Below are 268986 nucleotides of genomic sequence, written 5' to 3' on the forward strand. Positions count from 1 at the left end.
ATCAATGACAGTAAAACAGAATGTGTCCTGCCCTCATAAAAGGCAAGAGCACTCAACATCCTTTTTATTGCAATATCCATTTATTGTTCTCATCAGACAAATCTTTACAAAACAGAGGGTATGTTGTAACAAGATGAAATGAAGTGTTAAAACTCAGAACACTTTTTTTTGTTACTGCATTATTTATCTTATTTTTAAAAATATAACTAAATCCAACTTCAGATGTATTGTATGTGCACCAAGGAACACACATTCTGACCCAAACATAATCAAGCCAAATGTGTAGTATTATGTAGCTGCTGTGGGTTTTGGCCTAGCAGTTAAGAGCTCTGGGCCAGTAACTGAAAGGTCGCCGGTTCGAATCCCCGAGACGACAAGGTGCCCTAGACCAAGGCACTTAACCGTAATTGCTTCTGTAAGTGGCTCTGGATAAAAGCGTCTGCTAAATGACTTAAATGTAAAAGCAACAGACCCCCTCAAAATTGTGATAGTAGTATACAGTGCACTTTGTCCTAATTCACTGACTTTGGTGTATAGGGAAAGGGGGATACCTAGTCAGCTGTACAACTGAATGCATTCAACCCAACCCCTCTGAATCAGAGAGGCACGGGGGGCTGCCTTAATCAATGTCATCAGCTCCCGGGGAACAGTGGGTTAACTGCCTTGCCCAGGGGCAGAACGACAGATTTTTACCTTGTCAGCTTGGGGATTCGATCCAGCAACCTTTCGGTTACTGGCCCAATATGGACTGGCAGGTGAACTATTACAAGAGAAACTAAACCATGAGGGGATTCTATTGTTAGCATAAAACCACAGGCCATCTTCGGTTGACTCCAACCTTGGTCCGGGAGGGCACCTGGTTTGATGCAGAATTGCTGCCAGTTTGGGACGAGGAGAGGTCCAATCCAGGCCTGATTTAGAGTGGACCAGGACCTTTACATACACTCTTGTCTTTAGTAATACAGTTGATACGATTAATGTTCCCATTTCTCCATGACAACTTAATGTAAGGAGAGCAGTGGGGTGTCTGTGTAAAAATCACGTTCTCATTACAAAAAATAACTATTTACAAAACCATACAAACAGGTTTAAGTGTAAGAAAGTGGAAAAGAGGGGAGGTATAGGCTACAGATTAGGAGAGGTAAGTGGGTGTGTGTGTTTGTTTGTTTCGTTGGGTGAGCATGTGTATGTTCATCCAAAAGTGTGTGTATTTTGGTAAGTTTGTCAATATTAAATGTATGTTTTCTTATAAGCATTTTCATGTGTGTGTGTGTGTGTGTGTGTGTGTGTGTGTGTGTGTGTGTGTGTGTGTGTGTGTGTGTGTGTGTGTGTGTGTGTGTGTGTGTGTGTGTGTGTTGTCCAGCAGAGGGAAACATTACACAGCACAGTGACGGTATAGTCAGGATACAACACAAAGAAGAAAACCAACCAGTGGTGGAAAACCATATGCCAGTGGGAGGGAGTGGAGGGTGAGATATGAGCAGTGGTGGAAAACCATATGCCAGTGGGAGGGAGTGGAGAGTGAGATATGAGCAGTGGTGGAAAACCATATGCCAGTGGGAGGGAGTGGAGAGTGAGATATGAGCAGTGGTGGAAAACCATATGCCAGTGGGAGGGAGTGGAGAGTGAGATATGAGCAGTGGTGGAAAACCATATGCCAGTGGGAGGGAGTGGAGAGTGAGATATGACCAGTGGTGGAAAACCATATGCCAGTGGGAGGGAGTGGAGAGTGAGATATGAGCAGTGGTGGAAAACCATATGCCAGTGGGAGGGAGTGGAGAGTGAGATATGAGCAGTGGTGGAAAACCATATGCCAGTGGGAGGGAGTGGAGAGTGAGATATGAGCAGTGGTGGAAAACCATATGCCAGTGGGAGGGAGTGGAGAGTGAGATATGAGCAGTGGTGGAAAACCATATGCCAGTGGGAGGGAGTGGAGAGTGAGATATGAGCAGTGGTGGAAAACCATATGCCAGTGGGAGGGAGTGGAGAGTGAGATATGAGCAGTGGTGGAAAACCATATGCCAGTGGGAGGGGAGTGGAGAGTGAGATATGAGCAGTGGTGGAAAACCATATGCCAGTGGGAGGGAGTGGAGAGTGAGATATGAGCAGTGGTGGAAAACCATATGCCAGTGGGAGGGAGTGGAGAGTGAGATATGAGCAGTGGTGGAAAACCATATGCCAGTGGGAGGGAGTGGAGAGTGAGATATGAGCAGTGGTGGAAAACCATATGCCAGTGGGAGGGAGTGGAGAGTGAGATATGAGCAGTGGTGGAAAACCATATGCCAGTGGGAGGGAGTGGAGAGTGGAGGGTGAGATATGAGCAGTGGTGGAAAACCATATGTCAGTGGGAGGGAGTGGAGAGTGAGATATGAGCAGTGGTGGAAAACCATATGCCAGTGGGAGGGAGTGGAGAGTGGAGGGTGAGATATGAGCAGTGGTGGAAAACCATATGCCAGTGGGAGGGAGTGGAGAGTGAGATATGAGCAGTGGTGGAAAACCATATGCCAGTGGGAGGGAGTGGAGAGTGGAGGGTGAGATATGAGCAGTGGTGGAAAACCATATGCCAGTGGGAGGGAGTGGAGAGTGAGATATGAGCAGTGGTGGAAAACCATATGCCAGTGGGAGGGAGTGGAGAGTGAGATATGAGCAGTGGTGGAAAACCATATGCCAGTGGGAGGGGAGTGGAGAGTGAGATATGAGCAGTGGTGGAAAACCATATGCCAGTGGGAGGGAGTGGAGAGTGAGATATGAGCAGTGGTGGAAAACCATATGCCAGTGGGAGGGAGTGGAGAGTGGAGGGTGAGATATGAGCAGTGGTGGAAAACCATATGCCAGTGGGAGGGAGTGGAGAGTGAGATATGAGCAGTGGTGGAAAACCATATGCCAGTGGGAGGGAGTGGAGAGTGGAGGGTGAGATATGAGCAGTGGTGGAAAACCATATGCCAGTGGGAGGGAGTGGAGAGTGAGATATGAGCAGTGGTGGAAAACCATATGCCAGTGGGAGGGAGTGGAGAGTGGAGGGTGAGATATGAGCAGTGGTGGAAAACCATATGCCAGTGGGAGGGAGTGGAGAGTGAGATATGAGCAGTGGTGGAAAACCATATGCCAGTGGGAGGGAGTGGAGAGTGAGATATGAGCAGTGGTGGAAAACCATATGCCAGTGGGAGGGAGTGGAGAGTGAGATATGAGCAGTGGTGGAAAACCATATGCCAGTGGGAGGGAGTGGAGAGTGAGATATGAGCAGTGGTGGAAAACCATATGCCAGTGGGAGGGAGTGGAGAGTGAGATATGAGCAGTGGTGGAAAACCATATGCCAGTGGGAGGGAGTGGAGGGTGAGATATGAGCAGTGGTGGAAAAAGTACCCAATTATCATACTTGAGTAAAAATAAAGATACCTTAATAGAAAATGACTCAGGTGAAAGTCACCCAGTAAAATACTACATAAGTAAAGTCTAAAAGTATTTGGTTTTAAATATACTTAAGTATCAAAAGTAAATGTAATTGCTAAAATATACTTAGTTAAACGTAAAAGTAGAAATAGTTTCAAATTCCTTATATTAAGCAAATCTTTTTAATTTACGGATAGCCAGGGGCACACTACAACACTCACATATTTACAAACAAAGCATTTGTGTTTTGCGACTCCTCCAGATCAGAGGCAGTAGGGATGACCAGGGATGTTCTCTTGATTAGTGCATGAATTGGACCATTTTCCTGTCCTGCTAAGCATAAAAAGTTATTTGGCTGTCAGGGAAAATGTATGGAGTAAAAAGTACATACTTTTCTTTAGGAATGTAGTCAAGTACAAGTAAAAGTTGGCAAAAATATAAATAGTAAAGTACAGTACAGATACCCCCAAAAACTACTTAAGTAGTACTTTAAAGTATTTTTACTTAAGTACTTTACACCACTGGATATGAGTGAGGGCTGTGCAAATCAAAATGAAACTGTTTGTGGCAAGCACACCATATATACACATCAAATAAATACATCTATGATTAATCTCCTCATAAATAAATCACATTATCACATGAATAGGCAAAGTCCAATAATATCTCTCTACAGCCCAGAGACAGGGAATCTTGGTTTTCCAGTGTGGCGTTCCGTTCCATGCCGATGTGATCCGTTCCATTCCAGGCAAAAGGGATGTGTAAGTAAACAAGTATTTTAGTAACATCACAATGACAAAGCTTTGGTAACCAAGGTTCCCTGTCCAGATACATTGAGTGTAAAAGAAAATGTTTTGTACTGTACAAAGCTCATGTCCTGTCACTTGTGATGTATTTCAAAATGTGTCTCATCCGGTCTTACCAAATTTGTATGTATATATATATATATTTCATGCTGACTTGCTGCAGCTGCAACCAATCGAAAGCGGAGAAAAATAAACCGTCTGCAGTTTTATCCTGTTTGTTCTTGTATTGTCTTCTCCTCAGTGATATGAACAGAATCCTTTGACCTGTGTAATGTCATGCAGAGCTGAAGAGAGGTCTGCCAGAGAGCTAATGCAGTGTGTGTAGACCTACCAGGATCCTGATCTGTGTGTGTTGTCTCTATGCTGTATTTGGAAGGTACAGTAATTAAGTACCACCGTTGCTACAGAAAGTGATTGGTCCATAAACATTTGTTCACTTGAGTTTGTTGACTCGTGCAGATATTTGATGATTTGCGCATTCTAGGATACTGAAAATGAGCCCTAAAGCCAGCAGAGAGCGTTCATTGAGCGGTTGTTTGGATTCTTCTTAAAAGTGTACAGAGACACAAATGACTGAAGGGTTTCAGGATGACTGGCTGCATTGCCTGTGAGGACATCTCCAACAGACAGTTGAAAACATAAAAGAACACAGTTCTCAAATGGATTCTGACAGTTTCTCCTTACAAGCACGTAGAAGATGAAACATCACCTTGTGATATCAGTGAAATGTGTACTTCACACAATGAAGCACATTCAAAAAAAGTCTGCAAAACAAAAAAGAAGCCTCAGAAAACAACTAAATGAAAGAGGCATACCTGTACCTGACACTGTAGTGAATGTTCAGCTGGAAAGCTGTTAAGTCTTTGTGAGTCTCACTTTGAGAGCTCACCTCTCGGTTCCCCCAGGGATTTGGGCTTGGACAAGGTTAGGGGGAGGTTTGTAGAGGTCTGAGTATGCTGTGTGTGTTGTGTTTGTGTGAGTGTGTTTTGACAGTCTAGACCTGTGTGGAGTAGGATCTGTAGAGGGTGGAGTAGCGGCCTGCCGGGTGGGCGGCACAGTGGTGTTCGTGTGAGTGTTCATGTTCGTGTGGCTGGTCTAGACTTCGCTGGAAATGGAGCGAGACGGAATGAGGACATCTGGGGTGGCGGGGAACCGATACGGCTGATGGTCATGTGATCTCTGTGAAAGGAGATCCCCTCGGAGTCTGCAGGGGAGAGAGAGGAGTGAAAAAGAGAGAGGGAGGGACAGAAGAGAAGAGAGAGAGGAAGAAGGAGAGAGAGAGGGAATGAAAGAGACAGAGAGAGAAAGATGGGGTGGAAAGAGTGATGAAAAAAAGAAAAACGAGTGAGGAGCAAGAGAAACAGATCAAAAGTTGGTCAGAATGGCTGGTGAACGTAGGGATGGTAGGGAGGGCAGGAGGAGGAGAGTGCAGGATGCTGGTGACATAGATAGAAGGATAGAGATCAAGTGAGGGATAAGGGAAAAGAGCAAGGTGGGAGACAGGGGAGAGGAGGTCAGGTGAGGGTTAGTGTAGGTGACAGACAAGAGGAGACACAAGCAATCTCAAAGCTGCTCCCTTGAATCACACTTCCAACAGGTTGTCCTTCCCCAGTGCCTTCTGCTCTCCCTTATCTAAAGAGCTCACAGTGCACTTCTCATTCACTTCAAAGTTCTAAGAGGCCATCAAAGCTTCAACCACTGAGGGATGGTGAATGAATGCTGAGGAATTGACTACCGCAAACGGCTCTCTCTAAAGAGACACATATTTTCTGAGTAAAGGGTTACTGGCTCAAAGACAAGGTTTGGTGTTCTTGTGCTTTGGTCGGGGTTGAGGGTTAAGAGGTGGTGCTGGGGAATGCGCTGTGAGGGGACATCCTCTTTTGGGATTGGGAGGACGACAGAAGGGGAGAGAAGGGGTGCATGTCTGCCCCCCCCCCCCCATGTGCAGCTCTGCTGCTCACCCACCCCACCCCTTACCTGAGTTCCACTTAACTTTTCGAGAGGACTCTCCACACAGGGCAGAGCCACCATGGGCATGCCTAGCACCGACTCAGGGCGCTGTGGCCGCGGGGGAGGGGGAGGGGGCCTCGTCTGCTGGAAGTTGTTGATCACACAAGTCACCTGGAGAGAGAGGAGTGAGAGTGAGAAAGAGAGAGAACGGGAGAGAGAGAGAGAGAGAGAGAGAGAGAGAGAGAGAGAGGGAAAAACTGAGTTAATAAGAGAAGAAAAGGTAATGCCAAAAGTATTGGGACAGTGATAATTGTGTGATTTTTTTGGCTCTGTACTCCAGAACTTTGGATTTAAAATGATACAATGACTATGAGTGTAAAGTGCAGACTGTCAGCTTTAATTTGAGGGTATTGTCATCCATATCGGGTGAACCATTTAGAAGTTACAGAACATTTTGTATATAGTCCCCCCATTTTAGGGGACCAAAAGTATTGGGACAAATTCATCAAATCAAATTGTATTGGTCTCATGTGCCCGAATACAACAGGTGTAGACTTTACAGTAAAATGCTTACTTACGAGCCCATTTCCAATATTGCAGAGTTAAAATGTAAGACAAATATTTGCAAAAAAAAAACTAAATAGTAAGACTACAAAAACAATAAGAAGGATATATACACAAGGAGTACCAGTACTGAGTCAATGTGCAGGGGTACAAGGTAGTTGAGGTAATTGATGTAATATAATACAGAGCCTTCGGAAAGTATTCAGACCCCTTGACTTTTTCCACATTTTGCTTTCGTTACAGCCTTAATCAAAAATGTATAACATTTTCCCCATCAATCTACACAAAATACCCTATAATGCAAAACAAAAACAGGTTTTTAGACATTTTTGCAAATTTATGAAATAAAAAAATGAAATAACACATTTACATAAGTATTCAGACCCTTTACTCAGTACTTTGTTGAAGCACTTTTGGCTATTTGGGGAGTTTCTCCCATTCTTCTCTGCAGATCCTCTCAAGTTCTGTCAGGTTGGATGGGGAGCGTTGCTGCACAGCTATTTTCAGGTCTCTCCAGAGATGTTCGATCGGGTTCAAGTCCGGGCTCTGGCTGGGCCACTCAAGGATATTCTGAGACTTGTTCCAAAGCCCTTCCTGCGTTGTCTTGGCTGTGTGCTTTGTACTGTTAGAAGGCGAACCTTCACCGCAGTCTGAGGTCCTGAGCGCTCTGGAGCAGGTTTTCATCAAGGATCTCTCTGTACTTTGATCCATTCATCTTTGCCTCGATCCTGACTAGTCTCCCAGTCCCTGCTGCTGAAAAACATCCCCACAGCATGATGCTGCCACCACCATGCTTCACTGTAGGGATGGTGCCAGGTTTCCTCCAGACAGTGTTGCTGAGTGAGTCTTTAGGTGCCTTTTGGCAAAGTCCAAGCGGGTTGTCATGTGCCTTTTACTGAGGAGTGGCTTCCGTCTGGCCACTCTACCATAAAGGCCTGATTGGTGGAGTGCTGCAGAGATGGTTGTCCTTCTGGAAGGTACTCCCATCTCCACAGAGGAACTCTAGAGCTCTGTCAGAGTGACCATCGGGTTCTTGTTCACCTCCCTGACCAAGGCCCTTCTCCCCCGATTGCTCAGTTTGGTCACAGACTTGGCACTCCGGTACCGCTTGCAGTGAGGTAGCAGAGAGGACAGTCTATGACTTGGGTGACTGGAGTCTTTGACAGTTTTTAAGACCTTCCTCTGACACCGCTGGGTGTATGAAAGTAGTAAAAAGTTTAGTATTTGGTCCCATTTTCCTAACACACAATGATTACATCAAGCATGTGACTCTACAAACTTGTTGGATGCATTTACTGTTCGTTTTGCCTGTGTTTCACATCATTTTGTGCCCAATAGAAATGAATGGTAAATAATGTATTGTGTCATTTTGAAGTCACTTTTATTGTAAATAAGAATAGAATGTTTCTAAACACTTCTACATTAATGTGGATGCTAACATTATTAAAGATAGTCAAGAATGAATCATGAATAACCTCTTACCACAACAATAACAGGGAAGGTTAGCATCTCTTTTTTTGTAAGTGAAAGTGAGAGAGACATTTCTCATCCCATGGCGAGAAGTACCAGGATTAACAGCCCCTGTGCTTTTGAACTTAAATATCAATGTAAAATGTCATCAATATACATTACTGTTGTGTTCTATCACCCTCATCTCCCTGAATAATGACTTCCCTAACCACCCTCTTCTCCCTCACCATTCCCTCAGCAGCTCCCTCCATCCTTCCCTCCCTCCCCTCCCTCCCTCTCACCAGAAACACAGCGATGGCTCCTCCAGTGAAGAAGCCGGCCAGGACATCGGCCCAGTGGTTGCGGTACTCTGCCACCTTGACCACCCCCACCAGCATGGCCAGGCATAGCAGGGTCAGGCTGACCGTAGGCTTGGTCAGCCGAGTGCCTTTGGTCCGGAATACCAGCGTCACATACATCTGAGACAGACAGGTAGGGGGGAGGAGACCAGGAGGACTGTCAGGAATTGTAATACTGTAGGCTGGGTATCAACTCTATACTATAGGGTGGTATACCATAACATGTGTATCGAACTGTCCAAACTCCTACTCCCCAGACCAGAACCTACCACAGTGTAGACTGCAGAGTAGACACTGAGGGCTGCGTCCTTGGAGGGGAAGGATTTGCGTGCGGATGCCACTACCAGGGGGTTTCCAGTGCAGGCACGGGGCTGGGTGATATACTGCATGTTGGATGTGCACCCCAGGGCCGTGTAGTTAGGCCGGCAGGCAGACAGGAAGTGAGGCGTCTGGTTTCCTGTAACCGCCTGACCCGCGTTGGCAAAGATGGTGGTGGTGAACAGGCCGAAGGAGAACACCCCTGAGGGAGAGAGAGAAAGAGCGAGAGAGAGCAATGACAGCCAACTAAAAGAGGAGGAGTTTAGTTATCCCCAGCCTACCTGGGAGCCGCTGTTATCAGCTGAGGTGTGGAATTGCAAAAGCCTTCATGATCACCTGAAGTGATGAACATGCAAATACAGTTGAAGTCGGAAGTTTACATACACCTTAGCCAAATACATTTAAACTCAGTTTTTCACAATTCCTAACATTTAATCCTAGTAAATTCCCTGTCTTAGGTCAGTTAGGATCACCACTATATTTTAAGAAAGTGAAATGTCAAAATAATAGTAGAGAGAATGATTTATTTTAGCTTTTATTTCTTTCATCACATTCCCAGTTGGTCAGAAGTTTACATACACTCAATTAGTATTTGGTAGCATTGCCTTTAAACTGTTTAACTTGGGTCAAAACTTTCGGGTAGCCTTCCACAAGCTTCCCACAATAAATTGGGCAAATTTTGGCCCATTCCTCCTGACAGAGCTGGTGTAACAGAGTCAGGTTTGTAGGCCTCCTTGCTCGCACACATTTTTTCAGTTCTGCCCACAAAGTTTCAATAGGATTGAGGTCAGGGCTTTGTGATGGCCACTCCAATACCTTGACTTTGTTGTCCTTAAGCCATTTTGCCACAACTTTGGAAGTATGCTTGGGGTCATTGTCCATTTGGAAGACCCATTTGCGACCAAACTTTAACTTCCTGACTGATGTCTTGAGATGTTGCTTCAATATATCCACATAATTTTCCCTGCCTCATGATGCCATCTATTTTGTGAAGTGCACCAGTCCCTCCTGCAGCAAAGCACCCCCACAACATGATGCTGCCCCATGCTTTACGGTTGGGATGGTGTTCTTCGGCTGGCAAGCCTCCCCCTTTGTCCTCCAAACATAGCAATGGTCACATGGCCAAACAGTTATATTTTTGTTTCATCAGACCAGAGGACATTTCTCCAAAAAGTATGATCTTTGTCCCCATGTACAGTTGCAAACCGTAGTCTGGCTTTTTTATGGCGGTTTTGGAGCAGTGGCTTCTTCCTTGCTGAGCGGCCTTTCAGGATATGTCGATATTACTGTGGATATAGATACTTTTGCTCCTGTTTCCTCCAGCATCTTCACAAGGACCATTGCTGTTGTTCTGGGATTGATTTGCACTTTTCACACCAAAGTACGTTCTCTAGGATACAGAACGCGTCTCCTTCCTGAGCGGTATGCCGGCTGCATGGTCCCATGGTGTTTATACTTGCGTACTATTGTTTGTACAGATGAACGTGGTACCTTCAGGCGTTTGGAAATTGCTCCCAAGGATGAACCAGACTTGTGGAGGTCTACAATTTGTTTTCTGAGGTCTTGGCTGATTTCTTTTGATTTTCCAATGATGTCAAGCAAAGAGGCACTGAGTTTGAAGGTAGGCCTTGAAATACATCCACAGGTATACCTCCATTTGACTCAAATGATGTCAATTAACCTATCAGAAGCTTCTAAAGCCATGACATCATTTTCAGGAATGTTCCGAGCTGTTTAAAGGCAACTTAGTGTATGTAAACTTCTGACCCACTGGAATTGTGATACAGTGAATTTCAAGTGAACTAATCTGTCTGTAAACAATTGTTGGAAAAATGACTTGTGTCATGCACAAAGTAGATGTCCTAACCGACTTGCCAAAACTATAGTTTGCGAGTGTAAAACCAGAGACAAAAAGTCAAATAGTTCCATTACCGTCCGTAGAAACATGTCAAACGATGTTTACAATCAATCCTTAGGGTCTTTTTAACATAAAACGTTGATAATATTCCAACCGGACAATAGCATATTCATTACAGAGGAAAAAGAAGGAGCGGCGTGCCAACGTGCCCGCACAGTAAACAACTCACTAGTCCCAGTCAGTCCACTGATTGACTGAGCTTCTATTCTCTGCCCAGTAACAGTAGAAGGATGAAACACGTTTCTAAAGGCTGTTGACAGCCAATGGAAGCCTTAGGAAGTGCAAAATGACCCCACAGACACTGTAGTTTCGATAGGGATTAGATAGAAAAACTACAAGTCACTTCCTGGTTGGATTTTTTTCTCAGGTTTTTGCCTGCCATATGAGTTCTGTTATACTCACAGACATCATTCAAACAGTTTTAGAAGCTTTAGAGTGTTTTCTATCAAAATCTACTAATAATATGCATATCCTACCTTCTGGGCCTGAGAAGCAGGCAGTTTAATTTGGGCGCGTATTCATCTGAATTTCTGAATACTGCCCCCTATCCCAAAAAAGTTAACTAGAAATTTGTGGAATTGTTTAAAAATGAGTTTTAATGACTCCAACCTAAGTGTATATAAACTTCCGACTTCAACTGTATGTATGAAATTCTTCACATCAGTTTTAGCCATCACCATCACAAACTGCTGAGGCATGTCTCTTCCTGTTCTATTGTGTTACTTGCATTCTCATGTTTCTTCAAATGTAGCAAGTTCAATCAGGAAGGCTGGTCTGAATGCTTGTTTAACTTCATCAAGCCGCAAAATATAATTCACTCTGTTTGCTATTATACGGGCATAGTGGGAATGAATACAAACGTTTCTTCATCAGCACAGCATCTAGTTCTTCTCCTATATCCTATTAGCCATGTGCAGAATGTCATTCACCTATTTACCTTTAGCCTATAAGCACGGCACAATAATGCACATTCGGCAGGCTTACTGTTTAACCTATCACTTTCCTCTCTTTCAACCAATGGGTGTCAATCTTAGGATGTATTTCTATGTCAACTTACCCATGTTCTCTCACTTGCTGTTTTTCAGCAGCAGTTTTCGACAACCATCCACCTTCCCACAACCAGCAGATATAATAACCTTAAGGCCTGTCATTGGAACTCCGTTCCGCTAGCCGGGGGGTTTGATGCCAGCTGTCCAGCAAAGGACTCCCTGTCTGGCTCCGAGGAGCATTCCTCGGTGAGGCCATACCGCAAATTATTTAATACAATTTCATATTGCACTCTGTCTCTGGTGTTCATTCAGTTACGCCTCTACTCAAACTTATATCGTACATCTTGTGTTTTTTTTCTTACATTTTATATTATTATCTAAATTATTATTATTATTATTATCTATATTATTATCATTATTATTATCATATTATTATTATTATTATCTATATTATTATTTATATAATTATCTATATTATTATTCATATTTATCTATATTATTATTATTATCTATTTTATTATTTATATTATTATCTATATTATTATTATCTATATTATTATTTATATTATTAATCATATTTATATCTATATTATTATTATTATTATCTATTTTATTATTATTATTATCTATTTTATTATTATTATTATTATTTTTATTATTATCTAAATTATTATTATTTTCTATATTATTATTTATAATATTATTATTATTTTCTATATTATCATTTTCTATATTATTTATAATATCTATATTATTATTATTATTATCTATATTATTATTATTATTATTATCTATATTATTATTATCTATATTATTATTATTTATATTATCTATATTACTATTATTATCTATATTATCATTAATATGTATATTTATATCTATATTATCTATATTATTATAGCTATTATTATTTTTATTATTATTATTTTCTATATTATTATTATTTATCTATATTATTATTAATATCTATATTATTAATACTATTATAATAATTATTATTATTATCATTATTATTATTATCTATATTATTATTATAATTATTATTATCTACATTATTATAATATTTATTATCATTATTATTATAATAATTTTTTATATCTATACTATTATTCTAATAATTATTAGCATTATGATTATTATAATTATTATTATCTATACTATTATTATAATAATTATTAGCATTATTATTATTATCTATTATTATTATTATTATTATTACTATATTATTATTATTATTGTTATCACTGCACTGTTGAGAAAGAGCTCTCACTGTACTGTTTTATACCAGTTATATCCTGTGCACAGTGACAAATCCAATCAACATCTACATTTTCCTTTAAAAAGACATCAAATTCAGATACCCTTTTATAGATATTTCCAATTCCAGGTGTGTTTATATCATCTTGTTAGACACACTAATCATTCAAGACTAGTTCAGGCAGGGCTGGGTGGTGTTGGTCTAAACCCTAGAGGCTGTAGTGGTTACCTAGGAAGCGGACGATGCGTCGCAGCAGGGGGTTGAAGTAGCAGCAGTCTGCTGTCACTATGGTCTTCTCTTGCGTCCCCTCGGCCTTCAGAAAGAATGCCACCAGCTCCCCCATCAGGATCTGTAGAGAGAGAGAGAGAGACACACACAGAGAGAGAGAGAGAGACACACAGAGAGAGAGAGAGACAGAGAGAGAGACAGACACAGAGAGACAGAGAGACAGAGCGAGACAGACAGAGAGAGAAAGAGAGACACAGACAGACAGACAGAGCGAGACAGACAGAGAGAGAGAGACAGACAGAGACAGAGACAGAGAGACAGAGACAGAGAGACAGACAGAGAGACAGAGATACAGAGACAGAGAGACAGAGACAGAGAAAGAGAGAAAGAGAGAAAGAGAGAGAGAGAGCGAGAGACAGAGAGAGCGAGAGACAGAGAAAGAGAGACAGAGAGAGAGAGAAAGAGGCTGTGAAAGATCCAGTTAGCTTTATTGAGGACCCTGAACTGAGCGAGAGGGCGCATGTCTTGAAAACAACAAGTTATTTGATTTAATTTAGGCTATGCACAAGTTCTCGGAAAGCCACATGCCCACACAGACCTCAACTCTCTCACACAACACGTGGTCTAATGTTAGCGCGTGGCTAGTGATCCCCATGTTCACACCCACACAGTTTCATTTGAAACCCTCATCATCAACATCACATTCGCAGGAGTCCAGACATTCATTTGTGTTACAAAAAATACCCACCGTTGGAGCGAGGAACGTGCCAGGCTCGTGACAGCCGCAGAAACCAGATAATTGTAGCTCCATTGCACACCCACTGAGTGCATGTGCTGATTGGTTTACTGAGGGCCCTGAACTGTGAAACTCACTCTTTTATGCACGGTATTCAGACAACATCAACTATTTCCAGTTTCCGGAACGACTTGCCACAACAAAACATTTGCATGTTCTTCTGTAGAAAACCATGTGTTTATCATTCCAACAGCAAGGACTTAAGCTGATAGCCTCCCTAACACTAAAGCATAACTGAATCCAAGTTATGTTCTCATGAAATATACATGTAAAATGCACTCGGGATCCACAATACAGCGGAATAGCAGAGAATAACATATTACCTTCCCTTATTTATAGAAATGAGAGAGAAATAAAAGTCTCAGATCTAAGAAAAATTAAGACTGGAGAGCTTGAATGAGCTAACAGCCTCTGAAGCAAAGGCTCTGCGTTCCTATGTGCGTGCCTAATCGCACTCCCCCTCCATTAGGGAAACATACATCATAGCGACTAATGGTTCCATAGCAACATTAAACTAACTCTAATATGAACCATGTCATCAAATAGGAAGGAGATGATCAACATAAACTAGAGGTTGCCGAGGGCACCGCTGACTGACAAACATATGTCCACACAGTAAATCTGTTAGCATGTGTTAGGGAAGTGAGGTATTGGGCTTCATCCCATCCCACTTCTGCATGGATCAGTACTCTGAAACACTGATTCTCAGTCTGCTAAAAGCTGTTCAGGAGTAGGGTGGTGATCCTGTTCGGAAGCATATTACATTGTCAATACTGTACAACCATCCCTCTTTCACCACTGCTAATAGCTACATCCTCCAGAATTAGAGCAGATGAAAACACTTTGGAGATACAATCAGTACAGAGAGGGAGATAGAAGTGCGTGTCGAGATGGAGAGGGATACAGAAAGAGAGGGACGAGGGAAAGAGAGAGAGAGAGAGAGAGAGAGAGCAAACTGTAGCAATGAATTATTCACGGATGTGCCTGGATCCTGTCTGCATGGTGAATCATGTTGCACATTATTTCAACTGACGTCTTTTGAATGATCCCCTCCATCACGCTGGAGCTCGCTCTGCTGCGTGTCTCTATTCTTACTGCTCTCTTAAGGAGGCAAGGTAACATTGCTGGAGTGTTAGTGTTTAATGTCAAGGAAGTTAAGTACGACAGTCAATGTGCTGTCTACAACACAATCACGTAACATGTCTGTTTCTACACAGCACCAGTTGACTGATGTGAAGCAGAAGGGTACTCTACAGGAAGTGTTTGTTCACAGTGCTATTAGACCCACTCCACCACACCTCTGAGGAGGAAAGGAGAGAGAGAGTGGAAAACACACAGGAGGGTTGGGATCAATTACATTTCAATCCCAGTCAATTCAGGAAGTAAACCAAATTCTAATTCCAATTCCAACTTTCTTTATTGAAAAGCATTGAAGGGAATTGGAATTGAAATGTGAATTTCAGCATACTTCCTAAATTGACTGGAATTAAACAAAATGTTTTACCTCAACCTTACTTACCTCAACCTACTGCAGACAGGCAGTATCCCCTCAACAGACTAAGAATAGTATCAAACCAATCATGTGCCTGGGCTGTGACATCAGTCTAATATGCGTTGCGTGGAGACAGAGCGAACAGGAGAAGAGAACAGAGAACATGTCCTGCACTTCACCCTCGTCTGCCGCTGAATCAGAGAAAAGCTCTGACAAGTGGGATGAACTGGACCCTGACCCTATTGGGGTGTGTGTGTGTGTATGTGTGTGTGTATGTGTGCATGTGTCTGTGTGTAAACATTCCTGCCAGAGTTAGAGCAAGTTGGAGGAGTCAGTTTGTGTTTGTGTGTATGCAACTGGGTAAATATCTTTACTGTGCATATCAAAATATGTGTCTTCTCCAAACCAAGTTGGTAATCAGTTCTAATCACGTGGGAAAGAGGGGGAAGGAGATGTGAAGACAGGGAGAAGAGGCAGAAATAAGATAAGGAGGAGATGAGGCAGGGAGATAACAGCCCTAGGTAATCATCTGAGGCTAATTCCAAGAGGCCTGTTAGATCCCAGATAAACACAGATAATAAAACTGAGAGTGACAAGAACAACAGCAGCCTCCTGACAACAACACACACTGGAGCAGGACCATTGTTCCTCAGATAGGGCTTATTAACACACACACACACACACACACACACGCATGCACGCACGCACACACACACACACACAGGGCTACGGATGCTCAGCGAACCGACACACACCACTCTGGTCCAACAGCTGACTCTGTTAAGATGAGTGTGTGGGGAAATGGAATGCTGACAATTCCAATCCCATAAACAGATGCATTATGGTACATGGTATACCACCTCTACTGCTATTGTGTTTGTTTGTTTGTTTGTTTGTTTGTTTGTCATCACCTACAGTGGAATCTGACCTGAATCACCTCAACATACACTGGACTTTAGATAGGTCTACCATGTAGGGTACATGTCACAGTGGATTGAGTTGATTATCCTCTGGTGCAGAGAGAATAAGCTACAGCCTACAACACTATGAATGATACATAAAGGAAGTGTTAAGTGCCTTGTGGCTTTGGAGTTAGATCCCATCTAGTACATACAGTAGTGGCTGGGATTGTATAGTGTATACAGTATCATGTTAATATGAAGAGGATCCAGGCTGTACCACATCTCCACGGAGCGTTGGAACAGCTGGCCAGGCTGGGGTTTATTAAAACCATTTGTTCAACATGAACCGTTACAAGAGGGAACAAGCACTATCGCGGTTGAATGAAATCTGTAAACGCGCGTGCATGCATGAACGCACGCACGCACGCACACACACACACGCAAATTAACTAATATGTGAGTGCACTTCATGGACATTGATAGCTATAGCTCTCTGATTTGAAGGGAAAATAACTGTTTTCAACGCACTTATTTCAGCGTAAACAGCTGAACATTTGCTGTTTCTATGGTTGACATGTATGGTTAATCATTCTGGTTGTTTTCGGTTTACTATGTTCTAATGCTGTGATTTCTATAGTCTTACCAACCATAACCCTTTAGTCTTGTGTTATATCACTCTTCTCTTACCCACTCCTTCCTCCCTCATGTCTTTTTCTATGTCAGTCAACCTTTATAGATTTTTCCTCCCAGTCCCCAACCGGAAAAGTAGGTTAGGATTTCTCTCTCCCTTTCTCTCGTTGTCCTTCCCCTCCATTCTTGAACTCTTTCATTTCATGCTCTCTTTTCCCAAAATCTCCTCTGTTAAATCCCTCTAAATTCCCTGTTGCCAGCCAAACAGCTAAGCCACAGCTGCAGATGAGGAACAGAGTCTGTCTTTAGTGTGAAAAGCACAGAGATGCAGGAAGAGAGGCAAAAGAGAGGAGAGAAATGAAGAGGGAGGAACCTAGAGAAGGAGAGCAGAAGCTGAAGAGAGTGAGAATGAGTGAGTAAAACAGAATTGGATGATGCTGCTAACTGGTCTCTGGGGTGTTGAGTGAAGCATGTCCCTCTGCCAGGACCACTGAGGTGTCTCTGCTTTCTGCTTGAGCGTAAAGGGATCAGTCATCCGTGCTGTGGAGCTGTGACTGACGAGTTCACTCTAATCACATTGCACAAGCGGGTGTATGTCTTCAGCTGTCACATACAGTACAACTAGATACTGGAACATAATGTCACATCCTGACCAGTAAAGGGGCTGTTTGTTATTGTAGTTTGGTCAGGGTGTGGCAGGGGGTGTTTGTTTAGGGTGTTTCGGGGTTGTTTGGGTTATGTTCTAGGTTAGTGTATTTCTGTTATTTCTAGTTGGTCTATTTCTATGTGGTGTTTATTGGGTTGACCTTCAATTGGAGGCAGCTGCTTCTCGTTGCCTCTGATTGAAGGTCCTATTTATAGGGGTGGTTGTTCTATGGGGGTTTGTGGGTAGTTATTTCCTGGTTTAGTGTTTGTTGCACCTGACGGGACTGTTTGGAGTCGCTTGTTTTGTATACGTGTTTATTTTGGTTTTCCTTCTTTAAATAAAAAAAAAAGAAGATGAGTATGTATTTTCCCGCTGCGTTTTGGTCCACTCCTTACGACAATCGTGACACATAATCTGCTTATATCATACACATACGTACATTATACACACATACAGTATTACTTTACATGCAGGTATATGTAGGCTCCATCCAGGGCCAATCAGGTCAGTAAAGAAACCTTCTCAGGAGAACCAGGCTAATGCTACATGGAGCTGATAGAGGCAAAATTCTGCCATAAACTATACCATAAACTATACCATAAACTATTGTCACGTCCTGACCATAGTAAGAGGTTATTTTTGATTGGTAGAGTAGGTCAGGGCGTGACAGGGGGTGTTTTGTGTTTTTCTATGTTTTGTTTTTCTATGTTTTGTATTTCTATGTTTAAGTTCTAGTTTTTCTATTTCTATGTTGTTGTTTTTTGGGTTGATCTCCAATTGGAGGCAGCTGGTCCTCGTTGTCTCTAATTGGAGATCATATTTAAGTAGGGGTTTTTCTTCCTGGGTTTTGTTGGGTTATTATATTTTGAGTAGTGTTTGTTTCTCTGCGTCACAGTTTGTTTTGTCCAATTCAGTTATTTATGTATTGCAAAGTTTCACGGATTAAATAAAAATGTGGAACTACAACCACGCTGCACTTTGGTCTGCTCCTTTCGATAGCCGTGACAACTATACCATAAACTATGCCGTAAACTATACTATAAACTACAGTGAGGGAAAAAAGTATTTGATCCCCTGCTGATTTTGTACGTTTGCCCACTGACAAAAAAATGATCAGTCTAAAATTTTAATGGTAGGTTTATTTGAACAGTACGAGACAGAATAACAACAAAAAACTCCAGAAAAACGCATGTCAAAAATGTTATAAATTGATTTGCATTTTAATGAGGGAAATACGTTTTTGACCCCCTCTCAATCAGAAAGATTTCTGGCTCCCAGGTGTCTTTTATACAGGTAACGAGCTGAGATTAGGAGCACACTCTTAAAGGGAGTGCTCCTAATCTCAGTTTGTTACCTGTATAAAAGACACCTGTCCACAGAATCAATCAATCAGATTCCAAACTCTCCACCATGGCCAAGACCAAAGAGCTCTCCAAGGATGTCAGGGACAAGATTGTAGACCTACACTTGGCCTGGGGCTCCATGCAAGATCTCACCTCGTGGAGTTGCAATGATCATGAGAACGGTGAGGAATCAGCCCAGAACTACACGGGAGGATCTTGTGAATGATCTCAAGGCAGCTGGGACCATAGTCACCAAGAAAACAATTAGTAACACACTACGCCGTGAAGGACTGAAATCCTGCAGCGCCCGCAAGGTCCCCCTGCTCAAGAAAGCACATATACATGCCCGTCTGAAGTTTGCCAATGAACATCTGAATGATTCAGAGGACAACTGGGTGAAAGTGTTGTGGTCAGATGAGACCAAAATGGAGCTCTTTGGCATCAACTCAACTCGCCGTGTTTTGGAGGAGGAGGAGGAATGCTGCCTATGACCACAAGAACACCATCCCCAATGTCAAACATGGAGGTGGAAACATTATGCTTTGAGGGTGTTTTTCTGCTAAGGGGACTTCACCGCATCAAAGGGACGATGGACGGGGCCATGTACTGTCAAATCTTGGGTGAGAACCTCCTTCCCTCAGCAAGGGCGTTGAAAATGGGTCGTGGATGGGTATTCCAGCATGACAATGACCCAAAATACACGACCAAGGCAACAAAGGAGTGGCTCAAGAAGAAGCACATTAAGGTCCTGGAGTGGCCTAGCCAGTCTCCAGACCTTAATCCCATAGAAAATCTGTGGAGGGAGCTGAAGGTTTGAATTGCCAAACGTCAGCCTCGAAAACCTTAATGACTTGGAGAAGATCTGCAAAGAGGAGTGGGACAAAATCCCTCCTGAGATGTGTGCAAACCTGGTGGCCAACTACAAAAACATCTGACCTCTGTGATTGCCAACAAGGGTTTTGCCACCAAGTACTAAGTCATGTTTTGCAGAGGGGTCAAATACTTATTTACCTCATTAAAATGCTAGTCATTTTATTACATTTTTGACATGCGTTTTTCTGGATTTTTTTGTTGTTGTTATTCTGTCTCTCACTGTTCAAATAAACCCACCATTAAAATTATAGACTGATCATTTCTTTGTCAGTGGGCAAACGTACAAAATCAGCAGGGGATCAAATACTTTTTTCCCTCACTGTATTCTATAAACTATACTATAAACTATACATAAACTATACCATAAACTATACACTATAAACTATACTATAAACTATACATAAACTATACCATAAACTATACCATAAACTATACCATAAACTATACAAAACTATACCATAATTATACTATTCACTATACCATAAACTATACCATAAACTACACCATTGTAACGCCCTGGCCATAGAGAGGGGTTTTTTGTTCTTTATTTTGGTTAGGCCAGGGTGTTACATTGGGTGGGCGTTCTATGTTCGTTTTCTAGGTTTTATGTATTTCTTTGTTTTGGGCCGTGTGTGGCTCCCAATCAGGCACAGCTGAAGTTCGTTGTTGCTGATTGGGAGTCACACATAAGGACCATGTTTTTCCTTTGGGTTTTGTGGGTAATTGTTTCTGTTTAGTGTTTTGCACCTGACAGGACTGTTTGGCTGTCAGTTTTTTCTTGTTTTTGTATAGTGTTCACGTTGTTCAATTAAAATCATGATGAACACTAACTCCGCTGCACCTTGGTCTACTCTCTCTTCAGACAGCCGTTACAACCATAAACGATACTATAATTATACTATTCACTATACACTATAACGTAAACTATACGATAAACTATACTATATTTATACTGTTCACTATACCATAAACTATACTATAACTATACCATAAGCTATACTATAACTATACTATTCACTATACCATAAACTATACCATAAACTATACCATAAACTATGCTATAAGCTATACATAAACTATAAACTAAATAACAAACTATACCATAAACTAGACATACACTATACCATTAACTATACTATAAATTAAACCATAAACTAAACCATAAACTATACATACACTACACCATAAATTATACCATAATCTATACCATAAACTATGCATAAACTATATACAAACTATACCATAAATTATATATAAACTATACATACACTATACCATAAATTATACATAAACTATACCCACTCTCAGAGAGAAAGTAATGCAAATAAAAAGAGCAACAGAGTAAAAGAGAGATAAACAGTAGAGATATGAGAAAGCAAGAGAACCAGATCAGAAAAGAGATAGAAAGAAGCGATAAAGGGATGGAGTGAATCGTTTGATGGTGCGATCAGTGTATCGGCTCTGATCGAGCACAGCAAAGTGATTATCAATGCGGTCAGTCATATAATCGTTGTGATTGTGCTGAGGCTGAGCGGGACTGTGAAGCTGCTTGTAAATTGGCCTGTTGCACAGATACCAAACAGATATAGCACCACTCTGAAAGCTGGGAATTACCATGGTAACCACTTCACAGTGGTTAAACAAGACACTGTCATTCTCCTTACAATAATAGGCGACAATCTCTCTTTTTCTTAATGGTGTGTACAGGCGACAACCACTCTTTTTCTTAATGGTGTGTACTATGTCCCTTCACTTCAACCCCTCTCTACTAGATCTATTGTGTTTTTCTCTTAGGGAGGTAAAGGAAACTCCTACTCTCCCACCATCTCTTTCTGTGCCTCCACACTCAATCTTTCTCTATCCCCTCCCTGTATTTCATCATCTGGTACTCTTCTCACCTTTCTCAATTTGTCATTTCACCCTTGGCAGTCCTCCTTTACCCCCTCCACACCCCTCCCTTACCCCCTCCACACCCCTCCCTTACCCCCTCCTCCTCTGCACCCCTCCCTTACCCCCTCCTCCTCCTCTGCACCCCTCCCTTACCCCCTCCTCCTCCTCCTCTGCACCCCTCCCTTACCCCCTTCTCCTCCTCTGCACCCCTCCCTTACCTTCTCCTCTCTGCACCCCTCCCTTACCTTCTCCTCTCTGCACCCCTCCCTTACCTTCTCCTCCTCTCTGCACCCCTCCCTTACCTTCTCCTCCTCTCTGCACCTCTCCCTTACCCCCTCCTCCTCTGCATCCCTCCCGTACCTCCTCCTCTGCACCCCTCCCTTACCTCCTCCTCTGCACCCCTCCCTTACCTCCTCCTCCTCCTCCTCTGCACCCCTCTCTTAACCCTTCCCCCCCATCGGCACCCCTCCTTCACCCGTCCTTCCCTGATGCAGTTCACAGCGGCCCCAGCGACAACAGTGACTCTCTCTTTCTAGACACATATGGTCCCATGGCAGAGAAGAGACACAGCCAACACGTCCCCCTGGAGACCACCCTGCCATCTGTGTGTGTGTGTGTGTGTGTGTCTCATTTGCACTCCAGATGTCCTTCATTTGATCCTTTCTTCCATCTTACTTTCTGGACCAAAAATTCAAATTTCAGTATGTATCACTATGATTAAAAGGTAGTCAAATAATTCTTATATAATTACTCTTATAGAATTTCCACGTGGGTGAGGATATTGGACATTTTATTTAAATGTTATTGGATAACACCTTGTTTTTAACCAGGACAGAATCATTTATAACTTACTTTTTCTGACATAATATCGACACAGCAGATCTACTTATTGTATGGGACACTTTTAAAATGGGCATTTAGAGGCCATGTAATTCAATACTCATCTTTAAAACAAAAGCAATTTAGGTCAAAATAACTCATATTATCAAAGGAAATAGAGGGACCAACAGTACAGATAGATAGCAATAAAAACTGTGCCATAGAGGCACAGAATATGTTAGAGGAAAAACTATAAGAAATGGAGGAACTTATTCAAGAAAGATCAAGTGTTATATATGACAAAAAATAAAGTGAACTGGATGGAATATGGGGAAAAATGCACCACATAATTTTTTCATCTTCAACATAGAAATGCAACCAAAAATAATTTATTGAAACTTACAAGTCACCCATGATTCACCAAACAATATTTTGGAAGAGGGAACAAAGTTGTCACGCCTGCTCCCGCTCTCCCTCTCTGGCGCTCAAGGGCGCCAGGCTGCCTTTCATTACGCACACCTGTCACCATCATTACGCGCATCAGCGCTCATTGGACTCACCTGGACTCCTTCACTTTGTTGATTGCCTTCCCTATTTTTGTCTGCTCCCCCGTTTGATCCCTGTGTCAGCATTATTGTCGTTATGCGTTCATGTCCAGACGCTGTCCTGTCCTGTCCATGTCCGTTGCTATTAAATGTTCACTCCCTGTACCTGCTTCTCGTTTCTACCAGCGTCAAGCCTTACAAAAGTACTCGTTTCAGACTCCTCCATCTCCACTAATCGAAGTTAATTGTAAGGAGTTTTTTGTTTTATTAATAATGTAAAATTAACAGCTGTATAGAAAGACTCATGTGACGGCCAAAATACAGAGGAGGAACTTCTTGATGCAATTAAAGCCTTTAAGTCTGGGAAAACTCCAGGGCTGGATGGCATACCAGTTGAGGTATACCAAACCTTTTTTGATGTACTCTGAGGACTGTTATTTGCATGTTTTAACCACTCCTATAAAAAGGGTAGATTATCAGATACTCAACAAGAAGGTCTGATTTCATTATTACTGAAACAGGACCCACGTGGAAAATATAAAAATCCAGTCCATTAAAAAAATTGGAGGCCCCTTTCACTTCAGTGTTGTGATGCAAAAATTCTAGCAAAATTCATAGCGCATAGAATTCTGAAGTTGTTGTTGGATATTATTCATCCTAATCAGACAGGTTTTTTTACATAGACAATACATTGGAGATAATATAAGACAAGTACTGGAAACAATAGAACACCATGAAAAATCTGGCAAACCAGGCCTGGTATTCATAGCTGACTTTGAAAAGGCTTTTGATAAAGTACGACTGGAAATTATATATAAATGCCTGGAATATTTACATTTTGGAAAATCTCGTATACAATGGGTTAAAGTTATGCATTTTATTTAAAAAAATATATTTTGCCTTTATTTAACCAGGTAGGCCAGCTGAGAACAAGTTCTCATTTACAACTGCGGCCTGGCCAAGATAAAGCTATATACAACCTATATACAGTGTGTGCAAACGGCGTGAGGAGGTAAGTCAATAAATAGGCCATAGTAGCGAAGTAATTACAATTTAGCAAATTAACACTGGAGTGATAGATGTGCAGATGATGATGTGGAAGCAGAAATACTGGTGTGCAAAAGAGCAAAAAAGTAAATAAAAACAATATGGGGATGAGGTAGGTAGATTGGATGGGCTATTTACAGATGGGCTGTGTACAGCTGCAGTGATCGGTAAGCTGCTTAGATAGCTGATGCTTAAAGTTAGTTTGGGAGATAAGACTCCAACTTCAGTGATTTTTGCAATTCGTTCCAGTCTTTGGCAGCAAATAACTGGAAGGAAAGGCGGCCAAAGGAGGTGTTGGCTTTGGGGATGACCAGTGAGATATACCTGCTGGAGCACGTGCTACGGGTGGGTGTTGCTATGGTGACCAGTGAGCTGAGATAAGGGGAAGCTTTACCTAGCAAAGACTTATAGATGACCTGGAGCCAGTGGGTTTGGCGCCGAATATGTAGCGAGGACCAGCCAACGAGACCATACAGGTCGCAGGGCTGGGGGTGGTATATGGGGCTTTGGTGACACAACAGATGGCACTGTGATAGACTGCATCCAGTTTGCTGAGTAGAGTGTTGGAGGCTATTTTGTAAATGACAACGCCGAAGTCAAGGATCGGTAGGATAGTCAGTTTTACGAGGGTATGTTCGGCAGCGTGAGTGAAGGAGGCTTTGTTGCGAAAAAGGAAGCTAACTCTAGATTTAATTTTGGATTGGAGATGTTTAATATGAGTCTGGAAGGAGAGTTTACAGTCTAGCCAGACACCTAGGTATTTGTAGTTGTCCACATATTCTAAGTCAGAACCGTCCAGAGTAGTGATGCTAGTCTGCGGGCGGGTGTGGGCAGGGATCGGTTGAAAAGCATGCATTTCATTTCACTAGTGTTTAAGAGCAGTTGGAGGCCACGGAAGGAGTGTTGTATGGCATTGAAGCTTGTTTGGAGGTTTGTTAATACAGTGTCCAAAGAAGGGCCAGATGTATACAGAATGGTGTCGTCTGCGTAGAGGTGGATCAGGGAATCACCCGCAGCAAGAGCGACATCGTTGATACAGTGGGGGAAAAAAGTATTTGATCCCCTGCTGATTTTGTATGGTTGCCCACTGACAAAGAAATGATCAGTCTATCATTTTAATGTTAGGTTTATTTGAACAGTGAGAGACAGAATAACAACAAAAATATAGAGAAAAACGCATGTCAAATATGATATAAATTGATTTGCATTTTAATGAGGGAAATAAGTATTTGACCCCCTCTCAATCAGAAAGATTTCTGGCTCCCAGGTGTCTTTATACAGGTAACGAACTGAGATGAGCACACTCTTAAAGGGAGTGCTCCTAATCTCAGTTTGTTACCTGTATAAAAGACACCTGTCCACAGAAGCAATCAATCAATTAGATTCCAAACTCTCCACCATGACCAAGGCCAAAAAACTCTCCAAGGATGTCAGGGACGAGATTGTAGACCTACACAAGGCTGGAATGGCTACAAGACCATCGCCAAACAGCTTGGTGAAAAGGTGACAACAGTTGGTGCGATTATTCGCAAATGGAAGAAACACAAAATAACTGTCAATCTCCCTCGGCCTGGGGCTCCATGCAAGATCTCACCTCGTGGAGTTGCAATGATCATGAGAACGGTGAGGAATCAGCCCAGAACTACACGGGAGGATCTTGTCAATGATCTCAAGGCAGCTGGGACCATAGTCACCAAGAAAACAATTGGTAACACACTACGCCGTGAAGGACTGAAATCCTGCAGTGCCCGCAAGGTCCCCCTGCTCAAGATTACATATACATGCCCGTCTGAAGTTTGCAATGAACATCTGAATGATTCAGAGGACAACTGGGTGAAAGTGTTGTGGTCAGATGAGACCAAAATGGAGCTCTTTGGCATCAACTCAACTTGCCGTGTTTGGAGGAGGAGGAATGCTGCCTATGACCCCAAGAACACCATCTCCACCGTCAAACATGGAGGTGGAAACATTATGCATTGGGGGTGTTTTTCTGCTAAGGGGACAGGACACCTTCACCGCATCATTTGACGGGGCCATGTACTGTCAAATCTTGGGTGAGAACCTCCTTCCCTCAGCAAGGGCATTGAAAATGGGTCGTGGATGGGTATTCCAGCATGACAATGACCCAAAACACACGGACAAGGCAACAAAGGAGTGGCTCAAGAAGAAGGACATTAAAGGTCCTGGACTGGCCTAGCCAGTCTCCAGACCTTAATCCCATAGAAAATCTGTGGAGGGAGCTGAAGGTTCGAGTTGCCAAACATCAGCCTCGAAACATTAATGACTTGGACAAGATCTGCAAAGAGGAGTGGGACAAAATCCCTCCTGAGATGTGTGCAAACCTGGTGGCCAACTACAAGAAACGTATGACCTCTGTGATTGCCAACAAGGGTTTTGCCACCAAGTACTAAGTCATGTTTTGCAGAGGGGTCAAATATTTATATCCCTCATTAAAATGCAAATCATTTTATAACATTTTTGACATGCGTTTTTATGGATTTTTTGTTGTTGTTATTCTGTCTCTCACTGTTCATATAAACCTACCATTAAAATTATAGACTGATCATTTCTTTGTAAGTGGGCAAACGTACAAAATCAGCAGGGGATCAAATACTTTTTCCCCCCACTGTACATACAGAGCAAGAGTCGGCCTGAGAATTGAACCCTGTGGTACCCCCATAGAGACTGCCAGAGGTCCGGACAACAGGCCCTCCAATTTGACACACTGAACTCTGTCTGAAAAGTAGTTGGTGAACCAGCCGAGGCAGTCACTTGAGAAGCCAAGGCTGTTGAGTCTGCTGATAAGAATACGGTGATTGACAGAGTCAAAAGCCTTGGCCAGGTCGATGAAGACGGCTGCACAGTACTGTCTTTTATCGATGGCGGATATGATATCGTTTAGTACCTTGAGCGTGGCTGAGGTGCACCCGTGACCAGCTCGGAAATCGGATTGCACACCAGTGAAGGTACGGTGGGATTCGAAATGGTCGTGATCTGCTTGTTAACTTGGGTTTCAAAGACTTTAGAAAGGCAGGGCAGGATGATATAGGTCTATAACAGTTTGGGTCCACGGCAGCTTTCTAATCTTTAGGGATCTCGAACGATACGAAAGAGAGGTTGAACAGACCGGTAATAGGGTTTGTAACAATGGTGGCAAATCATTTTAGAGAGGGTCCAGATTGTCTAGCCCAGCTGATTTGTAGGGGTCCAGGTTTTGCAGCTCTTTCAGAACATTTGGGTGAAGGAGAAGCTGGGGAGGCTTGGGCAAGTTGCTGCGGGGGGTGCGGAGCTGTTGGCCGGGGTTGGGATAGCCAGGAGGAAAGCATGGCCAGCCGTAGAGAAATGCTTATTGAAATTCTCGATTATCGTGGATTTATCGGTGGTGAGAGTGTGCAGTGGGCAGCTGAGAGGAAGTGCTCTTATTCTCCATGGACTTTACAGTGTCCCAAAACTTTTTGGAGTTAGAGCTACAGGGTGCAAATTTCTGTTTGAAAAAGCTAGCCTTTGCTTTCCTAACTGACTGCGTGTATTGGTTCCTGACTTCCCTGAAAAGTTACATATCGCGGGGACTATTCAATGCTAGTGCAGTCCGCCACAGGATGTTTTTGTGCTGGCTGAGGGCAGTCAGGTCTGAAGTGAACCAAGGGCTGTATCTGTTCGTAGTTCTACATTTTTTTGAAAGGGGCATGCTTTTTAAGATGGTAGTGGTATAGATGGTATAGTAAGATGGTATAGTAATTCTAGGTGTAAAATAGTCAATATTGGCTACTTTTCAGAAAGTATTAAACTGTCAAGAGGTGTAAAACAAGGTTGTACACTATTGGCATATCTATTTATTACGGCCATCAAAATGGTATCTGTTAAAATCTGATCCAACAATAATATCAAGGGCCTAGAAATCCAGGGCTTAAAAACAAAGGTGTCATTGTACGCTGATGATTCATGTTTTCTTTTAAATCCACACTTTGGATCCTTCCACAGCCTCATAGATTATGTAGATCAGTGGTCACCAGCCTTTGAGTCAAGATCACTTTCGCAGTCAAAAAGCAAGCTGAGCTCTATTGCTCAGATTAGTATTTTTTTTACATTAACCTCACACAAACAGTTTTGTAGGAATGAGGTTTGGGCAGCAGGCCTAATACATTATCACAGCATATTGGCTACATGATTGGCCGGCCAATATTGTTAATCAGACCATATTATATTTCAAAACTTGAGCTTTGATAACAAAATAGATCAGTTGGTTTAGCACTTGTGAGGCATTGTGGAGCATGAATTGAAATAATTCGCTTTTTTATTTTACTGGACTGATGGTACCTGCATCTGATGGTCAAGGAGGTCAAATCACAACGTCAGTGATCTTCAGGTTGAAAAGTTGGAGCTCTAGTAAGATGCTGAGTTTCCGACTTGGAATTCCAAGTTGGCTGACCGTTCAAAACGATCCTTCCTTTCGTCCGGTGAGGCTGACCAGAGAGAGGGGACACCATCTTCCACCTGATGGCGAAACTCGAGTCGCACCGCATCTGCCTCATGCACAAATTCATGTTGTTCCTATGACCAGAGAAAGTTAAATATTCCTTCATTTTAAAATCGACACGACGAGCTGCTAATAATAATAAAAAGCAGGGCTATCGATACTTGGCTACTCATTCATTGCAGCTGGAGCCCCCCGAAGGGGAAGTACGGAGAAGCGCGTTTTGTAATTGTGTTGAATAAAAACAATAACAGTGCTGAATATAAACTTAAACATGAACTCACTCATAAAAATAGCAGCTCTTTGCTGTATTCGTTGACAGTCTCTCTATGGTCATGGTTTTAAAAGGTTATTAAATCTTACGTAGGTTAATATCCTTTAAACTTGGCTGTGGCCAGGGTCATGGAAGCTCTATAGCCACGGTGATTTGAGCTATCCGATTGGGCAGCGCTGTAGGTGCGCTTGATTTAGTCACAGATGTGCCGGTCCGCCGGGTAGGCGGAGTTTGTCTCATGGGAACACTTTGCTTACCCGGTGCACAGGACTTTTGAATCAAGTGCACCTACCCTCAACAGCTTAACACGATTTTAAAAAAGGAGCGCAAGCCTTTATCGTTCGTTGGCTTTTCCACAGAAATATTTGGTGATAAACTAGGAATGTCTTGAAGATCAACCAGTGATCAACTGGTCGGCGACCACTGATCTGTCAACTGTGGGACCTTATATAGACAGGTGTGTGCCTTTCCAAATCATGTCCAATCAATTGAATTTACCACAGGTGGACTCCAATCAAGTTGTAGAAACATCTGAAGAATGATCAATGCAAACAGGATGCACCTGAGCTCAATTTTGAGTCTCATAGCAAAGGGTCTGAATACTTATGTAAATAAGGTTTTTTGCTTTTAATACATTTCAAAAAAATTCTAAAAACCTGTTTTCGATTTGTCATTATGGGGTATTGTATGTAGATTGCTGAGGATTTAAAAAAAATGTAATCCATTTTAGAATAAAGCTATAACGTAACTTAATGTGGAAAAACACCAGTCTCATCGTCAACAGCGAAGAGGCGACTCCGGGATGCTGGCCTTCTAAGCAGAGTTCCTCTGTCCAGTGTCTGTGTTATTTTGCCCATCTTAATCTTTTCTTTTTATTTGCCAGTCTGAGATATGGCTTTTTCTTTGCAGCCCTGCCTAGAAGGCCAGCATCCTGGAGTCGCCTCTTCACTGTTGGCATTGAGACTGGTGTTTTGTGGGTACTATTTAATGAAGCTGCCAGTTGAGGACTTGTGAGGTGTCTGTTTCTTAAACTAGACACTCTAATGTACTTGTCCTCTTGCTCAGTTGTGCACCGAGGCCTCCCACTCCTCTTTCTATTCTGGTTTGTGCCAGTTTGCGCTGTTCTGCGCAGGGAGTAGTACACAGCGTTGTACAAGATCTTCAGTCTCTTGGCAATTTCTCGCATGGAATAGCCTTCATTTCTCAGAACAAGAATAGACTGATGAGTTTCAGAAGAATGTTCTTTGTTTCGGGCCATTTTGAGCCTGTAATCAAACCCACAAATGCGGATGCTCCAGATACTCAACTAGTCTATCGAAGGCCAGAGTTATTGCTTCTTTAATCAGAACAACAGTTTTCAGCTGTGCTAACATAATTGCAAAGGGTTTTCTAATGAACAATTAGCCTTTTAAAATTATAAACTTGGATTAACTAACACAACGTGCCGTTGGAACACAGGAGTGATGGTTGCTCATAATGGGCCTCTGTACACCTACGTAGATATTCCATAATAAAATCTGCCATTTCCAGCTACAATAGTCATTTACAACATTTACAGTATTTCTGATCAATTTGATGTTATTTTAATGGACAAAAAAATGTGCTTTTCTTTCAAAAACATGGACATTTCTAAGTGACCCCAAACTTTTTAGTGTATATATTTACAAAAAATATATATGGGGGATTGGAAATTATGCAGACAATTACATTGATGGAAGCCACAATCTATCTGCAATATTAAAGCTGATCTACCCCACCCCCACCCCTCCCAGCCTCTGAGCAGCATGGAGACGCAGGAGAGAATACATCTTCTCTGGGTTAAATTGCCATCATCTGCGTGGTAATTAGAATGCTCGCTAACGAGCAAAGACTCCCGTCAGCTCCGAGACGAGAGGTGTTAATTGGGAGGCGAGACATGGAGGGGTGAGGAAGGGTGAGGAGAGCAAAGTCAGCTGACACGGTATGGGACACCTGAAACCTTTCTGTCTGCCAGTTGGATCATGTGCATGAGATCTCACTTCCACTTGGCCTGATGGAACTGTACTGAACAAGCAGTTCTGGAGCTCACTGATAGAGCTGGCATCTAACCCCATTTCTAAAGGCTAACTGTTAAGAGACGCTAATCTTAGATGACATCTTACTTACACGATCCCTTATTACTTTGATGTCGCTAAAGTAAGGGTATAGATAAGAAATTACATGGTAATGTTAACTTATCCAGGTTTCCCCAACTGGCAAGCCTGTGCGAATTTGGCCCATTTTCTGACAAAAGAAAAGTAGGTTTTTTAAATTAAATTTGTATTATTTATCATTTTCATTGTTGGACATAAAATACTGTACAAACACCAGGAAATCAGCTCCAAGAAATCTGTTCCTAGTATTCCCATAACACACAGACACACTTGATCGTATACAAATGTAAGTAAGGTTTGAAATTATTATGTTTTAGTCAAATATTAATTCTGTTTGGGCTTCTTGCAGTTCATTTGCAGTCTACAAATTATTTGAAAATATGTTCCAACCCCACGACCATCCACTCAAGAAAAAAACATTGCCCATGGCTGAATCTAGTTGACGATCCCTGCTCTAGTCTATTTTAAACACAGACAGAGGAGTCCCAAAACTCTCGCTTCTCTTCCATTAGGGCTACCTGTCATCCCCATTACCCTTTCCTGATATGAAGAGACTGGATGGGCAGACGTGTAATGGTATGAGCCTATTTGCTAGCAAAACCAAGGACTGCTAGTGTGAATTCCTCAGGTTCCTGTTAGATTCAGCCTCTCCTCAATGAGACACACATAATGGGCACTAACCAGATCGTTTCCATCTGTTCTGTCCTCTCAGATAACTGTTGGAGTAGAAGAGGATGATTTGCCACGGTAGAGTATTGGGATTCCCCCCAGATTCAGTATTTCTCTCATAGGCCTACAATACAGTATATGCTGGAAAAGTATTCTCTGGTGAGCAGGTTTGGTAGGCCAAGTGGTAGTCCATTAAGGCTGAAGTGAGAGGGCAGATTAAGCAGAGGATCCATATCTTTATCTAGGCAGAGATTTTGATGGGGGGATTAATAAAGGACTCTTGGGGATGAAACGTCAGATCTCACTACATCTCTGCATGACAATGTAGACACACACATACACACTCATCAACTGTCAGATAGAATATACTATAAGACATGTTCTCTCAGGTCAGCCCGCTCCTCCTCACACGACACTGGCTTCCAGTCGAAGCCCGCATTCCCTACAAGACCATGGTGCTTACCTACGGACCAGCAAGAGGAACTACCCCTCCCTACCTTCAGGCTGTGCTCAAACCCTACACCCCAATCCAAGCACTTCTGCCACCCCAGGTCTCTTGGCCCTCCCACCCCTACGGGGGGCAGCTCTCGCTCAGCCCAGTCCAAGCTCTTCTCTGTCTTGGAACCCAATGGTGGAACCAGCTTCCCCATGAAGCTAGGACAGCAGAGTCCCTGCACATCTTTTGAAAACATTCGAAACCCTACCTCTTCAAACATTTTCTTAAATAATCATCCTCCTCACCTCGACCCTGCCCCCCCCCAAAAAAAACATAAACAGCACTTGACCCCGCCTTTCTAGCACTGACTCTACTGATAGCTACGTTATTGAGGAAAGTGTTCATTTTTATGCCTGTGATATGTGATTGTCCCACCAATCTGTCTTAAGATGAATGCACTAACTGTAAGTTGCCAAATGACTAAAATGTAAAATGTAATTAAGCCTCAGACCTACTTCTAAGATTCCCTACAAATGAACCAAACTCAAGTGTGTGTGCACGCGCTTGCTTGCATGTGTGTGACCATCTGCGTGTGGAGCGGGGGCCACAGTAACTGTAAATGCAGCAACAGCCTTGGGGTACTGCGTGTGGAGCGGGGGCCACAGTAACTGTAAATGCAGCAACAGCCTTGGGGTACTGCGTGTGGAGCGGGGGCCACAGTAACTGTAAATGAAGCAACAGCCTTGGGGTACTGCGTGTGGAGCGGGGGCCACAGTAACTGCAAATGCAGCAACAGCCTTGGGGTACTGCGTGTGGAGCGGGGGCCACAGTAACTGCAAATGCAGCAACAGCCTTGGGGTAAAAGCCCACAGTATCCTACTGGATGGAATGCATTAATATATAAATAAATGCAGCTGTCTTTTTAAAGTTCACTTGTTTTTCTGGAATAATTCAGTTGACACACACACACACACACACACACACACACACACACACACACAGACCGACACACACACACAGTGTTTTTGAGATGACATTGAATCAAAAGCCAGCATCCGAATGACGTCACTCCAGCTGAATGTAAACTCCATGGGGTCTGGCTCCCTGCAGGGATTCAGCTCTGCTTCTGTGTAAAGCAGAGTTTCCCAACCCTGGTACTCCGGTACCCCCAATAGTACACATTTTTATTGCAACCCTGGACAAGCATACTTGATTCAACTTGTCAACTAATCATCAAGCCCTAGATTAATTGAATGAAATGTGTTTGCAAAAACAGCAAAAATGTGTACTGTTGGAGTTGGAAAACACTGGTGTAGAGCATACTGTCATCTTGAGTGGCACAGTGGTCTAAGGCACTGCACCTTAGTGCTAGAGGCATTACTACAGACCCTGGTTCGATCCCGGGCTGTATCACAACTGGCTATCATCGGGAATCCCATAGGGCGGTGCACAATTGGCCCAGTGTCATTTGAGTTAGGGGAAGTTTTGGCCGGGATAGGCCGTCATTGTAAAATAAGAATTTGTTCTTAACTGACTTGCCTAGCTAAATAAAAATAAAAAATAAAAATAAATGACCTCAGCATGATAACATGGAGGTTCCTATCATTACCTCAGTGTGATAACACTGGTGTAGAGGTTCCTGTCATTACCTCAGCATGATAACACTGGTAAAGAGGATCCTGTCATTACCTCAGCATGATAACACTGGTGTAAAGGATCCTGTCATTACCTCAGCGTGATAACACTGGTGTAAAGGATCCTGTCATTACCTCAGCGTGATAACACTGGTGTAAAGGATCCTGTCATTACCTCAGCGTGATAACACTGGTGTAAAGGATCCTGTCATTACCTCAGCGTGATAACACTGGTGTAAAGGATCCTGTCATTACCTCAGCATGATAACACTGGTGTAAAGGATCCTGTCATTACCTCAGCGTGATAACACTGGTGTAAAGGATCCTGTCATTACCTCAGCATGATAACACTGGTGTAAAGGATCCTGTCATTACCTCAGCGTGATAACACTGATGTAGAGGATCCTGTCATTACCTCAGCATGATAACACTGATGTATAGGATCCTGTCATTACCTCAGCGTGATAACACTGATGTGGAGGATCCTGTCATTACCTCAGCGTGATAACACTGATGTAGAGGATCCTGTCATTACCTCAGCATGATAACACTGGTGTAGAGGATCCTGTCATTACCTCAGCATGATAACACTGGTGTAGAGGATCCTGTCATTACCTCAGCATGATAGCACTGGTGTAGAGGATCCTGTCATTACCTCAGCATGATAGCACTGGTGTAGAGGATCCTGTCATTACCTCAGCGTGATAACACTGGTGTAAAGGATCCTGTCATTACCTCAGCGTGATAACACTGGTGTAGAGGATCCTGTCATTACCTCAGCATGATAACACTGGTGTAAAGGATCCTGTCATTACCTCAGCATGATAACACTGGTGTAGAGGATCCTGTCATTACCTCAGCGTGATAACACTGGTGTAGAGGTTCCTGTCATTACCTCAGCATGATAACACTGATGTAGAGGATCCTGTCATTACCTCAGCGTGATAACACTGATGTAGAGGTTCCTGTCATTACCTCAGCATGATAACACTGATGTAGAGGATCCTGTCATTACCTCAGCATGATAACACTGGTGTAAAGGATCCTGTCATTACCTCAGCATGATAACACTGGTGTAGAGGTTCCTGTCATTACCTCAGCATGATAACACTGATGTAGAGGATCCTGTCATTACCTCAGTGTGATAACACTGGTGTAGAGGATCCCGTCATTACCTCAGCGTGATAACACTGGTGTAGAGGATCCTGTCATTATCTCAGCGTGATAACACTGGTGTAGAGGATCCCGTCATTACCTCAGTGTGATAACACTGATGTAGAGGATCCTGTCATTATCTCAGCGTGATAACACTGATGTAGAGGATCCTGTCATTACCTCAGCATGATAACACTGATGTATAGGATCCTGTCATTACCTCAGCATGATAACACTGATGTCGAGGTTCCTGTCATTACCTCAGCATGATAGCACTGGTGTAGAGGATCCTGTCATTACCTCAGCATGATAACACTGGTGTAGAGGATCCTGTCATTACCTCAGCATGATAGCACTGGTGTAGAGGATCCTGTCATTACCTCAGCGTGATAACACTGATGTGGAGGATCCTGTCATTACCTCAGCGTGATAACACTGATGTAGAGGATCCTGTCATTACCTCAGCGTGATAACACTGGTGTAGAGGATCCTGTCATTATCTCAGCATGATAACACTGGTGTAAAGGATCCTGTCATTACCTCAGCATGATAACACTGGTGTAGAGGATCCTGTCATTACCTCAGCATGATAACACTGATGTAGAGGATCCTGTCATTACCTCAGCGTGATAACACTGATGTAGAGGATCCTGTCATTACCTCAGCGTGATAACGCTGGTGTAGAGGATCCTGTCATTACCTCAGCATGATAACACTGGTGTAAAGGATCCTGTCATTACCTCAGCATGATAACACTGGTGTAGAGGATCCTGTCATTACCTCAGCGTGATAACACTGGTGTAGAGGTTCCTGTCATTACCTCAGCATGATAACACTGATGTAGAGGATCCTGTCATTACCTCAGCGTGATAACACTGATGTAGAGGTTCCTGTCATTACCTCAGCATGATAACACTGATGTAGAGGATCCTGTCATTACCTCAGCATGATAACACTGGTGTAAAGGATCCTGTCATTACCTCAGCATGATAACACTGGTGTAGAGGTTCCTGTCATTACCTCAGCATGATAACACTGATGTAGAGGATCCTGTCATTATCTCAGCGTGATAACACTGGTGTAGAGGATCCCGTCATTACCTCAGTGTGATAACACTGATGTAGAGGATCCTGTCATTATCTCAGCGTGATAACACTGGTGTAGAGGATCCCGTCATTACCTCAGCGTGATATCAACTGCTGCCCATTCATCATCCACCCTCACATTTTTTTCACACTTTTTCCTAGGTCACTCACAACCCCTTTCTAGTAGAGCCCACTGGATGCTGACACTACATCATCACGATGTCATTTCTACAAATACTAGGTCTAACCACTGGACTGCTGACCACCACAGGCACTCGGGACAAAGTTCCGACACGGTGTTGTACATAAAACAGCTATGAGATCTGTGGCCGTATCACTGTACAGGGCCATCATACAGTAGTACTTCATACATAACGCAGCATTCTGAGAAAAGGGGTCAATTATCAACAAGCACCAACTGAAAAGTCACAGACGAGGCGTGAAAGTGGCCAAACAAGGTTCCCTCTTTGGTCTGTGTGGATACTGTTGGCCTCTAAACAGGGGAATGGCAGCTAATGCAGAGCTGAGACGTCAAAGGATGACTGACTACTTTAATTAGGAAAGAGGGGACCCCTGGGAAGATGAGTAAGGAGGATAGTGCCAACTACTAGCCCTGGAGGACTGGCACTGACCCAAATACACTGTCTAACAAGCAAAGGTAAAGGACTGACTGGTGCACTGTACTGTAGCTGTTGGGAAAAGGGATCAAATGCCTCTAGACTAGAGTCAGCAACAAAATGACAGAGGTACTATAGGCGGGAGGTGTCATGAATATGCCTGCCCACTGGTTACGTGATTGGCTCCTGTCAGTTAAGGTTAGGTCAGGTTTTGGCTGTACTCTGAGGCAGTGAAATAAGGCTTGACCCAGGTCAAATCTTGGTTAATGCACTTTAAAGCTGTTGTGGTCTTTTATTGTGTAGACTGAGGTTGTTTTCAGCTAAGGCCAGTATTGTCTGTTGTCTGAAACAAGGAAGCAGGTTTGGCCTGTGTTGTTCAGTGCCAGGTGCTCCATTTTTTACACCCACTGAATCTCTCACACTGACAGCTCCACAACATTGGTACCCTTCCATCCACATTACCATCTCTTTTCTATCCACCATCTCTGTGGTTCTTTGTCTCTCGTTATTGTCTCTCATCTTCTCACATCTCGATTCAATTGACCTTTCTGTCTATTTCTCTGTCTCTTTCAAATAAAACCCACTGACCTTATCACCCTCACAGCCTCTAAAATGTTGCTGTTTCCATGTTCTGTTTTCTCACTCTCTCGCCAATGTTTCTCCGACTCTGTTTGTTTCCATTACATCTTTACGTGGTGTGACTATCTTCACCCAATCTCTATTTATATCTGTCCATACACAGCTTTCTCCACAAGCCTGAGCTCTCCTCCCTGGCTGACCACACACACACACACACACACAGACACACACACACACACACACACACACACACACACACACACACACACACACACACACACACACACACACACACACACACACACACACACACACACACACACACACACACACACACACACACACACACACACACACACCTTTCTGTGACAGGCTCTGAAATGGAGGGAGGGGGCTCCACGTGGCTCACCAATCTGTTCACCATGTCTGTCATAAAGCAGAGATGCACTGGAGATGCTTTGACTCACCAAATGACAGACAGGATCCAACATTCAGACAAATGATGAATAGTAATATACAGAACCGTAGCCCCTCCCCTATGATACACAAACAAACATAGGATCGGGTAATCATACAAAACACATCCAGGTTCTCAAACACACCCCCTTGGAATACCACACATACATGCACTCATGCTCTCACTTCCCACACTGACAAGTTGTCTTCATCGACCAGAGCCCCCCCCCCCACACACGGATTAACCACATGGTCTTACCGTGAAGCAGGGGATGCCTGTAACCAGTGAGTAGACCAGCAGTGGGGGTATCTTGCTGGTTTCATCCGGGCCGGGGTAGGGCTTGGAGAACGTCTTGTCGTAGCAGAAGAAGCCCTGGATGTGCACGGGGAACGTGTCTGTGTACTCAAAGTAGTACGCCAGGAGAACCGTCCCTGCCATGATCACCAGCTGGAAATAGAACATGATCCCCGCGTTAGGCAAGAAGAGGAGGAGGAGGTGGCGGAGGAGGAGAGGAAGGAGGGAGAGTCAAGTCCCGGTTCCCCTCATCCACGGAGAGAGGCATAGGAGTGATGGGAGCGAGAGAGAGGTCCGGTGAAGATCAATAGAGGGAGAGAGCACCTACTGTAAGCCTGACCAGTGCAGCGGGAGACAGAGAGAGAGTGGAGAGAGAGAGAGAGAGAGAGAGAGAGAGAGAAAGCTGGAGGAAGAGAGAGCGAGAGAAGGGAGCATCTACAGGGGAGAGGAGGAAGATGGAATAAAGACAGAATAAATAGAATTCTACTGCAACATGAAGAGAGAAAACAAAGAATATCAGAGAGCGAAAGAGAGACTGGGAGTGAGGAGGGTGAAAAGAGTGTGAGATAGAAGGAGAACTGCTTGCATTGGTATCGGTGCCGGCGCGCCTGAGTCTACTATGGAGGAGCAGTGGGTGTATTTTTGGATGCTGTGTGTGAAGAGTAGTGTGAATGTGAACATAAGCATCCTCCAAACCAGTTATATGAGCTGACATCCCCTGTGACATGTTCAAAGTCTGATTCCAGGGTTTTTCTTATATAGGCAGATCCATGGATATCAGAGATAATAATACACTACTGAGATATCAACTCAATTGCAAGTCGTCCTACAGTTTAAAAAATATATATGAAAATGGTTTCTCCATGTAATATTTTCCCCCATCTTGAATAGACCAAAATATACTTTTCCATTACTTTTTGTATCAAATGGAATATACACTGTACAGTAGTATGGTGGAATGGAGCTGCATCTCACTTTGTAACTCAAATACACACAATAAATCTTAGCTGTATGGCCTCATTTATCAGGGAAGTGAAGGGACAGTAATAGCCCCTTTCCTTCCACTTAGCTAGGGACATGATGCTGGGTGAGGGGACATGATGCTGGGTGAGGGGACATGGTGCTGGGTGAGGGGACATGGTGCTGGGTGAGGGGACATGGTGCTGGGTGATGGGACATGTTTCAGCTTCACACTCCCTTAGGATATTATCTGCGCTCCATCTCCCTCTGACCATAGACACTGCAGACATCTGCGACACACACACACACACACACACACACACACACACACACACACACACACACACACACACACACACACACACACACACACACACACACTAGGGTACTTAGATATTTATATATTTGTTGTCTTCCCTCTCTCTACCCTCCCTTGAGAGAGAGACATGTTATGCCATGTGCGGTTGTCATGGTGAAGAATATAATTGTAGAGATGAGTTCACAATATTGTGCAATTTCATTTCCTCTCAGCAGGATTTGTGATTGCATAAAGTATGGAGGTATATTGTCCTCATTCAGAATGATTCAAGGGAGATCATTGTAAGAGCAATGAAGAACTAGTGATGACCAGCAGCATCACTGAAAGATACATAAGAGCTAAACATAACCTCATATACTTTATAATTGGCGTTATATTAAATGATACTGTATGTTCTATCCTGACAATGAGTATGCGGAGTAGGTTCATGTTTAAGTAACACATCTGAAATAATGTAGGCTATTACAGATACAACATTATCTTATCAACAATGATACCCAAAGCCCCTGATTTATCACATACCAAGCTAATGTTATTCTCTCATTGTGTATCTTTATCCCCAACAGCCTGGAGAGAAACAGATATTTTGAAGTAGGAGTGAGTCATATCATTTTCCCCTAGCATTATTTTACATATGATCTGGGAGGGATCTGGGTTGGATTTGAATCGTTACATTCTGAGAACTGTCCATCTCACAGTAATACATTTTAAAGACATCTGAGAAAATGTATGGCATTGTGTCATTAGCAGTACATTGTTCAATAAGACACAGTACAGTACAGTAGTGAGGACATTATTCCCATTCAGGTGCCTTCTTGTACAAACCCAGTTGTGGGTTTGTTGTTTTTTGTGCCAGTCTCACTTTCATCTGACTTGTTGGACCGGTGATGTTCAGACACATTATTTACACCCTGACACCTCCTCAACCTCCCTCTGCTGCTCTCTCTCTGTCTCTCTCTTCCTCCCTCTCTCACACTCAATCACTGTCTACAGTATCTCTCTCTCTGTCTCTCTCTTCTTCCCTCTCTCACACTCAATCACTGTCTACAGTATCTCTCTCTCTGTCTCTCTCTTCTTCCCTCTCTCACACTCAATCACTGTCTACAGTATCTCTCTCTCTGTCTCTCTCTTCCTCCCTCTCTCACACTCAATCACTGTCTACAGTATCTCTCTCTCACACACACCAATGTGCTTGTATCTGACTGGTCCAGCTGTGCTGCTGTCAGAACTCATATCAACAAATCCCTGGTCAGTCATAATTCCTAACCAGTGATTGGATGGTCACAATGTGAAACATGGCAGTACTGTTTACAATGTGGGCCGGTCCCTTTTAATATCAACCAGTATAAAAACAATCCTTTAAAGGGGCAGAATAGTTTAAAAAAAATGTATTTTTCAAAGAAATATCTGATATTTCACCACCCGCAGAGCGCAGCGCCCAACACCCAACACCCGTCCAACTAGAAAGCTCTTCCTTTACTCTTAGTCACACACTTCTGGGTCGTGGCCAGGGACTATCTAATGTGATGATGAATGTTAAAACAGTGTGTCCTCTTCATTTCCTTCATGGTAATTTAAGTTATTATGCATGTTTCATAAGACTGAATAGTTTAAAAGCTCTACATTTGAAACTATTCTGTTTCCGAGCCTAAGCAAGTGGACATTCGCTCAGGTATCCTGACTGTGGTTATACAGTTATACAACTATGTTTTACTGATCAGGTGTTTTGCAGGGAGCTATTGTGCTAGCTAGTCCCACTTTAGTGTGGTTCTAGCGCTGGTATGTGTTGTTTGTGGTGGAATCGTTTCAAAATGACCTGCATCCCTTGCAGAGAGATACTTTCTAGCTTGGTATCTTGCATTGTTAGCACTCAAACACAGGGGGACATAACTGTCATTACCTTCAATGACCACAGTTTGAGTAGCAGTCGTGACACCAACACTGCTGAACACAGTTACCATGCCGTTCCCCTTTGCAACAAAGTCTGGCATGTCATACACATCCTCACAGCACCAGTATTCAAAATGACACAGACAGGAAGCAATTTTGCCCCTTTCTGAAATGACTGTTCTACCTCCTTGCTTAAGTATGACATTAGGAATTTCCCATTGTGTGTATATCTTTTCCTTTCAACATGTCATATTTTATGTCCTGTCTTTCTTCATTTTCCTCAAATCTTAACCTTTACCTTCCCCTCGCTCAACCCCCTGATTCACCTCCTAAAACGATCTTTTGCTCTTTCTCCCCGCAGTCTCCCCTCAGGGTTTATTGTTCTCCACGTCTCCTCCACTCGTATTTTCCCAGCTGTTCTCTAACATGGAATGTTTTAACTCTGGTGAATATTTCATAGCTGTACATCTGTGTTTACAAGTTCAGGACAGACCAGAAAGACATAAAGTACTTGAAGACACCATTTAGACTACACCACTAAACTCAGGGAATACTCCATCACTCTCACCCCAAGCTTCCAGATAAAACATTTATCATAATCCTAACTCCACATCCTAATCCTAATCCTTGGGTGTAATCCTAAATCTTTTCTTTTGTCCCTTTCATTAAAAGAATAATTGTAATCGGGTCCCGTGTGGCTCAGTTGGTAGAGCATGGTGTTTGCAACGCCAGGGTTGTGGGTCCGATTCCCACGGGGGACCAGTACGAAAAAGAAAAATAAACGAAGAAAAAAAATGTATGAAATGTATGCATTCACTACTGTAAGTCACTCTGGATAAGACCATCTGCTAAATGACTACAATGTAACAATGCAATGTAATCCATGTTCCCTATAATACTGATACAAGAACGCAGATCATGACTGGGTTGGTAAGGGCACGCTGTTGACACTGAATGTAAAAAACATTAGGAACACCTTACTAATGCTGAGTCGCACCTCCTTTTGCCCTCAGAAAGCCTTGATTCGTTGGGGCATGGACGCTACAAGGTGTTGAAAGGGTTCCACAGGGATACTGGCCCATTTTGACACCAAGTTGTGCTTCCCACTGTTGTGTCAAGTTGGCTGGATGTTATTTGGGTGGTGGACCATTCTTGGTACACACGAGAAACGGTTGAGCGTGAAAAACCCAGCAGCACTGCAGTTCTTGACACACTCAAACTGGCACGCCTGGCACCTACTACCATACCCTGTTCAAAGGCACTTAAATATTTTGTCTTGCCCATTCACCCTCTGAATGGTACACATACACAATTCATGTCTCAAGGCTTAAAAATCCTTCTGTAGCCTGTCTCCTCCCCTTCATCTACACTGATTAAAGTGGGTTTAACAAGTGGCATCGATAAGGGATCATAGCGTTCGCCTGGATTCACCTGGTCAGTCTACAGTATGTCATGGAAAGAGCAGGTGTTGTTAATGTTCCTAATGTACACTCAGTGTATCTCCCTAAAGAGTACATAATATACTATTCCTGACCTGTGTGCCTGCCATTCATGTGTAAGCAGGCATGTAAACAACCTATGTCATGTATGTTATATGATGTTTTATGAATGTTATGGGGGATTACAGATGTAGGATCTTAATTTGAGCCAGTTTTCTGCAGCAGGAAAATAATCCTGCAGCAACAGAAAATGTGAATCATTATGTGGACATTTCTGTAGGGGTTGATGCATTTTTCGTGAGAGAAAATCAATTCTGACATTTCTAAGTGGAAATGACAAACTTTAGAAGCCTTTTTAAAACTCAAATACATTTAGCAAGTTTTAATTTCCTGCTGGGCAGAAAAATTCTCAGCAACAAAAGAATGAGGAAATTAAGATCCTACATCTGTAGAGATGCAGTTTGCTTTTCAAAGTGCTTTTCTCTGCCTCCATGTATGATGCATTCTCTCCCTCCATCTTACGGTACACGGTCTAACCTTACTCCACCACTCCAAGCTCTGCTGACAGACCTCACCCCCACTGAGAGGACAACTTTGCAGATGGACTCCCATGCTGAGTGGACAAGACTGTGTAGCGTGATGCTCACTACCACTGACTACCATACTCTAACACAGGGTCAGCTGAAATATTTGAACATAGCTTTGTCTCAACGTACAGTATGTTTTTCTCAGGAGAAACAGCCATGTCCCTTTGTGCTGCTAAAGCAGTGTACTCTGAAAGAGCAGTTTTGTGTTTTGCTGGGTGGGGTGTGCGGGTTCAGATGGAGAGCTGGGCACAAGGGCCCACGTCAAACACATGCTGTCCATTAAGAGCCCCCAACAGCCTTCCACTCTACTCCCATCACACACGGTACACTGAACCGCCCAGACATGACAGGAGACATGAGGAGAGAGGAGGGGGAATGCAGGGAACAGGTGCAGGACTGGGGGTGGTGGTGGTAGCAGCAGAAGTCCCCTCTCCCCCCCTCTCCACCCTCCACAGTCACAAAAATAACATTCACTGAGGACCAGGTCCAACGGTGAGGGTAGAGGGCACAATAACAGATGATTTTATGATTCACTAAGTGTGTAGATTAAAGAAAAATCCCTTCAACCTGCTTCCCTTACCCTATGTGCATACAAGTGTTTGTGTGTGTGTTGGTGTGTGCTGAATCACATGTTGAGCTGTGAGGCTCCTCTGTAACTAACTGTAAAGTGGGCTGGGAGGAGGGCTCAAATGGACGTTGTGTAACCTTTAAAAACACACCCCCCTCTCCAGGGTACTGACCAATGCATGTGGAGAAGAGAGATCACTCCTGCCCTCCACACTATAAGACATGATGCAACAACACAGAGACGGTTGTCACTGGCATCCTCAGTCTAAGGAGTTGGCGCTGCCCTCATTACATACAACTTACTACACTCTTATTGTGTGTCAACAACCAAATCTCTCCTAGGTAGATGTTGCCATCCATGCAGCTGACAGCAGGTCAGTGTTAATTATAGCTCAACTACAGACAACAGTAGAGTTGGCAGGGCTGTGGTCTATTCCTGATCTCAGGCCTGTGCCAGACAAACAGGTGAGCTGAATGGGAGATTAGTGAGGCTGGAATGGAGATAGATTGATTGAAGAAAAATCTACTCTTAATTTTCTTCAATCCTACTCTCTCTTTCTCTTCATTTCTTTAATGAGATCCATCTCAACATCTATCAGACTCACATGTCGAATAGCTAGCAACATTAGAGATAATATGTTTTGCTCATTCTGCCAGCCAGAAGCTGATCATGTGACTATTTGACAGAGCAGAAAATAGTCAATAGAAACGTGTGTGAGAGAGTGTGAGAGAGTGTGAGAGAGTGTGAGAGAGTGTGAGTGTGAGAGAGAAAGAGACAGAGACAGAGAGAGAAACAGAGACAGAGACAGAGAGAGAGAGAGAGACAGAGAGAAAGAGAGAGACAGAGAGACAGAGAGAGAGCATGAAAGCATGAGAGAGCAAAATAACGGAGATGGAGGAGGAAAAATAGATGGATGAGGAGAGATGGGAGATTAAATTAACAAGAAGTATGTCTCACTGTGCATTGTTGGGGCTGTACAGATCCCAGGGGTGGGAGGAAGAAAGGAAAGCAGAGGAAGAGGAGGTGTACAAGGATGGAGGGAGGAAAGAGAGGAAGGGATGGCGGGGGAGTGGAGGGGACAGGAAAAGAGAAAGGTTGAGAGGGGGTGAGTGAAACTGGCATATGAGATGTACTGTAGCATGGAGAGGTTGGTAGTTTGGCATGCTTTCAGGGCTGTGTGTGTGTGTGTGTGTGTGTGTGTGTGTGTGTGTGTGTGTGTGTGTGTGTGTGTGTGTGTGTGTGTGTGTGTGTGTGTGTGTGTGTGTGTGTGTGTGTGTGTGTGTGTGTGTGAGAGAGAGAGAGAGAGACAGAGAGAGAGAGTGTGAATAAGAGAGAGTGAGTGAGAGATAGAGTAAGAGCGAGCGAGAGGAAGAGAGAAAGAGGAAGAGAGAGATGACCGATCGGTGTGAAAGAGTGGAGGAGGGGAAGAGTAGAATGGGTACAAAAGAGAGAGATCTGAGCTGAGCTTAGATCGTCCTCCAGAAAACATCTCTAGGGCTCCTTCTTTAAATATCTCTTTCTCTCTGTTTCTGCTTTTCAATCTTCACTCCCTCTCCCAACCATTCTTTCTTTTCCATGTAACTCTTATCTTAGCCTCTGATTTCCCCCTCTTGTCATGAAATCCCTCTCACCCTATTTTCAGTATAACTCTTCTTTTGTCCCAGTGATGTCTCTGTCATAGACTATGTGAGGATGGGTGGGGCTGTAAACTGGGTTATAATGGCTGGTAAACAGACCCACAGACCAACACACAGGGGGGCCTGAATCCCTGGGTGTAAATATTCAGTCAGATCCACACCCTTGCATAGTGTGGGATCAGGTAGGAGACCCTGTACCCACATTACACTGATTACACTGCAAAAACACATACATTACTGCTATAGCACATATCACAGTACCTGCTTCTTATGAGTGTAGACACACTCACCTGCAAACTACGTGAATGAAGGCTTATACAATCTTTACATTGCTGGTCCTACATAAATATGTAATTACACAGGAATAGCAGTTAAAGCTGCAGTCTACGATGTTGAAATTTTGAAATATCCTGAGACATATTAACCATATTAGAACTGAGTGTATGGAAATCTACTGCGTGAGAAAGGGGAGTGCAGAAAGTTATGCAGCCAACTGCTTAAGGTGTTTCCACATATTCTATGTTTTGAAACACATTTAATCCCAAATGAGGTATTATAAATGAAACACTAAAAGGATGGGGGGTATTATAAATGAAACACTAAAAGGATGGGGGGTATTAGAAATGAAACACTAAAAGGATGGGGGGGTATTATAAATGAAACACTAAAAGGATGTGGGGTATTATAAATGAAACACTAAAAGGATGGGGAGCTTTGACAAAGTGATACTAAGAGACCACATTCACAGAAGATTGATTGACAGCTGGCTACAGCGACAACAATCACCAACTTCTATTTCATATCGTCTGAGATCCCTAAAGATTGGAAAGCTGCCACAGTCATCCCCCTCTTCAAAGGGGGAGACACTCTAGACCCAAACTGTTACAGACCTATATCATCCTGCAATGCCTTTCTAAAGTCTTCGAAAGCCAAGTTAGCAAACAGATCACCGACCATTTCGAATCCCACCGTACCTTCCCCGCTATGTAATCTGGTTTCCGAGCTGGTCATGGGTGCACCTCAGCCACGCTCAAGGTCCTAAACGATATCATAACCGCCATCGATAAAAGACAGTTCTGTGCAGCCGTCTTCATCGACCTGGCCAAGGCTTTTGACTCTGTCAATCACCGCACTCTTATCGGCAAACTCAACAGCCTTGGTTTCTCAAATGACTGCCTCGCCTGGTTCACCAACTACTTCTCTGATAGAGTTAAGTGTGTCAAATCGGAGGGCCTGTTGTCCGGACCTCTGGCAGTCTCTATGGGGGTGCCACAGGGTTTAATTCTCGGGCCGACTCTTTTCTCTGTATATATCAACGATGTCGCTCTTGCTGCTGGTGATTCTCTGATCCACCTCTACACAGACGACACCATTCTGTATACTTCTGGCCCTTCTTTAGACACTGTGTTAACAAACCTCCAGACAAGCTTCAATGCCATACAACACTCCTTCCGTGGCCTCCAACTGCTCTTAAATGCTAGTAAAACTAAATGCATGCTCTTCAACCGATCGTTGCCTGCACACGCCCGCCCGACGAGCATCACTACTCTGGACGGTTCTGACTTAGAATATGTGGACAACTACAAATACCTAGGTGTCTGGTTAGGTTGTAAACTCTCCTTCCGGACTCACACTAAGTCTAAATTAAATCTAGAATCGGCTTCCTATTTCGCAACAAAGCCTCTTTCACTCATGCTGCCAAACATACCCTCGTAAAACTGACTATCCTACCGATCCTTGACTTCGGCTTTGTCACCAAAGCCCCATATACTACCCACCACTGCGACCTGTATGCTCTCATTGGCTGGCCCTCGCTTCATATTCGTCACCAAACCCACTGGCTCCAGGTCATCTATAAGTCTTTGCTAGGTAAAGCCCCACTTTATCTCAGCTCACTGGTCACCATAGCAGCACCCACCTCTAGCACGTGCTCCAGAAGGTATATTTCACTGGTCATCCCCAAAGCCAACTCCTCCTTTGGCTGCCTTTCCTTCCAGTTCTCTGCTGCCAATGTCTGGAACGAATTGCAAAAATCACTGAAGCTGGAGACTTATATCTCCCTCACCAACTTTAAACATCAGCTGTCACTGTCACCGATCACTGCACCTGTACACAACAAATCTGTAAATAGCCCACCCAACTAACTCATCCCCATATTCTTATTTATTTTTGCTATTTTGCACCCCAGTATCTCTACTTGCACATCATCATCTCCACATCTATCACTCCAATGTTAATGCTAAATTGTAATTATTTCGCCACTATTGCCTATTTATTGCCTTACCTCCCTAATTTTACTACATTTTCACACGCTGTATATAGATTTTTCTATTGTGTTATTGACTGTACGTTTGTTTATCCCATGTGTAACTCTGTGTTGTTGTTTTTGTCGCACTGCTTTGCTTTATCTTGGCCAGGTCGCAGTTGTAAATGATAACTTTTTCTCAACTGGCCTACCTGGTTAAATAAAGGTGAAATAAAAAAATTAATAAAAAACTTCCTGAATGCAAAATGGTATAATGCTCCAATCAGGAATGCTTTAGAGCCTCTTTGATAACACAAACTAGGTCCAGGAGAGATACTTGTGTAGTGTAAAGAGACGGATCTAGATTCTAATCAACTCAAATCATCAAATACAATTTTATTCGTCACGTACTTCGTAAACAACAGGTGCAGACTAACAGTGAAATAATTACTTACGTGTCATTCCCAACAATGCAGAGAGAAAGAAAATAGAGAAATAATAGAAAAGTTAAACACGTAATAATAAAAGTAATAATAAATACACAACGAGTAATGATAACTTGGCTATATATATGAGGTAGAATTACTGAGTCAATGTGCAGGGGTACGAGGTAATTGAGGTAGATATGTACATATAAATATTAATAAAGTGATATGATGATAGATAAAAGTAGCAGCAGTGTATGAGATGAGTCAAAAAAAGTTAGTACAAAAAGGGTTGATGCAGATAGTTAAATAACCAAATAGCTAGCCAGACTAACTAATTAGTTGTCTCATGGCTTGGGGGTAGAAGCTGTTCATGGTCTGTTGGTTCCAGACTTGGTGCATCGCTACTGCTAGCCATGCGATAGCACAGAGAACAGTCTATGACTTGGGTGACTGGAGTCTTTGACATTATTTAGGGCCTTCCTCTGAAACCGGCTGGTATAGAGGTCCTGGTTGGCAGGGAGCCCGGCCCCAGTGATGTACTGGGCTGTACACACTATCCTCTGTTACACCTTGCCGTCGCATACCAAGCAGTTGCCATACCAAGCGGTGATGCAGCTCGTCAACATGCTCTCAATTTTAAATCTCTCTTTAAGAGATGTGTAAGAAATCTACACCACATACCCCCCTCTGAGTGGTACAGTGTAAAGACAACAGCTCTCCCACACCACATGTCCATGCAAGAATTACCTTAATTACCCTAATACCAGTACGCAGCATTTTTGTTTTGTTAACCAAATTCGTGAATCATTGCATTAATCAAGTCTGCAACACTATGTGCAATATGGTTTAGATGAGAAGCTCCTGTATAGTTTGAATTGCTATCCTCATTTTGTTTGTCCATATACTATGACATTAACAGTATGCTAATAGCTACACTCACACATGAAGCCGGAATGTGGCTTTGGCCACACCACATCAAAGGCTTGTGTAAATAGAAAAGTTGCTACTCTGACGTAAATAGAAAAGTTGCTAAAGGACGTAAATGTAAATGTAAAATCTCACTAGACATATTTTACTAAATGTAAATCCACCTTTAATCTACACTCCCTGTCACGACTTCCGCCGAAGTTGGTTCCTTTCCTTGTTCAGGCAACTTTCGGCGGTCGGCGTCGCCGGTCTTCTAGCCATCATCGATCCACTTTTCATTTTCCATTTGTTTTTTCTTGTCTTCCCACACACCTGGTTTCAATTCCATCATTACATGTTGTGTATTTAACCCTCTGTTCCCCCCCATGTCCGGAATTGTTTGTTTGTAAGTGCTTGTGCACGTTATTCTGGTGTGCGACGGGTTTTGTACCCATTGTTTGATTGTTCTGTTTCCGGTGGTTTTTATTATTAAACTGCGCCGTTGTAAACACAGTTTTTTCTTAGTGGGTCTATCATTTGTTTTTCAACCGACCTCAACCCAGTTGAGATGGTTTGGGATGAGTTTGACCGCAGAGTGAAGGAAAAGCAGCCAATAAGTGCTCAGCATATGTGGGAACTTCTTCAAGACTGTTGGAAAAGCATTCCAGGTGACTACCTCATGAAGCTGGTTGAGAGAATGCCAAGACTGTGCAAATCTGTCATCAAGGCAAAGGGTATCTACTTTGAAGAATCTAAAATACATTTTTATTTGTTTAACACTTTTCTGGTTACTACATGATTCCATAGCTGTTATTTCATACTTTTGATGTCTTCACTATTATTCTACAATGTAGAAAATAGTAAAAATAAAGATACACCCTTGAATGAGTAGGTGTGTTCAAATTTTTGACTGGTACTGTATACGTTTTACTGTTTAGAAATAAAAGCACTTCAGGCATCTAATATCCCACCGCACCTGAGTAGCGCAGTGGTCTAAGGCACTGCATCTCAGCGCAAGAGCAACACTACAGTCCCTGGTTTGAATCCAGGCTTTCAATCAATCACATCCGACAATGATTTGGAGTCCCATAGGGCAGTGCACAATTGGCCCAGCGTAGTCCAGGTTTGGCCGGGGTAGGCAGTCATTGTAAATAAGAATTTGTTCTTAACTGACTTGCCTAGTAAAATAAAGGTAAAATGTGAAGGCATCATACGTTTTTGGACAAATTCACTTACAGTACATTCGGAAAATATTTAGACCCCTTGACTTTTTCAAAATGTTGTTATGTTACAGCCTTATTCTAAAATGTATTAAATAGTTTTTTTCCCTCATCATCTACACACAATACCCCATAATGACAAAGCAAAAACAGGTTTCCTCCAGACGTGACGCTTGGCATTAAGGCCAAAGAGTTCAATCTTGGTTTCATCAGACCAGAGAATCTTGTTTCTCATGTTCTGAGAGTCTTTAGGTGCCTTTTGGCAAACTCTAAGTGGACTGTCATGTGCCTTCTCCTGAAGAATGGTTTCTGTCTGGCCACTCTACCATCAAGGCCTGATTGGTGGAGTGCTGCAGAGATGGTTGTCCTTCTGGAAGTTTCTTCCATCTCCACAGGGGAACTCTGGAGCTCTGTCAGAATGACCATTGAGTTCTTGGTCACCTCCCTGACAAAGGCCCTTCTCCACCCGATTGCTCTGTTTGGCTGGGCGGCCAGCTCTAGGAATAGTCTTGGTGGTTCCAAACTTCTTCCATTTAAGAGTGATGGAGACCACTGTGTTCTTGGGGACCTTCAATGCTGCAGACATTTTTGGTAACCTTCCCCAGATCTGTGCCTCGACATAATCCTGTCTCGGAGCTCCACAGACAATTCCTTCAACCTCATGGCTTAGTTTTTGCTCTGACATGCACTGTCAACTGTGGGACCTTATATAGACAGGTGTGCCTTTCCAAATCATGTCCAATCAATTTAATTTACCACAGGTGAATTCCAATCAAGTTGTAGAAACATCTCAAGGACGTTCAATGATTACATCAAGCTTGTGACTACAAACTTGTTGGATGTATTTGCTGTTTGTTTTGGTTGGGTTTCAGATCATTTTTTGCCCAATAGAAATGAATGGTAAATAATGTATGGTGCCAATTTGGAGTACTTTTATTCTAAATAAGAATCAAATATGTTTTTCCGACCACTTCTACATTCATGTGGATGCTACCATGATTACGGATAATCATAAATGAATCATGAATAATGATGAGTGAGAAAGTTACAGAGGCACAAAGGCCACACCCCCAATACATCGTTTTTGGAGAGCATGATATTTATGCCTCTGTACCTTTCTCACTCATCATTACTCAAAATTATTTCCATGAAACACTTGTATTGGGTACAACATAATCTGAAACAAAAGCAAAACAAACAATGAATTTGTCCAAATACTTCTCAAATAGGGACCTCCGATTCTCAATCTCATTCGTGCTTCTCTCATTATTTTCCATGAACAACTACTTTCCCTTCCACAGTGCAGAGCTGCTGAAAACACTGTGCTGTAGCTACCTCAAGCTGGGCTGGCTGGCTGAGTGCTGAGTGCATTCTCCCTGCTTTGATTCAGAGGCCAAAACATGAAGCAGGGGCAGCTCTTTAATGGACATTTACCAGATGGCAACCAAAGGAAAAGTCATTTTTTCTTTGTGTCTTAGCACTCCAGCTGATCACAGCACTCTAAAAAAAAATGGTGTGTGTGTGTGTGTGTGTGTTCTTTGTGCACTTCACTTGAAAGACTCTCTCCGACAGGTGTGATCACACAAGTGTTACACCATCACACACTGGGGTTATTTTTAGAGACGGAGGAAGCAAAAGAGAAGGAAAGGTGTTCTTTCACCTATGTCAAGTGTTAATGAGGCTGTGTGTGTGTGTATATGTGTGTGTGTGCGTTCTTCTGAACATTAATAAGAATTCTATGAAAATCAAGGCAATTCCTTTTCAAAGACAAATGTGGAATATTCATTACAGTAAATTGTCACCATTACCATTCCTTGTCCTTACTGTGAATAAACCAACACAACAAAACTGAGCTTCATTGGCTAAATTCAACATTAACAGAATATAAAGACAAATTGACTCTGGTTAGACACACAAAACCACGACAAAACAGTGTTACTGAGCTTCCAAAAGCAGCTCTGAAAGCCTTAACAGTACATCAACAGTGCCCTCTGGTGGGTACAGAGTCCTTGCATGAAACGCCGAGGGGAATGGTCCATCACACTGCATGTGTTGAGAGATAGATGATGCCCACACAAACACAATTATGAGTACTGCTCATGCCAAAGACAAACACCCCTGCAGTCAAGGAAATCTCCACAATGATTCTGACTCATAACCATTCAGTCCATAACAGTGGCTGAGAAAAGTGGGACATGTTCGATAAGAGGGTAAACAGAATGGGTCATTTTCAAGTCCAAATAAAACATTTGAAAAATTGAGAGTAAAACAGGTTATCGTTGTTTTTAAATGTTAGAGTAGAGTGTGTGTAGAGCATAATATTTGACTATTTATTTTTGTTAATTGAAGGTGATGTTTCCAACTATTAGGTTATTCCTGCTTCCACATTACAGCTGCAGCCATTATACAAAACACATTCCCACACTTCATAAACTGAATCTGTGACAACCCATACATGGTCCTGTGTGGACAGGACACATCAATATTAGGTCACATGACGCACCACACACCCCAATCACATGACACCGGCTGTCCAATAGCAGTACATCCAAAGCTATCAGAGGGGCATGGAGGGGCCTTTGTATTTCCTCCTCCATTGGTCTGGATAACTGTTTATGTTAATGTGGCATTTACAACCCCAAAGCTGTGTTCTCTACTACACCTGATTACTTATACACACAGTGGATTATTTCCTAAAAGCATGTCTGTGTTCTGACAATGGCATTTCCTTGCGTATTTGGTATCATCCCAGTGCTGAGAGAAACTGACCTGTATAAGCGCTATTGATGTTGAAATTCACATTCAGATAGAAGAGACGGAAGGAGATATCTATATCTAACAAATATCTATGACTTTCAGGGAGGGAGGGAGGGAGAGAGAGAGAGAGAGAGAGAGAGAGAGAGAGAGAGAGAGAGAGAGAGGGTAGGTAGTGGATGAAAGGAGGCAAAAGAGAGAGACAGAGAGAAAATTAATCCAGCTGATTGGTTTCCATGGAAACGGGCTGATGAGGTGTGTGTCTAAATAAAAGAGCAGGTCCTGGCTCAGTCTAAACCCCTGTCTGTCTGTGACACACCGCTGGGGAGGGGGACACGGTCAGGGGAGAGGGACAGAGGAGCTAAAATGGTTGGGTCTCAGTCAGACCACACTGTCACATTTCTGCACTCACTCACTGCTACCTCACATATTGCACATTATGATTTCACAAATCCCACATATCACTACAACTGTACTGAATACCACAAGGTCTTACATCCAATATAATATAGCACTTAATTCCCCATACAATACTTTTCACCTTCCATGTCATACATCACACCTCACATATAGACCTCCATATTTCACATGACACAGAACACCTTGCACCTCAAATATCACCTATTCCACCTCACATTAAATATGTGTGAGGGATGGCACAGTGGACTAAGGGAGTGCTTTTATGGTGGACCATAATCTAGCAGCATAGAGACCTTCAATACCCTCTGAGTAATGTAGCTCCCACAGCAATACGGGACACGCCTACGGGAGAGACTCTGTCCTGTGTGTGCGCCTGTAGTCTGTATGTGAGTCTGTGTCGGTGTGTGTGTGCCTGACAGTGTGTGCAGAGCATCCAGTACCTATACAAAACACAGTTAGCTGTGATATCACTAAATACTTCAATGGATCAGATGCAAAAACTCATATAAACAGGAAGCAGAGATCACATATTGTAGCAATGTGAAGACAGGAAGCGCCATCTGAACCGATTACATACTATAACAACTATTTTATACCATATAACAACTATTTTCCACCATATCCACGTTACTCAGTCTCAGCCATGGCAGTGTCGTGGATGTGTGTTGAGCTGACAATATTTATAACATTTTCCACAGAAGCTAAAGATGAGAAAGTGTTCCCTGGCGGCTGGACAGCAGACAACAGCCAATTGAGGTCAAGTAGTAGAATGAATGGCGCTCATTGAGCTCTGAGAGGAGCGGAGGGGGGTGAGAAACTGAATATGGGGAAGGTTAAGGGATACGAAAATTCCCCATAAAGAGATATCATCAACCAGCATGAAGAGGCCCTACTGGACCCATGAGGAGCCAGAGGGTATTTCATCAGCTCCTCCCAGTAGTGTCATTTTAGCCAATCAGGAAAAGGAAGACATGGCAACTCACCTCAACAAACAAGAAGCAGGGAACGATGGAGCTGCTGCTCTTCAAACCCGGCTTCTCCTCCTCCGCCGCCATCATTCTCTCGTTCTCTCTCTCCTGTCCTCTCTCCAGCACTCTCTCTCTCCTCACACCTGTGAAGGAAAGAGCGTTCCAGGTCAGTAAGAGTTGTCTTGATCTAAAGGCAGCTTGAGGCCAAGTTCAAAGTATAACATTAAGTTTTATTCTATGACAAGAATGTAGCGTTGGATGGAACAATGAGTCTTGATGTTCTTATACAGAATAACAATTTTGTTTACATGTTACCTCTGTGGCCATGAGACAAAGTGCAAAGAACCTCTCCCACCCCCCACCCACACACTCCCTCCCACTCTCCCCAACACACACAAAGAAACAACTAAATAGTATAAAATAAGCCTATCAGTGTGCAGTAATGAGTCTCTCCCTCAGTCCTGATGAGTCAGTGCAGAAATGAAAATACAGATTGTGTCTAACACTGAATGCCACTATAATGAATGGAACCTTTATGAGTTAGAATAAACATAAATCCAGCCAATACACAACATGGAAATAGCATATCTTAATGATGCATGCTACAAAGTAGTCTCAGATTAGAAATATGCTCTTTACATTTGCATAATCACATTTATGTTCACATCTATACTGAATTAGATTATATTCCAACCAAGGCACAACTCTCTGTCTGCATGTCTTATTCAATGTCATGTCTACACGCTTTACACGGCAGGTAAAGGTGCTCTTGAGCGGCTAGATGTTCTTTACCATTCAGCCATCAGATTTGCCACCCAATGCTCCTTATAGGACACGTCACTGCACTCTATACTCCTCAGTAAACTGGTCATCTCTGTATACCCGTCGCAAGACCCACTGGTTGAAGCTTATTTATAAAACCCTCTTAGACCTCAGTCCCCCCTATCTGAGATATCTACTGCAGCCCTCATCCTCCACATACACATTACTGACAGTTGTGGCTGCTTTGCGTGATGTATTGTAGTCTCTACCTTCTTGCCCTTTGTGCTGTTGTCTGTGCCCAATAATGTTTGTACCATGTTTTGGGCTGCTACCATGTTCTTGTCATGTTGTGTTGCTACCATGGTGTGTTGTCATGTTTATTTATTTTATTTATTTCACCTTTATTTAACCAGGTAGGCAAGTTGAGAACAAGTTCTCATTTACAATTGTGATCTGGCCAAGATAAAGCAAGCAGTTTGGCACATACAACAACACAGAGTTACACATGGAGTAAAACAAACATACAGTTGATAATATAGTAGAAAAATAAGTCAATATACAAAGTGAGCAAATGAGGTGAGATAAGGGAGGTAAAGGCAAAAAAGGCCATGGTGGCAAAGTAAATACAATATAGCAAGTAAAACACTGGAATGGTAGATTTGCAGTGGAAGAAAGTGCAAAGTACAAATAATGGAGTGCAAAGGAGCAAAATAAATAAATAAATACAGTAGGGGAAGAGGTAGTTGTTTGGGCTAAATTATAGATGGGCTATGTACAGGTGCAGTAATCTGTGAGCTGCTCTGACAGCTGGTGCTTAAAGTTAAAGCTAGTGAGGGAGATAAGTGTTTCCAGTTTTAGAGATTGTTGTAGTTCGTTCCAATCATTGGCAGCAGAGAACTGGAAGGAGAGGCGGCCGAAGGAGGAATTGGCTTTGGGGGTGACCATAGAGATATACCTGCTGGAAAGCATGCTACAGGTGGGTGCTGCCATGGTGACCAGCGAGCTGAGATAAGGGGGAACTCTACCTAGCAGGGTCTTGTAGATGACCTGGAGCCAGTGGGTTTGGCGACGAGTATGAAGCGAGGGCCAGCCAACGAGAGCATACAGGTCGCAGTGGTGGGTAGTATATGGGGCTTTGGTGACAAAACAGATGGCACTGTGATAGACTGCATCCAATTAATTGAGTAGGGTATTGGAGGCTATTTTGTAAATGACATCGCCGAAGTCGAGGATCGGTAGGATGGTCAGTTTTACGAGGGTATGTTTGGCAGCATGAGTGAAAGATGCTTTGTTGCAAAATAGGAAGCCAATTCTAGATTTAACTTTGGATTGGAGATGTTTGATGTGAGTTTGGAAGGAGAGTTTACAGTCTAACCAGACACCTAGGTATTTGTAGTTGTCCACATATTCTAAGTCAGAACCGAAATGTGTTGCTGCCTTGCTATGTTGTTGTCTTAGGTCTCTCTTTATGTAGTGTTGTCTCTCTTGTCTTTATTAGTGTTTTGTCCTATATTTAATCCCAGTCCCCGTCCCCGCAGGAGGCCTTTTGCCTTTTGGTAGAATAAGAATTTGTTGTTAACTGACTTGCCTAGTTAAATAAAGGTGAAATAAAATAAAAATTAAAATACACTGTATCCCCAGCAGAATTAGCTTGAGGGGAAGAATACAACACGCTAGCCTTATTGGTTCAAGGCAAGGCTAAGGGACAGATAGGAACAATGCAAACTGGACATTGTGCCCAGTCAGTGAGGAGTCTCCTGAGCTCCGAATTGAGGTTTTCCCTGACTACAGGAAAAACTTCAGGCCCTAGTTATAGGCTATTGCAAGTCAGGTGGTCAGGTGAAACTCAGGGCCCTTCTTATGGCCATTCAACCTCTGAAGTGGACCAGAACTCACCCTGAAGAGATCCTATAGCTTGGATCTGGTCTGTGAGAGTTCCCATTTCCTGGGCGTTGTCAGATTGACCTCTATTCTGGGGAAATTAGTGTTGTGTGCTGGAAAGCTTTCACTTTTTCCCCCACACTGACAGTCAGTCAGGCAGGATGTCAGAGAATAGGCTGTGAGGATGAATAAGGAATGAGACTGAGCTCTTAGCAGCAGAGAGAACAACGCAAAGCGGGGCTGCTTTTAGAAAGCGCTCTCTCTCTCTCTCTCTCTCTCTCTCTCTCTCTCTCTCTCTCTCTCTCTCGCTCGCTCGCTCTCTCTCTCTCTCTGAGTGCCCGGCCAGGAAACATCTTGTAGCTGTGACCGTGAACAGCTGAGGCCCCAGGTAAGGGAAAATCACCCAGGATATTTTGGATCTTGCTCTACTGATCCCAGCAGCAGATGGGAAGTGTAATGCAGCCTGAGTGGACGGCCGAATATCTAACGTCCCTAAGATCAGGATGTCAGGAGGAGGGATGAGAGCAGGTCAGAACACAGGTGTTGCTGTTTGAGATGGGACAGTGTCTGTCAAAGAGAAAGCCTTTGTGTCCATATGTGCTACATACCGAATAGACAAGATGTAGTATTTTGTAGAAACCTTATGGGTGGGCAGGGAGAGGGAGGAGAGGGAGGAGAGGGAGATTTGTTGAGGAAGATAAAAGTAGGACACCAGGGGCAATTTTACCCAGAGATAGGAGAGAGAGTGTTGTTTGTTAGCATATGCCTGCCTGCGCATGCGTGTGTGTGTGTGTGTGTATGTGTTTGTGTGTGCGTGAGTACAGCTGGATTTGATCTGATTAGGGAGGCAGGGTGACAGGAGTCCTGGTCTTATTGGCTTGCCATCCATCAGAGAGCCCAGCCAGCCTCTCGTCACTGAGACACTGCAGCCCACAGACACACACACAAACACAAAAGAGAGAGAAATTGAGGGAAGAGACAAAAATACCAGGGAAAGAGAGAGGGAAGAGGCAAAACTATTGTTGGAAAACAGTGGAATGAACTCAAGAAAAAGAATGAGAGATGGGGGTTAGGAGGAAATGAATGAAAGAGGATGAGTTTGTTAATATGAATAGACAAGTGGCTAGTTAGCTGACACAGAGGAGGAGGAGGACTATACAATATCCTGCTGGTCTGAATCCACAGTCTTCGGAGAGGAGCCCAGGAAATCATATGTCCACTCTCCTCCCTCAGACACACACACGAACACGCACGCGTGCGACACACACGCACAGGCACATGTACAGACACACACCGCCCGGGGACACAAAGGCTAATTGGACACTACAATCTGTATCATGGCTGCCTTCACGTCCAGCTATTTCTACCACATACTGAGAGATACTACAACTGCGCAGAGATATATTTCATCTGCACAGATGTATATTGCAATATTGTAAATGAACATAAAAGAGCAAAGTACAATGTACAGTGCCTTCAGAAAGTATTCATACCCCTTGACTTATTCCACATACAGCCTGAATTCAAAATGGATTCAATATTTTTTTTCTTACCCATCTACACACAATAGCCCATAATGACAAAGTGAAAACATTTTAGCAAATTAACTGAAAATGAAATATCTTATTTACATCTGTATTCAAACCCCTGAGTCAATACATGTTAGAATCACCTTTTAGCAGTGATTATAGCTGTGAGGCTTTCTGGGTAAGTCTAAGAGCTTTGCATACCTGGATTGTACAATATCGGCACATTACTCTTTTTAAAATTCTTCAAGCTCTGTCAAGTTGGTTGTTGTTCATTGCTAGACAGCCCTTTTCAAGTCTTGTCATAGACCTTCAAGCCTATTTAAGTCAAATCTGTAACTAGGCCGCTCAGGAACATTCAATGTCGTCTTGGTAAGCAACTCCAGTGTATATTTGGCCTTGTGTTTTAGGTTATTGTCCAGCTGAAAGGTGAATTTGTCTCCCATTGTCTCAACAGTCTCTCTGCAGAATGAAGCTTTAGCTTTTCCTTTAGGATCTATTCCATTACTTTTTATCCTAAAAAACTCCCTAGATCTTGCTGATGACAAGCATACCCATAACATGATGCAGCCACCTGTACTCTGTACAGGCTTCCTTCTTTTCACTCTGTAATTTAGGTTAGTATTTTGGAGTAGCTACAATCTTGTTGATCCATCCTCAGTTTACTCCTATCATAGCCTTTAAACTCTGTAACTGTTTTAAAGTCACCATTGGCCTCATGGTGAAATCCCTGAATCGTTTCCCTCCTCTCCAGCTACTGAGTTAAGAAGGTTGCCTGTATCTTTGTAGTGACTGGGTGTATTGATACACCATCCAAAGTGTAATTAATAACTTCACCATGCACAAAGGGATATTCAATGTCTGCTGTTTTTTTTACCCATCTACCAATAGGTGCCCTTCTTTGTGAGGCATTGGAAAAGCTCCCTCGTCTTTGTAGTTGAATCAGTGTTTTAAATTCACTGCTCGACTGAGGAACCTTACAGATACTTGTATATGTGGAGTACAGAGATGAGGTGGTCATTAAAACATAATGTTAAACAATATTATTGCCCTCAGAGTAAGTCCATGCAACTTATTATGTGACTTGTTGAGCAAATGTATACTCTAACTTAATTAGGCTTGCCATAACAAAGGGGTTGAATAGTTATTGACTCAAGACATTTCAGCTTTTCATTTTTAATAAATTTTTAAACCATATTTACACTTCGACATTATAGGGTATTGTGTGTAGGCCAGTGACAAAAAAATACATTTAATCCATTTTAAATTCAGACTGTCACATAACAAAATGTGGAAAAAGTCAAGGGGTGTGAATACTTTGTGAAGGGCACTGTATATGGCAGTCTGGTTGATCCTTTCATCCTTGAATGTAGCCATCCCCCTGACACAGTACTACTCAGAGAGGTACAAGGTAGTATATTCAATGTGTTTGTACAGTCCAATGCAGCATTTACATGGCATTGTCTGCTTCTTTCTTTCACCCTGTGTGTGGCTATCTTTTGCTGCTGAATACTCTCCTATAACCAATCACGTTCAAAGAGATCAGTCCAAGTCCCTTCAATCACTGTACTGTTGTCTTGGTGCATTTCCAAGGTGTGTGTAGTAAGCATGCAGGATGGTAGTATGTTGAGTGTGTGTGCCTTGCTCTTGACAGACATTTTTCACTCAAACCAGACCACATGCTGAATCTGCAGATATCAGTGTGCAGAATGCATAAACACACACACACACACACACACACACACACACACACACACACACACACACACACACACACACACACACACACACACACACACACACACACACACACACACACACACACACACACACACACAAACACACACACACACTCCTTCACTTACATGCAGTAATAAAAACATACACTACCCCCCTGCCAGAGAGACAATTCCATTTCACGCTATTAATAGGGCGGTGGAGGGTGTAGGTAGGGCGGGGGGGACCCTAATAGGATTTCAGAACGCTAGGCTATTAGAGCTTCCCTTTGGGGAATACCATGGTGAAACACTCCTCACCTCCACATAAACACAAAAACACTCTCATTTGCCTCTCTGCATCAGAGCACAATCTGAACCATTGACATACAACGCAATGCTAACATGCTAATACTCCTCGTACTGCAACCCATGCAGACAGAGGAGAGGAAAACAGACGGAGGAGAGGAAAACCCATCACCCCCCCTCTTACCTTAGACACCTCGCTGCTGCCTAGCTGCTCCTCTGTTGCAGTGGCACCAGATTCCTACGCAGAGGCCATGTCAGATGAGGGAGAGTGCTGTGAAAATCTCCCCACCCAGCTGCCTCTCTATCTATTCTCTTCTTCTTCTCTCCTCCTCCTGCTCCAGAGTGAAGTGTGGTACCGGAGCTCCTCAGACAGACACTCACACACACGCGCACTGAGATAAAGCGCACCAGCGACTCCCCAGCACTCCTCACACACTCGACACACTCCCCCTCTAATTAGCCACTTCAAATAAGCAGCCTGGTTAATCAATTAAGTGGCGGGAATTACTGCATGTGCTGCGCTGTCTTCCAATACAGACCGAGAGGCAGCGTGTGTGGAAGATTGTGTATCCGTGTGTGAGTAAGAGAGAGGGATGTGTGGTATCTGTGCCACTAGAGAGAAGCTCATTTGTATTCAAAACTTGTTTCCTTCCATCCCTCTCTCTCTTGGTCCTCCCTCTCTCTCTCAGTGAATGAGGGAGGGAGGGGATGTAAAACCCAAACAGAGTGTTGTGTGTGTGAGAGAGGGATGGAGGGAGGGAGCTCAGGTGTGCCTCTGTGTCGGGCTGCAGCCTGCCTGCCTCAGGGCACCCAATCCAATGAATACATGGCTATTGATCTAGTGCTGGTGCGGGTTTAATACTGCAGGTCAGGACTGATAAGAGATAGGGGCTGGCTGCCTGCCTGCCACTGTTAAACAGGACAGGGTCAACAGCCAGTGGGGAACTGTTATAGTGGAAGGGAGAATCAGAGTGTGTGTAGAGAGTGAGAGAGTGAGAGAGAGAGAGAGAGAGAGAGAGAGAGAGAGAGAGAGAGAGAGAGCAACACAATTAGACCCAACCAAATCATGAGAAAACAAAAAGATAATTACTTGACACATTGGAAATAAGTTTTAAAAAACGGAGCTAACTAGAATGCTATTTGGCCCTAAACAGAGAGTACACAGTGGCAGAATACCTGACCACTGTGACTGATCCAAACTTAAGGAAAGCTTTGACTACGTACAGACTCAGTGAGCATAGCCTTGCTATTGAGAAAGGCCGCCGTAGGCAGACCTGGCTCTCAAGAGAAGACAGGCTATGTGCACACTGCCCACAAAATGAGGTGGAAACTAAGCTGCACTTCCTAACCTTCTGCCAAATGTATGACCATATTAGAGACACATATTTCCCTCAGATTACACAGATCAACAAATAATTTGAAAACAAACCACATTTTGATAAACTCCCATATCTATTGGGTGAAATACCACACAGCAGCAAGATTTGTGACCTGTTGCCACATGAAAAGGGCAACCAGTGAAGAACAAACACCATTTTAAATACAACCCATATTTATGTTTATTTATTTTCCCTTTTGTACTTTAACTATTTGCACATAATGACATTTTAAATGTCTTTATTCTTTTGGAACTTTTGTGCGTGTAATGTTTACTGTATAACGACCTGGCCATAGAGAGGGTTTTTTTGTTCTTTATTTTGGTTAGGCCAGGGTGTTACATTGGGTGGGCGTTCTATGTTCGTTTTCTAGGTTTTTTGTATTTCTTTGTTTTGGGCCATGTGCGGCTCCCAATCAGGCACAACTGAAGTTCGTTGTTGCTGATTGGGAGTCACACATAAGGAGCATGTTTTTCCTTTGGGTTTTGTGGGTAATTGTTTCTGTTTAGTGTTTTGCACCTGACAGGACTGTTTGGCTGTCGGTTTTCTTGTTTTGTTTTGTGTAGTGTTCTTTAGTAAATTAAACTTCAATGATGAACACTAACTCCGCTGCGTATTGGTCCACTTTCTCAGACGATGACTTCTCTGTTTCGTCTGACGACGAAGACAGCCGTTACATACTGTTAATTTTTATTGTTTATTTCATTTTTGTTTATTATCTACTTCCCTTGCTTTGGCAATATTAACATATGTTTCCCATGCCAATAAAGCCCTTAAATTGAGGGGGGTCAACATACATGTGCTTGCCAAGGCTTATCACATTAACAATATCAATGACACGCTCTGATATTCTTGATGGGTCAGTGTGGCTTATTATTAATGTGTGTGTAACATTCCAGGGGAAGGGATTGTTGGGTCAGGCTATTGATGAAAGTACGCATCAAACTCTGCTATGTGATCACACTGCAAAGATCTGGGGCTCACAGTTTCACCGCATGAAGAATATCCTCATTCAGTAGCCAGCAGGGCTTTAATGCAGCTGTATTCAGCTCACATCTGAATCATAGTACACGTCCTCAAAATAGACCCCACTATACCAAGTCTAGTCTAGTCTCAAAACCCCAGCTTCTCACACATGCTCAGTAGCACTTTGAAACACATTTTAAACATTGATTGGACAGTAGTGAGGAACATTTTTTATTTAACCTTCATTTAACTAGGCAAGTCAGTTAAGAACAAATTCTTATTTATAATGGCGGCCTACCCAAGGGCAAACAACGCTGGGCCAATTGTGCACCGCCCTATGGAACTCACAATCATGGCTGTTGTGACACAGCCTGGAATCAAACCAGGGTCTGTAATGACACTTTTGGCACTGAGATGCAGTGCCTTAGACCACTGCGCCACTCAGGAGCCCCAATGCCTTGTGGCCAGAAAAACTCTTGAGTTTTAGTGGGAGTGTTTATATGAGCGGAGGACCTCTAAGTGCTCCCCATTCCACCCTGAGGTGTTAAATGAATCAGCAGGTCAACCACGGGTAACTCCACAATGACTCACTCACCTTCATTAATATAGCATTACCACTGGGAGGCTGATAGGCATTAGCCACATTAGCTAACACACAGTGCTCTCTGTATAGTATCTGACCTATACACATACAGTATATAAATATGTACCTACAGCATAAATCAACACAGCCACTGGGGGTAACCCCTCTAGGCAAGCATAAAGCAATACAAGACTGTTTACACTTCTATTTGTAGTTGTGCATGGCCTGTATACAAACAATTATCATAATTGTGTTAACATTGTTTCTTTTTATTATTGTTTTTAAACTCTGCATCGTTAGGAAGGGCTTGTAAGCATGTGATAAATAAAATAAAATGTGATTTAATCATAGCCATAGTAGGTCAGTCAATGGTCAAATATAAATGGGGACTATTACGTGGAGGCTAGGGCTGTACTAAAAGGATAGTTGCCCAGCTTTATAGCCCCTGCCCTAGCCCTAGCACCAGACCCAAGCCCAGCTCTCCCCTCACTACCACTCAGGCGCTGAGCATGCATTGCTGTTCTGGCTCGGTGGGATTTTCAGAGTGGGGATGAGATATGGCTACGGCATTGTGGAAATGAGGAATCTGCCCATTATTAGGCCGTTATGGTTACAGCACATTGGATGTCTGTCCCATGGGTCTCCTCCCCTTCCCTGCCCTGCTCTGCCCTGCCCGGAGAGAACATAACTGACTGATCAATACAGACAGAGGAGGAATGGGGAGAAGAGGAGGGAGGGATAGAGGGCGGTAAGGAGAGAGGGAGGTGGAGGGGGCCGGGTATTCTCACTGTGGGAGATGTGGATGTGTGGTTACCATGGTAACCATGTCTCTACGCTGCACACCGAGACACAAAAAGACAAACCCAACATGGGTGGACTTCATGGGATGTACACATACATTTACGTATGCATGCACTTTGCACAAACATACACCGAATTAATAGAATATTCATATACGCTGTACATGTATGTGAATACGTAAGCATCTCCGGTCTGGTTTTACTGCCTATAACAACTGCATACTGACCAGTTTGAATTATTTAGGTGATCGATTTTGTGAGAGTCTTACATTTGATGGGCATCCATGCAATAAAAAGAATGTGATGATCCTGCAGTATTGGGCAGTCAGTCTGATGGGCAGTCGGAGAACTGAACAAATAGCAGTACAAATCCAGAGGTTTGGATTTAATTGCAGAAATGACTGCATATTTCCCTTAACAATGTAATGGCATAACACAATTCCTACATGGACACCCTCCACTCAGGCAGATCAGTCTGCAGAAAGACTGGAAAATAGGACACATGTGCATGCCTACGCATACACACATATGTGCACACATACAATGCCAAGCCAAGGCTCCAGCTGTCTTGCATAGGGGCAACTCATTAATCAGACACACAACAATAGACAACAGATGTAGGATCTTAATGTGATCAGTCTTTTGTTGCTGAGAATCTTCCTGACCGCAGGAAATGCAGATAAGCTTTGTGATTTATATAAATTCACTGAAAACACACAATACACACGGTACAGTAACAGTAATGCACTCTTCATGTAGCCTACTTTTGGCCAGCTAATAGCCTGACCACCGATCAAGCAACATTATGGACTAAACGTTCAAATCCTGTTGCTGCATGATTATTTTGCTGTTACAATATAGGTCAAATGAAAATCCTACATGTGTACATTCCTCTGCTTGGTCTGCTGTCTAAACAGCCTCATACTGTTGGCCTTGGTCTGCTTTGCTCGGCTCACTGAGAAACAAAACAATGATCAGTTAGTGTTAACCCTAACCCTAACCAAATGATCAGTCAGAGTTAACCCTAACCCTAACCAAATGATCAGTCAGAGTTAACCCTAACCCTAACCAAATGATCCGTCAGAGTTAACCCTAACCCTAACCAAATGATCAGTCAGAGTTAACCCTAACCCTAACCAAATGATCCGTCAGAGTTAACCCTAACCCTAACCAAATGATCAGTCAGAGTTAACCCTAACCCTAACCAAATGATCAGTCAGAGTTAACCCTAACCCTAACCAAATGATCCGTCAGAGTTAACCCTAACCCTAACCAAATGATCAGTCAGAGTTAACCCTAACCCTAACCAAATGATCAGTCAGAGTTAACCCTAACCCTAACCAAATGATCAGTCACAGTTAACCCTAACCCTAACCAAATGATCAGTCAGAGTTAACCCTAACCCTAACCAAATGATCAGTCAGAGTTAACCCTAACCCTAACCAAATGATCAGTCAGAGTTAACCCTAACCCTAACCAAATGATCAGTCAGTTAACCCTAACCCTAACCAAATGATCAGTTAGAGTTAACCCTAACCCAATGAGCAGTTTGGTAACACAGATGTGAGAGGAGAGGGTGCTTAGAGCGACACAAGGTGCAACACAATGTTCACCACGCAAATGCCTGACTGACCTCTCTTAACCTTATGCAAATGTCTGCTAGAGTGGTCTCCATGCTTGCGCTCCCGCAGTGCTGGAGCTGTACTGTAGTCTATGCTTTGTGTTGGGCTGCTTCGGGTTTGTGTCATAAATATGGACGGAATGGATACAGTGAGTGGGCTGGCCATGCAAGCAACAGGGACTAGGTGAGATGCTTTGATGCTGATTAGAAAATGAAATCATGTGTTTTGTTTTACGCGCTTCAGTTATTTTTACAGGATCTGATGGAGCGTCTTGTTCATGTAAGAGAGACTGCAGAGAAGCCTTCAGGCATGGGGGAAATGATGCATGTTATTGTGAACACACCAGATGGGGTCCCGAGGCAGAGTACACTGAGGTTTAGGGTGTTAATGACATGGAAATGTAGGTAGCACAGGGCTCATTTTAATGGATGACGCTGCAAGATTACGCAGGTTGGAGCAGGCTGGCATCCCAAATGACAGGTATTAAACCTGCATGCAGAAAATATCCCATTTGTCAAATTTGGCTGGGGACACAAGCTCATTATAATGACAAGAAGTGCACCTCCTACAGAGCTGATAATTAATCACTGTCTCATGTGTACACTATCAAAGGAGCATTCCCATAATGACTCCACTCTGCCTTGGTGACAGACCATGCACTCAGCCAAGCAGACACTATTAGTGGATTAGATGGTTTCCCTCTCCTGAATTATCAAGTAATAATCAATGGGTTTTCAATGGTGTAAATATAAAAAAAATATATAGGTATGCTTCTACATATTTAGGCCTTTTCCAGGCATGTGACAATGACGTTTACAATAGAGCGCATACCATGGAAGGGTCCCTAACATGTCTACTGTGTGGCATATGGCCCATATCTGGTATCTGGTCATGGGCTGCACCTTGTTATCTTAACTTAACCGACCCCATGAAAACTGAAGAGATAACCAAGAACAGCCGACCTCAAGTTAACGTTTCACTTTCTTTTTTTCCCGCTACCTATCCTGGCAGCAAGACATATTCTAAAACTGTTTTTAGAAAGTAAAACGCTAAGACTATTGCGGTAGTTAACGGTCTCGAGCATTCTTCTTCCCTGGTACCTTCCCTGAACGAGAGGCGCGCCGAAGTGTTCATTATGGAGTGGGCTACTCTAGCCTCCTATTACGTCTCACAGAACTTTGTGGTCGCTCCCACAAACGAATTCGTGTTTTCTGACTAACTTCCCAGCAGTTTTCATACCAAACGTTACACATCGTAGAAGTGGAAAATACAGTCAAATTTGATTGAAGAGTTCATAACTTTTTCAATCTGAGTCCTGTCCTTGAACCATATCTTTCTGTGCGCTTGTTCTACTTTCCAACTGCGAGTGAAATTTACGCAAGGTAAGGCTATTTACCTATTTGTTCAAATGTTTTACACTTCATTTCAGTTGTATGTAAACTATTGTACTTCATCATCTCTTTTAAAAGTCCACTCTGCGGGTCAACTTTGTATTATCATATCCCATGAAGTTGTACCATGTGGATCCCATTTTGCAATATTATTCAACATTGAGGTTGTATCACAGATCTTTAAAAAAAAAAGGTTTTTGTTTTGCAACATTGCTTATTATAATGTTGTAACTGGGCTGGTTCAATATAATGACACATTTTTATGAATATCATGTGAAACTAATCTCTTCAGCTTTCATTGTATTCCTGTTCAAAGTGTAAAAACCAAGTACCTGGCATCATTTCACAATAGACTGCCTGATGTTAAATAATAAATGGTCCTCTTTGGGCATTCCTGAATTGAAGAACTTTGGCAAAGCTTAAGACACAAATCCCTGCCTTTAGTATAGGAGAGATGACTATGTCTTGGTTCACGTTAATATAAGGTGTGCATTTAAAATAGATGCTTTTGTGACCCACTCAATACTGATAAACATCCTGTCAGTCATAGACGACTAACACATCTCTAACAGTGAGTGCTTCATTAACTAACCTACTCCATGGCAACAAAGATCCCCTAAAATGGCTTCAATGCTTAAGAAGACAAATTGCTTAGGGATTCTCAGCCAGGGCACAATAATCAAATTTAGTCTAATTGGAATGAAGTGCTACTATATTCCAGCCACACCGCACCATCCCAACACCACCACTCCAGCTCTTGGCCTCTATGCTGCAGTACAGAGACAGTCCCTCATTACTCTGTGACGTCTTCTGCAACAGAGCTTAAACACATATCAGCATCAGGCTGAGGATCTTCATAGGAGATAACTAGTCTAGAATTGACACAGGCTCCACCTACCAAATATAGAGCTTGTTGTCAGGCAAAATATCACCATTACCATAATGATAGTCATGTGAATAATGATATTCATGTGAATATGAATATCAAAGCAATGTGTTGTAATGAATGAGTAAATGGTAACGATCATAAAGAACATTAGCAGTGATTAGAGCACTAATGTTCATATTGATTTCACATCATCAGAGTGGTAGTGTTGGTGCTAGGGTGGACGGCGTCTGAAGCCATCGCTCTGCTCTCTGAAAGAGAGGGAAATATGCAGCGTGTAGAGTGTCTGCCAGTGTTATGAGCATCCAGATTAGGCCTGAGGCGGGTGAGACTCACTTAAAGACACCCACATGCTCCAGCAAAGTGCTTCATTAGGTAGAACACAGAGGGAGGAACACTGGGGGAGGGGGGAGGAGGGAGACGAAGGGATGGTTCTCGTGGCTCCATCTGGTCAGAATCTTGAACTACATTACGCTCCTATGGTATCAAGCCTTTACAGCCGGTTCGCAGCCTGACTTCTTGTCGATGTGTAAAATCTCAAGCACTAAGGTCAAAACAGCCATCTAAAATTCCCTTGAAGAGATTGCGAGAAACCATATGATAGTGCCGAAAGGTTGTGCCCCCTTAAACATTCAGAGTATTGGTTGTTTGGTTGGAACTAATCTTCCGTGGACAGACTACATAAACGTAACCAAATTCCGTGAGATTTTAGCTCTGGGTTAATTGAGATTAGGTTGGAACTAGGGCATTGCACCTGTCCAGAGCCAACGATTTTCAGTGGTGGGGTGCGCTGCGCTTGTAAAGGCAGGTGAATTTTGCTCTCTTGAATATTTGATGTTTCACATCACGTCAGGTAAGAGACTTATTTCAGAAGCTCTTGGTACATGGCTAACTTATTGTCAATCATCTCAAAGAGAAGCAGCGCTGTTTCCTGAAAATATGGCTGTGGTTCATGTTCTTCCGAGCCATTACAGTTAAATGTCAGAGCTTCAGTCACAGGAAGGAAAATGGATTCCAGAGAGAGGAACATTAACCATGCAGTTTGATACTGAATATCTGCTGCTCTGTAACCTCAGACAGATCTGGTCTTGAACAGATGTTCTGAGATATGGAGGAATTAGCTTACTGTGCAAAATACTTTTGTACTGTAGTTTTTATGATTGTTACTGTCGATCGAATGGATGTGGAAATGTACAGTACTGTTCCTTAGATGAGGCAAAACTAAAATCCTGCCCGTGGATTTGGAAATCGAGTGTCAACTCAATTAACACATTTGAGCGCTGCTCTCCGTGATATCTCGTTGGTGATATCAGCAGCACAGTCTCTCACACAATTAGATTGATGGAGAGCTTTGAGCTGTTTGCATTCAGCCATGCCTGCTCTTCTCCCCACACAATCTCCATCCCGTCATCAGCTTAATGTAGCCCATGGATACACAAGCTGACAGCTTGAGAAAACCCTGAGGATTCTGGGTTCCGGGAGGAGACAATGGGCTGTCACTCCAGAGTCGTGAATCAGACTTACGCCTTGATGGAAAGACACCATTAGACACAAAACCTCAACGGATTTGCCTGACGAAGCTGGGCCTACAAATGTGATTACAGACAAAGGATTATGGCCGCTGCGGCTAACACCGCCTTGCCTTCCCTTCTCTATTATTTATGGGGTTGCTCTGTCCTGTTCCACAGCCCCCATTACTTTCACGTGACCCACTTTTGAGGGGATGGATGCCACTGCCGGGGAAATGGCTGGTAGGGGACCATAAATCAACATTTATTGGAACATTTACCATCCAACTCTGACATGACGTGGGCCGTCCTATGTTGGGTGGTGTTCTGTTGAAAGGAACTTCCGCCTAAATGACCCAGCTGAGCGTTATGGATTGGACAACGTGTTGTTACAATGACTCTGTAACATCTAAGGACCTCGACTGCTACAAAATTCAAGATGCAATACTTCAGATTTGGAATATGTATTTATACTGTACACAAATTCATTCAAAGTACGCCCAAGGGATATGAGGACAGATGTGTAGGATTTGGATTGACATTTGGAGGCTCATCAGACAATGGCTGGTCATTCTGCCTCAATCTAATCTATTTTTAGTTTTTATTTAACCTTTATTTAACTAGGCAAGTCAAATTAGAGCAAATTGTTATTTACAATGGCAGCCTACCAAAAAGCAAAAGGCCTCCTGCAGGGACGGGGGCTGGGATATCATTTTTTTAGGACAACACACGCATCATGACAAGAGAGACAACACTACATAAAGAGAGACCTAAGACAACAACAGCATAGTAGCACAGCATGGTAGCACAGCATGGTAGCAACACAACAACAACAAGGTAGCAACATGGCAGCAGCACAACATGATAGCAGCACAAACATGGTACAAACATTGTTAGGCACAGACAACAGCACAAAGGGCAAAAAGGTAGAGACAACAATGCATCACGCGAAGCATCCACAAGTGTCAGTAACAGTGTCCATGATCGAGTCTTTGAGTGTAGAGTGGGAGATAACATGGAACTAATTACCCTTCAATAAGACTATAGTTGGGCCCCTTTCCCTCTAGTGCTGCCTCATAAATAACTTACGGGTCCTATTCCAACAATGCAGAGCTAAAATATAAGCCTGGCAAGTGAGGCTAAGTGCTTGATGAATGCTCTTTCCCGTTATGGAGCCATGTACTCATTAGACTTGCACTGTACATTGACAAGGCCAATTGTTTTTGTTAAAGTGCTTAAATTGTAACCTCTACCAAGAGACATTGAGCTATTTCAGGAAGCTGCATTAGAATGCTCTGGAAACATCTAAAATTGGTTTGAAATGCTTTTTCTCCATTGCTGTTTTTATGCTGAATTTGAATCAGTGAAAGTACTTGTCAAGTGAGGTGTAGAAGAAAAATATATGAATTGTGCATTGAATATCCTTTTCCAAAGAGTAAATTGAGTGTAAAGTACTTGTGACAGGCTGAACACACTATTTTCCAAAGGGTTTACACATTTGAATGGACAATCTGTTTTTCATAATCCAAGCTGTGTCAAGGAACCGCGGTTGACATCCTCACATGACAAAGCCACGCATACCAACAACATGACCTCATCTCTAATCTGACTGGAAAAGACATCACCATTAATATATATTCCTCATATTCCGCCCAAATGATGTAATCGTCCCTCCCTAACGATGTAATGGTGTTAAGGCAGAGGAGAGAGAGGCTGCAGGGTCGTTGGCTAAAAACAACGTAGCTAGGGAACAACAACAGCTTATGTCTTCTGTTTGTTTCTCCAACTGGATCAGGGAGCTGTGGAGGAGCACATGGTGTGATGAACTGGACGCCATGATTTATCAGATGTGCATGAGCCTTATCCTACACAGAATAAACAAGGATTAAGTGGACTATGATGTGCATAGATAGAATGAGATCCGATTTACAGACTGTTGGGGAGGACAGAATGAGGACATACTAGTGTTGCGTAATGTATTTGTATATGTGGTCCTTATATGTGTATAGTTCTGCAATTGAGTTCTAGACTATGTGCATGACAGCAGGCCTTGTCCTTAAGTGGTTGTGTGCATGGTTGAGCGCATTTGTGCTATGTACAGGATGTCTGCGTTCGGGTCAGGTTCACATGTGTAAATGATTGCATGTATTTGTTTACATGTAGTGTTTAGGCTGGTCTATGTTCAGTTCATACACTATATGTACAAAAGTATGTGGACACCCCTTCAAATCAGTGCATTCAGCTATTTCAGCCACACCCGTTGCTGACAGGTGTATACAATTGAGCACATAGCCATGCAGTTTCCATAGACAAACATTGGCAGTACTGGAGAGCACAGTGACTTTCATTGTGGCACCGTCATAGGATGCCACTTTTCCAACAAGTCAGTTCGTCAAATTTCTTCCCTGCTAGAGTTGCCCTGGTCAACTGTAAGTGCTGTTATTGTGAAGTGGAAATGTCTAGGAGCAACAACGGCTCAGCCGCGAAGTGGTAGGCCACACAAGCTCACAGAATGGGACTGCTGAAGCGTGTAGCACGTAAAAATAATCTCTCTTATGTTGCAACACTCACTACCGAGTTCAAAACTGCCTCTGGAAGCAACGTCAGCACAAGAACTGTTCGTCGAGAGCTTCATGAAATGGGTTTCCATGGCCGAGCAGCCGCACACAAGCCTAAGATCACCATGTGCAATGCCAAGCATCGGCTGGAGTGGTGTAAAGCTCACCACCGTTGGACTCTGGAGCAGTGGAAACGCGTCCTCTGGAGTGATGAATCCCGCTTCACCATCTGGCTGTCCGACGGACGAATCTGGGTTTGGAGGATGCCAGGAGAACACTACCTGCCCGAATGCTTAGTGCCAACTGTAAAGTTTAGTGGTGGATGAATAATGGTCTGAGGGTGTTTTTCATGGTTCGAGCTAGGCCCTTTAGTTCCAGTGAAGGGAAATCTTAACTCTACAGCATACAATGATATTGTAGACAGTTTTGTGCTTCCAACTTTGTGGCAACAGTTTCAGCATGACAACGTCCGCATGCACAAAAGCAGGTCCATACTGAAATGTTTTGTCGAGATCTGTGTGGAAGAACTTGCCTGGCCTGCACAGAACCCTGACCTCAACTCCATCGAACACCTTTGAGATTAATTGGAATGCAGACTGCAAGTCACACCTAATCGCCCAACATCAGTGCCCGACCTCACTAATGCTCTTGTGGCTGAATGGAAGCAAGTCCCCGCAGAAATGTTCCAACATCTAGTGGAAAGCCTTCCCAGAAGAGTGGAGGCTGTTATAGCAGCAAAGTGGGGACCAACTCCATATCAATGCCCATAATTTTGGAATAAGATGTTCGACGAGCAGCCTGTTTCTATGAAGGAGGTGGAAATCCTACAGAGGGTACGACAGCAAGACATCATGTGACTTTACTAGACTAGGAGAATACAGGAGATTACATTGTGTACACTCTGCTCTCTGCTGCCTTCTTACTGTCTCTGTGTGTACAGTAAATGTGATCTCACTGCCTGGAATGTGTGAAGATGAGACGTGAGCAGGCTTTTCAATGACCTTCGTCGTGAAAGGGTCAGAGATCAGTGCTGCTGTCAGCTGAATGAAAGAACCAGACAGAACAGTGAACTATTAACTAGTGTTCAAGTACATAGGGGATCTGAGTGTCTATGGGACTGAATATCAGCTTGTCTGCAAAAAGGCTCATATTTAGGAGTGTGTTTGTGTGGGGGGGGGGATATCCTTGGAAAGGGCCTCCCGAGTGGTGCAGCGGTCTAAGGCACTGCTAGAGTGCTAGAGGCATCACTACAGACCCGGGTTCGATCCCGGGCTGTATCACAACCAGCCGTGATCGGGAGTCCCATAAGGCGGTGCACAATTGGCCCAGCATCGTCCGTGTTAGGGGATGGTTTGGCCGGGGTGCTTTACATGGCTCATTGCGCTCTAGCGACTTCATGTGGCGGGCCGGGCGCCTGCAGGCTGACCTCGTTCGTCAGTTGAATGGTGTTTTCTCGGACACATTGGTGCAGCTGGCTCCCGGGTTAAGTGGGCGGGTGTTAAGGAGTGCGGTTTGGCGGGTCATGTTTCGGAGGACGCATGACTCGACCATTGCCTCCCGAGCCCGTTGGGGAGTTGCAGCAATGATGTATGGGCTGTCGTCGGAAGAAGCCCAAAATGCAGCAGAGTTAGTGTTCGTCATATATTTAATTACGGCAAGAACACTATACAATACAAAACAATAAACAGACAACCAAAACAGTCCTGTCACGTTTAACACAGTAACACGAACAGAAACAATTACCCACAAAACCCCAACGGAAAAACATGCACTTATGTGTGACTCCCAATCAACAGCAACGAACTTCAGCTGTGCCTGATTTGGGAGCCACACACGGCCCAAAACAAAGAAATACAAACACATAGAAACAGAACATAGAACGCCCACCCAATGTAACACCCTGGCCTAACCAAAATAAAGAACAAAAAACCCCTCTCTATGGCCAGGGCGTCGAACGTCATAAAAACTGTCTTATTTAATTCTTACAACATTAAGAGAATGTCCTGTGCAACCTAACTTAAACATTGTATGAATTTCATCACAACCATGCATATTTTGTGTTTTGGGAACCTATCTCTTGTAATGCACCCACACTGTTCCCAAAACCTAATTACATTTTCTGGGAACCTTTAAAGAACTCAGAAAGGCTGTTCTGTCAACATTCTTGCAACATCAAAGGAATGTTTTGTGCACCCGGTTACAAACATTATCTGAATGTCAACACAAATGGACAGTTTTTGTGTTTTAGGAACCTATCTCTTGTCATATCCCCACAATGTTCCCACAACCTAAAGAAATGTTTTATGAACTTTTAAAGAAACAAAATAATTGTTCTGGGAGTGTTATTGCAATATCAGGCAAATGTTTGTTTTTTTGCAACCTAATAGAAACATTTAAATAATCATCACAAGTGGACAGTTTTTGTGTTTTGGGAACTCTTATAATGTCCACACAACATCATGAAACATTCTGGGAACAGATTAAATGTGTACTAGGAACATCAGGCAAGTGTTTTATACAAACATTCTATAATCATCACAACGAGACAGTTTTTGTGTTACAGAACCAATTTTGGTTTGCTCCACACAAACCTAAACCTGGCCTCCTGCAGGACACAGGTACTGACAGCTACACCTCAAACTTCCTCAACAAGCACACTTTGGCCTTACATTCTTTTCTTTTTTTGACATTTTAGTCATTTAGCAGATGCTCTTATACAGAGCGACTTACTGTAGAGAGTGCATACATTTTCTTGCTGGTGCCCCGTGGGAATCAAACCAAACCCACAACTCTGGCGTTACCATGCTCTACCAACTGAGCCACATAGGACCCCAGCCTCAGCTCAAAAGTGTGACCTAGCTGTCATTTTAAGCAGCAGTAAATGAAAGGTCAGTAGTTATATTGCTCATTACTTATATTGCTAGAGTGTTTATTACTGTATGAGGATTAGGCCTTTCAAATTTGATGTTGCCGGCCAGACAGTAATTGCTGTAATGCCGTAATGTTGATTGGTCATTGGGGGTAGTTTCATTCTGATCATGGACTAGAACAGCTGAATCGCTGAAAGTAAGGGAAGGTTCACCAGCTTTAACTCATTGTGCTATGGCTTTTCTCTCCATAGTGATGACAACTCTGCTGTTAATGGTACTGTATAACATGATGATAATGGTCAACAGTGGAAAGGATGAGGTGTATTTATTTTTATTTAACTATGCAAGTCAGTTAAGAACAAATTCTTATTTTCAATGACGGCCTAGGAACAGCGGGTTAACTGCCTTGTTCAGGGGCAGAACAACAGATTTGTACCTTGTCAGCTCAGGGATTTGAACTTGCAACCTTACTAGTCCAACACTCTAACCACTAGCCACTAACCCTGCCACCCAAAGGTAGAGGTAGAGGTAGACAGAAGTCTATGTGAGCAGAGCAGGTTCAGTGTAGGTTCAGAGCAGGTTCATCTCAAAGTTGACCAGGCATAGGCCACATTCTCCAGGCCAGAGCCATAGTTATTAAGTGCTAGGCAGCCCAGAAAAGCACGTTTCCACCTCCCTGAATGCATATTTTGTAGACCGCCGAACCTGCAGGGCACAGGTTAACCAATTCTTTTAAAAGCCCAGCTTTTTAACTATTTATGAGATGAGAACTTTTCCTGAGTCAACACTGTGTATTCTCGGCCCTCATTGTGCAGAATATTCCATTCACACAATGTGCTGCTGCAGAGACTACAGTAACACTTCATGCAATCTAGAGCACATTGTTTCTGCCTGCTTGTTTATGCAGCCAAGTGTGCATGTGTCCATGTGTATCCATGTGTATGGATACAGTGGAGGATGGGGGTGGGGTGCAAGCATTGGCTGCATCTGATCATTTTGTAACCTGGTCTGTTCCCATGAACTATTGCTAGGTTCAGTCACCTCATGGTATTGCTTTGATTTGGCACGGTAGGTACGCCAGGGAAGAGGATGCAGCCTGACATACTGTACATACACAGCAGTTGGGACAGCGTTTCCTAAACTAGGGGTCACCTGGTTTGAAAATGAGGTCGGGAGAGAAACTTGGTTCATAGACCTGGGGTTATGCCAGTACCCTGAAACATGTATGTCTCTTCTGAAACATGTACTGTATGTGTCTTCTGTTTCCTTCTACCATGCCCGCAAGCCACGCTGGACTCATTAAAACAGAGTAGACAAGACCAGGCCCTGATCTTCTGAACTTCCCAATACCTTTCTGATGCATTTCATTTACTTCAAACCATACTCCCTTCAGATTGAAATACTGTCAAAAGTACCGGCAGACTGATTTGTAATAAACTGTCATAGCCACAATAATAACAAAATATACAATGGCTGTTGATTGCATTACTTTTTTTACATGGTGGGGTCACAAAACATTTTTTATATAAATATGGGGTCATGGGCCAAAAAGGTTTGGGAACACCTGAGTTTGGATCACATAGTAACTGAATACTTGAACAGTTTATGCTCAACACTTAACCACACTGTCACATCTCATGGTCCCACCCTATTTTATCCAATGACAATAGGACAGGCGTTTATACAGAACAAAAATAAACACAACATGCAACAATTTCTAAGATTTTATCGACTTACAGTTCATATAAGGAAATAAGTCAATTTAAATAAATTAATTTGGCCCTGATCTATGAATTTCACATGACTGGGAATATAGATATGCATCTGTTGGTCACAAATACCTTTAAAAAAATTGGGTTGTGGATCAGAAAAAGTCAGTATCATTTGCCTCATGCAGCGTGACACATTGCATCTCCTTTGCATAGAGTTGATCAGGCTGTTGATTGCGGTCTGTGGAATGTTGTCCCACAACTCTTAAATAGCTGTTTGAAGTTACTAGATATTGACAGGAACTGGAACACGTTGTCGTACACGTCGATCCAGAGCATCCCAAACATGCTCAATGGGTGACATGTCTCGTATGCAGGCCATGAAAGAACTGGGAAATGTTCAGCTTCCAGGAATTGTGTACAGATCCTTGTGACATGTGGCTGTGTATTATCATGGTGAAACATGAGTTGATAGCGGTGGATTAATGGCATGACAATGGGCCCCAGGATCTTGTCACGGTATCTCTGTTCATTCAAATTGCCATCGATAAAATGCAAATGTGTTTGTTGTCAGTAGCTTATGCCAGCCCATACCATAACCCCACCGCCACAATGGGCCACTCTGTTCACAAACCGCTCGCTCACACAACGCCATACACATGGTCTGCGGTTGTGAGGCCAGTTGGACATACTGCCAAATTCTCTGAAATGGCTTTGGAATCGGCTTATGGTAGAGAAATTAACATTCAATTATCTGGCAACTGCTCCGGTGGACATTTCTGCAGTCAGCATGCCAATTGCACGCTCCCTCAAAACTTGAGACATCTGTGGAAGGTTCACCTGTGTAATGATCATGCTGTTTAATCAGCCTTTTGATATGCCACACCTGTCATGTGGATGGATTATCTTGGCAAAGGATATAAACAAATTTGTGCACAAAACTTGAGAGAAATAAGCTTTTTGTGCATATGGAAAATATTTATTTCAACTCATGAAACATGGGACCAACACTTGCAAGTTGCGTTTATATTTTTGTTCAGTATAAACGGCACACATTTAAACGGCACACAGTTCAGTACTCTTTCTAGGAAAACTGTTAAGAAGTGAGAGAGCATTTACATCCAAGTGTGTTTGCCAGGGAAAGTTGGTGAAGTGTGTGTGTTAGTGAGTGTGGGTGTGTGTTCGTGCGCATGCACGTTTGAACGTGTGTGTGTGTGAATGTGCACGTGATAGGCGGAGCTCCTGTGTGAGCTCTTGTGAAGTTAAATGGAGTGTATTGCTGCATCTTACTTCCTGTTGGGAAGCAGCATACTGTTTCTCCTTATTCTAATTAGAGATGTTGACAGAGAGGCTCAGACGAACAAACAGAGCACACAGGAGCCATCTGTGCCCCCAAGCACAGCTCTGATGGTGACTGAACCCAATGATGAAGTAACCCACAATGACAATGCAAATGTTTGGTAGGCAACAAACACATGTCCTGCAATATGGGCCTCAACATGGCAGGAGCTTCCGTGTGTGTGTGTGTGTGTGTGTGTGTGTGTGTGTGTGTGTGTGTGTGTGTGTGTGTGTGTGTGTGTGTGTGTGTGTGTGGCCCATATGGAAGTCCCTGACAGAGAGACCATTAATGTGAGTCAGTCTCCCCTGCTAAGCTGTGTGCTTTCAGCTGAGTAAAACCTACCAGTCCTGGAAGTCCTGGCTCCTAGCAGCCCATCCTGTGCCAGGCTGAGGAGGTTTGGGGCTCTCCTGTCTTGACTCAGCCTAGTACAGTACGACAGTCTTCAGTATGTCAAATCAAATCAAATGTATTTATATAGCCCTTCTTACATCAGCTGATATCTCAAAGTGCTGTACAGAAACCCAGCCTAAAACCCCAAACAGCAAGCAATGCAGGTGTAGAAGCACGGTGGCTAGGAAAAACTCCCTAGAAAGGCCAAAACCTAGGAAGAAACTTAGAGAGGAACCAGGCTATGAGGGGTGGCCAGTCCTCTTCTGGCTGTGCCGGGTGGAGATTATAACAGAACATGGCCAAGATGTTCAAATGTTCATAAATGACCAGCATGGTCAAATAATAATAATCATAGTAGTTGTCGAGGGTGCAACAAGTCAGTAACACAAGAGTAAGTGTCAGTTGGCTTTTTCATAGCCGATCTTTGAGAGTATCTCTACCGCTCCTGCTGTCTCTAGAGAATTGATAACAGCAGGTCTGGGACAGGTAGCACGTCCGGTGAACAGGTCAGGGTTCCAGCAGGTCTGGGACAGCAGGTCTGGGACAGGTAGCACGTCCGGTGAACAGGTCAGGGTCCGGTGAACAGGTCACTGTTGTCTGGACAACAGTGATTCCGATGGAACTTGCTGTATTCTCTAGTTGACTTCATTGTACTGGAATGTTAGCTGCACCTCTGTTCCTGGAAATGGTGGTGTTGGTTGCAGAGTTCAGGAAATCCCATAGTTACTGGTGTATGAATATTGTTGCTGGGTGAACACCTCTGCTAAGGCCCAATTATCTCCCTGATCCCTGCCTTACATTCCATTTAGAGATGTTTTGGATGTGAATAAAACTACAGTTGTGACCTTGCAGGAGAGATGTGTGGCTTCCTGATAACCTCCAGAATCTCACTGGGAGCTTATACTGTTCTCACATCTCCAGAGTTCCCACCGTCACATCAGTCACAGAGCTGTGAGCTTCCTCCTCCAGGCCTGCTTTTGCTTTTGGGGAAGAATGTTCTGTGAGTTATTCTTCTGTGGCATTCAAATCAAATATTTCTGATTCCACTCTTACGGCTCCCTATACTCCCTATACTTTCAGCACTCAATCTACCAAACACACGCATGTACACAGATTCACACAAACAGACAAATGCATGCAGACATGCACACCCACAACAACTTAAAGTACTTGCACTTTATTAAAAACCAAAAGTATAAACAATTGAATCCATGCTTTCAGCAACAGGAAGTAGAGGAGGACTTGGAAAACAACACAGAAAGTAACTTTAAAAACCAAGTCGATTCCGGAGGACAGATAGAATGCCTTCCTATTGCTGAATTATACATTAGGGAGCAGAGCAGCGTAACTTTTGTACATGACTGGTTTCTGGGACAGAGAATCGCTTTCTCTCTGGACTGGCTGACTCTCACCCCCATGTAGAATATGGCTAAGTGGCAGGGTCTGAGTTTGTTTCACTCTGTGGACTGAATGTGCCATGAAGACCATAGTGGCCAGACCAGATTGGCCATTTCTTGTATTTACAATAACGATAGCGATTACGATGCATTTAGGGCCAGGACTTATTTCCAGATCATGGGACCTGACCAGAAAAAATCTGGGCCCTAGTTATAGTCACAACTAAGGCCAAGTCTTTCCTGGTCAGATCACACAGCCAGGGAAAAACTCCTGGCACTCAACTTAATGTATACCAGAAATCCTGGAGAACATTTGACCTCCATCCCTGGGCTGGTCTGGTCTCCCCCACAGTGAGTCCATGGGGAGCTCCAGGGAGAGATCCATTACAGAACCCATCCACATCGTTAGGATTCCAGGGTGAGGTTATCCTGATCCTCCACACAGTGAGAAACTGGGTTCCCTATGGAGGAGCAACATTTACATGTTGCCTTTTCCCCTACGTTTCCACCCACCATTCCAAGATTATGGGCAGTGCTCCTCTTGAGTATAGTTCATACAGCATAGTGATTACAGTAATAGTGAATGTGTAAAGCCTTTCTTTCTTGTACACAACTATTTCTGTATGTATCAGTAATGTATACTGTACTGTATGGTGTCAGGCTACAGAATGTGCCTCCTGTTGTGCTACTGGTGTAAATATCTCCCAGTGTTCCTCCCCCCTCCAGTCTCACAGTCACATTCAGTGAGCCGTGCCTTAAGTGGAAAAGACAGAGGAGATTTCCAACCCCCTTGGAGAAGATAAGGTGCTGACTGTCAGACGTCTTGCAGTTGTTTGTGGCTGAGAAACACAGGTCAGATCTAGCTCTCTCCCACACACACATCGCCCACCCATCTACACCCCCACCTATCTGTACATACTATCAGTGTCCCCCTATGAGATACTCAATGTGACACACACAACACACTCACTCCGTCCCTGGATCTCACCCACAGCTGGAGAGAAATCAGTTCAGCCTGAGTGGGCACTCCATGTTCCGTAAGAGCACTTCGCTCTCTGCTGACGGATGGATGAGAGAGAGAGAGAGAGAGAGAGAGAGAGAGAGAGAGAGAGAGAGAGAGAGAGAGAGAGAGAGAGAGAGAGAGAGAGATGGCTCAGTGACAGAGTGGGGACAGGTGAGGGACACCCACACGCCAGCCTCGGTGTCTGTGCTTCCATTCCATTTTGGTCCCGCTCCAAGACTCCACTCAGTGGAAAAGGGTTGCAGGGACTCTGGCTTAAGTGCTCGATTTGTAGCTGTCGGAAGTACATTATGTTTTACCCTCAGTCCAGGTCAGGGCACAGAGGACCCAGGTGTCTCTCTTTCCTCTATCTCTCTCTTTCAGGTCAGGGTCTCTCAAGGGGCTGAGTTACAGTACAGTGTACAGGGACATTTGATGCATGGAAAGTTTCTGTCCCTTTGGCCCTAGTCATTTCTCCTGGGAAGTTACATTTAAGTTAAGCATAAACCCTGGGAAGCTCCCTGGAATGTCCGGTCCCCTGACGTCCTCCCAGGAAATCTCTCTCTCTCTCTAAGGAGTGTGGGCTCATATGATAAGCAGCACACATCACATTTGCTGATTCCCAGGAGAATACCATGTGACAAATGGTGTCTAGAAACAGCAGCTCGACTGCCAAAGCAACCCCCCCCCCCAAACCCCAAACCATAGCTCATCTCAGTCACCTCCAGACTGTACAAACAAAGTGGTATTCTCTCTCCAGGGTAGCAGCAGCAGCCAGTCATACACAGACAGACACAGAAGGACTGGGGTGTCCTAGTGAGTGGGGGGGCTCTGGGCTGGCTGGTGGTTGGCAATGCGTAAGGCGTCCATCATCTAGACAAGGAGAGTCCCGCGGGTTGGCAGCGCCCTTGTGCCTCTTCTAATGTACCTCTGCCTGTGGCACTCCATCACCGTGACAATGCCCACTAATGACCCCCGTGTTGGGCGTGAGACGTCACAGCCCCTCCCTCTTTATCACAGCCCTGCCGTCAATACAACACCCCCTCTAGAGCCGCCTGTCACCCTCACTACAATGCCCACCTGGGACTAACAATAGCCCTGTGTGGCTGACTATGGCTATATCACACTGTAGCTGTACAGCCCTCAGACACCATACAACCATCCTAACTCTCTAACCACTTATGCTATATAGTATCAATCTGACTTGGACAGAACGGTACTTAAAATATAGTCATCCATGCCTCGAGTACCATTCTCCATAGTAGGCTAGTTATACTAATCATGTATATCATGTGAATAGAATATTTATTCATTTACAGATATAAGGTAAATATCTGAGGTTGAATTATAACCTGTATAATTATAATACTGTATAATTATAATATCTTCGGCTCTCATGAAAAGGCTGTCATTGGCTATAAATCATAATAGATCTCTTATTGCTTAACACATCTGCAACTTCAATCAATCAGCCATCTCCCAGAGTGAGCTTTGATGTGTGTGTGTGTGTGTGTGTGTGTGTGTGTGTGTGTGTGTGTGTGTGTGTGTGTGTGTGTGTGTGTGTGTGTGTGTGTGTGTGTGTGTGTGTGTGTGTAGCCCTTCTGACAGTTGTTGGAGTTTGACACAATGGGCATCTTCCAGCTCTTCTTATGTAAGTGTGTTTAAATAGATGACAGGATGAGATACTGTAGTACACTCTGTAGTAGTACGCTGTAGTGTAGTACACTCTGTAGTACACTCTGTAATACACTATGTAGTGTAGTACACTATAGTGTAGTACACTGTAGTACACTCTGTAGTAATACTCTGTAGTGTAGTACACTCTGTAATACTCTGTAGTGTAGTACATTTTAGTACGCTGTAATGTAGTACACTCTGTGGTACGTACTGTAGTACATGCTGTACTGTAGTACACTGTAGTACACTCTGTAGTGTAGTACACTCTGTACTGTAGTACACTCTGTACTGGAGTACACTCTGTCGTACTCTATGTACTGTAGTACACTGTAGTACACTCTGTAGTGTAGTACACTCTGTACTGGAGTACACTCTGTCGTACTCTATGTACTGTAGTACACTGTAGTACACTCTGTACTGTAGTACACTATAGTACACTCTGTAGTACACTCTGTAGTACATTCTGTCATGTAGTATACTCTGTAGTACACTCTGTACTGTAGTATACTCTGTAGTACACTCTGTACTGTAGTACACTGTGTAGTACACTCTGTACTGTAGTACACTCTGTAGTACACTCTGGACTAGTGTCATTGTCATGTCAGTGATCAAAGCTGTGACAGGTTGGTTTATAGCGTTTTATTTACAGTTAATGATAACATAGGACTGGAGTGAAAACAGAGGGGGAAAGACAGTGTGAACCTAATATATCTCCTGAGACCAGCTCTGCCCTGCCACTCTTACTGTAAGCCAAACTGATCCATAGTCCTCTCCACAGCCTCTGTTTTACACCCTCTCCTCATACACTTTATCTCTGTGTGTGAGGTTGCTGCTCCAGGAATCCATCATTCCTTTAATTTCAGTCAGACTTATTACTGTTGGGAGCTCAGCAACTCAGCATCAAAGGCTGCTATGTGCTCTCCCTTCTCCCAGTTCCTCTCTGCTCTCTCATTTAGGGTTTAAATAATTATATAAGAATTATGTAGTAATCATCTCTAGTGCAGATATTGCTAACAGGCAGTTTTCCAGTCACCTCTGTGGAAAGTGTATAATAATATGAGCACGTAGTTGGTGGTTTGAAGGATGACAGGACAACACCCAAAGGACCCAGTACATGACAGAATACAGTAGTGTAGCAGTCTCTCCATGATAAGCCTCTGCACTGCTTTGATATGTGACTGATCTAGGATCTGGCATCACATCATCACACTCTCTCATCCACTGTCCCACAGCGAGGGGAATTGAAAATCAGTTATGCGCTTTCGTCAAATATGTGTGGAATAACTTTTAATAATTGAGTTTCATTTAAATGATGAACAGTTTTCTGAACTATTACTATAGAAGTAAAGTAACTATAACTCTCCTCTGTGTTCTTGTGTTGTAGACCCAACATGGACGAGGCAGAGAAGTACCAGCAGAGAGTGCAGGCTATAGAGGTGAGTCTCAGGTTTCTAGTTCCACGTTACGAATTTATTTGAACTTGTGCATTGATAAAGACGCACAACAACGGTCAGGGCAGTGAGACGTTTACTCTGCATCAAAGTAGTGATCTGTAAATAGTTACCGTTTTTAACCTCACATTCTGCAGAAGTCAACACAGTTAAAGGCATTCTAACATTAGGCACACAACCCACACAGAGCACATTGACATGTGCTCTGTGTGGGCTTATATGATGCTTATATGATGGATATTTCCCCCAGCCATGTACATCCACATCACATGCCTGCTCTCCCCCAGCCATGTACATCCACATCACATGCCTGCTCTCCCCCAGCCATGTACATCCACATCACATGCCTGCTCTCCCCCAGCCATGTACATCCACATCACATACCTGCTCTCCCCCAACCATGTACATCCACATCACATACCTGCTCTCCCCCAGCCATGTACATCCACATCACATACCTGCTCTCCCCCAGCCATGTACATCCACATCACATACCTGCTCTCCCCCAACCATGTACATCCACATCACATGCCTGCTCTCCCCCAGGTCTTTCAATGTTTGAATAATTCAATTGGGTTGCATGGCGTTTGCTTCAGGGCCACTACTGACCTCATCAGCAGGGTTAAACACTACAGGGACCTTGAGCATTAAGAGACAGTAGAAATACACACACACACACACACACACACACAATGCTCATGCCTTCCCTCCATGCTTTATCCTGTCTTTCTTTGATGCAGTGGGGTCTAGCCAACTCCCACATGTTATACCCCAACACAGTTCTTATTGAATTAGGTTAGACCAAAATCATTAATTAAATTCTGATCTAAATTAGCCCTTCTGTTTAGTGTAATCTAATTGCAGTTGCTTTTGAAAGGAGGGATTTTGGGGAAACAATAAGAAGTCCAAAGGGATAGCAGTGGTGGTTTCCTGTCTCAGGCCTGGGTTGGTGCTAATGTATGGGAGTGATCTGCTCCTCCTAACAGAACATGAATGTGCAGTATGTGTAACGGTCGTCGTATGTAGTAGACCAAGGCGCAGCAGGTTGAGTGCTCATATTAAACTTTTATTGAACACTTAAATAACAAAACAAGAAAACGAACGACAGCTTGACAGTCTTGCAGGCTAAACACAGCAGTGCAAAAACAACTTCCCACAAAACCCATTACAAAAAACACCCCTCTATATAGGACTTTCAATCAGAGGCAACGAAGAACGGCTGCTTCCAATTGAAGGTCAAACCAATAACCCTAAACATAGAACTAGAAAGACTAGACCAGATCATAGAAATATACTAACATAGAACATAACCAAAAACCCCGGAACACTCTAAACAAACACCCCTCTACATAAACACATAGCCCAACAAATCCCGAAACACTCTAAACAAATACCCCCTGCCACGTCCTGACCAAACTATAATAACAAATAACCCCTTTACTGGTCAGGATGTGACAGTATGTGTGATATGTGTGTTACTGTCAGACTAGCTGATGAAGATGGAGTGCTGGCATGTCCACGTGCTCCTAGCCTTGCCTCCGCTTCATCTCCGTTTCTCGGCACTTTGACCTTAAAGAACCAGCTGTTCCACCGGTCAACAGCATATATGTCTATGGGGCTTGTCACTGTAATCTACTGTCACAGCTTTTCAGTTATACTGTAGTAAGATATACAGTACTGCAGTTGTGCTGTTATCTTCTCCTTCACTAGCATCATTCAAATGACAACTATGACTATCTCAGTAGAGCTTGAAAGCAGTGTGAGCTGTGGGACTCTGTCTCTCTGGTGACACGTCTAAGATGCTTAATAACAGGAAGTGCTCCTCATTAGGTTCAGAAACATAAGTATATCTCTACCTCCACTCAACCCTAAATCTCTCTCTTTTTGTTGGTCTTTCTCTCTTCTTCTCCCATCACCAGGACAAGTGATGTAAGCAGCAGTACGACGAGAAAGCAAGGAGGGAGATGGAGGAGGAGTGGCTGACGCAGGCCCAGCGCAAGGTCTGTCTGGATCTGTCTGTCTGTCTGTCCTTCCCTGTTGTCCTGTTGCAGGGAGCCACATGTCTGGCAGCTGGTTCGCATGCCCAGGGTGGAGCCCTCCTGTGTGATGATAAACTCAATTAGCTCCATAACACCAGACAACATCCCCAACACCATGAGGTGTCCTGAGGCATTCTCTATTCCTCTGTATAACAGTCTTTTTCTCCCTCCTCCCTGTTCACCTCTCTTCTGCTCATCATCTTACCATGACCTCTGTAACCATGACCTCTGCTACCATGACCTTTGCTACCATGATCTCTGTAACAGAGAGAAATCACATGAAAGAGAGGAACTGAAATGATGAGGTGGTTGTAGAGAAAGAGGGAGGGAGTGAGTCAGAGTGAGAGAGAGAGAGCTGTGCATTGTGTTGATCTTTGTCAGTAACTCTCTCCTCCACTGGGACCACCAGCACTGATCCCTGTTGGACCCCATTAACTCCTTCACGTCAGATCAGTGATGGAGTGGCTAGAACCTCTCCATCAACACATATGACTCAGGCAGCCGCCCACATAAACAGTCTACTCTACGTTACTGGGTTTGCCTGAGGATGTGTGCTGTGCTGGCGGCACCAGCCTTACACATGGCAGAGGAATGAGAGTTGTCTGAAGCCACAGGGCTTCCTTCTTCTTCCTCAGTGTGAAGTGTGAGAACAGTCTCTTGTTCCCAGTCAGCCCAGCAGTTAGAGCATCTCTGTATGCACAGCTCACTTCCCCTCCTGTCTTACATTTCTTTTCTGACTCTGAGCACAGTAAGAGACTGGTCCACATGGAGCGGTCACATACGTTCCATCCAAAAGGTTGTCTTGGCAAATAGTTGTGAACGAGGCCCACTTAGTGTCACCACCACTCCAATATAATGTTGTGTCATTGTCACCACTGTCTGTCTGTTGTTGTGGCTTAGCTTGCTATCACACTCCCCACATTGTTGTATGACTAATTGATGAGGCTTGGAGCCAGGTAGGACTATGTTCACCCCTCGGCTTGGTGTTGTCATACCTGAGTTAGAATGAAAGGAGGATCCCTCCTTTACTGTACCTCTGGAAGGTTTCTGCTTCAAAGGTTGAAAGGGAACTAACTGAGTCGCAGCCAATGCAGGTTGGTCCATTTACAAACACTCTCAAAATAAACATGGTCAGGTTTATTATTGTCAGTCTCAATCAGACCCCTTGTGATCAAGCCTACACCCGGGTTCGAGGACGTGTGGCTCTCTGAGCCCTCCCTGTGAGGGATCCGGAGTTGGGGGCAGTTTCTCCCTCTCAGACAAACAACACCAGGCTCTTGGCCTCACTCATCCTGCTGGAGATCCAAAATGGCAGCCAGAGCTCTGTGCCTAGGAGCTGTTTGTTTTGGTTACTGCATACTGGATAACCGTTTCAGTATTCATAGAGACAGAAGGCTTTTGTTTTTGTTAGCTTCTTTTGCTATGGGGAATTTGAGAGAATAGGCTTGTTTTGAAAGGATGAGCTGGCAGGTGGGGGAGCTGCATCCTGAGAGAGAGATTGCTCAGAGCATAGGCCGTTTCATGCATATGCTAACTGCACAGGACATAGCAGACCCTAGTCATAGTCACCAACCCTTTTTCTCTCTCTCTCCATCCCTCTCTCTCTCTCTCCAAATCTCTCCTCACAGCGGAAGTCCTTGAGGGACCAGTGGCTGAGCGAGAACCCTCAGCCTGTCCCTGGGTGCAGCGCTGAGAACTACAGAGGAGTGAAACACCCACGGCACACACACACAATCTATCACTCCCCATGCCTGTTGGCTGAGGGAGATGATATGCTCAGATGTTTATATGTCACTTACATAAAGCACTTGATACTGACCCTGAACTGTAGTCATGCCTCTGTATGTATGTATTGTATTTGTGAATGGCTTTGTATGTTAATGTGTTGGTTTCATGTATCATGGGGTGTTACGGTCATCATTGTGTGAGTGTGTGTTTATTAGGTTGCCAACTGAAGAGGATATAGTGGAGGTCATTGAATCCACAAGCTACACAGTCACCAATGCCCAGAGCAACAGACAGGCAAGTGGAGAAAGCAGACATTCTGAGAACCTGAGTTTCAATATGATTTTTTAAAACTCAATCAACTAAAATACCTCTGTGCCATATTAAATAGCTTATCAGATTTTCCCCATGTCACGGCTGTCGTAGTGATGAGACCAAGGCGCAGCGGGTTGCGTGCTCAACATATTATTTATTAAAGACGTGAACACGAAAAAACAGAAACACGACAGTGAAAACAAGCACTTTAAATATGACTCCCAATCAGGAACAACGATGAACAGCTGTTCCTGATCGAGAGCCATACAGACCAAAGAAATATACAAACTAGAAACCTAGAACACAAAACCCAGAACATACACCAAAACCCCGGAACACATAAATACAACACCCCTCTACATACATATAACCCCCCGAACCACATAAAACAAATACCCTCTGCCACGTCCTGACCAAACTACAATAACAAATACTCCCTCTACTGGTCTGGACGTGACACCCCATTATATACTGAACAAAAATATAAACGCAACATGGAAAGTGAGCATTTCTCCATTGCCAAGATAATCCATCCACCTGACAGGTGTGGCATATCAAAAAGCTGATTAAACACCATGATCATTACACAGGTGCACCTTGTGCTGAAAAGACCACTAAATTGTGCAATTTTGTCACACAACACAATGCCACAGATGTCTCAAGTTTTGAGAAAGCATGCAATTGGCATGCTGACTGCAGGAATGTCCACCAGAGCTGTTGCCGCCTTCAACATCGTTTTAGAGAATTTGGCAGTACATCCAACAGGCCTCACAGCCGCAGACCACACGTAACCAAGCCAGTCCAGGACCTCCACATCCGGCTTCTTCACCTGCGGGATCATCTGAGGAGGGGGACGGGGGGTGCTGAGGAGTATTTATGTCTGTAATAAAGCCCTTTTGTGAGGAAAACTCATTCTGATTGGCTGAGCCTGGCTCCCCAGTAGGTGGGCCTGGCTCCCAAGTGGGTGTGCCTATGCCCTCCCAGGCCCATGCATGGCTGCGCCCCTGCCCAGTCATGTGAAATCCATAGATTAGGGCCTAATTCATTTATTTCAATTGACAGATTTCCTTCTATGAACTGTAACTCAGTAAAAACATTGAAATTGTTGCATGCTTCATTTATATTTATGTTCGGTATACTTTTTTACCCCAATGGTCTGTTTTACTCAATAGTCTCAATGTTTTTACATTAATAACAGCTGATTCAGTTTGTAACTGTGTAATATAAATAGCTTCGATATTTCACAACTACAGCAGTTCAAGACCTTTTTCCTCACTAAGCCTTTGATTCTACAGATTGTTGTTCAGCAGAAACCACTCTTCTCTATAGTAAAGTATCGCTTTGGTCATGCAGTTATGACCTTTTCAACAAATTGTTTATTGCCTCCCTATGGAAATCAAACCACAGTAAATTGCAAGTGCCGATCCCCTGTTTTAAAGTAGGAGTGTATGTATGCTACCCTATGGAAAAATGGCTCTGACATTTAGTGACATTATAGCCCTACACGTTGGCGGGAGCCCTAAAGGGTGTCTGGCTATTGACTGACAGGACTTTGACCCCATACCAACTGTGAACTCTACAGGGGAACATACACAGAGTGTACAAAACATTAGGAACACCTTCCTAATATTGAGTTGCACCCCCTTTTCCCCTCAGAACAGCCTCAATTCGTCGGGGCATGGACTACAAGGTGTTGAAAGCATTCCACCAGTAGCGGTGTGTGGGTAAAAATCACTGGGGAAGCCAAGCCAGAAAAAGGTGATAATTGCATTGTTTGCTCTATAACCTGTTAGTTCATATGCCTTGCCACTGTGATATATAGGCCTAAGGCCGAGACAATAACAAGATACAGTGGCAGAAAAATGCCATATGCCTTGCAGATACAGTGGCAGAAAAATTAAACCACACCTTTGTATCATCACAAAACCTGAGAGCAACATCTGTCGGTGAAGTCCACAAAGCATATTGAATGTAACAAACAGTTACATAACCTACAGCATGGTCAAGCAAGTTGATGCTTCCGACATTTTCGGACTACTAAACAACTGTTGATTTAGAACCACGTAGAGTTACCGCAAGTCGCAAAGAAAACAGGAGCTGCCTCCACTACTCCTGTCACGTCTGTCGTAAGGAGAAGCGGACCAAAGTGCAGCGTGTGTGTTGTTCCACATTTTATTTACACTGTGAAACTATGCAATACATAAATAAACTGAATGACAAAAACAACAAACCGTGACGCAGCGGTGAAACATACACTGACTCAAAGATAATCTCCCACAAACCCAGGTGGGACAAACACCAACTTAAATATGACCTCCAATTAGAGACAACGATGACCAGCTGCCTCTAATTGGAGATCACCCCAAACAAAGCCCAACATAGAAATACAAAACTAGAACAACCCAACATAGAAATACAAAACTAGAACATAACAACATAGAAAAAACTAAACTAGAAAACCCCCCTGTCACGCCCTGACCTACTCTACCATAGAAAATAACAGCTTATTATGGTTAGGATGTGACAATTCCAGCACCATTTCAACTTCAACATTTCAACATCATCAAATCACCTATGCTTAGTCTAATACAGTGACAACTAAAAGATACCAAAAACGATTTAGTCCAATCAACATACGCCAAACATGATGCGGCTGTCCATGGTACTGATGTGTGTGTGTGTGTGTGTGGACAAAAGTGGAAAAAACATGTTGACTCACCCTACCTGTAGAGAAACAGCAATGTCATCCTGCTCTCTTTCCTGTTGACGAAACAGTCTATGACTCTCTCATACAGTACACACTGTATTTTTTTGTTGCCCTAGGCTACCTGGCTAAAATGCTTGCTCGCTAGCCTAACTTCCTTTCATGGGCAACGTTAGCTAGTTAACATTAGCCTTCTACATCTAGCTACATATTGAACTTCCATCCTCTCAGTTCAGGGACACAATGTATGAATTTATGGTTGGATCAGAATTGCCGTTATAATCATTGTCCAGTACGGAGAATTAAGGCAAACCACAAGTCCAAATCCTTATCTCCATCCATGGCTAATTTAGGAAAGGTAACATCAATAAGGGAGCATAACTTTTACCTGGATTCACCTAGTCAGTCTGTGTCATGGAAAAAGCAGGTGGGTTTGGCACACTCAGTGTATATAATATACTGGCCATTACTTGAACTTTTACATTCAGGTTCATGTATGGTCCATATTTAGTTCACACTAACACTTGATAAGGAAGTTCAGTGTTCTAATCATCTCTAACACTCATGGTGTGACGAAGCTGAGCCCAGCGCCACACTGCTCTAATGGTTACTGTGACATATTTATGGCAGTGTGCAGGGCCTGGGAGAGATCAGGGATGAAGAGGAAAGTGTTTGGGGGAGACAGTGACTGTAGGACCATTAGGACCAGGGGTTCCACTTAAAATGGTCTCCTCTGTTTCCCCATAGGCTGACATTGAAGAGGGTGGGATACAAGGTAAGCTTCACCTGCATGGTCCTTTAGCCCTAGGCCTAGATATCTCGTTCATTCTCACTTTCTCTTAGACCATCCTGCATGTGACTGTTCTTTCATCTCTTTCTGACTGACACTAATGTAATCAGGGTGACAGAATGAAGCCACAGCTGTGATTGTTTTATAATTGCTATGCTATAACTCAAACGTATAATTGTCGCGCAGCACATTAGCATTTGTATATGGAAAGTACAATGGTTTTGTATTAGCTCACTGTATCTTCATCTTTTAGACATCATCAGAGCTGCTGGGGGTCAGCTCTCTGGGCCAGTAATGGAGAGGGTTCTCCATGAGAATGGACTGGAAGGTCGATCAGGTACTGTTTGGGGAGGATTCCACCACAGAAATGTGATAGTGCTCATCATCATCCACACCATTGATTTGGGACAGCCCCAGCCACAGTGAAAATCTATACATACCTTCGCTATGATGGAAACCATATTTCTCTCCATATTTTTCTCTATATCTGTTCCTGTGGCTGGGTTTTGCCTCCAGGGTACGGCTTAACGATGTGGCTGGCTGGGTTGAAGGGCTGGAGCAGAATGCAGGCGATAGTTATATTTAGCCCACTTTGTTTCTCTTGGTACATTTCTTATGCATGCTGGGGGCTATGGAGAGTGGAAAGGGTACTGGGTTGTGCACTGTGAGCCTGCACATTGACCTTGTGTTGTTTACTCATGTTGTGTAGGCTGACATTAGCAAAGGGCTCTGGGCTCTGACATATGCCACAAAAATGTGCCTCCTCGCCCTTCACCTACTGGTAATGTAGGCCTTGCTTTAGGGGAAAGGCTATATTGATAGTATTTGAGTGGTGGTATGGGTAGAATATAACATTAATATTTTATGTTTCTGTTGCCCAGGTAATCCATGCTCTGACCATGATTCCAAATATAGTGACTTGACTGTTATATTGCCCTGGATAATTTCTCCCTCTGTGTTGCAGTGCTGGGGATGGTTGCAGTGCAGGTGGAGAGGGATTCAAAGACAGGGGTCACCAAGATCAGGTCTGTGGTGCCTGTGTCTGGAGCACCCAGGGCCTTGGGGGAGACGGTGTTCAATGACAGCAGGAAGACCGTCCACCACGTCGGCGGGGAAGAGGGACAGCCTTCTGCTGAGGAGCTGGGACAGCTCCTTAGTGTCATCAACGATGTCGGGATGCAAGTGCTGCTGGATGAGATCCCAGTTGTACCACAACAGAAGGCAGAGGACAAGATAGAGGTTGGTGGTGGGATGGAAGAGGAGGTGGACAATGTGGAGGACCCTGCCACACCTACAACCCTGGGCTACACTGAGGAAGAGGTTGAGGTTGTGGAGCATGAGGATGATGAGATGGACAAGGAGATAGAAATAGGAGTGGTGGAAATTGTGGAGGGCCCTATCCGACTGACCGACCTGGGCTACGCTGAGGAAAAGGTTGAGGATCTGGGCTATGAGGATGATGAGATGGACAAGGAGACAGGAGTAGGTCAGGTAGACCTTGTGGAGGGCACTGTCACACTGACCTTCCTGGGCTACACTGAGGTAAAGTCAGAGAGCGAGGGTCTGGGCCATGAGGATGATAGAGAGTTGGTGGAGGTGGAGTGGGTGATCATTTCTGACGCGGGTGAGGAAGAGATTGTTCTTCAGTCTCCTGTTCTTGGGTCTGAGACTGAACCCTTCCTGAGCTACACTGAGCAAAAGGTTGAGGCTGTGGGGCATGAGGATGATGAGGAGGACGTGAGCGGATTGGTTGTCTTTGTGGAGGGCCCTGTCCCACCTGTCATCCTGGGCTACACTCAGGAAGATGTTGAGGATCTGGGACATGAGGATGATCCCCCCCAGACCAACCCCACGCTACAGAGCCGAGGAAACAGGAAAGAGGGCATCCAAACACAATACCAAGCGCTGCTCTATCATGTGATTCTGCACATGATAGAGCATCACCCCCCCCCCCATTCCTCTAAGCTATGCCCCTCATGATGAATGGTCTGTATGCGTGGCCTAAATCTACAACATTGTCTAAGTGCTCCAGAGAAGCGTGCCTTTGCTCCTCATCTAAAATGTCATTGGTATCCTCTGAGACTACCTTCCCACATGTCTTGTGTCATGGAGTGTTTACTGTTATCCTCTTCTCTTCAAACAGCTCTGTGAACAGACTCCAGTGTGACTGTTACAAAGCCCTTCTGCCTCCTGCTGGACACAGTTGAGTAATGCCACTAGGTTTTACTGCCAGAATCCCAGCAGCACTCATCTCACGCTCCTCTGCCTTTGGGATTGGTTGTATTAGCCAAAAAAAGTACTCAGCACTATGTCCTCTAGGAATGAAGAATATGAAGAATAGATGAAGAATACAACAACCACTGATCTGTTTCTTTTTGGAAATAGATTTTTAAATATTAATCTCAGATGTGCCTTAATCTCTGATGTGCCTATTTCAATTTCAATGGCAACTAACCCTTTTGTTCTCTACTTTTAGAGTGTCCTCATCAGTAATACAAATGTTATGGTTATGAATATGATACTGTATTCCGTCAGTGACCAAAACAGTCTGTTAAAGAAGGGTTGGTTGCCATTACATTTATTCAGTGCGATTTGTATGTGTAAATGTGGTTGATAGTTACATTTTGATTTAGCCATGTCTGTTAATGAAGGTGGATAAAAAAACTGGAATGTGTGTGTGATTATCAAAACAAAATATATTTCATATTCTTAAGATTTTTGTTTGTCTCGTTCTTTCCTTTTGATCAGCAGTACCAACATTCCTGTCAGGACGCTCATGTATAGGACTCTTTATTGCAAATGAGCTGTGACATACCATTAAAGACACGCTACGGAACTTTGGCAACTTCAAAGTATTTTTTTTTACCTCTTGCTTTGGGCTGGATGTGTCAATGTGTAGTTCATACATACTTAATATATGAGCAGAATTACTCTCTTACCACAATTAGCCATGAAATCCCTAGTTTAAAAGAGATATTTTTCTGGAAGATGTGCTATGCCATTTTCCCTAAGATTTTCCCCTCGTGGGCCAGCCCTGTAGCAATTCGAGGTGTTGTCAATGAGCTTCAGCCCCTTCGCCTTTTGAGTGACAGGCAGTCTCACCTCTCACGGGTCTCAGCAGCAGCCTAGCAGCATCATTCAGACAGAAGCCTGGACACAGACACGACACTGCAAACAGGTGGGTCTCTTTCTTATTATTCATTTTACAGTACCTTGCCGTATTCTGATATTATACTGTTAGTTACCAACGTTTTGTCATTAATAGCACTCATAGATGCATATGATTAATTGACATTTAATTTCCATAACCCATTTAGTTGTAATAGTAATAGCAGTAATATTAATAATAGTAATAATGGTTTTGAACAGTATGGCTGTTATTATTGATCACAAAGTAACAACTCATACTCTTTAAAACAAGCGCCTAGCTTTACTTTAAAATAGATGTATAGAGCCTACAGTTTATTCCCACAAAAAGGCTTTAAATATTTGAGAATTCAGGATATTTGATATTTCAGGAGGTAATATGTATAATTAATTGTGGTTTTCAAGGAAGAGCTTGTATTTGTATCACTGACAAATGTTTGGCTGACATTCCCTTAATGGAGGAGATAAGCTCATTAAATATCATTAATATGTTGTGTTGCGATGCTATCACTTCATACATAGTGTGGCTGGCTTTTTGATAATCCAGGGATGGAGTATGGCTATAAGCCTGAGGGTAAATATAGACATATAAATCTCACCTGCACCTGAGGTGACTACAGATGTAGGAATTTAATTTCATCACTCTTTTGTTGCTGAGAATTTTCCTGCACAGCAGAAAACGCAAACTTGTACTGTTTTTAAAAGGCTTTTAAAGTTTGTAATTTCCACTTTGAAATTTCAGACTTGATTTGCCCTAACAAAAAATGTATCAACCCCTATAAAAATGGCCATTAATTATAATCCAGACAATAATTCACATTTCCTGTTGCTACATGATTATTTTCCTGCTGTAGCAAACTGTCTTAAAATTAAGATCCTGCATCTGTAGATTACATGGGAGCATTTGTAATTAGACATGATGACGGACAGAACTGCATAACCTCAATGACAATGACAGTTCTGATCAGTTTGCCATTATGCATTGTAAAAAATCTGGAGTCATCTTAACAGGTGTGGTGTCTGGAGACATTCATGTAAATGACATACAGTAAACATTAATTTTCATAATGTGGTTCACTGGTTCTCAAAGATAGAGCTCTCTAAATTGGCTGGAGTTTAAATGAGTGTGTTGTCATGAAGTCAGTGTTTTGAGCTTAAGGCTGAAAGTGATATGGCTCTGGAGGATAAGGCTGTGAAGGAGGCTCCTGTAGCAGATGCATAGTGGATGTGCCAGACAGTGAAAAGCTGATTACTCTTCCCCCTAGTAAGCAGAACTCTGCTCAGGTCAACTACATCACCATTGTAGTGTCAGCTAGTAAATATGTCAGGTGAGAGAGAGAACAGAATGCCCTACAACTTTAAGATAATTTCCTTAATTTTAAAGCTTAAAAGGTGAAGTTGCAATTTTTTGGTATATATATTTTTTTTAATCCAAGTTCCATGTTTTAGTGACATGAAACTCTCATACTGTAATCAATTCCCATAAAGTCACATTATGCCAGGCCAAAGCTGGCATAATGACAGTCAACCTTTCTTTCAACTGATCTGACAGCAGTCCTCAAAAGAAACTTGGGCAACAGCAGATTCACATACATTTACTTTATTGTCCTATTTCTGCTGGTATTACCTGACATCTATGACATTGTTATAAAAATTGCCATTTTTAGTACAGACTTGAAAGACTTCAACACATTTAATAATTATTTGGTTTACTGAATGGTAGACCATCTAACCCTAGTGGTGTATGTTTTTTGAAGGGGCTCAAATAACATGCCTCTAATTGCAAAGTCATTAACATTATTTTTCAGATTGTGAGACTGAAACCAAAGGCAGTGAAAGGAGAAAAATAAAATATTAAAAGGTGTGAAGTTCAAGTTACGGAATTATACCCCATCACTATGGAAACAGAGCCCATGGTCAGCCCCCGATCTCCTAAGAGTCCAGTCTCCCAGGAGGATTGTGGTCTCTGGGTGGAGGTTGGCTGTAAACCGGCAGAGGACACAGATACGGCCAAAGACAACTCCTCCCTGACTTCTGGGGAAAAGCCCTGTGAGGCCTGGCAGGCTGTCATACCACCTCCCCCTTTGGTCAGCGAAGGCCACCCCGATTGGATGGAGGAGGATGACCACGTCTTCATCCTTCCCCCACCATGCAAAGACCCCTCTTGTCCAGAAGAGGGCAGCACTATGGAGCCCAATGTAAAAGTCTCAGTTGGGGCCATAAGCGTCACAGAGGCTAAAGAAAATCCCAGGAGCTTAGATGGAGTCCAATCTGAGCAGCCTAGCAGCACTCCAGTCATGGACAAGGCTACAGTAACAGTGGAAGAGGAGCAGCTGACTGAACTGAAGAAGGGAGGATCTGTGGATATCACAGTGCTGACTGAAAGACCTGGCTCTGCCTCGCCACCACCAACAGACGAATATAAAGCAGTGGGTGCCAGTAGCCCTGAGCAGCCTCATCCAAACATGGAAGCCAGCATTCTGAAAGAGACAGATCCTGTCCCATCATCACAGACAAGGGAGTCTGAGCCAGAGCACTGCCTTGACAACAATAGTCATCCAACCCATGAAGGGACCATCATAGAGCCAGAACATACAGACGAGAGTAACAATGATGTTGAGGACATGGTTGATGGTAGATCACTAGACTATGACATGACCAAAGACGAGTGGGTCAGGAGAGACAGTGCTAGCAGTGACGTCCAGTGCCTCCAGCCTCGCCTATCTATTTCAAGAGGCTTATCCAGAGAACAAGTATCAGTGCCCTCGCCTCAGTCACCTGCCTCTGAGCAGCAGGAGCAGCAGGAGGCTGGCAGCCTGACAGTAGCTGAAGACATCCAGCAGGGGGAGCAGCTGCTGCATCGCCTGCATCTGGTGCAACAGAGACAGGACGGACAACAGGTGCCACAGGAGCCTCCACCCTCACACCAGGAAACCATGAAGACAACCAATCAGGATACAGGCTTCCAGGAGGTAGAGAGAATCGAGTGTAGGAAGGAAGAGGAAGAAGAAGAGGAAGGAGGGAGTGAGGGAAGCGGTGAAGAGAGAGAGCAGGGAGTGAGAGTACAGACTGTCGAGGTGGAAGAGAGGGCAGCGGTAAGTGAGGAAGTCACAGAGATTTCAGAGAAAGAAGATATTGAAACAGTGGCAGGAGAGAAAGTGGAGGAGGTCCAGTCTCATCCTTCTGCCCAGCTCAGTGTCCAACCTATGGTCAGGATTGAGATGGAATGCAGTGACGATGACCAGAGTGACAGCGGGGTGTCCACTGATTTCTCCCCTGTCGGCACACACGAGATCCACACGACCACATCCCCCATCATAGACAACAAGGCTCCCCCACCCCAGAAGGAGACTCCCATCGAGAGGGAGATCCGGCGATCTGCTGAGAGGGAGCAGAGCCTGCGGCGGTCCAGGTGCATGTCAAACACCCAGGAAGGTCAGGAGGTGGTAGACATCCCCCTGATGAAGACTCCCCTTCTGGCTAAGACACTGTCCTCTAAGGCAGGGCCGGGGCAGGGCGCTGACTGGCAGTTCTCAGAGAAGAAGATGCAGAAGGAGATCAGCCAGGAGATCCAGAGGGAGCTTGTCCTGGTGAACATGGGGAACTTCCCTGGAGTCTACAGCAAGGGAACAGTACGCCAGATGAGGGAGAGGAAGCTGCTGTTTGAAGCCTTCCAACAAGGCATTGCAGAAGGACCCACCAGGCACAGGAGACCCCCCACCACAGCAGGCCTGGGGATGAGAGGTCATGTCTACCCCTCTGTGCTGGAGAGGACACGTAGCATGGAGCTTGTCTCTTTCAAAGGCTGTCCTCTCTCAAGAGCCCACTCCCACCAGATGTTTGACTTCAAGGGCCAAAAGGAGGCTAACTCAGGTCAAAACCCAAGTGCAGACAACCAACCTGCCGGTAAAGGAGCAGCGAGGAAGGTGGTTATTCTGGAAAGTGATGACACAATCATAGCCCACTATCCAAATCGAGACAAAGGAGCTCAGCGCCTGTACAGAAGCCTAGACTGCCTAAGTATAGGAGGCACTGTCTCTACAGAGGAGGAGGCTACGGATGAGGTGAGGGGAGAACAGCCAGGGGATGAGGACGACATCCTCAGGGAGAACCCCTTCTTTAAGCTGCGTCCCTCACTGGCCATGAAGCCGGAGGTGGAGAAGGACATCCGGGAAGCCAGGGAGAGGGAGGAGGAGCTGCGCAGGCAGAGGTGTAGTCTGTACGGAGAGGCAGGAGTCAGTGGAGGCAGGCCAGACAGCACAGAGGACCCCAGCCCAGACCCACCTACCACACTCATTCCCTCATCCACCTCCTCTTTCACAGCATCAGGTCAGTGGACATGTCCTGTATTACATGTAGAATTCCTTTGTGTTTGAATTGGGGCAAATTGAGGGGGAGAGTCACATGTTAGAATTTTTGCAAAAAGTATTTGTTTGTACCATCATGATATGGTGTTGCGTCAACGTATGATAAACGCACCTAGCTGAAGGCAAGTGGTTAAACCAGTTAAAGCCTCATTCATTCCACAGCACACATTCATCTCAGCCCAAGCACTTTAACGTCTGCCTATTTGCATTAGCATCAGATAATGTTATTATGGGCACAGTATTCGTCAACTTAGTGTCACCCCTGTCACCAGCGGTTAGGGCAGGATCACTCTGGCTGAACACTTATCTGAATCAGCAGCACATGCCACAGGGGAACTTGTAACCAAAGTTACCACAGCAGTACAATGGCCAGGAAGTTCAGATCAAGGGTGTTCTGGGCATCTGCATGTTTGAGATGGCAGATATGTCTTGGGGGGCAGCAAGGGGTTAGGGTTCTGTGAGCACAGTGCAGTCACAGCTTATTCCTGTCATGTAATGTAGAATCATATGAGTGTGTATATTCTAGATTGATAAACTTGTGGACATGGGGATGTTTATATATATATATGGCTGTGACCTGTGACCATTGTTATTAGGGGTCTGGGGGGACAGACGGAAGAAGATAATTTCCTTGACTTCTAGCATGATTCAAGTAAAATGAACTAGTTCCAAAAATAGCCATCGGAGGAATTACAATATGAATTATTGTAACTGCAATGGATAAATTTTTAAATGGTACAGAGTCTAGAAGGAGTTTGTATTTTTACTTAGCAGTGTTTTGGAGCCTGCTTGATCAGTCTGTAAATCCTTTCCTTATCCCATTTCATTATTCCTTATCCTGCCTCTCTGCAGTTGATGGCCGACAATCCAAGGGGAAGTTGGATCGGACCTGGCCTCCTCCCAATCCTAAGAGTGCAAGGGTGAACCCTGGACAAACACAGGTACAGCTCTGCTTTCCTAGAAGTATCCTCCCTGTGACAGGAACACAACATGTCATTCACTCACAAGCTTTGATTGCAATTATACTGTATGTCTCTCTCTGCTGGCAATGTAACAGTAGGGGTTCTGTTTAGAATCAGTGTATTTTGCTGGCAAAGCTGACCTCAACATTTATTTTCAGAAATAACTGCACTATAATATTTGACATCTGACAAGGGATGTGGTTATATTCAAGTTCTGTGTGTGGCTAAATGGAGATTGACTGAAATGTAAGAAAACCTAAACTGCTAATCAGACTAGCTAAATCCATTTCCTGTGTCCTGCATTATCTCTCCAGGAGCCCAAGGTTTACAAGGCAAGCGGCCAAAAAACTCCTCTGTGGCAGCGTTGGGAGGCAGGTATGGTGAACGGGCCACTGCCACGGGAACAGGACTGATACTGGAGGTCACCAATACCAGGACTTCTATAACATTAGCGTTTCAAATGTATAACTAAGGAACTAGGATGGTAGAACTGCATAATTCACTACTTTTATTTTTCACCTTTATTTCACTACGATGGCAGAAACTTGAAATAGTATTAGCTTGAACATTCCATGCTTTGTAAGACTAAAATCTGTTTTGTATATAACATTACAATTTCATTACAAATATTCACAATGTACAAAAGACGTCCTCTCTCATTTAACTGCTCTGCTTGTAAAGGTTTAACTACTGTTCAGTGTTCGATCAAAATGACAAATGTAATCCACAATTCAGAGAAATGTCATTATCAAGGATTGCATAAATGTGAAGGTAATCAAAACTACTATAAATGTTTCAATAAACGTACAAATGCCGTAATCATATCTCAGTCCGTACAAATCTCAGTTTTGTCCCATCAGGCTCTGCTTATCAGTATTGTACAGTTTGTTAATACAATCCAGTAAGGAGAAATTAAGTGCATACATTAAATATCCTTTTCAAATCAACTCTGTCTAATTTATCTTGCTACAGGGAAGTTCCTGTCCTTCATGTTATAGTCACGTGGACAGTGAACAATCTAGGACCTACAGTAATTGGCATTTACATTTTTTATGTTATGTGCTTGAACCCAGATGCATTTTGAAAGCCAGATGACTATTATCCTGGGTGCAAACATGTTTGACTCAGCAAGCATAGTTAGCTGACCATAACCCACCCAGTGTACATGAGCTCGGGCCTCTGTGGCTAAAGCTAAGGTTTCACTGGGGGTCTCTCTATCTGCCATAAGTCACAAGTTAGAAGTGAGACAGACAGCTTTCTGGCCTCTCAATGATTGGCTGGGATCAGCCCTTCCAATCTCAGATACTGTACCACTGACAATTCATTATGAACATTATTGTCCTTAATTACATGGAGTAACCAAAGTTTAGTCCATCAACATATAAAACACTGTCATGATGTGACTCAGATGAATAGTGGAAACAGGGTTCTGTTTTAACACCAGAAATGTTTGAGTCGAGGGTTCACTACTTTCCTCTTGGCAGGTAACATAGAATGACAAAACAGAACAGTCTGTATTGTTCAATACTATGAGTCTTATCATCAGCAGATTCATTTAGGCCAAAGTCTAGAACTACAATAACTTTCACATTTATATTATTTTGAAGTTATATCTTAAAAATGTAGAAGAAAGAACCCAGGAGACTACCTGCTATTTCTGAGTTTCAATTTAGAAAGCAATAGCAATGTTTGAAGGATCAAAAGCTAGCAGCACCTTCTTATGGCACTGGAAGCCCTGGGTGTAAGTTCTTAAACACTGTAAAATGCCACTGTAATCTAGTAATGTGCAGTGTCTTTATTAATGCAGATACACATTTGATACATACTGTAGCTAGGTCATGTGTTTACCAAACATATATCAGTCTCAAAAAGCTGATCATTAAAACAGGAGGACTTTCTCCTACTAGGACTTTCTCCGGTCTGTGATCAGTGGAGAGTGTCTAATCTGTGAGGTCACAGACATGACCACTGAGTTTAGCCTTGTTTAGCACCATCTGTCAGTCCCACTGCCAGGGCGGAAGGACTCCAGTCACAGTGTTAATTGTCTGACTGTTATCACCATTCAGCGTAGGCCAAAGCCTGGGCATAGCCTACAGTAGATGGGACAACGGTTAAAAATGACCCTCTAAAGATCCCAGATATAGATGTGTGAGCTTGATTTGTTTGAGAACATTTTCTGTACTCTAATGCCAAAGTTGATAGAATCTGTAAAAGAAAAATGATACCCTTACACACACACACAAACAGCACACCTACAGTATGTCAATCCCTCACTCCTCACTTTATTTGCAGGACACAATGATCCTCCCACAAAGCCTAAAGCTGAGTGGCTGCTGCATCTCTACATTATGTGAGAGTGCTGCTGCTGCTGTTGATGGTGCTGGTGGCGATGGAGTCTGTGGAGGTGGGGTTGGCGAGTCTTAAGCTGCTCTGCCTTTCTGCCAACAAACCAGGCCAGGTGGAGGAGCAGGAAGGTGACCGCCCCTCTCAGGCTCAGCAGCAACAGCTGCAGCAGGAGGAAGGCCCTGAGCATTTCCCACCCAGTATAGCTCAGGAAGAGAAGCCTGAACTCCAGAGAGGACCACAGCAGGAGGGAGTTGAGCAGGACAGCCAGGGCCTCAAAGCCACAGAAGACCCGCAGCCACAAAACGTTACCCCCGGGGGATGTTCTGGGGAAGGGGCGGCGTGCGGCTGAACACAGGTGCCACAAGTCCATGCAGGATTTAGCTATGATGGTCAACAGGCACCAGAGGACACACTGGGGGTAGATGCCTGAGAAGAACATGACGTGGCAGTAGGAGATGAGGAGCTCCAGGTAGCTCCAGGTCTGGGTGTCACACGGTGGTCTGTTGCTCTGCTCTGTGATCTGTCTAAGGACAGGAGACTGATGTTCCTGGTGGGCGCTGCCAGGGGGCATCCTCATCCTCCTCAGGCGGGGCAATAGTGTGGCGGACAGTAGCTTGATGCCCAGGTGGGTGGCCAGCTGCACAGACAGGTGGAAGCGCACCATGGTGAGGTCATTCAGGATCAGAGCCCTGTAGAAGTGGACAGAAAAGTGGTTGAAGAGGCAGGAGAGGATAACCTCAGGGAGCAGGGGCTGTTGCCTTGGTGACTGTTGCCCTGGCGGCTCGGGATCAGGGCTGAGGCCTTGGGACAGTTGGAATGCAAAAAAGTCCATCCCTGCCATGGCAACCGTGAGGGCGATTTTGGGGAGGTAGACAAGGATGTTGTGAAAGAGGAAACTGAGCTCTTCTCTCAGGAGGAAGTCCCCCACTAGTCCATCTAGGTGTAAATACATCAGGATCAGGATGGAGGAGAGGCAGAGGGTGCAGGTTAGGAAGGCAACGGAGTGTTGCAGTCTCCTCAAGCTCATCTTTCCAAAAGGGTGGGCATCGATCTGGGGCTGTGGTGGTGCTGTGCCCTGTGCCACCCTGGACACCGCTGCTGCTGTTGATGAGTGACTGTGTGACGGATGAGTGACCACAGTCCCCCAGTCCCTCTGCAGGGCTTTGCTCTTCTCCCCCCAGCCCTGCAGGAACAGCTCTGACCACACCACACTGGAGAGGGTGAAAAAGACCAGGTTGTTCCCCAGCCTGAGGGGGTAGAAGGAGAGAAACATGGACAAGGTGGATTTCAGGAGGAGAGCACTGATGAGCGAACCCTCAAACCCAAAGTAGAGGGCCACCGCCTCCCCGAAATAAGCCTTGATATCTTCCAGCAGCTGCCAATGCTCTCTCTGGCTAAAGGGTTTGAGGCCACAAAGGCCAGCACACCACCTCCCCTGGAGGCTCTGAAGCAGTGGGGCTTCATGTAGGGGGTAGATGCTAGTTAGGACTCTTAAGTGGGACAGACCGGCCATCACTGGTTCTCCTGGGAGGAGGGGAATCCGCTGGAGCACCTGAATTTCCTCCCTCTCCCCAACTCTTAGCCTGTCTAGGATCCTCTGCACCAGGGTCACACACTCAGCCGATGACAGCATCCCATACACCCCCTTCGTGGAGCGCGTCTCACCTAGGTCCCCCACCTCCCGTGCCTGACCTCCTATAGGGCAGCAGGGCTTGTGTCTGAACAGAAGGTCCTCGTCAGCCTCCAGGAGCAGCCGCTCTGGGGTAGCCCCCACCACCATGATGGCACCCCCGGCCCTGGTCCGGCTGATCACTCTGGCCAAAAGGTCTAGTCCCCCCAGGGGCTCAGGTGTAAGGATCTTCCCCAGGAGCCAGTCCACAGTGTCAGCCTCCACCTCAGGGTGGAACTCCAGCAGAATCAGAGGGGTGATCTCATTGAGGTGCTGCACGGGGAGCATGAAGGCTGCCATGGTGACGTTGGTGAGTTCTTTCCTCCATGTGTTCCCTCCTCCTAAAAACATGCTGTCCCAGAGGGCGGTCATGGTTCCTTCTTCCTGGTGTTGACAGGGGGTTCTGCGTAGTGTTCGCCAGCCCCCTGCTTCCTCTCTTCTCTTCACAGGGTACAGGGACAGGGCTTCGATGGACAAGATTGTCTCAGCACACAGTGCCACAGGGATGTATGATGACACTAGCTGTAGCTGTGAGAATGTCTGACAGTGGGGCAGCACAGTGCGGTTGCATTGTGACCTCAGCATAATGTCATAGAAGAATGGTTGTCACTATTTAAGGTTAGGATTAGGAATAAGGTTAGCAATGTGGTTAGGGATAAGGTTAGGTAAAAAAAAAAGATTTTAAGAAGATAAATTGTAGAAATAGGTGGGGTTTAGCCATAATTCTGACTGTGTGGCTGTGGTAACTAGTGACAACCTAGAAGAATGTCCTGTTTTCTCATACACTGAGCTATAATGAAATTAGCATTCATCTAATTCTGGGCACTGAGGTGATGGCATTGAGACTGCTGGAAAATATTTTGCATACCTTTTATAAAACTTTTTTTTTAAGTCTACACCCTCCTTGGATTTCTTCACATTTTATTGTGTTACAAAGTGGGATTGTTATAGATTTAATTGTCTTTTTTTCCCAACAATCTACACCAAATACTCTTATGTCAAAGTGGAAGAAAATGTAAAAAATACAAAATACAAAATGAAACACTAATATACCTTGATTAGATAAGTATTCAACCCTCTGATTCAATACATGTTAGAAACACCTTTGGCAGTGATTACAGATGTGAGTCTTCTTGGGTAAGTCTCATAAGAGCTTTGCACACCTGTATTGTGCAATATTGGCCCATTATTCTTTTCAAAGATTTTCAAGCTCTGTCAAGGTGTAGGGAATCATGGCTGGACAGCCATTTTCAAGTCTTAGATTTTCAAGCAGATTTATGTCAAAACTGTAACTTGGCCGCTCAGGAACATTGACTGTCTTCTTAGTAAGCAACTCCAGTGTAGATTTGGCCTTATGTTGTAGGTTATTGTCCTGCTGAAAGGTCAATTGCTGTAATTTTCCTCTAGGATTTTGGCTGTGATTAGTTCTATCCCATTTCTTTTCATTCTGAAAAACACCCCAGTCTTTGCCAATGTCAAGCATTTTTTATTTTTTATTTAACTAGGCAAGTCAGTTAAGAACATATTCTTATTTACAATGACAGCCTAAAGGGGAACAATGGGTTAACTGCCTTGATCAGGGGCAGAACAACAGATTTTTATCTTGTCAGCTCAGGGATTCAATCTAGCAACCTTTCGGTTACTGGCCCAACGCTCTAACCACTAGGCTACCCTCATACCATGATGCAGCCACCACCATGCTTGAAAATAAGAAGGCAGCTATTCAGTGATGTGTTGTGTTGGATTTGCCCTAAACATAAGGCTTTGCATTTAGGCCAAAAAGAGTATTCCTTTGCCATGTTTTTTTCTTTTCAGTATTACTTTACTGCCTTGTTGCATACACATGCATGTTAAAAACAACAACAAAAAACATCTATATTTTTTATTCTTCTTATCACTCTGTCATGTAAGTCATTATTGTGGAGTCACTATAATGTTCCTGATCCATCCTCAGTTTTCTCGCGTCACAGCCATTGAACTGTGTATCCCAATGGCCTCATGGTAACATCCCTATGCATTTTCCTTCCTGTCCTGCAGCTCAGTTCTGAAGGACGACTGCATCTTTGATGTGTCTGGGTGGTTTAATGCTTCATCCACAGCATAATTATTAACTTGACCGTGCTTAAAGATATTATGGTGGAAAATTGCAAGACTATTTTGTAATACTTTTATTGCATCAAATGGTTGTTTTATGCAACAGAATAGAGTGTTCTTAACTATTGTGTGTGTGTTCTACTGAGGACGGGCCTCTGAGAGATAACACTGACAGAATATTTACAATGTATTTTGGGTGATAAAACCTAAAGAGCATTCCAGAGCATGAGTTAATGTTTCTGTTCTATACCGTACCAGGAAGAGATGGTTCCAGTTTGGAGTCGGAGGGCCAGACGCTGGTCTCTATACAATGAAAACTGTTGACACAGCAGATACTGTCTGCTATGTATTATAGGTATCTTTCATACAGATTTTAACCTTGTGACCCATTCTATATATCTGTTGTTCGTCATGTAGGTTGAAAGGGGTGTATCTTGGCCATAAAAGACCTTTGTACTTTTGTCTCGGGGCTCTCAACGAATCATCTGAGCGTGAATCGTCGACCAACCATGACCAGCCATCATTATCGTAGAGCACTCAATCGATTCACTTTATGTGTGTGAGTTGTATTGACCAGCTCCCTTGTTAATAAGTGATTAAAGATTTAGATTAAGTATAACTCTGACTTGTGTGATATGTTTGTCTCTCCTCATTTGATAGTAAATAAATTAACCACCACAATATATTCAATTCCTGATGTGTTATTGTTACCCATGTATGAATTACTGCCCTTCTTTAAGAGGCGTTCGAAAAGCTCCCTGGTCTTTGTAGTTGAATCTGTGCTTGAAATTCAATACTTGCCTGAGGGATCTTACAGATGTTAAATGTTTGGGGGACAGAGGAAGGGGTAGTCCTTTAAAAATCATGTCAACCCCTATTATTTCACACAGAGTCCATATAACTTACTATGTGATTTGTTAAGCAAACATTTTACTTCAGAACTAATTTAGGCTTGCCTAAACAAAGGGGCTGAATACTTATGCATCGACTATATTTTAGTTATAGATTTTTTATTAAGTTGTAAAAATGTGCTGAATTTTCTTTTCACTTTGACATTATGGAGTATTTTTTTGTCGAATTAATGGCAAAAAAATACAATTACATCTATTTCAATCCCACTTGGTAACACAACAAAATGTGAAAATAGTTTCAAGGGGGTGTAAACTTTCTATAGGCACTGTGGTTTTCATACTCTCATAATCAAAACATACAATATCATTAATTTACTAACCTGAAAATGAGTGGTCAATCCCTCTTCAAAAAGTAAAAAATAGTTGATCCAATTAACCATAATAAGTAGGCCTAAGGAATATATTCAGGTGGGTGGATTCAGACATGTGATACCATCTTTTACCAGAAGAGGGTGATATCACCCTTACAAATAGGAGAAAGCGTTTCCTATACAGTACTGTAGTTCCACAAAGTCACTACAAGGGTAATATAAATCAGGGTGTTGCTGACAACTGAAAATATTTTATGCAACTTATGTGACTCATCCAGCTATGAGTCACTAATATCCTACTCAGTGATAGAACACTGCTACCTGTGATGTGCACCAGTTAACACCAAGAAAAAAGAACAGCTCAATAACACTGCCTGCTATACTGTTTTGTTTTTCTATTTCTGAAATACCATTGAAATATGAGTCCCTCTCTGACTCATAGGCTTGTATACAAAGCCTGCAGTGTAGTGTTTATTATGCAATTGATACAGTTGAGTCTAACAAAAGCCATTGGAGCGATGCCAAGCCTGACACAGTGTTCCAGCATTTCTTGGAAACCCATTGGCTGACTTTTGTAATTTCTTCCAGGAAAATGAATATGCATGCCTCCAGCCAGAAAACAGCAGAGAAAACAGGGAGTGGGGAAGGAAGAGGGTGAGAGAGGAGGGTAAGATGCAGGAGTGAAAGAGAGAGACAGTACGGTCCATTCATTCCAGTCTCCCCAGTGTTCGTCAATAAGAGGAGCAGTCTGTGTGGCCTCAGGCAGAGTGTAGCTGTGACAGCTCTGACATCACCACTCCTTCAAATACCCTGAGATGAGATGGGGCCCAACAAACTGCCAGCAGAGACAAGCCTATAGGATGACTCACTCACCTCACCCCCATCATACAGAGTCCACCAGGAAGCTCACAGGTGGCTCTGCCCGTCTGCCAGATAGATGTGTACAAGTTTTCTTCCACGCAGCAGATATGCATCGATGAATACTTCATGACCACTAAAAGCCTATTTTCTTCTTTCAATCTAATGTAACTGACATCTACGAGGTCCTTTGAGGTGGATGAAAAGAAGAATGGTTGATGAGGGAATAAATCACTTTTTTTTTGCGTAGGCAATGAATGAGTCCAAGGTTTATGTTTGGGAAACAGTTTTAGTGCATTTGCATCTCAAAGGAGAAAATATTCTGTAAAACTTGAAACGTAAATTCATGGAAGCACAAATATTTGACCTTACTTCCAGGAGGGCAGACCGTTTTGGTTCTACACATCACTATAAGGTATATATATAACATCTGTTTACAGGACATTCTGACTTGCCTGTTCTGCCATCTGAATAAATCAATTGAAATGAATAAACCAACATTGGAAGAGGGTCCATGGTGTAATAACAACCAACAGTCCTCAAATGGCCCAACTATGGTATGCTATTGTCCTCACTATACCCTCACTATATTTTATCAAAATAATGCTTACGGAATGTTTATCTTATCTGCTTCTTACTACAGAAATGATTTCAGTACAATCTGAGATGGTGGGTGTCATGGCTTGCTGAAATGTCATGGAATGACCCGTGACTGGTTTGTTACAGCAGTAAATCAGTCTGGTATATACCAGGCTAGTTAGACTCCACCAGCTGTGAGTCTTTTCTCTGTGGTGATTCAACACCAGTATGCATTACTGTACACTTCCACAATAAATCCTTTATCAATTGTCAAAGTAGCAGCATGGAGCAATGGAAAAACCCCAGAGTTTCTCAATCCAGGAAAAGAATGATAGCAAGTGAGGCCCAGCTCAATCTATTGTCCCCATGTCACAATAACATAGCCTATATCTGATGACAGTAGATGACAGTTCCCATCACTGATCAATCAGAATGTGTTATTAGCCTTGGCGGCTAGCTCTGGCATGGGGTTTGTTCAGAGGATCAGGGGCTGAAGTAATTTTGGGTTAAGCTCTGTTCAAAGCCTTTTTTCACTGTTCTTCCTCTGTACTGCCATTACTCTATTTATGGAGTTAGTGGAAAGACTGTACGTGCAGTACTTTTACTTGAGAAAGCCTTTGGATCTTTTTCTGGAACACCAATAGACATTACATAAACCTCAACATCACATCATGGGCAAAACATTAGTCCAACAAGGAGTTTCATCACTGAAGCAGTGAATACCCAGTTTAGTTTTCAGGGGGAAAGATATGTTTGACATGCAGATACTTGTATTGGCTGCATATCTCTCTAGATGTACAGACCAAAGCATGCAGTGGACACAGCTGACATACTGTAGTTTCAGTGTAAAAGTCACTGTTTTCCATTACAGCTACAACATGGATGTGAACTGAAGTCAATACTGGTACACATGGATGAATCTCGAAAGGGTTTGTCTGAAAACGCAGGCTAAAGTGAAGCCCTATAAAACAATTATGGAGCAAAGTTTCAGATGAGTTTCCTTGTCTCTGTTTTAAATTTCAATTTTTGTAATTAATAATTGCCTTATCTCTTGCCTACCTTATCTAAATGCATATTACATGCATTTATATATCTATCTTTTCTTCATTACATTAGCTCAATAATCTGCCCAGCAACAGAGTAAGGAACAGGAAACTACATACACTATTGAGTAGGCTGTAACAAAGTGCTTCTCGACGTACCTCTATTAGTGCTCTCCGGGAGTTGTACATTCCTTCTATTCTAATTTTACCTCCCCTCCTTCCCCCTAAGTATGTCCTAAAAGCTACTTGTACTCAGAGGTTCTGCAAATTTACATTTACATTTACATTTAAGTCATTTAGCAGACGCTCTTATCCAGAGCGACTTACAAATTGATGCATTCACCTTATGATATCCAGTGGAACAACCACTTTACAATAGTGCATCTAAATCTTTTAAGGGGGGGGGGTTAGAAGGATTACTTTATCCTATCCTAGGTATTCCTTAAAGAGGTGGGGTTTCAGGTGTCTCCGGAAGGTGGTGATTGACTCCGCTGTCCTGGCGTCGTGAGGGAGCTTGTTCCACCATTGGGGTGCCAGAGCAGCGAACAGTTTTGACTGGGCTGAGCGGGAACTGTGCTTCCTCAGAGGTAGGGGGGCCAGCAGGCCAGAGGTGGATGAACGCAGTGCCCTTGTTTGGGTGTAGGGCCTGATCAGAGCCTGAAGGTATGGAGGTGCCGTTCCCTTCACAGCTCCGTAGGCAATCACCATGGTCTTGTAGCGGATGCGAGCATCAACTGGAAGCCAGTGGAGAGAGCGGAGGAGCGGGGTGACGTGAGAGAACTTGGGAAGGTTGAACACCAGACGGGCTGCGGCGTTCTGGATGAGTTGTAGGGGTTTAATGGCACAGGCAGGGAGCCCAGCCAACAGCGAGTTGCAGTAATCCAGACGGGAGATGACAAGTGCCTGGATTAGGACCTGCGCCGCTTCCTGTGTGAGGCAGGGTCGTACTCTGCGAATGTTGTAGAGCATGAACCTACAGGATCGGGTCACCGCCTTGATGTTAGTGGAGAACGACAGTGTGTTGTCCAGGATCACGCCAAGGTTCTTAGCACTCTGGGAGGAGGACACAAGGGAGTTGTCAACCGTGATGGCGAGATCATGGAACGGGCAGTCCTTCCCCGGGAGGAAGAGCAGCTCCGTCTTGCCGAGGTTCAGCTTGAGGTGGTGATCCGTCATCCACACTGATATGTCTGACAGACATGCAGAGATGCGATTCGCCGCCTGGTTATCAGAAGGGGGAAAGGAGAAGATTAATTGTGTGTCGTCTGCATAGCAATGATAGGAGAGACCATGTGAGGATATGACAGAGCCAAGTGACTTGGTGTATAGCGAGAATAGGAGAGGGCCTAGAACAGAGCCCTGGGGGACACCAGTGGTGAGAACGCATGGTGCGGAGAAATGGGGGACATGTGCTGTTTAGGACATGACAAACTGAGGAGAATAGGACCATGTGAGTCTAATGGGTTCACTCCCAGTCATGCAACTAACCAAGAATCACAAATCAGTCAATTCTGCTAACTAACTCTGAAAATGAATTGGGGTAAATTACAGTGATAGAAAGGCCCCTGTCTATCTGAACATGTGCCTGACAGTGTTGATCCAAACATGTTACATCGGAGGGTGTTATGAAGTGTACTTAGTTGTCTCTGGCAACAGAATAAGTGAGTATGATGGAGGAAGTCCTCTCTGATAACAACCGTAACCTAGCTCCTTTACTTTAGTGGATTCACTCTGACACTACAGCACTAATGTGGATAGTACAACATGTTTCAACTTCAAATTAATGAGAGGGAGGCGGCTATCTGAGGATGATGCAACAACTATTTCAAATGTAGACCAACTGATATTGATTGACAGGTCATTTAACGGTTTCACAATACACAGAGTTACACTGAGCCAGGCTGTGCTGATATGGTCATGTTAGCAGTGTAAAAAAAGGGCGTTTTGTTTTAGCTTTGGTAGTGTGGTGGAATCAGTATTGGAACTGGTCATTAGCTCAGCAATGTTGGTGGAAGAGCAGAGGTGACACGAGTAGAGGAACATTCCAAAATGTCTCGAGCATGTGTAACAGTATAGCTTCCGTCCCTCTCCTCACCTCTACCTGGGCTCGAACCAGGGACCCTCTGCACACATCTACAACTGCCTCCTATGAAGCATCGTTACCCATCGCTCCACAAAAGCCGCGGTCCTTGCAGAGCAAGGGGAACAACTACTTCAAGGTCTCAGAGCGAGTGACGTCAAATTGAAACGCTATTAGCACGCACCAGTGCTAACTAGCTAGCCATTTCACATCAGTTACACATGGCATACTGAAAGAGTCTGGAGCTGTGAAAGTATAAATAGAGTAATGACAGAGTGGCTCTTGCATGCACACTTGGAAAATAATCTGTTTGACATGGCTCAGGGCCTTGCGGTGTGTTAGGCCTACATGTGTCATGTCTAAGTGTTGTCAACTACAGGAGGGATTAGCAAACCAAAAACATATGTCTATCAGCCTCACACCAAAACATCTGTGGCCATATTTGTCTCAACATTTATACTGCAAATGCATTTTTTGTCTTCTTTAGACACATATCACTATATCTGACATAAAAAAATCTGTAAAACCATACATATGCTGAACAATCCCAAGCCTTTCCCCTCTGCAGCCAGCAGTGAAATTAGTGTTCAGGACACTGTGCCACTGGTATGCTGGCAGGCACAAGGTGGAAACTAGGCCATCTATATCTGTCCTTGAGGCTGATTATGAATGTATTATGTAAGTGCACAGCATGGGTTACATAACCCTAGTCATGCACTCCCTCTACCCCACCCATCTGTGCTATAGATTGTTCAACAACACTGACCCACCAGTAAGAATAATACAACTAAGACCCCCCTCCCACACACAACTCCCTCCGTCATAAGCTCTGAGGATTTATATCTTATTTCATGACAACTTAACAATGCGTTTGACTTCATGACAGATGTCATAGTAGAGTAGTTGCACAACAAATATAAATACATTCAGTTCCTTGTCAATTTGTATTTCAATAGAGTGGAAGCAGGCAAAAACATATTGTATTGCCTAATAGGCTATATTCCATATGCTTTTATGCTCTTTGAAACCAATATAAGTGTTTATCAGAGTCTATGTTCAAAGAAAAAAGGACTACTTTCAATGAGCACTGCCTCTTACAATTGCACACTAGACAGCTGTCACATCCGCTCTGCAGCTAGCCAGGATTGTAGGTCAAAGTGTGCCCATTGAACAACACATGGATTGTTGACACATTGAGTCACATAATGGCATTAGGTGACAAGGTCATTACCTCCCAGTTACAGGAAATAATGCAGATTGCGCTCCTTCCTGGAGCCAACTTGGCACTGAGCTAGAGAACTGCTTACGGAGCTCAACCTAAAATAAGAACGGCCAGACATGGCTTTCATACTCTGTCTGCATCTGCATCATTAACATTTGTGCTTTTCAACATATTGTGAAGAAAATAACTTCAGGCTGAAAGTATTTTTCTGGTTTATTGATCTGATCTGGATGTGAAAACATGATTTTCCATTTGTTACCGGCCCATTTTATGATTATTTCATCACATCCCCTCTTCTCTGCAACCAGCAGTGGTTGCTGTGGCAACTGTGTGACGTATTTTAGAATCCAGGAATAGAAGCATGTGGAAGGAAGGGTTCTGAGGTCTTGTGTTCCTCGTCACAATGCTCTGTTTTTCTCATGTTTTTACTGATGTGTGTGTCGGAGGTTAATACTGAAACGCATGCGGTTTTGCCTCAAAGCAAAATGTTAACACAGAGTAAGTTCTGTGTGTTCATTGAGTGTTCATTGTGAGTTAGTGCATGTGCTTCGGATTTAGTAGATGGAGAGTGATAGACATACAGTATAGAGTTAAAGGGGCAATCTGCAGTTCAAACTATAACGACACTGCTGCTGTTCTGGTAAACAGCTGAGGGATGGGGCTGGAGAAATTTAACTCACTCTCAAATTCATAGACAAAGCTATGGATGCAAGGACTGACCATCCATGATATCAAAATGATAGTTGTAACCATGTTTTGAGGCTATACAGTGTTAGTTTACAATTGCATTGTTTACTAACAATGGAGTAAAATAAGCTTGTAATGTGGGTTCTAATGAGGTATGGCAGTTAAAATATGCTCATAAGGCATTTATAACAATCAACAGATTTATATAATTAATTTGTCAAAAAATGTATGTAGCAATTGCATATTACCCCTTTAAGGAGGAGGGGGGGCTAAGTCCCCCTGTTATGAAACAGACCCCCAAGTTACACAAAATTAGTCTTGTTCTATTTTTAGAAGCCGCAATACATCTCATATGCTTATGATTATGAAGCAGTGGATGTGGCTGTGTGTATAGATGATTCGATGGGAGTTACATGAATGTGTTTCTGTGTGGAACTCTCAGAGGAGAATTAAAAAAATATCTATATTTCACCTTTATTTAACCAGGTAGGCCAGTTGAGAACAAGTTCTCATTTGCAACTGCGACCTGGCCAAGATAAAGCAAAGCAGTGCGACACAAGCAACAACACAGTTACACATGGAATAAACAAACGTACAGTCAATAACACAATAGAAAAATTCTATATATAGTGTGTGCAAATGGCGTGAGGAGGTAAGGCAATAAATAGGCCATAGTAGCAAAGTAATTACAATTTAGCAAATTAACACTGGAGTGATAGATGTGCAGATGATGATGTGCAAGTAGAAATACTGGTGTGCAAAAGAGCAAAAAAGTAAATAAAAACCATATGGGGATGAGGTAGGTAGAATGGATGGGCTATTTACAGATGGGCTGTGTCACGACTTCTGTCGAAGTTGATGCCCCTCCTTGCTCGGGTGGTGCTCGGCGGTCGACGTCACCGGTCTTCTAGCCATCATCGATCAGTTTTTCATTTTCTATTGGTTTTGTCTTGTCTTTCTACACACCTGTTTCCAATCCAATTAATCATGTTGTGTATTTAACCCTCTGTTTACCCTCATGTCCTTGTCGGTGATTGTTTGTGATGTTATGTTACGTGGATTTGTGTATCGGTGTGCGATGGGTATACTTTACCCATTTATTTTGTACTTTGGTTTTGGAGTTGTTTTTTTAATATTAAATACTCCATATTAACCAACTTGGTTTCTCCTGCGCCTGACTTCCCTGCCACCTACATACACAAACATGACAGGCTGTGTACAGCTGCAGCGATCGGTAAGCTGCTTAGATAGTTGATGCTTAAAGTTAGTGATGGAGATATGTCTCCAACTTCAGCGATTATTATTTATTTATTTTTTATTTTTTTTGTATTTTTTTTTTGCGCAATTCATTCCAGTCATTGATTCAGAGCTTGAAGTTAATTCTCAATTCAGGAAAACTAAATGTTGCAAGATTGTGGAAAAATTCAATATAAAATTAAAATAGCATTTTACAGCACAGTACACATGTGACTCTGTATGGAGGGGATAGTGGATGGATAGATGGTGCTGAGCCTATAAAGGAGGGTCAAATGGGGACATGACAGTTTTATTTCAGGTTGGGGTGTCTTCAATGGCAATAACTGACATGCTGTAGTTTTACTAGAAACTACAGCATGGTGTTGAGCATTCCTAACTGTAGCGTGTCAATGAGTGCAGGGCAGATAAGTGGTGCAACGTGTCAATGTGTTACAGCCCATTATCTAAACTTAGACACAATAACAGCTTCTGGAATGAGGCTGTGATATGATCCGAGACAGGCCAACAGGGTTGAAAGAGTTTGATGAGAGATAGAGGGTGCGAGGGGATGAGAAAGGCACAACAAAAGAGAGAGACAAAGAAAGAAAGAGAGAAACCTTGACAAGGTGTGGTCCAGGTGAGCAGGAAGTGTTGTGAAATCTTTTCCTGCAGTAATCCAGCCTTGTCTCATAGACTAGACGTAGCATAGTAAATGTAAATCTGGTATTAGTATGACATGTTACGTTTGATATGGTTACATAAGACAGATGGCTACTTAAGGCTAAGGTGGTTGGTTGTAGTGGATGAGTGGGCGTACAACGCGAACATCTGGGTTTCAAGTTCAAATCTCATCACGGACAACTATAGCATTTTAGCTAATTACCAACTTTTCAACTACTTACTACTTTTTAGCTACTTTGCAACTACTTAACATATTAGCTAACCCTTCCCCTAACTCTGACCTTAACCCTTTTAGCTAACCCTTCACCTAACCCTAACCTTAACCCTTTTAGCTAATCCTTCCGCTAACCTTAACCCTTTAACCTAACTCCTAAAATGAACCCTAACCCCTAACCTAGGTAATATTAGCCACCTAACTAGAATTTCTAACATATTGTAAGTTTTGCAAATTCATAACATATAATACAAATTGTAATGCGTAACATACCATACGAAATGGGTGATGGACATCCACAAATTAATACATACCATACGAAATGTAGAATATCATACTAAATAGAGTCTCTCGAATTTACATACAGAATCATATGAAATGCACTGAGACCAGGTTGCAGCAATCATTCATGTGTGTCAGTAGAACAGAATGTACAGTACATTATAGTATAAAGATCATGGCGTTTGTTTTCCTCAGTGGACTCCTCATATTGGTATTTTAGGCACGATCCCAGTGTGTCCCAGAGGACATTACACAACATCCCTGTACCACCATCTTTCACTAAAACCTCCCTGTCCTCTCCCAGTGGTCAATTCTGTCATTCAGTCTTGCTGGGATAAAAACAGCCTAACTGTGAGTCCCTCTGTGCCACTGTGTACCACCCACTTGGCAGGCAGGACAGAGATATTTATATTTATAGAGATCACTGTATGATGTGAGTGTGTAATGCCTCAAGTGAATGTGTATTTCAGGCAAATAAGGCAAAAAAGCAGGCTGTGTTACAGTGTAGTTACAGTTGCATCAAAGTGTTCCTTTAACTCAATTGAAGACACAGATATTGAATACCATTATATGAATTGGAGTATGACCTGTTCAATTATGTCTGTGAATACATGCATGCATCCCAGCTATCTCCCACCTACCCCACCTCAGCTTGCAGTAAGATAGATAGATATACTAGCCCCTGGCCCCGTGATGTTTGATCTCCTTTGGCCTATGATAGCCATGGCAAACACAGTGAGGGGGACAGTGACCTCACCATGTACATTGAGTTCTGTACAGAAGAACACAGGAGAAAATGGGTTATCCAACTAATCCCTGACCCCATACAGGGTTGGGTAGGTTACTTTCTAAATGTAATCCGTTACAGTTACTAGTTACCTGTCCAAAGTAACATAACTTTTGGATTACCCAAACTCAGTAACGTAATCTGATTACATTCAGTTACTTTTAGATTACTTTCCCCTTAAGAGGCATTAGAAGAAGACAAACATTTATTTTACCAATTGAACAACTTCTATTGCAGGATAAATCAATGTTAAAGTTTACATAGCTGGCCATATATGGATGTTACTTTAAATAATTTATACGTCCAAAATGGATGTAGCAACTACAGATTGCCCCTTTAAGTCTATCAAAAGGGTGTGAGTTTGAGTATATGTCCAGTAGGCCTATGGATTTTTTTTTATCTGCATGAATTAGATTGCGCAATAAATGCCCCACTTTTATTCCATAGGCTGTTGCAAGAGCGCATTTTTCATTGACTGTCCACTGATTTCAAAAACAATGATTGATTTGCAAATTAAACTTCTTGAAGAGGGCCTCAGACTACCGCCACTAAAGAGGGATTCACGTGATCTTTTGTTTGTTTATATCTTTGCTTTGCATCCAACACAAATGATAAATTCTGCAACCAAGACCCACGCAAACAGCAAGTACTCACGCAGGCTTTGTTGAAGGGATTGTTGAAGGGGAGAGGACCAAGGCAGGCACTGTGCCAGTTGTGGTGGGAGCATAGTGGTTGCATAGTTAGTGGAGAGGGCCGGAGGAATGCCTGTGGTCATACCAAATGGACAGCGAGGGTGATAATTGGGAAATGACATCACTAGCGCCTTGCAGCGCCTGGCTATTGTAGGCCGAGTGGTCAATGGACATCACACTGTATAAACAGACGAACATCAAAAGTACATGATGAGTCACTATTCATTCAATTATTGTAATTAATTTCATCTTGTTTTGCCTAAGAACAGATATGATATATTATGAAGTCAGCAACCAGTTCATTGAGTATTATACACAGAGCGTACAAAACATTAACAACACCTGCTCTTTCCATGATATAGATTGACCAGGCGAATTAAGGTGAAAGCTATGATCCCTTATTGATGTCACTTGTTAAATCCACTTCAAATTGATGTAGATTAAGGGGAAGAGACCGGTTAAAGAACAATTTTTACACCTTGAGACAGTTGAGACATGGTTTGTGTATGTGTGCCATTCAGAGGGTGAATGGGCGAGACAAAATATTGAAGTGCCTTTGAACAGGATATGGTACTTGGTGCCAGGTGCACAGGTTTGTCAAGAACTGCAACACTGCTGGATTTTTAATGCTCAACAATGCTCAACAGTTTTAATGCTCAACAGTTTTCTGTGTGTTTCACCCAAAGGACATCCGGACAATTTGACACAACTATGGGAAGCATTGGAGTCAACATGGGCCAGCATCCCTGTGGAACACTTTCCACACCTTGTATACTCCTTGCCCGATGAATTGAGGTTGTTCTGAGGGCAAAAGGGAGGGGTGCAACTAAATACTAAGAAGATTTTCCTAATGTTTGGTATACTCCGTGTATGTGTGTAGTTTAACCAATTTAGATTTGAAAACTTTGTCTTTATTTCCAGATAAAAAATAATGTGGTTTAAAAATGTATTAATCCTATAGGAACAAGACTGACATCGGGGGAAAGAATTTCATAAAGTCTCAAGCTGTTGCCTATAGTCTGGATTTGAAACTAATTCAAGAGAGACTTTTTTAAACCCAGGATTTATTTTCATAAGATGCTTGGTGGTCATTCCACTGATGCATACAGTATGTTCCACTCTAAAAGCTCATGTGCTGAATTCTGCTGTTTTCATGGAACCCCCTGCAGAACATTTTACCACCTATGATTGCAACCTGGTCTCATTTTGTATTATTCTGTAAGTAAATCTGAAACACTTCTTTAGTACTTTCCGTTATGTTACGTAATAGGCCTCTACTGTGTATTTCTGAGATTCTGAGAACATTTCACAAGGCTGTGTCAATCTCTTGGTTTATGTTAAGGAGTTCATTGACACTGTGAAAGCCAGATCATTGCATTAGAAGCAATATGGAAAACAGAGAGTATTTCCCTGAACTATATCCCTCCAGACATCTACAGGTTTGTTTTAGGAATGTCTCCTTTATAATGAGAATGGATTCAGTGGAGATCACCATATCCTGAAAAACTGTGAAGTGCTTGCATAATAACTGCTGGCATTTTATTTCTCAGTTCTATTCCAACGAATCTGATCTGTCGCTCACTTTGACGTGATACCGAGCATGCCGTCCATAAAGCTGATATTTGGTTAAAGAGCATAGGGCTATTGGAAATCTGCAGGGGGAGTGAGAGGGAGCCAGAGCTGGCAATATGACTTAATTGTTACGAAAGGATGGGCTAGCGAGTTCAGTTGATGATGCATGAGCAGGATAACGTTGTGAGCTTTCCCTTGCGGGGTGGGTCTTGGCATGGAGAGAGGCGGTCCCAGTGAGCGCACCATTGGTTCAAGTGAGGATAGGAAACGTCCTCGGCTGAACTTCGCCGGGAAAGAAACAAATAGGAGCTGCAGCAATCCAAGTGGAGCAGAAACGCGAGACACAAGGTGTCAGAGAGACTAGTAGCCTAATATTGAGTAAGCTATCAGTAGCCTACACGGTGCAGGAAACAAAGTATCCTGTGTATTCGATGACCCAGTGCTGAATCGAAGCTGCTGAATGATTACGTGTCACGATTACACGTTTCTTTAATTGAAAGATCGGCATTTTTCTGAGACAACGAGAATCCAACTCAAGGTAATTTCACAATTTTCCCTCATGCGGTGTATTTCAACAGTGCCTTCATTATACCACAGAGAATAGGCAATCGCATAAGGAGCAGAAATGTGACAATGTTGCCTACAACAGAAGCCTATCAATTATGAAGGCTACGATGATTTGAGGTTAAATAATATAAAATATACCAAGTAAAGAAAACTATAGCCAACTTTCGAATCAGCTTTAGATGTAAAATAAATGTGTGTGATATATATATATATATATATATATATATATATATATATATATATATATATATATATATATATATATATATTAAATAAATAACAGGACAGGACCTTCATTGCAATAGTTTGTTGAAACTTTCATTTGCTGTTTCAATACGTTATTTCGTTCCCTTTGTATATCTGACTGAAATGTAGAATGACATGCACTAAAAGGTTTAGAGAAGAACCAGTTCAGTCTGCGTTTAGGGATGTACTGTAACTAGGTTAATTAACAGTTCGATCTATACAGCGAACCAATTGTAAATGAACGGAGGGAATAACAGTGGGGCGCAGAGTATCATCAACTTACAAACTAGGCTAGTGCTCTTATAAATGTCCTTGATGCAATTCGATTTCTGAAAGATATAACGTCTGATCGTGAACTCAAAATGTTAAGCCATTTTTGTTTTAGTGAAATAAAAAATAGACAAAGCAATCAATGCAGGTCATTGCGCGGATTTTTCGAGCTATTGATACGGTGTTATATAACACTATGTTAACCTACATGTAGGCTAACACTGATTTAGTCTGATGAAGCGACTTCAGTTCCAGTCATTGGGTCAGGACAGTGATAATTAATACATATAAGGCTAAAATGTTATTGTTTTTTCCTCCCAATTCTAAAGAAAGCTTTTATTTAAGAAATACGAATATAGATATTATAATTAACCGTTTAACCTTCAGACTGACAGGAGCCCACTTTGATTATTATATTGTAAACCTTTTCAAAAGAGATTGACATGTCTGTCTAGCACTTAGTACATCATGGTTCTTATTCAAGAGTCATGTGGGGTTGTTGTGCAAGTAGCTCCAGTTTAACTGGAAAGATGTAATGGGGTTACATAACATTGTGTTGTAACTGGTCTTGCATAACAATTAAATCCCCCTCTCCATTTCTTCTTCCTCTTTTGAAAGCTAGGTGGGGCTATTGCAACAATTTATGGCCATACCATTCCACGACATTGGATTTTGAGACACTATCTAAAGAACAGAAATTCTCAACACAGCAAAACCATGAGCGTGACCAGTGAGATGTTTGAAGAAGATTCTCAAGACATGAGGGAGCAGAGTGGTGGGGAGTCCAGTGCTGCACCTGGTGGGACCCTGTCCTTCACAGACGAGGCCGTGTCCATCCTGACCTCCAGTAGCCTGCTGGCCCGCTCTCTGCTCGGACGCACCTCTGCTCTGAAGCGCACCAATGACCCGCCTGCCTCTGGGAACCCCCTCAGACGGAAGCGTGAGTTCATCCCCAGCGAGAAGAAGGATGACGGCTATTGGGACAAGCGCAAGAAGAACAACGAGGCGGCCAAGCGCTCCAGGGAGAAGCGCCGCGTCAACGACATGGTGGTGGAGAATCGCGTGCTGGCGCTGCTGGAGGAGAACGCACGTCTCAGGGCCGAGCTGCTGGCTCTCAAGTTCCGCTTCGGCCTGGTCAAAGATCCCTCCAACACATCCATCCTGCCCCTCCCCGCAGCCCCCTGTGCTCCACAGACCTTGGCTCCACACTACTATCTGCCCAGTGGACCAGGGAGCCACCCTGCTGCCCACGGGGGCCAGTTCAGCATGCAAGGCTCCAGGGACGCTGGCAGCATGTCAGAGGACTCTGGGTTCTCCACCCCTGGCAGCTCCAGTTTAGGGAGCCCCCTTTCCTTTGAGGACCGACTGAGTGATCATGGCAAACTGTCCCCACACAGAGCAGAGGAGCTGGGCTACGAGCTCCACCACTCCCCTGCAGAGGCCCAGGTGCACCACAGTGGACACTTCCCTGGGGAGCTCTCCAGAGTGATGATGGGGAAAGTGGAGTCTGGCGAGGGCATAAAGAACTTTCCTCACAAAATGCGCTTCAAGATCCTCAGCAGTGGAGAGGACAACAGGCACAGCCCCATACAGTCAATGGGAGCAAGAGACGGTCCCCGGGAGACAGCCAGCGGACATATCATGTTGGGTGGAGCTGAGGGGGCAGGAGTCTGGCCACATAAGCAGGAGGGAGAGGAGACCCGGAGGGGGCGACAACAGCAAGAGTCCACTCAGTATGGCCAACCTACACCCCCACAGAGCCAGACAGAGTCTCATTATCATACAGAGAACAATGTCCTCAAGTCCCACCTCAGCTCCCTCAGTGAAGAGGTGGCCCAGCTCAAGAAGCTGTTCTCAGAGCAGCTGCTGGCTAAAGTGAACTGAGCCCAGGACTGGGTCAGTGGATGTTCGGTGAACTGTCACATCCCAGAAGAGGAAGCTCAATCTGAGCTAGCATACTAACATAAGCACACACACATGGTGAAAATGAGAGAGAGGGAAACAGAGACTCTAAACACCACAGTACCTTGGCACACTGAGCTGCTACGGTGACAAACCAATGCCCTGGGCCAACTGGACTATGATCCACCCCAACTCCTCAATTCCAACTATTTACCTTTATGTTTAGGAGGGTGTGTATTTTTACCCTCTAATTTTGAGTTGTCCTGATTTTTTTTTTACTCCTAAATCCTGAACTCCTAGACTCCTTATCTGCGCCTCAAATGAGAACAGTTTCTGTAACAAGTCCCATCATCACCTTATGAAAGCACAAAGCTATATGTGTTGGTTAACTTGTGGCCCTCTGCCCCATACACTGTGAGACCCTCAAAAACACTCTGACACAAGAGGACACTGCCTCACCTCTCCAGAGGATACTGTATTATTGACTGTCATCTCCACTCTGCATGTACAACAATGCTGCTTCTCAAGGTCTCACAACCACAGACAAAGCAATGTCATTGATTGAGACATTGAGGTGAACTGGTGCTGAACTAATGTACACTGTAATTCAACTGGAGCTTCAACAAAGTCATTATTAGTGCTGTGGCATTGGCACTAATTGGTTTTGAATATGCATGAGGAAAGAACACCACATTCTTTTAAACTGTAAACACAACCATAGAAAGGACACAGGACAGATAACCTGAAAGGTGACGGTCTCCAGTCCCTGAATGGGGACTTTGAACTGTTGTCATCTCTTTAATGTATTGCAACACAATGGACTTTGGATAATGACAATTGGAAATCAACTAATACTCTCATTCCATTGCACAGTCAACAGCATAGCTGTGAGGACAGACACACACCATGTCAATCATTGAAATGTGATATGCTTCATGTAGGACAACACACTGTGTCTGGCAACTAGTGAAACTGTTTTCATGTCTCAGTTGAATACTTTTTGTTAGCCTTGTCCAAAGAATACATGGTCTGTGTAATTACTAGACATGCACTGTAAACTGAATCTAGGTGATGAAAATATCTGTTATGTGAATATCTGTATGAAAATACATTTTTGTACTTGTGAATAAATCTTTGAAATGAAATATTTTTGTCTCGTTTTGATTATACAATTTCTAATCATCTAAAAGTCAAGCAGCCACTTGATCAGGGATGGCAACATACAGTACCAGGGATGGGCAGCGGCCTGTGAGCCCATTCAATCTGACCCGCGGGAGGTTTGAGTAAAAAGAAAATGTGTGCGACCCTCTGCTGAATTTTGAAATCCCAATGTGGCCCTCGAGCAAAAATGATTTCCCACCCCTGACTTGATCCTCCCACTGTTAGGATACTATTATATCCACCAAAGCGTGCATTATCATAGATTTCCTCCATGTATTAAGTCAATGAGAAAACAACATGTTGCAGTCTAAATGTCTCCACTTACACTGTGGAAATATGTATCCTGTTTTTTAAAATAATGTCTCTTGCTTTGTCTCACATTATCTAACAGATGGAGTAATTGTTCTACAATGACTCAAAGATTTCTTCAGGGATTAAGTAGCAGCCTTTTGAGAACATATTTCATCAGTAAGCACAAAAGTCAACCGTTTAGTTTATGCAACCTAAATGAATATCCTCTGTCACATATTTCTCCTGTCTGAGACCTAACTTACACATAGCTAAGTATGTAGGAAGAGCAGCAGTGCCAGACAGATTGGACAGGTGAGACTATAGAGCTTTGTCTATCCAGACAGGAGCAATTGAGTCCTGAGGGGTGGAGTCTGCATGCCAGTCATGAGCTTGTGTGTATTAGAGGCCACAGCTAGAGGAACTGCAATTATAGTCATTACAGGGGATTTCAGGGGATGTGGGTGGTATGAGCTAGACTGGGCCTGAAGACACATTCACATTAACAAAATAAGATTTCATAACAAAATGAATTACACTCCCTGCACGGCACCCATAGGTTCACTCATCATGCATATGCTTTACTAAGAGCTTTACCTACTTAGTCTCAAATGTGTCATACCAATGACCTTTAAAACCTAGAATTTGTCTGAACATTATTAATTTCCCATATGAAATCCCTTGACAAACCAAAGCAGATCAGAGCGTGGTCATAAATATAATAGCATAATAACTTTAGAAACCACCAGGTGCCAGCAAAGACTACCATTTGTTGAGTAGGCTAGCTGATGGTGCTATTGTTGTCACTCAGAGCACGCGCTATAGATCGTGACATAGTAGCCTGTGTGTTTATTTCAGTGTCACAGATTTTATTTGGTGCAAGTGTAGTGGCAAAATTACACCAAGGTTTAATTGCTATGTCACTTAATAACAACACTCAACCCATCAAGTCATTTAATTATTATTTGCCCCTAGTAACCAACCCGTGTCTACATTGAATGAGATAGGCCTATCTAAACCAGCATGTGTGTCAATGTGAACAAGTCAAATCAATCAAGATGAAGAGAAAACAAGCCGACATTAGACCTCTGTAGAGGCTCCATGTACTCCATGTATCCACCAGTGCAGAACATCTTCCATTCACTGAGCCCTGTGCTGTTCCAATCTCATTACAACGGAGAGGCTCTCCTCAACCTGCAACTGGATTCACAGGTTCCTCAGTCAAATTGGGGATTCCTGTAGTGAGAGTGGGAGGAAGAGGAAGGGTGGGGGTGGAGGTGGAGGAGAGGAGTGAGGCTAGTTAATGAAGCTACTACTGCATCAGCTCACTACTACACAACCACCCCCAATAACACACCCCTTAAACCGCAACCCCCCCTGCTACTCCCCTCTCCATTCTGTCCCCGCTGTTTTTCAGCAGGAGATAACGCCGGTTGCTAGGCAGGAAGTGCGACAGTTGCCATGGGAACCCATGCATACGTAGCTAGGAGGGGGAGTGGTTGGGTGGGGTGGGGTACAGAGGGAGTGGGGGGGGGGGCTTCAAGTTCACGGCCAATGCTTCAGCTCTGAACAAAGAGGAATGGGAGAGAGAGGGGTATAATGGAAGCATGGCGGTGCTTGGCCCATGTTTGGGGTTCTCTCCAGATGATGAGATGTGGCTCAGTTGGTAGAGCATGGTGTGTGCAACGCCAGGGTTGTGGGTTCAATTACCACGGGGGGGCCAGTACAAAAATAAAAATAAATAAATAAATGCATGAAAGGAAATGTATGCATTCACTACTGTAAGTCGCTCTGGATAAGAGCGTCTGCTAAATGACTAAAATGTAAATGTAATGTAAAATGCAATAAGTGGCATCTTCAGATAAACAGCAATTACTAGACATAGAAAAATGAAGACCAATCCTCTAAGCCTCCATATAACCCAAATTAGTGAAACATCTATATGCATTTGCTCTCAAGGTTGTTTCTATCATTGACATGTATGAGGAAGGTATTGCTGCATGCTCGCTACCTCCATTCATTATCCACAATACAAAGAAACACAAAGAAAACCTATCACGAATGGTGAGTCAACCTGCTCATTTGTGAAACAAATGAGACATATGGAGGCGCACTTACAGTGAGGGAAAAAAGTATTTGATCCCCTGCTGATTTTGTACGTTTGCCCACTGACAAAGAAATGATCAGTCTATAATTTTAATGGTAGGTTTATTTGAACAGTGAGAGACAGAATAACAACAAATAAATCCAGAAAAACGCATGTCAAAAATGTTCGAAAATGATTTGCATTTTAATGAGGGAAATAAGTATTTGACCCCTCTGCAAAACATGACTTAGTACTTGGTGGCAAAACCTTTGTTGGCAATCACAGAGGTCAGATGTTTCTTGTAGTTGGCCACCAGGTTTGCACACATCTCAGGAGGGATTTCGTCCCACTCCTCTTTGCAGATCTTCTCCAAGTCATTTAGGTTTCGAGGCTGACGTTTGGCAACTCGAACATTCAGCTCCCTCCACAGATTTTCTATGGGATTAAGGTCTGGAGACTGGCTAGGCCACTCCAGGACCTTAATGTGCTTCTTCTTGAGCCACTCCTTTGTTGCCTTGGCCATGTGTTTTGGGTCATTGTCATGCTGGAATACCCATCCTCGACCCATTTTCAATGCCCTGGCTGAGGGAAGGAGGTTCTCACCCAAGATTTGACGGTACATGGCCCCGTCCATCGTCCCTTTGATGCGGTGAAGTTGTCCTGTCCCCTTAGCAGAAAAACACCCCCAAACCATAATGTTTCCACCTCCATGTTTGATGGTGGGGAGGGTGTTCTTGGGGTCATAGGCAGCATTCCTCCTCCTCCAAACACGGCGAGTTGAGTTGATGCCAAAGAGCTCCATTTTGGTCTCATCTGACCACAACACTTTCACCCAGTTGTCCTCTGAATCATTCAGATGTTCATTGGCAAACTTCAGACGGGCATGTATATGTGCTTTCTTAAGCAGGGGGACCTTGCGGGCGCTGCAGGATTTCAGTTCTTCATGGCGTAGTGTGTTACCAATTGTTTTCTTGGTGACTATGGTCCCAGCTGCCTTGAGATCATTGACAAGATCCTCCCGTGTAGTTCTGTGCTGATTCCTCACCGTTCTCATGATCATTGCAACTCCACGAGGTGAGATCTTGTATGGAGCCCCAGGCCGAGGGATATTGACAGTTCTTTTGTGTTTCTTCCATTTGCGAATAATCGCACCAATTGTTGTCACCTTCTCACCAAGCTGCTTGGCGATGGTCTTGTAGCCCATTCCAGCCTTGTGTAGGTCTACAATCTTGTCCCTGACATCCTTGGAGAGCTCTTTGGTCTTGGCCATGGTGGAGAGTAAAGACACCTGGGAGCCAGAAATCTTTCTGATTGAGAGGGGGTCAAATACTTATTTCCCTCATTAAAATGCAAATCAATTTATAACATTTTTGACATGCGTTTTTCTGGATTTTGTTGTTGTTATTCTGTCTCTCATTGTTCAAATAAACCTACCTTTAAAATTATAGACTGATCATTTCTTTGTCAGTGGGCAAATGTACAAAATCAGCAGGGGATCAAATACTTTTTCCCCTCACTGTATGTCTGTGACTCTGTGGTCAATAGCACAATGATACACAATAAAATGCATGGCATTGCAGGTAGATCCACAAAGTGCATTTGAAAGCTCAAGTGGGTTGGTTGAAAAAAGAGAGAAAGAGAGAGAGTAAGACAGAGACAGAGAGCATATGCTGAACAAACACTGAGCCTTAAGTCAGACTTCAACGCTCCATGTCCTGCTGCTCTCTCCGACCACATGAGAAGGAACCAGGGCCTTGAAGATAATGAGAGAGATCAAATAAAAGCATCTGCAATTGGAAACAGCCCTCTAGGCATCCAGCCAGTCCTTTTGTTCCAATCAAAACTGCCGTGGACACAACAAAATGCATTAAATAATACCGTTATTGCTCCAGTTGTTTCCATGGCTCTCTGTGATGCAAGACAGAACAGGCACAGGTTGTAAGGTCAGATAGTGGAGGGCAGATGGACTGGAGAGAGGAAGAGGATGTAATCATCACAAAAGCACAGGAGGTCACAGACTACCTCCTAACCATGAGCCTGTCCCACCAGGAATTCATTTACCAGAAAAAAAGAAGAATGAGAGTGAAAATGAGCAGTCAATATTCCCCTTGCTGTAACTACATGGCATCTTCATATCCAGCTAGGACATAGGCCTAGGCCTAACATATATTGCTCATTCCAAGTGAAGATATGCATTAAATGAGCAAAAGGATATGGATATTTCAGACAAATCATTTTTGTCAAGGGTCACAGATTACATTCCAAAAGTCTAAACTCCATTTCAATCATTTCACCCTGTCATTACTGTATTGGATAACACATTTCTTAACTGGCAATAACAGCAATAAATAAAATTGCAGTCATATTTTAGTTCACTATTTGGGAAGTACCAAAAACACACAAATTCAACCAATGTGTTACAATTGTGTATTTAAAACTATGTAAAGTGCTACCTTCTATATGGTGTAAGATGACAGGGGGCTTTAATGATCAACTAAGACTTTCTTTACTGAATGGTGTGCATTGTACATTTCATGCAAAACATGACAAATCGTGTGTCATAAGAGGGAGGATGCTAATAAAGTAGCCTACAGTATAAAGAGCTTTCAATGTCTTTATCAGATGAGAATGAGGTACTGAGCTCTTGAGATTCAAGCGGTTATGCAAAAACTGTAACCAGATGCATCGAACCACAAGGCCACAGCTGCTGGAAATGAGAGCCAATGTCACAACAAAATCAGATAACTTAAAGACTCAAATTAGCATGACATGTTACGTTTGGTATGGTTGCATTTTATTTATTTTTTACATTTTAGTCACTTAGCTGATGCTCTTATCCAGAGCGACTTACAGTAGTGAGTGCATACATTTTTTTTTTTTTTGTAGGGTGGATCGGTGGGCATGTAACGCGTGTTCGAATCTCATCACAAACAACTTGAACATTTGAGCTAATTAGCAAACTATTTATTACTTTTTAGCTACATCCTTCCCCAAACCCTAACTTTAACCCTTTAACCTAACTCCTAACCTTCACCTCACAGAAAGAAGGCTGCTGAGGGGAGAACAACTCATAATAATGTCTGGAAAGGAGTTAATGGAATGGTATCAAACACATGGAAACCATGTGTTTGATGAGTTCAATACCATTCAATTAATTCCGTTCCAGATATTACTATCAGCCCGTTCTCCCCAATTAAGGTGCCACCAACCTCCTGTGCTTAACCCTAACCTTAACCCCTAACTCTAACCCCTAGCCTAGCTCACATTAGCCACCTAGCTAACATTAGCGTTAGCCACCTAGCTAATGTTATCCACAACAAATTGGAATTCGTAACATATCAAATGAATTGCAAATTTGTAACATATTGTACGAATTGCAATTCGTAACATATCATATGAATTGCAATTGGTAACATATCATACGAAATGTAATTCGGAACACATCATACGAAATGGATGATTGAAATCCACAAATGAATACATACCATATCAAACATAACATCGCTAATTTGAGTGTCCTGGATTTTCGTTTACTATATTATGTCTACCCCTGAATCCAGGTTGCAGCGATGTGCATGTCACAATTGTATGTGGATATGTCACAATTGTAACTGACCATTGTAGCTCCTGATAAATGTCTCTGACTGGATTCAAACCCATGTCACCTGCTCCACGTTAAGCTAAAGCCCATGCATTCAATCTTCTGAATATGAAGAAAGAACTACTCATGTGCTAATGAGGGACAAAGTGAATAGATTTTGGTTTGCTCATTAGAATAAAGCTGAAAAAATAAAGCTATATTTAAAAGGGCGAAACTGAGCCGTCTGGAGTAATTAGGCCTATCCATTCAATAAAGGGGCACACATTTCTCCCCCAAACAACAGCTGTTGGATACAATTGCTTCTTTATATATCTTCTGCTGAAGCCTTGTTTCTAAAAATGTCTCCCCACCGTTCCATTTTTCCAAGTCTCTCTCTCACTATTAACCTAATTAGGGGTATCTCACCCTACATCTCAGCAAGTCCCTCCCCTCTCTCCTCTTCCCCATCTCTCTGCAACAGAATTCGAAGGAGAAGAAAGGGGAGGGGGCACATACAGCGCGAGCGAGAAACAAAACGTGACTAGGCACCCAAAGACTTCTGTTATGCAACTACTGACCTACTAACATACAATTGGAGACATTTAGAGAGCGAGGAGGAAATTGTAGCAAGTCCCTAACGTAATAAGATAACAGATTCAAAATAAGCGACACAGAATTCATGCTCACATACAGGCACTAATCACAGAGCTCGCACTGTACTTGAAGGACGATCGCACATTTGAATTCGATAGTAGTCGGAAATAGGAATTGTTGAACAGAAGCGTGGCTGTTATATTAGACTTCGCACTGTGGTCTTTTATTTACACATACAAGGTAAGCATTTATTTTATATGGATTGCCTATAAATGTCCCGTCGATTCATGTGTATAATGTGACTTATTATTATCGAAAACAATTCAATCCAATTGTTTAATAATACCAATTTCTGTGTTACTTAGTGGCACTTCGATTAGACTTTTCATCTAATCGAAGTCACTGATCATCACTGATACATTGTTGCAAACATTTTGGCACAACGGGAAGTGTTTATAATGTTGGTGACGGACGTTGAACCATATGTAGGTTCTGTCAATGCGAGGCGTTTTAGTGGCAGAATGTATAGGGCATGATAAGGGGGAGCATGGAATTCCTTCAGAACAAGGAACGCTGGGTGGCAGGGGCCACAGAAAACACACTTATTTGGAGTAGCTTCGTTTTCCCCCATCATAGTAGAGTTTTGAAAATATTGAAAGATACAATAACTTAAAATACGTTAAAATTATTGATCTTTAGATTAATTCCTCTATTCTTTAGTAAAAAAATTATGGACATTTATTTCAGCAACATAAATTAATTTACCAATTGTAAATTATATAAAGACAATTGTATATATATAATATTACCATTGTAATTGAAACGCTTGTGAGTTAAAAGGACACTGTTAAGACTTGGAACGGCACCATTATGGCACGAAACGTGTCTTTTTGGGTAAGGCTATGAGTCCATGGGAGACAACTGGAAAAAATTCCCTGTCGGTCTACACCTGGACTCAGGGTTAGACGTAAACATAGTAAATCTAAATTCAGGACACTTCAATTAGTATGTTGTGTTTCGTATGGTATGTATTCATTTGTGGATGTGAATCATCCATTTCGTATGATAAATTCCGATTCCAATTCGTATGATATGTTACGAATTACAGTTAGTTGTGGCTGTTAGCTAGGTGGCTAATGTTAACATTAGCTAAGTGGCGAACATTAGCTAGCTAGGGGTTATGGCTAAGGTTAACTTTAGGTTAAAGGTTAGGGGAAGGGTTAGCAAATATGCTAAGTAGTTGACAAGTATTGAAAGTAGTTGCTAAAGTTGCCCATTATGAGATTCAAACACGCAACCTTTGGGTTGCTAGACGTTCGCTTTATACGCCCACCCATCCACACTACTTTTGTTTTTGCCTTAAGTAACCATCTGTGTTTGTAACCATACCAAGCGTAACATGTACTTATTTTAGTGTCCCGGATTTAAATTTACTATGTTACGTCTAGTGTATCAGACCAGTCTAGTCTGAGGTCACACTTCTCTCCATCACATGTAGTTATTTGTGAAAGGTTAGCCAACCCGTTAACCCTTCCCCTGCTCAGTGGGGCAAACTGAATCTAGAGTAAAGGCTACTGGAATATTGTGCTGTCCTACATATCTGAAAACATTGTTTTGGATATGAATGATAATCTAAAGTATTGGCTGTTTCTGTAAGGTGAGCTGGATATACTGGGCATGTTTATTTCTGTCCTTATTTAGGCTACTGGGTCAAATGTGAGCCTATCTCAAAGTTTTGACAAGTTGTTGGATTAGCCTATGGGTAGCAAATGCAACAGGGCAACAAGCTATGTGCAAGAAACTTGCTTTTGCCTTGAATGACTTCCCCAGGGATCTGTTATAATATGCAAAATGTACATTTATCAGAGACACCACAAAGAGTAGTGGTATGTTGAAGAGGGCTAAAAAAACATGTGATGTGATGTGGATATGTGCCTGCCGTGTAGGCTATTAGTTATATTGGGAAACAATTTTAGACAATGTAACGCTCTACAGCGACTATGTAACATGCATTATAGTTTACAATTCCGTATCAGCAACACTGTTGTGCACTGCATGTCCATCTCAACGTTTAACCTATGCTGTTATTAGGCTACATGCATATAAGAATTAATACTGAACACACACTTGTTGTAACTTGTCTTATAAAAGACCATCCTGCTCAGTCTGTATGTTGAAAGTACCCCCACACTGCACGTGGGAATGACTGTGGAATGAGTGCCCACGCCCGGTGCCCGCAGCTCATGCATTTGTTGTTTAGTGATGGCATGCGCACTTGTGTCTTGCCTACTTTTGGTGCTGCGGTAAGGGTGTAGGCTATTCATGTTTTCTTGAAAAGTCATACCGAAATTATATCTCACAAAAAGTTTATCAATACCATATAGTTTAGAATATAGCCTATGGTACAGGTGTGCTATGGTACAGGTGTGCTATGCACAATGGGAAATTACGCAAAGCATTTGGTTATGCGTTCAATTGTTGTAACACATTGCACTAAAGGCTCTAGTAATGGTGCGGGTTGCATAATAAATAATTTAAGTAATAAAACATATGGGTAGGGGAGATGATGCAATCAGCGGAAACCCATAGCCTCTATTGTGCTTTGCTGAGGAGGGTTAATTGGTTGGCGCATAAGGTGGACCGCTATGCCAGCTCCAAATGTAGGTCACATTAGTCATAACGGGGAGGGGATGTGCTGCAGAGCCCCCTATAATACCAGAATAAAAACCTAACAAAATGAATCCTAGCTGACTTAACAAAGACACCCAACCAATTCATGCAGAACAGAAACACTGATGGGCAGCAGATAAACGCACCTAATAAACATTTGGGTTTCCTTCATATCGTAGTGATACACAATTAGAAACATAGTCATTTAGCCTTTATACATTCAGGTTTCCTTCATATCGTAGTGATACACAATTAGAAACATATTCATTTAGCCTTTATACATTCAGGTTTCCTTTATATCGTAGTGATACACAATTAGAAACATATTCATTTAGCCTTTATACATTTTCTTCAATCCTCAACTTTCTGTACCACACCCCTTTCCATAAATTGCAATGCAATGATCAGCTAGTATATTCCTTATTGTATTAGTAGGCTATTGCTAAAAACATGGTAATAACATGGCTATAATTATCATGAGGATGAGATTACCTATGTTTCACTAGAGCAGCGTGCACAATGTCTTGTTTCACTCCTATTGTAGTTGATGGTAAACAATGTGGAGTGGGGTTTATTCTGACCCGCCTGACATTCTCAGGGTTTCCTGGCACAATAAAAGATAATGAAGGATAGAGTAGGTGCTTTGTTATTGAGCTGCTGTGGCTGGGAGGGAGAGGCAGAGAAGTAGGCCAAGGGAGCACATGTGACTGGGAAACACATGGACTGCACTGGGTCACTCTTTTTTTCCCCCTGTATAACAGAGGCTGATATGGCTGTGTTTATAGAACAAGGAGTTGGCTTGGAACTTCGCCTGCATGTCCAAGAATTTGTACTTTTTCTTGGGAAGATAAACCCAGTCTTGGAATCAGGGATGGCCGATATTTGGGGAGACCCCTTCTACGATGTGCTACTCCAAATATCGTGATATCCGATATTATCGCTCTGCACCGTTAATGACTAAATCATTCTAGACTGTGCAATTTTTGTACTTATTTACAATGGTATAGTCACATTCTCATTAAATAATCTTAGTGTTGACGGGAAAAAATAAGGCTCAGTTAATTAATTTAGACTTAATTTTCAACATATTGATACAGCACATCACGATATATCATCAATGTCAAATGTCACTATTCTATTTAATCATATATCAGCCCAACCCTACTTGGAATTTTGGAAAAAGCCATCTATTTGCATTCTTCCCATTTTTCCCCAGTGGGGGCAGCTCAGTTCCTGTCTCAGTGAAAATTGGCACCCCAGTCTGGGGGCCTCCTCCTTATTTTACACCTGCTCCCATTACTTTAAGAGCTCAACAAAAACAAGCTTTTGCACTCAAGCCCCACCATATATAGCTTTGTGTGGTTGTTTGGACCCAATAATTGTAAATGGCATACATTTAGATTCTCTTTGATCACTTCACAAATGTAACCAAGCCCTTTCCTGTGGTAGAATTACTTTATATTTCTTAAGTATAACAAGGATGTGTTTTAAACAGTTCTATCAGTAACAGATGCAGCTTTTTGTTCACCTTTTATCATGAAATTGGACATAGAATTCATTATGGTCTTCCACAAGCGTAGGAGTGTTCCATTGAAACACAGAGCCTCGTAAGCATATTAGATGGGTCAAAAGGGATGCAGTAGAATGTCTTACTATTTGACATTTGTTCTGGCAGGTCACACTACATTTGTCATAAAAACGCATGAACCTTTCATTGGCAATCACTATCTCAGTACCCTGCGGTAAGTTATAAGATACACAAATGAAGTGGATAGGTTTGATGCTTAGATGTTCTGATTAACAGGTAAGGGTGGCACGCTGTGCTTCGGTGGGATACACACTTATTATGATGCTCTATTCCTGTAGCAGTAGTGGGAGACTAAGAGCTTGTGATGCATTAATCAGCAAACACTCCAGCTCCATTCATGTCTCCAGATAATTCCAGCCGCCCGCAGAGGAGATGAGCAGCTTAGTTTTTTTTTAAGTCAATCTGTTTGTGCAGTGTAAGTGTGTTGTTCGATGAGGGATTGATGTTGACATGATTAGTTTCCCCCTTTTTTTAAATAAAAAATAAAACACTTTTGTTGCCATGGGTGATATGTTGTTAACGCTGGTACAGTACCCCGTTTGTTTACATCCTGCGAGGTGCTATCATCTGAGCTCATTTTCCCCTTTCTTTTGTCTACCTTCTCGCAATCTCTTTGTCCCTCTCTCCATGCATCTTTCACCTCTATAAATAGAGAACTCTCTAATTCTCTGTTTCTCTCTCCCTGCCTCACCCGTGGTTCCACTGACCTATATTCCAGCTAGTCAGAGCCAGGGTTTACTGAGTGGTCCCTGGTTTCTGTGGTCTTTCCACTCTTTCCCTCCTGCCCCTGAGCCACACACAAATGGCGTGTGGGAATGAGGACCTTAAAGTACTGCATTTAGCAGTGTAAGATCAGGCCCTGTCTCAACCATTTTTCCAGGCATAATCGTAGCCTGTATCCCTATTTAGTCTCTACTGGGAGCCAAATGACCCATACCTAGAAGGCTTGTCATCATTTTGTGGGAAGCAAAACATTTTGAATTAAAAAACTAGGGGTGTAATATCCCATCTAGATTTGGCTCGTTTTGTTGCTGAATTGTGCCTGGAAAGAGAAATTGGTGTTGAACCCACATTTGAAAAGTGTAGAGCAATTGGTAGTTACATAATTTTGCCCCAGACTCCAGGGAGAATATAACCCATGGAAAAGACAGATTATGAGATTACAGAGGCAGAGAGAATCAGTGTGTCTCAACTCATGTTGTTCAGTAAGAAAATGAGAATAAATGAGGCAGGAAGGAAACAACTCCTGTTGGCCAGCAACTAATTTGATTTAAGTAATTTGATTTAAAGCATACAAGACCAGTTTAATGGAACCATGTAACAAGGGAACATAGTCTGAATGAGTTATCTCAGAAATGTTCCAGGAAGAATCCATCCTCAGATCCCTGTTCAATTCCTTTGCTTGCCTCAAGTCACCTTTATGGAATGTCATTTATATTGAAGCAGTTAGTCAGCAACACAGATAAAATAGGCTAACTGGTACACAACCAGCAGAGACAAATTGGAAACATGAAAAGAGACACTGGAAAAGCCATTTGGCTTATTCATGAAAATCATACTTAAGAGGTTTGGCTAGTGACACATCTATCTCTGTTTACCTCATTACCAGGAGAGTCCCTGTTGAGCAGGTTCCCAGACACTTCATAGTTATAAGGCTGACCACCCTGATGTCATAATTCAAGAGAGCTTGGCACATTCTCCAGCCCCCTCCTTCGTGAGACTTGACCTATATTCATTAATTTACCCACCCATATCCTTATCCGCCCTTACCTTAAAATCCCGTGCCCTCTCCACCTCTTTTCCTTGGCGGGGAACCTTTGTCTTCATTCACTGCCAGGAACTGGTTGTCCAAATAGAATATGAATCTTTACGGTTATTACACTTACAGTAAATTCTCCAATTCATGATAATTTCTATGTAAACGAAGTGGGCTGTTTCTTAATATGGTTGTTTTGGAATCTTTGTTCCTGACCCAGAATTCTAAAATGGAATGAGGGGAACCCTACACCCACTGCACATGGGTGATTCACTGTTCTGTCTCTTAAAATAAATCTGCCTGAAAGACTATTTAGAACAGCCATGAAATAAGTCACAAATGGCTGTTTAAAGCTTACAAATTCAATTTCCAATCATTCCATGTGTTCGAATGATGTAATTTCGGGTAGTGTTACTGTTTCTGAGTTTACATGGTAATCATGTGCTCTCGACTTAGTTGCCAGACACGCAGTTATGATTACAAAGGTGGAGGAATAATGTCACAAATAGCAAATGTGTAATGTCTTACTCAGAAAAAGATAGTAACTCAGAAACGACTATATTGGCCTCATGTTTATTACACCATGCAAGTCAACGTCAACATGCAGGGCTAAACACGTCCACATGCTTCCCAGCCAAAACAGTTCGGAAGAGTTTGTACATACATTGTGTAAGGGTACAGAATCATTTCATGCACATTTTCTCATTGAGAAATACTGCACCAAACACCTCAGTTATATGTAAAATTGTGCGACTAACATCTCCTCTGCAAAAACGGCAAAATTAATGACAGATTTCTTGATTTATCATAGATTCATTCTGACTATTTTGAGGAAGTGTATACTGGCTATGGCGTCTAAAAATGGACAAAGTACTATTGGCGCTTTTTTTTCTAGTTTTCCAAGCGAAGGTATTTTAAGGGAGTATGCAAGCACACTCGTTCGGTTCGGCAAGGCGCCAGCCGAACTGAAGCATGCTGACACCTTCAGGGGTCATGGACCACCGACAGAGAAGCTCAATAGAAGGGCCATGAGGTCAGACAGTGGTTACTAGGGTCTAGTGGTTGCCAGGTGTAACAATTCAGTCAAAGCCAGACATGCAGAACATAGATGAAAGCAGGAGGATGTGAGAAGGAGCGTATTATTAATTATTCCTCAAAATTCTTTGATCACCAGGCATGCCAAAAACTAAAATGGACTTCATTAACAATGACATAAAGAAGATATTATTCCTTCAATCTGAATGCATAGTGGTCGACAGCAGTCCACGAGGATTAAGAGTTTTGCCTTTTCTTTCTTTGTCTCCTCAGCCTTTCTTCTTGCAACCTACTGGAGAAGGAGAGAGGAGGCAGCGCTCCTCCCAAGAGACTGACAAGCCGAGATAGACTGAGTGACCTACATCCTGCAACACGCCTGGAGCAGTAGAGCACTTCTCTGTCTGCTCAGCACAGCGCTCTCGCAAAAATATTGAAAAACAAAACAGAGAAAAGAAGGTTAGAGAATTGCTCAGTGAAGCTTGTCACATTCTCCACTCCAGGAACTCTTTTTTTTTCTCTACAAGGCAGCTTTGACCCAGTTTTCTGTGAGAAAGCTGAAGAGACTTGCCTAGAGAAAGGCTGAACATACACTGGATAAATGAGGGGAATTAACGCAGAGTTCCACCGTTTCTTGATCTTCTTGGCCAGTTTAGACACTTGAACTATAAGCTCATTCATTCACTGACAAATAGCTGAATCCCACTCTTTCTTATCACCCCATTCCTTGAGTTTCCTTTCCAGTGGTTGTAGCAATATTCCAAACTGTCCTCCACCGAGCAACAATGGAATGCCTGAATTCACAACTCCAATCAGCAAGCTCAAAAAAGAACCCGGACAGCCTAGAGACATACTCTAACTACGAAGAGTCTCTTCCATCGCCTCAAGGAACCCCCTCTCGCCAGGGGCGTCTCGTCAAGCCCAGCATGAGTTGCAGACGCAAGCGTGAGTTCATCTCTGATGAAAAGAAGGATGCATCCTACTGGGAGAAGCGCCGTAAGAACAACGAGGCGGCCAAACGCTCCAGGGAGAAGCGACGACTGAACGACATGGTGTTGGAAAACCGCGTCATGGTGCTGAATGACGAGAACTGCCGCCTGAAGACGGAGCTGCTGCAGCTGAAGCTGCGCTTTGGCCTTATCACCACTGCCTCCTACATGGAGAAGAGCCAGCAGCTCACTAGTGGAGGTAACAATGGAGGCAACGGGAGATCCTCCACATCCAATTACTACTCCAGCGGCTACTCCAGCAGCTCCCAGGTGATGATGAACTCTGACTCCTCGGAGACTGAGCAGTCAGGCAGCGGGGGGGGGCATAGTCAACTGGTGACGTACTCCCCCCATGGGTCCCTTTCAGACATGTCAGACGGGTCCTCCCGGGACAGCCCAGAGCCTACGGTCTACGGGATCAAGCAGGAGGAAAGCAGCCTGGAGATGGACATTGGAAGCAGCATGTTCAACGTCCACCATAGCCTGTCCTCCACACATCACCAGGAGGAGATGGAGTCGGTCTACCACAGCCAACAGCACCACTCCCACTCCTACCACCACCAGGAGAGCATCACAAGCCAGACCAGTCAGGTCCCTCCACCCACCCAACAGAGGAGTGTCATCCTCTACCGCTCCAGTAGTGCCTCCTACCCTGGGGAGAGCCAAAGGCAGCAGGACATAGATCAACAGACAGCCCAACAGCAGAGTTCTCAGGCCGGTCATCTGGCTCAGGCTCGAGAGAGCCACACGGAGAGCTCAGAGAGACTGGCAGAGGTGACCAAGCAGATGGAGAGGAAGACACTAGACTCCCCTCCGTACCACTACTCAGACTGCCACAGCGAGGCAGGAGAGAGGCAGGTGTACAGAGCTTTGCAACAGGAGCAAAAGACCCAGACGGGCCTCGCTCCAGACATCCTCCAAAAACAGGAGGCAGTCACGTCCCATCTGTACCACAACCAGGCTAGTCACTGCTATCTTAGCGCCCAGGACGAGGAGCCCCCCATACTGACCTATGAGGGCGGGGCCAGGAGTGAGGCGTACTACCAAGAACACTCAACCTCAGGCAAAGAAACCTCCTCTAGTGACAATGACCCCCGCAGCTCTGACAAGGATGCCTCCACGGACGACGAGTCCCCATCCTCCTCCTTCTCTGATGCCGGGAGTTACCTCCAGCACCTGTCTGTCTCACACCAGCCAGGGTCCCCTCTGCCCTCCCCGCAGGGCTCCTCCCAATGCCAAAGCGGGGACACCCAGGCAGAGGTTAAGGGCACTGCCCTGCCTCACAAACTGCGTCTCAAACACAAAGCCATGAGCTCCCAGCAGGACTCTCCCACCACCCCTCCTCCTTCCTCTATCCTACCCCTGCCCCAGCACCCTTACCTGGCCCTCACGCAGCAGCAGATCGGCAAAGAGAGGGAGAGTGAGAGCCAGCCCCCCACAGGGTTCTATAAGCAGCCGTCCTCAGCTGAGTCAAGGAAGGAGAGTGGGAAAAAGGAGTCGTCAAGCTGACGCCGTAACAACAGACGAGACTAAGTGCCTATAGAACACTTGAGGGCAACACAAATTTGTTGAGGTTCCTTACATTGTGAGGTGTCTCTGATGCTGCCTTAGATCAAAATACGCTCTTTCCCTTTCCCCTCCTCAATCTCAATCCACTATCATCCCTTTACCTCATCTACACCTCCCTCACCTTCATGTCCTGGGACTAAAATGCTGGACTGAAGCCCAAAACAGGGCTGGACTTCTGGGGGAACAGTATTCTATGTGTATATATTGTATATACACTTTTCAGTTCCTGCATCTTCTCCATAATTACAGAAGGACTTTTGTTTATAAATGAGAGGAGGGATGAAACTCTTTCATATCATTTTTCGTCAAACCACAGTTGGTCATTTCAAATGAGAATATAAGTTGACCATTATTGGAACTATATTGTCAGCTTTCAGTGCCCCTCCTATGGTGCACATCTGGCGTTAGACAAACATAGCAGCAACATTCTGGGAACATTCCCTTGACCAAAGATGCAACACAATGAGAAGTTCCATCCCTCTTCCCTAACCCTACCTCTACCAATCCATATTTCCCTTCCCATCTCCATGATCTCACACAGCCCATCCATTACCTGTCTTTTTCAAGCACTTGGTTTGTATATTACTGTAAATATACCAATAATTTATAAATATATATTTTTGAAGAAAACAAACAAAAAATGTCACAACAATGCGACAAACTGTTGAGGCAAGAAAGGACTTGGACGTTATCATCCTGTTTTTGTCAGAATTACTGTACAGTCACATTGTGTCTACTGTTGCAAACTCCATTTAAATTAAAAAGCCTTTAATCTAATCACTTTATCTCTGTTTACAGAACCATGGCCCATAGCTTTTGAAATGCAGCTTACCTGTTATTACAGTAGATCTTTAAGATCTTAGACAGCATTCAATCAAGGTCAATCTGAGACAGAACTAGGCTGCTGGCCTAAAGTTGAACATCATCAACAGTCTAGACTTCCACATCTCTTAGCCCAATGTATTTATTCCTATGCCCACCACTGCAGAAAAGCCAATAGGAACATAGACTAAAATATGAATGTGTATAAACTTTAAGGTATAAAAGCTCAAGTTAAAATGATATCTGTATGATATTTTAACTCTGAGTGAGGCGACCTAGTCTCCTCTGTAAATCAACACACTACACAATGCACTGAGCTCAGAACCTCAGGCTTCTGACCTGACGTCGATCCACTGCCCTAGAGACACGGAGTTAAACCCAGATACTAGGTAATTGGATCTCTGAAACAGAGGCTAATTTACTATATTAATCACAAATAGCCCATGACATTAGAAAAACCTGGTTTAGAATAATCAGAGCTATTGCAATTAAGTTTTGTAAAAACCAAGGTCGAGCTCTACATTTTTAATGAAATAGGGATTTCCCCTTTTTCTAATGTGCCTCTGTAGTGTAATACATGGGGCATCCACCCCCGGCCTTTATTTTCCTCGTATTGGGTGACAGTGAGAAGCCTGCACTGTACCACCCAGTTTTATAAAGTATATGTACCATGTTTAGCTTTTTTGCCACTTGTGTATAAATGTAAAGCTTTCCCTCTCTCAGACAACACTGTAATGTTAATGTCATTGTTTTATTTTCTGATAAGTGTTGTTCTGTTATTATCTTCGTGTGTCTTTCTCCTATTGACCGTGATGATGTATTTGCGCCATACCCCCATCCTCCCTTTTTTCAATGTATTTTAAATCAGTGATGCTTGTGTTTTTGCTGATGGTTTTATGAAAACGATTAAAAAAGGACAAAAAAGATACAGACGAGACTTGTGTGGTGTGTAGCAGTAGGTGGTGTCTAGGTCGCCACCACCCCTTCTTTTTGACATGGCTGTGTATGTACAGACACTAATATTCATCATGGAAGATGGATGCATTTCAAGATTGAAAACAATAAAAAAGATGTTGAATTTCTCAACATATCGTAATAATATTGTCAGATTTCTCCTTTCTTTACTCTTGTCTATGGGGGATACACACAGTTCATGATGGGTCTGATTGAAAAGCAGCTGTGCATATGCCAGACAGATAAAGACCAAAACCTCCCTGTAGTTATCACTTGATACTGAATACAAACTGGTTCATAGGTTAGTTATAACACTGCAAAGAATAATAATAACCATATGCTAGCTAGTGTAATAAACAAACTATAATTTATACAGAGCAGCTGCTGACAACCAACATTCTTCTATGGTCATTTGAATCACTGCCTACTAATTGAACACAACCACAAAGCAGAGCCGCGAGGTACAATGATTAGACAGACACAATCTAAATCAAGGCAAGACACAAATGATAGCCTAAACTAGGTGTTTGTAACCACAGGCATGTTTAACAGAGACTCTGAGTCCTCATCTCTTTTTGCAGGTGTGGGGACACCCTGTTTCCAGTCCTCACAAATAGCTTGGTTACAGTCACTCCCTGGGCTCCTTACTTTCCTGACACACAGGATTAATTTGAAATGAGAGGAGCTTTGGAGTGACACACTGACACACATTTTCTAGACAGACCGCCTTTCCGACCTCCCTGATGTAACAGTGGCCTACTTCCTGCCGCTAACTCTCTATAAGCCCGCGGACCTACGCACGCAGGGCAGAGATGTCCCGTACGACCACACTAAACACACAAACGCCCTCAGATGTATGCGCACACGCATACACCTACAGATTATGACCCCCCAACGGAACGGAGGACCTCTCTTATGCCCCAGTCCACTTTATAAAGTCCTCATTCAACCTGACACAAACCACTTTACACAGAGGGAAAACTGGACAAGCTTCCTCTCCTTCTCTAAGCCCAGTCCTAACATACCTCTCAGCCTATTCTCAGGCTCTCGCTCAGCAGGCATGTCCATGGCTCTTTGAATTACAAAGTAAGTGCAGAAATAGTCCATCCCTGCTGCCAACTCTCCAGGCTCAAGTTCAGTGTCACTGCAGACCTGTAATGAGAAGAATACATGGGGCTGTGAATCAAGGCAGAGCCCAGTGGGGCAGCTTCTTTTCCTCATCCTATCTTCTCTGCCGCCCTCCCAAAACACACAACAACAAGGTTATGTTCATAACAACACAAAGACAAAGGAAGGGAGTGACCTGGACTAAGCCTGAAAACAAAGCAGCTCTTTGAGGGCTGACACACCTCAATGCCCTTCACAAACGCACGCGCACACAACATATTTTTGACTTGCGTTCAGCCCATGCTTGGTCTGGGTGGTGCGACTGATGTCACCCTGCAATAGTGTCAAGGTGACATTCCCTGACAACTGCAGCACTCGTCTACTGGATTCTGCTGTGTTAGCCCTTTTCCTGATTTGATTGGCGCACATGATCGCTTCCATAAACAGGTTAGGAGAAAAGTAGGTCAATGTGAGAGAGTGGAACGAGAGAAGGAGGTAGGCATGAGGAAAGGAGGGAGAGAGGAGAGAGAGGTGGGGGCTGGAGGGGACTGGATGTGCGTGTCACAAAATGATTCCTGCAGAATAGACCTCCTGGCAACCAGAGCACAAACAAGGCTCTCCAGTTACCTGGCTGTCCCTCCCAGCCTGGGGAAGAGGGTCAGTGGAGCAGCAAGCGTGGGAGGGGGCCACAGGATTACACAGCCCTGTCTCATGTCCAGTGTGACACGCTGCAACCTTTTCACACATTTCTGGGGCAGGTTGCAGACACCTCTGGGTTTCACAGCAGGGGCAAATCAAAGTCAGGTATTAATGTTATAGAGTGGAATTCCCCCAGCTTCTACAGCACGCAACACCTGAACCACACGCTGCGGTTGTGAAAGACATATGGACCGACTCGTTTGATGAAATACATGTATTTAATGGTTAATTCGTGTTTTTTTTTATGTGAGGAAAATACAGGTATTGAACTTGAGTCCAAACCACTACTTAACCCCTGCTCAGCTGTGGTAAGCGACAACTACAACCCGGATTCAAAACCACCCACTGCCATCAGGTCCTACCATGCACACACACACACACAGTACAAAAAATGGCATGCATAGTCGCGCCTCTCCGCTGTTGACAAGACCACATTTTTCCACAAGGCATGACCTAAAAGGGGCAATCCTTACAGTTTATTATTTGGAAAAAAAACTCTAGCATGGCTGTTATCATACACGGATGGAATAAACATCAATATCAAATAAACATGCACTTATACAAATCTCTGTTTTGGAAACAGTACTCAAAGGTTACATGGCTCATGCTTTAATATCCTGGTATTGTTTGCCTCTAGGCATCAAATCAAAAGAGCATTGGAATTGAATGGAAAGATTCAAAACATTCCTTGCAATAGACATACATCTAGTTGTGCAAAAAACGTGAGTAGGTGGGAGGCAGGGGAGAGGGAATGAGGGGCTGTGTGTTACGTAACGGTTACGCAACATAACAGCCCTCAAACTGGTCCAGAGCGGCTCAGTGAATAGACCTGGGGAGTGGCCCATCTCAAGGTCTACTTCTAACCCCTCCCTCCCTGCGTTCAGACCCACTCCTCTCCAGTTACAACCCAACCTCCAATCACAAGCTTCACTCACGTAGGTGTGTCTATTGACGTGATATAAGGAGGAGTGTCGTAATGTAAATAAGATAAACGATATGGTTTATACACTGAGTATACAAAGCATTAAGAACTGTTCTTTCCAAGACGTAGGCTGACCAGGTGAATCCAGGTTAAAGCATTGGTGTTAACATGTGCCAGCATCCCTGTGGAACGCTTTCGACACCTTGTAGAGTCCATGCCCCACAAATTGAGGCTGGTCTGAGGGCAAAAGTATTTCAATGATATGTTGGGGTGTTCATTTATTTAATTTCACTTTAGTCGAGTGCCGGAGTCCTGGAATTGAATGGTAGGCAGTTGAGGGCTAGAGATATGACAAAGGAATAAGAGCTCACACTTGACTATCATTTCTCACTAAGGACCTACGGGCTCCCAAATCTGTAGCCTCAGGCACTGTGGTGCTGGGAGTCTTCCAGTGCCAGCACCCCCTCTGTGAGACAGAACACAGCAGAGCTGGACTGAATCAGTGTATCAACTGCAGAGACAGTCTTGCTCTTATGTAACCATATAATGTAGCTCTTATTAGAAAGTAGGTCAGAATATATAAAAGAGAGAGGGGAACATGTGGGAAACTGAGGGTGAGAGAGAGGCCTACATGGGGAATCAGGGGATAAGCGAGGGAGAGAAGAGATAGAAATGGTTTAAAGAATTGAGAAAGAGAGAGAGAGAGAGCAATGGGGAAAGGAGGGGCAGTAATGGAGCAGAGCATAAGTCTGAGTAATAACAAAGAGCTGGCTGTGTTTCTTACCCCTGAGTTTTCTTCCTGTTGGACCAGAGGAGAGCTTCATGAGCTCAGAGGCCATGCGTCACCTAACAGGTGGTGGTGTCCCACCCAAACAACCCTCCCTCTCAGCCAGGTGATCTCTGCTGTTTGGGTTACCCTTAGCAGGGGGACAATGGAGAGATTGTGGGCCTCATGACAGGGCTTCTCTCCTCCATGGCCTCATGTTATACTGGGAAGGAATTCCCCTACAGAGATGTGCTTGGCTACATAAACTAGTACAGCATTATCAATATGACGCAACTTATTATGCACAACAAAAACAAATGTGATGTTGAAAACGTTCAAAAGTTATCTTGAAAAGCACTAATAGATACTATTACTACATTAGTAGACATTTCCGAGACAATATTGAAACTGTCACTATCACGTCCTAGTCTAAAGTGTGATCATTTGCAACTTACAAAAACAAAAGCAGGCAAGCAGCACTATAAAAGTAATCAAAGTCATAAACAGGACTCTGATAATCTCATTCAAACATATACTTTATGGTCATCATAATAGTTTATGATACACATTAAAATGTCAGAATAACCGGTAATGTAGAATGGTTTATTATGCAACCAGATACAACAACAACTGGCAATCAATCAGATATGAAGTTTGTTACTGAGATCAGGGCATACGTCAGACCTAGTTTTGGTGGGGCCTTGGCAATCCTCCAAAAATGTGTACAATATGCCTGTGAACAGGCAATTTATGAAGGGATTACTGATCTGGTGTAGAAAACATTACGGGAGGATTAAACAACCTGCTACTGTGTGTTGAGTAACACAGGGCTCTGTGTTTCGGTGTGAAGTGTTACATAGTGTTGTTTTCCATTCATATGGCTCAGTTTGGGAGCCCAGAGCATAGTTCCTCAGCCTGGTCATGGTTGTGTGCATGTGCATGTGTGCAGCGTGTGTGTGTGTGCATGTGTGCATAGGCGTCATGCCCATAGGGGGCACAGGGGCACATGCCCCCTTAAGATTTGTCCTGTTTAAAAAATGTTTTAAACAGGACACATTTTGTTTTTTTCTCTCTGTAATACTAGGCTACTAGCCACTTAGCAATTTTAGGAAGTTGGCTTTAGCTAGCCCAGATAGCTTCCCAATTTCCAAACCTCATAACTAGCTACCAAGAAACTATTTTCATTTTGCTATCAATCAAGTTTGCTGGCAAGGTTGGTAGATTTTAGAACATGGGTATTCAACCGGAGGTCCGTTATATTAGGAACACCTTCCTAATATTGAGTTGCCCTCAGAACAGCCTCAATTTGTCTGGTCATGGACTCTACAAGGTGTAGAACCCGTTCCTTAGGGATGTTGGACCATGTTGATTCCAATGCTTCCCACAGTTGTGTCAAGTTGACTGGATGTCCTTTGGGTGGTGGACAATTCTTGATACACACAGAACACTGTGGAGCGTGAAAAACTCAGCAGCACTTAAATATTTTGTCTTGCCCATTCACCTGCTGAATGGCACACATACACAATCCATGTCTCAACTGTCTTCTCACCTTCATCTACACTGATTGAAGTGGATTTAACAGGCGACATCAACCTTAACCCAAAAACCTAACCTTAACCCTAAACCTAACCCTAAAACTAAACCTAGCTCCTAACCCGTAACGTAAATCTAACCCTAACACTAATTCTAACCTTAACCCTAAACCTCATAGAAATAGCATTTGACCAACTGGGGACCAACGAAATGTCCCCAGTTGGTCCAATTTTTGTTTGTTTACTATTCTTGTGGGGACTTCTGGTCCTGGCCTGACCCGAGGAAGAGTAGCAGCTAATGGGGATCCATAATAAATACAAATATAACAGACTAGTAGAAAATAAGGGCATATCTTCTAATATTGAGCAAATTACACTAATTGGAGCTAATTACACTTGCTGTAACTGCGAGTACTCTGGCTGCTGGCAAGCTTTCTTGACTTGGACATTAACGTTTGTCAAATCTAATTTTATTTGTCACATATGTCGAATACAACAGGTGTAGACCTTACAGTGAAATGCTTACTTACGAGCCCTTAACCAACAATGCAGTTAAGAAAAATACCTAAAAAAATAAGAAATAAAAGTAGCAAATAATTAAAGAGCAGCAGTAAAATAACAATAGTGAGTCTATATACGGGGGTACCGGTACAGAGTCAATGTGTGGGGGCAATGGGTAGTCGAGGTAATTGAGGTAATATGTACATGTAGGTAGAGTTATTAAAGTGACTACGCATAAATAATAACAGAGAATAGCAGCAGCATAAAAGGGGGGGGGGAAATGCAAATAGTCTGGGTAGCCATTTGATTAGATGTTCACGAGTCTTATGGCTTGGGAGTAGAAGCTGTTTAGAAGCCTCTTGGACCTAGACTTGGCGCTCCGGTACCGCTTGCCACAGTTTACAACTTTGGTGACAATATTTTTAGCCTTTCTCTGACACCGCCTAGTATATAGGTCCTGGATGGCAGGAAGCTTGGCCCCAGTGATGTACTGGGTCGTACACACTACCCTCTGTAGCACCTTACAGTCAGATGCTGAGCAGTTGCCATACCAGGCAGTGATGCAACCCGTCAGGATGCTCTCGATGGTGCAGCTGTAGAACCTTTTGAGGATCTGAGAACCCATGTCAAATCTTTTCAGTCTCCTGAGGGGGAATAGGTTTTGTCGTTCCCTCTTCACGACTGTCTTGGTGTGCTTGGACCATGTTAGTTTGTTGGTGATGTGGACGCCAAGGAACTTGAAGCTCTCAACCTGCTCCACTACAGCCCCGTCGATGAGAATGGGGCGTGCTCGGTCCTCCTTTTCCTGTAGTCCACAATCATCTCCTTTGTCTTGATCATGTTGATGGAGAGGTTGTTATCCTTGCATCACACGGCCAGGACTCTGACCTCCTCCCTATAGGCTGTCCCATCGTTGTCAGTGATCAGGCCTACCACTGTTGTGTCATCAGCAAACTTAACAATGGTGTTGGAGTCGTGCCTGGCCATGCAGTCATGAGTGAACAGGGAGTACAGGAGGGGACTGAGCACGCACCCCTGAGGGGCCCCTGTGTTGAGGATCAGCGTGGCGGATGTGTTGTTAACTATCCTTACCACCAGGGGGCAGCCCGTCAGGAAGTCCAGGATCCAGTTGCAGAGGGAGGTGTTTAGTCTCAGGCTCCTTAGCTTAGTGATGATCTTTGAGGGCACAATGGTGTTGAACACTGGGCTGTAGTCAATGAACAGCATTCTCATATAGGTGTTCCTTTTGTCCAGGTGTGAAAGGGCAGTGTGGAGTGCAATGGAGATTGCATCATCTGTGGATCTGTTGGGGAGGTATGCAAATTGGAGTGGGTCTAAGGTTTCTGGCATAATAGTGTTGATGTGAGCCATGACTAGCCTTTCAAAGCACTTCATGGCTACAGACGTGAGTGCTACGGGTCGGTAGTCATTTAGGCAGGATACCTTAGTATTCTTGGGCACAAGGACTATGGTGGTCTGCATGAAACATGTTGGTATGACAGACTCGGACAGGGAGAGGTTGAAAATGTCAGTGAAGACACTTGCCAGTTGGTCAGCGCATGCTCGGAGTACAGTCGTGGCCAAAAGTTGAGAATGACACAAATATTAATTTCCACAAAGTTTGCTGCTTCAGGGTCTTTAGATATTTTTGTCAGATGTTACTATGGAATACTGAAGTATAATTATAAGCATTTCATACATGTCAAAGGATTTTATTGACAATTACATGAAGTTGATGCAAAGAGTCAATATTTGCAATGTTGACCCTTCTTTTTCAAGACCTCTGCAATCCGCCCTGGCATGCTGTCAATTAACTTCTGGGCCACATCCTGACTGTTGGCAGCCCATTCTTGCATAATCAATGCTTGGAGTTTGTCAGAATTTGTGGGTTTTTGTTTGTCCAGCCGCCTCTTTAAGATTGACCACAAATTCTCAATGGGATTAAGGTCTGGGGAGTTTCCTGGCCATGGACCCAAAATATCGATGTTTTGTTCCCCGAGCCACTTAGTTATCACTTTTGCCTTATGGTAAGGTGCTCCATCATGCTGGAAAAGGCATTGTTCGTCACCAAACTGTTCCTGGATGGTTGGGAGAAGTTGCTCTCGGAGGATGTGTTGGTACCATCCTTTAATCAGGCAAAATTGTGAGTGAGCCCACTCCCTTGGCTGAGAAGCAACCCCACACATGAATGGTCTCAGGATGCTTTACTGTTGGCATGACACAGGACTGATGGTAGCGCTCACCTTGTCTTCTCCGGACAAGCTTTTCTCCGGATGCCCCAAACAATCGGAAAGGGGATTCATCAGAGAAAATGACTTTACCCCAGTCCTTAGCAGTCCAATCCCAGTACCTTTTGCGGAATATCAGTCAGTCCCTGATGTTTTTCATGGAGAGAAGTGGCTTCTTTTCTGCCCTTCTTGACACCAGGCCATCCTACAAAAGTCTTCGTCTCACTATGTGTGCAGATGCACTCACACCTGCCTGCTGCCATTCCTGAGCAAGCTCTGTACTGATGGTGCCCCGATCCCGCAGCTGAATCAATTTTAGGAGACGGTCCTGGCGCTTGCTGGACTTTCTTGGGCGCCCTGAAGCCTTCTGCAGAAATGCAGTGGAATTTTTTGGGGGGATTCAGATCATTTGCATGGCAAAGAGGGACTTTGCAATTAATTGAAATTCATCTGATCACTCTTTATAACATTCTGGAGTATATGCAAATTGCCATCATACAAACTGAGGCAGCAGACTTTGTGAAAATTAATATTTGTGTCATTCTCAAAACTTTTGCCCACGACTGTACACGTCCATATGGCCCTGCGGCCTTGTGAATGTTGACCTGTTTAAAGGTCTTACTCACATCGGCTGCGGAGAGCATGATCACACAGTCTTCCGGAACAGCTGGTGCGCTCATGCATGTTTCAGTGTTATTTGCCTCGAAGCGAGCATAGAAGTAGTTTAGCTCATCTGGTAGGCTCGTGTCACTGGGCAGCTCTCGGCTGTGCTTCACTTTGTAGTCTGTAATAGTTTGCAAGCCCTGCCACATCCGACGAATGTTGGAGCCGGTGTAGTATGATTCGATCGTAATCCTGTATTGACGCTTTGCCTGTTTGATGGTTTGTCGGAGGGCATAGCGGGATTTCTCCTAAACTTCCAGGTTAGAGTCCCGCTCCTTGAAAGCAGCAGCTCCACCCTTTAGCTCTGTACGGATGTTGCCTGTAATCCATGGCTTCTGGTTGGGGTATGTACGTACAGTCACTGTGGAGACAACGTCATCGATGCACTTATTGATGAAGCCAGTGACTGATGTGGTGTACTCTTCAATGCCATTGGATGAATCCCGGAACATATTCCAGTCTGTGCTAGCAAAACAGTCCTGTAGCTTAGCACTTTCTTCATCTGACCACTTTCTTTTGACCGAGTCACTGATGCTACCTGCTTTAATTTTTGCTTTTAAGCAGGAATCAGGAGGATAGAATTATGGTCAGATTTGCCAAATGGAGGGCGAGGGGGAGCTTTGTATGCGTTTCTGTATGTGGAGTAAAGGTGGTCTAGAGTTTTTTTCCCTCTGGTTGCACATTTAACATGCTGGTAGAAATTAGGTCAAACGAATTTAAGTTTTCTTGCATTAAAGTCCCTGGCCACTAGGAGTGCCGCCTCTGGATGAACATTTTCCTGTTTGCTTATGGCCGTATATCGCTAATTGAGTGGGGTTTTAGTGCCAGCATCGGTTTGTGGTGGTAAATAGACAGATACGAAGAATGTAGATGAAAACTCCCTAGGTAGTGCGGTCTACAGCTTATCATGAGATACTCTACCTCAGGCGAGCTAAACCTTGAGACTTCCTTAGATATCGTGGACCAGCTGTTATTTAGAAATATTCGTAGATCGCCACCCCTTGTCTTACCAGAGGCTGCTGTTCTATCCTGCCGATACAGTGTATAACCCGCAAGCTGTATGTTATTCATGTCGTCGTTCAGCCACAACTTGGTGAAACATAGGATATTACAGATTTTAATGTCCCGTTGGTAGGATATACGTGCTTGTAGTTCATCCACTTTATTAGCCAGCGATTGGACGTTGGCCAATAGTATCGATTGCAAAGGCAGATTAGCCACTCATCGCCGGATCCTCAAAAGGCACCTCGATCGCCTTCCGCAATACCGCCGTCTCCTTGTGAATGACGGGCATGAGGGCCTGTTCAGGTGTTTGGAGTAAATCCCTCTCGTCCGACTAGTTAAAGAAAAATTCTTTGTCCAGTTCAAGGTGAGTAATCACTGTTCTGATGTCCAGAAGCTCTTTTCGGTCATAAGAGACGGTAGCAGCAACATGTACAAAATAAGTTACAAACAATGCGAAAAAAACTAACAAAATAGCACAGTTGGTTAAGAGCCCATAAAACAGCAGCCATCCCCTCCAGCGCAAATCTTTCCACAACACATTGCTAAACTTTGTTTAACCAGCAAAACAGCTGCTATTAGCAAATGGCACAATTATCGTATAGTAAATCATCATAACTGTCTTAATACATTACATTTTAGGAGAAGGGGGATTCAACTTTATATTCAAGTAGATAAAAAACCAATAGCAGTTTTCCATTTTTACATGAAGTGGGTAAAGTTAGTCATCATTTTACAAGCAGAACGGCACAGTTGGGAGGAAAAGCTTAATTTACTAAATTTAAGCAACTGAAACCATTCGTTTTTGAGACAGGGGTGTCACTAAAGCTGTATTGTATGTATTAGGTATGTCGTAGCTACAAGAAAAGTTTGAAGACCCCTGCTTTAGAAAAGCAAGCAATAACTACATTGTAATGGCCGTCGAAGGGAGTAGTCCAAGGCGCAGCGTGTTGAGTGCTCATCATGTATTTATTGTACTGAGAACACAGTAAACAAAGAAACAAAAACCGACAGCCAAACAGTTCTGTCAGGTTAGCAACACTAAACAGAAATTAACCACCCACAAAACCCAAAGGAAAACAGGCTGCCTAAGTATGGCTCCCAATCAGAGACAACGATATACAGCTGTCCCTGATTGAGAACCATACCCGGCCAAAACAAAGAAATACAAAACATAGAAAAAGGACATAGAATGCCCACCCTAGTCACACCCTGGCCTAACCAAAATAGAGAACAAAAACCTCTCTATGGCCAGGGCGTAACAGAACCCCCCCCCAAAGGTGCGGACTCCGGCCGCAAAACCTGACTCTAAAGGGGAGGGTCCAGGTGGGCCTTCCTTACGGCGGCGGCTCTGGTGCAGGACGTGGACCCCGCTCCACCTTCGGCTTGGCCCACTTAGGTGGCGCCTCTGGACTGGGGACCCTCGCCGCCGACCCCGGACTGGGGACCCTCGCAGCGGGCCCCGGACAGGCCGGCGACTCTGGCAGCTCCGGACAGGCCAGCGACTCTGGCAGCTCCGGCAACTCTGGCAGCTCCGGACAGGCCGGCGACTCTGGCAGCTCCGGACAGGCCGGCGACTCTGGCAGCTCCGGACAGGCGTCAGGCACAGGACTCACCAGGCTGGGGAAACATGCAGGAGGCCTGGCTCTGGGAGCAGGCACAGGACTCACCAGGCTGGGGAGACTTGCAGGAGGCCTGGCTCTGGGCTCAGGCACAGGACTCACCAGGCTGGGGAGACATGCAGGAGGCCTGGCTCTGGGAGCAGGCACAGGATAGACCGGGTCCTGGAGACGCACTGGAGGTCTGTAGCGCACGGCCTGCACAACCCGTCCTGGCTGAGTTGTCACTATAGCCCGGCACGGACAGAGTGCTGGCACAGGGCGAACTGGGCTGTGCTGGGGACTGATGGCTGCCGTAGAGCAGGTGCAGGGTAGGCTGGACCTAGGAGACGCACTGGTGGGCAGATGTGCTGCGCCGGCGCACTTCTCCCTGGCTGAGTGCCAACTCTAACACGGCAACGCTGAGGAGCCCGTATCGACCGCACCAGGCTATAGCTGCACACTGGTGACACAGTGCGTAACTCAGCATAACAGGGTGTTTGCTTGATCCGTCGCTCCCCATAATAAGCACGGGGAGTTGGCTCAGGTCTCCAACCTGACTTACCCCAACTCCCCGTGTGCCCCCCCCAACACATTTTTGGGGGGGCTGCCTCTCAGGCTCCTGTAGCTCACTTAACTTGTCCTCCCAGAATCGACGTTCCGACTTCCATGTCCATCCTTCTCCCCGGTGCTCCAATCCACACTGCTTGGTCTTCTTTTGGTGGGTGGTTCTGTAACGGCCGTCGAAGGGAGTAGACCAAGGCGCAGCATGTTGAGTGCTCATCATGTATTTATTGTACTGAGAACACATAAACAAAGAAACAAAAACCGACAGCCAAACAGTTCTGTCAGGTTAGCAACACTAAACAGAAATTAAGGAAAACAGGCTGCCTAAGTATGGCTCCAATCAGAGACAACGATATACAGCTGTCCCTGATTGAGAACCATACCCGGCCAAAACAAAGAAATACAAAACATAGAAAAAAGGACATAGAATGCCCACCCTAGTCACACCCTGGCCTAACCAAAATAGAGAACAAAACCCTCTCTATGGCCAGGGCGTGACATACATGTACTGAATACGACTCAAATTCCTTTGTCTTTAACCCAGATTTTAGCTGAGATGTAGAGAAGCATATTTAGTTTATTTAAAAAAAATAACCACCGGTCAGGAGGCTACAGACAGCTCAAGAGGTGTGCTTAGATACGCAGAAAAATATACATCGTTTTTTACGTAGAATTAAGAATAATGATTATGACTGTTAAGCTGTTTCAGGTGTTTGAAAAAGGCTAAATTCCCGGGGAGTCTGCCCCTGTTGGGGCCATCCCACATCCATCCTCACGTGCCTGGTACCCAATCCTATTTTTCGGGGTGCATGATGCCCCCTGCAAGTGTGAAAGGGGGCGGGCTTAAAGCAAATTACCCTCCCTTCCCTTTGTTTTCATTTCCTCATCTGTGGCACAAAAATTGCATCAGCTGTCACATGTAATGTGTATATGAGAGAGAGAGAGAGAGAGAGAGAGAGAGAGAGAGAGAATGCTTAACATTGTCTACAGACATTTCACAACCAACCAGCATGTCCTCATCTACAGGTCTTTGTGTAATATTAGTGGCCACATCATCTTATGGGTGGGGAGGGTGTCTGTTACTGTTTTCAGGCAACACCTAATGACGGTTGACTCTACGCTCTGGGCAGCATTTAAATTTGAAATACATATTTTAATGATTTTAGTATTTTGACATTTGAATTACACTGGGCTGAACTACACTCCAATATATTTAGTATTTTCAAAATACTGTCATTTGTATTTTCAAAATACAAAATACCTTTTCATACATTTGTTCATAGCGGTTCACATTTTGTTGCTCCCCTTTCATCCTGCGTTGTTATCAGAAGTCTGATAGCACTATGGTGTGATAAAAGCATCTGCCAAATGAACTAAATATAAATGTATATGTAAAAATGAACAATTGCAAAGCATGCTGAGTATTATTCTAATGAGTTCCACCCTGAAAAGCTTATCCAGAGTGAGTTGCTCAACTAAGGTAGATAAACAACAACATATAACATTCATAGCAAGTAAAACATTTTGTAACCATTACTGAGAATATTGTTGCTGTTTGGGCCGGCTACTTGCAAGTATTTTGTGGTTATTTTGATACGTTGATCTTTATGGTATTCTGTATTTTGTAATTGTATTTAGTCATTTTTGTCCATCCATGGCTCTGACAGTGTTGACCCACTGGGCACAGACGTCAAGTCCACATCTATTCCACGTTGGTTCAAACAACATTGATTCAACCAGTGTGTGCCCAGTGGGAACTTTGGAAATGGCCCAGCCATCTGCCCTTTCACTGTGGCAACAGGTGTTATGTGTCCACATGGATAAGCGTATTTAGTGGGTGGAACAGGGAGAGACAGTGAGCCTTGGGAGGGACACAGAGACAAGTTCAACAACTTAACAGTCAATACTAAAGAGATTTTTAGCATCCCTCAGGCCAGCTGTTATTTCAGAGGTTCCAGAGTGTGTGGAATGACTGGGAATGTGTGTGTGTTGGAGTTCCAGCGAGTCCTGGATGTGCCTCAGTCTGAGAGACTTTCTGTTAAGGGGAGCTCTGCTCTCTGTGGTTTTTCTGAGTATCTGCTACAGTACAATACAGTGCTGCTGCAGGCCCAGGCAGAATGTAGGTCAGCCCCACCCTCCCTGTCCCAGGCCACACCTCTCATGCCACCACAAAACAAGTTTTCACCAGCAGAACCTTGAGTGAACCCGCTCCCCATGGCAACGCAGCTGTGGCCTGTCTGGCTGGGGGTAAAAGGAGGGGGGTGAGTTCCAGGCAAAATAGTCCACGGCAGACACTACCCACAATGCCAACACCCCCTCTGATTTGTCTTCTTCACTTCTGAGGAACTGGTCTCTGGTCTCCCTTCTCCAGGAACCCTGACCATATACAGCCCCCGGATTACAGGCTTAAGGATATGCATGTTCTGTTCTGTGTACTAGAAGAATGTGTTGTCGTGGCCTCTCTCAGGCAAGGCACCCATTATCTCTCAACAGTGTTTAATTTTTCCCTTGTGTTGGTATTTTGCCATAACTGTTTGTCTTTTGGGAATGCGAAAGTGGTAAAACAAGGTAACCTTTTAAGGAGACAAAAACAAAGGGGGCGTTTGAGTCTGGTTATTGAAGGGGAGGGGTGAGTCAAAAGAGGAAAAAAATCTACCTCCCTCACCAAGGGTGGAATGTGAGCAGGCCACTTTGGGGTTGCTGGCAGCTGACTGTCAGGGAGTGGGTGAATTACTTCCACTATGAGGCCAGGTCAAACAGTTTCATATACAGACACAGACCATAATAGGTACTGGGAAAACACACACACCATCATATAAATGGCAGGCCGCAAGAAATGCTGTATGACTATACGCTGGTCAACGGTTGTCTCCGTATTACTGATAAAATACACAAACACACACACAGTCTTGTACATCTAACCTTGTGGGGACACACAATTCAGTCCCATTCAAAATCCTATTTTCCCTAACCCCTAAACTAGCCCGTACTCTTACCCTAACTCAAAACCTTAACATTTAACCCTAACACTAGCTCCTAATCCTAACCCTAAAACTAATCCTAGCTCCTAAACCTAATTCTAACCCTAACACTAATTCTGACCTTAACCCTAAACCCCCTAGAAATAGATTTTTGATTTTGTGGGGACCAACAAAATGTCCCCAGTTGATCAAATTTTTGTTTGACTTCTGGTCCCCACAAGAATAGTTCAATTTGTCCACACACACACGATCAGGAAAGCAACACATTGCTGATAGTATGCTTCATCAGATATTGAAATATTTACACTTGAGGAATTGTTCAAAATGACTTGTGAGTCACTGGTATTTCAATTTCAATGAAGTGTGATTCTCAAATTCTAAATAATTCTTGCAGTTCAAGAATGACAAGGATAAAACAAAGGCAGAGGCATAGGAGATCACTATTTTTACAAAAAAACAGAAGGGTGCAACAAAAGCTAGATTTTATGATTCTTCAACGTGTGGGTGATTTAGGACCTGTCTAGGACCTGAGCTCATCGATGTACTGCTCCCACTGTTCATCAACACTCAAAACAAAATGTCTCATTTCAGCCCGGAATTTGAGCCAAATGGCAATAAAAACAAGCATTAATCATATTGAAGTGATGACAGAAGTGCCATACAAAGCAGCAGACACCAGCACAGCCGTGGTTTACAGATGGAATACGATACCCTGGGAGGAAGGAGGACCTCAAGATAGGCCTACCTCAAATGGAGAGTATAATCCCATAGTGAGATACCAGTATGAAACTCGAGAGGCTTGACTGAAAGTCAATCTCATGTTATGTAATATTTAAAAATAAAAATAAATGTTTTGTGTGTGAAAAGAGAAAGCCTACACTGATCCAGCAGATGGTCATTACAGTAGAGCTTGGTGCTGTATCACCACCAAATCAACCAGGCATTGTACATCTAGTTAGTGTGACCAGTCCGCTACTTCTGCTGGTGGAGAGCCCGGTTGTAACTACTACAACTTGTACATCTGTAAATGAGTAGCAAAGTGTTCTCCGTCATGCCTCTGTGCATGCACAATAATAAACGCCTGCAGGTGAATGAGAACTGAGAAAAAGTGGTGAAATTCCAGAGCACTCAACCTTGTGTTAGTCTGATTACAGGGGTCAGATGTCAGGACAAACCCACACAGGCCTTTGCCATTTCCTGTAAAGGTTAGAGGTCACTGCAACTTCAAATATCTCTGTCCGGAGCAGAGAAGCTACTCCACCGGACCACTGTCTATTCACCTCCCTACCAGTCACACAACACTGACTAGAGTTTGCTTCCCTGTGCACGTACACGATTTGACAAGTTATAGCTAGCTTGATTCACAGAGAGACCCTTCAATGTGCTGTATAGTGAAATATCAGTTATTCTCAACAGATTACAGCCCAAACCACCTGTGAGTGCAGGTGCAACGAACATCATGCTGATTGGCTTCTTGCAGGATATCTTATCCCATCCAGAGGCTGGCTCTCTAACCAACACAAAGGCCCGCCTGGGGGCCTAAATTCCAAGGGAACCACCATGTGGATCTGTGCTATTGTGACACTGGCAGGCAGTCTCCGGGCCTCACACAAAACTGTCTCTCAGCAGACAGTGTCCCTAGTCTCTCTCCTTCTCGCTGACCTACATTCCCTCTCACCTGCCACACAGTCATGCTATCTGCATTAGCTCTCCTCACAGCCTGCAGCCTGTGGTTACATGAAGGGAAAAACATTGAAGAAACCCGCTCTGGAAATTAGAGGAGTTAATTACATAAATAGCTTTTCTTTCAGCCTTCTTTGTCTTTAATGTGGTTGCCGGGAGCCATGCGTGGTAGCAGTGGAGGAAATGTAACTTGTTAAAGTTAACAATTTTTATTTCTCAATCTAGCCTATAGTCACAGACTACATACAGCAGCTCTATCTAGACTGAATCTAACCTTTGGATGAGACCCTCGATTATAAAAATTAAAAAATCCACATTATTTCTTTATGCTTGTGTAATGGGCATTACTGTATCAATCAGTCTCTTCATCTTATACCATAAATATTTATGATAACTTAAATACTGTGTACTACTGTGGCTAATGAGGCATACTACTCAGTCTGTAATTGTTTGCAAGCAGCATTAGTTCAGCCATGCCGGTCTGTCCCTGTGCTGCCCAGTGGGCAGGGTGTAGTGTAAGTGGAGCGGCTGGATGTGCACATGCCCATGTGAGTCAGGGAGGGAGTCCCCACAGGCCTCCAGAGTGTCAGCAGCACTAGGCCCACCTGCCAGGGGCACTCAAAAGACAATCCACTGACCTTTACCACTGAGTTCCTGCTCTCACCACCATTTCTGCACTGGCTCCTCTATTACATACCTGCTCACACAACAAGGTAGGTAGCCTTGTAGTAGCTTCCAACCTCTGATTCATTAATGAGTAGCCCAGAGCCTTATCTTTGTTTGACAACAAAATGGCGGGGTGAAATCAGTGCTCTTCTCATAAAGCCATAAGTAGAGTGACTTCTGGGATTAGGGCACGGAAGGTTTCGCACTGAGTGTGTGTTTCAATATGGGCCATGCCACGTGAATTAAGTAGAACAGACAGTCAGGAGTGCCACCAAAGTCACTGACTCCATTACCTCATACAGTAGATTAGTGTCAACAGGTCCATTCATCTGTTTACAGACACGGATCAAATGACTGAAACGAGAGCACTGTTCTCCTGGACATCCTCCACAGAGTAAGACACACACAGAGTTGGGGTGGATTACATGACATTACTGGTTGTAGAATGAGACTGAACAGCCCCAGGACAAAGAGAGCTCTTGCTGTTTGGTTAGCTTACATAGGATGTCAAAGGGTGCAATGACACTAAAACATACGTGAGGTGCCTGTTGATCTGTTGACAGATCGTCAGTAGGACTCGGCAGCTGTCTCACCTTGCATTAGGAGAGACAGCAGCCCCAAGTGCAAACAGCCACTCTCATCGCTGGACAGAGAAGAAAAAGTGATGACAGTAGCATTAACAAAAACAGAGCAATAAAGTGTGAGGACCTTTGAGTAGTGAGGGAGGAGGGGCCTATAAATGGACAAACGGACAGGAGAAGAGACAGTTTACAGGCCAGCCCTCCTCCCTCTCCCTGTTCTTCTCTTGCCTTACTCCACTAATCCAAACACCTGGAGGGCAGGGAGGAGGGGGAAGAGACGGCCCCATGTGACTGGGAGCTCACATGCAGCGTTACGCAACGTGTTACTGTAAGTAAAGCAGGACCTGCTCGGCACACTCTGCCAAGGGCACGGGAGGGGGCGGCGGGCCAGCTGGTGGGGTGACATCAAGTCAAAGAAGTCATGTATCAGCTGGTCTGTGCCACCATATTCGGTTGTAAGAATCAAACAACTTGCTTTGTGTTCTCAAAAATAGTAGTACTGTACATTAGCTGAACTTTGTAATAATTTTGTTAGTGACATTGCTGACAGATTGTGAAACTAGGAGTAGAAATTATAAGCTGCATCAATCATTAACCACAAATCATATTTACACAAATAAAATGCAAGACTAGGAAAACGTTACATTACAGTATTGTAACAGAGTGATGGTGAGTCTCAAATTATCACTTTAAAATGCATGTCAACCAAAAAAACGGAATTGTAAACTTTTTCTGTGGAAATTGTTAAAAGTAGTCCTTTTGCATAGAGTTGTATGGTTTTTTAAAACTTTGCACTCATTGTTTTTTGTTTGGCATACATTTTAAAGGAAAAGAATCGGAGTCTCAGCATCACTCTGTTACTGTGGAATTGTCTGTAGGTAGGCAAGAGTCCAAGGTAACTATAAAGGAATAACTTATGTAGCATTCCTTAACAATGTTGTTTGGCAAGAAAATACTATGGTTTAGGCTTAAGTAGGAATACTGCATAACTGCCGGTCCTTACTATAGGGTAATAATTACATAGGGATATTTCACTGGTTGTTACTATGGTACAACATAAGGCCAAGATATTGTGTGACTTTACAAGCCAATAAATAACCATAACAGATAAGGCTAAAGAAGACCTTTGAAACCATTCAACTTGAACATTGAACATTTCTATTTTTAGAAAAGACTCGGTGTCCTCCAGCGCCAGAGGCATGGGTTCAGTGAGGACAGGGGGAGGATCTGCTCTGGGTGAAGTTCACAATGGTGCACAGAAGGGCAGACAGTCAACAGTACAAGGGAAACACACAGCACATTTCTGGGGGGCTTTCACACGAGAGGGGTTAAGCAGGAGTTAAGGCAGAGAGTATGAGGTCCACTAAACCTGTAAACCCAGGTTCTTCAGATGATAATCTCAGTTCTTGTCAAAACACACTGCTTTTACTTGACCTTGTGGAGGTTCAGCCATGGGCAAATAAACACCAAGTAAGCAAAACTAGAGATTATTTTGTAAAAGCTTGGGAGCGTATCAGGCCCTTCTCTGTGGTGGCAGGATGTGTCCCCTTCATTAGAGTGAAAGAGAAAAGTGAGCATGGCTTCTGAGGTTCAGGTTGACAACTAGGCTTTAACATGCTCTGTAGTAAACAGATCTGTGTTATGTAGCTGTGCTGCCGAGTTGCTATTGGATTGAGTTTAGTACACTCACTGCACTGTAGATGTATTTTAGCCTCCAAGCCCGTCCTCATACTCATTCACTTCCAACAATAACTTGATATTCATCTTTCTACTAATAGGCCTATCTCATCTGGCTTATTCCTCTGAAACATAATTAATGCATCCTAATCCACACCATCATACTATCTTTTTAGTTCCATTATATTATCTTTACTCTTTCATTCAAATTGATTTCATCTTTATGATATCTAAGCATTTTTACTGAAAATCTTGATGCAAAAAAGTAAGGAATTCCAAGTTAAAGTATTTCAACCACAAATATTTCCTCTGTGCTGTAAATACTTCCAAAGGGTGTGAGTGAGAGAGATAAACAATGTGACAGAAAGAAGACAGAGGGGAACTTTAAAGTAATCCTGCTCTTTGTTCACTGTTTCAGCAAATATGGGTTATGAACTAATAAATTACAGGAAAAAAAGACAGCTATTGTCCTCAAACCAACAGAGAGAAAGAAAAAGGGGCATATGGGTGGGTTGCTAGGGAGAAAATAAAGAGAGAGAAAAAGAGCTAAAGAGAGAGAGAGTGAGTGAGTAGGAGAGAAGGCCAGCACATGAAGTCAGATTGTGTGTTGTCTGGGAGCCATGTGCTTAGGCCAAGCCTTTAAGTAAGTGGAACTGTGAACATCAGAGCATGAGTCATACTGGAGGAGCCACTGCACCTCCATTCACACACACAGTTAGAGAAGTCAGAGAATGGAAAACATTAACACACCAGGCCAAATTACAGAATAATGATAGGAAACATTTCCATGTAACTCTTCAATGACAAAAACTGAGGAACGGGAACATGCTCTACACTGGATTAGAGAAGAGGAATAGCCTGATTTGAAGCATTGTCACGGGAACAGCGAGACCTCCTTTAGACCACTGGGGTAAAATTCACAACGGTGCACAGAAGGGCAAAATGTAGCATCGGGGTTGTACAACCAGTGGCAGCAGCAGAGGCTTGAATGGCAAAAGCTGCATTGGCTAAGAAAGGAACAGTGGGTGAGTTAACAGTCTGCAGTTACACCGTGGTAAAGGAGGCACAGTCCCAATGGCAGCAAAACTGCTTTGGAAATATGGATGAGAATTCCCAACACTTATGACAGCTGAGTGCCTCCCTTTGTCTTACCTTCTTCGCACCACTGAGGTGTAAAAGTGAATGTAAAAGGTACAGGTAGCTGCCAAAATAAAGGAAACACTTGAGTAAATGAAAGATCAAGTTTATTGAAAGCAGGTGGTTCCACACAGGTGTGGTTCCTGAGTTAATTAAGCAATTAACATCCCATCATGCTTAGGGTCATGTTTAAAAATGCCCAGTTGCCCATTATTTTGGATGCTAATGCTAGAAGAAGAGATTTGTGACTTTGAAAGAGGCGTGTCAAAGGAGCATAGGGGGTTTAAAGGGTGTGTGTGTGCCAATGAGGGGATTCTATTAATGCCCAGGTCGTGAACAGAGTTTGCGTTAATTGCATTCAATTTGTAACCGGGTGTGAGCCAGGTGCCCCGTTCTGGCCGACGGCGAAGTCGGCTCAAAACAAAAGAGACGTAGGTTAGTCAGTTGGAGTAATGAGTAGGATTATGTGTTTTGTGTGTGTGTGTCAGTCACCAGATCTCAAACTAATTGAACACTTATGGGAGATTCTGTAGCAGCGCCTGATAGAGCATTTCCCATCCCCATCAACAAAACACCAAATGATCGAATTTCTCATGGAAGAATGGTGTCGCTCCAAAAGAATTCCAGACACTTGTAGAATCTATGTCAAGGTGCATTGAAGCTGTTCTGGCTCGTGGTGGCCGAAAGCCCTATTAAGACACTTCATGTTGGTGGTGTTTCCTTTATTTTGGCAGTTACCTGCATGTACACAACAAAAGGGTGAGGTTTTATGGAATTTACATTTACTGATGTGTGTGCAGTGCCAATATTGACAGTTCCCCTGTGTCTTCTCAGATGTGGCTCCATCAAAGCCCCCATACCTGCATCACTACAGAACTATTTATATTCTCCTCACTACTGTCAGTCTGAGCTCCATCACGGCCCCTACACCAGAGAGGCAGAGATAGAAAAGGAGAAGCTCAGTGGAGAAACATCATCATCGCTCACCTGGTAGTGGAGAAACAAGGAATACCTTAGTTGAGAGGGTGGAAGGCTGAACATTTGGCTAGTGTGTAACTATGTACACTATATGAATCGTATGTATTAATGTACATATGGATTCTAAATGTATCCATATGCAAAGCTTTATATGAGGGTTGCCAGAAGATACCAACCCTACCGTTATGTTTGTTTACACTGAGCTGCACTGAAGTCGGAACACAATCATGGTTGCATTAAGACACCGTGGAGCCGGCGCTAGATATGGGTCGGAAAACATATCTCAATGCAGGGATAGAATATGCCAATGTACTCCAAATTTGACCTTTATCCACACTGCTCCATCGAGAAGATTAAAATACTGCTTTAGTTTTCCCAGAAAAGCAGTAGCCACCTCAGCCATTTTGGAATAGCACTTCATGTTGAACAACAAAGGAGCTGATTGGCTGACACTGCCATTCCAAAATGTTTGCGGTGGCTACTGATAGCTAGCATGAGGACTAAAGGGCAGTTTTCCAGGAAAACTAGCAATATTTAAATCTTCAATGGAACAGTGTTTTAATGTAACCATGATTGTGTTCCGACCTCAGTGCAGCTCAGTGTAAACAAGCGTAACGGTAGGGTTGGTATCTTCTGGCAATATATGAGTGGTGCATCTCAAAGTGGGGTTGCATGCACAGTGTAGTGTATATTGTGTGTAGTGTATGTGTACACTCCTGGAAAAAAGGAAAACATTTTTGGTTCCATGTAGAATCCTTTTGTGTTTCATGTAGAGCCCTCTGTGGAAAGGGTTCTACATGGAACCGAAAAGGTTCTCCCTGGAACCAAAATGGGTTCTCCTATGTAGATAGCTGAAGAACACTTTTAGGTTCTAGATCATGTATTTTTTTCTAAGTGCTTATGTAGGCATGCTTGCATGTGTGCATGCTTGGGACAGTGCATGTCTGGCTATTCTCTAAAACCCCAAGCTTCCTCTTCTCAGAATAGGGAACCAGCCTCTGTTTATCGGAAGCATACAGAGCAGACACAAACACAGCTCTGGACTGGCTTTACTACAGGTTGCAAGGGCACTTGTACATCTATTTATGATGTTGAAAACAGTGACCCCAACACACACACACACAGACTGTCCAGTGCAGCAGATAGCCTAGTAGTTAAGAGCGTTGGACCCGTAACTAAAAGATTGCTGGTTCAAATCCCCGAGCCGGCAAGGTGGAAAAATCTGCTCCCGGGTGACATGGATGTTGATTGAGGCACCACCTCTCTGATTCAGTGGTTGGGTTAAATGCAGAAGACACATTTCAGTTGAATGTGTGCAGTTGTGCAACTGACTAGGTATCCCCTTTCCTTTCCCAGTCTCGACGCATGCCAACATTCCTCTGGTTCTATGCAGTAAACGTTCTCTTCCATATAGAGAACCAGCCACACTATTCTGAGAAGAGAAAGCTTGGGGTTTTAGAGAATAGCCAGACATGCACTGACCCAGGCATGCATACATAAGCCTAACAGTTGGCTGTAATCAATGCAATGTAAGTCACAGAGAAGGTTTATTTTCAGGGGCCAAGAGAAAAGTATAGGCACCCTGTCACCCTCTCTGACAACTTCATGTCATGCTTGATTCTTGAAACTTAATCCTCCATGATTGTTTTGGATTGATTTTGAATTGGGCGTGTCTAATTTGGACTACAGTTGTCTGCCTATCAAATAATCAGCCCTCTGTGGCTCCTCAAAAACCCAGGTAAGGCCCATGACTTAACCTCAAGTCTACAGTGCCTGATTTTGGGCACAAAAATGACTGACAATATGTTTACATTACTTATGTTATTAATTTCACACCTTTTCATAAGTCAGAACACAAAAAACGGGACGTTCTCGGACACTCAGGATTCTCTGTCGAATGAATGTGTCTCTGGCTCCATCTAGTGGTCGGCTAAATCTTTACTATGTATTTTGTCAGCTATTTTCCACGTCACGTCAAAGGGACGGTCCTGAGAAAAGCTGCTCCTGGTCAACACGCTAGCAAACTCGTGGCAGATCATCACTCGCGTACATAGTACATGAATGTGTATGAGCCGCATCGTGTTTCTCCTCCAGATCTGCTGACCACAGCAGTTCATTTACCCGCTGCTTCCTTCCTCTACTTAACACCCCATAGTATAAAGTAGAGCGCTGAGGCCCACCACTGCACTGTGACGATTTAACAAATTAATCTACCCAATATCACTCTGCTGAGTTTGGGAGAGGACTCGATAACCATGGATTTTCCTTTTTTGTTTCCCTCAAGATAAATCCTTCACTAAACAGTAATCCTTCACTAGACAAGTCACCTGACAAAGTTCACCAACTACATACATACAGTATCAATGGAGTGTGTGCCAATGAGGGGATTATATTAATGCACCAGGCAAACCCCTGGTGAACAGGATTAACATTGATTGCATTCGATTTGGAACCGGGCTACCTCCCGGGCTTGAGCTGAATCAAATCAAATGTTATTTGTCACATGCTCCGAATACAACTGGTGTAGACTTTACCGTGAAATGCATGCGCACGAGCCCTTCCCAACGATACAGAGTTTAAAAAATCATAATAAAAAGAAAAATAGTAACACAAGAGGAATAAAATACACAAGAATGGAGCTATATACGAGTACCAGTACCAGATCAATGTGCAGGGGTACAGGGTATTTGATGTAGATATGTACGTCAAGGGTAAAGTGACTAGACATCAGCATAGATAATAATATAAGAGTAAAATAAAGAACTGAGTAGCCTCGCTCTGTCGGCTCAAAACAGAAGTGATGTAGGTTCAGCACGTGGAGTAATGAGTAGGATTCTGTGTTTTCACATGCAAAAAATGATTGTTTTTTATAAAAACGCTTTATCTGCATTCCCAATGAAAACTGGTTTTAAAAATTCAAACATATATTTTATAGAAATTGTTGCATTGTTTACAATATGACTGAGTGGCGCAGATTCCCATTTGATTTGAGCAGGGCTCGCCTCCCTCACCGGCTTTGCCCGGTCACATGATGGGCCATAGCCCAGTTCAATCCAGGGCACCTTAATCGAATCCCCTCATTGACATGGCAAGTACTCACCCATCCTATACAACAGAGATTGAGTATCAGCACTCAGTGGCATCCTACTGCTTCCATGTAGTATATGGTTGAAAATGCACTTTTCCATTTGAATCAACAAGCTCCGGAACATGCAATGAAGCACAAACGTGTCTATTGCCATCTACTGGCCCCATTTAGCAATGGTATGCCTATGCATGAACAAATAGAAAGAATCAAGTCTAGATTCACCATGGCTCAAACTACATGTTCAAAGGACTAATAAACACTTTTCTATCTTGTCAGGTTGTATTGTTTTTTTTCTAAAATAATAGAGTATTTATTATCCCCCGGGGCATTCATTAATGATAGGCCACCTTCTCTCATACTAAAACTAACTGAAGTGAAGAGACAGAATTCAGCAACTCTTGGAGGACAGTGGAAGTTGATAAAGTGATTATTTATTGTTAACAGTAAAACCAATGGGTTTATGCCCTTTGTCAGGGTTTACAGAAAGATACTGTAAATAGTAAAGGTAGGGTTTTATATATACTGCTCCAAAAAATAAAGGGAACACTAAAATAACACATCCTAGATCTGAATGAATGAAATAATCTCATTAAATACTTTTTTCTTTACATAGTTGAATGTGCTGACAACAAAATCACACAAAAATAATCAATGGAAATCCAATTTCTCAACCCATGGAGGTCTGGATTTGGAGTCACACTCAAAATTAAAGTGGAAAACCACACTACAGGCTGATCCAACTTTGATGTAATGTCCTTAAAACAAGTCAAAATGAGGCTCAGTAGTGTGTGTGATCTCCACGTGCCTGTATGACCTCCCTACAACGCCTGGGCATGCTCCTGATGAGGTGGCGGATGGTCTCCTGAGGGATCTCCTCCCAGACCTGGACTAAAGCATCTGCCAACTCCTGGACAGTCTGTGGTGCAACGTGGCGTTGGTGGATGGAGCGAGACATGATGTCCCAGATGTGCTCAATTGGATTCAGGTCTGGGGAACGGGCGGGCCAGTCCATAGCATCAATGCCTTCCTCTTGCAGGAACTGCTGACACACTCCAGCCACATGAGGTCTAGCATTGTCTTGCATTAGGAGGAACCCAGGGCCAACCGCACCAGCATATGGTCTCACAAGGGGTCTGAGGATCTCATCTCGGTACCTAATGGCAGTCAGGCTACCTATGGCGAGCACATGAAGGGCTGTGCGGCCCCCCCAAAGAAATGCCACCCCACACCATGACTGACCCACCGCCAAACCGGTCATGCTGGAGGATGTTGCAGGCAGCAGAACGTTCTCCACAGCGTCTCCAGACTGTCACGTCTGTCACATGTGCTCAGTGTGAACCTGCTTTCATCTGTGAAGAGCACAGGGCGCCAGTGGCGAATTTGCCAATCTTGGTGTTCTCTGGCAAATGCCAAACGTCCTGCACGGTGTTGGGCTGTAAGCACAACCCCCACCTGTGGACGTCGGGCCCTCAACCACCCTCATGGAGTCTGTTTCTGACCGTTTGAGCAGACACATGCACATTTGTGGCCTGCTGGAGGTCATTTTGCAGGGCTCTGGCAGTGCTCTTCCTGCTCCTCCTTGCACAAAAGCGGAGGTAGCGGTCCTGCTGCTGGGTTGTTGCCCTCCTACGGCCTCCTCCACGTCTCCTGATGTACTGGCCTGTCTCCTGGTAGCGCCTCCATGCTCTGGACACTACGCTGACAGACACAGCAAACCTTCTTGCCACAGCTCGCATTGATGTGCCATCCTGAATGAGCTGCACTACCTGAGCCACTTGTGTGGGTTGTAGACTCCGTCTCATGCTACCACTAGAGTGAAAGCACCGCCAGCATTCAAAAGTGACCAAAACATCAGCCAGGAAGCATAGGAACTGAGAAGTGGTCTGTGGTCACCACCTGCAGAACCACTCCTTTATTGGGGGTGTCTTGCTAATTGCCTATAATTTCCACCTGTTGTCTATCCCATTTGCACAACAGCATGTGAAATGTATTGTCAATCAGTGTTGCTTCCTAAGTGGACAGTTTGATTTCACAGAAGTGTGATTGACTTGGAGTTACATTGTGTTGTTTAAGTGTTCCCTTTATTTTTTTGAGTAGTGTGTTTCATACTGACCCCTATGGGTTCAGTGACCAACCACAATGGGATTATAAAATAAACATGATGTGATTGGTAAATGAGTTGCAGAAAGCTAGGCATAGACTAACCAACAGATTGCGCAATAATTTTTTGTTATTGGACCAACGTGATTATAACGAGGATGACTAATGATCTAAAGCCGGGAATTTGAGACAGTGTAGCCAGGATAAAATTAAAGACTGAACATCGTACTCTACGACAATAGACTTATTTAAAGTTCTACAAACGTTTGAACCAGTCAATACTGTAGCCTGCTCCTTTTTACAGAGAATAGTTTGCTCTTTTGTCAGTAGGGTTCAGTCCATTTGCACATGTACTGTAGACCTACATACCTCACCCATAGAGCTCAAATAAACTTCATACTTTGATCTACTGAATTGAAGTAGGCCTGTGGAGGGGAGGGGTCTGAAAATAAAAGTATTCCTGCTTTGTGGCATACATTTTTATGCTGTTGTATGGTGTCGATATGGTTGTCCTTGTTCGATAGAGCCATTGGCCGTCTTTCAGCCATGTTCCTATCAGCGGATTAATTGCTAAATATACAAGCTGACACATTTTTTCCAGTCTCTGAAAGACGACAACTCATTTGGGGCGGTGCTTCGCACTCTGGCCCCGTCCCTCCACCAAGGCAGACTTATTTGAAAGGGAGGCGGACACTAACAAACAAAACAATTCTTTGGGCAAAACTGAAAGAACTGACGCGATCACAATGGCTTCAAGTAATTCCTATCATCAATTTGAATTCAAAGATGTAGCAATTTGTTTGCTACATGGTGACATTCAACCACACGTTTCATACTAAAAGTAGAAGAGGTTTTACAATCAGAGATCTATTGTATCTCGATTGTTAAACCTCTTCTCTTTAAAGTATTTGCCCAAGCATGCTGTTAGACATGGCTGTAGCTAGATACTGTCTGCCTACCTACCTATGTACATTTGTACATTCTGGTCACTCTGCAAATGTTGAGGGTTATGCCATATTTATTTCTCTTAGGCTAGATATTGTTCTAAATGTAATCTCTGTGCCTATGCACATGTATGCATGTTCAGCTAGTCTGCCCTAATGGCGTTATGTTGGCACAGTTCAACTGTCGTTCAAACTGTGGAGTATAATTTATTATCTTTTTTTTGTCTTACAGATAATACCGTGTGGTGCCTAGGCTTCTTTCTGGATTGGATTCTTGGAGAGAAACAGAATTCCTTTGCCTGCGTGTGTCATTGTAGCAGAACTGTATCCCGTGAACTGTATCCCTCTCGATAGATTGAACATAATGCTGGATTTCAAGCAGATGACTCAAAAGGAGATGAATAGCAGTTTGATCATGACAACACTCCCACAGCTTTACAAGTGTTCCCTGAACTTAGTGTGTTTCTTTGGAATGACAATTTCATCATGACCACCTCTCCCAGCATCTGCTGATCACCAGTTCTCTTAGCTACAGATTGTTACACCAAATAATGTGATTTATCCAAAGATCTTTGGTATCCATTACTGGGAGTTACAGGAAAGGTACTGTTTGGTGTAGCACCGAATATTCCACCAACCTTAGCTTGGCGATGCTGTCATCCTCAATTTGTGGAAAAAGGAGTCTCATAAAATGTCTGTGTCCAGTTGCAAGGGGGTCTGTTTGAATTTAGAAAACGCACAGTTACTTTTTTTGCTCCATTAAGTAATCCAACAATTTGTACGCTGCCATCTTGTCTATTTCAAGTCTTCTCTCATTGATCAAGACAGGTGTCTGTCATCATGACATGCGGCATGGACACCTTTCAATGGTCTGACAAACACAGCTGTAGCTCGGTCACCTTCCACCACAGATGCAGAAGGCTGACATAGGCGAATGTGGTGGATTGAGACGCAGCCCGTGCAAAAAAAACATATCTCTAGCTTAAATGTATTAATTCTGATGGGGATTTTTTTTATTATATTACTTTGATGCACGAGTCAAGACTCTTAAAGTATTAAAAACAAAGTAGTCACACACTTACAGGTTCATTTAGAATGTGCTCCAAAAAAGTTACTAACTTGTGTTAACACGATACAGCTCTGATCATGTACTGTAAGTCCAAACCTTCAAAAGCCAACATTACATGGAACCCAATTACATCGTGAATACATGGCATTCAACTACATCAGGTTCAGCAGCAGGATGATTTTTGTTGTTGAGTGGATGGTCAGGGGGCTGGAACATAATTACAAATCATTTGTAGTCTGCAAATTGATCGTAAACAGATACTATTTCACATAAACAATCATTTCAAACCTTGCTTACATTTGTATATGATCATAAACACTGAGTGTAGCCTACAAAACATTAGGAACACCTTCCTAATATTAAGTTACACCCCCCTTTGCTGTCAGAACAGCCTCAATTCATTGGGGCATGGACTATACAAGATGTCGAAAGAGTTCCACAGGGATGATGGCCCATGTTGACTCCAATGCGTCCCACAGTTGTGTAAAGTAGGCTGGATGTCTTTTGGGTGGTGGACCATTGTTGATACACACGGGAAACTGTTGAGCATGAAAAACTAGTGATGTTACGTTTAATGCCAGAGCTTCCGAGGCATGCATCGAAATTGCTAAGCAGTGTACTTCGAAGTAGTGTGCCGATGCCTGTTTTGCTTTGTCCGAATTGCGTGATCAATGACGTCCAAAGCTTTGTTTTCATTTAACAACCACCCGATTGGTTTGTTTGGTAGAAGACAAATAGGCTATGCTGCGCACACGCTCTAAATAATTTTGACCAGCAGGTGCCACTAGTGTACACGGTGTTGATCAACGCCTTAAGTAATGAACCTATTTTTGACACTATTGGTTGGAAAACCTCAATATGTATATATTATTATTATTATTTACTGTTGCATTCACTTCTCCCCCCTGCTGCTCCCCCTATGGACATTCCCAAACAGACTCTTCTCCTACCCCCACCACCCAAATCAAATCAAACTTTATTTGTCACATGCGCCAAAAACAACAAGTGTAGACTTTACCGTGAAATGCTTACTTACAAGCCCTTAACCAACAGGGCAGTTCAAGAAGAAGAAAATATTTACCAAGTAGACTAAAATAAAGAGTAATAATAAAAAGTAACACAATAAGAATAACAATAACGAGGCTATATACAGGGGGCACCGGTACCTAGTCAGTGTGCGGGGTACAGGCTAGTTGAGGTAATCTGTACATAGGTGGGGGCGAACGAACAGTGAGTAGCAGCAGTGTACAAAAGGGAGGGGGGGGGATGGGTCAATGTAAATTGTCCGGTGGCAATTATATGAATTGTTCAGCAGTCTTATGGCTTGGGGGTAGAAGCTGTTGAGGAGCCTTTTGGTCCTAGACTTGGCGCTCCGGTACCGCTTGCCTTGCGGTAGCAGAGAAAACAGTCTATAACTTGGGTGACTGGAGTCTCTGACAATTTTATGGGCTTTCCTCGGACAACGCCTATTACAGTTGAAGTCGGAAGTTTACATACACCTTAGCCAAATACATTTAAACTCAGTTTTTCACAATTCCTGACATTTAATCCTAGTAAAAATTCAGTGTCTTAGGACAGTTAGGATCACCATTTAATTTTAAGAATGTGAAATGTCAGAATAATAGTAGAGAGAATGATTTATTTAATCTTTCATTTATTCATCACATTCCCAGTGAGTCAGAAGTTTACATACACGCAATTAGTATTTGGCAGCATTGCCTTTCAATTGTTTAACATGGATCAAACATTTCGGGTAGCCTTCCACAAGCTTCCCACAATAAGTTGGGTGAATTTAGGCCTATTCCTCCTGACAGAGCTGGAGTAACTGAGTCAGGTTTGTAGGCCTCCTTGCTCACAAAAGCTTTTTCAGTTCTGCCCACAAATTTTCTATAGGATTGAGGTCAGGGCTTTGTGATGGCCACTCCAATACCTTGACTTTGTTGTCCTTAAGCCATTTTGCCACAACTTTGGAAATATGCTTGGGGTCATTGTCCATTTGGAAGACACATTTGCGACCAAGCTTTAACTTTCTGACTGATGTCTTGAGATGTTGCTTCATTATATCCAAATAAATTTCCTCCCTCATGATGCTATCTATTTTGTGAAGTGCACCAGTCCCTCCAGCAGCAAAGCACACCCACAACATGATGCTGCCACCCCTATGCTTCACGGTTGGGATGGTGTTCTTCGGCTTACAAGCATCCCCCTTTTTCCTCCAAACATAACGATGGTCATTATGGCCAAACAGTTCTATTTTTGTTTCATCAGACCAGAGGACATTTGTCCAGAAAGTACGATCTTTGTCCCCATGTGCAGTTGCAAACCGTAGTCTGGCTTTTTTATGACGGTTTTGGAGCAGGGGCTTCTTTCTTGCTGAGCGGCCTTTCAGGTTATGTCAATATAGGACTCGTTTTACTGTGGATATAGATACTTTTGTACCTGTTTCCTCCAGCATCTTCACAAGGTCCTTTGCTGTTGTTCCGGGATTGATTTGCACTTTTCGCACCAATGCACGTTCATCTCTAAGAGACAGAACGTGTCTACTTCCTGAGCGGTATGACGGCTGCGTGGTCCCATGGTGTTTATACTTGTGTACTATTGTTTGTACAGCTGAATGTGGTACCTTCAGGCATTTGGAAATTGCTCCCAAGAATGGGCCAGCCTTGCGGAGGTCTAGAATTTCTTTTTTTAGGTTTTGGCTGATTTATTTTGATTTTCCCATGATGTCAAGCAAAGAGTCACTGAGTTTTCAGGTAGGCATTTAAATACATCCACAGGTACACCTCCAATTGACTCAAATGATGTCAATTAGCCTATCAGAAGCTTTTAAAGTCATGACATAATTTTCTGGAATTTTCCAAGCTGTTTAAAGGCACAGTTAACTTAGTGTATGAAACTTCTGACCCACTGGAATTGTGATACTTTGAATTATAAGTGAAATAATCTGTCTGTTGATGTGAGCCATGACCAGCCTTTCAAAGCACTTCATGGCTACCGACGTGAGTGCCACGGGGTGGTAATCATTTAGGCAGGTTACCTTCGCTTTCTTGAGCACAGGGACTATGGTGGTCTGCTTGAAACATGTAGGTATTACAGACTTGGTCAGGGACAAGTTGAAAATGTCAGACAATTTACAGTTGGTCCGCGCATGCTTTGAGTACATGTCCTGGTAATCCATCTGGCCCAGCAGCTTTGTGAATGTTGACCTGTTTAAAACCTCTTACATCTAGATGTGCCGCTAGCGGAACGCCCGCCAATATCCAATGATAGTGCGTGGCTCGAATTACAAACTCTTCAAAAATCCCAAAACTTCCATTTTTCAAACATATGACTATTTTACACCATTTTAAAGACAAGACTCTCCTTTATCTAACCACATTGTCCGATTTCAAAAAGGCTTTACAACGAAAGCAAAACATTAGATTATGTCAGGAGAGTACCCAGCCAGAAATAATTACACACCCATTTTTCAAGCTAGCATATAATGTCACAAAAACCAAAACCACAGCTAAATGCAGCACTAACCTTTGATGATCTTCATCAGATGACACTCCTAGGACATTATGTTATACAATACATGCATGTTTTGTTCAATCAAGTTCATATTTATATCAAAAACCAGCTTTTTTACATTAGCATGTGACGTTCAGAACTAGCATACCCACCGAAAACTTCCGGTGAATTTACTAAATTACTCACGATAAACGTTCACAAAAAACATAACAATTATTTTAAGAATTATAGATACAGAACTCCTTTATGCAATCGCGGTGTCCGATTTGAAAATAGCTTTTCGGTGAAAGCACATTTTGCAATATTCTGAGTAGATAGCCCGGCTATCATGGCTAGCTATTTTGACACCCACCAAGTTTGGCACTCACCAAACTCAGATTTACTATAAGAAAAATTGGATTACGTTTGCTGTTCTTCGTCAGAATGCACTCCCAGGACTTCTACTTCAACACCCAATGTTGTTTTGGTTCCAAATAATCCATAGTTATATCCAAATAGCTGCGTTTTGTTCTTGCGTTCAAGACACTATCCGAAGGGTGACGCGCCGGCGCGTATCGTGACAAAAAAATTAAAAATATTCCATTACCGTACTTCGAAGCATGTCAAACGCTGTTTAAAATAAATTTTGATGCGATTTTTCTCGTAAAATAGCGATAATATTCCGACCGGGAGACCTTGTTTTCGTTCAAACACTGAAAATAGAAAATGGAGTCTTCACATGCACGCGCACACCGTGTCATTGTTCTCAGAACGACCACTTTCCAAAAGCCCTACTGTTTTTCGCCCAGGGACTGCAGAGTCATCATTCCCTGTTCTGGCGCCTTCTGAGAGCCTATGGGAGCCTTAGAAAATGTTTGATAAAGAGGCTATAGAAGGACAAGAAATGGTCAGACAGGGCACTTCCTGTATGGAATCTTCTCAGGTTTTGGCCTGCCATATGAGTTCTGTTATACTCACAGACACCATTCAAACAGTTTTAGAAACTTTAGGGTGTTTTCTATCCAAATAAAATAATTATATGCATATTCTAGTTTCTGGGCAGGAGTAATAACCAGATTAAATCGGGTACGTTTTTTATCCGGCCGTGAAAATACTGCCCCCTATCCTAAACAGGTTAAAGGTTTTGTTCACATCAGCTACCGAGAGCGTTATCACACTAATCCAGAACAGCTGGTGCTCTCGTGCATACTTCAGTGTTGCTTGCCTCGAACCTAGCATAAAAGGCATTTAACTCGTCTGGTAGGCTCGCGTCACTGAGCAGCTCGTGTCTGGGTTTCCCTTTGTAGTCCGTAATAGTTTTCAAGCCCTGCCACATCCGACGAGCATCAAAGCCGGTGTAGTAGGATTCAATCTTAAACCCTTTCACACATACGATCACACCCGTGTGATTTGAACGCTCATTTTGAAGCTTATTTAGAACAGCCAGTTTCGAATGACGCAACAATCTGCATTTGAGCTGGCCACACTTTTTTCAGAAACTATTTACACAAACACAGTCCTTACAAAGTTATGTCCAGAATGTGAGCAGTTTATTTTTGGATGCAATGTTCAGATATTCACAGAAGTATCTATAGCATAACACAATCATCCTAACCAGAAAAATGTAGGCTACATTTATCCTAGCACTAACTGAGGTAAGATTGACACAACACAAGCGGTCATATTTTCTAACTCTCGGCTGACATAAACTACAATATAAGTTAGCTAATAGCAATTACTATGTATAATTAATCACATCACGGGTGAGCTCACCGTTGATCAACATAATTGAGTAAAACACTTCCCAGAAATCGAAAATAATCCGACAATTAGTTTCAGCGCACAGCCATGCTTTTTTTCCTCACAGAAACCAAAGATAATAAGAGAAGACAAGATGAGTTTGGTCTGTTTATAGTATGCATGTTGAAGGGGTGTGTCGTCTACCATCGTTCACGTCCCATCATTCACTTCCTGAAGTACTCAAAAAAATGTGTGAACCTTTACTCACCTCATTTAGTTATAGCATCTTTGGTCCGACAGACGATCACGTGAAACACAGAATGCATTGTATGTCAGCATAGCTGGAATTAGCTTAGCTCATCATAATCAGTACAACCTTCAAAAAGTATTTTACACACATACTATTTGCCCATTACAATCTATGCAAAAATCGGAAGGCATGATTTATCACCGGTAATTGAAAAACGTGAATAAAATAGTAAATATATCAATAATACCACAAAAACATTTTCTGATAGTGATTTATTGATACAAATGGCGCGTTCAGCCAGTCAATCAAGTAACATCTCACTCCCACTCTGAGCCATTCAGTGTTGTTGTTTATGTATGTAGCTAATGAGCTAAGCTGTAGCATTAGCAATGTCTTTCAAAAGGAGACAACTCACAAATGCGGAAATTCTGGACATTTAAAAAGATTCTGACAATGAGTCTGAAAGTCAGGAATCAGATTCTGACAGTTACAGTGAGGAGCTGCCCTCCAGCCATTGAGAACCTTGAATCTGAGGACCCCTTGTCCACTGACAAAGTCCGAGTTCCATTTGAAGATGCTGGTGGTGATGGAGGCAGACCGACAGTGGATGAAGTACAGGAGTTCTGTGGTAGCTGGAAGGCTGCCAGCCATTTCACCCTTCCTGGCCCTGCTGTTTGCGTTGATGAGTCCCAGTCTGGAGTGCAACGGCCCTTGCCATTTCCATCTGAGGCAGTGCTTCAAGTTGTTTCTGACAGAGGAGCTGGTGGGAGACATAGCAGAGACCAATCGCTATGCCTTGGAGCTACAGGAGAAGAGCCAGGAGTGGGGGGGACAACCACAATTAGTGAAATGTACAGTCGTGGCCAAAAGTTTTGAGAATGACACAAATATTAATTTCCACAAAGTTTGCTGCTTCAGTGTCTTTAGATATTTTTGTCAGATGTTACTATGGAATACTGAAGTATAAGTGTCAAACAATGGCTTTATATTTATTCACGTTTCTGTACAGCACTTTGATTTTGATTTGATTTATTGACAATTACATGAAGTTGATGCAAAGAGTCAATATTTGCAGTGTTGACCCTTCTTTTTCAAGACCTCTGCAATCCGCCTTGGCATGCTGTCAATTAACTTCTGGGCCACATCCTGACTGATGGCAGCCCATTCTTGCATAATCAATGCTTGGAGTATGTCATAATTTGTGGGTTTTTGTTTGTCCACCCGCCTCTTGAGGATTGACCACAACTTCTCAATGGGATTAAGGTCTGGGGAGTTTCCTGGCCATAGACCCAAAATATCGATATTTTGTTCCCCGAGTCACTTAGTTATCACTTTTGCCTTATGGCAAGGTGCTCCATCATGCTGGAAAAGGCATTGTTCGTCACCAAACAGTTCCTGGATGGTTGGGAGAAGTTGCTCTCAGACGATGTGTTGGTACCGTTCTTTATTCATGGCTGTGTTCTTAGGCAAAATTGTGAGTGAGCCCACTCCCTTGGCTGAGAAGCAACCCTACACATGAATGGTCTCAGGATGCTTTACTGTTGGCATGACACAGGACTGATGGTAGCGCTCACCTTGTCATCTCCGGACAAGCTTTTTTCCAGATGCCCCAAACAATCGGAAAGGGGATTCATCAGAGAAAATGACTTTACCCCAGTCCTCAGCAGTCCAATCCCTGTACCTTTTGCAGAATATCAGTCTGTCCCTGATGTTTTTCATGGAGAGAAGTGGCTTCTTTGCTGCCCTTGACACCAGGCCATCCTCTAAAAGTCTTCGCCTCACTGTGCGTGCAGATGCACTCACACCTGCCTGCTGCCATTCCTGAGCAAGCTCTGTACTGGTGGTGCCCCGATCCGGCAGCTGAATCAACTTTAGGAGACGGTCCTGGCGCTTGCTGGACTTTCTTGGGCACCCTGAAGCCTTCTTCACAACAATTGAACCGCTCTCCTTGAAGTTGTTGATGATCCGATAAATGGTTGATTTAGGTGCAATCTTACTGGCAGCAATATCCTTGCCTGTGAAGCCCTTTTTGTGCAAAGCAATGATGACGGCACGTGTTTGACAGAGGAAGAACAATGATTCCAAGCACCACCCTCCTTTTGAAGATTCCAGTCTGTTATTCAAACTCAATCAGCATGACAGAGCGATCTCCAGCCTTGTCCTCGTCAACACTCACACCTGTGTTAACGAGAGAATCACTGACATGATGTCAGCTGGTCCTTTTGTGGCAGGGCTGAAATGCAGTGGAAATGTTTTTTGGGGATTCAGTTCATTTGCATGGCAAAGAGGGACTTTGCAATTAATTGCAATTCATCTGATCACTCTTCATAACATTCTGGAGTATATGCAAATTGCCATCATACAAACTGAGGCAGCAGACTTTGTGAAAATTAATATTTGTGTCATTCTCAAAACTTTTGCCCATGACTGTATACCTTCCTGGTGACAGTCCTCATGGGGATAGTAAAGAAGAACTCCCTAAGAGAATACTGGAGCAAAGATCCTATGTTTGCAACTCCCTTCTTTGCCACCCTCTTTTCCCAAGACTGCTTCCTAGTTCTGCTGCTATGACTGCATTTCATCAACAACGCTACTGCCATCCTAAATGACCCGTTATACAAAATAAGAAATGTCAACAGCTGGCAGTAAAGTGTCATGACAAATGAGATGTTCATGTCCTCTCCACTGTCCATACAACAACCATGTTGGCCACAGGGAAGGTGGACCACCTGACAGGAGAGAGAAACATCAAACCAGATAGAGAGAAACATCAAACCAGACTGCGTGCTTGACTATAACCTCAAAATGGGGGCAGTGGATAAGGCGGACATGATATACAGCACTTGGATTGCAGGACAGGAGATGAGCAAATGTCTACAGACTTGAACTGCACAAACTATTGGGAAGTGTTTGGAGAATTTTATCCGGGTCAGAAATGTCAAAAAAATGTATTGCTCCGCAAAAGTAAAAATGACTACTTTTATGTGAATGAATGAGGCGGAACACACCTCAATTCAAACTGTTATTAGAAAATAAAAAACTTGTTAGAAAATAATTGAAAATTGAGCGCGGATTAAATGTACTGTTACGTAACAATCACATTCTGGAATGGAGAGAACGTTCTAACATCACGTGGATAAAAAAACTCACGCTGGGGTGACCGTTAGAGATATTTGGAACTCACACATGAAAGGGTTAAACCTGTATTGACGCTTTGCTTGTTTGGTGGTTTGTCTAATTGCATAGCGGGATTTCTTATAAACATCTGGATTAGTCTCCTGCTCCTTGAAAGCGGCAGCTCTAGCCTTTAGCCCGATGCGGATGTTGCCTGTAATCCATGGCTTCTGGTTGAGATATGTACGTACAGTCACTGTGGGGATGACATCCTCGATGCCCATATTGATGAAACTACTGACTGAGGTAGTGTATTCCTCAATGCCATTGGATGAATCCCGGAACATATTCCAGTCTGCGCTAGCAAAACAGTCCTGTAATGTAGCATCCGCGTTGTCTGACCACTTCCGTATTGAGCGAGTCACTGGTACTTCCTGCTTTAGTTTTTGCTTGTAAGCAGGAATCAGGAGGATAGAATTATGGTCAGATTTGCCAAATGGAGGGCGCCCATCTCTGTGTGTGGAGTTAAGGTGGTCTAGGATTTTTTTCCCCCTTGTTACACATGTGACATGCTGGTAAAAATTTGGTGAAACTGATTTAAGTTTGCCTGTATTAAAGTCCCCGGCCACTAGGAGCGCCGCTTCTGGGTGAGCATTTTCTTCTTTGCTTATGGCCTTATAGAGTTGGTTGAGAGCGGTCATCATGCCAGCTTCGCTTTGTGGTGGTAAATAGACGGCTACGAATAATACAGATGAGAACTCTCTTGGTAGATGGTGTGGTCTACAGCTTATCATAAGGTACTCTACCTCAAGCGAGCAATACCTTGAGACTTCTTTAATATTAGACATCGTGCACCAGCTGTTATTGACATACACCTCCACCCCTCGTCTTACCAGAGGTAGCATCTCTGTTCTGCCGGTGCACGGAAAATCCCGTTAGCTCTATATTGTAGTATATATATATATATACCTAGTATATATATATATATATATACCATCACGGTTGACAACTCCCTTGTGTCCTCCTCCCAGAGTGCTAAGAACCTTGGCGTGATCCTGGACAACACCCTGTCGTTCTCCACTAACATCAAGGCGGTGACCCGATCCTGTAGGTTCATGCTCTACAACATTCGCAGAGTACGACCCTGCCTCACACAGGAAGCGGCGCAGGTCCTAATCCAGGCACTTGTCATCTCCCGTCTGGATTACTGCAACTCGCTGTTGGCTGGGCTCCCTGCCTGTGCCATTAAACCCCTACAACTCATCCAGAACGCCGCAGCCCGTCTGGTGTTCAACCTTCCCAAGTTCTCTCACGTCACCCCGCTCCTCCGCTCTCTCCACTGGCTTCCAGTTGAAGCTCGCATCCGCTACAAGACCATGGTGATTGCCTACGGAGCTGTGAAGGGAACGGCACCTCCATACCTTCAGGCTCTGATCAGGCCCTACACCCAAACAAGGGCACTGCGTTCATCCACCTCTGGCCTGCTGGCCCCCCTACCTCTGAGGAAGCACAGTTCCCGCTCAGCCCAGTCAAAACTGTTCGCTGCTCTGACACCCCAATGGTGGAACAAGCTCCCTCACGACGCCAGGACAGCGGAGTCAATCACCACCTTCCGGAGACACCTGAAACCCCACCTCTTTAAGGAATACCTAGGATAGGATAAAGTAATCCTTCTAACCCCCCCCCCCTTAAAAGATTTAGATGCACTATTGTAAAGTGGTTGTTCCACTGGATATCATAAGGTGAATGCACCAATTTGTAAGTCGCTCTGGATAAGAGCGTCTGCTAAATGACTTAAATGTAAATGTAATGTAAATATTGTCCGCAACTTCGTTCAGCCACGTCTCGGTGAAACATAAGATGTTACCGTTTTTAATGTCCCATTGGTAGGATATTTATCCAGCGGTCATTTATCAGTGATACAGTTGTAAACATGTATTATTAGTATTCATTATTATTATCCATATTTTGTCTCATTCACTTATTTTTTTACCTGCACTCTTGGATCCCGGAGCATAACATTTTCGCTGTACCCTGCAATTACATCTGCTTCCTTGTACGTGTGACTAAACACAATCTAATCTAATCTAATCAAGGAGCTTTGTTTCCCTATCACTATGAAAACCCCAGCAGCATTGCAGTTCTTGACACACTCAAACCGGTGCGCCTGGTACCTACCCTGTTCAAAGGCACTTAAATATTTTGTCTTGCCCATTCGCCATCTGAATGGCACACATACAGGATCCATGTCTCAATTGTCTCAAGGCTTAAAAATCTCTTGTCTCAAGGCTTAAAATCCTTATTTAACCCATCTCCTCCCCTAAATCTACACTAAGAGGTGACATCAGTAAGGAATCATAGCTTTCACCTGGATTCACCTGGTCAGTCTATGTAATGGAAAGAGCAGGTGTTCCTAATGTTTTGAACAATCAGTGTATATCACTCTAATATGGGTGGGAATACTTTAGAACAGATTTCCTAAATTAAAATCACTAGGACCTGATTTGCTGGTGTTTTTGGTCTTTTATGTCCAACAACTAAAACAAATAAAAGTGTATTCTTTGTTTTTGTTCAGAAAACTTGGGGGGGCAAATAAAATCACCCGTGGGCCAAATTCATGCCACCAGTTGGGGAACATTGAATTACATCATGAATATAAGTGCCAATCTTATAGAATGGCATACATATTCAGAGATATGGAAACCAATAATCTTAGAATCATAAAGTGAAATACAGTATAAGAAATGTTGACAAACACAGAAAAGGTTTTGAGAAACTTTATTTGGAGCACAGAGACAATGAAACTGGACAGCTCAGTAAAAGTGCAGGCATTTCTGAGATGTCCTGTTGCTTGAATCACTCAGTTTTTTCATGTTTGCAGGATTTTCACATAGCATTGTACAAGCCATATATATTTAACACTTCCTCTTTAGTTTACAATTACCTTTAATGCTATTCATCTCAAAGAGACAACTAAGCAACCTCTGAGAATTCAGTTTTGGCAGATTTGTAATATACATTAGATTTAAATCTGGGTTCAAATAACCTATCTGCAAGCGCTGGATGAAAGGGGTATGTCAATGCTCTGGCAGATGAAAGCGCCTCGAGTTATTTATAGCACCGAAGTGTTTGAATTTCTTTTCACCTTTTTTCAGAATGTTGCATAACCAACTTGGTTCAATCATAGTGGAAAGTTTTAATATATCAAACACTTATTAGTCCTTCTAAACATCTAAATTGAGCTACTGTAGTGTCATACACTGATATTTAAAAAACACATTTTGGAAATGCCTATTAATCCGTGATTCATCTGCAAGTTTTAAATAGTCAAGAAACCTGGTATGGTTTAGAATGTATACTAAACAAAAATATAAATGCAACATGCAAAGTGTTGGTCCCATGATTTCATGAGCTAAAATAAAAGATCGCAGAAATTTTGTGCACAAATTTGTTTACATCCCCTTTAGTGAGCATTTTTTCCTTTGCCAAGATAATCCATCCACCTGACAGGTGTGGCATATCAAGGAGCTGATTAAACAGCTTGATCATTACACAGGTGCAGCTTGTGCTGCTGACAATAAAAGGCCAGTCTAAAATGTGCGCTTGTCACACAACACAATGCCACAGATGTTTTGAAGGAATGGGCAATTTGCATGCTGACTGCAGGAATGTCCACCAGAGCTGTTGCCAGAGAACTGCATGTTCATTTTTCTACCATAAGCCGTTGTTTTAAAGAATTTGACAGTACGTTCAACCGGCCTCAGAACCGCAGACCACGTGTAACTATGCTAGTCCAGGACCTACACATCTGGCTTCTTCACCTGTGGGATCGTCTGATACCAGCCACCCAGACAGCTGATGAAACTGAGGAGTATTTCGGTCTGTAATAAAACCCTTTTGTGGGGAAAAACTCATTCTGATTGGCTGGGCCTTGCTCCCCAGTGTGTGTGCCAGTCTCCCAAGTGGGTGGTCCTATGCCCTCCCAGGCCCACCGATGTCTGCACCCCTGCCCAGTCATGTGAAATCCATAGATTAGGTCCTAATGAATTTATTTAATTTGACTGATTTCCTTACATGAACTGTAACTCAGTAAAATTAGTTGAAATTGTTGCGCTTATATTTTTGTTCAGTATATTTTCTATTCAATTGACAAGTGCACACAGCCTTGCCTGACGATTCAAACTGAATTCTTCTGCTGCTCTATCATTGGTAACATACTTGTCTGAGAGTGCGATCATTGAAGTAATTTGTGGCGACGTCAAAATGAGGGGTGTTGTACAAAACAAGGCATCAGCGGTTGATCATCTCTAACCCATCAGCATATCAAAGCCAATGACGAATTTTCAAAATGCCGATTTACCCACGTGTTCTGGCTCAACCCATTGGTTTCTGGGACCAATCAGACGGTCTAGAATGGATTTCCATTCTAGAAATCATCGGGGAGGTACTCAGATCCTGACTCATTGCAGAGGAGAAATTAACGTCCGTTGGCGTGGCGTTTGGCCGGAACAAGGAATTTGGGTAGCTAGGCAACACAGCCATGAAGGCCCACCTAATCATCAAGAGCATTATAAGAGACAAATAGAAAACAATGTAAAAAGAACAAATAAAAAAAAAATCGAAGTATTAACATTGAAATGCAACACAGAACCATTTACAACACACACATTATTATCACCATCATTAAACCATTGACAGTCTGAGTTCTTAAATGTTTGTCAGTGTCCCCTCTACAGCAACTGACTGTAGCGTATATGGAGTGCTATCCAGCTGGTCAGGGCAGCCCCTCCTTTCGCACGCACAGCCCCAATCAGTATCGCCATGACGGCGGGCTGATACCCTGGGGAACATAGTGATCCAGGTGAGAACATTCCCATCCACTTCTCAGGTGGCAGGCCGTCTCCTGTGACCTCATTCCCTTTTAAGGCTCATAGGTTGTCTCTCCCTGTTGGGAAACGTCAGTCATCTCTCTCATTAAAACAAATAGGTGACTGGTTTTGCTCAGAGAAGAGACAATAGGAAACAACTATTACGTGTCTGTATATTGGCGTGTGACTGAGGGAGAGAGCATCACAGTCACTGCTGATCTGACTCCAATGTGACTCCTTTCCACAAAGTAAAGCACCTCAGGGAAGTCTTGGAGGAATGTTGAGTGTTCAATGGTGGAAATCATGTAGAGTTCGCTCCATCAATAAATAAAGGACATTCTGTTCAATGGGTTTCAAAATGTAGCCCCAAATCTGTTGTCTTCAGACGTATATACACAACACGTGTATTTTACATGAAGTGCCATCAGACTATCATCTTCCACCTGTTCCTCTCATGGCACCCACTTGACAACAAACCAAACAGGGGTCTGTCCATCATGGAACATTTAAACATGATTTTTGTCATAAAAGAAAGTTATTAAAAACAAAACTACAACCAGCTAAATGTCTGTACAAAATCCTTTGAACTCAGTCCTGGTTTGTAGTTACTCATCATTGCCATAGTACGCTGTCTACTTTGAATAACGTCCAAGGCTGGAAGTAGCGCACAGAGGTTTCTTTTGACCCTTTGGACACTGGCGCAGAACAAAGTCAAAGTTCGCCGATGTGCACATGGCGTAGAAGACGTTAGCTTTGTCCGGAATGAGTAACTCTGAAAAACGGAAGATGATGGGGTTGGTATGAGAAAGGAGAATATTACATACAGTATGCATACACTATCAAAAAGTCCTCTTCAATCATTCCAGGACAACAATATCTTCAGTAATATTTCTACTATAGGTAGGTGTAGTTAATGCCAAACTATAGCAACTCCTTGCTTGACCAACACTGATCTGCACAGTGATGTGGCATCTTTGAGTGGGCATATGTACTGTGTAAGAGCATTGATTGTTTTAGCTCACCTCTTTCCTGGGAGATCAACTGTGTGAGAGTGAAGTCTTGACAGGTCAGGTGCTCCAGGTTGTGTTTTTCCAGGGCCCTCTGAATCACCTGGGCAGTTTTGTCCTGACTAGTCAGCTGAGAAGGACAAGTCAAACAAGCAGTTAATATGCTGTAATGAGGAAGCGAAGGGTTTGGCTGCAAAACCTCCCTTCAACCAACCAGAGTATCTTAAATCTTAAATAACACAACCCCCCCTGACTTCGCTGATAACTTCTTTGAGGAAAAATGTACATACTACGACTGTGATATGTGGTTGTCTCACCTAGCTATCTTAAGATGAACGCAATAACTAAGTCGCTCTGGATAAGAGCGTCTGACAAATAACTAAAATGTAAACGTAACCAACACAGCAGTTCTTATCTTAGATTTCATCATAACCAAATGTACAGAGCTAGAGTACTATACACATGATCCCTTTTACGTTTCCATAACAGGACACCAAGATAATCCCTACCACCAGATCCCAACCCAAGCTCACCAGGATGCTCTTGTACATGTTGCCGTTGCCAGCCTCCACACTGACCCTCACTATACAGCAGTCAGCCACCTGTCTGTTGTAGAGGGGGAGGAAGGGCAGCATGGGTTTAGGGTGGGCAGCCACTGGAGCAGATAGGTCAGGCTGAGAACTGGAGGAACAACTGGAGGGAGTGGAGCCATCCGGGGAGGAGGGTAAGGCCTCCGCCACATTTTGACAGGAGCTGGACAGAGACTGGGACAAGGTAGAGAGATAGAACATGCATGAGTGCCTTTGGAAATAATGAATTAGTCTTTCAGTTTGTCTGTCTGAGATATTGACCTCAGCACATTTGTGGACAACTGAAGTATTGAGCCATGCTTCACCAGAGAGGCATGTGCTAAGCAAACACCACTCCTGCTTGGCTTCAAGGACCTGGTCAATTGACATTCCAGTTCTCAAGGACATCAGTTTCGATGAGATGTCAATGGGGATCACTGTTATGAATGGGAGGTTATATAAAAAGCCGCATAATGGCAATTACTTTTGAATTGCTCCATGGTGTAACAACTGGTATTAGTAAAGTCTAACTAGAGGATGTTTTGTAGTACAGTGTGTTCTATTAAAATATTTGAAACAGCTTTAACCAGGGTGCGCAATGACTGACAGAAAGAGAGAGACAGTCAGAAGCATGTCTAAAGGGGATAGGAGAGAGCTGTACCTGCAGTCTGAGTGTGGAGGGAGGGGTGGAGAGATCCTCCATCTCAGAGCCACTGGACCCTGAAGACGACACACTGATCTGGTCTGCATGGGTTTTCCTGCTGGATCCCTCACTCACTTTGAGGAGTCTGCAAATACACAAACATAGTTAGAACTTTGCACTAAATTAACAAATGTGGTCAACGTACACTAGTAAAACCTTAAATACTGCATTTTGTCATTGTTCTTTTACAGTTCTTGTTTATTTACAACAATGTTACAATAGTTGTATATATTAGAGATGGGGTGTTGAGTAGAATTAACAAGATGGCAACTGCTGTTAAGAGAAGTGTTCAGTACTCACGAGGACAGTTTCTTGCTGATCAAACGGTGGCTCCAGGCGCCTGGGGAGCAGAGGTCTATTGGAGGCTCCAGGTTTCTGGACAGTTCATAGCTGTGGCAGAACACAGAGAAAACACTTATGAGCCCCGAAGTCAGGGTGGACTTGTCTAAATGTATACAGCCTTTTGTTCCAGCCCTGCACTAACAAATCTGATTCTAAAAGCCTGAACACACTGCAGCCCTGTGTCAACCCCAGCTGTAGATGGGTTTCTATTCATTTTCCTTAACAGGCAAAACCAGGGTAGGGATTATGGGAATTGTGTTTTACATGTCATTTGAGTAGTACATTTGGGTATACAGTATACTAGAAAGAGACAATTCAGGTTGTATAAAGGGTTTATTGGCCTATAAGGGGCATCATTTTAAGACATTATTAGGCCCCATCAAGCCTTACAAAGCTCACCAGCTCTTTATCTCCTCATTGATCTACAATAAAACCAGTGGAGGACAAGTTCTTACCTCTCCTGGTCAGTGAGCAGCTTCTGGCCCTGCAACCAGGCAGTGATCCTGGTGTGATGGGGCAGGTTGTACTGAGAGCAGGAGGCTTGGAGCTGCCGGATCTGAGAGAGAATCTCAAACTCCTGCAGAGAGAGAGGGAGATCATGAGCCCATGTCAGCTGTGTGGTTGTTATGTAACTTGTCCTGAACTAGTAACACCTGACAACAATTTTAACAGTCATGGGGCTCCCATAAAGGCTGAGAGATAGTCATTTAGAGCAGTAGGCAAACATCCCTAAGCATAAAGGTGTGCACTTTTCCCTTCGGCATGTCAAAGTACCACTAAAATGTGGTGGTGAGTGTACCACCTTTTCAATGCGTCATGTCCTATAACAAGGGTGAAATATTTATTAGACATGTTTGTACTGCATCTTTTGTTTTCTTTACGTAAAATCCTATTCCCTACAGGCTTAGAGATCGAAGACAAAAACAGCAACAACTTACCCTCCTCCTCTTTTCAAAGTTTATGAGGTCCCCCTATCAAAAATAGCACAACATGCTATTATACTTGACAATATGGAAGATTTATTATCAATATTAAACATTAAGATAGCAATCCGCTAAGGTAAATATAGAATTAACTTAAAGTAGCTGCCATAACTGAGCCGTCTGTTTCAATGGCTGATTGCTTACCTCCACAGTATCTGGTAGAGCAGTGTCCAGCATTGTGAGGATAGTCAGGTACGTGCCCAGGTAAGGAACCATCCCACTGGAGGTGCTCTGAGGAGACAGCATGTCAGAGACAGCATGTCAGCAGAGGATTCTAGTAACACAGCTTTAGAGAATGTGCATATGATGCTAGAAAAGGTCTTGGTCTATGATTACTGTCCTTTCACATCCTAGTAATCTGTGGCCATTTGAAACATCAGTGGCTAAGGATAGGATGGCTTCCTCTTGCCACACATGACTCTCTCGGTCTTTGAATAGATTTTTCCTCTAGGGGAATCACTGTAACCTCTTGTGGGTTAAGAGCTGATGGGGAAAGGGGGCTACATGTGACTTCAAGAAGCAGAAACTGCCACCGCAAAATACTGAGTAGACAATACTAGGATCAGTGTATATATATATATATATATATATATATACACTGCTCAAAAAAATAAAGGGAACACTTAAACAACACAATGTAACTCCAAGTCAATCACACTTCTGTGAAATCAAACTGTCCACTTAGGAAGCAACACTGATTGACAATACATTTCACATGCTGTTGTGCAAATGGAATAGACAACAGGTGGAAATTATAGGCAATTAGCAAGACACCCCCAATAAAGGAGTGGTTCTGCAGGTGGTGACCACAGACCACTTCTCAGTTCCTATGCTTCCTGGCTGATGTTTTGGTCACTTTTGAATGCTGGCGGTGCTTTCACTCTAGTGGTAGCATGAGACCCAGCAGCACAACCCAGCAGCAGGACCGCTACCTCCGCCTTTGTGCAAGGAGGAGCAGGAGAAGCACTGCCAGAGCCCTGCAAAATGACCTCCAGCAGGCCACAAATGTCCATGTGTCTGCTCAAACGGTCAGAAACAGACTCCATGAGGGTGGTATGAGGGCCCGACGTCCACAGGTGGGGGTTGTGCTTACAGCCCAACACCGTGCAGGACGTTTGGCATTTGCCAGAGAACACCAAGATTGGCAAATTCGCCACTGGCGCCCTGTGCTCTTCACAGATGAAAGCAGGTTCACACTGAGCACGTGACAGACGTGACAGAGTCTGGAGACACCGTGGAGAACGTTCTGCTGCCTGCAACATCCTCCAGCATGACCGGTTTGGCGGTGGGTCAGTCATGGTGTGGGGTGGCATTTCTTTGGGGGGCCGCACAGCCCTCCATGTGCTCGCCAGAGGTAGCCTGACTGCCATTAGGTACCGAGATGAGATCCTCAGACCCCTTGTGAGACCATATGCTGGTGCGGTTGGCCCTGGGTTCCCCCTAATGCAAGACAATGCTAGACCTCATGTGGCTGGAGTGTGTCAGCAGTTCCTGCAAGAGGAAGGCATTGATGCTATGGACTGGCCCGCCCGTTCCCCAGACCTGAATCCAATTGAGCACATCTGGGACATCATGTCTCGCTCCATCCACCAACGCCACGTTGCACCACAGACTGTCCAGGAGTTGGCGGATGCTTTAGTCCAGGTCTGGGAGGAGATCCCTCAGGAGACCATCCGCCACCTCATCAGGAGCATGCCCAGGCGTTGTAGGGAGGTCATACAGGCACGTGGAGGCCACACACACTACTGAGCCTCATTTTGACTTGTTTTAAGGACATTACATCAAAGTTGGATCAGCCTGTAGTCCACTTTAATTTTGAGTGTGAGTCCAAATCCAGACCTCCATGGGTTGATAAATTGGATTTCCATTGATTATTTTTGTGTGATTTTGTTGTCAGCACATTCAACTATGTAAAGAAAAAAGTATTTAATAAGATTATTTCTTTCATTCAGATCTAGGATATGTTGTTTAAGTGTTCCCTTTATTTTTTTGAGCAGTATATATAGAAATGATAGCAGAATTCTGTGTATCTGAAAGTAAGAAATATATATATATATATATATTTCTTACTTTCAGATACACAGAATTTTGCTATCATTTCTATTTTATACCCTCCTTTTTTGTGATATCCAATTGCGATCTTGTCTCATCGCTGCAACTCCCCAACGGGCTCGGGAGAGGCGAAGGTCGACTCACGCGTCCTCCGAAACATGACCCCCCCCCCCCAAGCCGAGCTTCTTAACACCCGCTCAACCCGGAAGCCAGCTGTACCAATGTGTCGGAGGAAACACCGTTCAACTAACGACCAGGGTCAACTTGCAGTTGCCCGGCCCGCCACAAGGAGTCGCTAGAGTGCGATGAGCCAAGTAAAGCCCCCCCCCCCAGCCAAACCCTCCCATAACCCGGACGATGCTGGGCCAATTGTGCACCGCCCTATGGGACTCCCGGTCACGGCCGGGTGTGACACAGCCTGGGATCAAACCCCAGGCTGTAGTGAAGCTGCAACATTGTGATGCAGTGCCTTAGACCGCTACGCCACTCGGGAGGCCTCTGCTATCATTTCTGTCCATTTAATGTTGCATGGAAAGAAGTGAAAGCTAAACTCAAACTTAATGACCCCCACTATATATAGATATATATCTATCTCATGTCTACATATCATGTCAGCAATGTCTCTTACTCAATCGCTCTCTGAAGTATTGCTTACCATCTGTCTGGCAATAGGACATCGCTTGGATATATTGGGAGAAATGTTATCCATGGCTGTTTGGCTTCCATCCTGAAAAGGGGTCAGATAGAAGCTAAATTCAGTCTGCATTTATGGCCTTCCATTGTCAACCTGTCCACTCATCTGCAATGACCTACAGCATATGCAAAGAGTTAGTCAAATATGGTCTAGGTCAGAACTTCCTTTACCAGCTTATGGGGTCAACACCACATTGGTTGTTCTTAGAACACACACACACACACACACACACACACACACACACACACACACACACACACACACACACACACACACACACACACACACACACACACACACACACACACACACACACACACACACACACACAATGTAACCAATATATTGAGCTTTTAGAATCCATGTGAACAAAAGCAGTTTTGTGCTAATGTAACAGTGTAGGTTCCATCCCTCTCCTCGCCCCAACCCGGGCTCGAACCAGGGACCCTTGCACACATCAACAACTGACACCCCACAAAGCATCGTTACCCATCGCGCCACAAAAGCCGCAGCCCTTGCAACGCAAGGGGAAACCCTACTTCAAGTCTCAGAGCGAGTGACGTCACTGATTGAAACGCTATTAGCGCGCACCACCGCTAACTAACTAGCCATTTCACATCAGTTACACTAAGGAACATTTTGATAAGAACATGTGTCAAAAGCACAAATACTGTGAGGCTGTTAATGCAGACACAGGGAGCAACTGAAACTATTTTTATGGAACAGTTAAATTGAACAAGGGGTGGACCAGTAAAATTAAATAAAGACTTGAGGCAAATGAAGGTGTTTCTCAAGGAACTGCTGGGGAAATTGTCATTAGTGTAGTGTTTGTTGACAATGATGCTAATATTAGCATGTTATTTGGAAATTCTGAGCAATATGTAGAATTTTACTTTAGAGCCCTCTCACTGTAACCAGACCTAATGAAGATTTGACACAAACACCCAGAGCCGACAGAAAAATAGAACACCCTCTCTTTTGCTTTGAGACAATAGCTTACTATTAACACATTGTAAGGCAATTTCACTAAACATTAACTTGACAGAAAGATGGGTGTTAATAAGTCGTAAAAGTAGAATATCAAGGTGCTTGAAGATGTAAGTAAACTGCTCTCAAAACAATAAAACACTCCATATTGTAAGTATTTCAACAGTGTCATATCGTCTGCATTACATTTTTGCAGAGACTCAGGTAAAACAAAATTAAGTCAAATCATTTTCCTTAATGTACTTGATTCTTACCTCCACAATGATCTCTCTGTTGCTCAACACACAGTTCTCATCAGGGAAGGTTTCACAGAGGTTATCAAAGATGGTGACGCTGTCCCTGAAGAAGAACAAACCAATTAAATCAATCCAAAAATAACACTCAGACAAGACACCACTAGCAACTTCATTATAAAAGATATCCTTGAAGCTTCAAAGGGATTTAGAGTTGGTAAGGCATGGCATGTTGACCTAAAATGAATGTTCAACTATTCTTGACTGACACAATAAAATGTGTTTATTGCATAGTTATGGCATGAAGTACAAACTATGGTTAGTCGAAAAATGTAGGTCAATTACTAGTAAATAATTTCCTTACTAAGCCTTACATTCTCAGAGGATAAGGACACTCTTGTTCATTTTTTTTCTTCTCCATATTCAGTCAATGTTATTGGCCCTCTAGCTTCATGACTCAGCTAACCCTTTCAGTGTGACCCGACAGTCCGTACCTACACACAGCAGCCCACGTCTTCCTCACCCTGTAGACAGCATTGGACTGAAGGGCGGACAGGATGGCCCTCAAAGAGGAGAAATTCTTCAGCTGCCGACACTCCTGTTTCAGAAAAAAGTCACACGTTAGAGACTGACTTAGAACTTACTACTTACAACTAAATGCACTGAGAACCAGGATGCAGGTTAACGTTGTGTAAGAATGTGTAAGAAGGCTGCACTTGGATTTGAAAGTGTATCCCTCAAATGATCCAAGTCCCTAGATGTGTCTGACCTGTCCGACTCTGATCCACTTCTCAATGACGCAGGCCCTCTGAGCTGGGCTGGAGACCTTGCGGACAGAAGTGGGGCTGGAGGTGGGCCGGCAGAGCAGGGAGGTGATGACTCGGTTGGTGACTGCATTAAACTGGGCAATGGTGGCGCTGACGGTAGCAGACAGGTTCTCCTTCTTGTCTCTCTGGGACCACACACAGCCCAGACACTGGTACGGAACCACCTTCCTAAACAGCCGCTGAGAGATGGACAGATAAGGAAGGTAAAATGGAAAAAGAGTGTTAGTGATCCAGTCTTGAGGACGCATATTAAGAGTCAGAAATGATCTGCCATGATTGACACTTACAGCGTCCAGTCGGGTGAGCTGTTCTGCGATGCCTGTGACTGAGAAGTTCATGATGTCACCCTGATCCAGTGGGCTGTAGCATTCTAAGGCCTTCCTCCCCTGAGCTTTCGTCTTCCTGATTAACCTCAGCCTGGGCAGAATGGCCACCAGTATCCATTTCTATTAAAGGAGAGAGGAATGACAGAAGGGGGTCAACAATGGTATAATAAATCAAAGGCAATTCACAGAAGAGGTTAGGAAAAACAAGTAAATTGAGAATCCTGTACCTTCTCTCTGGAACTTCTTAAGCAGAGTTTCAGAGCGCTGGGCCAGTGAACAGAAGGAGGATAGGCAGTGTAGGTGGTCCAAAAGCAGCCTTAGTGAGGGGTGCTGAGGAGGATCCCGGAAGTCCTCACTGTACACCTCCAACCAAGTCTGGATCAGGGGCATCAGACGCCTGAGGAGACAACGTGATGAAACAATGTCTTCCCTGTTTCAGAGTCAAGGAAGTAAATGTGATCAAGGGAAAAGCAGCCAGCTTACCTCTTGTGACATTCACTGTTGTACACGTCTGAAGCCCCATTGTCCCTGTGAGAACAATTAGGAAGAGTGTCAGACTCATCTAAACCGTGATTGTGACCAACAGGGCAGTGGTCCATTCTTCTTCAGACTGTTTTTCTTTGGTCTGTCTCTATGCTCCGTTGTTATCCTGACACTGACATCACTCCAAACTCAGTGAATAAATGTTGTTGTTGTAAAAACCTGTAATGGCTAACTACCTGCTGGGTGCTTATTATCATTACATCAAAGATGCTGAGATAGTTATTTTGTGAGGGAAGGAAGGAAGAAAGAAAAAACAATCTGACGAAACTAAGTGACTTTGCATACACAGCGAGAGGTGTTGTTCAAAAACAGCCCCTCTCGATGTACCCAACATAACATTCTGAATCCAATTTGGCTATTCTTATTTGTTACTGTGATAACTCGGAATGTGTCAAAAGAGTTGTGGTTGCAAAAAAGTGGGTGAAGATGAGAAGGCAAAAGAAGAGGGAGAGACATTTGTAGGTCATTTCACCAAACATTCATTTGATAGAAGATGGTAAAACTAGACGGTCAAGGTGTTTTCAAACTACAGAGGTCAAACAACTTGCTCACATTTTTTTATACTGTCTAATTTTAACAGTGAAACAGCTTCTGCATTATGGTCTGAGACAATGGTCAGGTGAAACATGACAGCAGTTATGAGTACTGTAACTTAATGACATGGCCCACCTCTGGAAGAGCAGCTCAATGAGTGCACTGGTAGTGGTGAAGGTCTGGTAGGTGGACAGAAAGATCTGTCTGTAGTCGGGCTCCTGGCAGCAGGGGTCCAGGAGGTGGCTCACCAGCCGGTTCAGGGTGGCTGCCTTCAGCCTGCGCACCTTGCAAGTCCGGTACTGGACGAAGGCAATGCATGGCCGGGCCTCGGTGGGGCTGGCTGGTATCTGGACGGGCTCCCGACGCAGGGTGATTCCATACAACGCCCCCTCCTCACCCCACTCCTGCACTGGGTTCTGGGTGGGAAGGAGGAACTCACACAATGAGATGGGGAGACATGTAGACCACTGACAGGACAGATCCTACAGACCATAATGCCCAACTGTGAGACCAGATTGATGTTTATGGTCCATTACAGTAAGCCTATGCAGAGGCATGCCCGCCTTGTGAGCAAAATGTAGACACTTCACCTGGAAGGTCTGTGATACAGGGAGTGCTTTGGGTTTATCAGTTATTCAGCTGACAGGTGAAAAGACAAACTCATGTTTGCATCTGTACACACACCAGCACAGATTTTTCTCAGGATATTCACATGTTGGTTTAGCAAAGCTAGATTTAGATGAGATTTCTTCACTTTAAAGGTTTAATTCAAATCTCTTAGAAACACTGTACTGTTTACGTTAGAGAAAACACTGAGCAGAAATGGAGATATGAATTCAATCACTTTGACGGCATCCTTTTCCCCCCATACATGTTTGCTGATGGAAGAAGTGCTCAGCAAGTGACTTTTTGAAACAGCTCAGTTGGTAGAGCATGGTGTTTGCAACGCCAGGGTTGTGGGTTCGATTCCCACAGGGGACCCGTACGGAGATTTTTTTTTATTTTTATGAAATGTATGCATTCACTACTGTAAGTCGCTCTGGATAAGAGCGTCTGCTAAATGACAAAAATGTTTAAAAAAATGTCAATGTTTTTGGACATGAATGACAAAACATTCAGGAGATAGAGGTGCTCAAAGTTTCCCCATTTTGCATACCCACCATACGATCAGACATCCATGTCTTAATCACTGGAAAAGATACATGGTTAAACAGGGTTGTCAAACTCATTTATAATTTCTTGAATACAAGTTATGATTATTTTGAACCTTTAACGTAAATGATCACCCACCCTGTATTCAAGAGCATGTTGTCTCACTGATGGCGGGCACAACACCACTTCAGATGATGTAAAATAGGGTCGGCGCTACAACGTAATATATATCATTTATGTTTAAGGTTAAATATTTTCCTGTGATGAAGACATGGTTGTCTCATGGTATGGTATGCAAAATATGCCAACTTTAAAGCACCTTTCTCTGTTTTGGCATTCAGATCCAAAAAGTAACTTTCTGAGCACTTCTACAATGGGCAAATATGTATGGAAGGTTTTGTTTAAATCAAAAGGGGTGCTGTCAAAAAGTGACTGAATTCAAATGGATTTACCAAATTACAACATTTCATACAATAGTCTGCATATTTAGCAGGACAAGGAACTTGACTCTAATGTATGCCAAAGAACAACATGAAAAGGAACACAGCTTGCCTACTGAGGACAAGAGCAATGTGGTACAAAGAGACGGCACCTGGGTCAAATAATTGAAACGACATGATCAAAGAAATCGTAAATAAATCTGCATAATCCCCTTTAAAATATGTAACCTATTAAATCTACAGTGGCAATAAAAAGTATGTGAACCCTTTGGAATTACCTGGATTACCTAAATTGGTTAACCAGACTGTCTATTGTTGTGACCTAGATGAAGATCAGATCAAATTTTATGACCAATTTATGCAGAAATCCAGGTATTTCCAAATAGTTCACATACTTTTTCTTGCCACTGTATCCCTCCACCCACGCCCCCAACTCAGTCCTCCATACAAGTCTGTAACTAGCCCCCAATCAATCTCTCTGTTCTAATACACGCCCCTCATATCTGTCCACCGCTTTCTGATATAATTTAGGCTTTCCCCCCTATGTCCCTGTCAGAACTAAACGGTCTGGTTTTAACATTGGCACTTATACTATCCATATACGATCAAAGCAAATCGGAGCATTTTAAGTCATATGCCATCTGACAGACATGCAGATGCGTATGGTGGGCAGAGCACTCAAGGCACATTATAATCATTACCCAGCTCCTAAATTGCAGAGGGTTACTGAGGTACAAGGCAGGCAGACGTGCGTCACAATCTAATTATTCACACTTGAAAAAAGACCAGGCCAAGAAAGAGAGGCACTATTATCGGTGTCGTGAGGGGACCAATATCACACCATTGTCCTTTATGGAATACTGCATTACATTATCTGTAGGCCTACATGAGGCCAAGGCACCGACATCCTAATTCTATGGGCAAGGATACAATACAGTAACATCTTTATCTTAGGTGCACCAAACTTAATACAAAAACAGACAAGAATTGTCCAATATTGAGACTAAACATAATGATACAAATAATATCAGGATAGCTCTCAAAAACACTTCTTCCCCGTATGTGAACTACATTTTTGATGCTTTGTTTTAATGTTTAGAAACATAAATCATAGCTTTCAAACCGGTTTTCGAAACACATTCCGATATGCACCTTATCTTTCATATCAGTGAGAAAAAAGTTCAAATAAGATCACTTACTGTAGTAGCTTTGCACAAACTGTGTGCCTCCAGTGACAAACTACACTTCCTCCCCATTTTTTTTTTTTTTTGAGAGAGATCAAATCTTTTTATTTTTTATTAACAACAAATCAATACAGGAAGTACATGTGTGAACACAAGTATATATATAAATATACAAAGGACATTTAGGCTAGGGGGTACAATATCACATTACACAAGGACCTTAAGGGACATACAGACACTTATTATTCTAACAGCTTTTTTGTTAGCAGAGAATTTAATTGTCTTAAAATACAGTTCAATTTATTTTTGTAAGGTAAGAAAATGTGGTGTTTTGTATGTAAATTTACATTTGTGAATATGAAATTTGGCCAAAAGAATAATGAAATTACATATAAATGTTTCAACTTATTTCTATCGTAAGTAAAGAATCTGTCGTCACAGGACAATGATGCAAATAATAGTCTCACTGACAGATATTCATACACTAAATGCAAGGATATACTGTACATCCATGCAAGATGCATGCATTGGCAATATGTTGCAGTGTTGCTGCCTTATTCATTATCATAGACCCCTTCTGGCCAGGGAAGTTTTGTTAAGAACCCAGACGTTTGCTCTAAATGTTAACACGAAGGAAATATACGGACAAGTGGAGGCTGGTGGGAAGAGCTATAGGAGGACAGGCTCATTGTAATGGCACGGATTCAATCGTGTGGTTTCCATATGTTTGATCCAATTCAATGAACTCCATTCCATCCTTTACAATGAGCCAGTCCCCTTATTGCTCCTCCCACCAGCCTCCTCTGATAAGGACCGTTGTCTTCTCAGGTATCTGTTTCATATCAGCAAGAAATACGTTTTTTAAAATATATATTAATTACACTACTACCCACCTTTGTGGGAACCCTAACCCCATACAAACATATTTCCATGTTACAGCGAACAGACAGAAGACAAAGTCCACTGCCTATGCTAATTAACTGCTTCTCCAAACACCTGTGTGTAAACAGAAGACTGATGCCACAAAGTGTTGTCACTGAAAAATACTGTCTGCTGCAACTGTTAAAACCGGTTTAAACCGTGTACACTAAGTGTAGGCTATATTTTGCACTTGTGGAATGATTTTGGATGTGACATGAAAGTGGAGGGCTTTATATTCCTAAAAAGCGTACGATTCACGTTTAGATGGAGTATTTGGCTGTCATAACCAATTCACCTCGAAACAGAACATCCAAGGTCCTTAGATTATACGGAGTAACGTTAGGCTCATTTAGTCCATTATTGGGCAATAGCTACACATGACTATAACGCTCTGACAAGACAGCAGTCTGATTTATGACCAACAGGTGTAAGAAGAGAAATTATTTGACTCTGTTCAAACAGTGCATAACCTATAATTCAAATAGCCTACATTACATTATAGTTCTGAAAATACAGTAAAACTAATGAGAAAGTTATCATTTCTAAATGAAACCCATGTCATACAACCACAACATTCTTATGCATATCATTGGAAATTACCATTGATATCTCCCATTTTCCCATCTCGTCAGTCACTGCAGAACGTTTATGGTGTGATAACTTCCATCTTGTTCAAACTAAGTGTTGAAGCTGAAAATAATACACATCCACTTCGAAGGAGTTGATGTTTACCGCTGCATGGTGAAATGAATAAATATTTTACAGAAACGTCTTTCTTTAAACTACATATTTAAGAAATATATATCATGTATTTTTTTTATCTGCGTACTATTCGTCACATTTTGCGGCCGTAACACGCTATCACTTGTCAAGAGCTTCCCATAACTGATCAACAGGCAGATCAATGAACTACACTAGCTCCGCACCAAATGCCACTATCGCTAAATTCTTCAAAGCGAAGCTTGGCGTTCTTGCTTGAAACTCCCAGCTTTTATGCAGTGGGTGGCGGCTATGGGAAGAACAGGCTACTCATTTGAGGGCGGTCTTGATGAAAGGGGTGTGCTCTCTGGCCTACTCTTCTGTAAGTATTTGCATATTTCCTACAAAAACTACATAGGGGATAATCATCTGATCGAAACTCGAGCTCATTGCTTCTGCAAGTTTTTTGTGATGATAAAGAAAAAACCTGGACGCTGAAAGTAAAATCTGTTGTAGGCGTGTTGGCAGCTCTACAACCTATATATTCTATGGAAAACAAGGGTGGCAGAATGAGCACAATGATAATTAGGGGTGAGTGGGGTAAGTTGAGCCTTCCTTGTTTCTAGGAAACCATAGACAAAATTGATAATTTGACCAAATATTTAGGAAGAGGCCATTTCATGGAGTCTGTGAAGGAAGAAACCACATGGAAAAATGGTAAGCAAGTTAGGTCCAAAAGATTTTCAGCAAGTCAAATGCATTTGTGTTAGAGGTTTCATGACGCTTGTATCGTAACCAAAGTAGGTCATTTTAAGAGTGTTCTATACATCAGTTGGGGTCTCTATAAGCTTCAATATGAGGTCCTAAACCTAGCATGAAAGTGCATCTTTGTAGCTTTGTGGGCTAATATAGTTAAAATGTTTGCCTTGGGGTAAGTTGAGCCAGTGGTCATGGGGTAAGTTGAACCAATGGCACGTTGAGCAAATTTAAGTGTTTTCTTCCCAGGTGTTATGCAAGGCATTATTGTTGGGATATGAGGTAAGAACAGGGCCTGGCCTACGATAAAGGTGTTTTAAAAAAGTATTTCTCTCCCTGAACACACCCACACGGCCCAGAGTCTGCTTCCTCCATTGGCTAGTGCCCCTTTTTCATTCTTCACAGCGAGTTGACAGTCTGGAAGACAGATGGACAGACAGAGCATTGATTTGGTTGATTTGATAAAGCATATGTGGGAAACAAATCCTGATTTCAAATTTCCTGAAAGAAAGGTCTATTTTTGGTAAATCTGAAATTAGTGAATTCAACTATCTATGATGCATCTTCTTAAACTCGTTTTTGATTTATACTGAACAAAAATGTAAATGCAACATGTAAAGTCTTGGTCCCATGTTTCATGAGCTGAAATAAAAGATCCTAAACATTTTCCAAACATACAAAAAGTTTATTTCTCTCAAATGTTGTGCACAAATTTGTTTACATCCCTGTTAGTGAGCATTTCTCTTTTGCCAAGATAATCCATCCACCTGACAGGTGTGGCATATCAAGAAGTTGATTAAACAGCATGATCCTTACACAGGTGAACCTTGTGCTGGGGACAATAAAAGGCCACTCTAAAATGTGCAGTTTTGTTACACAACACAATGCCACAGATGTCTCAAGTTTTGAGGGTGGGTGCAATTGTCAGGCTGACTACAGGAATGTCCACCAGAGCTGTTGCCAGATAATTTATTAATTTCTCTACCATAAGCCTCCAGAACCGCAGACCACGTGTATGGCGTTGTGTGGGGGTGAGCGGTTTGCCCCATAGTGGCGGTGCGGTTATGGTATGGGCAGGCGTAAGCTACGGACAACAAACACAATTGCATTTTATCAATGGCAATTTGACTACACAGAGATACCGTGACGTGATCCTGAGGCCCATTGTCGTGCCATTCATCCGCCGCCATCACCTCATGTTTCAGCATGATAATGCAAGGATCTGTACACAATTCCTGGAAGCTGAAAATGTCTCAGTTCTTCCATGGCCTGCAAACTCACAAGACATGTCATCCATTGAGCATGTTTGGGATGCTCTGGTTCAACATGTACGATAGCATGTTCCAGTTCCCGCCAATATCCAGCAACTTCGCACAGCCATTAAAGAGGAGTAGGACAACATTCCACAGGCCACCATCAACTCCCTGATCAACTTTATGCGAAGATGTGTCACGCTGCTTGAGGTAAATGGTGCTCACACCAGATACTGACTGGTTTTCTGATCCACACCAGTACTTTTTTTAAAAAAGTATCTGTGATCAACAGATGCATATCTGTATTCCAAGTCATGTGAAATCCATAGATTAGGGCCTAATGAATGTATTTCAGTTGACTGATTTCCTTATATGAACTGTAACTCAGTAAAATCTTTCAAATTGTTGCATGTTGCCTTCATATTTTTGTTCAGTATAGTTACTGTATGTGTAGCCAATCTGGGTCATTTGGCAGAATTATGACCTAAATTTAGTAACATCTTTTTTAAAGGTCCTGTGCAGTCAAAAATGTGTTTTCCTGTGTTTTATATTTCCACACTATGAGGTTGGAATAGTACTGTGATATTGTGAAAATTATGATAATGCCCTTTTAGTGTAAGAGCTGTTTGAAATGACCGCCTGAAATTTCAACCTGTTTTGGTAGAATGGGGTTTTGGCCTGTCTGGTGACGTCACTATGTGGTAAATTAGTTTGACCAATAAGAAAGCGTGCTCCAAACCTCTCTGCCAATAACAGCTAGTTTTCTGTTTTCCCCTCCCCACTCAGACCACTCCCAGACAATCCTAGCAAAATTCTTGCTTGAGAAATTGCTTTTTGCTAAGAAGCTATTTTTGTGTCTTCTTTTTAACCATTTTAATTGCAAACAATCACGGTAAGGTAGTTGTTATCCACTCATTGTGGATTTATTCCTCGTATTATTTTTCTATTATATCAATTTTTTTTCTCTCTGCATTGTTGGGAATGGCCCGTAAGTAAGCATTTCACTGTTAGTCTACATCTTTTGTTTACGAAGCATGTGACAAGTACCATTTTATTTGAAGTAGTTTTTTTTGCGATTTCTTCCTCAGTCTGGGTGATATCAGTTCAGTACTTTATCAGAATGTTTTCTTTACGCTGTGCTTTTGTTATTTTGAGAAGGTTACAGAGACTACCTTGTATTGTTGTTTATCTCCCTAATACAACTTTATTTGAACTCATCTGTGTAATTTGAACTGTATTTACACCAGGGTAGCCCATCCGTCTTTCTTGATATGTACCCTCCTGTAGGTCTGCTAATTTGTTGTGAAATCCGTCAGGAGCATAGATATCCAGGAAAAGAGAACAGTTTAGTAAATCATTCTAAAACCATTTAAAAATTACAATAATAATGCCTATATGCTAGACAAAGATTGCACAAATATTGTTTCTCACACAAGTTTTTTTGCCCACAGAGACTTCCCTTATTTACATATGATTTATGTTTGGTTGTACTCCACCCTCTTTCAACAACATTTCTGAGTACTCTGTAGGTTTTCACACTTTCCCGGGAACCACCAAGTCTGACATAAGGGAAAGCTCCTTCTCCACTCAAAGGTGTGCTAACTGCATCCTGTGTTGCGTGGTGACATCTCCTCAAAGATGTAGCAGCTCAGCCGTTGTTGGTGGTGGCACTTCAGGGAGTCTTGGTTCATCTGATCTCAGGATCGTTCTCCTTAGTAGCACCAATTGAGAGTCCAGTCTTCTCAACACTGCTCTCTGAAGTTCTGGGATGTAGGTGCAGTTTTCTAAGCGTAGAGACTCCACTTTAGAGACTTGTTATTAGAGTCTCCTGTAGCTGAAAGATAGAATAATATTTGATGAGTATTTTGTCTACATAATTTAATTATTATCAGTGCAGAACTGTATTGTTGACATCTGCTGAAAATATAACAGTAAATGTATTATATTTGTAGTTCTAATAATGGATTTGTTTTGGTTTTACATCATACAAATATTTTTCACAACTGGGAGGATGACTAACACTTAGATCTTGTTGCCTTCTACATTCTCCAAGGCTGGACGATGGTTATAATGGTTACAAGTGCTGCCAGTGGGGTTCCCGCCTCATAGACTGGAGTAGGGAAGCAAACCACGTACATGAGTATGTGGTTGTGGAAGGACACCAGCTCACATGTAGACCTAGACCAGGGATGACCAACTCCTGTCCTCTGGGTTCTGATTGGTGTCACACTTTCCCCCAGCACTTTAGCTATCACACTTGATTAAACTAATTGCAAGACCATGATTAGTTGATAATTAAAGTCAGGTGTGTCACCTGGGGATGGGGTAAAAGTGTGTCCCCAATCAAGCCCGAGGACTGGAGTTTCCCATCCCTGATCTAGATAGACAACAAATCAAACGTTTTTTTTTTTTGGTTTTTTTTTTGTTCAATCAATCCCAATCTGGAATTCAATTTTACAATTTGACAGCGATGACAGAATTGCCTTTGATGACCATCAGTCTTATATTTCCAAGGTAGATACTTTCTTTTTTTATTTAACTAGGCAAGTCAGTTAAGAACAAATTCTTATTTACAATGACAGCCTACCCCAGCCAAACGCTAACCCGGATGACACTGGGCCAATTGTGCACCGCCCTATGGTACTCCCAATCATGGCCGGTTGTGATACAGCCTGGAATCAAACCAGGGTCTGTAGTGATGCCTTTAGCACTGAGATGCAGTGCCTTAGACCGCTGCACCACTCGGGAGCCCAAGACTGTACATTCAGTTTAGGATGAAGGGATTTAGTATTTTTTCTATAATTGTAGGAAACTATTAGAAAGAATTAATTCTTCCAGTCATTCAATATAATGTCATGTTACAATCTTATATTCAGTACATGTGTACCTTTTGGGATGGGACTGTTTACATCTCAGCCAGACAGCTCAAATGGGGAATAACACAGTAATATACTGAGTGTACAAAACATTATGAACTGTTCTTTCCATGACATAGACTGACCAAGTGAATCCAGATGAAAGCTATGATCCCTTGTTGATGTAACCTGTTAAATCTACTTCAGTTAGTGTAGGTGGACGGGAGGAGACAGGTTAAAGTATTTTTAACCCTTGAGACAATTGAGACATGGATTGTGTATGTGTGCCATTCAGAGAGTGAATGAGAGAGGCAAAAGATTTACCGTAAATTCCGGACTATAAGCCGCAACTTTTTTCGCATATATGGAGCACCACACAAAGGGCATCCAGCCAACTTGACCCAACTGTGGGAAGCATTGGAGTCAACATGGGCTAAAATCCCTGTGGAACATTTGACACCTTGTAGAGTCCATGCCTCAGATAATTGAGGCTGTTCTGAGGGCAAAAAGGGGTGAAACTCAATATTAGAAAGGTGTTCCTAATGTTTTGTGCACTCAGTGAATAACAGCAAAAACAGGTTCAGTGGACAACATTTCTTCTCCACTAAATGTTCAAGTAAATCTGTTGGGTCTCTTTTACCAAGGCTGTAGTGTATGTGAAGACCAGAAGAGGCTGGTGGGAAGAGCAATGGGAGGACGGGCTCATTGTAAAGGCTGGAATGGGACCAATGGAATGATACCAAACACATGGAAACAATGTGTTTGACTCCGTTCCAGCTATTCCTTTCACACACAAGATCAGACACTCATCTCAGGAGTGAAAGATGAATCAAATTGACCCAACTAGTTCCTTCAACGGGCCTTTTGAAGTCTGACTTTCAGTCTGAGTCTCCCTCCATGGATAGAATTGCGATTACACTGCATAGACATGCCACATCAAATTGACACATTTTCTTTCAATGCCCATAAGCTAAAGAGCTGGTCTCCCCAGAAAGACTATGCCAACAAAGCCTACAATGTAGGGCTACTTGTGTAACATGTGTGTCATGGAATGGAAAGAGAGTATTTCTCAGTGAGTTGCAATAACAGATATTTGCACAGACAGATGCTCACCTTTCCAGAGAACTTTCACCAAAAACCTTGTCACCCACTCAATCCATTTCTGCCAAATAGTGCTTTAAAATCAATGCCATTTGTTGGAGGGGTATTACATCCATACTGTATCTGATAAAATATTTAATATGTCACCATATATCAGCCTAGGGCTCTAAACCTGTACCTGTTGGCGTCAGGACCTTCCATTTATCTGTTATTAATGTGTCATCTACAAATTACGGTTATAGGAAGTTAAAGAAATTACAACATTGTTCTTGGTAGGTATGGTTCTGTAACCTATCAAATAACTGTTCTTACCAGAACAGACATCTAATAGTTTGTTTTGATGGAAAATTAAGACATTATTCCGACTGATTGTATGGTTATTACACAGTAATAATTATTACTGATTGTATAGTTATTACACAGCAATTACTGATTGGATGTTATTATACAGTAATTATTATTACTGATTGCATGTTATTACACAGTAATTGTTATTACTGATTGTATAGGTCATTACACAGTATGATACTTTAGATGTTGTAGGTTGTACTATTGCTGCTGCTAATGTTGATCATTAGCATTGTTTATATTTATATTGATGGCTGTCAGCCCATGACTGATGAACTAGCATTGGATGTACTACCTCTGGGACAAATAAAGTTGAAACTTGAACTTGATTCTTCTCCTATTAATATACGCGTGCCTCACTAAGCTGGTTGTGTAAGGGTTGGGTAGGTTACTTTGTAAATGTAATCCGTTACAGTTACTAGTTACCTGTCCTAAATTGTAATCAGTAACGTAACTTTTGGATTACCCAAACTCAGTAACGTAATCTGATTACTCTGATTACTTACTTTTGGATGACTTTCCCTTTAAAGGTCAACTGCCCCTTAGGCCATTTAAAACCAGAGAAGTTGGTTCTATGTGACATCGATATGAGTCAGAAACAGTAATTCTAGTGTCAAAATTGACTATAAAGTGTAAATAGGATAATTTGGTCATAAAGTCAGTCTTGTTCAAAACTGAGTTTGTGTCATGACTTACTTGAGGTTTTGGTTTGGATTACAATTATGTCAACAATTCATGCTCCCTTTTGCCTATTAACACGTGGTGGCACCATGTTCTCTGGGAAAAGACTGGAGGAGTTCACTTGCATGACCCTGTGCCCCGGGCTGCAGGAGACCTCTCCTAAGGAGGACCAATGGAATGGTCAAAAATCACCAAACCCCTCCCACCCAGGGCACCGGGTCACACAAAATTAACTCGCCCACTGGAACCCCTTCCCCAGACAAGACGTTTGGTTACTACTTGCCCTTGCTTGGGAAATAGCTACTCTAGTGAAAATGGGCTTCCATAAAGTTGTTCATGGAATGGCCTGGATATTGATTACATCCAACTAGTTTCTACTTGGGCTGTTAACCGTCAAACCTGAGTCTGGTTTATTGTTGCTAAGTAGCTAAGTTTTGTCATTATTTGATAGCCTAGTATCATAGCGGCATAGCCCACGATACTGTGATGTGACTAGCTAAACATATACAGCCTCTTCCTAACGTGTAATGTGAGAGGAAGATTTGCATAGCTAACATTGCATCTGAAGACAGGTTTGATCCCTCCTTGCTAACATTAGCTAGCTAGCTCATAATCAAGCAAACCTGATGACATGTTTGATGCAAGTATGTTGCCAGCTTGCTTTCAATAATGTTTCAACTCGAACTGGCTAACTAATGTCCTTGTTTGTTGTGATTGAATGGCAAAGACACACCCAAGAAACACTCACATCAAACCACACCCCCAAGACAACTCTCATTTGCCTTTAGTCATGACCGCTAGCATTTCTTAATAACAAGACCAAATCAGGAAGTGCAGTAGCCCTTTAAGAGGCATTAGAAGAAAACAAAAATGATCCATCAAACGTGTGTCATCATAGTCGTCTCTGATTTGTGGTCAGACTCACTCAGGTGGAATGAACTTAAACTTGTCAGGGGGGCATTTGATTCATTGTTCATCAGTCTTATGGCTTGGGGGTAGAAGCTGTTAAGGAGCCTTTTTGGGCCTTTCTCTGACACCACCTAGTATATAGGTCCTGGATGGTAGGAAGCTTGGTTTATGCCGAGCAGTTGCCCTACCAGGCGATTATGCAACCCGTTGTTGGTGCTGCTGTAGAACTTTTTGAGGATCTGGGGACCCATGCCATATCTTTTCAGTCTCCCGAGGGGGGAAGGGTGTTGTCGTGCCCTCTTCACGACTGTCTTGGCTCCATTACAATGTCTTCCTCTAAACCTTATTTGCAGTTTTAGCAGTCAGATGTTTGACTCAGGATGGTAAGTTGGTGGTTGAAGGTATCCCTCTAGTGGTGTGGGGGCTGTGCTTTGGCAAAGTGGGTGGGGTTATATCCTGCCTGTTTGGCCCTGTCCGGGGGTATCATCGGATGGGGCCACAGTGTCTCCTGACCCGTCCTGTCTCAGCCTCCAGTATTTATGCTGCAGTAGTTTGTGTCGGGGGGCTAGGGTCAGTCTGTTATATCTGGAGTATTTCTCCTGTCTTATCCGGTGTCCTGTGTGAATTTAAGTATGCTCTCTCTTTCTCTCAGAGAACCTGAGCCCTAGGACCATGCCTCAGGACTACCTAGCATGATGACTCCTTGCTGTCCCCAGTCCACCTGGCCATGCTGCTGCTCCAGTTTCAACTGTTCTGCCTGCGGCTATGGAACTCTGACCTGTTCACCGGACGTGCTTGTTGCACCCTCGACAACTACTATGATTATTATTATTTGACCATGCTGGTCATTTATGAACATTTTAACATCTTGACCATGTTCTGTTATAATATCCACCCGGCACAGCCAGAAGAGGACTGGCCACCCCTCATAGCCTGGTTCCTCTAGGTTTCTTCCTAGGTTTTTGGCCTTTTTAGGGAGTTTTTCCTAGCCACCGTGCTTCTTTCACATGCATTGCTTGCTGTTTGGGGTTTTAGGCTGGGTTTCTGTACAGCACTTTGAGATATCAGCTGATGTACGAAGGGCTATATAAATACATTTGATTGAAGCAACATCTCAAGACGTCAGTCAGGAAGTTAAAGCTTGGTCGCAAATGGGTCTTCGAAATGGACAATGACCCCAAGCATACTTCCAAAGTTGTGGCAAAATGGCTTAAGGCCAACAAAGTCAAGGTATTGGAGTGGCCATCACAAAGCCCTGACCTCAATCCTATAGAAAATTTGTGGGCAGAACTGAAAAAGCGTGTGCGAGCAAGGAGGCCTACAAACCTGACTCAGTTACACCAGCTCTGTCAGGAGGAATGGGACAAAATTCACCCAACTTATTGTGGGTAGCTTGTGGATGGCTACCCTAAACATTTGACCGAAGTTCAAAAATTTAAAGGCAACGCTACCAAATACTAATTGAGTGTATGTATGTTTACATATGTTTATTTTAGTTTCAGAACTCCACAGGCACTTAAACAGATCCACATACACAACCCATATTTTCCCCTGCTTTCAGCTTCACACCATCTTAATACATTTCTTTACCGCTCATTCCCTGGCAAATACAACAGAGAGCAAGCATTGACATTTAACAGCAGGTTAAAAAAGGGGCTACAGTACTGTATTAATGGATTTGGTAATGACAAAGCGTAGAAAATATTGCAACAAATATAAAGTAAAATGTATGTCTTAGTACTGCATGTATTAAAATAATTGCATAGGTTACATACAAAAGTGCTGCTTTATGTAGATGTATAAAATACTTTACTAAATAGATCAGTTCTGTGCTCACCTTCATGTAACACACTCCAAATAATATTTATAACAAAGCATGCTCATAACATACTGGTGTACAGTTGGTCTGATTACAGTAACGTACAACTATATTCAATAAGAACCACATTTGGTTGCTGGTTTTTGAAAATGAGGTCATCAAAATATACTTCAACAAAAACTATGATTTCATCCTAACCAAATAGCTGAATGAAAATGGGAAAAAAACATCCTTGTAAAGCACTCTGCATGCAGCATTAAAATTCCATTTAGGATTTATACGCCTCACTCGACCACAGAGGACGGCAGCGATTGTTTGGACTTCTGACAGATTGCCACATAGGTACTGGATGAGTGACAGCATGAGGTCCTTGGCCAACGCGGTCTTTAAGGCATACTCCACTATATACAATTACACACCTGTACACACCAGAGCTTTTGCCCTCCTCCACACCACATGGGAGAGCTCTACTCTGCTGGTTCAGGCTTGTTCTTCTTATTCAGGACTCTGAGGAGGCGGTCAGACATCAGGTAGGGTCTCTCCACACTGCCATCGTTCCTCTCCAGGTCCTCCACTGAAGAATCAAGGAAAACATCATGAGACAAAAATATGAAATGATTTCAAAAGGAAAAACTTGAACATCGTTGCAGGGGCCAGATCAGAACCAACTTGTGATGGATTAGCAAAGATTACGCCAAGTTAAACAGAAGTGCTTATAGTCATTTAACATGTCATCCTACAAAACATATAATTGGCCTGCTTTTGACCGAATTGGTAAAGCTTGCCTAGTCAAACCCAAAAGGAAGTTCATTACCTTAGCTTGTTCCCCATCAACACAATGCAGAAAGAGAATGAGGAGGAAAGACAAATAACAGAAAGACTTGCAGCTTTAATCACTAGCAGACGTACTACCAACATGCACAATAGCACAAGAAAGAGAAAAGAGATACTGCATTCAGTTAATGCTCATAGATCCTAGGAGTCCGTCTCCAGGGCAGTGCATCAAACAGACCTTGCTGACAGGCAAATATTTCAAGGCAGAGGGATCTGATTGCATTGCTTTACAGAACAAAAATGGAGCCACTTCCCTCACAAGCGGAACTAAGAAATACATTTCAGTATATACAAAACTACATATGGCTTTTATAGATCATTGAAAATATCAACATTTTAATAATGCACTGATAGCAGTAATACTAACGATGGTAGCATTGCAGAGATCTTTGAATGCTTTAACTGTAAACAATGTGATATCTGTAGGAGGTTCAATACATCCGACCAAAACGGATAGTTAGTCAATTAGGCACATTATTTCCTATGGCCGACAGTGTTTCCCTTCTAGCAACAATGTCAGAACTGCAACATGTTCACTAAAACATCAGCGGAATTCATAGCATTGTTTATGGTTCGGTCTCTTTTTTCCAAGTCAATGAAACAACTATCATTTGCCAACTCCAACCATTAAGAGCACAATATACACACACACACGTTTCTATAGGGAGAAGGAAAGACACTGGTCAAGCAGTTGACTTGTCCAAATTCAGGCTTTGATGTCGATCTACCAATCATGAACAGTAGCATGCCCATTTCTACAAGACAGATCTGCAGGTGGAGATCTCGTCCACAGTGTCTTTGCTATGACTACTAGTAAACGTCCTCGTCTTTCTCCTGCATCGGAGGCTGCTATTGTTTCAGCTGGACGTCTTGGTCGTCTGGCTGATGTAGCGAGGACTGGGTTGGCTCCTCTGTCTCCTCCACAGCCTTGTTCTCCGACAGAATGTCATGGAGCGAAGCTGACATGTAATACGGTCTTGCCAGAGAGCCATCATTTCTCTCCAGGTCTTCGCCTATGTGTGTGTGTGTGTGTGTGTGTGTGTGTGTGTGTGTGTGTGTGTGTGTGTGTGTGTGTGTGTGTGTGTGTGTTAAATGGGGTCAAGGGATGGTTGATTGGAAAACAGGATGATGAAGGTGAAGAGTTGCATTAGTAAGGGAGATGGAGGAAAACAATATGAATTGAGAAGGGAGAGAAAGAGAAAGTCAGTCAAAATTCCCAGCAAAAGCACGCATTCGCATTTTAAATGAATAGATCAACACCTAAACTTCCCCATTGTCTGCAACCAGCAAGTTAACACTAGTCCTAGATAGCTGGGTTAGGATCAATAACTTAGCAATAAAGCATTATGAAGAATACCAGAATATCATCATGCAATTCATAATTAGTGGCAGCCCAACACCATTAGCAGTGACAGAGGTCATGAAGAAAGGGAGAGGAGGTCACCGTTTCATGACAACATGAACTTTAGACACATTGGGACATCTTGACTTCAAAACTTGCCATTTAGTAAAGCTTTGAGATGTAAAAAAAGTTGCCAACACAAGGCAGCCTTTTCCTGAGTATACTGTGTACACCATAATCCTTTACCTTCTCACCTACTGGTACCTTGTGTTTGTGGGGGAATGACAATGCAAGAGGGGGATGGTTCTACTGTTACTCACAGAAGCAGAGGAAGAGTGTGTCTACACACATGGCGTACACGCTGAAGAAGCCGTGGGCAATAAGGTAGGAACCAACCACCACCGTCTGAGGAGAGAAACACACTCCAACCATTACTATACACAACACCGTAGGTTACATTCAGCTACATTTAAAGCATAGATTAAACTACATGTCTTTGTACATAACCCACCAGACCCAGAGCATGGCTATGCTACTCACCAGGATGGGAACCCAGTAGTAGTGGAGGTTGGGGGCTGTGTTCTCAAAGGCCTTCACCCTCCCAGAGAAGAAGAAGAACGCAAAGATTCCTGGGAAACAGGACGGAAGAGTTCTCATCCAATAGCACAACTGGTGGTCAACAGTGAAACATAATAAAACTAAATACAATCATTAGAAGACTGGCCCTACTGAGTGTTATTGTTCATCATGTTTCCTGTAGAAACAGCCTCACTTACCCACAAGCCCCACAATGAGGAGTTTGCCCAGGAACAACAGGAAGTCTGTCACCTTGTCCAAGACGGCTACCCTGCAAGGTCAAACAGTGATACGTTGTGATGGATCATAATGAACTTTACAAAATGGACTAAGTCAACACAAACATTAAGAGACAGCACACTCACTCACCTGATCATGTTCCTCATAAGGAGGAAGAAGGCATCTTTGGCAGACGTGCAGAAGTTCTTGCCATATATCGCCACCTAGAGGCAGCAGACTCAAATTCATAATCAAGCATAAACCAAACATTTTCCCACAGTTAACATTTACAGATGATCCAGGTGACAAAGCTCCTCTGCAATGAATTATATCCAATATGACATGCATTTAACTGGGTGACATTGGGCATAGCAAGTGCACACAAACAGGTAGTACACGCACCATAATATAGGCATTTCTGTTGATGAACTTGATGAATTTCTCCAGGCACCAGAAGCAGCACTTGAGACAGCACAGTAGGAACTTCGTGCACTTATTTTGGGTTCCTTCATGGGAGAATAACACACAGTAGGGCAGAACCAATCAGAGCCAACACAAGTACTAAAAAACCCAACTTTCATACACAGCTAGTGTGAAGTATGATGAGGGCATACAATGACAGCTGTGTTAATATCAACATACCGTAGTACTGCTAATACAGGATCTATGGCTCACCTTGGAGCTTGTGGTCGATGTACTCCAACAGAACCCTGATGATCTGGATGATGGAGAGGATGAGAGAGCCAAACGCCAGGGAACCTGTGTGATACCTGAGCAGGGGAGTGAGGAGATGTCACTAACCAACATTATTAAATGTCGTCAAGATACCCACATATGCAGCAGAGCATCATGTACATATCTGAACACCCAACTTGGTAAGGAACAGGAATGTAAACAGTCACACACACCTGAGTGATCTGCCAAGGGATGAGAAGATGGGGAAGGCAGGCATGTCGTCAGGCTTGACCAAGGCCCAGTAGTAGGAGGCAAAGGCCCCAGCCAGGGTCATCTGACCCAGCGCTGTCACAAAGTTGGCACACCAGAAGAACAGGAAGACGTTGTAGAACTGCAGGCCAATCAGGTACTTGTGGTAGACCGTCTCTCCACCGTAGAAGGCAAACAGACACTTAGAGTCTGGGCACTCCGCCTTCATACTGGAGGTGCTGAAGTTCTGGAGGAGACAGGTAGAGAAGAATCAACAGTTGACATTCTATCCATTGTATACACTTTTATCATGGAGGTGATCCGATGGTTCAATATCTCTCAAATTAAGATCAGGTTATTAGATGTGACGTATTGCATGGGCTAACGGAAAAGCAGGACTCACAGCTGGCTCGCAGATTTTCCTCGAGTGATCGCAGGCCGTCTCATTGAACACCTTATAGATGGGCTGATTGGAGGTGGACAGGAACCTGGCCAGAGGCTGTCAAGGACTACAGTATGACCCAGAGAACTACAAATCCCAGCAAGTACACATCAATCATTCAGAAGAGCATGTTGAGTTACTCAAGCCTATGAGTCATTTTTCTCCAAACATGAAGGATACACAGCGGTGACGGCCCAGTAGGCGATGACAATGGATAAGAGGGCAAAGGTGAACAAGGGGTAAAACAGGGCTGACATCACATACCCAATGGCCCTGTAAACAAAACATCACAGTTTAGCACTAGAAAGGTCTTATCCACCATCTATGTATTACGTCCCCATTTAAACCACAATGATCTAGCATTCAATGATCCATTTCCCATCCAATCCCATTAGAAATGGCTGTAAGTGCAGAGAGCACTCCCATTTCCTGACCTGCTGGCTTCTTTGATGAGAGCGATAGCGATGAGGATTCTATTCCTGAGGAAGATGAGCAGCAAAATGATGACAACCTCCACAATGGCCAGAATAATAACTAAAGAGAACGGGAGAGAGAAAAGGCATACAAACAAATGGAGAATTCAGTCACGGCCATTTATACAGGAATCCTAGTAGTCCTTAGTATCAGTTTATGCTTGCAATAACACTGCAATGCATTATATCTAAGGGTTTATAAAAGTTACCTGGCTAACATTGATCCTGCTTCATGATATACAGTATAACTCTAATGTAATGGCCCAGGTGTATACCTCCTGAGCCACACTAGCTGTAAGGTTGAGAGAAGATTAGTGGGGAGACTTACTGAAGGCCAGCCAGGTCTGTCTGATATGCAGGTAAACAGAGAAGTCTGTCTGGAAGCCCAGGTCCTTTAGAGTGACATTAGAGCCTGCCTCTGACTTCAGGCTAACATACTCCATGGAGCAGTGGAAGATGCCTGTGGTGCAATACAGAGCATGGCCACAATAGGAAAGTACAGCATTTAGATAGAGAGATGGGAAAGGGACACAGGAGATGGCTTTGTTGATTATAGAGTTCATAGAGACATGAACATTAAGAAACAACAAAAAAATGGGACTACTGTTGAACTGGTCTTTACCGTATCCAATGACCAGAATCACCATGACGATCATGACCCACACCATGATCCCGGCCAGGAAGCGCAGGAGGACGATGAAGAGGAGACTGATGAGCATGGCAATCACCAACCCTCTGAACCCCGACACAAAAACAGACTTTAGTGGCTACGTAACTGACTCTGTGCTGATCAAGTGCTTTGGAATTCAGTGTGAATGCATTACTACACAATAGTGTCAAAGGGAAGATGCTGACTTACATTAGGATCCAGTACCAGGACTGGGTGTAATCCTCAAAGATCTTCATGGCCACTTGTCGAGCCTCAATGACCACTGTGGCATTCCTATAGAAGAAAATACAGTGACCAATGCTGATTGTAGATGTAGCACTAGCACTCATCACAGGAAAACACCATGCAAATTCTATGGACTCACTTGACCCCCGCCACCAGATCTTTGGCATCTCTAATGTTCCCCTCCCCGTCATCAAACTTGGAGTTATTTCCCACGGTGATCTCCCCTCCCTTCTTCTGGCCCAGGGCAGGGAAGCACCTACGGGTGACTGGAAGAAGAGGAAGGGGGGTGAAGGAGAAGACACAGGACAATGAGGGAGTGCAGTAAAACAATGTCTTTCACTTTTTTCAAATTCCAGAAATGTGGAGGATGGGCTGGCCAGATGGAGGGTTGGGGAGTTTGACTCAGAGGAACGGAAGAAGGGCAGGTAGACAGGATAGGGGAGCAAAAGAGACTAGAGCCGTACTTACAGGGTTTACTTGGCGTCAGCATGGCAGGACACAGGCCAGAACTCAGGATCTGTGTTACAGTCTAAAACACACATGAACAATCAGAACTTAGGATCTCAACCATTGGTGCGGCAACGTATATTCAAAGTTTGAATTGTTGACACTAAACTGCCACTGGGAACACTATTGTTGTAGAACAAAACACGGTCACATTCTTCACATTTAATTGACATTGTCATCCATGTTGATTTTGGAAAACTACTACGCCACCTATCTCAGATTCCTCTTCACATGCTACTCACCAGCCCCTCTAGACCCTCCTTGCAGAAGTTCTTATAATACTTAAAGTCCTCTTTATTGGCGTAGGCCTTCAGGAGCGTCATGAACTTATCAGGGCATTTCTCCACACACATCTGATGGCAAAAGAAATGTCACCATGAGACAAGATAATACAAGTGCATAGGCATACATAAATAACATGGCGTTCAAGAATGTATCAACTGAAAACAAAGGTTCAGGTCACCTGTGTGGTTGGGCACTGGAACTCCAGCAGCACCATGGGACTGGCACACTTCATGATGTTGAAGTAGAACAGCAGGGGCTTCGTCCTACAATACACACACAACCAGTTGTTCAGAGAACAAGAGCAGGTTTAAAGAGAGTGAATGCCCAGGGGGAGAATGATGGAGACAATCAACACATGTGAGTGTTAGTGATTGTCTGTTATGTATTCCACTGTGCATGTATGGTGAGGGCAGAACTTACTCCAGAGGAGTGCCTGCCTGCCCACAGAACTGTCCTCTGCTGTCTGTGGGGTAGATCACCTTCCTGGGGTCTCCCTGGGACCAGGCTAGGGGAGAAGGGCACCATCAACAACAAAGAAACAATCAAATACCAGACATCTTTAACACACAGACATGCTTTAGGTGAGCGGCACTCAGAGACAAAGCCAAGGGCATGACTCAGGGTATACCCACTATGGGGTCAGTTAAGCTTGTTTGTGCCTACAGGACACATTTACTTACCAAGAATTCCCACTGCAACATAGCCCAGTATGCAAATAATGAAGAGGATGCAGCATACAATGTCAGTGCAGCCCCTAGAGTAAAGAGAGGGGGAGACATGGAAACGTTATGGGAACAATAGGTTTTAGATGTGAATTATGTGCCGTCCTGACTACAGTGTGGATGAACTGGCAATCCTCTCACCTGTTATAGATGGGGCCTTTGAAGGTGGGGTCATACTTTTTTGGTTCACCTAGATGGAAAGAAGGCAAATATTGAAACATACAGTAGGAATACCATTTCAGATGGTAAATGGCTTGCAGCGTAGAAGTTGAATGAAAGCGTACACACTGCAGGGCTGTCAGAAGACATTTAATAACCAAGATGCACTTTGACACTGTTCCATGTGGGGCCGTCTGCCTCCTAGTTATACATTTCATGGGGTAAACAGAGTGGATTGGCCACGAGTCAACATTCTGCTCCCTTTACTGTTGGTCAGATTACTTTTCCCTCAGGGCAGGCACACCTGGCAACCCAACAAATTCTTCTGTAGTGACTAAGCAGCCCTTCTGCAACATGAGAACCTGCAGTACCACAACACAGTCACCAGAGGTCAGCGACTGTGTGGGCACAACCTACTCATCAAATCACATTTTTATTGTAACATGCTTCATAAACAACAGGTGTACACTAACAGTCAAATGCTTACTTGGGGGTCCTTTTCCAACAATGCAGAGTTAAGATAAAATATAGAAATGGTGGCACAAGGAATAATACACAGTGAATACCGAATAACAATAACGAGTAAAAAGTAACATTGTTATATACAGGGAGTACCACTACCGAGTTGATGTGCAGGGGTACTTGAGGTAGCTATCTACATCACAGGTGGTTGGTGGCACCTTAATTGGGGAGGACAAGCTGGAGCGGAATGGTATCAAATACATCAAACAAGGTTTCCATGTGTTTGATGTCATTCCATTTGATCCATTACAGCCATTATTATGAAACGTCCTCCCCTCAGCAGCCTCCTGTGATCTACATATAGGTAAAGTGACCAGGCAACAGGATACATAAGACAGTAGCAGCAGCGTATGTGGGGAATGAACGCGTGTAATGTCTCCTTCAGCCAATGCTACATTTGATTGAAGGACATAAGACACACAAAATGACAGATTACCCTTTTCATCAGTATTGATTACTTCTTAAAGGTAAATGTTGATTAATGCCATGAAAAAGGCTTTAAAAAATGATGTTCTTGTTAATGTTTCTTGACAACATCCCCCAAATTAAACTAGTCTATAAACCAGTGCACAATATCCTCTCCCTTTCATACCCAATATAATGTGTAACCTGGATCTGAACCCTGGGGTTCGAACAGGGTGAGGAGTAGCACAGAGAGTAGACTCTCCACATCTCTCCACATCTGCCATCAGTCAGAAGTGCTCAAATTGAGCCATAGTGAATCTCAACTTCACAGAACATCAATAATCACAGTCTTAAGGTGGTTGAACCACTGGGTCTAGACTAGATACTATAGAGTATGATGTTCCGCATGGCGGCCATTAATAATGCAGAGCAGTGGTCAGGGTGCTATTGCAGCATGCATTTTAGTGGGCCTGCTCCCAGAGAACATCAATCCACTGGACACAGCAGGTCCACAAGCACAGAGATACAGAGTCTGGATGTTAAAGTGTTAAATGGGCATAATCAGCCTGAGATGCCCATCAAAGACATGGTGGAAACAGCCTGCAGAGGGAGTGTAGGCTGGAGCAACATGAAGAAACATTTGCCCAAAACAACAGTGGCTGATGCATTTATATTTTATCAGGGCTGAAAGCAAACAATGTTTCCTGCCAATTTTTCAGTCCAGTCCTTATATACAGCAGCAGCATTTGATAAAGGAGAGAAAACATTGTTACAATGTTCACTTGCATTTCTCCACACACCTGTATAAATAGCAGGCTTAACCCACACCCATTCTCAGCCTTGTCATAATGCCGATACTAGAGGTCTAGTTTCACCCAGTGCCGCTCTTCTCTAGAGACAAATTACACCACCCATTAACAAGTTCCAACGGACAGATTTGTTAAAACATTCAAGCAGTGAGAAAAGCTCTCTCACTTCAAGAACAAAACTTAAGCTACAACCAAACCAGCCATCATAAAAGACACAAACAGCTTTTCACAAGGTTGAAAAAGGTAAACCACAAGCTCTAATGAAACTAAAATCAAGTAGGAACAATTAGTAGTTACCATTCTTTCCGTAATAGGGTTGCTCAGGCATCTTTAAATTCCTTTCTGGTAGTCAACTTATAAATGACCGGAAAACTCTCCCTCTTTTTCTTCAGCCCTTTTTTGCTTCACTTCCTTTTCCTGCCAACTGGTGCGTTTAAGAAAGTGAGAGCGACAGGTATTGTGGGGAGAAACTTGTCCGACGTGTCTGCAACAGCTCTGAACACATCCCTGTTCCTCAGAGTCCACCCACTGTTTTTCCCCCCAAACAGCTGCTAGCTCAAATCTCTGGTCCACCTGTTCCTTTCTCTTCCCCTTTTCCCTCCACACAGAGCTCTTTTTGTCTGTGTTTCTCTCACTCTCTGCCTTTGTTCATGGCTTTCTCTACCTCTTTCACACTCCCCAGAGTTTGGTCAGGTAGCTCACCTACAGGGAGCACAACCGAGGCAAAATGGGTGGAGACAATTCCTTGTTTTTCACAACACTGACTCTCCCCTCCCCCTCTGTGAAAGAGCTGCTGGATATCTTTGTGGATCCCAAAAAAACTACACAGGAGTGATCAAAAGCATGTGTTTGGGGGAAAAACAAAAAAAACTGTTGTGTGCACTGGAGACTGATGAGACTCAGATGTGCTGGTTATAATACTGGATAGATGAGCGCATTAATCAAGATCTCCAGCCCTGAAGCTAATTTGACTGTCAAATGAACACAAAGCTATATTTTGATACCATATTTAACTTTTAGAGCTATCTTAAACAGCAATTCTGATATTTTTCCACTAATTGACCTTTTGACAAATCAGATCAGCTCTGAAAAGATCTGGGCCCATTGTTGGTTCTAACAATAAACTCAGCCTTAAGATGCTTTTGGGAAACTGGGCCCTGATGTGAAAGATCTGATGTGGTTGGTCAAAAGACCAATTTGTGGAAAAAATATCAGAATTGGACTGCCTGTGTAAACACAGCCTTATTTACTTATTTCTAACGGTCACTTCTTCTATGTTTGAAAAATTCTTGTCACACCAGGGCTGCGTTCAGTATGTTTTTATGTTCTGGAACATTCAACTGAACGGCCAGGTGAAAAAGGGGGTTGGATTGTCGGTTGGGGAACGCTGTATCATGGCCTCTGCCCTTTAAATACGTCACTCATTGCATCAAGGCACAACTCGCCACACCCGCCAAACGGGAGCAAATGTACCTCAAAGTCTGTTCAAAAACGTACAAAGCGTTTCTGCAACGTAGCAAACATTCAAGCAAACTGAGCGCACCTCTGCCCAATGGATTATTCACAGGGTGCATTCAATTCAAAGCTGCTCATTAGGAAGTTCATTATAGCCAAAGATTGTCTATTATATTGACAAGATAGACATGTGACCGCTCTAACAATGGAAATGCGTATCCTCAAAGATGGAAGGCAGGCAGGAGGATGGACCATTCTAGCCAATGAGAGGTCCCGTGTGGCTCAGTTGGTAGAGCATGGTGTTTGCAACGCCAGGGTTGTGGGTTTGATTCCCACGGGGGACCAGTACGGGGGAAAAAAATGTATGAAATGTATGCACTGGATAAGAGCGTCTGCTAAATGACTGAAATGTAAATGTAATGTGAACAACTGGCCATAAAGATAGATAGAGGACTCATTTTTGTGTCTGTGACAGCATGGCATCTCTATTTTAAGGTACTACATTTTCTTATTCTTTATTGGCTGATTACTTCCAACTCATAGGAATCCCCACCCAGTTGACTACTTTAAAATGGTGGAAGTCCTCAATGGCTAAATCAATCAGGGCTTGACATTCACTTTTTTAGCCAAGTAGGACAGATCTTTTTCATTGTCCGAAAGCTCAAGTCACTTGTACCCCCCCCCCAAAAAATGCCAAAAATATGACTGAAAATGTTTTGTATTATGCAAGTAACCACTTCACAAAATAACATTCATTATTATCACTGGTATTGACAATGGAAGGCTGCTGGTCTGATCCCATGTATTATACAGCATCTCCTGCCGTTGTGGCCTTGAGCAAGGCACTTCACCCCCACAAAGTAAAATACGCACCAGAGTCAGCTTATCAAGGTCCTGTTGAGCAGCTGATTTTTTGCAATGTGCTATGTTCAAGCAAGGCTGGAGCAAAAGCCTGCACACCCAATAGCACTCCTGAAATCTCCTGGAGCATGATTGGCCTCCCTGAAACAATACAATTACAACCAAATACGTTTTATGTCTTTATAAAATAATTCCCTCATTCAATGAACCAGGGATCAAATGGCTAAGGTGGGTGAGGTAGCTAACTAAGATGTTTATCTATTTATAAGATTAAAATGTTCAGTGTTCAGGGGAGATCTTGACAGCATAAGAGTTACTTGTGAATAAGCCTAGTCTATGAATATTTTTGTAACTTTGTCAGAATTACATGGGCAGTATTGACATTTTGAGCGCTTGAGAGACGGTTTTACAACCAGAGTTTGCAACATTGGTTTCATCAACTGTGCAACCGTATCAACTGCATGTCAGCCATTTGCGATTATACACGAGTGCCGGTGGAAAGTTATTTTAGGACATCGGACATGACAATGACACTAATACATGCTAAAAGCTAGATAGTTAATGATTGATATGATTTATTTAAGTGTTATACACCTACCGGTGCCCAGCCCAACTAGCGAGTTAGCCAATTCAAAACATAGTGTAGTTTGTCTGGTTATCTAGTTAATCTGTTGTATATCATTATTTTACCTGCTGCGCAAATGTCTTTCTCTCTCTCCTCTGGTAATGGCCCACTGGAACGCAGGTGATACACACCATGACTTTTACAAGATTTTCATTGCTGACCAGAATTTGCTATAACTGGGCAAATAACTCACTAACTAGCAATGAATATCAACAAATGTGCACATGCGGCTTGCTTTGATTTCAAAAACGCATCTTGCGACCGCAAGATGTAAAGGCCTTTCAATGCAGGCCTACAATATTATACTCAGATGCGCTCTGCTGAGGTTGGGAGGACAGTGTGCAACACATTGCATCCAGAGGACACTGATCCAATTCTGATCAGAGTAACCTAATGTTTGATATTGTGATCTTTATGTGATTGTTTTTTACTTGTCCATTTGGACAACTTAAATCTATATTCTTCTTGTCCGACAATTGTTTTACTTGTCCTGGGCAAGAGGACAAGTGTTAATGTCGAGCCTTGTCGATGATGAGTCCTCTATCTATCTCTATGAGAACAGGCACAATGCCGATATAAAGTCATTTTTGTTTTCAAAAGTTGACGAAATGCCATGGGCGTCCACTTATATCAGTGCATTCGTAACAACCCAACCATTATGAAACTTCTATTCGATCAAATAAGCCTCACGTAGCAAATTAGCAATTACATTTGGCCACACTTTCTTTGGATAGTCCGTCTGTAGATGCTCTATCAAAATAAAGTCTAACCTTACATTTTTTTGGTGACCAAATTCGACACTTTCATTGACCTCCATACGAAAATACCTCACTTCGTGGGCTTATTTCCATGGACATATTTTGGGCTGAGTAAAACCTCTCGCTTCGCCTATTCCTCTCTGTTATATCCAGGTGTGTCCTCTCAGAGCCATTGCATGTCATATTCATAGGTGTTTTCTACCCTCTTGTGGGAACATGACTGTATTACATTGGGTGGTTTCACCCAGCCTGGCTGGATATTCACATATCCATAACCACATCCTGTTGTGCCATTTCCTCTGCTTACTCTGGGTTTGCACGCTAGCGGGACATTAGACTGCTTTTTATTAAAATACATTTAGCAGTGAGCAATGAAAAGCAATCTCAATAACAATTCAAATTAGATTGCCTTTGTCTGAACCCAACGGGATGCAGTGTATGCTGATGATAAAGACAGATTATGGGGAAATTGAGTATATTTCATGATGAGCTGTGTTTGGAAAATGGGTATTGATGAAAAGCTTCTGTTGGAATCTCTCCATACTCTTTCCAGGCAGTGTAGTCACTTGTTTTGGCCAATGGGATAGTCTATGTCATTCTGGGAATTGCCAATTTTCCATTCATTACAAGTTAGTGAGAGAAAGCAAAGGCTCCCTCTGTCCTCATTTTCTGTAAAACCCTACTGGCCCCATTATTACAAGCATAGTAGCAGACTGTTTACAAGCTACCAGCACAAAATAGAAAATCAGCAACAGTCTCAACATCTCGATGGGCTATGCACAGGGAGGATATTTCACCCTGCAAGAGTTGGATCTCCACTGAATACATAATACGGTAATGACATAAATTCCCACATTTCAGTGTCACATTTTCTCTACAACTTCTCTATGGCTTGAGAAAAGATATTTAAAAAAGCTACAGCACATTAGGAACAAGAGCACAACGTGGTATTCTGTTGGGGAAGCATGGTGAGTGGGAGTGTGCTGTCAGGCCCTGCCAGCTTTAATCAATTAATGCATCCTTTCTTAAAGGGGTGCCTATGGCCTCAGCTTCACTACATTCACTATCAGGACAAATGTTATTTGCTACATCGGTTGTTGTAATAACTTTATTAGGGTACACTACCGTACCTAGATGTTTCCCAAGAATCTGCACAAAGAAATATATATACCACTGTTTCTCTTGTGGACAGAGAGCTCATTGTATAGTGTACTACACAAGGCAGTTTTACTTCTGGTTTTCTTGAGCTTCAGGTATTTGCTTTGGAACTTTTCTAATGTTTCCTGAGTCGAGTTTCCCCTCAATATTATCCTTCCTCCCTAGCCTCTCCTCCTCTCACAGTGAAAACGACCATAAATAAGGTCAACCTTCCATTAAATGTTTTATCTGTCCACCATGCCTGTATTTATACCCATACCGATGTCTACAGTGCTCTATGTACAGAATATAGAGTACTGTTGCTCATTTATGCACTAGATTATGACTGTCATTCTGAATGTGTGTATGCACATATCTTGAGAACAGAAATAATGTATTTTGTTTGGGACTGGTGAACAGCACTGCACTTAAACAGTATACACTCATCCAATGTGCACTTCTCCTGAGTCAACTATTATACAGAGCATTCGGAAAGTATTCAGACCCCTTGACTTTTTCAACATTTTGTAACGTTACAGCCTTATTCTAAAATGTATTAAAATGGTTTTTTTCCCCTCATCAACCTACACACAATACCCCATAATGACAAAGCAAAAACAGGTTTTTCAAAATTTTAGCAAAAAAACTGAAATATGACATTTACATAAGTATTCAGACAGCTCTAGGAAGAGTCTTGGTGGTTCCAAACTTCTTCCATTTAAGAATGATGGAGGAAACTGTGATCTTGGGGACCTTCAATGCTGCAGAAATGTTTTGGTACCCTTCCCCAGATCTGTGCCTCGACACAATCCTGTCTCAGAGGTCTACAGACAATTCCTTCGACCTCATGGCTTGGTTTTTGCTCTGACATGCACTGTCAACTGTGGAACCTTATATAGACAGGTGTGTGCCTTTCCAAATCATGTCCAATCAATTGAATTTACCACAGGTGGACTCCAATCAAGTTGTAGAAACATCTCAAGGATGATCAATGGAAACAGGATGCACCTGAGCTCAATTTCGAGTCTCATAGCAAAGGGTCTGAATACTTATGTAAATAAGGTATTTCTGTTTTAAGTTTTAATACTTTTGCCAAACATTCTACAAACCTGTTATCGCTTTGTTATTATGGGGTATTGTGTGTATTGATGTAGAACATTTTTTTTATTTAATCAATTTTAAAATAAGGCTGTAACATAACAAAATGTGGAAAAAGGGAAGGGGTCTGAATACTTTCCCTGTAGGCACTGTATACCCCTGAGAAAAGAGAAGCATGACGTCATATCAACACAGTAGGCTATAATAGCAGCTTCCCCTCCTCAGTCTGTCTCTCATTACAGTAAGTGCAGTAGTAGAGTGTTGACTGAGTGCAGTATGTATGACCGTTTCCCTCATAGGGAGTTTTCAACATCAAAATAAGATTGACTTGACCAAGAGTCCTGACTGCAGCAGATAACATAACTACTTCAGAGATATCGAAACTAGATATGGAGCCTTGTTGGTGGTTAGGGTAGGGAAGTGTGCCCTCTCTCCAAATATCTCTGCTGGTAAAAACAGCATCCTCTTTATGGTCTGGACTAGATATCTGTACACTTTGGATCAGGGTTCGAATTACAGAGCTACCAGGACACCCCCATAAACGTTACAAATATCAATGTTGGTCCAGTCCACTATTTTTAGAGTATCCCAAGAGACCATATGTAATTCCATCCCTGCTCTGGACTATAATCCTAAACAAAACTCTGCTGTAACAATGAATATCTCTGAATATAAGATGCTCCTGAGTCCTAACCATCTCTTCTTCAGTTTCCACTTTCTGAAGCCTGCTGGATAAACAGGCCTATCTTCCTGAGGAGAGAGTGTCACCTCTACTGTCTGTCTCCATAATTTACTCCAGTGAGAGACTCTCTCAGAGACAACAGACAGCACTGCACTTCACTGAAACCCCCATTCATGTCGTCTTTGTTGTTTTCTCCATTGTGCTCATAGCAGAGATAGATAGGCCAGAGCCTCAGCACCAACCCATTAGACAACATCAATTAGCCAAGTAATCTATGTTTTGATAACATTAACAAAGAAACACAATTACATTCTCTAAAAGTGTCAGGTGCGTCGTAAAAAGTGGACCAAGGCGCAGCGGGTATCGTGCTCATCTTCCTTATTTTATTTGGATAAGCGTGAACACAACAAAAAATAACCAACGACGAACCAGTTCTATAAGGCTTACCAGCTATACAGAAAATAACTACCCACAAACACAGTGACAAAAACCCCCTACTTAAATATGGCCTCCAATTAGAAGCAACGAAGAACAGCTGCTTCCAATTGAAGGCCAAACCAAACCTGAACATAGAAATAGACTAAATAGACATTCAAACATAGAAATAGACAACATTACCCAAAAACCCAAGAATCAAACACACCCCTGCCACGTGCTGACCATACTATAATAACAAAATGACCCCTTTACTGGTCAGGACGTGACAAAAAGTCTGCTAAATGAACCTAATTTCCAAAATAGTGCTCTATTTTCGTACCCCTTACTCATGGCTCTGATTCAGCTATGAAAATCTACAAAACAATGCAGAATTCCAAAGAGTATAGGGGTTTTCACCTTCCAAACATCCAGATGTGACAGACCAGACAGGCTGTGGGAGGGCAGCCAAGTCCAACAGTGATGACTACCAGTCAGGAAGAGGAAGGGCATGGCATACCACACAAATAGACGGGGGTCCCTAATAACTCAACATCACTATTACAGGAATTGATCTCTGCCACTTCTCTTCTCCTCAGGCCCCATGACCCTAATAACTTTATCTAACACAGGCTGTCTGCTGTCTGAATGGAAACAAAACGTAACTTCTGTTGGGTTAATAAGTCACATGAGTCTGTTTGGGCCAGACTGTGATCAAGCAGATTAAACAATAATAATTGGGGCTGACAGGGAACACTATTATCCTTCCCTAGGGGCATGCCACTGGGCACAGATGTCAATTCAACGTCCATTCCACGTTGCTTCAATGTAATTTCATTTAAACATTGTGGAAAGAACATTGATTCAACCAGAGTGTGCCCAGTGGGATGCCTGTTTATTCAATACTGTTGTTGAGTAAAGCGACAATGTGGGAAGTGATAACACGATGACAGCTGTTGTAATAGAAAACAGCTGGACTGGACTTCAAATGCAAATGTTCATGAATAGCAAAAACTACACTATTGCTACACTCTTAGAAAGGTGCTATCTAGAACCTAAAAGGGTCATTTGGCCGTCCCCATACAGGAACCCTTTGAAGAATCATTTTTGGTCCTAGGTAGAACCCTTTTGGTTCCAGCCAGAACCTATTTGAGTTCCATGTAGAACCCTTTACACAGAGGGTTCTACATGGAACCAAAAATAGTTCTACCTGGAAACAGAAAGGGTTCTACCTGGAAACAGAAAGGGTTCTCCTACAGGGACAGCCAAAGAACCCTTTTGGAACCCTTTTTCTAAGAGTGTAGCTAGACCTTGCCAGAGCTTGAAATAAAGATCAGAGAGACTCTGGATCAAGTTTCAAACCACTCTCCTAAATATGTCTTATAATTACACATAATCTAAGACTGCACAGGGCTGTAGGCTGTCTGATCCTGTCAGTTCCCCTGTTATTGAGGTTTCCTGATATGTGTTGGCCTGAAATTACTCCATGATGTGAAATGGGGATGACTATGTTAGATCACAGCCTAAACACCACTGTATTTCTGAGGCAGTCCTATTATACCATGAAAACCTCAATTACAACCGTATGAACGCATCAACAACATTAGCACATGGGAGAGTCAGGGTCCAAGGAATGTTGAACAATGCTGGGGGAGATATTGAAAACAATTTCTTCATAAAAACAGATACAATCTAAAACCAAGTGAGGGCTGTTCATTTCTGCATGGTGGTAGCCTGTGTCAAACTCCCCATAGTTATGTTTTTGTACTTCACCTTCTTATGTGAAACCCTGACAGATTTCCATGAAATGCAGAAAGACTTCATACGACTGCAAAACAAACGCATAAGGAACAAACAATGAAGAAGAAAAACGAAGGGCCTCTGTCTACCAATCATCACACTATTTATAACCACACAAACACATAATACCTGATTATCACTAAATATGCTTCCTACTGGTCAGATTCCAATACATCTGCACCTCCATCATTGTTTTCATTTAAAAGTACTACACCGAATTTGACAGTCCTTTGGGAGAGTCATTTGTGTCACAATATAGTGCTAGAGGCCTTTAACCCCACAACTTTTCACAGAATGTCTTCAACTTTATTTTCTGCCAAGTCACAGCTTACTATTCCCACAATGCTGCTCAACTGTCTTTTCTTCCCATCAAAATCTTGCTCTGGTGTTGACCTGACTGCTTGTTTGTATGAGGGTTATAACACATTCCTAAATCCTGTATAGAGGGAAGAGGCAAACAGTGCTGTACACAAAATAGTAGCCTATACGGAGGTTGTAAAATGTATTGTGCCAGGAAGAGAGGAAAAAGTATTGGATAATGAAAGAGAGGGTTTTAAATAATAAATGAATCATCATAAGACAGGCAGAGGGAGGAAAAGGATGTGTGTGGAGGAAAGAAGAAAAACAGCATTCATATGGCTGGAGAGGGGAGACAGCTAACAAGTCAACCATAAATCTCGCCTTATCCCTCTTCCATGTTGTTCACAGGGCCCTGCAAACCCCACATAAAACCAAAACACAAACAGTGAAAATGAGAATATATGTCAGTGTGTCTACATCTTGTGGACAGTGTTGACCCTGAAAACAATATTTTAGCTCACAAAGGGTTCCAGATGTTCGTGATGCTGCGAGAAAGTCTACATTTTGAGCGAATCTCATAATTTCTTTCTTCTACTGGTTTTCACCATGCTTTGCTGTACTAGAATTCCAATGTTATAACTGCAGGCAGCAGTAGCATACCCGCCAAATGACTGGGTGTGCCACTACTTACACATTTTGGGGATATACAGTACCAGTCAAAAGATTGGACACACCTACTCATTGAATGGTTTTTCTTTATTTTTACTATTTTCTACATTGTAGAATAATAGTGAAGACATCAAAACTATGAAATAACACATATGGAATCATGTAGTAACCAAAAAAAGTGTTAAACAAATCAAAATATATTTTATAGTTTAGATTCTTCAAAGTAGCCACCCTTTGCTTGGATGACAGCTTTGCACACTCTTGGCGTTCTCTCAACCAGCCTCACATGCTTTTCCAACAGTCTTGAAGGAATTCCCACATAAGCTGAGCACTTGTTGGCTGCTTTTCCGTCACTCTGCCATTCAACTCATCCCAAACAATCTCAATTGGGTTGAGGTTGCGTGATTGTGGAGGCCAGGTCATCTGATGCAGCACTCCATCACTCTCCTTCTTGGTAAAATAGCCCTTACACAGCCTGGAGGTGTGTTGGGTCATTGTCCTGTTGAAAAACGAATGATAGTCCCACTAAGCGCAAACCAGATGGGATGGCATATCGCTGCAGAATGCTGTGGTAGCCATGCTGGTTAAGTGTGCCTTGAATTCTAAATAAATCACTGACAGTGTCACCAGCAAAGCACCATCACACCTCCTTCATGCTTCACGGTCTTGGCCGAAGCAAGACTCTTCTTTTTATTGCTGTCCTTCAGTAGTGGTTTATTTTCAGCAATTCACCATGAAGGCCTGATTCACGCAGTCTCCTCTGAACAGTTGATGTTGAGATGTGTCTGTTACTTGAACTCTGTGAATCATTTATTTGGGCTGCAATTTCTGAGGCTGGTAACTCAAATGAACTTATCCTCTGCAGCAGAAGTAACTCTGGTCTTCCTTTCCTGTGGCGGTCGTCATGAGAGATAGTTTCATCATAGCGCTTGATGGTTTTTGTGACAGCACTTAACCTCTTACATCTAGACGTTCCGCTAGCGGAACACCTGCTCCAATATCCAATGATAGGCGTGGCGCGAATTACAAATTCCTCAAAAATACTAAAACTTCAATTTTTCAAACATATGACTATTTCACAGCATTTTAAAGACAAGACTCTCCTTTATCTAACCACACTGTCCGATTTCAAAAAGGCTTTACAGCGAAAGCAAAACATTAGATGTCAGCAGAGTACCAAGCCAGAAATAATCAGACACCCATTTTTCAAGCCAGCATATAATGTCACAAAAACCCAGAAGACAGCTAAATGCAGCACTAACCTTTGATGATCTTCATCAGATGACACACCTAGGACATTATGTTATACAATACATGCATGTTTTGTTCAATCAAGTTCATATTTATATCAAAAAACAGCTTTTTACATTAGCATGTGACGTTCAGAACTAGCATACCCCCCGCAAACTTCCGGAGGAATTTGCTAATAATTTACTAAATTACTCACGATAAACGTTCACAAAAAGCATAACAATTATTTTAAGAATTATAGATACAGAACTCCTCTATGCACTCGATATGTCCGATTTTAAAATAGCTTTTTGGTGAAAGCACATTTTGCAATATTCAGAATGCACTCCCAGGACTGCCACTTCAATAACAAATGTTGGTTTGGTCCAAAATAATCCATCGTTATATCCGAATAGCGGCGTTTTGTTCGTGCGTCCCAGACACTATCCGAAATGATAAATAAGGGTCGCGCGCATGGCGCAATTCGTGACAAAAAAAATCTAAATATTCCATTACCGTACTTCGAAGCATGTCACCCGCTGTTTAAAATCAATTTTTATGCAATTTTTCTCGTAGAAAAGCGATAATATTCCGACTGGGAATCTCCTTTTCAGCAAACAGAGGGGGGAAAAAAATCACAAAGACGGGGGCGGCCAGGTCACGCGCCTAAGCGCCCATGGACGACGTAGGAAGTGTCACGTTAGAGCAGAGATCCTTTGTAAAAGATAGAGATGGCAAAGAAGTTCCAGAAATGGTCAGACAGGCCACTTCCTGTAAAGGAATCTCTCAGGTTTTGACCTGCCATTTGAGTTCTGTTATACTCACAGACACCATTCAAAAAGTTTTAGAAACTTTAGGGTGTTTTCTATCCATATATAATAAGTATATGCATATTCTAGTTACTGGGTAGGATTAGTAACCAGATTAAATCGGGTACGTTTTTTATCCAGCCGTGAAAATACTGCCCCCTAGCCATAAGAGGTTAAAGAAACTTTCAACGTTTTTGAAATTTTCCATATTGACTAAAGTAATGATGGACTGTCATTTCTCTTTGCTTATTTGAGCTGTTGTTGCCATAATATGGACTTGGTCTTTTACCAAATAGGGCTATCTTCTGTGTACCACCCCTACCTTGTCACATCACAACTGATTGGCTCAAACACATTAAGAAGGAAAGAAATTAGAAAAATTTACTTTTAACAAGGCACACCTGTTAATTGAAATGCATTTCAGGTGACTACCTCATGAAGCTGGTTGAGAGAATGCCAAGAGTGTGCAAAGCTGTCATACTTTGAAGAATCTTATATTCTGATTTGTTTAACACTTTTTTGGTTACAACATGATTCCATATGTGTTATTTCATAGTTTTGATGTCTTCACTATTATTCTACAATGTAGAAAATAGTTTAAAAAAATAAAGAAAATCCCTGGAATGAGTAGGTGTGCCCAAACTTTTGACTGGTACTGTATATTTAAAGTCCGAATTACAACCATGGAGTCAGACTCTATCATTTTGGCAGAGGTTTGTCTACTCCAGCAGAGATTCTTGCTCTTTTTAGGCAGCATAAATTACCTAATGTATTATGAGAACATATCTTCAAGGAAAACCATTTCCCTTACATGAACAACAATTGTTTGGATCCATTAACCTACCAACACCTTTATATTGCAGGGAATAGCAGGTTTTTGCTGACAATAGCTTAAACATATCTTCTCTAAATTCAAATTCAGACCTACCATGAGGCATTTTTTTTATTAACTAATCTATATTTGGATGGTGGTCAAATTTCTGTCAGCACAAAGCTGGTGAGTTGTTCTCTAGTGTGCCATACCAGGCTGAGGAATGTAGCAACTGGACATGCAAAGGCTGAGTAGGGACACCACAGCTTAACCCTAACAATAGTAAACTACATGTTAACTACTGATTAACTGAAAATGTTAGAGAATTGAAAGAAACTTCAAAGCCCACAGCCTATTTGAGAATCATACTGAATTATCATTTCAGATAGGCTACAGTATTTGCATACAAGTGTGCATTTATTGTATGGAATGTTGTAGGCCCTTAAACCACTAATTTCTCAGCAGTCTCATTGTTTGGCACAGGGATAAGACCTGGGCGTGGGAATGTGAGAGAGGCAACAACAACATAGGCTAATCAAATGCAATCTGTAGGCTAGCCCAAAACAGAAGCATAGACTATTACGCATGGAAATTATGGCTCGAATTGTGAGAGTCAATTTCCATTCGTTTATTCTCTGAAAAGGAGACAGAGAAAAGTTGATTGAGTTAGGCTACGTCAATGGGGTAAATCAAATATGTAATAGCCAAATGCTGAGTTAAATTGTTACACGCATCCAGCACACACCAATACAATGTTGCATTCCACACTCCAGTCTTCTTGATACATGAAAACGAAACTATATGGGGCTAGTCGGCTAGCTATCCCAGGACAGTGAAAGCGCCGTTAAAGATATATGGTAGCCTATATAAACTAAACAAGCTAACTTACCATACTTGGGTTTCTCACCCTCCAGTTCCATCGTGAATTAGTGAGTCCACTTGTAAACTAAAATTGTAAGACTACATATATCATAATTTCCAGTCCAAATGGTAGCCTACCGATAAAGTTACTTCGCTGAAATCCACTCCAAATCTGAACCAAACTCATAACATTTAGCGAGGCGTTACTTCTTGAAAAAGTTGACCAGTGAAAGCCAACAAAACTTTGAATGACGGGCAAATATACGAATCACTGGACGTGGGTGTGAGCACGATGACACTGCTATTATAACGGCACGTCAATGTGACCATACCACATGCAGACAGTATAGCCATCTATTTATCTTCATATGTTGAGCAAAGGGACATGTTTTTATACAGTATGATACAGTGTGTCAAGAAGAGAAGCTGCAAGATTACCTAAAATACTAAATAATCTATGTCAGGACTGGAGTGGAAGAACCGCTGTGAAAAGGGACTAGGAGTACGATACAGGTTAAACCTACTTTCTCAGTCATTTGTTTTCTAATATATCAGATTAATTGAGCTACACAATAAACATGTAAGAACTGTGTTGGACGTGCAGTCAAGTTAAAATAGTATTTCCAAAAGAAAGAAGAATGCTGGAATTGGTGCCTATCTATCCAACTCAGATGACTGGCAAACAATTACATTTTCATTACACTGGAAGGCATCATATTGGCACCATATCAACGTGGCTATTGTTCAAAATGTGTGACTGTCCTGGTAAAAAAAGTTTGATAATTCATCATAACACCCGGTGACTATACACCATGTCAGTTTGTTTCTGTCTCAGCATGGCTGGTACCTTGAAGGTCTTACCTAAATGGGCATCTCACTGCAGGATTCCTTAGGGCCTTTCAACAGCACACTGCTTCTGCCAAGTGTCACACAGGATTGAAGTGCTTTTTTCCCAATTATTAATATATTTAATTCTCATTTAGTTATTGACCTTTTTCTAAATGTGGGATGGGGAGTTGCATGTCTGGAATCAACATCTCTTTGCAGATTTAGTTAACAACAATCAGAAACAAACCTTCAATGAGCTTTGTAGAGTATTATAGCTCTATTATATTCTATCATATTAGTGCATGTTACATTGAGCTCATTACACAAATGCCAATGTGCTGCACTCTACTGGTAAAGTCAGGGCCCAACATCTTAGAATAATATGAAAATGATCCTCCTTTTATGATCCAGAGAGAAGGGCAAAGTCATGAAAGTGGTTGCGAAAGTAATCAGACTCTAGTGACTCAATGTTTAATTGTTATCTACAGGAAAAACATTCCAAGTCATAGTCAAGTTAATGTATGGAATGATAAATTACAATCGTTTTTATCAGCTTGACAGGTCAATATGCAGTGATGTAAAGTACTTTAAAGTACTAATTAAGTAGTATCTGTACTTTACGTTACTATTTATATTTTTGACTACTTTTACTTTTACTTTACATTCCTAAAGAATATAATGTACTTTTTAATCCATACATAGGGCGGCGCACAATTGGCCCAGCGTCGTCCGGGTTTGGCCGGTGTAGGCCGTCATTGTAAATAAGAATTTGTTCTTAACTGGCTTGCCTAGTTAAATAAAGGTTAAATAAAAAAAATAAAAAATACATAAGTATATTTAAAACCAAATATTTGTAGACTTTTACTCAAGTTGTATTTTACTAGGTGACTCTCCCTTTTACTTCAGTCATTTTCTATTAAGGTATCTTTACTTTTACTCAAGTATGACAATTGGGTACGTTTCCACCACTACGTTCTGAAAATAGTTCTGAACATGAATGTGGTCAATGCATGAACAGAACCCTCTCATTGCCACGCCTTGAATCTGCACGCCCCCGCCAATAAACCAATCAGAGCTTAGTCAAAAACTACGCAACAGCATGGAGAGACACTAGAAAGCAGTAATAGGGAGTGGTGAAAAGAGAAGAAAAACAACGAACAATGCTTTTGCACAAAAAAAAACATATATTTGTTTTTATAGTAATATACTTCCCACTATCATTTACATTTGGTTCCAGACATACATACATAGCTCTGATTAACATGTTCTTTTATCATACTAAATGTGGATCAACGTCAATTTGCCACACTCAAAATGGCGACAGAACCTAACCATTCCTGACCTACGTTACGCAGGTGCCTGTGTTAAAGTTTGTCCTCCTCTACCTTGTCAATTTGGAAAGGACTACGGAGGCCTGGGTCAAGGATCTCCAGCACTGTCAATTACAGGTCAGTCTATGTATTGAAGTTAGCCAACATATTTGGGACATTCATGAAACAGTAAGTTTGTGGTTAGGTCAAGTAAATAAACTCGATACTATGCTTTTACATCTTGATAACGTAAACTAACTAATAGTATTAGTTTATCTGCATGCAGTTTGCTAAATAGCTAGCTGTTTTAGCTATCACAACTAACATTTTAACCTCAACTAACGTGGCCGACACACACAGTTAGGTGTGTTAATAACTGCCAAGTTTCAGTTGCCTGCAGATCGACATTTATCTAGCTAGCTACTTTACGTTAGCTAGCTACTGTATAAATAGTTGGGATCGCTACCAGCTAGTGTTAATGTTGTGTAACAACTTGTCTGCCAACCACCATATCTCTTTTTCAACATTCTTGAAACTAATCACGACGTATTTGTCCTCAAACTATCCTATGCAGCTACATGAGTTCAATTTGCTAGTTGCGTTCTCCACCTGCTCTCAAATTACATGATTGTTAAAAGTTATAACCCATTATGTCTTTGAAATGACAACTATTTGAGTTTGTTGCATTGTTTTATGGATAATTTTCTTCTAAAACGTTTTTCTCCTTGTTTTTCTCTCATAGAAATCTAGCTACCCATCATGGCACTGAGAAGCGCTGTGTGCCGTCTGCTGGTCAACCCCCAGAGATGTGCCATCATTTCAGCGTCAAGATCTCAGGGATCAGCAGCGCCTGCACAAAAGGGTATAATATTACTTAATAATGACCTTGCCATCATGAGAACACAATGGTAGCAGTTTTACAAAGCCATTCTTACAATCATCATGCCTCTATTTGTCAGGGGAAGTACCCAATCTGTGTCCTTTCCACAGATGCAGAGAAAGCTAGTGAGAAGAAGGCTAAAGCACGTATGTCGATATCAACTCCTTTCAGATCAATCATATATATATATATATATATATATATTGCCCTTATATTATTTTTGGGGTCTGATGAATATTCAGTTGTGCTTCTCTGCAATCCTTCTCTACTGAACCACCAGCCAAGGTTCAGTTTAACTGGCGGGATGGCCTGGAGCTGGAGGGTCAGCTGACTGAGGAAGAGATCATGATCCGAGACTCATTCCGTGATTACTGTCAGGACAAACTCATGCCCCGCATTCTGATGGCCAACAGAAACGAAGGTGGGTCTGACTTTTGAGACACACCATCACCCATGCAGAGCCCATTGAGCTATTTATGCCAATAACCTCTGAAGGAACCCTTAAGGATCAGTTTTGCCCTTTAAGATGGAATGTCAATATTATGAATTTCGTCAGTTATGCAAACCATGTCAACATAACATGCTGCCTGTTTTGTCTTAGTGTTCCATCGAGACATTGTGTCAGAGATGGGGGAGCTGGGTGTCCTGGGCCCAACCATTAAAGGTGAGTCAATACCTTTGCGATCTGGAGGGTGGCCTTGCCGATATCATGGACAGTAATGGTTTGAGAACATTCCAAGATTTGAAATACAAACAAATTACCAGGTAAATCATTTTTTCTATATTTACAATTTAGATCAGCTATGCTGGCCTATGGACTCCCTTGGGAAACCCAACTACCGAACCATCCAATGATGGGATTTATAAATAAATTATCTGGGCTCTTGAACGGACTGATCTCCATTAGAGCTCGACCGATTAATCGGCATGGCCGATTTAATTAGGGCCGGTTTCAAGTTTTCATAACAATCGGTAATCTGTCTTTTTGGACGCCGATTACATTGCAATCATGAGGAAACTGTGTGGCAGGCTGACCACCTGTTACGCGAGTGCAGTGTCAAACGGACCTTGTGGCTGCAATGAGTTAAGTTGCTAGCTAGCATTAAACTGATCTTTTAAAAAAACAATCAATCTTCACATAATCACTAGTTAACTACACATGGTTGATATTACTAGGTTAACTAGCTTGTCATGCGTTGCATATAATCAATGTTAATTTATCATTGAATCACAGCCTAATTCAACTTCCCTAAACAGGTGATGATTTAACAAAAGCGCATTTGCGAAAAAAGCACATTCGTTTCACAACTGTACCTAACCATAAACATCAATGCCTTTCTTAAAATAAATACACAGAAGTATATTTTTTTAAACCTGCATATTTAGTTGAAATAAATGCATGTTAGCAGGCAATATTAACTAGAGAAATTGTGTCACTTCTCTTGCGTTCATTGCAAGCAGAGTCAGGGTATATGCAACAGTTTGGGCCACCTGGCTCGTTGCAAACTGTTTCTTCCTAACAAAGACCGTAATTAATTTGCCAGAATTTTACATAATTATGACATAACATTGAAGGTTGTGCAATGTAACAGCAATATTTAGACTTGGGGTTGCCACCAGTTCAGCAAAATACGGAATGGTTCTGAAAGAATAAATGTTCTGTTTTTGAAATTATAGTTCCCAGATTTGACCATATTAATGACCAAAGGCTCGTATTTCTGTGTTTATTATAATTAAGTCTATGATTTGATAGAGCAGTCTGACTGAGTGGTGGTAGGCAGCAGCAGGCTCGTAAGCATTCATTCAAACAGCACTTTACTGCGTTCGCGAGCAGCTCTTAGCAATGCTTGAAACACAGCGCTGTTTATGACTTCAAGCCTATCAACTCCCAGGATTAGGCTGGCAATACTAAAGTGCCTATAAGAACATCCAATAGTCAAAAAGGTATATGAAATACAAATGGTATAGAGAGAAATAGTTGACGCGTCATAATTCCTATAATGACTACAACCTTAAACTTAACTGGGAATATTGAAGAACTGGGAATATTGAACCACCAGCTTTCATATTTTCTGAGCAAGGAACTTAAGTGTTGAGGATCAGCGGGGTGGAGATGTTACCTACCCCCAGGTGGTGAGGGCCAGTAACAACATCTCCACCCCGCTGATCCTCAACACTGGGGCCCCACAAGGGTGCGTTCTCAGCTCTCTCCTGTACTCCCTGTTCACCCATGACTGCGTGGCCATGTACGTCTCCAACTCAATCAAGTTTGCAGACGACACTACAGTGGTAGGCTTGATTACCAACAACGACGAGACGGCCTACAGGGAGGAGGTGAGGGCCCTCGGAGTGTGGTGTCAGGAAAATAACCTCACATTCAATGTCAACAAAACAAAGGAGATGATCGTGGACTTCAGGAAACAGCAGAGGGAGCACCCCCCTATCCACATCAACGGGACAGTAGTGCAGGTGTAACGTTTTAAGTTCCTCGGCGTACACATCACGGACAAACTGAAATGGTCCACTCACACAGACAGCGTGGTGAAGGCGCAGCAGCGCCTCTTCAACCTCAGGAGGCTGAAGAAATTTGGCTTGTCACCAAAAACACTCACAAACTTTTACAGATGCACAATCGAGAGCATCCTGTCGGGCTGTATCACTGCCTGGTACGGCAACTGCTCCACCCACAACTGTAAGGCTCTCCAGAGGGTAGTGAGGTCTGCACAATGCATCACCGGGGGCAAACTACCTGCCCTCCAGGACACCTACACCACCCGACGTCACAGGAAGGCCAAAAAGATCATCAAGGACAACAACCACCCGAGCCACTGCCTGTTCACCCCGCTATCATCCAGAAGGCGAGGTCAGTACAGGTGCATCAAAGCGGGGACTGAGAGACTGAAAAACAGCTATCTCAAGGCCATCAGACTGTTAAACAGCCATCACTAACATTGAGTGGCTGCTGCCAACATACGGACTCATCTCTAGCCTCTTTTAATAATGAAAAAATGTATCACTAGCCACTTTAAACAATGCGACTTTATATAATGTTTACATACCCAACATTACTCATCTCATATGTATATACTATACTCTATACCATCTACTGCATCTTGCCTATGCTGTTCGGCCATCGCTCATTCATATATTTTTATGTACATATTCTTATTCATTCCTTTACACTTGTGTGTATAAGGTAGTTGTTGTGAAATTGTTAGATTACTTGTTAGATATTACTGCATGATCGGAACTAGAAGCACAAGCATTTCACTACACTCGCATTAACATCTGCTAACCATGTGTATGTGACAAATAAATTTGATTTGAAACGTTAGCTTTTTTACATGGCATATATTGCACTTTTACATTCTTCTCTAACACTGTTTTTGCATTATTTAAACCAAATTGAACATGTTTCATTATTTAAAATAAAAGGGTTCATTGTTCATTCAGTATTGTTATAATTGCCATTATTGCAAATATATCATCCGATTTAATCAGTATCGGCTTTTTTTGGTCCTCCAATAATCGGTATCGGCGTTGAAAAATCATAATCGGTCGACCTGTAATCTCTATAATATATTAACAAAAAAACAAAGCTCATTCTGAGCTAGCTATTAAAATGTTTGGTTCACAGATCTTGTTGAATCTGAACAACCCTTTAACTGGAACAGAATATGGAAAAATAAGTCATCCTGTAATCCAAGCCATCAATTTATACATTTTAAGTTTGTTCAGACTGTATTTAACACCAACAAAATGTTTTATGATGAAATTGGCCCCAACTCCATATGCTGGGGGAGTGCCCTGCAGTTAAATGCTTCTGGGGCAAAGGTACAAGTGCGATGTGCATGAATGTAAATATTTAATGTTTGGCATATATTATGTTCCCTAATGATGATCGCTCCCTGACTCTCTCAATCAATCAGAGATGATTGCCATCTAAGAGCCAGCAATCACCTCACTCTCTCCAAGTTCGCCAGTGGATACAGTTACTGTTAGAAGTTATAATTATCGACAGCGAGAATGAATGGTGCTACTCAAGGAACAATTGAGGCTTGGACAAATATACTTGACTCTGTAAACTGGTGAGCGGGATGGGAATGGGTGGGAAACATGGTTGGCTGTTTTTTTTTTATCACTTAAACTCTATTTCTTACGTTTTCTTATTTTAATTTGAGTGACAGCCTACTGGTACATGTTTTATAAACTTAGAATTTGAAATGGTTAATGTACCTGTAAGCCCCCCGGGGGGTTATATCATTCTCTGTAAGCATTCAAAGAGGGATTTTGTTTTCTGTGAAATGAACTTTGGTCATTTTGATCACAAAATGTTAAAGGCTATTTGTTTTTCAGAATCAACTATATGTGTCATGCCAGACGCATTGAAATATAGATAATGTAAATTAGATAATTGATTGTAGATTCACTTAATTCCCTTTTAATGTAGGCCTACTGCTTGTTTTGGAGGTTATTGCTTATGATGTGACCTCTCTCCCTCCACACTTTGACCAGGCTATGGCTGTGCTGGGACGAGCTATGTGGCCTACGGTTTGATCGCGAGGGAAGTGGAGAGGGTGGACAGCAGCTACCGCTCTGTCATGAGTGTGCAGTCCTCCTTGGTCATGCACCCTATCTATGCGTACGGGACCGAAGAGCAGAAGGAGAAGTGGCTGCCCAGGCTGGGTAAGGAGGAGGGGACATCCACATCCCTTAAGCCTCATCTTAAATGATGCACAATCCTGTTTGTATCTGGGTGTATTTGTCCTGTAATGTGTCCTCTACCTCCCAGCTCGTGGAGAGATCCTGGGCTGTTTTGGGTTGACTGAGCCCAACCACGGCAGTGACCCCGGTGGCATGGAGACCCGGGCTAAGTTCAACCCCTCCAGCCGCACCTTCACTCTCACTGGCTCCAAGACCTGGTGAGTAGGACTGGGAGACAGTACTTCACTACATAGTAGTGCTAGGGGAAAAAATCAATACAGTTACATGTCGCAATATTATTTTTGACGATAATATATATCTATCTATTATATTTTAATCTTATTTTCTCCACCGTTCTCCATCTTATTTTTAAATAGTAAGCAAACATGTCTTCAGCACTTTTATTACCTGACTGATCAAAATGAATTCTCTCATGCTTTCTCTTCTCTCTGCAGCAGACATATAGTGAGCAATATGTTTGGAACATAACATTGCAATAAAATCGCAGTATTGAATCACAATACATGAGATTTGCAATACATATAGTATCGTCACCTAAGTATCGTGATAATAGCGTAGTGGGAGGTCCCTTGCAATTCCCAGCCCTACTACATAGTGACGGAAACAGTTCATCACCCCATGAGCATGAGGACTTCAGGACTGACTGGACAGAGATGTGTGTAGCTGGATAGCAGGCATTAGGAGAACCTTGATGTTTAGATGTGATGTACTCACTGTTTTGTGATGTACTCAGTGCAAAGAACTTTGGAATTGCTTCCTATAAATAGCCAATCGATCATATAACAGAACAAACACCTACAGACCACAAACATTGATGAAAGCTTCCTTTGTCTCAACACCTTGGAATGCATTCCTCTACTGATTGAAAAGGCTATCTATTCATGAAGCATCAAGAATAGGCTACTTCCAAAAATTCTGAAGAATAGGAATATGTGCTTTCTATTATAAAGATTGTCATTAGAGTTTTTGTATTCATTACAGATTTTTTTTTTTTAATTTCAAATAATAAACCCAAGATCAAGTTGTTTGGCTCTTATCTAAATTGTAAACAACATTTCACTCTGTATACTAGTCCACAGGGTGGTGCTGTTCACAAATATATTAATGCTAGGTGCATGAATATTAGGTTCCCCCTCAGTTCCTCTTTACTCAGGTTTCAGTGTGTTATGATTCTGAACTGAGAGACGTCAGCAGTGACTGAACTGGACTTTGTGGTTGTATACTTAACCATTGAGTGCATTGGCCCTCACATTGTGTAAACTTAACACTGAATAAATACATGTAAATTGGTAACCTGGGCCTGTAGTTCATGTTTTAGATATTTGATGTAACGTTGTTTCCTCTGGGGAAATGCAGCTTCAACAACTTCAACCAAATGCTTAGTTTGACATTGAGTACATGGTTCTGTTCAATTCTACCATCACGTCTTGCAAAACTGTCCTCATATAACCCTAGAAACCAGGCTCACTCTGTAGCAAACTGATAAAATAGCTCCTCCCTAAATTACAATGCCTTCCCTCATCTCCTTCACCTTCGTCAGGATCACCAACTCCCCTGTGGCGGACATTGCTGTGGTCTGGGCCAAGTGTGACGATGGGAAGGTGTGTGGCTTCATCCTGGAGCGCGGTATGAAGGGCTTCACCACACCGAAGATCGAGGGCAAGTTCTCCCTTAGGGCGTCTGCCACTGGCATGATCATCATGGACGAGGTGGAGGTTCCTGAGGAGAACCTGCTGCCCAAAGTCTCTGGCCTGGGGGTGAGTAGAGGCCAGGATACCACTCTCAGGTACTGACTTTTATGTGGATGGCCAGACTTTCTTATGTTGTTTAATCTTGTTGGTATAAATGTTTTGTCTGTTCTCTTTGGCTCTAGGGTCCCTTTGGCTGCCTGAACAATGCCCGGTATGGCATCGCCTGGGGTTCACTAGGTGCTGCAGAGTTCTGCTTCCACGCGGCTCGTCAGTACACACTAGACAGGTGAGGATTCTGCGGCTACTATTGGTATGAGATGTTGTTTTGGATGACCAGGACCGAGCAAAAGTCTGTAGCTCTTGAATCTTATTTTGTTTTCTCAGTGAACTTAAGATGTTCTGCTACTCATGATATTTATTAATCTCAGAATCCAGTTTGGAGTACCCCTGGCCAGAAACCAGCTGATGCAGAAAAAGATGGCTGACATGTTGACAGAAATCACCATTGGTCTGCAGGCCTGTCTACAGCTGGGGAGACTCATCGACGCCAAAAAGTAAGAGGGAACTGGAAATGATGTGACATAATCGTCTTGTAGTGTGACACCACATTTTAACAATTAACTACACATCATAGGGGAAGTACAATTTCTGGTTGTTTCAGAGTGAATAGAACCTGAGGAGGAGACTTATCTCATATGTCTTCTCTCCTCCCTCAGGGCAGCCCCTGAGATGATCTCTATGCTAAAGAGGAACAGCTGTGGGAAGTCCCTGGACATCGCCCGGCAGGCCAGAGACATGCTGGGAGGAAACGGCATCTCTGACGAGTACCACATCATCCGCCATGTTATGAACCTGGAAGCCGTCAACACATACGAAGGTGAGGAGAAAGAAGGCCATAACCAGGTCTAAGAGGATATGGATGTGTCATTGCTATGGATGTGGAAGCAAAACTTTTTTTAATGGTATATTTCCTCACCAGTAGAGGTCAGTAATATGTCATTTATGATATTTTCAAAGGAGGGAAAAAAAACTGTCTCCTTATATATTTGCTCAACTTCAGCATCAGCACTGTTTAAGTGTTCCACATGGTTCCTTATATTGTTTTCTTTGTCTTCAGGTACCCATGACATCCATGCCCTGATTCTGGGCAAAGCCATCACTGGACTGCAGTCTTTCACTGTTAATAACTAACTGCCTGCTGCTAGTGCTCAAACAGACCACTAACAGAAACCTCAAGTCAATCTGTTCCTTAAACGAAGGACAAGTAGTTATACACCGCTTTGATGGCTTGTCTTCTACAGTAACACCAATGCTAATCTTTCCTCTCTCTTGAGTTTGTAGAATATGGGCTGGTTTTCTGGACACAGATTAAGCTTAGTCCTGGACTAAAAAGCATGGTCAATGGAGAATCTCGATTGAAATAGCTTTTTAGACCAGGACTAGGCTTAGTCTTTGTCCGGGAAACCAGTCCTAAATCTTTATTTTATGAGAAAGACCAGGTTGGGTTTTAAAGGCAAGTCTATCGTCGATTTCCTGGACAATTCATGAGTGTAATTATTTCAACTTGAAAAACAAAGCTATTTTTCTACTCTGTCATAAAATCCTAGTACTTACTGGTTTGTTTGGACAATTTCTGTCTACAATGTGTTTGAAATAGTTTACTATACGGTGGAAGTTAAAATGGTTCCGAATGAATCACTCGTTTCCTCACAACATTTGTAGTAAAATGGTTGTTGGACAAACATTTTAAAATGAGGTCACGATCCATACGCATGTCCTGAGTTTTTAGAACTGTGATGGTACTAATGACCAGTTATTGGTAATTGAGTGCCAAATAATTGATACTGCATTTACTGTTAGAGTTGAAAAAAAAAAAAGTTAAATCAATTGAAGTTAAATTAAGTAAATAAATCAAAGCAGGTTAAATAATCATGCCATTGCTTTTTTTTGTAATTGAATAGTTGTATTTGTGACTTACCATTTAGGCAGATCTGAGATTTGTATTTGGGGGTACAGGACAATGAATGCTGTTTGCACTTTATTAAGTTTGCCCTCCTCAGAACTCAACCAGGTGTAAATGTTATGCATGGTTTGAATTGCAATGTCAAAGGTTAATTCAAGCTTTTCACAAATAACTCTTATTGCAGTCCTTTCATGGTTGGTGCAATTTCCTTTTGCTGGCAAATTAATAGTGTTGTAGTAATGCTCACTATCTAATGCTAAATTAGTCTCTTGTTTATAAATGTAATTGTCATCAACAGGTGGTCCATTTAATCCAGGGTGGTTGGGGGATTTTTGGATTACTTATCCATCATTTCATGGTAGTGTTTTGAATGTTCCTATTTGAAGTAACATGGAGTGTTTTATAAAGTGAATCAAAAAAGATGGGGGGGATTCCATGAAGTGTATTTTGATATAGAAATTGTGCACCACTATTGAATTTTAAAAGCCTGTTACATTAAATGAAGTGCCCTTTAATATAGACCACATGGAGTATTCAATAAATCAGATTTCTATTATGAATAAAGACTTGCTAAATTGCCTACATTTTGTATGTTGACATGCCCCTCTGTGCACTCTGACTTCTGGAAGATTTTAATGCACTTAACCTCAAGTTTTCACCATCGTTGTGAAGCTGTTATTTTGTTGCTTTGACAAGGTCAATCGCAAATATTTATTTTATGTGATTAATTTATATCTGTACGTCATTTTAAGGTCAACACTTATGTGAACTGAACTCGTTTTATAGGGTTAGGGTTCTACTCTTTTTGGCCATTTTTCTAGTGTTTTGTGATGGAAAATTGAGTGGGTCGAGAATAACACGTCAACCCAGTTACCCATGGATAGATAAGCTAGAGATGTTTTAACAATTTAATTTGTTGGGTGAAGCTTGCATTCAATTGCCACTCTGTTGCACACAAGCTTCCATTCCCCCGTCACAAGGGATTTTATGGCTGCTTTAAAAAGTCATCAAACCTGTTACTTTATTTGGCACTTAATATGCACTTACTATAGTAATTATTTTTTTTTTACGTCTTTTGATAAAACTTTTTATGAAGTTCTCTGCTCTTTATGACAGCATGTTAAATGTATATTCTGGCTCAGTAAATCTGCTCTATAATGCTATTTGGTCATAGGTATGAACAAAAATATCCACACTAGTTATGTAATAAATCATTTTATAAACAAATGCTTCTTCCAACACCTCAGTTTACAACCACTGTTTTATGTTCTATTTGACATATACCACAGTCAAACAAACAAGGCATTGCTTTAATTATTCCAGACCTCCCAGAAATCAGTTAAGGCAGTTAAAATAAATTAATGGCTGAGTAGATGTCAGTTCTCAGCTGTCTGCTGCAGGCTGTTGTTGATGGCTGATAAGGTCTGACTGGCTCCCTGTAGCTCCATACTGAGCTGACTACTCCTCTCCAGTACCTCAGACAGCTCCTGCAGATTGGCCTCCATCCCACGGCCATGCTCCTCATAGCTGCTGAACATCTGCTCCTTCACCTGCTGGCACACCTCACTCACCTGGGGAGGAACCCTCACGCGCACTAGTCACAGTCACTCTCCTTCACATTTACATTAGGCTAGACTCGTAATCTCAATGCATTCTTTTTAACTACAAAAAAATGTGACCATGTGCTTTTCACTCAACAGTAGGACAGTGATACCTTATTCATTAACTTGTTCTCGAAGGTGGTCATGATTTCCTGGTCCATGGCTCGGCTCTGGTTGATTCGCTCTATCAGATCCTGGGCCTTCTTCCCTATCTCCTCTATCGTTGAACTGAGAACAGTCGTACTCTCCTCACCTGGGAGCTCGCTGGAAGTACTGTTGTGTACGTCACGTCTATTGGAGATGTTTGAAATGTCGATGCCGGAGTCCTCACTTCCATTAAAAAAAAAAAACGTTAAATACTTAACAGAACACATAATAATACTTTAAACCCAGTAACTCCATACCTTTGCTGTCCATGGCTTTCGTCCAGTGTCACAAACGAAAATGTCTCATCAGGGATGTCCTGGTCTGGCCCATGTCCTTGTTCAGGGTCCTAAGGATACAGGGAGAAATGTCAATCAAACCATAACATTTTCTGATCCCTCTAAAATACATTGACAACGTGTACAGTTGTCAAACATAAGTAGCAAAGGATTCAAAGGTGCAAGATCTCAGTCATTCAGAGTTGAGCTGGACAGTCTCATATTTTCCTTCATTTACCGTGGGTGATGAGGGATGATGATGACAAGACTGAAAGGTAGGTGCTGGCTTTCCAAAGAAGAGCTGGGACATTTTCTATGAGCAAAATGTTGCATAGGAAAAATAAATGCAACCGGTATGGAAGTTTGATAATTCTGTAACAACTCAGCCAAACCACTTTCTCTAACCTTCTCTGACTCAACTACTTTAACGTTACATTGGGCTATGCTGGCCAGCTAGCCTAGCTAGGCATAAAGCTAACCCCTCAGACTGATCTGATCATGACAAAACCAAATAGGTATCCAGTCTCGAGTTTTGTCAAGGGTAAATCATGTGGTGGTAACAAAAATATTAAGAACATTTAGCGAAACTCCATTGGAAACAACAAAATACTGTTGCTGGCTACTTACCAAAAAATATATATTATTCAGTTGCACTGTGTCATAAAAGTTTTCGTCAGAACTGTCTGGCCACCTCGAAAATTGCGCGCGAAAAACGGGTTCTGGAGGACACGTGCTGTGAACTAGTTAGTTGTTCAACTAGTGTCAACGTAGACTCGGAACAATACTGTATCATGCACCGACACGCATTCTGAATGATTGAAGGCATATTCTTTAAAATAATTATCAAAGAAACACATTTTATCAAACATATGACATATTCAAATGAAGTGTAAACTGTGAGGCTGGGGTCCGGTCAAGACAGTGGGAGAAAAACATTTACAGTCGAAGTCGGAAGTTTACATACTCCTTAGCCAAATACAATTAAACTCCGTTTTTCACAATTCCTGACATTTCATCCTAGTAAAAATTCCCTGTCTTAGGTCAGTTAGGATCACCACTTTATTTTAAGAATGTGAAATGTCAGAATAATAGTAGAGAGAATGATTTATTTCAGCTTGTATTTCTTTCATCACATTCCCAGTGGGTCAGAAGTTTACATACACTCAATTAGTATTTGGTAGCATTGCCTTTAAATTGTTTAACTTGGGTCAAATGTTTAGGGTAGCCTTCCACAAGCTTCCCACAATAAGTTGTGTGAATTGTGGCCCATTCCTCCTGACAGAGCTGGTGTAACAGTCAGGTTTGTTGGCCTCCTTGCTCACACACGCTTTTTCAGTTCTGCCCACATATTTTCTATGGGATTGAGGTCAGGGCTTTGTGATGGCCACTCCAATACCTTGACTTTGTTGTCCTTAAGCCATTTTGCCACAACTTTGGAAGTATGCTTGGGGTCATTGTTCATTTGGAAGACCCATTTGCGACCAAGCTTTAACTTCCTGGCTGATGTCTTGAGATGTTGCTTCAATATATCCACATCATTTTCCTCCCTCATGATGCCATTGTAGGAGAGTTAAAAAGGTTATTCCATCAAACTTCAAATTATTAGAATAGTACACAACGCAGAACAGAACAACCAGGTTGAGGGTCAGTGGCCAAAGCCCGCAAACAGGAATATTCCAAGTTCAGACAGAAGTGGGGAGTCAGATCGATATGATCGCCAGGAACTTTACTTTTGGTGTCTATTTTTAATTGTTGCGCTACTGGTGCTGCCTGTTGATGTTAGGTAGGCAGCTACAGTAGCTGAATGATGTTAACATCTTCGCGTTGTGCTTCATTTAATGTATTTTATTTCATCTGGGTGCTTGCGTCACCTACTAACACCCTGGTACCACCCATAGCTCCCGTTCTCCTCAGTCCGAGAAAACACTGAGAGAGAAAGAACAACTTGTCAGATGGTGCATTGGAGACTGATGTGTTCCTGTCCTGTCTTTTCACAATATTATTGCAGATCAACATAAAAGCCAAAAAGACAGCCGTGGTGTCGCTCTTCATTTCTTGGTTCTCCTGTGGTTATGATTTCTTTTGATTTTCCCATGATGTCAAGCAAAGAGGCACTGAGTTTGAAGGTAGGCCTTGAAATACATCCACAGGTACACCTCCAATTGACTCAAATTATGTCAATTAGCCTATCAGAAGCTGCTAAAGCCATGACATCATTTTCTGGAATTTTCCAAGCTGTTTAAAGACACAGTCAACTTAGTGTATGTAAACTTCTGACCCACTGGAATTATGATACAGTGAATTTTAAGTGAACTAATCTGTCTGTAAATAATTGTTGGAAAAATGGATTGTGTCATGCACAAAGTAGATGTCCTCACTGACTTGCCAAAACTATAGTTTGTTGACAAGAAATTTGTGGAGTGGTTGAAAAATGAGTTTTAATGACTACGACCTAAGTGTATGTAAACTTCCAACTTCAACTGTAGATAGAGCACCAGAGACGAGGTATTTTCAGGATAAACTTTGTGTGATCAAACAAACTTTAAAGTACATCCATCTGAGCTCAGCCATTGTGGAAATGTTTTGATATCTGGGGATTAGGCCTACTGAGGTAATGCCTTGTGGGATTTAAACAGAAGTGATCAGCAAACTGAAAAAAGACAGAAAAAGAGAGGGGGTGACAGGAAGAAGTTAAAACAAAGTCAAACTAAGGGCTGAATTTCATGTAAGGCAGTTCCTAGGATAGACAAACACCTAGCATCAGAAGGGTGAACAGGAAGATGCAGAGGAGATGGTGTGACAGACAGAGGAAGATATAGGCTCAACAGAACTATCATGCTGCACATGTGCAGTAGCTTAATCTGCTTTGGTGACTTTGGACGCAGTGTCTGGGTCAAACTGATAGATGAGCGGTGTTGTATTGCAAGAATTCCATAGCAAACACTGGAAAATGTGTCTTTGGCTGGGTCATCTACACAGTGATTTGTCCTGGCAGGGGCTCAGCGATAATTTAACCCATGCAGAGTCCTTTCAGTTCCATTCTGAGTAAAGCAGATTCAATCCGGACCTTTGAAGATCCGTGTTATAGCGCGCTTGACATTTAAAGGTAATTTCCAGTTGAGCCGAAATATGCAGCGTTTACCTTGAATGTAGTCTCTGCGAACACAGAAACATTTCCTTTCAAAGGTGCATAGCCGAAAGGATTGAAGGATTGATCGGATTGAATCTCGGCCTAACATCCTTTATATCCCAAAATACCATAGCCTACTAGGTGTGTCTGATGTGCATTCTCTTTCATTTATTTAGAGGCTTCCATGTGAAAGAAGTGATTCGCAAACTGGAATTCCACCCCCAACATCTCTCAAACATCTCTGCACAGATAGTCTACAGGCACGCAGAAAGGGGGGGCTATATCGGTCTGCTAATACATGACTAGTAAAGGCCCAGTGCACTACTTTTGTGAAAAATAACGAAAGCAGGTGGCATGTGCATTCACATACACAGACGTACATGAAGCATACACAATTTGAGAAGAGGTCCGCGTTCTGTTGCAATATGTAGATATATTGAACCAACAGAACAAAACATTCTCAAAGTCCAGGAGATAATCTCTGGAGGTATTCCGGTGGCTCTAGCAGTTTAAATCCCTTCAGGAAATGAGGGACATGGGGTGGGCAGATAAAGGCTTGTCTCATAAAGGGAATAAACCCTCTAATCTCTTCAGATTCTGCTTCTTTGCATGTCTACTGCTGCTTTGAAATGGGGAATTATGAAACAGATAAATCCCATACATGCCCAAGCCTGCTCTCTACATAAGGAAATAAAAGTCAGTCACTGAACATGAACCAATGTAGCTCCTATTTTGGTATAAATTATTTGTTTTAACACGTAGCCTAATAATAATGTATTTATTTGATAGGGACAGTCTATATTGACACATTGAGGCCATGAACTGTATGCTTATATCCAGTAAGGATTTGGCTCATGAGGATGAGTTTCAAAATCTGCTAACAATTAGCGCTGCTAGTGAAACTAGCAGTTAATCCAGTCTATGGTGGGAAAGCGTTGAAGGTCAAAGGGCAGGGCTCTGCCCTGAATTATTCCCAGTGGAGAAGTATATTCCCTCTAAAATAATCTAGTGGAGATGAACAACTACATGTTTCAAAGATGAAAGTAGGCTTATATTGAATATGAAGATGTCTACAATATTTCATAAACAACATGGATTAAACAAATTCGCCCACTACATGCGATGTGTCGATTAACTATCTCCTGGAAAGGTTGTAATTGGCATGAGGATCTTCACGCCATGCGTCCTTAGTACATTTAAGGAGACAACATTTCTTGGTAATGTAAATCCATCAACTATAGAATTAAGGGAACATTATCAACTACATCTAGCTGATACAGGTTGGCTGTTTAAGTGGAGGCGGGATAAAGTTTATCCCATGAGTGATGAACAGTGGGCGGTCTAGGAATACTACTTATTACTACAGCGTGAAAATTGGTTGGGTTCATTTCAGAACCAAGGACAGAGACCGAGGGATGACAAAGAAGCGCGTCAAAGGAAAACTCCAGGGGGACTGACTTATGAACATGGAAATTAATTTCAGATAGACATCCAAAAGTTTTTTCTCCCATTTAGGGACCTTTTAAAAAATATAAACAAAGCCAGTTTCATCAAAACAGCAGTCGTCCAAAATCGTCCAAAATCAAGGTAAGCAGCTAACGCTTGTACTGTCAAAATGGTATTGAAATCGTTTGGAAGTAATATCTCCATAAATTAAAACTGTATTTGGAGGAGTTGTGTTCACCTCCAACTCCACTGAGATATTAACATATATACATGTTTCATGCTTTTCAATCCCCTTTAGGATCATTCGAACTGAGACATCAAAGAAGTTGAGACTTGAGTGTTGCACGGATACAAGAATCACCACCAATCAAGTCCTTGTCTTGGTGTTGGGGCTGGGAGGGGGGGGGGATTGCCTCATCTCCGGACATCAGCGCGTTTATCATCATTAGAGCTATATCGCTTAGGCTACTTTTCCATAATGAATGCCCTCAATTTCACCAGTTTTAATTTCAATGATGAGGCACATGCTTCCCCACTAGTCTACAAATTCGATGTTCAAGTCGGGACGGAAGACCCGCTGTACAAGGAGTATAAGCCGGCAGTCCGGGACCTCATTCCGTTGCCAAAGGCAGTAGTCTACCTGCTCATTGCAGCACTGGTAGTGGTAGGAGTCGCCTATGCTATAGTTGGACATCTGATCAAGGACCTGGCTCTTGATATAACAGGTATGAACTTAAAATGTTCGAAAATCAGGTGGAAATGTAACTAATCTATGTAGTTGTTCGGCTGATCCATCGCAATGTATAAGTGTACCAAATAACGTGTGTCGAATAGGCATAAGCCTAAACTTTCCTATGCAAAATGGCAACATGACTAGCTAACACAGAGATGATCAGGGGCACCAGTCCTGAAGCAAATGTACTTATCTCCAGTGTCTCCTCTGTTTACCCCTTTCATCAGAATGTCTTCTTGGCCCCACTGAGGAGGACCTAGAGAAGAACAGAAACCCGGAGTGCTTCATTGCCAGACACCCCCCCATAGTCCTGACCCACAATGCTTTCCACGTGTGGGACACAGATGATGTGGGCTTCCCCATGCCCCTGGATGAGAGCCCCCCGGGCAGCCCTTTGCTGTTTCCTGCAATACCCTACATCCCCTTCTTCCCCACCCATGGCACCGGCAACAACAACAGCCCTGCTTCCCTGGCCAGAGACAGCAGCCCCTGGCCTGGGCACTGTAACTCCCTCCCCAGCGAGATCTGAAAGGAGCCAGCATCAACTCCCTCCAGCCCTGTGGTCACCGGTTGATTCTGATTACACCAAGCACGTCACAGGACTCAACAGACCTACTTAAGGTTATTAACAAGACAACTACATGGGTTGAAATGTTAACACCACACAGCAACCAAAGCTTGACAAAGGAGAGTTTGAAGATCGTGCTGGTGCTATACAGTATCATCCTGTACTGACACTGAGATTTGTCTACTGCAGGGTTTCTTAATTAAACTATGGGTTGGGACCTTGAGTGGGCCCTGGGTATGTGAAAGGTGGGTTGCGAGTTATGAGAATACATCTACAATCACACACTATTTATTCTTAATTTGGGTCATTGGAGGACAATTTGGGTCATGGGAGGATGGTCAATTTCTCATTTGCGTCTCGAGCTGAAAAAGTTTAAGAACCCCTAGTCTACTGAATGGACCCTGTGCAGGACAGGGGTTAAGCAATGGCTATTGCCATGAGAAGATGATTTAAAGATATGCAACACATTCAAAATGATCCAGAATGATCCCACGGAAAAGGATTTACCATGTTTCATCCCAAACCTTACACCAGCCCTCTTTCTTATATAACATTTAAATACTGCTTCAGTATCCATCAAAACATGGAGGGATTTGGGGGCCTCTAAAAACTGCTATTCCTCTGTAATATAAATGTTGAGCTTCATTTCAAGATCAAAGTAAAATTATCAAAGGGAAATAATGAGAACTATAGGGTAAAGTCTAAACAAGGGAACTGATTATTGCTAAATCTTAACTAAGCTACTTCAAATAAAGCTTTCAGCAAGTCTCTCAGGACTCAGATTATGTTTTGATGAACTCCTAAATGTATTAATCATTGACTTGACGAAATGTCAGATTTTCTGATCAATGCAAAACATTGCATGCATGGTGATATATGTGGAAATGTGTGCAAAATGACTCCCAGATGTGGCTTTGTAGTTGAAATGAGAGTATGAGGGTGAACACGATTAAGGACCAGCTAATAGGTTTGTCCACTGGTTGTGCCAACTGGGGAATTTGACTTTACTGTCTGTATCTACATAATATGAAAAGGGACTACAAATATACAGTACCACATCAAAGCTGAGATGTTCAATGAAGTAGTAAATATTTGTACCAAGTTCAAACTAAATGACTATTACATCGGTTGTTATTATTGATTGGGTATGTAGTGTAACTTCTCCAAGTTAGAAACTGCAAACATGATATGATGCAGCGGAACACACAGGATCAGATTTCACAGGATAAAAAAAATATATATATATATATATATACACATTGAAATTTGCATATAAAACTGGATACAAATACCTATGAAGCATTTTTCTATCCCAGTGCTTGTGAAGACAGTTAAGATAGTTAGTACCTGGTAGGATAAAACTGCATTCAAAAGTATGTTCCAACTAGAATTAGAGGTTCTACAGAGAAACTTGGTTGATCTGTTCTGTCTATATATTGTTTTGTTCTGGGGAACCCTTAGCTGCACTCCCAGACTCGGGTTTAAAATGTTATTTCCAGACGTTGAAGGATTAGCTGAACAGAAAGACTTAAGGAGTTCCTGCAATTGATTAAGTAAACAACCTTTAATCCTGTCTGTCCATTATTGCAGCAGACACAGGATTTCCCAGTCTTGGCAGAGCACGCAACATCACTCTCTTTGTCACAAACTTTCAACAGCATCTATTATGGGCCCTCAAGTCAGCTTCAATAGCATGCAAGGTTTTTTAAAGACTCCCGAATTCAGAAATTCGGCTCCATGTAAGCGTCTAAAGACAGCACAGGATGCTCAGGCAGACTTGCATGTACCACGACGTCGCTGTGCCAGGTTCATTCAGGAGAAGCAATTCCAGTGAAGTGATTACACATGGCTGAAGTACAACTTCATATTGCTCCTCAGCAGGATACTGATTTGCATTACAACGTACAGTCTCAGTGATTCAGACTACGGAAGACTGAACTAATACATAACAGTAAAGTGTAGAACATCTCATCTTCACAACAGCAAATTTATTCTGAATCTTGCAGGGATCGGGGATGAACTAGGCTACCAGCAAACATCCAATGTGCCGTTGCCTAAAACAAACTAACAGGAATAGACTTGACTCTTTATTTAGTACCACAGCAAATTATTTTAGGTTACACTTACAACCAAAGTGCTCTAATGTGTTAACCCAATAATCTCCTGTGCGCACACAGAGCTAATTGTCTACCCTGTGTACGATGACATGAGACTTAGAGGCGATTAAGGTGATTTGTAATTCCACCTTCACTGGAATGACACAAATAACTCCTAAATCCTCTGGGTTAAACCTTGGCACACATCATTCAACACACCAATCCACGTTACGCACCAGCCACAACAAGATTGAGGAAAACAAGAATGTTCTTCTGACAGGTTTAAAACCGGACCTGGCACAGCCAGAATAGAATAACAAAAACTCAGCATCACCAATGGTGATTACATTAGACTGACGACGTATATCGTGCTACTTTCAAACATCTTTATTTGACTATTTCTAATTTGTCTCATGAACTGAGTGGACCCAGCACAGAGTTGGTTGGTTTTGTATGGAAGGCTAAAGGGCTTCAAGTTAGCATCTTTACTGTACAAGCATTTCATTACATAGGAGCTCAAAGGTAGCCGCTGTGCAGTTTTCTAACATTTCAATTAAAAAACAGACTCACTGGTGAAGTTCCTTATGCTCTGATGTAGTGCACACATCAGCAGAGAACACAGTACTAGCACTACCCCTCAGCACATGCATAGATGCTGATTAGGACCAATGATGAGTTATAACTGTTTCATGAATTAGGTTTAAAGTATAATATGTGTATCACGTGGCTAAACAGCAGCAATAATCCAGCTAGAATCCCAGACAAGCTATAAGGAGAAAAGTAAGTCCTCATTCCCTCCCTCTCAAACAGACAGATCTGTCTCTCTGGCAGTCTCTGGCCAGGGTAGATTAAGGGTTCGTGGAATTGTTCAATGTTCATATGGTTACTAATGAGCAAAGGGGTCCTGATGACAAGGGCCTTGGATGGGATGTGTATGGTAATGTGAGCCTGTCCAAGTGGAAGCCTGAACAGAATCTAAGAGTCCAGTCGACACACAGGGCTGTCGTAGACCATCTGTAGGTTGACCTTGTGTCCCACCAGCTCACGGATGTTGTTGATGCCATACTTGATCATGGTGGGCCTGAAGGAGACAGAGAAGGGCAGAGGAAAGAGTGTCAGGAAGATGACATAGTACATTATAAGGAGAGGTGGAAGACAGCAAAGAGAAAGGGAGGACAAACAGGTGATAGAGACAAAGGTCTGTATGGACAGAGGGGATGGAGGAGAGGGATTACACAGAGTAGATGATATGGTCCTTCCCAGCTCACTAACTATAGCCATTAGCAGTGATTGTTCTCATAGATACAAGGCCTCTCTGTCACCAGGGTTCAAGCACCCGCAGTAGAGCACAAATATATCTAAATGGTCAGTTCTGACCTGCATCTGAGGAAACCATTATTTTAGGCTCATTAGGCGATATGGTGTTTTATGCTCATTGCTCAGATTTAACAATCCAGAAGTAAACATGTCAACATGTGGGCCAACAGACTGGTGGTGTGTGCTGGAAGCATGGCTGCACATCTGGGGACATGACCACACTATTGTCCACCTTTAACCCCTCTATGGGAAATCACACTGGGATTACAGGCATAACATTGTATATTTTCACATTATGGACACATTTTCCTATTGAAATCCCATGTCCCATTCAAGTACACTAACAGTTGAGACTGTGCATCTGGTTATGAGAGAGTTAAGGTCAGGGTAAGGGATATGGAGCTGATGTGAGTCAATTCCAGTGAGATAGCTGGCTTAAGAGTGGGTAGTGATGGGGGGATAGATACAGTTATATATTGCGATATTATTTTTGAATGACATTATATCGATATCTAAGTTTATTTGTAATTAATAATAAATAAATGGTTTTGCTACTCTAGGTAGCATTAGCTAGCACTAGTTGGCTGTACCTGCCTATAGCTTGTTCTCCATCTTCTTTTTAAATAGTGAGCAAACATTTGTTCAGCACTTATTTCCCTGACTGATCAAAACTTGTTTACTCATGCTCTCGCTTGTCTCTCTGCAGCAGACATACACTGAATATAACAAACATTAAAAACACCTTCCTAATATTGAGTTGCACCCCCTTTTGCCCTCAGAACATAATCAATTCTACAAGGTGTCGAAAGCATGCCACAGGGATGCTGGCCCATGTTGACTTCAATGCTTTCCACAGTTGGGTCAAGATGGCTGGATTTCCTTTGGGTGGTGGACCATTCTTGATACACACAGGAAGCCATTGAGCATGAAAAAACCAGCAGCGTTGCTGTTCTTGACACACTCAAACCGGTGCGCCTGGCACCTACTACCATACCCCGTTTAAGGCACTTAAATCTTTTGTCTTGCCCATTCACCCTCTGAATGGTACACATACACAATCCATGTTGCAATTGTCTCAAGGCTTCAAAATCCTTTAACTTGTCTCCTTGAAATGGATTTAACAAGTGACATCAATAAGGGATCATAGCTTTCACCTGGATTCACACGGTTTGTCTATGTCATGGAAAGAGCAGGTGTTCCCAATGTTTTAGACAACATACTGTATCGGCACCTAAGTATGGTGATATCGTATCGTGAGGTCCCTGGCAATTCCCGGCCCTAGAGACAGGGGTCAGAGAGTGTTGAAGTGGGGTAGGCCAGGCAGAAGGGGTTGTGTATTGTAGGTCTTGTATTAGATAAATGTCGGTCAGTCAATTCCATTACATCAACAGGATCAGTTCTAGTTGTAGAGGATAATGTGTTTCTTTGTCATTGACTCACCTCTCCAGAGACAGCCCCCAGGCGATGACCGTCACCCCCTCAGGGAGCCCCATAGGCAGCAGCATCTCTGGCCTGAACATCCCAGAGTTGCCCACCTCCACCCACTTCTTCAGCCCTGGAGAGAGCAGGAATGGACAATTTAAGATGTGGATAGGACTGCGTTGTCTATGGGCTTTTGGGTTTGAGTGAGACAAAAGACCAAGGCTGAAACACACATATCACACAAACATGAGAAATGCCAGGGTTTGAAGATATTCACAAGAACTGTACCTTCATGATAGCTGAACACTTCCATGCTCGGCTCGGTGTATGGATTGTAGGCCGGTTTAAAGCGTAATTTTGTGATTCCTGGAGAAAATTGAAAATATATTTACTTTCTCAGAAATACTATATCTGACAGATAGAGAAACAAGCTCATGTTGTACTACAGGCATTAAGATGCATTAGAAGCCATTTCAGTACGGACAACTGAACCCACTGTAAAAAAAAGAAGAAAAAAGAACGAGGTACTGGAAGCAGGGTGGGGGTCAATTCCTATTTAATTTGAAATTCCAATTCAATTCTTGAATTCCCTCATTCATGAGAATGTACGTTGAATTACATTCACATTTTTTAAGTTATGGAATTGTAAAAACATTTAATCTTTGGAATTCAATTGGAATTCAATATTTTTACATTTCCCAGTTAATGGAATTAATGCATATAGTATAAAACATTTACTGTAGGATTTGTTTTTAATCATTTCAACCTGTATTCAGATATTTCCAGTATAGCTAGGCTGTCTGAACAGTGACATGATCAGCCTGAAAGCCTGAAGAAATGTAATTTCTAATTGGAATTTGTGGAATTGTTGGGGATAATATTGAATTATCTCTGAATTCAAAACTGACCTCGAATTTGAATTAAATTAAATTTCCTGGGAGAGAATTGAATGAGTGGAATTGACCCCAACCCTGACTGGTAGAGCCCTCACCTAGTTTATTGAAAAACTGATGAAGGATGCCCATGAGGTCACCCAGGGTAAGGCCATAGTCAGCCACCACTCCCTCAATCTGGTGAAACTCTGCCAAGTGGGTGGCATCCAGAGTTTCATTACGGAATACTCTGTCGATGGAGAAGTACTTGACAGGGGTAAAATTTTCCTGGTAGAAAGAAAGGAACATTTGAAACGGTTACAGAGGAGTTGCTCAATTGCTGCACAGTTAGAATGTAACATCACCCTCATGCAATTGATTTCTAATTAATTTTAGTAAATACTAAGACAGCATGAACAAATGTAGATAGTGGGTTACCTGCTGAGCGAGTTTATACAGCATGCGAGCGCTGACTGCTGTGGTGTGAGTACGGAGGATGTTCTTCTGAGCCTCCTCAATCTTCCAGTCATACTTGTACCTGTCAAACACAGACATCATTAAAAATAGAACATGTTGGGCCTCCCGAGTGGCGCAGCGGTCTAAGCCACTAGAGATCCTGGTTCGAGTCCAGGCTCTGTCGCAGCCGGCCGCGACCGGGAGACCCATGGGGCGGCGCACAATTGGACAGGCTCAGAAAAAGGTGTTCATATTTAATTTTTTATAAAAAAATAAAACATGATGTGGTCATGGTGAGTGTGTGTGTAAGTCCATGCGTATGCATTTGTGTGGAAGATTAGCTCTCACCCCTGTGATCCAAAGCCTCCCTCTGAATGGACCTTCCTCACTCTCTCCAGGTAGTCCTGGGGAAACTCATGGGCCTGAGCCGGGTCTGAGAAATATAATAATAGGAGGGGCCACAGTTACCGGTAAATTAAATGGAAATAATACTGATGGTACATGAGGAAAACAGATAAGTTCTAGGGAAACCAGATATCCCTTTCAGCGTATCATCAATAATGCACCATTTTATCTTATCTGGGCATCAAGTCCAGACACACAGAGACACCCAGTCGCTCACCAGACAGGAAGAAGGTGTCGTGTTGGTCTCTGGCAGGATGCTGCTGGGGCTGAAACAGGGAGTCAAAGTTCCAGAAGGAGCTCTCAATGAAGTTGTTGGTGGGCATCTCAGTGAAGCTGAAGGAGACAGGAGTGAGTACACACAGGTCTTAGACCTTAAGTCTTACCATACATTAGTTACATAGGGTATACTGATGGTCTCCTTGCAAGGGCAGAATAGAGGATAGGCGACTGACCCCATCTCCAGGAAGATCTGTCTGAACTGCGTGCGGACCTTCATGAGCGGATGCAGGTGGCCACAGTCTGGGGCCACACCCATGGCCTCAAAGTTATAAGGCTTGAACTTCTTCTCCTTCCAGCTCCCACTGTCTCAGACCAGAGATAGGTCAATTTGGAGGAGAACATATAATATGTTCTAGAGAACATCAAATGAATGAGTGTATATGGCCAAACACAAGCAAAGTCTGTGTGCAGATAAAACGTGGAGGCAAATAAACAAAAACACAATTTTTGGGACACCTGAATACAGTTCTGTGCCAAATCCCCTCATGTGATACTGCAGACCAGGTGCATTTTCATTCATCTATTTTGGAGTACGAGAACTAACAAATTGTTTCAGACAATCACATGAAAACCAGGCTTGGTCAAGAGATCACCTGCATTTTGAGAGAGACTGTAGTTTCCAGGTAAAAACAAAACTAATTGGATCATGTGCGGTACCTAATGAAAACACTGCCAATTTGACTAGAACATGCAGTGATATGAATATAAATGACACAGACATCACTGTGAGAGAATGAACGACTTCATACATTTGCCTTAGGACAGGGTACTCAGCAGCAGCATGCAGGTTAGAGATACAGAATGAGGAATCCCTCATCCATCATAGCAATCATAGAGCGACCATGACAAAGTTGACATGAAAAGCAGAGCAGGATTCACCTAGCGATCATCTCTGGGGTGAGCTCTGTCTCCTGCTTGGTGATGGTGGTGCTGAAACAGCTGCCCTTTGTGATCCAATAGGACTTGACCGTCCTAAAATTCACAGAAATAAATACAATCATTCTCATTCAAACTGCATAAATATGGTCATTTGAAAGTGTTATATCACATGAGTCACAAAGGCCACAAGAGGTGTTATCTTGGGGAACATTGGAGATTGGGAACATGTGGTGGTGGTGAGGGCCTGGGACACTATTTAGCAAATAGGAAGTAGACAATTAACAATCTGTTGCTCAATGCGTCTAAACTCTGGACGCGTGGAACGTCGCAGGGTTGAGTTCTCATACTGCTGTTCATTTATGATATTAAAATTGAACAAAGCCTGGTGCTGGAAGCATGCCATTTAGGGCACAGACAGACAGAGACAAATGAAAAACAGAGAGAGCTAACTCAGGGAACAATGGCCTGAGCTAGCAATGGAGCCAACAGTCTCACCAGGTACAGTATTAACCTCACCACTGGGATCCTGACTGACTGGACCCAGAAAAGTACTTGTGGTCCTTTAGCTGGTGCATTCATTTAGTAATAATGTATATAAACACAATGTTAGGATATTCATATCATTGGGTGAACTAGACATCTCGACTCAGACAAGGCGACAACATTGACTCACATCTGATCTGTGAATATTATTTAAGTAGGATGTAACTATGATATAAGACATCATTTATATTCTAATCCAAACCTGCATTTCTCAGCTGTTATTCAACTAAAGACTTAGGGGTCAACAAGTCAGAGAACATCATCAGCATGAGACTATGCTGAGGCTAGTTGTGACTGGGGCATCCTGAACATGCCTGGATTCCAGATGATTGAACACTGTTGTACTGCTGAATGGCATCTATTGCCATCTACTGGTAGATATCAGTTAGGAATATACTTAACATTTCACAAACGTTTTCACAGTTGTCAAATATTATCAACCGGTCTGATTCTTACACTTCAGAGAGCAGTTTGCGTTTCTTCAGCTCATTCTTCTCCTTCTCCTCCAGTTGAGACGCCTGGCCTTTCTGTACCAGGAGCAACTTGTCCCTCACCAAGTCTTCTAAGCTCTCCACCTGGGCGCGCGCGCCACACACACACACACACACACACACACACACACACACAAAATTGATGTTTGTGTGTCATACTTATTTTCTCCATTATAAAGCAACACTCACACTCAATCACAAAGCACACCAAGTCAGATGTGAAGATAAACTCACAGTCTTGAAGATCCTGGGGCCGCCCTCGTGGCCCTTGTCCAGACGGATCCACTTGTTGGACATGGCCTTGCTGAAACCCACCTTTCCAAAGGCTAGTTTCTACACAGAAATAGAGACAAAACAATCTGTAAACACTGCCCCAATGCTCCAAGTAGAGAGCATATATTGCTATGACCCAAAATCACAATGTAAAGATCAACTTTAATTAAATTCTTTATTTTTCAGCCAGATGTTTTTCATCCAAATAAACATAACATCATGGTACATATTATTTGTCCAGGCACCCTGCAGGTCCTCTCACCATGAGCTGGCTCTGAGGCATCCCTTCCTTTGGGATGGAGCTGACGACTCTGGCCTCATGGCTGCCCTGCTCGGCTATCTCACAGCCTTCCCCAGTCAGCTCCCAGTGCTTTGCGGAGCGCTGCTCAGCTGAGATCACCTGCGGAGGAAAACAAACAACCATGATCAGAATCCTAATGGAGCCTTGAGGCAGAGGACCACACATTGGTCATCTTCTCAAGGTCTGATTGGTGTACACATCATGAATTAGCCATCACTGCACATTATACGTTTACCATGGGCTCATTTTTAGATCCAGTGACAATAACAGCTCCCAATTTATTGACTCGGTCTAATTTCTCAAAGTTGACATTTTGGTATTTCGTATTTTATTAGGATCCCCATTAGCTGTTGCAAAAGCAGCAGCTACTCTTCCTGGGGTCCACACAAAACAGAATGACATAATACAGAACATCAATAGACAAGAAAATAACTACATACATTTTTTTTAAAGGCACACATAGCCTACATATCAATGCACACACAAACTATCTAGGTCCAATAGGGGAGAGGCGTTGTGCCGCGAGGTGTTGCTTTATCTGTTTTTTGAAACCAGGTTTGCTGTTTATTTGAGCAATATGAGATGGAAGGAAGCTCCATGCAATAAGGGCTCTATATAATACTATACGCTTTCTTGAATTTGTTCTGGATTTGGGGACTATGAAATGACCCCTGGTGGCATGTCTGGTGGGATAAGTGTGTGTGTCAGAGCTGTCTGTAAGTTGACTTTGCAAACAATTTGGGATTTTCAACACATTCATGTTTTTTATAAAAAGAAGTGATGCAGTCAGTCTCTCCTTAACTCTTAGCCAAGAGAGACTGGCATGCATAGTATTTATATCAGCCCTCTGATTACAATTAAGAGCAAAACGTGCCGCTCTGTTCTGGGCCAAATGCAGCTTAACTAGGCTTTTCCTTGTTGCACTGGACCACACGACTTGACAATAATCAAGATTAGACAAAACTAAAGCCTACAGAACTTGCTTTTTGGAGTGTGGTGTCACAAAAGCAGAGCATATCTTTATTACATCTAGACTTCTCCCCATCTTTACAACCATTGAATCTATATGTTTTGACCATGCCAGTTTACAATCTAAGGTAACGCCAAATAATTTAGTCTCCTCAACTTGTTCAACAGCCACACCATTCATTAGCAGATTCAGCTGAGGTCTAGCACTGAAGGAATGATTTGTACCAAATACAATGCTCTTAGTTTTAGAGATGTTCAGGACCAGTTTATTACTGGCCACCCATTCCAAAACAGCCTGCAACTCTTCATTAAGGGCTTCAGCGACTTCATTAACTGTGGTTTCTGATGTGTATATGATTGAATCATCAGCATACATGGACACACATGCTTTGTTTAATGCCAGTGGCAGGTCATTGGTAAAAATAGAAAAAAGGAGCGGGCCTAGAGAGCTGCCCTGCGGTACACCACACTTTACATGTTTGACATTAGAGATGCTTCCATTAATTACCATCCTATACAAGTAGTAGCTAGCTAGGTGTATCAGACGTTGGTAGATTACCTTAATGACGATTCAATAAAAGCTAATATTGAAAATGTCTAACAGTTTTTGTTTTTAGTCAAGTTTGCTGACTAGCAGTGCAGTTGAACAATCAGACTGAACAGTCACCATTGCCTTGGATTGTAGTGACCATTGCATTGTTGGATTGTTCTGTGTGTCTTGACAGGGATGCAAGTCTGTGTAATAGCATTGTCAATATATTCAATAAGAGAAACTAAATTATGTATTTATTCATGGTCTACAATTATTTATTCTTCACAATAGAAGGTTGCTAACTAGCTGGCTAACATAATCCCGTTTACGTCCCTATTGCATCACTTTCCTATCCAATTGCCCATCATCATAGGATGAACAGAAAAATGCTATAAGTACACACTTGACGCCCAAACCGATATTTATTTACAGAATTTATTAAAATTAGGTTAGGGTAATGGTCAGTTTTAGGTTTTTGCTAGTCGGTTTAAGCATCTGTGTCCGCCGAATGAACATAGTGGACGGTCGCTTGACTTCCGCTTCAACATGAGCAGGTAAACTCACATCACCAAGTGCCTGTAGGCTCTTCACAGCCCCGACGATAGCTTGGTGGTCCACCCCAAGACTGGTCGCAACATCCTGACTGTCGAGACCACCGTCCACCTTTTCCACCCGCCGAAGAAGCGTTTCTACAAGACCAGTGTCAGCCATGCTTGTCACAGCGAAGCCGAAAAGAGACCGGTAGTGAGCTCAGTATTGGATATGTCGAAAGTACTGGAATACAAGAGCCAGTATTATTGAAATACCGTAAACTCATCAGAAAAAGCGAAAATTAATAGCTGAATTGACATCTTGATGAATTAAAAAAAATCCACTACACATTTGATTTATCCCATGCATTGCATGCAATGTACTGACAGTGACTGAATTGCGACTGAGGATGAGAATGATTAGCACTTCACATGAATGGATATAGTTGAATGACTGAACTGATATATCTTGGAAATATTGTGCTTGCTATAGGTAGGTGAAGTTTAAATGGATGTAAGATCATACAGTTGCAATTCTGTTTTTCGGAATGGCTCTCAACACCAGAATTGTCCCACGAAAGGGGGCTACGTGTTTGCCTATAACTGGAACGAATATTTCAATAGAAATATAATACCATTTTACTTTAAACAAAAGCAAATTACTACACATCTTCCTTGTTGGGAGATTCAAGAAGGACTAATAGAAACAGACACGGAAATCCAGATGGATAGCAGTACCAAATATAAAATAATGTAAATGTCAAGTGTTGGTCCCATGTGTCATGAGCTGAAATTAAAGTTCCCAGAAATGTTCCATAGAGAGAAAAAGCTTATTTCTCTCACATTTTGTATACAAACTTGTTTACATCCCTGTTAGTGAGCATTTCTCCTTTGCCAAGATAATCCATTTACCTGACAGGTGTGGCATACCAAGAAGCTGATTAAAACACATGATCATTACACAGGTGCACCTTGTGCTGGGGACAATAATAGGCCACTCTAAAATGTGCAGTTTTGTCACACAACATAATGCCACAGATGTCTCAAGTTTTGAGGGAGCGTGCAATTGGCTTGCTGAGTGCAGGAATGTCCACCAGAGCTGTTAACAGGATGTTCATTTCTCTACCATAAGCCGCCTCCAACATCATTTTCGAAAATTTGGCAGTACATCCAAACGGCCACACAACTGCAGCCCAACACCTCCACATCCGGCTTCTTCACCTGCGGGATTGTCTGAGGCCAGCCACCCGGACAGCTGATGAAACTGTGGGTTTGCACGACTGATAAGGTAAGCTCATCAGGTAAGCTCATCTGCATGCTCATCGTCCTCAACAGGGTCTTGACCTGACTCCAGTTTGGTGTCGTAACTGACTTCAGTGTTCAAATGCTGACCTTTGATGGCCACTGGCACGCTGGAGAAGTGTGCTCTTCACGGATGAATCCCAGGTTCAACTGTACCGGGCAGATGGCAGATAGCGTTATGTGGGCGGGCAGTTTGCTTATGTCAACGTTGTGAATAGAGTGCCCCATGGTGGCGGTGGGGCTATAATATGGGCAGGCATAAGCTATGTACAATGAACACAATTGATGGCAATTTGAATGCAAAGAGACATCGTGGTGAGATCCTGAGGCCCATTTTTGTGCCATTCATCCGCCGCCATCACCTCATGTTTCAGCATGATATGCACAGCTCCATGTTGCAAGGATCTGTACATAATTCCTGGAAGCTGAAAATGTCTCAGTTCTTCCATGGCCTGCACACTCACCAGACACTTTTTCCCATTGAGCATGTTTTGGATACTCTGGATCGACGTGTAAGAAAGCATATTCCAGTTCCCACAAATATCCAGCAATTTCACACAAACATTCAAAAGGAGTGGGACAACATTCCACAGGCCTGATCAACTCTATGCGAAGGAGATGTGTCATGCTGCATGAGGCAAATGTTGGTCACAGCAGATACTGAATAGTTATCTAATCCAAGCCCCTACTTTTTCTTTTGTTGGCATCTGTGACCAACAGATCAGTCATGTGAAATCCATAGATTTAGGGCCTAATGAATTTATTTCAATTGTCTGATTTTCTTATATGAACTGTAACTCAGTAAAATCTTTTAAATGGTTGCATGTTGCGTTTATATTTTTATTCAGTGTATACTTGGCTCAATTGATTGTAATACGTCTATGCAGAAAGAAAGCTGTGCGTTCATCACTAAAAGCAGTATATACAGTGCATTCGGAAAGTATTCAGACCCCTTAACTTTTTCCACATTTAGTTACGTTACAGCCTTATTCTAAAAAGGATTAGATAGTTATTTTTTCCTCATCAATCTACACACAATACCCCATAATGACAAAGTAAAAACAGGTTTGGACATTTTTGCAAATGTATTAAAATCTAAAACTTAAATATGACCTTTACATAAGTGTTCAGACCCTTTACTCAGTACTTTATTGAAACACCTTTGGCAGCAATTACAGCCTCCAGTCTTCTTGGGTATGACGTTTCTCCTATTCTTCTGTGCAGATCCTCTCAAGCTCTGTCAGGTTGGATGGGGAGCGTCGCTGCACAGCTATTTTCAGGTCTCTCCAGAGATGTTCAATCGGGCTCCAGTCCGGGCTCTGGCTGGGCCACTCAAGGACGTTCAGAGACGTGTCCCAAAGACACTCCTGCGTTGTCTTGGTTGTGTGCTTAGGGTTGTTGTCCTGCTGGAAGGTGAGCCTTCGTCCCAGTCTGAGGTCCTGAGCGCTCTGGAGCAGGTTTTCATCAAAGCTCTCTCTGTACTTTGCTCCGTTCATCTTTGCCTTGTTTCTGACTAGTCTCCCAGTCCCTGCCGTTGAAAACATCCCCACAGCATGATTCTGCCACCACCATGCTTCACCGTAGGGATGGTGCCAGGTTTCCTCCAGACGTTACGCTTGGCATTCAGGCCAAAGAGTTCAATCTTAGTTTAATCAGAACAGAGAATCTTGTTTCTCATGGTCAGAGGACTTTAGGTGCCTTTTGGCAAACTGTCATGGTTCCTTACTGTAAGGTGAACGTCTAGCAACCCAAAAGTTCCAAATTAGAATCTCATCACGGAATAACTTTAGCATTTTAGCTAATTAGCAACTTTTCAACTACTTTTTAGCTACTTTGCAACTATTTAGCATGTTAGCTAACCCTTCAACAATAGAAAACATCTGCGAACGCTGTTAGCTTGATGTTGACCGTGAACGTTTGCTAACGTTAGCTAACAGTTTGAAAAGGTATTCTCCCGGACTCATCTCCAATCCCATCAAAAGCAACTGCTAGTAGGGGAAGCAGTGCTTCAATAAGATGGGGACCAAAATCAATTTGAAAAATCCACAATTGCTCTAGCTGCAGCAAGCACAGCTGCTCTTCTTGCCGCATCCATATCAGTTTTTCCAATAACTAACAGAAATGGAACATTCAACAAGCTCTGTTGAAAACAAACATAGTTAGCTGCGAGGGTTTGCAAATGAAAGCCTTGTTAAATGCACCTCTAGTTTTCCATACCTACAGCTGAGAAGATCGTCCAAAACATGCTCAGGAAGCTAGAGCACCTGTTTGGCACTACTAAACTCCTGACTGACAAACTAAACACAGGTGACACACACCTGCTCAACACCATTACTGCTGAGATCACAGCTAAAGTTAAGAATGTGTTTAAGGGTCCCAGCAGTCTCAATGTAACAGTCAGCACTACCCTCAGACTCTTATCGGAGGCTACTAGGAATAGGACTCCAACAGAAGAGGACTGCTGGTTCACTCAGACACTGTGAGGTGCAATGTCTCTCTCTTGCACATTCAGATATACGATGACACCCAAAAAAACTAAATCATAGACTTGCATGACTGGCAGCTCATTGATTGTGTTGTGACCAAGGCAGGTTTTAGAATTTGTAACTTCTGTCAATAAGAGACTGTTGGTACACCGGGGAAACAAACTAGTCCTTCAAGATATGGTTTTAGTGATACCAGATATTGGTATTAACTATGAGTTTGTCCTCAAATACATATTCTGCAGATTTGTAGGGAGGATCTACCCTGAAGCACAGATCATAGACCAAAAGCTCTTCACTCTGTAACAAGCTGTAGTTGAACACCTGCTTACCTTGGTTCTGGGCTTCGTGTCAAGAGATCATATGAGCAGAGCATTTGTGAGATCTGACAAAACTGTATCACCAGATTCATTGCACAAATGACAAGAAGCCTGGCATGCTGTACGACGATTATACAAAGTTGTTCCCCCCAGAAAATAGCCCGAAAATCGAGACCTTTATAGCAGAATAGACGGTGTTTGGTGGTGGCAGACATGATCACCCTGACAGTCCAGCGTTTTTCCAAGCTTCCTCCGACTCCATCGAAAGACATCAAGACGGAGCAGGTAATTCCTGATGTGGTGGTGGTAGCAGAGCCATCTCCACTCCACCATCTGAAGGTACGAACACTTAGCTGGCATCCCACCGTGGCTCCTCGAGACTGACAGTCAGTGCTGAAGCAGAAAGAGAGGGGCAGAGAGAGACATCCAGATCAGCTCAAATTGGGGTAAGGAGAGTATGCTGACCACAAATGGAAAGGCCTTCTGGTTAGGCTGTAAATGGTATTAATCAAATCAAACATTTTGACATGTAATGCCATTGCTTTTCTGCTTTCAGTGGGCTGTGGCACAAACAATTTCCACAGACAACTCTAATGAGGAATCAGTTGATAAACTGTGTCTTTCCTTTTTGTATCGATACACATTTTAACACTTCATCAAGAACCCGATATGTAGATTCATCCAATCTGTTTGACACTTAATGTAATGTCATTTGTAGGAGTTGGTCGCAAACCAAAGAGCTGGATCATATGCTGCTGTCCCAGCTTTGTAAGGGCAATGAGCTGTTGTTATCCTGGTTTCTGATGAAATTGTCAGAGCATGACACTTCATCACAATCCACCACATGTTCACCTCATTCAGGCTACATCTGAACAGGGTTGGGGAGTAACGGATTATATGTAATCCTTTATATGTAAGAGATTACAAAAAACGGTAACTGTAATCTGTTACGTTACCAGCAAAAATATTAGAATCAGATTACAGATACTTTTTAAAAACTAGATGATTACTTTGAGGATTACTTTTAAATTCAGAAAGGATGTTTGCGAAAAAAATCTTTGACACTTCTCTGTTTTCTCAATGACATTCAAATCAAATTTAAGTTTGTTCCACCTAAGCGAGTCTGACCACAAGTCAGAGAGGACTATGATGACACACCAAATGTGTTTAATGGATCGTGGGAAAAGAGCAGGAATTGGCTTTTGTAGGCTACAGTCCAAGCTATGTCTTCCAATGGTGTGACTGCTGTCGGCATCCAAAGATTATCCAATTTGAATAAACGCTTGGAGGTAAGGATGACAGCAGTGGTGTAGTCTAAGGGGATACGGATATCAACATAGCTCATTGATGTGAATCACACTGCTGCTCTCTCATTTCTCTATTTGCGCCTTACTGATTTTGGTTGCTGTGGATGGGTGTTCACAAATTGAAATGTGTATTTGAACCCAATAATGGTTGAATTCAAATGGTCAAGCTGCCTATCAATCATTATTTTTGAAACCAGTGGACGGCCAGTGAAAAATGTGCTCTTGCAACAGCTGCATAGTGCGGATCCCAGCCTATGGAATAAATCTCAACCTCAAGCTCAATCTAATTCATGCAGATAAAAAAATAATAATAATAAATCCATAGGCCTAATGGACACATGCTCAAACTCACACATTTTTGATAGGCTTAAAGGGGCTGTCTGTAATTGCAACTTGCATTTTTTGACTTATATATGTATATATATATATATACACTGCTCAAAAAAATAAAAGGGAACACTTAAACAACACAATGTAACTCCAAGTCAATCACACTTCTGTGAAATCAAACTGTCCACTTAGGAAGCAACACTGATTGACAATAAATTTCACATGCTGTTGTGCAAATGGAATAGACAACAGGTGGAAATTATAGGCAATTAGCAAGACACCCCCAATAAAGGAGTGGTTCTGCAGGTGGGGACCACAGACCACTTCTCAGTTCCTATGCTTCCTGGCTGATGTTTTGGTCACTTTTGAATGCTGGCGGTGCTTTCACTCATGTGGTAGCATGAGACGGAGTCTACAACCCACACAAGTGGCTCATGTAGTGCAGCTCATCCAGGATGGCACATCAATTTGGCAAGAAGGTTTGCTGTGTCTGTCAGCGTAGTGTCCAGAGCATGGAGGCGCTACCAGGAGACAGGCCAGTACATCAGGAGACGTGGAGGAGGCCGTAGGAGGGCAACAACCCAGCAGCAGGACCGCTACCTCTGCCTTTGTGCAAGGAGGAGCAGGAGAAGCACTGCCAGAGCCCTGCAAAATGACCTCCAGCAGGCCACAAATGTGCATGTGTCTGCTCAAATGGTCAGAAACAGACTCCATGAGGGTGGTATGAGGGCCCGACGTCCACAGGTGGGGGTTGTGCTTACAGCCCAACACTGTGCAGGACTTTTGGCATTTGCCAGAGAACACCAAGATTGGCAAATTCGTCACTGGCGCCCTGTGCTCTTCACAGATGAAAGCAGGTTCACACTGAGCACGTGACAGACGTGACAGAGTCTGGAGACGCCGTGGAGAACGTTCTGCTGCCTGCAACATCCTCCAGCATGACCGGTTTGGCGGTGGGTCAGTCATGGTGTGGGGTGGCATTTCTTTGTGGGGCCGCACAGCCCTCCATGTGCTCGCCAGAGGTAGCCTGACTGCCATTAGGTACAGAGATGAGATCCTCAGACCCCTTGTGAGACCATATGCTGGTGCGGTTGGCCCTGGGTTCCTCCTAATGCAAGACAATGCTAGACCTCATGTGGCTGGAGTGTGTCAGCAGTTCCTGCAAGAGGAAGGCATTGATGCTATGGACTGGCCTGCCCGTTCCCCAGACCTGAATCCAATTGAGCACATCTGGGACATCATGTCTCGCTACATCCACCAACGCCACATTGCACCACAGACTGTCCAGGAGTTGGCGGATGCTTTAGTCCAGGTCTAGGAGGAGATCCCTCAGGAGACCATCCGCCACCTCATCAGGAGCATGCCCAGGCGTTGTAGGGAGGTCATACAGGCACGTGGAGGCCACACACACTACTGAGCCTCATTTTGACTTGTTTTAAGGACATTACATCAAAGTTGGATCAGCCTGTAGTGTGGTTTTCCACTTTAATTTTGAGTCTGACTCCAAATCCAGACCTCCATGGGTTGATAAATTCGATTTCCATTGATTATTTTTGTGTGATTTTGTTGTCAGCACATTCAACTATGTAAAGAAAAAAGTATTTAATAAGATTATTTCTTTCATTCAGATCTAGGATGTGTTGTTTAAGTGTTCCCTTTATTTTTTTGAGCAGTATATATATATATATATATATAATTTGGTTCACTCCAGACCTGACTGCCCTTGACCAGCACAAAAACATCCTGTGGCGTACTGCATTAGCATCAAATAGCCCCCGTGATATGCAACTCTTCAGTGAAGTTAGGAACCAATATACACAAGCAGTTAGGAAAGCTAAGGCTAGCTTTTTCAAACAGAAATTTGCATCCTGGAGCACAAACTCAAAAAAGGTCTGGGACACTGTGAAGTCCATGGAGAATAAGAGCACCTCCTCCCAGCTGCCCACTGCACTGAGTCTAGGAAACACTGCCTTTCTAAGGTCTTTGAAAACAAAGTTAACAAACAGATCACCATCCATTTCGAACCCCACCGTACATTCTCCGCTATGCAATCTGGTTTCCGAACTGGTCATGGGTGCACCTCAGCCACGCTCAAAGTCCTAAACGATATCATAACTGCCATTGATAAGAGACAATACTGTGCAGCCGTATTCATCGACCTGGCCAAGGCTTTCGACTCTGTCAATCACCACATTCTTATCAACAGACTCAACAGCCTTGGTTTCTCAAATGACTGCCTCGCCTGGTTCACCAACTACTTCTCTGATAAAGTTCAGTGTGTCAAATCGGAGGGCCTGTTGTTGGGACCTCTGGCAGTCTCTATGGGGTGCCACAGGGTTCAATTCTCGGGCCGACTCTTTTCTTTGTATATATCAATGATGCCGCTCTTGCTGCTGGTGATACTCTGCTCCACCTCTACGCAGACGACTCCATTCGGTATACTTCTGGCCCTTCTTTGGACACTGTGTTAACAAACCTCCAGACAAGCTTCAATGCCATACAACACTCCTTCCGTGGCCTCCAAACTGCTCTTAAATGCAAGTAAAACTAAATGCATGCTCTTCAACTGATCGCTGCCCGCACCTGCCCGCCCGTCCAGCATCACTACTCTGGATGGTTCTGACC

General features: G+C 42.9%; 11 protein-coding genes and 1 long non-coding RNA gene across 19 annotated transcripts; 5 read left to right on the forward strand and 7 right to left on the reverse strand.

Annotated features, from left to right (window-relative positions):
• Positions 1-4417: 4417 nt before the first annotated feature.
• On the reverse strand, positions 4418-61145 carry plppr2a (phospholipid phosphatase related 2a). 3 transcript variants are annotated; one of them, XM_014193518.2, is made up of 8 exons: positions 60737-61145; positions 54375-54502; positions 37983-38171; positions 13230-13350; positions 8788-9038; positions 8462-8638; positions 6190-6317; positions 4418-5400 (listed from the first exon to the last, which is right to left on the reverse strand). In XM_014193518.2, exons 2-8 carry the CDS (start codon positions 54447-54449, stop codon positions 5292-5294), a joined length of 1050 nt encoding a protein of 349 aa, XP_014048993.1. In that variant the 5' UTR covers positions 54450-54502; positions 60737-61145; the 3' UTR covers positions 4418-5291. The 3 variants fall into 3 exon arrangements, with proteins under 3 accessions (XP_014048993.1, XP_014048995.1, XP_014048994.1); XM_014193520.2 differs by having other exon boundaries at positions 6174-6317; XM_014193519.2 differs by having other exon boundaries at positions 4418-5632; positions 6174-6317.
• Positions 61146-66825: 5680 nt separating this feature from the next.
• Positions 66826-93628, forward strand: LOC123741844 (uncharacterized). Its single transcript, XM_045716062.1, has 8 exons — positions 66826-67281; positions 80674-80799; positions 84009-84060; positions 85995-86075; positions 87743-88136; positions 91606-91633; positions 91902-91985; positions 92613-93628. The coding sequence occupies exons 5-8, from the start codon at positions 88008-88010 to the stop codon at positions 93626-93628; spliced, it is 1257 nt and encodes a 418-aa protein (XP_045572018.1). The 5' UTR covers positions 66826-67281; positions 80674-80799; positions 84009-84060; positions 85995-86075; positions 87743-88007.
• A 912-nt stretch (positions 93629-94540) lies between these two features.
• Positions 94541-101069, forward strand: LOC106601357 (uncharacterized). The gene is made up of 4 exons (XM_014193517.2): positions 94541-94826; positions 96604-99124; positions 100015-100103; positions 100439-101069. The coding sequence occupies exons 2-4, from the start codon at positions 96694-96696 to the stop codon at positions 100535-100537; spliced, it is 2619 nt and encodes an 872-aa protein (XP_014048992.2). The 5' UTR covers positions 94541-94826; positions 96604-96693; the 3' UTR covers positions 100538-101069.
• A 1396-nt stretch (positions 101070-102465) lies between these two features.
• LOC106601314 (anoctamin-10-like) lies at positions 102466-104724 on the reverse strand. Its single transcript, XM_014193422.2, has one exon. The coding sequence runs from the start codon at positions 104722-104724 to the stop codon at positions 102466-102468; it is 2259 nt and encodes a 752-aa protein (XP_014048897.2).
• A 14892-nt stretch (positions 104725-119616) lies between these two features.
• Positions 119617-123518, forward strand: LOC106601356 (uncharacterized). Of its 2 annotated transcripts, none has more exons than XM_014193515.2 (2): positions 119617-119926; positions 121094-123518. In XM_014193515.2, exon 2 carries the CDS (start codon positions 121189-121191, stop codon positions 122353-122355), a length of 1167 nt encoding a protein of 388 aa, XP_014048990.1. In that variant the 5' UTR covers positions 119617-119926; positions 121094-121188; the 3' UTR covers positions 122356-123518. The 2 variants fall into 2 exon arrangements, with proteins under 2 accessions (XP_014048990.1, XP_014048989.1); XM_014193514.2 differs by having other exon boundaries at positions 119618-119926; positions 121090-123518.
• On the reverse strand, positions 123226-142943 carry LOC123741882 (uncharacterized). The gene is made up of 2 exons (XR_006769403.1): positions 142488-142943; positions 123226-125058 (listed from the first exon to the last, which is right to left on the reverse strand). It is a non-coding gene; the product is annotated as an uncharacterized lncRNA (long non-coding RNA).
• On the forward strand, positions 129987-141436 carry LOC106601355 (filaggrin). Its single transcript, XM_014193513.2, has 2 exons — positions 129987-130322; positions 137405-141436. Exon 2 carries the CDS (start codon positions 137914-137916, stop codon positions 139624-139626), a length of 1713 nt encoding a protein of 570 aa, XP_014048988.1. The 5' UTR covers positions 129987-130322; positions 137405-137913; the 3' UTR covers positions 139627-141436.
• A 39525-nt stretch (positions 142944-182468) lies between the features above and the next one.
• LOC106601313 (ral guanine nucleotide dissociation stimulator-like 1) lies at positions 182469-198970 on the reverse strand. Its single transcript, XM_045716063.1, has 18 exons — positions 197513-198970; positions 193351-193631; positions 192622-192666; positions 192366-192535; positions 192180-192258; positions 192100-192148; positions 191755-191991; positions 191480-191583; positions 191007-191091; positions 189727-189798; positions 187164-187250; positions 186975-187007; positions 186492-186613; positions 185995-186084; positions 185653-185779; positions 184956-185186; positions 184438-184552; positions 182469-184187 (listed from the first exon to the last, which is right to left on the reverse strand). Exons 1-18 carry the CDS (start codon positions 197534-197536, stop codon positions 184048-184050), a joined length of 2091 nt encoding a protein of 696 aa, XP_045572019.1. The 5' UTR covers positions 197537-198970; the 3' UTR covers positions 182469-184047.
• An 8016-nt stretch (positions 198971-206986) lies between these two features.
• Positions 206987-230201, reverse strand: LOC106601353 (choline transporter-like protein 2). Of its 4 annotated transcripts, none has more exons than XM_014193510.2 (22): positions 229986-230201; positions 214694-214742; positions 214511-214584; positions 214251-214335; positions 214009-214093; positions 213788-213898; positions 213507-213567; positions 213178-213304; positions 213003-213086; positions 212766-212878; positions 212472-212603; positions 212105-212204; positions 211851-211943; positions 211632-211716; positions 211213-211475; positions 210980-211074; positions 210707-210810; positions 210455-210528; positions 210286-210356; positions 210050-210138; positions 209830-209914; positions 206987-207907 (listed from the first exon to the last, which is right to left on the reverse strand). In XM_014193510.2, exons 1-22 carry the CDS (start codon positions 230014-230016, stop codon positions 207801-207803), a joined length of 2118 nt encoding a protein of 705 aa, XP_014048985.1. In that variant the 5' UTR covers positions 230017-230201; the 3' UTR covers positions 206987-207800. The 4 variants fall into 4 exon arrangements, with proteins under 4 accessions (XP_014048985.1, XP_014048987.1, XP_014048983.1 ...); XM_014193512.2 differs by lacking the exon at positions 229986-230201 and adding an exon at positions 216745-217142; XM_014193508.2 differs by lacking the exon at positions 206987-207907 and adding an exon at positions 208203-209180.
• A 98-nt stretch (positions 230202-230299) lies between these two features.
• On the forward strand, positions 230300-241938 carry LOC106601351 (glutaryl-CoA dehydrogenase, mitochondrial). 2 transcript variants are annotated; one of them, XM_014193504.2, is made up of 13 exons: positions 230300-230470; positions 232141-232233; positions 232838-232957; positions 233086-233121; positions 233256-233396; positions 233577-233639; positions 237491-237661; positions 237768-237897; positions 239241-239457; positions 239574-239677; positions 239820-239945; positions 240108-240268; positions 240509-241938. In XM_014193504.2, the coding sequence occupies exons 3-13, from the start codon at positions 232855-232857 to the stop codon at positions 240580-240582; spliced, it is 1326 nt and encodes a 441-aa protein (XP_014048979.1). In that variant the 5' UTR covers positions 230300-230470; positions 232141-232233; positions 232838-232854; the 3' UTR covers positions 240583-241938. The 2 variants fall into 2 exon arrangements, with proteins under 2 accessions (XP_014048979.1, XP_014048981.1); XM_014193506.2 differs by lacking the exon at positions 230300-230470 and having other exon boundaries at positions 232153-232284.
• Positions 240710-244111, reverse strand: LOC106601352 (synaptonemal complex central element protein 2). The gene is made up of 5 exons (XM_014193507.2): positions 244005-244111; positions 243616-243690; positions 243360-243448; positions 243069-243285; positions 240710-242925 (listed from the first exon to the last, which is right to left on the reverse strand). The coding sequence occupies exons 2-5, from the start codon at positions 243685-243687 to the stop codon at positions 242731-242733; spliced, it is 573 nt and encodes a 190-aa protein (XP_014048982.1). The 5' UTR covers positions 243688-243690; positions 244005-244111; the 3' UTR covers positions 240710-242730.
• A 7611-nt stretch (positions 244112-251722) lies between these two features.
• LOC106601350 (phenylalanine--tRNA ligase alpha subunit) lies at positions 251723-260855 on the reverse strand. The gene is made up of 13 exons (XM_014193503.2): positions 260654-260855; positions 258550-258687; positions 258249-258347; positions 257980-258098; positions 256981-257073; positions 256275-256403; positions 256040-256155; positions 255766-255850; positions 255400-255499; positions 255081-255249; positions 254378-254455; positions 254108-254222; positions 251723-252431 (listed from the first exon to the last, which is right to left on the reverse strand). Exons 1-13 carry the CDS (start codon positions 260798-260800, stop codon positions 252326-252328), a joined length of 1494 nt encoding a protein of 497 aa, XP_014048978.1. The 5' UTR covers positions 260801-260855; the 3' UTR covers positions 251723-252325.
• Positions 260856-268986: the final 8131 nt, after the last annotated feature.

The sequence above is a fragment of the Salmo salar genome, chromosome ssa03 (genome assembly GCF_905237065.1).
Source record: "Salmo salar chromosome ssa03, Ssal_v3.1, whole genome shotgun sequence".
Lineage (NCBI taxonomy): Eukaryota > Metazoa > Chordata > Actinopteri > Salmoniformes > Salmonidae > Salmo > Salmo salar.

Coding starts and splice junctions, on each gene's coding strand:
- LOC106601357 (XM_014193517.2), top strand. CDS start 96,694: ATGGAAACAGAGCCCATGGTCAGCCCCCGATCTCCTAAGAGTCCAGTC. Junction 99,125..100,014: donor CTCCTCTTTCACAGCATCAG/GTCAGTGGACAT, acceptor GCCTCTCTGCAG/TTGATGGCCGACAATCCAAG. Junction 100,104..100,438: donor TGAACCCTGGACAAACACAG/GTACAGCTCTGC, acceptor TTATCTCTCCAG/GAGCCCAAGGTTTACAAGGC.
- LOC106601350 (XM_014193503.2), bottom strand. CDS start 260,800: ATGGCTGACACTGGTCTTGTAGAAACGCTTCTTCGGCGGGTGGAAAAG. Junction 256,156..256,274: donor CAGATCTTCCTGGAGATGGG/GTCAGTCGCCTA, acceptor TGTCTCCTTCAG/CTTCACTGAGATGCCCACCA. Junction 254,456..255,080: donor TCAGTTTTTCAATAAACTAG/GTGAGGGCTCTA, acceptor AATTTTCTCCAG/GAATCACAAAATTACGCTTT.
- LOC106601353 (XM_014193508.2), bottom strand. CDS start 230,016: ATGGAACTGGAGGGTGAGAAACCCAAGTATG. Junction 213,568..213,787: donor AGGAGGGTCTAGAGGGGCTG/GTGAGTAGCATG, acceptor TGTGTGTTTTAG/ACTGTAACACAGATCCTGAG. Junction 210,139..210,285: donor CCTCATTGTGGGGCTTGTGG/GTAAGTGAGGCT, acceptor CCTGTTTCCCAG/GAATCTTTGCGTTCTTCTTC.
- LOC123741844 (XM_045716062.1), top strand. CDS start 88,008: ATGTATCATGGGGTGTTACGGTCATCATTGTGTGAGTGTGTGTTTATT. Junction 91,634..91,901: donor TGAAGAGGGTGGGATACAAG/GTAAGCTTCACC, acceptor TTCATCTTTTAG/ACATCATCAGAGCTGCTGGG. Junction 91,986..92,612: donor TGGACTGGAAGGTCGATCAG/GTACTGTTTGGG, acceptor TCTGTGTTGCAG/TGCTGGGGATGGTTGCAGTG.
- LOC106601356 (XM_014193515.2), top strand. CDS start 121,189: ATGAGCGTGACCAGTGAGATGTTTGAAGAAGATTCTCAAGACATGAGG.
- LOC106601352 (XM_014193507.2), bottom strand. CDS start 243,687: ATGTCCCAGCTCTTCTTTGGAAAGCCAGCACCTACCTTTCAGTCTTGT. Junction 243,286..243,359: donor GAAAGCCATGGACAGCAAAG/GTATGGAGTTAC, acceptor TTTTAATGGAAG/TGAGGACTCCGGCATCGACA. Junction 242,926..243,068: donor AGAACAAGTTAATGAATAAG/GTATCACTGTCC, acceptor GTTCCTCCCCAG/GTGAGTGAGGTGTGCCAGCA.
- LOC106601313 (XM_045716063.1), bottom strand. CDS start 197,536: ATGGGAAAATGGGAGATATCAATG. Junction 191,992..192,099: donor AGCTCACCCGACTGGACGCT/GTAAGTGTCAAT, acceptor TCCATCTCTCAG/CGGCTGTTTAGGAAGGTGGT. Junction 187,008..187,163: donor CTCTACCAGATACTGTGGAG/GTAAGCAATCAG, acceptor TATTTTTGATAG/GGGGACCTCATAAACTTTGA.
- LOC106601351 (XM_014193504.2), top strand. CDS start 232,855: ATGGCACTGAGAAGCGCTGTGTGCCGTCTGCTGGTCAACCCCCAGAGA. Junction 239,946..240,107: donor AGACTCATCGACGCCAAAAA/GTAAGAGGGAAC, acceptor CTCCTCCCTCAG/GGCAGCCCCTGAGATGATCT. Junction 240,269..240,508: donor AGCCGTCAACACATACGAAG/GTGAGGAGAAAG, acceptor CTTTGTCTTCAG/GTACCCATGACATCCATGCC.
- plppr2a (XM_014193518.2), bottom strand. CDS start 54,449: ATGATGGCGGCGGAGGAGGAGAAGCCGGGTTTGAAGAGCAGCAGCTCC. Junction 38,172..54,374: donor CCTGCTTCTTGTTTGTTGAG/GTGAGTTGCCAT, acceptor TTCTATTTCCAG/CTGGTGATCATGGCAGGGAC. Junction 9,039..13,229: donor ACGCATCGTCCGCTTCCTAG/GTAACCACTACA, acceptor TCTCTCCCTCAG/GGGTGTTCTCCTTCGGCCTG.
- LOC106601355 (XM_014193513.2), top strand. CDS start 137,914: ATGGAATGCCTGAATTCACAACTCCAATCAGCAAGCTCAAAAAAGAAC.
- LOC106601314 (XM_014193422.2), bottom strand. CDS start 104,724: ATGCTGAGGTCACAATGCAACCGCACTGTGCTGCCCCACTGTCAGACA.